Source organism: Haemaphysalis longicornis, unplaced genomic scaffold (genome assembly GCF_048455015.1).
Source record: "Haemaphysalis longicornis isolate Haplotype H1 unplaced genomic scaffold, Haemaphysalis longicornis Haplotype H1 scaffold_19, whole genome shotgun sequence".
NCBI lineage: Eukaryota > Metazoa > Arthropoda > Arachnida > Ixodida > Ixodidae > Haemaphysalis > Haemaphysalis longicornis.
The window spans coordinates 5,608,549-5,896,906 of NW_027526288.1; the positions used below are offsets into that span (position 1 = coordinate 5,608,549).

At 46.4% G+C, this 288,358-nt stretch overlaps 4 protein-coding genes and 2 non-coding genes across 6 annotated transcripts; 3 read left to right on the top strand and 3 right to left on the bottom strand.

Annotated features, from left to right (window-relative positions):
* Positions 1–20,139: 20,139 nt before the first annotated feature.
* LOC144166813 (annexin A13-like) lies at positions 20,140–62,063 on the top strand. The gene is made up of 10 exons (XM_077696302.1): positions 20,140–20,200; positions 26,698–26,792; positions 35,832–36,036; positions 37,816–37,895; positions 41,255–41,311; positions 45,166–45,355; positions 45,873–45,931; positions 49,695–49,823; positions 50,205–50,294; positions 61,854–62,063. The coding sequence occupies exons 1-10, from the start codon at positions 20,140–20,142 to the stop codon at positions 62,061–62,063; spliced, it is 1,176 nt and encodes a 391-aa protein (XP_077552428.1).
* Positions 62,064–62,935: 872 nt separating this feature from the next.
* LOC144166814 (annexin A6-like) lies at positions 62,936–212,217 on the top strand. Its single transcript, XM_077696304.1, has 18 exons — positions 62,936–63,028; positions 68,388–68,577; positions 72,028–72,086; positions 73,965–74,093; positions 145,894–146,098; positions 147,100–147,179; positions 155,028–155,217; positions 155,749–155,807; positions 158,300–158,428; positions 161,030–161,108; positions 168,574–168,668; positions 175,467–175,671; positions 185,051–185,151; positions 191,721–191,910; positions 195,319–195,377; positions 197,540–197,668; positions 205,229–205,345; positions 212,071–212,217. The coding sequence occupies exons 1-18, from the start codon at positions 62,936–62,938 to the stop codon at positions 212,215–212,217; spliced, it is 2,256 nt and encodes a 751-aa protein (XP_077552430.1).
* Trnat-agu (transfer RNA threonine (anticodon AGU)) lies at positions 75,016–75,089 on the bottom strand. The gene has a single exon. It is a non-coding gene; the product is annotated as a tRNA-Thr (tRNA).
* Positions 212,218–225,027: 12,810 nt separating the features above from the next.
* On the top strand, positions 225,028–225,100 carry Trnas-gcu (transfer RNA serine (anticodon GCU)). Its single transcript has one exon. It is a non-coding gene; the product is annotated as a tRNA-Ser (tRNA).
* Positions 225,101–225,490: 390 nt separating this feature from the next.
* On the bottom strand, positions 225,491–229,187 carry LOC144166747 (uncharacterized). The gene has a single exon (XM_077696241.1). It carries the CDS (start codon positions 228,886–228,888, stop codon positions 225,715–225,717), a length of 3,174 nt encoding a protein of 1,057 aa, XP_077552367.1. The 5' UTR covers positions 228,889–229,187; the 3' UTR covers positions 225,491–225,714.
* Positions 229,188–229,455: 268 nt separating this feature from the next.
* LOC144166815 (uncharacterized) lies at positions 229,456–231,324 on the bottom strand. The gene has a single exon (XM_077696305.1). It carries the CDS (start codon positions 231,322–231,324, stop codon positions 229,456–229,458), a length of 1,869 nt encoding a protein of 622 aa, XP_077552431.1.
* Between the last annotated feature and the right edge of the window lie 57,034 nt (positions 231,325–288,358).

Genomic DNA, 288,358 nt, shown 5'->3' on the forward strand with positions numbered 1-288,358 from the left:
ATTTTATGTAGCTCTGCAATTATCTTGAGAATCTTCAGTGCTGGTGTAGTGAGGCGCCCCCGTTAACCCCTTGACAAACCATTTTCCACTTAGAATTGTAACGACGTCCGTGCTGATCGTGGCAGCCAGGGCAATCGCAACTTCCACTGCAGCTTCGGTTGATGTTGTCGGCACGGTCACAGCTGTTATTTTCGGACGCGCCATGTTTAGAACCCAAGATTTCCCATTCAAAGCTAGAAAGGGTATGTGGTCGATGGCTGCCACATAACGGGCTAATTTGTGGGTTTTCGGTTTTTCGTTACTAAGAAGTGGCCAACTGTGATCGTGCGTACGCAGGCATAACGTTGTGTGCTATAAAACCGGCACAAGGCCCTGAGCAATGATACAAGGATACATCTCGCCAGTTATGCGGCAAAAGTAAAATGGTCGGTGATTGAAAGGAATTAAGGTTGGGAGATAAGGAACACCCCTTATTGCATGAGCACTTAATTTGTTAATTTTTTTTGGCGTTGGTCCATGAACACAGCGTTGACAGCTGTCGATCTTTCACTAGACAGTACAGCAGAATGACTCAGAGCGAGAAAATGAAAACCGCTCATCAAGAGATCTCCAATAAAAGTAAAGCTGGCGACGTTGCTTTCAAGAGAATTCGGAGGGTGTCTCGCTAACCTGCCTCTGGTGACACGTCAGTCCGGTAGCACGTCATCTGGACGGGTATCGTGATTTATGCCACCGATTTCTCCTTTTCCGCCAAGTGTTGACGGCCACACCAGAAACGAAGGGATTGATCCATAAGAAATACATATGTTGGTGCACAACATGAGGCTGAACAGAAAGCCAATGGCACTGTTCAGGCGTGCAATGTTACCTTTTAGACGGTCAGAACAATGGGGGTACGTTGCGCAAGGGACGTGAGATAAAAGTCTTGTTGCGGCCATCTGCAGAAGGAGCAAGGAGTGCATATGAGTTTCCAAGCCTAAAATTTATGAGAGACGGACGAGATACTCAGGCGGTAAGAATGGTCTAGCGGTAATAATAAATTCCGGAATATTTTTTGCGCTTTTTCAATAGCTTCAACGATATAGTTGGACGTTCATTACATACAATCAAGCCGTAATTCGGAGCATCAGAGATTGTTTAACAAATTTTACTGGAAATAAAGGCTGCCGAATTCTCAAACGTATTGACAGCTGCACTACAAAAGGCGGTGAACACGAGTCACCGGAGCGCAATTTTCTTCAAATTTGCCAAACCCTTACTAGGGCGAATTGTGAATCCCGCATTTCTGTTTGGCGCCGGTGCTACTGTATTAAGCAAGTAACAAGAAACACTTGACGCAAGAATTACAGAATGTCTAGTACCGTACAGCCACACTGGCAGCAATCTACTTTTCTTTGTGCGAACCTTGATATCAGGGTATATCAAACCTCGCAACTGAAAATGACATCTACGTCTGCTTGTTTTCAAAGTGCTTTTTTAATAACGTGCTTTCAAGTAACAATTTGTGCTAAGGTGAAAAAATATGGTTTTTGTTTTTCTGTCACATGTGCTGGGCTTTACTGTTCTAAGGATAATCCAAAGCGCAGCGTTTTGCACTTTACCTATAAACAACCCTACAGGCACACCAAAGAATCGCTTGTGGTTTCTTGCTACCAGCATTACTGGAACACAGCTTATAACAACATCTACGCTCACAAAAGCCTGTTCAAAGACAATATCAACTCAACCTTCCAAAAGAATACAACATGCACGATAGCAGAAAGGGCACAAACAATTACCAGGCAGGAACATTGAGAATACACAGAACAAAAAAGTACTATACCGGAAGTTGCCGTGAAATGAGCAGCTCCTCTATGGAGCCCCTTTGTGCCGGCTCCCAAAGTTTGTACTATACAACTTCGACAGGCATCGGTATATTAGGTATATTATGAAGTCTACATGCCCCCTGTATGATATGCAGGCGAGCAAGCATATAGCAATTGACTGCATAGGTAAGGGTGCAGACAATGATAATAGGTGGTCCCTGTCGTTTGGAGAAATTTTATAGCCCCATGAAACACATGAGTGGCTGTGAGAAGGGTCGCTAGAGCTACAACTCTACTGTAATGACATACTGTACACATAGACAAAATTTATACTAAAGTGATATATCAGCAAGGGCAACCCAGAACAAAATATTCAATCTGGATTCTTTTATTCCTAGTGTGAAACGTATTAGAATTAGCTGTAAATACTTACTGCTAAAGTAAAGTGGTAGGGGATCTCTGAACTGAACTAGGCAACATGGTATAAAAGTGAAGCATCTAATGTAAACCGCCACCACGACTTCCTTATCGAAACTAATTTTACCGATCAAAAGGTTAAATATATACCTAATTATTGCACACGCAGACGTCTCATGTAAAGTGACTGCCTTGTTTCCCATGCCTGTGGAAAATCACGCCAGCAAAAAATTAGAAATAGGTCACACATTAACTTAGGGGATGCAGATGGGGGCAGTGGTGGACTCTCGCTTCCATGCCAAGTTTGTGTATTTTAAAGTTAGCTTTATCTCTCAGCCTTCACGTTATAGCCGAGTCTTATCTTTTCGTTTGCCACAAAAGACTGATGTATGTCACTTCTGTCTTAATCACGTAGTGCACCTCGTTCTACGCCTTGGTTATAATGTCTAAACAGAGAAGCTGAATGGTCAAGCAACTGGCGGCACCAACTTGAACAATGAGTGCAGTACATTCGCCTCATGGGTAATCACGCTTCCTACGTCTGGGGATCAAGCAACACGCCCGTGTGGCCAATATGCACTTTATAGTTGCCCATGCAACGTTAGCACAATTCACGATGGGCAAGGGATTCACAAATATCATGGCAATATGTGCAATACATCTCAGGTGCCAGAACTATATGCCTGCTCCCTGTTCACTAGATTGCAGTATGCTCCTTACTTGTTTAGGGTGAAAAGCCAACTTCCACATCACAATACATTTCCACTTGATACCAGAGGACAACTTCTCGACGTACGTGGCAAACATTCTTTACAAGCCAAATACCGTCATCTGGCATTAAGCCAACACTAGACAAAAAAAAATAAAAAACCCACAATCTGTACTTCCTCAACACAGAATTAAGCTCACGCGGAACCTGCTCACTTCCATGCAAAGTGGTTGACAGGCAATCGTTTTTATCATCCGCGGTCGCCAAGATTCCTCGCTTGGCTTTCCCGGCCGCGTCTCACGCTCTTCCCTCTTTTATCTTGCCCCGTCCACTATAAACATGGCGGAAGTTTGCGAAAGTACAGTAAATTTTTTTAGCGTTCCGCTACTCGCGCGTTGTCTACTGAGCATTGCGTTACATCTCGGCTTCTTGGAATGCCGCCACGGGCATAGGGAGGACCTCAAGCTCTTGTTGAAATCTGGGAGAAAGGATTGTTCGCTACATTTATCTTTTATATAAAGGCTATTGTAAAATGAAGCGGTCATGCGTTTCACATATAAAGAACATTGAAAATATCACTTGAAGGTTCACGTTTTGCTTCAAAAATGGGTAATTTTAGATGCAAAGCATCTCTTGCTCGGGGCTATGTCCGGCGTCCGTCCGTTGTTCACACCTCTCCCCCTACACTATAAAAAAAGAAATAGTTAGCGGCGCCCGCTTTCGATCCCATGACTCTCTGGCCGCAACGGGAGAAGCGCGGAGCTCTTCCCACTGTGCTAAAAAACCACGACAGGAGCAGGTGCTACGAACGCGCCTTATGGCCTTGACTCATTAAAACTACGTCAAGAAGCTACTGATACAACGAAGGCACAGTTTTGCTATATATGATAAACCCGGTCCGCGCGCCGCTTCTTCAGTTGCTGCTTCGTTTGAGACACGCTGCATCGTCCGATGGGCTGAATGGACGCCAACAGTTCTGCTTTGCATCACCACATAGTTCCCTTCGGGGAGATGGTGTAATTTTTTTCTTTTTGTTAAGCAATGTTGAAGTGGAAAGGGTGTTTCCAGATATCGATGTTTGGAAATATTTTGCCTATGTAAAGTTATTGTTCAAGCATTCCTTTTGATTTTGGCCGGGCAACTGCTTTGAGAGACAGACAGACAGACAGACAAAAAATTTGAGGGTTCAAGAAGCCCGAGATAGATGCGCCCTGGACGCCCGCCTGCATTGAATGCATGTCTACTTTCGGAATTGACCTTTTAAATATACAGCGAGGAATTATCTCAGCTCAAGAAGCTTCCAAGTTCGAATTCCATGCGGTGGGCAGAAAGTGCTACTCAGAATAAGGGAGAGGAAGGGTTGGCGGAATCGCGAATTTGGTGTGAAGGGGTATTTTAAGCTGGTGCGATCTGGCCCTGACTGAATTAAAGCAGGGTTGTATAGTTTCCACGAGTTTCCTCGTTTCTCTCTTGAGATTCAGCCTGATACTGCATCCAACAATCATATGATTGCTTCTCCGAATCTTTCTTAGAACCTTTACGTCTTGCAAACTACCTCTGGTGTCACTGCAAAAGAAGTCAATTCCGTTTTTTGTTCTACCATTGGGACTTTTGTTAGGGTGTGAGTGCTTTATTGATAAAGAAAGTGGAAAAGAAGTGGACTGGGGTTGTTTTTAACTCATTTGAGAGTTCATCAGCATACAACCCCGTCTGGGGAAAGGGGATAAGGAGAATGAACGGGGATAGGTGAGAACCAATGGGGACACAGAAAGAGGGAGAGAGAGAAAGATATAAGAAGCCTGTAAGGCTGGCCGTCAGGCATTAAACTGCTGCTGTTGTATGACGTTGGCCACCTCGAGGAAGGCCAGCTCAAGTGGGAATGCTTCACGCCGGATGGAGTTTGGGCCCGTCGGGAAGAGCAGGTCCATCAGGGTGTGGTTGGGCACTCCGAGACACTGGAGTGCGGCCGGAAGTGCTCGCGGGGCATCATGCTGGCGGCACGGGCAGCTTTCAGCGAGCAAGATGGGTGGCAGAGGCCACGTCGTCTCTAGTTGCAAAGTTTGTGTTTTTTAGTTTAGAGCCGCAAGACAGGATTTCCTCTTTTGTCTTAAAGTTCATATCGTTAACTATTATGGGCCGCTTTGTTTTCAGGGGAAGCTGTGCCGATGTGATGTGCTCGCTCGATACTCTTCGGAAAGATTTTTCAAAGGATGGTTTTTATTCCGCAGAGCACAAAAAAATTATCTTTAAATTCTTTCCACGTTTCGTGTCATTATTGTCGAATTCAAAAAAAGTAAATTGTTTCTCCGCAGTTGGTCGCTCAGAAAAACACTTGCGGCCTTCATGGCTGCAATGTCTTGTTTTAGATTGCCTGATTCGACAGTGATGGGTGCGGCGTCTGGATGTTCTTGGAAGACGTTTAGCTTAGACACCCTGATAGACAGCGTTGATATTATACCTTCCCGCGCTTCATGACCTTCCCTCAGTTTTCAGAATTCTTCGCGCGCAGCAGTCTGTTGTTCCTGAAGCTCTTTAATCGCGTTTAGAACGGCTGTGATTTCCTTAGTGGGGACGGGGTTTAGCTCTACATCTGCAGTAAGTAGCAACAGTAGCTGGCGTAGTAACGTTTGCGCGGGCATGAGATTACAGGTACTGTCGATACTATGGAAGTACACGGCGATGGGATATGACGCCGCAATAACACAGTGAATAATAGAGCGATATTCATTATTACGGTTGAAGTAACTAACCTGGAACATTTGAAGGGTGAGCATGTATGTGCGACTGAAGATGTCGGGCCCGTGTTGTAGGTGATGTCGCACAGATTATAAACGCCGCGCTCAGTCCTCGTGACTTAAGACGTTCTTGACGACGGCTGTTGCGAGGCGAAGGTTCCCGTGCGAGTTAGATTTGCGGGTTCTGGCTGCTCCGCTTCGATGATGTAAAGACTTTTGATGTCACACGGTCCAGTCAGTGGTTGTAGATCCCGGGATGGGCCAGTACTGACAGGGAGCCTGCACGCCAGCACCTGGATTGTAAGAAGGGTAAGCATGGTGCCACTGACGATATCGTGCCCCGAGTTGTAGGTGATGTCGCAAAGATTATATATGCCTTGCTCAGGGCTGGTGACTTGGGACGTTGTTTCATATCCCACATAGTGATCTACATCCCACATAATGTCGGAGAGCTCTTTTAGTAGGTCAGCTGAGGCTTGTTCGTTAGACAGGGTGCATGCGTTCAAAGTGGCCGAGGTAAAGTTCCTATGGCGGCGTGTCCGGACCAGGGATTCTAAGCACCCTCCGCTGTATCGCTGTTCTGATCGCTGCCGTGGACAGGTTCTCTACGGCTGCTCGGGAATGAGGGCCAAGAGTTGAGTTCATTGGTCATAGAAGGTGGTGGCCAACTACTAAAATAGGGTGGCCAGATCCTTCGTGCCCCCAAGAGCCTTCCTGAAATGGTTGAACCTTCCTACTGTTGCTCTAAGGAATACGGGATGGTCGTTACTTCTGGAGCAGGCAGAACTACATACCTGCATGCCCAGTTGGGCTCACAGGGACAAAGAGGGAGAGAAGGAGCGGGAAATAGTGTTTTACGCATGACGTTGTCGTGTATGCCTGCCATGATACTGAACCTGTAATAATCCGTTTTGCTTTATATAAACGGGGTTCTGAAGAAATTTGCTGAAACGCTGGCTTACTCATGGGAACTTCACTAAAGTTTGCCTGTTAGAAAAAAAGACACTGCTAGGCTCAAGCGCATAGCTTCAAAAACGTAGCTAGTTTGAGGCTCCTCCGGCAAAAGAGGGAACTGAAGACGTTCTAATGCCCTTTCTCGCCGTTCTAACAATACTCACTCCCAAAAAAGTGTTTATTGTGTGGTCCGCCAACAACGGTGACTCTTTGGCAGGGCTGCGAAACAGTTAAGCAATTCTGTGATCTAAAGTCCGGAAACACTCGGAGTACGACAGGTGTGAAAAAATTGTGTTTCTTTATTTTCTACGTAAAACCGCATACATATATAAGTAGGCCTTTCTGAAATGGGCAGAACAAGTGGTTGTCCTTTTTTCTGCGCCCAGGGGTATTCGAGTTATTCAAATTTTAGCGTTGCTGATTGTCTAGCCACGTACGGCATCGTATTCCTAGCCCGGCATGCACACGACATTTGTGACCTAGTTCTCAACTAGGAGCTTTTCACCTTGCTAAGTTATTGACCGCTGCTGTGAAATGTCTTCTTTAGATTTTCTAACAATGTTTACGCCTGTGTAGCGAAACACGTTCTCTTTTATTCCGAAATTATTCCCGGCAGGGGGGAACCGCTCCATGCTGTTACTGCGGTTTGTTTGTATACCGTTTCGATAAGTGCGGTTAATATTTGGCATTTTCTTGTTGCTAAGTTCCTATCCGATGTAGCGAAATCACTTTTTAACCTATTTCTAAATTTTTGAGGCCCCACCTGACGGAATACTTGCTTATATTATAATTTTCCCCGGCTCTTCTCCCATTATGGAAACAAACTGATGGTCACGAAAACCCGCGTTTTATCCGGTCCTGCCAAACAAGTGGCTACGGTATTAATGATTTCACTATATTTGATCTGCCCAACCTCCTAGGAACTATTTATTTTAGGGTAAAATCTACAGATGCTTCTCCTGTGAGCTCTGGTCATTCACCACTTTTCTCATATCCCAAACCATTTGTAGTAATAATCATACGGAGCATTCTCGTCCGTTTTCGCGTTTCTGGCATTTTATGTCTTATTAAGCAACTGGTAGTCGCGAGAAGGGTGTATTTTGATTCTCGGCGCCGCATTCTATCTGTAAAGGGCAACTGGGTTTTGCTCTTTTGTGTCCTTTTAATTCGCATCCCCCAGTTCTATGACGAAGTAGTGTAGAGCCGTCAGTAGCTTCAAGAGACTACCCTATTTGAAGATTGTCCAGTAACACCCACGCATGCATAATTCGACTACTGCATGTCTGTTAAAAAATGGGAACATAAAACTTGTCTTCGCACATCCCTACAAATTTTAACATCTCCTTGTGGCTTGCTGTAGCAGCTGAAACTCTCAGCGGCACCTGACAGCGTCCCAAAAGGCAGGTTTCCTACCTTCCCATTTTACTAACTCTGCGGTTTTAAAGCATGTCATAACCACACTTTTGGTAGTACCACAGGACCATCGATCACTGCATCTCTATACACTGTTCTGTTGTAGACGCTATTTGCTCTTGGTAAGCTTGTACACCCTAGGTACTAAAGGTGCATCACTGATGCTGGCACCAAAAAACTTCAGATGATGTGAAGTGCCCGATTAGTGGCTACGTTACTGATAACACGAGATTCTGTCACTCCAATTACTGGCGAGAACCAATGCTCTCCATGGCTGTACTTTCAACCAACAGCAGCAACCATTACAAGAAACCACAACGCGGTAGTGTCACGTCCCCTCCTGCCACATTTGCACCAAATAAGCACACTACACCCTCGGCAAGAATGGCGACGAGGTAGCCAATCTTTCCCACATTTCGCTGTGCTGGCAATTTGGTGGATGAGCTGGTAACACATCGCACGCGTGCTGCACCAAGACTCCAGCATTGTACCACGAAGCTGTTTCTCCTGGTTGCCAGTGCTCCTCACCACCCGTAAAGCGATGTACGTCTCAACGGAATAGCTCCCCTACAGGTGAGGGTGAGCCGCGCCATGGTGTCGCTGGATATAGCATTCGACGACCACGAGGCGCACACAGTTCCAGTGTTCGGGCTGCTCTATCCACTGCAGGATAGTCACCACCACCGGGCTGCCCAAGTGCTTGGTCAGCACCAGCACGTCTCGAGCCACCGCATGGTCTGGCCTACGATAAGGTAGGAATGAACAAGAGAGGGACAAAAGACTCTCTTTGGAGACAGAACCACCCCCTGCCCCACACGAAGATTTAAAATATTGGTGCCGTAAAATAAAGTAAAAGCAAACACCTAACTGCAAACAAAATGTTCTGAAGAAATAAACAAAACAACGTAGGACGAATGTGAACTCTTGCGGCCTGGCAACTTGAGGTGTAATAATGAAGGGTTGCTGGATGGTCACTCCTAGCAGCAGGGGGACTCACTCGACAAGACCAAAAATTTCATAAAATATTTTTTTTTACTTTTCAGGAGGGACTTCCTTGTAAATTTGGCATCAGCTCAACTTAAGAACAAACGTCTTGCTCAGTGGTAATCACACAGTACCAAGCTTTCGCGATTGTTGAACAAGTAGGTTCACACCACAGAAACACACGCAGTTATGACACGACCCACCACAAACTCTTCATACTCGTAAGGAAGTACGGCATCAATACCACATGAAAAAGGTTATTGTGCCGTACAGCACCGTGTTTACGTAGCATACGTGAGCACTTCTCCCTTGGCTCTATGACTTCTAGTTGTAACGCGGGCGCTCTGAGACTTGTTGCCGTACCTGTAGCCGTTTTTTCTCATTGTAGAAGCTTTGAGTGGGCTGAGCTCGGCGTCATCAAAATCGCGTAAAAATTAATCGCGCTGAAATAACCTTTCGCACATCTTCTTGAGATATAAATGGTGCATTTCACATTACCGACGATTGAATAATTTTTCAGCTTATTGTTCAGTGAAAGACTACCCCGTGTATCTCAATATACGGTGTAATCTTTATTACAGCCACCAAGATATAGTTGTTATCCATTGTATTGCAGAAGTCTTACCTTCAGGACTGAAAAATTGACGATTTGAGAAGCTTTAGGGCTTTGCAAAGGTCAAAATATTTCGTGCAAGCAGAATTAAGGTAGTTCACCACTTTCAAAAACGCATTTTTTGAAAAAAAAAAGACTTTTTTTTTTAATTACGCATTTTCAACATTTCTGTCTAGTGCAGAATATTTATAAAAATATTGTGCTGTTATCTTAATTGATTCAAAAGTTATGATCATTTTTTAACCCCTCCGAGACGCATCCGAAACCGAAACTGAAGGTTTCCGATTCCGCAGCATCTGCCATATCGTCATAAATGGTTTTTCGTATATACGTTACGTAATGCTAATTTACTTAGGTACACTATGCTTTTGGGCACATTTTGGAGGATATTCTACATCCAATTTATTTCAAAGTTTCACAAAAGCAGTGGGTGGCACGCTCTTGTTCACGTTGCGCGCATTTGCGTTGCCTTGCGTTTGTGTCTGCTTGTCCGTTCTTTTTCGTATGCCGTTTAAATATCGTGGATTTATTTCTAGCCTTGCAAGGAGACAAGTATAGTATTTATAGTCGGCAGTTACAGTTATAGTACGAGGATGGTGTACCTGACCACTGACTGTCACCGTATAACGAAGGCCGCATGTGAGTCAACTATAGGACGCAAAAGAGGCAAAAAAAAAATATGTGCGCTTCAGCTGGGTCAAAAGGAGAACGTGCCGGTTACAAGGAGGGAGCAAGCTATGAGCCTGGTGGATTTTACGTGCATTGACTGTTCTTTATTATACGTACAATAGATCTAAACCTTCAAAGCCATTTTTCTAAAAACTTAATTTTTTGCATCCATCAGTTACGCGAACAGTAATACCTTTGCTTCTAGTAATTATTTTAAAACAAAAACTTCCGTGCTGTTGCTTTATATATAGGACTATGCAATGAAGCTGAATGACTGAAAAATATTGGTAGCTTTTTATATTATGGCCAGTTGTCTGAAACCCAAAAATGCCGGATATTAAATTTTTCAGTGTTTTTATGATTAGGCAACTTAGCTTAAAGATGTGATATTCGTGGAGGTTAGTTGCACAGGTTATTGTATTCTTTACGTTTCTACCAAGTCGCGTTTGAATCGCACCTACCATTTTGTGGTTATGACTGTGCGCATAACATGCATATTTTCGCGCATTTTGATTTATATAAATTTTTTGCTAGACATTTTTAGCAATTTTATCATGTCCAAAAATATAATTGTAACGTTTGGGCTACACTTGTAAATTTTTTTTTCGAAGGTGGTGACCTACCTTAAGTGGGAAAGGCGAAAATCAAGGTACACAGCTATTGAGAAAATGTCAGCTTGATTCGTGTAATTTCGCATAAAGTCGACAATTTAGCTACCCAAGACCTTGTAAAAGCCCACGAATCTTGCAGTTTCTTCCAGTGACAATTCTGAACCTACTTACTGTCTTCAACTTTCTCCTGAAGCCTCTTCAGCGACCTACGTTAACATAAAGATTCAAACGGGCAGCTGGACAAAACGTTGACCTCACCAACTCAGTTATCCGACTTGTATACTTGTCCAACGGCCCTTCTCGTGTATAACAACAGGTACGTAGTTACCATTTGTAATAACGGGGCATAAAAATTTATTTGTTTAGCCAAGTATTGAGCTATGGCTAATCCCCATAAGACAGAGATTCAGTGTTGTTTGAGGCGAAAACGTCCCAAAAAGTCTGAGACGTTTATGCCGCCCAGAGGCTAAGAAAAATTTGAGTCTACTGCTGCAGTTAATTCTTTTGAATCCTGGATTATTGTAGCACTTGCTAAATGTTGCAGCTCCGAAGAAGCCTAGGTTTGTCGTGCCAAGCAAACTCTCTGAGACGCCGCACTCGATCGACTCGCGCGCCAAGGGCTGCTTGTTTCTTCTCGTCTTCAGGTTTGCATCATCCTAAGGCACCCAACGGGGGAACGGGCGTCACTAAAAAGACTGGCCGAATCGCTCCACTCGCGTTCATAATAAACCCCACAGTTTCTATATTTTTGGCAACTTCTTTTTAAGGTTTTTTGTTATAGTTTTCAAAGAGCTTTTGATTCCTTTCTGATGTGTTGTACGCCAATACACGTGCAGAAAAACCATCTTTCTTTGACGATGATGATGAACGATCGTTTGTGAACTGAAATAAAAAACACTTCCAGTGGTCGTAATCTACTTTGAGTCCCTCGCGTTATGAACTCTCAGACAAATTACTATATCGCCTGATTGTGTGTGTGCTTTTTGTGTGCGTCTGTGTGTTTGAGTATTCATGTGAAAGTGAGAGTTTTCATTAATCTTCATCACACCTTCACCCCCTTTTGGTGTAGCAAGTCGGGCGCCCCGCCTGGCTGACCTCACTTGTTCATTAAAGATGTTTCTCTCTCTCTCTCTCGCGTTATGAAGCCGGTGTCGATCCGATTTCTCCATGTCGGCGTGGTCGAAGCGTACGCCAAGCAGCTGGTACCGATTTGCGCCGTTAGGGCTACGGAGGGAACACCCGAGAGTTACCGCGGGTATTCTAGGAAAGTGGGGTGCACCCGCAGAGTGCCACATACTCGCAGTGTGGGATTGGCCAACCCAAGAATCTATCCGAAAGAAGCTTGGCGTTCAGTCATTTTGGTTGTTAGATGGAAAGGTGCAGAATTTCTTCGTCTCTGTATCTCCCATTATCGGGAAATGTCGTTTGCGGTGCAAAAAATTGTCATTAAGGTGTGCACTGTGTCAGGTAGACGTCTATTTTTCTACCAGCAGAATAGCTCTTCCTTTTATGGGGCATGTGCCGCAGCTCATCACGTAGAAGCATCAACAGTACCATCCAAATTCGCCAACCGGTAAGCATTTGTCACCCCTGCAAAATCTTCATATATTTTTCCAAGGTTCAGGTTTAGTTACAGGTCCAGCTTTTGGCTGTACTCCCCAGTCGCTAGTCTAGCTCTATTACAAAAAAAATCGCGAGTTCTCAGTTCATACTTCACACCGGCTGTGATAAATTTGTGACGTACAGCACTTTGAATTCTTAAGGCACGGCGGATAGCGAACGAAACGTTGAAGTGTTTGAGTAGTACCCCAAAAACACAAGTACAAGGGGAAGGATAAACGGAAATGTCGCAGTAGGTTTCGGGACTGTCGTTTTCCTCTCAGGCAGCAGTCATGTTTCTGATGCAAGGATGCCCTCCTCAGTTTATTCCGCGGACAGTTCTTGCTTGTTGCCTATGTAACTTATGGTTACTTACCCCAGAATGTACCGCGAAATACCGTCTTTCATCTATAGGCTTTAAATAAATTTGATTTGGGCGCGATAGCCAAGTATTAGCAACGCCGCCGTCATGAAAGTGAAGGCATTGTTAAGCGCCAGATTCTTCATTACTTTACCCGCTGCAACAACCTGAAGCAAATGCATTCTCGTGACAACATGGAAGTTATTCTAAACATCTAGGTTTAAATGAAAAATTACTGCTCCGAATAATTCCAGTTATTTTTTATTTGGTTACGACGGAATTTGCATTGATCCTGTCTTGGCTGTTAAATTGGGGCTTGGTGGACAAGCACTTAGGGGGTGTAGAAGCAAAGTGGAGCCCTAAGGCCATCTTTCATGCCCCACCCATGAAAGCTAGCAGCGCTGGGCATCCTAGTCGTCAACACACTCATTAGACGTCCGGGAAGTGATATAGCCAAGCTTAGCTCCTTTGTGCGTGCACGCTTTCCTTTAATTGCGCGAGCGAAGGTGCTTCTGTAAGTTTCCTCCCCGCTCGAACATCTGAAAAGACACATTCTCAGTGAATGCTTACTTCTTAGGAGTTATCCCTTATGTGCCTCAAAGATGTAAGCGCATCAGTTCGCACTTCACGCCCCCCAGCGCCATTGGTCAGCGACTACGTATTTGCGTTAGTGAGCGCGTGTGCGTGCTTGTGGGCATGTGTGCATCTGCACGCGAGTGTGTTGAGTGCTCCGCGAGTTTTAGTCGTTCTCTTTATTGCAGCCAATAATTTCCTAGGGTAAATCACAATTTGTTCCCTCAGCGCGAAGGATGCAATAATTATCGGCAATACACTATCCCCACACAGTAACGGGCTTACATTCTGACGATACAACAGTCCCTAACACCTGGCGGCCATTTCGTGCGGTTCACTAACAAAGTGCTGTATTTATCGCAGGTCCCTATCGGCACAGGAAAACAGTCCTCCAAGCTATGAGCCAACCGCAAAGAGCAGGCTCCCCTCATGGCGGAAACTATTCACGAAGGCAAAGCTCCTATCCCAGTCAAGTGCACCCTCCACGTGCAGGAACCCCACCAGGTAGAGCGTATCGTAGTGGGAAAGGAAATGAGGGTAGTCCAGCGCTCGGTGGTCATCCGGGCTACTCGAGTGTCGGAGTCCCTGGTGGTGTGCAACGAAAAGGTTTTGTACGCGGTTGCGCACTCATAGGCGTTTAGCTGCTAAATGGGTGGGGTGTGTATTGCCTGATCCGTAAAGCATACGAACCCCTCCAGATTGTATAGCGTACGGCTAAACTAGAGAAGAACCAGCATTGGTCTGTATATCTGATGTGTGTGTAGACACTCACTGTACACTAATTTATACAACTTTATGATGGATGAAAGGATAAAATTTTATGAGGAGAGTAAACAAGCGCAGTTGTGGGGCAGAAATTGGAAGACCCAGGAGCTTCTTCAGATAGGCACCTGCCAAGACTGGAAAACAAGTCCTCATAGCGATATTATTGAGGGGTATTGCGCCATCCGCACTTGTTGAATTAAATTGAAATTAGCAGGGTTAGGTGAACCCTAAACAAATAAATAAATAAATAAATAAATAAATAAATAATGAATAATTTAAAGGTATTATTTATGGCATTTACGTTTCCAGCATATCACATTACTATTTTTCTCGAAACTGCAGTGGTGTGGAGAAGTAGTGGATGAGCATTTAGTGGAAGTAGTGGAAGGTGAACCATCCGTAACCATGGCAGGCTACATAACATTGCGTTGAGAATTCCTCAGTACGTCTTTTGAAAATTCTTTTAAAATATTGTGTATTTCCAACACTTGTCGGTGCTTGCGCTTACGGATACGTGTGCGGTCAATTTTATTTTGGTGTTGCCTATAATACACAACTGATGTTCATTTAAACTACATTGGGTGGTCCACCCGATTTTACTTTCACAAGAATGAATGGAGCCGTATAATTGTCACGGGTGAAAGATGGTGAAAGACCTCAGTAATGAAGCCAAGCTAGTGTTTCAGGCAATGCAAACCACCCCTCAACGGATACGCACAACGCTAACGACCTGAAACCAAGCTAGTACATAGATTTAAAGAAGCAGATGAAGACACTCAACCGTCCGGACGCACGCTGCGTCTTGGGCTTCGGAGCTGCCAGAGCTACCGGTGCCTTCTTCTTGAAAGTAGAGAATAAATTTTTTGTTCTACCATAGAGAGTTTCTCTATGGCCACGTCAGATACATGCATGCTTTCATAGAACAATCCTTCGACCTTTTTATTTTCAAAGTTGTGTCCTAGTGACACGTACTTTTGAAGCTAGTCACCCCACTCGTTTTAGGAACTGAACCTTCGACACATCTGCGATGAATACTCGTTTCAAGTAATTGGTAGCAAAGGTTAAATGAGCCCTGTGGTGAAAATGTTTTTAACACCTAATACTACGTAGACAGTAGAAATTTGTTATGCAAAATTGGTTTCAGATGCTTGCTAGTGAAGCTAAAAGAATATTGTACTAGAAAGGCTTCTGACTTCCCGAACAATGTACACAGTAGAAGATTTCCCGCACAGAAAGCAACCAGTTCGTTTTATTATTTTGTGTTGTAATGAGTTCAGTAAAACAATGTCACATCATTTTTTTATATAGGTCATCGGGCCATACCGCAACGCTCACTCTATTATCGCTTCACATTTATGCCAATTTTATAAACAAATTCTTGCTGCATGAATCATAACACGAAGACTTCGTTGAAACGCCAATAACAGTCAATCTTTAACCATCAACTCTTCGAAGCGAGGATGAGAATGACATATACAAGTGGAATCGAAGTTGTATGCTATGTTTGAAGTGCAGGGAGACAGGACTGCCTGTTTCAGTAAACGTTGGTTATTCTAGTAGTATTGCTGTGCGTAACATGCGCGAATCCAAAAGTAGGTAAAAAGACTTGCGAACCATCGGCTTGAACCATAGCGAAGCTGCAGCATTTTTTTTTTCTACTTAAGCACTGAAGGACACATCACCGCGCATCTTTACAAGTTTGGAATAGTTTATTTGCAAGATCCGTCGTCGCTTTGCACTATGCTAGCAGTAGTCATCGTCCTATGGATTGATATTGTAGTCGCTGCTGAGCACGAGGTCGCGGGTTCGATTCCCGGCCGCGGCGGCTGCTTTTCTGATGGAGGCGAAAAGCAAAAACGCCCGTGTGTACGAGATTTCGGCGCACGTTAAAGATCCCCAGGTGGTCAAAATTAATCCGGAGCCCTCCACTACGGCGCCCCTCATCGCCTGCGTCGCGTCGGCGCGTTAAACCCCACAATCAATCAATTGATATTGTAGTGTTCCTCATGCCATGTATTATGTGCGCGTTAGCGAATTACGACCACTGGGGCGCAGCGGCGGCGCGTATGTGCATGGCGCCTGCGCGGCATTCGTAGGGTCGCGTGGAGGTTCAATAGAGCAGGTGTTGCGTCGGCTGTAAAGTTGTTGGTTGCTAGGCAACACGAGGCGCTCCTCCGTGGTTTCCCCCGTTTTTTTGCTAAACCCACGCCGTGGATTTGGGACGCTCGTGCGGCCGCCGCGAGGTACGCGCTCACGAGTGCTCGGTATTTTCTTGGTAATTTTAAAGCTAATGCGCCACACATTACGGCCAGCTACGGCAGCTCCGTTGCAATAAATATCATGATCAGGTGACGTATAAGCAAGCCATGAGCCCCCCGGCAAGCAGCTCTAGCAAACGGCTACGGTGACTTGGCATCCACAACTAGGCCAAGGATTTACCAGAGGAGCACCTGTCCTGCCAAAGATCGAGGTTGCGTGCAACCGAAACGGGGAGGTTCATCCTCACACGATTGGTGCTTTTGCCTTCAGTCAGCCACCCAGCTGTCCTTATGTAATGTACCCCGATACATTAGAAAACACTTAGGTGTGCCTGTCTTACCATGCCACGTGCACCCTGTGCATCACGAAGATCGCAGAGAAACTTGAGCTAGGACAATATTAGAACTGTACGTGGACAAATAACCTACCGCCCACATGGACGCAGACTGTTACGCCGGCAGAGCCGGAATGACATCCACCATCGCTTAAATCCACGGATTTAAACGAGCCGTCCAGGTTAGCTAAAGCTAAGTCCACGCACACAGCCCCCTCTAAGGCGGTTAGGCGGGGATAGCGCCTAACCAAAGCGACGCAAAAGTCATCCTAACACACTATCAGCAGGCATGTCGCAACTTTGGCAACGGTTGAGCTCACGTCAAAGTAGTACGACTAAGCAAGCCAGAGATCACCAATAAGACCAGTCAGGAATGTATTGGCACCAGCTGAAAGCGGAATCCCTGGCAACAAAACCGCCAACCTCGTGGAACGAGATTTTGCCGGCTAAGCCCGCGCTGATAAATTCGTGCCCAGTGCATGAATTCTGTAGTTTCATACCAGGAAATTACGTAACACAATAGGCTGTCCCGTACAATGCATGCATCCCCACCGTAATTCGTACCGAGAGACCGGAGAAGATTATTCTGTACTGAAGTCGAGACAGTGACGGAATCCCGTCTGGCCGGGAGAATACATTTCAAACACACGAGACGCCGACCAGTCAAAAAATCGTTCTTGACGTTTCGGCTTCCAGCACGGAAGCGTTGTTCACAATCACAGAAGCCTTGTTCACAAGGCTTCCGTGCTGGAAGCCGAAACGTCAAGAACGATTTTTTGACTGGTCGGCGTCTCGTGTGTTTGAAATTATTCTGTGCTCTGCACTTAAAGAACTTCTCACGCCCCTCCGGACTTAACCTCTTACACCGGACTGAATTTTCGACTCTTCACCGCTTCTGTGGAGACCCTGTGACCCTCATACATGCATTGGTCGGCTGCAACATATATACCCTGCACCCACCCTATATTCACCCTGCATAAGAGCCTTGGGAGAACTTTGGCCAGCTCCGGTCTCGTAGGTTATTTCGGCTTTATCGAAAAGGCTGTCGGCACAGCCAGAGCTCAATGTATCCTGGATTAAGGCAGCCGCTCTGAAGAGTTTTAATTTTTTTTATGATTTTAATTTACTCCTTGGCCAAACCATGGGAAGGCTGAGGCAAAGGCGGACGTGCCGTGACGGAGGCCTCAGCGACCCGATTCACAGCGTCAGCATAAAATGTGATTTTGTTGTACCTACATAAACTTGATTTTCGATCTCTTTCTCTCTCTGAAAAAATAGGGTTGCTCATGTCCCCATCGCGAGATTACCCCAAGAGAGTAATAATATGGCTGACACCATTTGACTGCCAAGCTTGAATATTTGTGGTCGCGATTCTTGTGCAGGAATGAGGGGGCAGCAAAACGAACTCACCCGATATACTTGCTACGTGATTGCAGAAAGCGAGAGAGAAAATTAGGGGATATACATACGGGTGGCAATATATGAAACGCTAAACAGTGGCGAGTGCGTCCAGAAATACGAGATGCAAGCAGGAACGTTCGATGTCTCAATACTTGAGGCGAACAAGTGTTCAGTCGCACCACCAGTTCTAGACACCGGCTGTGAACAATGTGGAGCGTTACAGCTAAGAAACCTCACGTGATAGGCATGTAACATTAGCCTGGTAACCGCCATTTTGCCGTTTTGAAAGGCTGAGGTGAAAATTTTTAGTCACAGTGGATCGTGTTGCACTGTGCTGGCCGTTGTAGTCGGGAAGAAATACAGTCCCCGGTGCGTACTTAACGACCTGCGCGGCAAGGAAGCGTTTACTTCGCGTTATCGATGTCTCCAGACTGATGGAACACGTGGCCGTACCAATGACGTCCCAACACATGGCTCGCACGACATACGCGTCATTCGCACCATCAGTGGAAATGAGCTCCCCCCCCTCAGTTTTTGACAGCGACAACTAAAACAGGCGGACTTACAAGCGCGTGGAAAACTTTTCAGAGCACTGCAAGAGCTCCAGCGAAACCCCAGGGCCGGCACCATCTGTTAGTGTGTTGAGATAGCGTGGTCAGGGCAAAACCAACGCCTCAGCATGACCGCTAAAAATTTGAATAGGACGGAGAAAAAAAAGTAAAACATCTCCACTCAACGTCCTCCCGGTCAACTGCGGAGCATTCCTTCGCCAAAGGGGCTGTGGCGCCCCTTCTGGAATACGTTCAGTATAAAACTTTTGTTGGCACTCAAAGAGAGGCCCGCGTAACCCGTGAAAGTGCCTATAAACCCACGCTAGACTGAGTTTTTAACAATTTGGGGTACATAATGTGCTAATTCGCGATTTTTTCCTTATCGTATAATAATGTGTTCTTAATTGCGGCATAGCTACGGCAGCATCCGTGGCAACAGCGCAGCGCTAAGATCCCCCTCACCATATCTCCTATCAATAAAGTGTGCCTCTGTGGCGCGATAGCAATGATGTCGGCTACGTAACGCGAGGGGCCAGCCAGGTTCGAACATGAGCAGCGGAATGGATGATCGTTTTGTTGCCGCTGTTTGAATGCGTGATGCCGAGTGACGTCAGTGGCGAAATAATGTGACCCTGAAGAGCTACGACAAGCGGGTTCCCCTAAAATATTCCTGCACACCTAATAACTCCTGCTAATGTAGTGAATTCAAATACATCAGTGTTGAATTTTGGAACGGGCATGCGGGTCTTGTGTGTAGCGAAATGCTGTTGATGTAGTTGGTTCAGACTCCATCGCCGCAAACCCACTGATGAAGTTTGTTAAACAAATGACGGGTGGAAGGCAGTAGGGTTATTCTGTGCACTGGAATTCAGGTGCTCGATTTGCACTCGTGTGCAAGTCACATTACAATCCTCCCTTTTGAGAAGTGTCCCTGATTTTTCGGTTACTCTGATTGATAGATTGGGCAGTCATCCTTGTCAGATCTGCAGGTACGCTAACAACAGGAACATGCCCTTTGACTCAATCAATAGATTCTTTTGCAATTGCAATGCTCAGATTTTTCTGCATCCCTGAGTACTTTTCGGAACCACTTTTGCATTCCAAAGGATACTGGTTAGAATCCATCTTAGTGCAACGTTTACCCAACTAAATTTGGTTTAGAGGATTTTTTCATAAATGTGGCACCATTTTGAGCTCTCATCAAATCGTTTCCATTGTTTACCCAGCCGAGCCTTTTATGTTTATTCAGACGTCCTTGGTGAGACATTAACGCCGGCATTTCGATCCGCATAGTGATCTGTTGCTTTTTCAATAAAGGTCTCTAGAAGCATATGAATAGGACAGACGCGTTTATAACCCACTCAAGTTTAGGAAGAAAAAGTTACCATGGACCTGCCGGGAATAATCATCGTCATCAACAGCGCCCCGGTTCCACTGCAGGGCGAAGGTCTCTCCCTTCGACCTGCAACCGCTGCTGCCCCGCACCGCTCGAGTTTATTTTAAGCCTCCGAAATTCGTTATATCATCCCGACACCGAGTAATTGGTGGCCCCTTTGTCTAGCCCCGTGTCTCGCTATCCACTCTGCCACACTGGTAGTCTACCCGTTGTCATTTTGCCTAACCATGCCTGCCCAAGGTAATATCGTTTTTTTTATTTGAGCTGCGATATCTTTTACTCTATTTGGCTCTCTTAGCCAACAAGCTGGCTTCGTTTCGCCCAGCGTTACTCGTACCATTCTTATTTGCATACCCCGCTGAGCCGAACTAAGTTTGCTTTCAAGTTGTTTAGTAGGGCGCAAGTTTCCATTCCGTGTGTCATCACTGGAAGGACAAAATGGTTATATATTCTCTTTTGTTTGTATATTCTCCTACATGGACTAGTGGACGTGATTATCAGCAACATCTAGCTTCCTGTGTGCCCCCTGCGTGGCCTGTGTCTGCAGACTTCGTGTGGCTACAAATTCTGAGAAAATAAAGTGGTGTTTGATCATCACGTCCAGGTTCAACTGACCACTGTATGTGCTGCAAACGAACCATGGGGTAGGCTTATAACGGCACGCAACTACCCACTTGCGTTCGTGCAATGTAGGGATCACCCCCTGAACAGTATGCTGTTCCACCAGATCCCCCATTTGCAACGCTCACTGTCAGATGTTCATACTCCACATGCATTTTGTCAGCAAGTTTACAACGTGACGCACTTCAGTCGCGCTCAAAATTTAAACGGGAGTAGCCGTCACCAGTACCAAGACGTTGCGGCAGGCCACATTTGTACTCGCGTGCTGCTCACTGACACAATGCTAGCAAATGCACAGCTCTTCGAGACGTGTCGGTACGGATCGGAAGCATAAAAAATGCCGCATTCTCGAGCACTTCCGCATTCTCTGGCGTTCCAAATGCCACAGTCTCTGAGATTCTAAAATTATCCCCCTAAACCACAAAGAGTATCACGCCTAGCCTCGTGGGTAAGGCCAGCTTGAAACAATGAGCAGCGGCAGTCGCAGAACTCCTGTTTTGGGCGCCGACGAGGCAGTTGGTGCTGCAGCTCGGGTGTGGAGGTGAGACCTCTGCAAATTTATCTTCCTGCGTATATACAAGTACCGGTATCCCGCACAAATCGTTTCTGTTTCCAAGAGGAAACGGAAACGCTTTTTTTAGCGTTTCCAAGAGAAAACGCTTTGTGCGGGTGACCAGTCTGGGTTACCTGCATATCAGAACAAATCCCTGGATACTATTCAAATTAAAAACAGTATTTAATAGTACGCAAGTGTTTGTTCCGATATGCCAGAACGCTCAGAATGTGTGCTGGTTGGGCGCTTATCAGGGTTACGGAATTCCTGGCCGCCTACTCTACACTTCACCTTAAAAAACTTAGCCCGGCTTACGGGGCACCACCAAAAGGCGGCCTAGCCAGATACCTAACGCCGGCACAATTTGTTTTAAACCGAAGTTATTAATGCCTCACTTATGCGGTTTATGTCGCACCAAACGTCACTTGAGGAAATGCAACTTTACACAATGGTTTTTCAAAACGATGATAATGGTAAGCGGCTGCACGTCAGTCGCTTTAAGAAAAAAACGGTTTCTGCTTTCGAAATTGAGCTTGGGTCCCACAAGATCTATAGCCGTCGTCTATACGAACTCAATTCCGACATGGTCAAAGCATTTTGGCGTTTGAACCGTCTTTCTTTTAATAAAGGAGCTTTTATTTTTCAGGGCACAGTGGAATCTATGGAGCAGCACAAGGCGCAGGGTACAGTCCAGTTGACCGTGGCTTCGGAAGCTCTTTGGGAGGTGCCGGAGCAACAGTGAGTTTCTGACCTCACATCTGATGTCTGCGACCGCATAGCAGTATCCTTAAAAATAGTTGCGGAGTTTACATAACTGAGTAATTGAAGCGCGTGTTCCTGATCAAGTTAATGAAACAAAGTAACTTTTCAGCAGCGCTTCGGCTTTTGTCCCTCAGTGTCTGTGAACGTAAATTTTCTCAATGGACTTTTTAGTAGTTCGAAGATATGCGTTCGTCTAATTACAGCACTAATTGCGCATGAATATACATAAAATCACCACTGGGACTGTTCCATAACCATGGCCTGAGTAGCTATGTTTCCTCTTTTTTTTGGTTGGTTTACAAAAATGTTTTTGTTTCTCCACTCATAATAAAATCTACACGTTCGAGGCTTATGGAGCTCTGAAAGATTGTTAGGAAGATTTCACTGAAAGATTGGTAGAACAAAAAAATTGGGGAAGCTTGAACTCACGAAGTGCAAGGCTTCAAGGCGAGGCGGTTGTATATGAGCATCCGCTGACGCCAAGTTAAGTTTAATATAATCGTTTATTTGCATAGTTTAGGTGCTAGTAATAGTCATCGGATGCATCAAACAGGTCGTCGTCTCCTTCGCGGTGAGTGGCGGATGCAAATTAACCTTCAGCCTCGTATACTTCTACCAGATCCTTATCATCCACTTGAGGCAGCGGTGGTTGGATCTGCAAGTCTTCTCTGAAGGATTGGCACACTCGTAGCCATGTCTCCAATTACTCATATACGTTTTTAGGGAATGCAGCGGCGGTAATGATCTTTCTAGAGAGGGTGTCTCTTCAACTTTAGCATCAGTACTGGAGTCGTGTTTATATGCGCGTTAGCGGTTGACGACAGCGCCATAGTTTTTGTTGTTTTGCTAAAGCCACTACACGAGAGGTGGACTCGGCGGTCACCGCAAGGCACACGTGCTCACGAACGCTCGACATTTTCTCGCTCCCCGTGGTTTTCCAGTTTTTTTTAGTCTTTGCGACTCGCTCACGAGCGCTCGGCATTTTATTGGTATGTTTTCCTGCAACGGGTAATTTACGGATTGTGCAACAGCTCCGCTCGTAATATCTTCTGTTGAAAACAAATATGCCCAAACCACACAACTTGATAAAGCGCCTCATTTGTGCGAATGTTTTTATCCGGTAATATAGAGTCACGGGCAGTTGGGGCAGATACACACTCGAAAACCAACGCCCGTTCCAGCGGGGGGCCACAAAAAGGGAACACGAATTCTTACGACAAACCGACATTTAATTTCTTCCCAAACACATCAACATAGGTTTCTTTTAATTCTTTGCTTGTTGAGAAAATAGATAACCAGTTGGTAGAAACAGAGGCGGCGTTTAATGTTTCTCTCGCTGTTTACGTTTCCGGTATGGTTTTCAAACGTGACCGCAGTGCTTCCTCCTTGTGTGCAGAACGCCTCACTCCAGAGCAGCTTCTTTATGTGTGTACCAGGCAAAATGTATGTATGTATGTATGTATGTATGTATGTATGTATGTATGTATGTATGTATGTATGTATGTATGTATGTATGTATGTATGTATGTATGTATGTACGCACGTACGTACGTACGTATTTACGTACGTAAGTATGCATGTATGTATATATGTAATAAAACTTCGAAGATTGTAGAGAACACCAAAAAACAATACTTCGAACATGGTAGCGATTTTTGCCATGGTTTCAGCAAACATACTTGCCTTCGTCAGAGCAAACCCTCGCCTTGCTAGCACGCTTTTTTAGGGGTAGGTCTCCATGTGAGAGAACAGAAGGAAGTGGAATGCAGGGGGATATATTGAGGGGGAGAGAAGGTTGTATAGTTTGAGCTGCGAAGTCGGTAAAAGGGCAGTCAGGTGGGGTGGATATTCCTGGAAATTCTTCGGGAGAAAGGATTGTCCAACATACACGTTTGTCAAGAAAAAATACCCACTAAGGGAGATCGGCAAAAAGGTACTTCAGCATTAGCATTAATCTAGAAGGACTTGTTGGGCGAGTTGGTGCATTTTCTCAAAAGGGGTAAACTGCGCTAATGAAGACGCCACACAGAGGGACGTGCACAAAGACAGGCACAGACTTGCAACTAAAGTTTATACCACGCAGAAACACACATAAATACAGATGGGCCCATCATTGTGCACGGGCGAAACTGCAAAAGAAAACGCAAAACATAACACAACAACATGTGGTGAGCATTTTCACAAACGCTCGTCTATAAACATCACCTCACTGTTGTGCAGAACAATCGATGTATTGCTGGCACCGCCATTTCCCTTTTTTCCTGATATGGTAAGCCTCTCGAATCTCTGTTGCTCTGCTATTCTTGCACCAACATATCTTAACTTGCTTGAAGAGTGGCTTAAAAGTGGCTTACACGTGCGCGCCGAACAATGAATAGCGAGATGTCCGCTTGCGTGATTACTTAAAAGTTTGTGTTCGCGCAATCTCATCTTCACCCACCCGCAAGTCTGTCCGACGTAAACGTTGCCGCATGAAACGGGAATTTGATAGACTACTCCAACGCAGCAGTAAATGTAGGAATTTTGTGTTTTTTTCCGCACCCTTGCCGCCTATTTTTAGCCCTTTCAATGCACGAACACATACCAACAAGCTTGCTAGGTGGGGAAAAGGCCACCTAGAGTTGCGCCTTATCTTCACAAGACGTCCCATAAACCCTAGAATGTCATGCAAAGATATGGCGCGGAAGTGGCGCTTTCGGCACCTTTCAAGCTTGCGAAGATGTGTTCACTCATCGAAAGGGGTAACAATAGGTGGCAAGGGTGCGGAAAAAAACACAACAATTCCTACGTTGATTCGGCGGATGCCTGGAGCGCAAGTTTCTCAAGCCCAGCATACCTACTTAGGCAAATTGGCCAGCAGTGGCAACAAAATACTAGCCTTCGCTGCATCGTGGAAACACTTGCTCCAAACCAGGAAGACATGTAATAGAGTACTCTCCTCGTTAGTTCGTCCTCGTGTGGTCGTGCCTATGCGCTCTTTGCCGTAGATAAGCCGCTACTTGAATATCGAAGCTGCTGTAGGTGATCATTGACTCCCCAAGCCTGGCCGCGTAAATTTCGCACGGGCAAAGAAGAAGCCGCGCTTTGAAATGCTCGGCGAGCAAAGCATCTGCTAGAGACGATAAATCGCGCTTGCAGTTCCCCGTGTGAAAACGACGAATGGCTTTGCTCAACATCAGCTCATTCAAATGCTATACCGCTGACTTTACCCCTACACCACATCGAAAATAAAATTAAATTTCGTGTACATCGATGATCCCCTCCCAGTCTAAAATCACAACAGGAATGCCGCAAAAATCTAACAAGAATTCCTGTCGTACGACAAAAACCTTTCTTGTGACAACACGAGTTCTGTTGTTACGACAAAGTCATCTGTTGTTACTGCACGCACTTCTGTCGAAACGACAAAGCCAATTTTGTCAACTAAAAACATTTCTGTAGTCACAACGCACGTGCCATTTACGCGACTCCTGACAATGGGTAGTAACATTCAAACTATCTGCAACTATCGATGGAACATAAGGATCCCGACAAGACAGGAATTCGGCAAAGGAAACACCAAAATCAGTGGAGGAATACGACACACGAGAGCACATCAGAAACATGGCATCTGAAGAACCCGCGAAATTACGGCCAACTACAGAAATTTTTCTTATCGTCATTTTCGACTGGGCTACAACAGCTTTGCAATTCCTGTCTTGCGCTTGAATGCAAGCTTCCCTGAAGTTTTTTTCCTAATTTAAATACTCGTTTCCCGTTTCTCCTTTCTTACTTTGAATATTCGTTTCCAGTATCTCCATAACAAGCTTTACAAAGGCTATACTGTCCAAAAATGTTTATATGTGGTTCATTCTTTCATATTTTACAGGGCGGAACCCTGATGCCATACCCAAACTTCAACGCTGAAGCGGACGCACAAGCTCTAAGGACTGCAATGAAAGGACATGGTTAGTTTATATGCCAAACGTTTTGCAGTATGTTTATGTTTTCTACTGTCGAGCAGTTAAAACCATTTTTTTGTGGAGTTAACCTCGCGTAGCATTCTTATGTACTCGTTTCGTAAATAGGATTGTTCGGAATAAATCCCAAATATATTTTATAATGCTTTTGCGTGAATACATCTCTCTGTTTTTACGTCTGGTTCAATATCTCGGAAAAAAATCTGTGCACTACTCAAGCGTGAGGGTTGTTTTACCGTTGTGCTAGATGGGTGAACACGTCAGAACTATCGGTGGTGTCGTAAGTCCGCAAGCAGATGGCAGCAGGTGCTGTGCTTGGGGAAAGTTTTACCATTTTTATTGTATTTTTGTAATTTTTGTTTTGTAAATCACTATTCGACCAGTTATCTCCTTTCACCATACTATCACTACTAAACGCGTGAAGTCCTTTATTACCTTTTTTCTAATACCTTAATTGCGCTTTTTTTCCTAAACAGGACGGTATACCTTTGAGACTACAGGGGCACTCGTCAGGCAATGCTAGCATTAAGTCTGCCTCACCTAATAACATTCCTGCGGTACTGACTAATTCTTCTCATTCTTTGTCTTTTTTCAACAGTCTTCTAGTAATGTCAAATGTGAAAACATAGATAACTTTTTTTTTGCGTTCGCAGGCGCGGACGAGGCGGTCATCAAGGATATTCTGTGCACCCGATCTGGCGACCAGAGGGTCGAGATTGTTAGAGAGTACAAGAAATTGTTTCGTCGCGTAAGTATCTTGCGACTTGTCGCTTTTCCTACGGACTACTATCCCGCAGACCCTCTGTAAACAACCCTAGGATTTGTCTCTTGTCTTCCGCGTTCGGAACTTCTAAATTCTATTATTTCGAATACAAAAGGTGAAAGCTAATTGCCTACCAAAAGGGGTGTTTGTTACTCATCTTGCTCGAAATGCTAGCACCTTCGTCACAAACACCTACAAACTCTGACTTCTTAACGTTCAAAGCACTGTGAGAGGGGGGCGCAAATATGAAACACGTTGATATTTCTTATGTTCCTACTAACCTTGCCAATCCCTCTGCCAACCATTATGGCAATGGGTACCAATTATGCACTCAGTAACATGCTTCTCCAAGGTGTCCGATTTATCAGGTCATTTGCAATGTCTGGCGCATGGGCTTTTTGGAGCGGCTATGAGTGTGTTTTGCAAAACAACCCTGGGTAACCGATTAGCATGCGCCTCATCTTAACTTTTATTCGTCATTCAGGACAGCGGACATCAAGCAGAAGTGACGGGGAGGGGGGTGCGGAGGAAGGGGAGCCGGCGTCCGATGGAGTACAAGACCTTTTTCCACGTGTGGGTTCTAATGGGAATAATAAGCTATCGCTAGCCTCACGATGGTCTTATTGTGAATTGTTACTGTCATGAGTGGGAACTTGTTGAGGTAGTTCGTAAATATCTGCAGTAAAACGAATAGGGCGCTAGAAAGGCGAAGAGAAAAGTAGACACGACGACATATACATGCGCCAAATATGGTGCCTCTATATGTGGCTTTTGTATATTTTCATCTTCGACAGTTTAGCGCCATATTCTTTGCACTCTTGTGACGATGACAGGAGCCATTACGGGTATCGGTGGATGAACCGAAGCTGCTTATGAAGTGAAAACATCAGGAAAAATACGCAAGAAATAACTTTAAAGCGGGTTAAACCAATGTCAAACCACTGAATATGTGCTGTGTACTAGGAAGTCTAGTGAGAAGCGACGTTTACGGTCCGTCGCACGGTACTTCGCGTTTGAGGAGGGCCGATATTAGGGCGGAATAGGTCAGAATTGCACTAAAATGTTGGCGTACCGCGCCAAACGTCGGCCTAAATTATAGGGCATCTAGAATTTAACGAGCGAAAAGTGAAGCCGGGACTTTCAGCATCGGGGTGGAATGAACCTCGGAGATTGGATACTCGACGCACGCGAGGCGTGTGGAATTTTATGGAACACTCATGTAGATATCAACATTGCTTGAAACTAAAAACAATTGCGCCTCTTTCTGCGACAGGTATGACGGACTGCGGTATTGCTTCATTGTGTTTGCGTAATTCAGTTGGGAACGGCTTCGTCCGTGCAGCATTAGGTTCAGCCATTTGGATCTACTAGTAGCGCTCTACCCCTTCTACGCTTTGGCCTTTGTGCTTCTAGGTGTTGTACCACGTTCTACCGACATAGAACCTGCCAGTACACCCAATCATGGAGTGCTGTCTATCCCAAGGCATAGGGCTAGTTACTTCAACCGTTGCTGTAACACCCAGGAGACTGACGGCTTACCCTGGCCCGTAATGCAGCCTGAACAAACGGGTACCCCAGGGGGCACCAGAGGCACTTGCTTCTTTTGTGGTTTATTTTTTATGGTTATAAGCCGGCTCGTGGCACGGTGAATTATCCTGCCACGCGAGGAGGAACGCAGCCAGATTTATACCCTCGTTGGCACCCTCAGCTGTCCCTGTCAAAGGGATAGGATCACTCTATCGCTCTGTTGCGTAATCGGTGGCTGAAGGCATTTATTTGACGTTTACGGCTTTTGCCGTAGAACCTCTTCCCGCATAGTGTGGTGTGGTTTGTTTAACATGCTTGGTTGCAGTGCGTGTTGCTGGGACATATTGCAGATATTCCCAAGACGTTTATTGCATCGCACAGCGTGAACACGACGATGCGGCATTCAATGGAATGCAGCGGCTGTTCGCAGTGGCTGCAATGCTCTGTCTTAGACCTGTCGGAAAAGCCATTGTTTATAGTAAAAAGTCAATGTCTAAGATGGTGCTTTAATCGGCACCAGAATCATTAAACCAAATGTTGCGCATTGAAAAACCCGCCCGTACACGTTCAGAAGAATGGTTTTCCCCACGCTGTCCACGTATGTGACAGTACCTGTTATAACAGTTACTTTTTGTAGGCACGGAAGACTTCATAGTTCTTATTAGAAGATACGAATCAGCAAAAAGAAAATATGGCGTAAATACATGAGAAACCAATTATATATCAGGATAAATGTAAGAAAAAGAAATGCATTTCAATCTGTGCAAAAAAAAACAGTGCCCAGGTGTTTATTAAAGCAAAGCTTTCTTGGACTCACTAATATCGGTGTAGTAACCAAATTTCACACCAGAACAGCCAACTTTACACAACCGGAGGGCACATGGATATGATGTAACAAGAAAAAAAATGCCTTCCATGGACGGAATCTATTCTCGGTCACTCCCGTTTTGAATGCGACGTCTACTGATTGTGTCATAATTGCCTTTGCGACGCTCGGCATTCGCTTCGGATTTTTTGCTTGGGCGTTGGAATTAGATTTTGGCTGAGTTGAAATAAAATTTGGCCTTGGACTCTGGCAGTTTGGATTTTGAAATTATGGAGCAGGCATTTTTGAATTTGATTTCCCTCAGTTTGCCAGTAGAAAGTCTCGCGTTTTGTATCTTTCTAATACGTAAGGGGCATTGATTCATTAGGAGGCGTCGTATGAGCGAACGAAGTTAGGGCGAGGAACTTCGTTACGAGAAATCTTCAAACTAGATTGACCGCATATAGGGCGAGGCCTTGTCGTAAAGGAGAGTGCATCCAAAATTTCCCGCCTCGCCTCGGCAGAAAATTTGTGACAGCTTATCCCGGTGAGACATGGAATTATAAATGTTAGCATCAACGAGCTGAGTTAGCTTTACAGCTTTAATATTGAGTTTGTGGAAATCGCGAACAAAACTATGAGAATATTGTGTCACGCGAGTCCAACCAAAGTCCTTCAAATACTCACGCAAAAAATACGAGTGCACGCGGTTGTGGAACGTTACCACCAAGAGATAGGTTTGGGTAAGTTCACAACGCGGCGTTGGAACACTAAGCTACAGGGATTATAACAGTAGTTGTGCTGTTGCACGTGTCATAACGGTCGATGTTTAAGCGAAGGGCTATGCATGCCTTAAATATCAATGTTAAGTTTCAGGCGAAGTAAGCTCAGGCGCGGTTGTAGATGTCGTTAAAGTGTGCGCAAGCCTAGGCTTTTGAAGGGATATTGTGTTGCGTCGCACAAGAGTATCACTTTACCCCTAGCAACAGCTTCTGGCAACCGCTACACAGCTGCGTCCAATGTTTTGGCAGTCGAAGCCGCGCTTCACAAACAACAGTTGGACGCAGTGTTGGTGATAATGTGGGCAAACTTATCAAACGGCGTGGTTGGGCGGTAAAGCGACTGGGTTTTAATATATATCATGGTGTCATCTGCACTTAGGGAAAATGCTTTCCGTTACTGCGACTCCTGTCGCGAGTGTCTTGGCCTCAAGCTGCATTAACAACATGCAGGCTTTATTGAACTGTGACGCTGACTGCGAATGATAATGCCAATAGCGTATCGCATATTGGTTGTGGCACATTACATTCTTCTGGTAGACTGAAGGCTGTGCGTGTGCACGAGAACATTGGCAACCGGTTTGCTTCCGTAGAAGTATGCGGCTTTTTATGGGTCATGGTGTTATGTGGCTTTTTTGTACGGCGACTGATTAAATGTACCTAGCCGCACCTTTTATGAGTGTGACTGCACGTTGAGATGAACGGGAGCATCATGAGCGCTGGTAGGAAGACAGCCGTGACTTCTAGGGCGCCGTTGATTAAACAAATTAAAAGAGCCATGAAGCCAAAATACAAGTTCGGTTCATTGAAAAGGTTGACTTGTTGGAATCATACTGACACCACTTTTAACGTAAACGTCGCTCAAATAAGCTACATAATTAGGAAAAAGCAAAAGGGCTGTGTAACCCACTAGCTCATTTCCGGCAACAGAATCTATGATGTCATACCAGCCAGCTCTGCGATCGGCGGAGGGCGGCAAAAGCAAACGCAAATTAGGCAGGTTTTATAAGGTTGCCGAACGAGCTATTTGCGCTTAAATTGAGGGCCCATTCTTTTTAAAGCCGTGAGCATGGTGGGAAAAACAGTGAACGTTACGAAAGAACACGTTAACATAGAAGTACCGATGCGTACTGGTGTTGGTACTGCGCTGACTATGCTTAATTTAGCTGCACAGGACTGCGGGTATTTGGGGTTGTCTCAGACGACACTGCCCGATTGATGATAGCAACGGTGTCGCACGTGACCATATTTGTCGAGCGAGCGCTATGTTTCACGATACAATTGTTTTCTTCCTGGACAAGAACAAGCCAGGTTTAAATAGAGTCAAAAACAAACCAAAGGCAGCAAACGGCTTGCCATGGTATTGTGGCGACATCTAGGTTCAACAATGGTAGACAAGGCTTCCGTATCGGCTGCAGAGCGGTCGGTTCCTGTAATGTCATTGCAGACCACGAGAACGCATGATTTAGCGGGAAAAATAAAATTTCAATTCAAAATAATTATTTCTCAGTGAATAAAGCATCTGTTACTTTCGGACAAGCGCTGGGGGCATTATAAAACACGAAATCTTTCGAACAACACAAACTTGTATTTTATCTTTATGGCTCCTTTAAAGAAATGCTGCCTTTTTTAGGACACCAATGGAGCTCAACGCCGGTGTGTATAGAATTGAGCAGCGGTTTTTTTTAGTAGTGACACACGATTGATAGTGATAAGGCCGGCGTTTCGGAACGACGAGAGAATGATATACGGGTTCCCAGTTCCGAAAACCCCTGGGGGAGTGAGGGAGGGAGGGAAGGGCCCTTGACGGCGACACCCCCTTCTGGCGTTTGGTGCAGTGGTGTCTTTCGTTGCCGGGAACAAGTGTTCAAAAAATGATCGATAACAGTAGAGGAGATTGAAAGATGCCAGCGATTACCGAGTAGAGCGTGACAAGACGTGCTACACCCTTGTACTCTTCCGAACAAACCATGCAATAAGGGGACATTTCATTTCCACATTGATACGAGCCCTACACTTGCCGTAGAAACCGTACGACACGTAAAGAGGGTGCCGGGCTCCAGCGTATCAGCGCCACCAACCAAAGGTCGCTGAATCTGTCAAACCAACGTAAACCCCGAAATGGAGGGGTCATGCGCTTTCGCAATTCAGGCTTTCGATCAGTTTTGTTGAACTTCAAAGTTATGTTTGTGTGAATGCTTGTGGTGCTGTTTCGAGCGAAAACCGGCTGACAAAACAAGTTGCCAGAACGCAAGCGTTTACTAGGATTAATAATTATTGCTTCCCTTGCACTTATAAACCAGCACCGGCTTGCCTCAGAAAAAAGAACGTGCTTACGTTCTGAGGAAGTAATTTCAACAAATAGACCGCTTGATACAAGCCACATTCTCACCGAGAAAACTGTTTTCTACACGCACAAGTAACCTTGATGAAGGTAGCTATTGTATCCTACGTGCTGGGTCTGCCGCGTGTGCTTTGCACTAATATTGAACTCAGCGCTTCTTTACCACTCTTCCGGCATTTGTTCAGGGGCGTGCAAAGAGGTTTGCTTCCTGTTCTTCCTTGCTAATGGCCATTCGGCAAACCAAAAATCAATAAACAGACACCAATACTTCTTAACAGCGCTGTGATCGACCGCTGTTCTCAGAATTTGCATGACATTCTTTTATTGATAAGCTTGTAGAACTAAGCTGTCCGCATTGCTGATCAACAAATGTTTCGCTAATATATTCGGTAGCCGTAGAGAGTAAATTAAAAAACGCGACATTTCCGCAAATTTCCAAAGCCCTGATTCAGCCCACTTATAATTACAGCTAAAAAGGAAGGCAGATGAGGTAGCATTGGGCAATACTGAACAAAATAAGCTCACATCTACACGTACGTGTTGATAATAAAACTTCCAGCAGCAGCAAGTTAATCAAAACCGCAATGGCTAGAAAAAATCCCCGCAGTGCGCAAGAGAATGCGACGTTAACATTTGTAGTCGTCAACAAATTCTCTCTCATTTCCTTTACTTTGATAGGGTAACAAGATTTCATCACACGAAAGGATTACCTAATAAATGGCAAATACCAGGACCACAGTGGAGGTTTTACCGGATCACCTGTCCTCAGCTATCCCAGGCGCGGAGCACGTATTTCTGAAATTATCGCTCAGTCGAATATGTACAACCAACAAAATGAGCACAGCGTATTCTAATTCTCTTCACGGAATACAATTTCGTTCCATCGGTTCCATCTTTAGAATTTACACAAATTTTCCGCGCACGAACATACAACAAAATGTAAACATGCACTTCCTTCAAGCGGCGCCCACTGTATGTCTCTGTGTTCGCTTGTCGTGAAGGCATGAATCTGCTACAAATCTGAAAAACGTGCTTACTAAAAGAGAGTTTGAATATTTGCACAGCTCACAAAGTCACTTATTGAGCATACCATGAAGTCTCCATAAGTGCGTACCTACACCAGCGTTGTCTGCTTCGCTACCCGCTGGATAGTTTAGGAAGCACGATTTATTACATGATCCTTATACGCATCCAGCTCCTCCGCTTATACCCTTGCAACACTCCTTAATTTTATTGAGCAATTGCTAAAGAAATCCTCCAGTTTGGCCTCCGTATTGGAGAGGCGGGATTGCGGCTTCCGGATCCATGGCCCTGAGTTAGAGCACCTGAAAATGCCAATTTTCTTGAACGACGGGAGATATTGTACTGCAATATTGGCGGTGAGATCTTTGAGTGGCGCCCCCTGGCTCTGACGTCGGCTTAGGGATTCGCGCCGCTGTCGTCTGCTACACTCCGCTTGTGAGGGGCAGCAGTGACTGGGGTAGAAATCGCCCGCTTCGTTGCTGTAGTGCGTTAAGAAGCGTATTTCTAGCGACTCAGTTATTTTTCCAGCTTCTGACGCATCTGAATAATTTGAAGCTGTATCCCCCACAAGTTTGCAACACACGAAGAGATAGAGAACAACTTTCTTCTGAGTATCAGTCAGAAGATCGTGTGTAACTCGTCCTTTCTTGCTTATTCGCGAGGATCAGCGATCATAGCTTCTCGATAAGTATTCAAAATGCTTAGGCTTCCCTGCAGTATTTTTGAGATGCTCCTATGAAGACTCAACAATCTAATACTACGTACCAAGCAGCAGCCTCTACACGCTCATCGCACAGCAGGAAATAAAGCGGCTTTCTTCTGTTTCTTTCGTTGTTGCCTTGTATCGGATTAATGTTTCTTGCTTTTTTTTTTCTGCCCAACGCATTAATTTTTCTGCACCACCACCAACTTCTTATTAGGATGTTTCGGGATGTTTGGGAGCCTCACAATGGTCGTGTGGATATTTCCTTCATTTTGCATGGCATACATTCCCTTCTTCACAAATTGGCTTTCATTACGGCTGCGTGCAAGAAGTTGCATATCCGCACCGTGCTTTGTTTATTCACATGCAAATACAATGAGAAGATTTGTGCTACGCCACCGCGATCGCGCCCTAAACAACGTGGTCCACAGTACTCGAAGGCGGCTTTTGTGCTCCGAATTTCTGTCGTAATTATATCGTTATCATAACGAACTGACTCTCAACTCGAACAATGATAACATGATTACGGTGTTGAAGGCATGATATACTCGCTAACTAACGTAATAAATAGTATACCAAGACTCGAAACCGAACAAGAATTCAAAGTAGCTCTTTATTGCTTTTCAACCCTTCCAGGCGCCAAAAACAAATCCTATTCTGCTAGGGATGGCGTTCTATGATTTTAAGAAAATTACTTTTACTCTCTTGTCCTGGACTGAGGACCCGGCCCACTAACCAGATCGATTTAATTGTTAAACAAAGTTTTCCCCTCCTCCCCTTACTCCTCCTCCTCTTGATTGCAGTGTTTCTATAACGCATATCCGAATATCGGGAAGATATGGCTGTGCAAAATGTTCTGAAATATCCCTCCAGGTCTTAACAAACATATATGTGTTACTATAAATTTAACGAAGACGTGACTCGTTTTGCTCAATAAACCTCCATACTGGTTAGATGCCTGGTATAGAACCAGCACGCGCGTATATACACACTGGGTTATTTGGAACTCAACCTACAGTTTTTGCAGTCTATAGTGCATGTCGGCAAACTTTCATGCCTTGACAACGTAAAGTGATGTGACAAAACACGTTCGAGCGTTCGGCAAGGTTGCAAAAACTATTTTACCTTACAAATGATTACCGGGAATCGTGATGCCTTCTGCCAAAGCCGACAGCCCTGAAGGCCTAGAATTTGTTTTGGTCTTCCATTTTCGCTGTTGTCGGTTATTAGCAGCTGACTGTTCCTTTTGTTCGAATGCTTACATGAGAAGCTGACGCCTAGCTCCAACTCTTCGCGCTCCGCACTGGACCGGCTTCGCAAGGAATGGGGTGGCGCCGGCAATGTTTCTCCCGTAGCGGTATCCAAAACTATACTTTGACACCATGAGCTAGTGTATGCGATTTTAAGTCTATTATTATGATAAAAAGTTACCCACACGCCAATTCTGGTGCGGACAAGCATCAGCGGTTGACCGAGCGCAAAGAAACAGCAGGGAGAGCGATCCTGAGTGAAGCAGACGACAAATGCGAGAATCCCTAAGCTGACGTCACGGAGGCGCGCTTCGCAGCGCCGCCTGTGTTCGCGCTCACCGCCAATATTCTCCTACCTGAAGTCTGAGCATTCATTTTGTGATTAGGGGTGCTTTGGTACCTTCTAGGCCGTTTGGTGTGGCGGAGCAGCGTAACAACGCATTTAATTACCTTCTCAATTGCACCCAAAGTGCCGAGATGGTACCTCTATCTAACTGAATGTAGTTGTGGTGCTGTTTGCGCCAATGGTGATGACGGCAGTTTTTCTAGGATGACTATTGTGGTGTATACTGAATAAATGCCGGCTGTCCCAGGACCTGGTGGCCAACATAAAATCTGAGATTCGGGGCCGCTTTCAAGACCTGATGGTGACGTTGCTGTACCCCATGGGAGAGTTTCTGGCCCGCGAGCTCCACGCCGCTATGAAAGGCACCCACACCGACGTAGACTGCCTCGTCGAGATCCTCTGTACGCGGAGCAACAAGGACATCTACAGCATTAAGGAGAGTTACGCCAAAGGTGACACTCTGGAGCCTGTAACTTGTGTAATTCATGGCTAGTCGAAAGATTATCTCGCTTGTTCCTAGAGCGAATTGGCTCGTCTTCTTACACCCCAGATGCGAACTGCTACATGCCTGATTTACCTAGTGGAGGTTTCGCTGAGTGGACTTGCGGGTGCATGCGTATGTTTGTACGAGCGTGTGCATGTTCCTCTTGAGAAAACTTTATTCCGTCTTTGTTTTCTATTTTGTTGTGACAGGACATGTTAAACCGAACATAGCCTCAGTTTATGAGCTGACTCAGGAAGCTAAAGGGGTCACTACTTTGGCTTCCTGTCTTTTGTAGAGGTCTAGGTTGCCCAGAGAACCCCAAATTATCTCCAGCGCATCGCAGCCAGCTAAATACATTTTATTTAAACCATTAGCTACAACAGCAGCCAAAAGACCTACAAAATTACGTAACGCAACTTCACTGCATACGGGGCTGTTCGTTTTCGAGTTTAACCCGAATTTATACGATTTTTGCACCCCAAACATGTTTCACAAGAATCGGGTTAAACCTGGATTCTCTCCTAATGGACCTGTTAAATGCGTGATCTGCACAACTGTGAGCTGACGGTCTGCCATTTTCAAGCAGTACTTGCCGGAGGCAAGCCCAATAGACCCAGCGTTTGAACTTATTGAGTATTGGCACGACACTAGCACTAGCCACCCCAGGCTGGCAAATGCCACCCTGACAATGTTTTGTCTAGCGAATGGAAGCTATGAGGTCGAGGAAACCTTTATCCAAGCTGAGATACGTTCAACGATCCGACACATCTCGAATGGAGACCGTCTTGTCGCGCATGCAGATTATTATGTATGTAAACACGGATGTGTAAAAAGTCGATTGTCAGTTTTTGTGAATAAAATGTTTAATTTTTAAGAAGTTATTATTGCTATTTCTGTCATGATTACTGATTCAGTTCCAAACTACCGCCAAATTTTGGGGAGTATTTGCTAGAAACCTAATTATCCCCTATTAACAGCTTGAATCAAATTTTAATCCGTTAGAGTTAAGATGTTCAAAATACCTATACTGATAAAATAAACTGAGTGTAGTAATAGTACACCTGTAGATTTAACAAAAAAACGTATTTTTTTGTTAAACAAGATGCTTTTTGCGCGCGATTATCCATTTCAAAAATAGAAACCGAGCATTACCCCCGTCCCATTTTTAATAAGTTTAAAACCCCAAAACAAACACCTCTTAACCACAGGTTATTATATGCACCTGCCTTGTCTGACTACTCACGTCCACGATAGCTGAGTGGCGCAAGAAAAGTACGTCGAAATGTAGATATTTCCTTTGTACCGGCGTTGACCTGGCCGCTTGCCATTGCAAGTTGGAAAACCAGCATCCTACCATATCTCTATAGCCTACAGGTTTTTGCAAGGAACCACACAAAAAGTTTCATTTATTGTTTAATAACGTAGTTTTGTTGGTGTCTTTATGTGTGCCATTATTATGTTTTCTGCAATGAACCAAATACACCGAATGTCAGCGTTCTTCCTCTCACATGTTGGAAAGTAGCCCGATGTACACTCGTTCATACGCTATCGTTTTTTTACAAAACAGCATAACGTGAAACAGTTTCAACCAAATAATTTATGTTCATACAGAAGCTTAGCGACTGAATCGTCCCCACGTACTGAACCGCCAATCACACAGCGCAGAAAATAACTTGAAATGTGTAGCCGCAGTTTAACCAAAGGAGCTCTTCGCCAAGTCTCTAATTGTGTCCTGCTTTTTTTTCAGCATTCGGAAAAGACCTGGAGAGTGATGTTAAGAGCGTGACATCCACAGAGTTCACAAAACTGCTCGTTTTAATGTACAACGTGAGTATACAAAATTGGCGGCACGGAAAAGCCACTTTGTACAGTTTATTTTCTGCTTTTGGAGGCGAAAACCTGTTGGTCCTCGTGAGGCCAAAAACCCCGTGATCGTGAGCAGCCCGTTCCATAAGATTCAACATGCGCATGTTGGAGGTAGCTACAAAAGAAAAGCATCCCAAAGTAGAAGTAAATTCCTCAGAACAGAAAACACAAGCGTTAGTTCTCATGGCTCCACGATCGGGGCGCCTGTTGGCTTCTCATCACGCCGAATGAAAGCGGTAATATGCTTGATGTTTGTAGAAGCGACTGGTACGCTGTTTCACGATACGAAGTAACTTGAACTCGTTTGTTACGCCATGTGTCTATGTCGTCCTAAGGGCACAATACATGGAGCGAATATGCAACCAAAAGACGACGAACATCCGGCGACGCATGCTCGACGGGTGGCGGCGGTGGAAACACGTCGTTCGGCGCCGATCTAGAAGGCTAAGCAAAGTTCGTCGGCGGCGGAGCAGCAGCGAACGGCAAACTGAAGGAACCAATCAGGTCTTCCGATTTCCCCTACATGGCGTATGGCGTGTGCAGGCCACTGCAGACACCCGCTTGGGAAGTGTCTGGTAGGCGTACGCTTGCCGCGTGCCTACTCGATCGAGCTAAAAAACGCATTGTAAGTCCGTGATAGATTGACAAGAACGGTGTATCAGGAATTTAAATCCACGCTTTTCTGATAGTTCAAGCCGCAAGCGCAACACGGTCCCGACCCAACTACTGTGATGTGTAGCTGAGATAGACATGTACATTTATTATGTTAAATAATGCGACCCGGTTACATACCTTGCATTAACACCAACATTGGGCCCGTCTGCAAGATCGCCGTAGGAGCAGCAGGCGATATCACTGCGAGAGCCTTTGAAATACAGCAAAACTACAAGCACCCAGCCGCATGTATTCAGAGGCTGGCTTGACATGCTGTAGTTTGCATTGATGCGCCAACTGTCAAGCGCCAACTGTCAAGACTGGCAACGGTAGAACGCCGGTTTCATGTTCTGGGAGTTGCTGGTGTCAGTCTCCGCGGGGACGTTTCTTTTTTGAACGAAAGGCTTGCTACCTCTACCTGCCTTCCCGGACACGAAAGTTACAACGCGGCTGAGGATTGGGAGGGCGCTTTTGACTCACGGAGCACACTGTAGATGGCTTGGCGATAGGGCGCTATTACCCAGCGTTCTCCGCACGCAGGTGACTGTTCGACCGCGGGTGGGTCGGCGGGACGGCTTTGTCGTCTGCTTAAGCCAATGTTGTTTTGGGCCTGTTTTGGCGCTGCTTCGCGTTCATTGCGCGCTTTCTACGCACGTCCTGTTTCACTGTCTCGACAGCGCCGGCTGGGTAACCCAGACCCGACGGAATTAGGTGAGCGTGCGGCCAAGATACATTAACGATCGGTTTGCAGGACAGGAGGACAAAATTCAGAGACCACATACATGTGTCTGGCCGCTAGAGAAACGCTACCTTTTGCGCACTGCTTGCCACGAACGGGACTTCGTTTTCTAAATTGGTGAATACCAATTCGGCTGTATTTAATATGTGTTACAAACTGCGAAAGAAGCAGCTGGATCTGTCAAAAAGCGATTATAAAAGTTCCCTCAGCCTTTTCACAATTCTGACACTTTCTAAACTAACTAGTTTAAATTGGTATAAATGCAAATCACTAAGCTCACATGCCAAATTGTTTCGGTGTCTCCGCTTATATCGCGTGGCGGTGTAGCCCCGACCTAGCACATCGGGATGGTTAAGTTCCGCTGTGTCACCCTCCGAAAGACGCTCTTCTCCGTTTCTTCTTCGGCGACGCAATGCCTGGCTACAGCGGCGGCGTGCACCGCTCTATCGCGGCCGTGCCCGACGCTGCTGCGTTCGGGACGGCACCCCCATTAATTCCAGGTATCGGCTGGGAATCTCTGGTTTTACTCTTTGTAGAGCTACGTGTGTGAATTCAAGTGACTTCGCTTGGGCAGTTATTGTGGGTGTCGTCTAAAGCTTTGATTTTAAACTACCTTCACAACGTGAATTGGAGCCAATTTTTTTACTGCCTTTAGCGCATTTGAGTACTGAAAACGCCTATTTCAGAAAAAGAAACGCACCCCAGTCACGCAGAATCGTCAAACGACGTAACCAAAGCGGGAAGCTCTTTGGCTGGGTCTGTTTACTGAACGCCGCCGTTGATTCTGGGCATGGAGGTTTAGTTAGCCACACAGAAAGGAACCCAGCGGTGGCGCTGCGGCAGACGCCGCCTTCGCTCCATGTAGTCAGCCCGACGAACATACGGCGTCCTTCCTGCCACGGCAGAGTTTTGCCGCGCGAACTTCATGGTGAAAGATCGCTCCATGTTTTCTGGCCTTAAGAGCTGTTGACAGCGCAAAGAGGCGCAACAAGGCAGAAGTAACGAAGAGGTACAATGTTATTGAAAGCCCTTCCCATCCCACTAAAGCCACGCAGATGACTCAAAGGGGTCCTTAACACAAAGCACATTATCGATTTGCTGATAAGATTTCTTTGTTTAGTCAACAATGATGCCGACTTTATCTAAAACTTAACTCTATATAGCAAGGAAAACACAGGAGGTGGCGTGGTGTTAGCAGCCACTATTCCACCTGATTTACGTAACGCCTTGCACCCATTCAACTACCACCAACACGCATGACAGTGCTATCCTGGTGCCCTCTGTAGCTTCGTTGGATCATACTACTTGAACGCTAACGTAGACTTAACGAAATGATAACTCTCTTTAAGGGTTCATTTCCTTGCGGCACTTATAACGTGTACCAAGAAATTTCAATTTTTTATTTCGCCCATTGTGACTCGTAAAAAACGTCGTTAGGAAAGCACTGGTGAACCAGACACTATTCAATTTACATTAACCAAAGTCGTACTATGTATTCATGCCTCATTCAGTGCCTAGAAAAAAAGTTTCTACTGTGATGAGCTTCCAAGGAAAAGTTCCTTTGCGTGGTGCCGGTTCGAATGACACTTTTCCTCGCCGGATAAATTTCGAACAGCTCGTAGCATATCGTGCGAACTAAAGTTTACGCGTAGAGAGCTTCCCGTTACTGTTAATATTTCACCATATATGCTTTTTAAATTATGCCAGAGCAACAGCCCGCAGCTGCAAGTTCTTGCACTCATCTCCACTGGCTTCCCTACTTCAGCTTGTCATTCTACCTCGAAGTAATTTAAATACATACTATACAATACCCATAAATAGTTCAAAAAACACCGAAGCCTCATTGAAATGTCACTTTCAGGCTAGGCCAGGTTGTGCGGTGATGGCAGAAGTAAGCAAACAGTCTACCTCTCACGTTGTTTTTCAGGCCAATCGTCAAGAGGGTGGTACTCCAGATCCTGCCAAAGCGAAGAATGATGCCCTGGTGAGTATAGCACGTCAATAAATCGGCGATGCTCTGTGTTTCACCATATTCGTTGTGCCTTTCGATGACCGCAATTAATGACCCTGCTTTGAAGCTATGGCGTATTAGGTGGAATAACAATAATCTGAAGAAAAGATTCTTCGTACTGTTTCTGTTGAATCGGTGGCGCGATAAAAGCAACTTTCGTTTCGCAGCAGACAACTATTAATTTAATATACAATATTCTGTCCATGGCAGTAATTTGACTCACCTTGACCTGCTGCGCAAGGAAAACTTCAAATTGATGATTGTGAACAACTCGTCGCTCCGTAAAGATCCACGGCGGATCAGAACATTTTCCGAAGACCACCACAACGGTGCGCCTTCTAGTCCAGTTGGGGCATCTACCCGTAAAACAAGGAACATTTTGAGGGGCTTTGAACCTCGCGGCTTCCGGCTAAAGCAAAGAATAATAATTCGGCAAAACGCAGTCATGATAAATTTACAACTTAAAGCCACAGTTTAATGTACAGAAGGGTAGTTTTCTCATTGCACGCACTGCGCAACCCGTGCCGTATACGTCACGATATAATCTGAGTATACTCTGGGTATACTTTGAGTATATTCAGCATACTATGAGTATGCTCAGAGGTGATAAAAAACAACTGGGAAGAATTGAGCCGCCGGCTTGTGACGCTGAAGTTCCTTCGTTCGGTGTCACCGCTTTCCAAAACGCGAGATTGTAATGAAAGCTACTGGTATGGAGGGTCAGCAGCAGAGCGCCTTAAGGGAGGAAAACATGGAAGCTTATAAAGGCAGTTGCGCACTTACCCGGGAGCCCGGTGTAGACAAGCAACATATTTAAATTTTACCGCTTCACGTCTGTTCCTTTTTTTTGCTCCGGAAGACAGGAGCTTAAATCACAAAACACAATACAATTCACCTTACTCTCTTCGGAAGATCGGTGCCGAACGGGGAAGAAATAAAGTTAGTATGGAGGAGGAGAAACAGGACGCGTGATTTCACCACGCGCAAGCCCGCGCTACACAAGAGCGGTACACTGGCGCGTTCCTCGACGCACTGGCATTTGTGTCTTTCGCGCTCGGCCTGCGCGATCAGCGATGTCATGGCAAAGGGACTGATTGTGGAGGCCGTATTATGTGTGCACGCATCACGCCGCGTGCATTACCATGTATTGCGAGCGTTAGTGGACATTTCTTCGCATTCATACCTTATGTAGGAGATGTCGTACTGTTTTTACGGTTTTGGTGCCAGGTTGTTGACAGCCTGCCAGTCACACAAAGTTACAGAGATAGACACACTGTATGTCAGCGTTGATAGCTATAAATAATGAGGAAATGCCGCTGCAGCGGCACTATTGCATGGGTGAAATTTCCTAATGTCACCGCAACGTAAAATTTGTTTCAGAGTATCGCAGACATCTCTTTTCTCAGGGATGCATGTTGAAGTATTCGTAAGACCATCACCAGAAACAGCAGAAAGTTGCGACACACCCGAGCGACACGCTTGCTGGCGTTCCAGCCTCTACACGAGCTCATTGCGGTCGAATTTGAAATTCCAAGCAATGCGGAACAACACCCGCAGTGCACGCGTGCACGAGCAAGGAGGCAAAAGTTGGTTAACTGAGCAAATGATGGTGTAAGAAGATCCATTGGGCCAGAAAATCATGCGGAAGAATGCAGTCATGTTTCTACGGTTTTTTAACTTTTTCGCTGGCAAGTACTTAATTCGGTGAATATAGTATCCCTAAACTTTTTCTTTTCTTCAGCCGAGCAGCGATATCCGCTCTCAGTACTGAGGGACAAAGTGCCTGCAACTATCACCGCTCCTCTTACTAATACTAACGTCCCGCAGAACAGCTTCCCCCTTACCTTCAACAAAAGGTTTATGTCATGAACAGTGGAAAAACCTGGTCTGTCAAACAAACACAACCAAAAAAATTTGAAAAAGAGCAAGGGTGTCCTCTCTGCATTTTTATAGCCACACCGAGCCTTTCCTGTAAGGGTTTTGTTCTTGCGTGAGTCGCTTCTGTAGTGTTGTTCCTAACTATTCACCGGCTAATTTTATTTGGGCTGCTCGGGGCAAGCATTGCGGGTGGTTGCAGCTGCCACCATATCCTTGGCAATGTTGGTAGACAGCATGCGCCGCGAAAATGTTTTTTAATCTCCATAGATGCTGAGAGAGCAGTTTGCAGGGAAGCCCGCTCTTTGACTGGTCCCCGGCAGCGAATTACCACCGAAGCTTACTCTGAACAAATGTTGCTCCGAGCTTACGTCCCTCTCTCCACGTTCCTTTGCTAGCTCTGAGGTCGTGAACTGTGAACAGTTGCAACCTGATTTTAAGTGTTAATCGCTATATTTATTTTATTTTACTTCTTGAAGAATGTTGGTACATTAAGTAACAAATATTACTTAGCATATACTTTTATATAACCGGCTGACCAACATTATCATCGTCATCCACTCTCTGTCATAGATGTGCGTAATTCGTGACCCCATTGGTTTCGCGTCCTAAGTCATTTTGAAATCAGTGGAATGAGTGTTAAGAAATTCTCGATTTATACCTGATGGGATCACACTGTTCATTAGGAAGCTAGACGCTTGGAGCCCTATATCACTACGTGACTACCTAAGGAAGCTTCTACGGATGCGGGTCTGTAGCTTCTGCGCCATACACTTTTCTACAACCAGCTAAATGTTGCTAGGTGGCCAAACGTTTAAAGGCTGATAGTCTTATATTGCTTTACAGCCCGATGCAGTAGGTTTTATGGCAACCTGGGTATCATTAGACAAACGTATATCAAGCAACTAGCAAAGGCAGCCAAATCTGCACACTTGGAGTAAAAAATTATATATAGCCAGCCTAAACAGCTTTGTCGGGGCTCTACTAAACGACTGAAGACCTAGATATTTACATACTTTTAGGCGACTAATATAACCTGAATAACTGTGACTCTTTAGCTTAAAAGAGTAGATTGTTCTACAGTCCCTAAGGAGACTTTTATGGTTTAGAGTATTTAGCGCCTGAAACATAAAAACTTCATAGCTCGCTATTTCTAACATATGCTGTTATGGGTGTCAATGGTGGTATGGGGGGCGATAGGGACCTATAGGCGGCAAAAGAGCACCATAACTTGTTTCATGGGCGCCCAAATACAATTTTTGTGGAGGTGATTCGGTGCGTCTTAAGGTACTGTTAAGAATAAGTAACTGAAATTTCAGATTATTTATATTTACGAAGGGCCCCTACGTTTTATACGACATTTCAATTTTGTCCATGCACATTCGTGTCCGTGACTACTTCTAATATTTGGGGAACACATTGTATATTTACGGAAAAAAATACAGCAATCGTTTTCAGGGACAGTGAGTGCTTGCCAGAAGTATTGCACCTTTGTTTCTGTAATGCTACTCTGCGAACTGTGTTTAATTCCTGCCTAAATAGTTTAACCCAGGGTAGCCTTGATGCCTTATGCACAAGACTGTTTCAGAGTGCATTTTCCTTCATGCTGTCCAGGGTTCGACGGAAGTCCGTCTGGTCAGGTGGTAAGTTCATAAAAAATTGCGGTCACTGACCAAGTCAAAAGAATAAAATTGACGTTTCGGATCCCCTACGGAATCCTCATTCTGATCAAGGATTCCTTAGGGGATCCGAAACGTCAATTTTATTCTTTTGACTTTGTCAGTAACCGCCATTTTGTTATGAACATTTTCTTTCAGTGAAGTTTTACGCATGCCCGCTAGTAAATTTATTTTTGAAGTCCTGCATCCAGCAGCGTCAGAGCGCTTTGTACCGATTAGCACCTCTGATACCTGTACGACATCAATTGGTGTCCTTCCCGTTCCACAACGCAGACTCTTGAACTGGCCGGAGTGAACACGTGGAGCACCGATGGATCGTTGTTCAACCAGATCCTCGCCAGTCAGAGCTACGAGCAACTGCGACTGGTATTCCAGGAATACAACAACATCACAGGACGCCCCGTAGTACAGGCAATCGAAAGCGAGATGACTGGGAACGTCCGCACAGCGTACCTCGCCATTGGTAAGAACGACGATATTGAACAGGATGATTTTCCCCTATGGAGGGAATAAAGAAGGATTGAAAACAAAGGGCAGCAGAGTGAACATTTGAAATTAAGTTTTGAGATTCATCAAACCTGCCGGTTTGCTCGCTGTGACAGCCATGGTGTTGACTTCCGCGTTATATTTTGTAGTAACAACGTTGTGGATTCGATATACCTCTGACCATGTTTTTTTTAGTAAGAGAAAAATGAAAGTCCTGTTGAATTTCTGTACGTATGGAAGTTTTTCAGTCTGCGTAAGCCAATTCGTGTTCCTCGGCAATATTTACTGTGAGTTTAAATATTCTGAGGATGTGCTGGCCTTGTCTGGATTTGAGAACATTCAGTGGAGGTCTTTGGATCAGCTTGTGCCTTGCTCTTTAATGAAAAGTGTAGTTGGCACTTCAACACAGCGACTTTTGTGTTTTATAAATTCTGCCTATTTATTGTATAGTAAAACTGCATGTCGTTTCCTCTCATTCTTTGTTACAATGGCAGCCAAGTGTCTTGCCAACATCCCATACTACTTCGCCGAGAAGCTTGACAGTGCACTGAAGGTGAGGCAACCCTGCTTTTGTTTACGAAAATTGTTCAGATATTTTATGTATTATTATCCGAGATATGCGTAGTTCGGATTTAGAGTACTTTGCAACCGTCGTACATAGTGTGCACATAAAACTTTCAGTTATGCGTATTTTTAGCTGTACAAATAAATCGGGCGTATAATACCTACTCTATGCGAAGCTTTATCTTTTTTTTCATTTCATGCATAAATAACTGCCCTGGGCCAGTTGCTTCCTGTCACAAAATGCTTGTCGGCATTGGGCAGCGCATCTACTGCAAGTTCGGAATGCGTTTTACTGTCGTGTTCCAATCTACTTCAGCATTTGCCCCAGGATTCCGGGCTAACAATACGAGAAAAGGGCCTGAAACTCAGCTTATGCTTTCTGTAATAACCGTTTGATTTTTCTAAGAGTTGTCGGCCGTAAACGCGTACCGACTCATAGGGTAATAACCAGGCTATAACATAAGTAAATCCACTACAGGGTGGCCAATTTCCCTGCAAACGCATTTATTCGTCTAGTGTGCTGCCCTGCAGGACTGGGAGCTACAAATTTTAAATTCAATCAGAGCACTCAAATTTGTGAGCTATAAATTACTGCACGAATATTTTCTTACCTGGTGAGTCGTCAACGTTCGGATATTGCCTTTGGGCCTTTTTTATAAAAGAAGGGGTGTTACCATGCATTACCTTCTTTTTATTTTACAGAACGGAACGAGCCAACTGCAATTTAATTTTTAATTTACGAGGAATCCAAGATCATCAGAACCTCGATCAAAGGACAGTTATCTGTATAAGAGTAACGAACTACGGGCCTTCACCACCCCTCTTTTTTCGCCTCTAGGGTGGTCGAAGGCGTTGCCAACTGTGGAATGCACGCAATTACAGGGGCTACTTTTGACTTGACAAATCACTATAGTTTCTGGAGGTACTGTACTGAAAAGTGTGCTTCCAGCGTAAAGGATTCAATTTCTTAAAATTGGCATCCTATTTTTAAAATTGGTAACGTTAATAAATGCTTTATTTGTTGTTTTGTTTTTTTATATACTGATTTACTTGCTGAGCTACACCATAATTCGTTTATTTGTTTGTCGTTTGATTTAATTTAATGCTTCCAAGTCAGGAGACTTTAAAGAAATGAATGCTGCTTAAAACACAAAGAAACGAAATACATAAAAAACAGTACTATATTACTCGCCGAGAATCCAATGTTAGTCCCACAAAAGAATAACACTTAGAAAGCAATTACCAGCCTCAAGATTCGATAACGTTGGCTACGGCTATACAGAATTTCTCAGTAACATATACAGAGTCAGAAGTAAGGGGATTCTTCGACGGCGGAGGTGGGTGCATCTAGAACTGTGAAGGAGATTGCTAATATTTCAGATATGATTCGATGTTACGGCTGCTACCAATGCGATAAAAATCTAATGTAGCTATGTGGCAGTTTGTCCGACGCTACACCTTGGTTGTTTAACGCAACCTGATACCTATCAATGACTTAAGGTGAAAAAAATGGATGATTTTTTTGTACCAGAACGCTCATTGTTTTGCAAGATAAATGGTGATTTCTTCAGCTGTACTCATACCGTTACTTATTTTGTTCGCGTCCCAAACGTAGATATTGCTTATCAAGCAGCAGAAGCCGTGAAACGTTGCCAATCCCCATTGAAGAATAAAAAAAAATTGGCCACCTTCGCAGTTGAGATGCGAAACCTGAGGAAACAGTCGGGCTCGTGGGCTTCGCTAGCTTAGACGTATCTTTGCTTATATCTGCCCCTTTCTTAAGACAAGGACGGTTAAAAAGCGAAGCTTGCTTCTCTCACAGTAAGTTAAATGGAAGTAGACAATCCACCCCCCCCCCCCCCTGAATACCAATCGTCGAACTTCCAAAGTCTCAAGCGAAAGGCCACTTCAACGCAGCCAAATTCCAAAGTCAACGTCCGCGCTACGAACCAGGAGAAAATGCAGTGGGCTCCCAATGGCATGACAATGCAATGTTAGAGACACTGGATTTAAAATGCAAAAAACCCAGGCTCCATTACGACTACGCAAGCGTTTTTTTTTTCGTTCCAGTAGGTTGCACATTTGGCTGTTTCCCGCCACTACTAACCCTGCACCCCTCCGACTTTTCGGGTGCCCCAGGGTTTAGGTGGTCGGTTTCAAGGCGTGAAGGTTCCGGATTCGATTCACCGGACTTCTCTAACCACAATTGTTGTCTTGAGGCGCGCAGTCCGAGCACCTGCTCATGGGATCTGTGGCTTCTCACCACATTCAACCACACAACTTGGCCTAGGATATTCCTCCTCAAGAGAGTGAATTGCTGGGCTAGTTGGTTCATAATGTTCAGAAAAGGGAAAACCAGCGAGCAGAACGCAGGACATCCTCCTGCGTGCCTCCTCCTCTTGTCCTCCTCGTGCCTCCTCCTCTTGTGTGTGCCTCCTCCTCTTGTCCTGCGTTCTGCTCGCTGGTTTTCCCTTTTCTGAATATTCCTCCTGTACATAGCGCCCAACTGAACTGCCTGATAAAGATCCGCGTGGACAGAAAAATGCTTGATCAAATCCTTTGTTCACAAGCGTGCATATCACGGGAATGATTGGTTTTGAATTTGGTTGATTGGCAGGCACCACCCACGTGTGGCATTGTCAGCCCACTTAAAAATGAAATATTCAGACCCTGATTTTTGTAGGAAGGAATTTAATGAACCATATCAAGGTCGCAATAAGGTTAACGTTTTCAGACCTGTATCTTGTTTATAGCCATACCGAGAACTAGATTGCCGTGTGCCGGATTTAAAAGTTTATACAGGCTGGGTTGCGGAAAAGAAGCCAAGAGTTGCTTTTGCCGGCACGCTTCGGAAGATAATCAGCGCCAGAAACCGTGAGAAATTGGCAAATGCCGATATCCATAATATTATAGCTCCAAAAAACAGAACGTCTGCCAGGACATCACCGCCAAATGATAGCCTCGCGCTGTTGTGATTGCACAGATTCTTTCGTTCCAGTAATCACGTGCTGTGCGCCGTCATTCGCCAATTTATTCGTCGCGGTGGTTTGTACGTATCTGTCGACAGTCAAAGTGAGATAGATTCGCTGACATTTTTTTGAGCGTTAGCTATTCAAAACCACAGGGTAACAAGTTTCCGAAGTACCATCTTTAGCAATTTCAAACACCCAGGTAGAAAGAACCTTTAAAAAGTCTCTGGTATATCCCAGTGCACATTTTCCCCGTGAGGTTGTATACTGGGGCCCGCCGCATAGCGCCAACCAAGCGCCTCAAAGACAGCTACCTCTTCTTTGACTCTGTGTTTTTGAAACTGAAATACCAATCCCTCAATCAACTCAATCGCCGCATAGCGCCAACCAAGCGCCTCAAAGACAGTTACCTCTTTTTTGACTCTGTGTTTTTGAAACTGAAATACAAATCCCTCAATCAACTCAATCAACGTGTTCGCACTATTTACTGCACAATGAAGGACAATTGTACCTGCGAAAATTTTTCTTATGTCGCCGCACCACACATCGAAACACAACAACTCTACATGTAAGCTTGCTGTTTTGCGAGTTGTTGAACCATGCAAAAATGCTAATGGTGGAAATGACGACAGAAAATTACGGGGCAGTTCTTCCGCTGCGCTTGTTTATTCCCAGAAATTCTAATGTATGAAGGAATGTTCATCATTCCACTTAAAACCATGATTCCGAATTTTCAAAAGAATGAAGATATTATTTCAAGGACTACGTTTGTTACATTTTCAGGCAGAGGGCGTTGAATCCTGCGACAAGGCATTGGTGCGGATAATCGTCTCTCGGTGCGAAGTGGACCTGGCACAGATCAAGGATGTGTACGCCAAGACTTTTAATATGACACTACAGGACGCCATACGGGTACGAAGACAACAAATTTATGACGTCGCACAGCTGCATTATAAGGCAGCCACGGGTTAATTTCAACCATATTGCATTCGTTAACCTTCACGGAAAATTCGACCCTTGGGAGTTTTCAATTTCGCATCGATCAGAGAAATGACTGGCGCGTAAGGGATTGGACCATCTATCTTGGGCTAAGCTACCGCGGCGTATCTAGTATTTTACAACTGGTAACGCGGAGCGCAGACATAAAATTCTTGAACAAAGCAATCAAAATTGGTTTTATAACAACCGCCTGCGTAATCCAATAGCGCAACGAAATTTCTAAGTCATAATTTTCTTCTGTGGGCGACAGTGGATATGTGAACATTTACACAGAGCATTTCACATTTGTTTTAGAGGGACAAGTCTGGCGACTACAGGGATTCCCTACTTATCCTGGTCCAGGGAAAAGTATCAAGGCCACGTTCCCGATCCGACGACTCCATGGTAAGGCTCGTTTTCAAAGCAATTATCTCTGATGAGCGACCTAAAGGCCGAACATGTGGTGTGTTGGTCGCTCTGTCTAAAACTACATGAAACCAGTTATCCCCAGTGTATAAAATGACTCGGTACCTAATTTCTTTGCGGCAAATTAAATGTTCCCTTGCTCACACGGGCCCACATTATTCAGCCTAAAGAAAATCGTAGCCGTCATTTACGCGCCACATAGTCATAAAACTAGGAATAACCGTCCTATTTTAAATTGCCGGTTCGACGCTTATGTGGGTTTATGACAGCCAATAAAACAAATTCGGCACATTCGCAACAGTTGCTCAATGACTTGGCAAACAGCGAAGCTGGCTGCCCCACCTAGCTTATTCTTGGTTCGGCTAAGTTATGCGGGGTTACACTTGGAGACACTGCCACGTTTCCGGCGTGGTTATGCTTCGACATTCACTCAAGTTTTATGCAGGATGTACGCGTCCCTCTGGGGTGCGGAGAAGCTCCATGAGTAGCGGTGGGAGCAGCGGGGGAGGTTTTTTTCGAAAGTTTTGAAATCGCTCGGTAGCCACCGTTCAGATTGTGTGGTATGAAGTGTGGGACACTAATTAATAACTTGATTAACGCTATCGCTGTTCGTCCTTTTAGCTTTTTTCATTTCACCAACAATTGCTTGGCGCCCTTAAAAATGCACCACTCGTATTAACAAGCATTACAACGAGCCACCCCGCGACGCGTTCCCACAGCCCTGCTTATACCAGTTGGATCGTGGTGCCTCCGGCTGGTGGCGGCACGTTTCGTATACCCGAGCGCAGCGGGGCACAGTTACGGTGGTGTTGGCGCACTTGATGGCGTTATCGCTTCGTAGGGTTTTCTGGCGCACGGTCACCGGATCAATCACTAGCCTTAACATCATCGGTGTTAAAAACGCCTTAACAACGGCATCAAAAGAAGCGGACATAAAACCTCGCCATCCCGGAAGATGCCGCGCGAGCACTACGGAAGCCGGAAAATTGACTGAATTGAACGAGTTTGGGTTATGTTCAAATGGGAAGGGGAAAAGGGTGAGTGAAGGGGAAGGTACACGGCAGGGGCGACGTTAGACTATCTCGATTCTATTTAATTTCTTTCCAAGTAAGCATATCCGCGGAAATTTTTGATTTGCTCAGGCATTCATTGCAAGCGTTTTAGAAAAATTCCAGCGAACGCAGCGGTGTGAGCGATCGCACAACGACAGTGATCATAGAGACAATAAAAAGCTAGACCGTCATTATGCCAGAGAAACATTCTGTGTTAAATGCCGTCATTGTTGAAACAGTCTATTGCCCGTACACCTGCTAAAAACCAACATCAGAAGGAGCTGTTATCATAGGTAAAATGACATTACCTCATTAAAAACAATGGAAATGGAGCATAAAGCATAGCCCGTCAAATATACAACAGGATTACACTGCGGTGTCCATCTGTGCACAAATCAGCATAAAAAACTAGAAACCAAAACACACTGAAAACTTGTATAAAGCACGTTGAACGGCTTTGTAAAAAATGATGTAGAATGTTGCTATTTCAATAATGTACCGGGCAGTATTCCTTGATGAGAAATATACTCCACTTTTTCGTTTCGCATAAGTTGTTAAATCCACTTCATCATAAGCGGCATTAAGGGCGCTTGAAGGACGCACATGGCATGAACGGATATTCCTGTTGACGTGCGCGAGCTGAATGCAACTGTAGCAGTGGTTTTTGCAAGCGTAACTATAGGAACAGCACGATAGTTGGTAGAAGAGGCGTCTTCAAAGATGGGTCATGGACAAATAAACGCCTGCACAAATTTGTTACCTTGTTCACGCTTACATAATGGTGTGCAAAATACAAATATGTCGCTATGGTTCCGCTAAACCTCAGGTCGTGTCCTCAAGATTCTAAATGCAAGCGACCGAATGGACGTCTGTGTTTTAACGACAAGGGAACTGTTCGCAGAATACGCTTGAAGTAGACACAAAGATTCCGGCGACCAAGGTATCCGTGAAGATTTTTTGTGACTACAGCCAACCGAGGACACAATGGTCGGTCCGCGCTGTAAAATGGCTCTAGGTTTAGAGCAATACTGCAAGTTCGGCTAGTTGGTGCAATATTAAAAACACTTAAAGCGCACAAAAAATGGGGACATACAGGAGCGACACACACAAGCCACAAGCACTTGCTCGCAACTACCGGTATATTGAAAAAAACGCAAAATTTACGCATGAACACAAGTCGTAGATTAGACCTGCATGGTGCTAATTAGCGCGTGTCCTACCCGTGAATAGAGATAGATGATCTGGTTACACCCTTATGTTGCTTGTTAAAGGAGGCCTCGACCACCCTCTAACAAATGAAACCCCTAAAGAAATAAAACGCAAAGAACAAACCCCATAAATGAAAAGGAACTCTTAATTGCGAGGGAATATTACATGGATCCACTCAACAGCGCTCTACTAAATTCCATAAGAAACTCCATAAAGTCCGCACAGTAGGCGTTCATAATTAAACCTACTGAAAGTCACCAGTAACGATGTGATAAGTACCGGCTTGACCGACCGGCGTTGTTATCGCACCCGTAGACGTTCGCAATTCGATGCATACCCCCGTGGCAGCCAGGAACAACAGGCAGGTCTGACCAGAACCGGAAGCATTATGTATACACCTGGAGCCGTCGAAGCGTGTGTTGATGGTGCGCTGCCGCTGCACAAAGGCACCCACCCCTGGCTTCGGTGGTGGCCAAAGGCATGTTAGCGGTGTCTTAAGAAGGCAGGAACTGACGCGTCCCTGTAGCACGCTCTTGCCAAAGTCACGACCTCGATATCCAGGCAGCCTTACCCCTGCTCAGTTGTTCAGAAACTCTCCGTAACCTCGTGCCACCCCTGCTCGCTTTCGTCTCCTGTCTCCTGCAGCACCAGCGTTTCTTCCAAAGTTCCTTATCCCCCTCTCATAGCGGCATTTCCTTACTGGCGTATCTTTCATTTGCATCACTGCTCCGTTCTTATTTCGCTACATCCTCTGAATAGTTTGTGGGACCTTCAAATACATCTGCCAATGGTCACGCCATTGGCCCGAATATAATTTTTGAGCGCCTTCTTTGAGCGCCGCCCTGTATTTTGTGTAGGCTCCTCTTTTTCGATGTCGCCTTTTTGGATTTTTCAAGACTCATGACAGTCGTGCTTATATACAGCGTGCAAGCTATTGCACATTACTCTTCAGCCTGTAACGAGACACCATAAACAAGAACCTTGGTTGTAGTTACGTTTTATGCATTCACTCAACGTTCGAAACAAACAGTCAAAAATTATCGGACGCTCGTTAAATGAGCTAATTGTGTTTTGTTTCTCGCAATAATTTTTGCAGCCTGCCACATTGAGACCCTACGCGGCTTTTAACGCTCAGGCAGATGCAAACACTCTATGGACTGCTATGAAAGGAAAAGGTAAGTTTATCCGTAAGCTGTTGTCTAGTCAATATTAACTTGATTTTTTTCGTGGTTATGAATAATAACGCACCAACGCTACAGAGACGAGGCGGGCATTAGTGGAAGGCTTTGGGTTGTATTAGACCACATGGGGATCTCTAACGTGCGTTGAAGTTCCGAACACACGGGTGTTTTCGCTGTTTGCTTCCATCAAAAATGTATACGCCGTGACCGGGAAACAAACCCACGTCCCTCGGCTCACCACCACAATTTCTTAGCCACTGGGCCTTTTCGGGCTTTTTCGCTTTTCGGGCACCATGCAGGCTGATGCTTTCCGCGGTCGCACGCGTAACGTTTCCGCCTGCCGAAGAAGCTTCGTTCTTCTCAGCGTTATTCATATCTTGTAAACGTCACGATACATCGAGAAACTCCATTAAGCTCGTGTGACAGATGGTGACGATCGACATTCTTCCCTACAAACACAGGCCATTCCGGAGTAACACTCGCGCAGACGCCACCCAAACCGCTCATACTACCGGCGGCTTCCTCCAGAGTCGGAAAAGTTGATTCGCTGCACTATAACATGAAACCCGCCAATATCGGCACCACAGCCTTCTGCCCCACCAGTGTTATGAGATGCTCCCTGATATTGGTGCGACAATGTAAACAGGAAACAGAAGAGCACGTAACCTTGCAACGACCCAAATGGTGACCTATCAAGGCCCGTTTCAACGTGACTCACAAAGCTCCCAATCTTAGGCGCACATAAAGCTGAATTGGACGTTTTAGCAAGGTGGCGTGTTTTCTGGCCTGCTCTGCTGTTTTTCGACGGTTAGGGGTGCCTTGGTTGCGGGGAATCTATAATTAAAGCTACTGTTGTGGCCCATTCACAAAACCAAAAAGGCGCACAAAAATTGTGTGACTGTCGGCGTAGAGGTTGCCTGGCAGTGCATGCGCAGAAGGAACGTTTTTATGCATCAGTGCTACCAGTTTTGCTTGCGGGGTTGTTTGGTTTCCAGCCTGCCAGTGCGCGCCTGGAGAAACAAAGCATCGTTCCAATCTTCCATAGGCTTCCACTATACAGGCACCATTCTTCTCTTCTGTTCTCTTCGAATTTTCATAACGTGGTATAGCGTGCCAAAAAGATAAGAGAACTAGCCGGCGCCAAATTAGGTTTCTACTCTATTGTCAGATCACCCTCAAAGAAGGTTTTTATCGGCTCTCACACTCACCTAAACGATTGAAGAAATACATAAAGAACATATTCACGACAGATTGCAGTACCGGAATTTAAAAAAAAAGAGCCAGCCTTCAAGCCACGCTCCTTCATGTCGCACCTACAAAACGTCCGCATGGGGGAAGGTAAAGAAAATACGCGCACGATTAGACTTTCAATAAATCCGACGTATTCGGTTCTCTGCAGCGGACAGCGCTGCGAAAATAATCTCTCAACGGCAGCCTGCTGTAGTATGTTTGTATGCACAAGTGGCAACTGGTTGCAAGGCGAAACATTTTATCTTAAGCAGTACCACCACACGAGGTGAGGCATCCCAATATTGTTTTTTTTTTCAGCTGACGTAGGTGCCCTATAAAAACACGGCTTCAAAATTTCACAATCAACCCTCATGGTGGCGCAGCTTGTGCTCTCATTGCAAAACACATCGTACGACAAAAAAGTTTGTGCGCTCCGAAATTACAGCGTATAAGCTCCGAGAACGGAGCGACTTTATCGCAATCACGAGTCCTTTATCTTCCCTATTCCTTCCATAGCCTGGTTCTGTGCTCTGGGAGTGCACAGAATTTAGGCAGATGGTGCTTTCAAATTCGTTTCGTGCGATTTTAGACTTCCATTTATATGTATATTTTTATATTTGTTTCTAGCTGTACCCAATCACAGTATATAGATATCTGTACTGTGTGGATCTCTTGCATACGTAGGCGCTGACAAGACGGCCATCATGGAAGTTCTCTGCGCCCGTTCCGGAGACCAGCGACAAGAAATTGTACGGGAGTACAAGCAGATGTTTAATCGCGTAAGTTCGCTTTTGACCACTTGCTTTTGTCACACAGTCTACATTGCTGCATCACTTACCCATATCGCTCTGAAAATCTTCTCTGGCGTTAGGCATCATCGACATCGTTAACACTTGACATATAAGATATCCCAAGGTGAAAGCTTGATTACTACAAGAAAACAAGTTTGATATTCATCTTCTTTATAGCGAATGCATCTTTATTAAATTAAAAGTTGCGCGCCTGGCCTTCTATACACCCTGAAGTTTTGACGGGCAATGACGATTTGGAGAAACATTGGTATTGCTTCCGTTCTTCCCTCCCTAATAGTCTTATGAACACACTCTAAGATTTGGGGCACTAATTTTATTCACTTCTGAATGCTCCACAAAAAATACAGAATATGGGAACATGGGCAATGCCTGCTTAAGGGGATCTCAAGCCTCCCAATGAGATATGAAAAAAAATGTTTTGAATACATTTACTTGACCGTATGGCTTTCATGCAAGTGTATCTTTTTGTCTATTCATTTCAACTCTTGAGAGATTTCGTTCGGGACAATCTGCCAGTTCTTACAAGCACTCATATTTTTATCGCTGCGACACGCGTGTCATGGCAAAAGGCGAGGTGGTATTTTGGAAGTACAATAATCATGAATACAAATGAATGAATGAATGAATGAAATAATTAATTAATAAAGGCAGGAAGAACTGAAGGAATACAGTAACGAAGGAAAGAACGAAGGAAGAAAGGAACGAACGAATGAACGAAGGAAGGAAGGAAGGAAAGGAAGAAAGGAAGAAGGAATTATTTATTTCAATTGCTGCAATTCGTAACTTAACTGCAGTGTAAGTGGCTCGAGCACGGTGTTATGAACGTGCGGAGAAATATAGTTCATGGCAGCAGGGCCTACGTTTCGGCTGCCTCGTTATTCTATTAAAAAAAGTTTACAACCCAAAATACCGAAAGATGAAAAGTGGTGTCAAGAAGAAGCACTTTTAAACTTTTGTTCTACGGAGTACGCAATAGCCGAAAACGTCACGTCAACCATTGATTTGGGCCGCAGACACGACGCTACACAGCTTGATATGAAGTGACACTTAAGGAGAGCAGTTGCAACTATTCCACAATGGTGGCTCGACATCCCTACCTACGCCCGTCCACCAATGGCGAGGATGATGGTCGTTACGGCCATCTTAATGGCTAGGCCCACTAGCACAACTGCAGTCCTCTTTTTCAAGCACGAAAACTGCGTCAACGGGAAAGTTTAATGGTGCCATGCCGGTAGCCTCACCGAAAAGGCGATACAAATCAATGCTACGCGATCTTAGCATGTGGTGGTCCTGCTCAGCGAAGATCCGTCTTCCTTCTTGGGGGCTCGTACGGTGCTTGGCAGACACCGTCGCCAGATATTCTCGGAACAAATGCCATGCACAAACCACCTTACCTACCAAAACTATTGTCCGGGCCAGGATTGCATCACTTAAGCAGGCAGAGCCAACAAAATTTAGGCTAGACTATGAAAAACGTACGTAATGGCCATATTATGTCCATGAACGACGTAAAATATCCCGTAGTAAGTAACAATGCCCGTAAAAAGTCTCGTAATGCTCCAGGTTAAAAGTAGCTTTCCAATTCTCCACCCACGGTACCACCCGCGAACTTTGACCTTCAAGCGATACACGGCGAAACACAGCAAAGAACTGGCGCTGTCAGGATTCTCACATGTTGCAAAACCAAAACATTGAAATTTTTGCTGAAAACCAGTAACGGTCTGCAGTCGTAGACTCTCTAGACCGCGTCCTTAAGCTCTCTGATGTAGACATTGCCGCGAACCCTGCCGGCAGTTTTGTTCATTTACGTGTTTTGTGCCTTGGTCTTCCCTCGCCCGGACGACTGATCTGATTTCAAAGCAGAGCGCGTGTCTTCTAATTTTTGTGCATGCCGCACCGACTATGTTTTTTTATAGGGAGTGTGTTTTGCCCTGTTTTCACTAAACTAAAATGTGCCCCTTGATCGTCCGTGTTTACAATCTCAACACTTCCAAGAAGAATTACTCGAAACGATAAATGGTCGCTAGGAAATTGCTTCAGCTTTCCATTCGCCGAGGCACGACTGCGCCTGCCGCTTTGTTGACTGCTTCTTGACCGCTTGTTGTTACTTGTAGGTTGCGGGGCACAAGTACGCTTTAAGATACCTTCTTTTCTGAAAGAAACCTTAATTGTGCCTCGCTAAGTGACATATCCGCTGTCATTGTTTTTCTCCGCAACTATCATGCACATAAAATAATAGGCTCACCCTATTTCAAAGGCACAACCCTCTTTGGAACCCTCTACTAGAAACTAACTGCTAGAAATTTACTAGAAGTAGTAAACGCAAAACACGATTCGTATATTAGCACTTACTATTTCTTCACTTAAAACAAGTTGAAATGAATAAACAGGCTTAAATTGTATGTAGTGCGAATGGTAGCTGCTCGCGACATACAAAGAAAACAACGGGGCCTAAAGGTTTCTAAAAACGTTCGCGTAATTCTTCATAATTGCGACCAAAATTTCGTTTCGACAAAGTAATACATGATCTTTGAGCAAACTGAAATCACTAACGTAATCTATTCCGTAAATATTCGTACCACGTCACGACATTCACTCCAATCACAAAATGAGGATGGCCTCTGGGAGTTGGGCAATCGGTATTGTAGTTGAACAGCAAAAGAACGTACACAGCCTTATCTTCCACAGCTTTTCGTGCAATGATAAGTGACGCAACGAAAACTAAAACAGACGTGCAATTATGCACATGTGTTCTAATGAAACCTAAAAAATACCACTACACGCAATGGGTGGGTTGGTAGGAACCAGGACATTGAACTGAGAGGTTATTTAAAAAGCCTTGAGGTTAGGCTGGCCATTTACGAAAAATTAAGAGAGTCGATAATTGGGTCTATACTTTGCTGACAGCACTCACCATAATTATCTGCACGGATATTAGAAAAAATACCCTTTTCATTTTTACACTATTTAGAACAAATTTCACTGCTGTGAATAAATATTGAACATTGTATTCTGACTACACACTTTGTTTCGTTAGCGACCTAATGCTGTATTGTCAATGAAGCCTGGCGCAATAGGTAAATTTTAAAGGGACTAAAGGCAAGCCTACTTATTTGGACTCATCTCTATGTGTTATGTTGGAGCTTTACGCAGTATTTGTAGGTTTTATGTTTGGTTGGGGTTTTTCTTGCTGCATTATGTAGGAAGACAGGCGTATTTTCGCAGTTATAGGTGTGTGTGACCGGGAACTTCTTATTTTTACAAAAACACGAGTGCGTACAAGAAACAGATTTTTTTTTATTTTACGATTCGCTGCAAAGGAAGGTAGTTGTAAGAATAACCGAGCTGAAAGGAAAAACCAATTCGCACATACGAGAGAAAGCCAGTGCAATTTCAAAACACCAATTTTGATGTGCACGCATAACGCACGCACCGCATCAAAAAATGAAGGAAGTTCGCACTAACCCAAAAGACTTGAAGGTGGCGAAGCTATGCGCAAGCTGCAAAGCATAACGACGCTTTCAGTCGACAATTGACGCCGATTGGCTATTTCTCCGCCGCCACAACGACTGTTACAACATCATTGTTGCTATAGGTGTGAGCTTCTTTCATATTTTTGGAAGTGATAATCATTGAACACCACCTAGGAGGGGCGCACGCTATGACATGTCTTTCTCGTTCCGAGCAAGTGTTCCCACGATTACGGCGAACGCTGGTATTTTTAGCCAATCTTGGTCAATCTTTCTAAGTGGGTATGCTTGGCATGACATACGTGCGTGTGTCGAGGTACGCACGCACGAACGCTGGGCATTTGCTTGGTTAATTTCACTTCCGGGTGGTCGCCGCAATCTTGGACAATCTTTCTAAGTGGGTATGCTTGAGTTGACGAACGTGCGCAGGGGACGATGGGCCGTCCTCTCAAAGCACGTCCACACGAGCGCTAGGCACTTTCTTTGTTTCTTTAACTCCCGGACGCAAAACGCGAGGCCTGCGCTCACATGGCCCGCTCGGCAGTTTGTTGGTGTTAGTTGCGGACAGGAAAAAATAAAATTTGATAAACAGCTTCCCTGTTAACAGGAGACTTGAGTTTCCTTATCTTGCAATTTTTGTGTTGTTTAGTCGACCACCTAAAGAAAAAAGCGATGTAATGTTCAATCCAAAGATCAGATAACCCGGGTAAAGCTCACATATAATCCTATCAAAGCAGCTGGGACGTAACGGGTGTTGAACGCTTCAATATTACATTAGCTATGGCGCTAATATTAACTACAATTTTTGAAACAGTGCTCCACAGACGTGCTTGAAGCTTTATTATTTACGAGATTTTCCTCCGGCAGTATCAATACTGAAGCGGCACAAAAGCTACTGAGCTGTGCCTGTTTCTGGACTATCAGAATGGTCTAAAAGTAAGCGTAGGAAACTGTTGTACATGCCTTTGACATTTTTCCTACTCTACTCATGCTCTTCGATTTCTGCCGCGTAAGTTACTTTCCCGAGTAGAAATTTTCCTGCGACTTTCACTAAATAATCTTTTTTCGCAAACAGCAGCACTTGAACCTACTCTTCTATCCCTGGGTGTTCTGGCCTTTAATAATTTTTAAAAGCTACTGACTTGACACAAATGAAGGTAAATATTGGTAGTTTCTCCAGATCAGCAAATAAAAATTGGCTGGCGACGATTTCTCTAAATCCGGCGCGTTCCGCAAGTATGCCTTTCTTAAAGGAGTCGTGAATACAAAATGCAAGTTTGGTTTTTTCGAATTTTGGCCTCGTTAGAATCATGCTGACACCACTTTAGCTTAAACTTCGCTCACATAAGCTGTACAATTAGAAAAAATAGAATGGTAATGCGACAAACCAGCTGATTTCCCGCAGCAGAACCTATGATGGCATACCAGCCAGCTCGGCGATTGGCGGAGGGCGGAAAAAGCAAACGCAAATTAGGCAGAATTTACAAGTTAGCCGAACGAGCTATTTGCGCTTAAATTTAGGGTACATTCTTTTTATGTTAGTAAGATTGGTGGTACAAACAGTGGAAGTTACGAAAGCACACGTAAACATAAAAGTACTGATGCGTACTGCTGTTGGTACTGCGTGCACTATGCTTCTTTTAGATGCACAGCACTGCGGGCCTGTGGGGTTGTCTCAGACGACACTAGCTGGTTTACGCAAGCTACGGCGTCGTACGTGACTATATTTGTCGAGCAAGCACCATGTTTTACGAAACGATTATTTTCTCCGTGAACAAAAATAAGCCAGGTTTAAATACGGTCCCAAACAAACCAAAGGCAGAAAACGGCTTGCTGTGGTGTGGTGGCGCCTTCTAGGTTCACTAACAGTAAGGAAGTCTCCCCTCCCAATTTAAATTAGCTGAAAGACGTGTTCTTATGATGTCATTAAAACGTCGTTCAAACACACAATTTGGCGTGAGAGTCAAAATTTGGGCTTGAACTGATTATGAGTAAAGCATCTTTTGCTTCCCGACAAGCACTGGGGGGCAATATAGACCACGAAATGTTTCGAATAAAACAAACTTGTATTTTGTTCTCATGGCCCTTTAAGGAAGCAGAGCTTCGTGCTAAGCTAAAATCATTTCCAGAGTAGGGTTCGCCTTACCATTAAGCTCTTCTGAATGGGGTGACAGGTAAGCGAAAGGTTACAGACATTTTTCGACATGCCTTGCCTGCTATAAAAGCTGGAAGATTTACTCAAGGATTGGGAATGCAGCAGGAGGCTGTCTTAGGCAGATAGCCAACCCGTTATAATGCGGTGTCTTCGCTTTATGAGCGTCCTTGAATCTCGTTAGTTTGACTGAAGGTAACGGGGTGATCGGAGAGCAGCTCCAGTGGCAAACTATGTGCATTTCATTATTAACCTACATCTGACGACTAGACCAGAATAATCGGTTAGCGGCCAGTTACAAAAAGTTCTGCATGTTTGCCACTACTCGGTGCCAGTGGGTCTGAGTTGGCGTGGTGTTGGTGAATATTGCGATGGCGCTGACGAGACACGTAACTGTGTTTGGGTGGAGGGAATAAGTAATAACTTTTTCAGGACTTGGAGCCTCATATCAAGTCGGAACTTCGGGGCCGCTTTGAAGAACTGGTGGTCACCCTGCTGTGCCCCATGGAAGAGTTCCTAGCCCGGGAGCTACGCGCAGCTATTAAGGGCGCTGGAGCCGACGAGGAAGTGCTCGTCGAGATATTGTGCACTCGCAGCAACAAGGACATCCGCGGCATCAAGGAGAGCTACGCCAAAGGCTAGTGCTCTGGGAACACTCGTAGCTTATATCGTTCATTGGATCCATAGTGCCTCAGCAACGCTAGCGGCTGCCGGTCATGGTTAAATGCAGAAATCTGGGCTAGTTGGTTTATGAAGCTTCGAAATGATAAAAAGCGCGAGAAAAACGATGACCCAAAAATTACTCACAGAGGACAGGCGAAAGGGCCTGTCCTGCGGCAGTATTATTTCTTGTGTCAAGTTTATTCTCACTTGATATTATGTGCAGGTGGGACATGAACCAGATATTTCTACTGGTAAATAACCATTTTGTGAAATTTCGGTGTTTATGCATATGCGGATGATATCACGCCCGAAGTACTAGTGCATATTGCCTTTGGATAGCTTAAGCCAGGTGTGATACATTTATTTTTGGTGGCCTAATGTTAGGACAACACAGCTGTAAGGCATGTGGTGAGATTTGTTGCAAAAGTTCAGCGTTTCCGCAAAATTTTTTGTATTCATTTTGATTTATCTGCAGGACCTACTTCCAGTGCTTAACTAGTGACTATGACGGCTGACGTCAGAGGCTAATTGCCAATTCAGCAGTTTGTACTGGCATAAGCGTTCCAGACCTAAAGGAACACTGAAGTGATGTGTAAATATTGTGCAGTTACGTGTGCAAATTGAAGCCTGCGTAACCTTGGCCATGTTTGGTCCCCTCTGGGTGAATTTACGCTATAAACTTAGTAAAAAAATCGAATCGAGAGTGCTTCACTTCTCTCTGCATCCCCGCACGGGTCACCTTGAGTAATCCAGGTGACGGTGAGTGGTGACGCCACGTACCCCAAGCGCCCGTACCTAAGCTATTACATACCGTGGTGAGAAGTTTAATGTTGAAGGGTTAGAAGCCCTGAATGCTGTCCTTCGGACTCTTGGCCAAGCTGCGGCGGACGGGCTCACTGTCACTTTATCAGGCAGAGGGCCCCGTGATCTTGCTGGGCATGAGGGTAACCTCAGTGGACACAATACCTCCTGACCTCATTCATATTATGCTTTATGGTATTTGCCTAATCTCCCTTTCCAAGTGATCGGGCCCCGAAAAGGGTGCGCACCGAAGAAATCTTCGAACCCCTAATGAACCTTGTCTTTACAAACCCGGAAAACTTTCCCGTTTTTTAGTCGTGTACACCGTCGACAAAGCAACCTCACTTACGTTGAAATCTGTTTTCCTATTCGCCAAGCTTATTGAAAGTGTGGTGGCAACAATCTATGACGCAAAGAAACTTGCACCTGGGGACGTGCTTATTGAATTTACATGTAAGGAACAGTCTACTAACCTTCTCAAGCAAACAATCAAATCTGGCCTACAAATCTTTATAACACCTCACCAAAGCCTCATCAGCTGCCAATGTGTCATCTCAGAAAGTTATCTGATAACTGAAACTGAAGCGGATATTCCTGAAGGGTTGAAGGATTTTCTTGAACACAACACCTACTCACCCATTGATTTCGCAATTGGTTCGGTCGTTCTTTTCCCTTACTTCGAGTGGAACGTGGACTCCAACCCCTATTTAAGCGATCACTTCCCTGTCACTCTGAAAATTCTAGATAAACGCTAGCACAGTTTTAGGTACCATAAACAGTTTAAAGAAACTCGCACAGACTCGGTGGCTTTCATCCTAAAGTTGCAACTATCCCACACATCCATACAACCCTTACAGTTTGGAGAAGCTTGTAGCATCTTTACCGCACACATTTTCGATGTTGCTAGGAGTTCTATTCCTCAGACCTGTGGCAATCTACGAAACCCCAGGCGGTTTCGGTGCAATGAAGAGTGTCGAGGTGACGTAAAGTACAAAAAAAGCCTGGGGTATGCTTTCCAACTATGAAACTGCATAGAACCCCATTGCTTTTAATTGGGCATGCTAAGGAAGTTGGCAAGCGTATTCGCCGAGAAGCAAAAACGAACAGCTGGAGGGCTTTTGCATCATCGAATAATTCTTACACAGACACAAGAAAAGTCTCGAACGGAATACGAAAAGTAAAAGGTCCCAAAACACAAACCACTTACCCCTTGTAAACACCACTGGTGGCACAATAGAAAATAAAGCAAATACACTGCATATACACTTTGAAATTGTATCAAGATCTTCCCACTACACAGACAGATTAATTAGGCAGAAAAGATCTGCGGAGCGCAAGTCAACTAGGGATATAACGCAATCGTCACAAGACTTACACCAGTCCATTTTCCCTCCTTGAGCTTAAAGTTGCCTTGGCGACGTGTAGGTTATTACCACAGGGTGCAAACCAGAACACATACACAATGATTAAACACCTGTATGCAGATACCCTCCAAACCCTCCTGTTTTTATTATATAAGATATGATGGGCCGGATGTTTCCCAAGGGCTTGGAAGGAGTCAATTATGGTTACGTTACTAAAACGAGGGAAAGGTGCCTCCTGTCCGGCAAGGTGCCGGCGAATAGCCCTAACCAGCTGTCTAAGCAAGCTGTTCGAAACAAATGGTCAATAAAAGACTTGTGTACTTTTGAGAATACCATGGTATTCTGGATAACTGCAGGCAGGTTTCTGGGCGAGATATATGGCCGCCCAGCTTGTGGCTTTCGAATCGCACGTCAAAGATGCTTTATCTGGACGCAGAACTGTATGCCTATTTTCTTTGACTTGAAAAACGCTACGATACTCCATGGATACAAGGCATCATGCATGAACTATTACGTTACGGTGTATAGGGAAGCACGCTCAACACTGAACGACCTTTTCGCCTAAGGGTTGCAGCATTGCTTTCTAGAACACAGATTCAAGAAAACGGGGTCCCGCAAGGTGCCGTAATGAGCAGCACACATTTCACCGCCAAAATGCACTGACTTCAAAAGGCACTGCCGCCCACTATTTTGTACTCGGTTTAGGTTGACGATAGAAAAATGAACCAGAAATATTTTATTCTCTCAGTCTGTGAGCGGCAGTTACAATTGGGTGCTAAAACATGCAAAGTGGGCTGATGAAAATGGTTTCCAGGTGAATCTTGAAAAGAGCACTTTTGTTTTGTTCTCCACGCCATGTGGCGTTAGGCCAGATCCGTATATTATTCTGAACTTTGTGACCATTCGGTTAAGAAAGAACATATTTTTTTAGGTTCTGTGCTAGATGATGTTAACGTTTATTTTATCCAGAATACAACTAAAAATAACTGTGTCAGGGCAATGAATATACTGAAAATATTGACTCAGCAGTCATATGGAGCAGATAAAACCTGCCTTCTGCGTCTCTTCAACAGCTTGGCGAGGTCGCGCCTGGACAATGGCAGTGTATTACATGGATCCACCACTCAAACAGCCTTAAAAATGTTGGAATGGGTTCTGCACTCGAAGCTTCGCTTTGCGTCCGGAGCCTTTCGGACTAGCCGCATCCAAAGCTTATTCGTTGAATGTGACCAGGGGTGTTTAGAACACGAGCGTCGTCATACAACAATCGTTTATGCTCTTAAGGGTGCGTAATTAATAATAAACACTTCGGTAGAGTAATAAACAGTAATAAACCCCTGAGAGTAATAAGCACTTCGGTAGCCTCCAATCGCGCTTTGTTCTTTCCACGCAGCATTCGGAACGGACGTGGAAAGCGACCTTGGGAGTGAGGCCTCCGCAGAGTTTAGAAAACTCATCCTCTCAATGTGCACCGTAAGTTTCCTCTCCTGGTAGAACGGAAGACGCCGCCAAAACGAACAAACCTTTTCCTGTTTATGCGCTAACCTTGCGGGGGAAACCCACCAAGGTTCCCGTGCCTACTTTGGCGGGCAGCAACCCTTACTTGCCCCTTAGCATGAAACTGCATGCCATGTGTAATAAAAACCGGAGTGCGGCTGAACCTAGGCTCCGACGCTACGCTGAGCAAAACACCGTGTGGCGTTGCTAATGTGATTGTGGGTATCAGTGTCGATGCTGAGTGTGACTTGATTTATGATAAGCCAGTTGCAGGAGAGCTAAAAATGAATAAACCGGTACAGCAGTGCAGCACTTTGGGATTTTGTGTGTAGAGTCGATAGCTCCGCTGATACACATCGGGAACATTACAGGAATGGGTTGGATTGATTTCCTGAAAATGGATTCATTCAGAACCTGTGAAGCTAAACCCTGTTTTCGGCAGCCTTGCTTGGAAAATCAGAAATAACAAATGTTTGAATACTTGCAAGTGTTTGTCTTTGTAGTAACAACATCACGCAGGAGGCCAATTGGAAACGGAGAAATGGACGTGATATTCAATTCAATGTGGTTGATCAGAAGACGAATGTCAGTGGAACACAGTTGCGGCGACGAAACTTGATGCAAAGCTTGAAGGCATCAGTGGTTACTGAACTAAAAACAGATTGCAAAAGCACGACAGCCGGGGAATGTTGTAAAGTGTCAGTGTATTCAATCACAAGTTTGACAGTAGAAACCGCTGGGTTCATATTAACTGACGGATCTCCATAACAGCGAAACGACTTCTACGCGGTCATCTACAGCTTGCAACAGCATTCTGACCCTAAAGCAATTTCTTTTCGTATATTAAGCCGCGAGAACCCTGTAGAATTGGTACGATTTCAATCAAGGGTAGGACACCTGCAGTAAAGGCTCTAGAAGGGAGCGGCGATTGGTTGGATCTGTAGCCCTCATTGTTTGTGGAGTAGCTGTCTAGGCGGAAGCGCCAGAACCTTCCTAACAGTAAAAAAATTCAGTTGAATAAAACACAATTCTATGATGCCTACAATTATTTTAAATACACAGTTCAAGCTAACATTTGTTTACGTTAGGTGTGGGTGGATGGAAGTTTGGGTGTCTCACATCTGCTTTGTACTGAAAAAGAACAATGCCGTGCCGTCAACAAGCATTTTGGTAATCTCTGTTATATTTATGCGGACATCACCGGTTATCAAATTTTGGCCATCGAGTCTGTGTCGCCGACAAGCCAGAGAAGCGTAAATGAGAAATAAAAGTAGAAGTAGTTGGCCTCCAAGAAATGGAAGCATTTTCCTCACGTCTTCACCCCCCCTTACTTGTAGCCACCGATGTTAAAGCGAACGCATCCACGAGTATGAGCCTTTAATACACAAGTCTTTACGGCCTTGTACTGACGGCGATGTTGGTGAACAAATATTTTGTCGCCCGTATTCGCTCAGAAGCGACCTCCAAAGCATTCCCTATATTTGCAGGCCCGCCGCCAAGAAGGTGTTCTGGATTTTAATAAAGCAAGAAACGACGCTAACGTGAGTATAATAACGGCATCTAAAGGCGTTACTCAGCTTTCTCCTTTGATGTTCAAAACCTCTGTACATCTATGCCTGTCAATGACTATATTTTGTTACTCTACCTTAAAACTTGTCTATGTGACACAATTGAATGATAATGATGCCATAGACTGACCGTAAGCTTTGTTTTTATAAGCCCCACCGCTGTTCACAAAGAGAATGCTTGTAAGCCTTGCTGCACCCCAGACAAAGTAAGACGCATCTCACTAAGGAAAAGAGTACTAACTGGGCTTTTCGAGCACCGAAGTTATCATAGAATAAAACCTCCGTTCAGCACGCAAAGTAGCATGTAATATTTGCGTTGGGCATTGCCGAAAACCCATGTTTTTTTATCTTTTTTAAGCACCCCCGAATTCGATGTTGAGCTATTTTCGAATGGGCTTCTGGCGGAAGCACGCCTTGCGAGATCTCTGCGCTCCACACTACGTAGAGTACCAGGAAAATGGCCGCCTTGGAGGACTCTATACATAGATTTGCAAGGGACAGCTGCCACTACACGTCACTACACATCAGCGTGAGCGCTTGAGAGAGCAAAAATGGCAGCTGCACCTTGGCCCTGCACTTCACGAACTCCCACTACATCTTACCCAATAGAGGGTTTTTCTCCGCCTCATCCCTGTTAGAACGGAAACCAAAAATTTGTTAAGGACGATTACGATGCGAGAGAATAAATCTTTAAAACACTGCCGCTATCACTTCCGACATACAACCCGCAGCCGCAACCTCTTCAGCTGGCATCTTCAACCACATAAGTGCATATTGTCTCTGTCTTTCTTCTAACTCGACCATTAGCAGCGTGTGCGTTTTCCTTGCTTCTATAGCCTTCAGTGCGAGCAAAGCATACATTGTAAATACAAGTAACACGTCGAAGTAGGGTTATTGCGCCGTACATCTGAAAAAGTAACTGTATATCTCATCCGCCACTTATATTTGTTTCGGAAACGTGATTTGTACCTGCACCCACACTCAGAGAAATTGTGAAGTATTTTTTTCGCAATTAGCACCTTTAACTTCAGTACAGCTGCAGTGGCCGCCGTCTTTCCTATTCTCCAACGCAGCTTCTTCAGCAGGCTGCAGTTAATACGTGGAGCAACGATGGGTCAGTGTTCAACCAGATTCTCACCAACCAGAGCTACGAGCAGCTGCGGCTGGTCTTCCAGGAGTACAACAACCTCACAGGACGCTCCGTAGTCCAGTTCATCGAAAGCGAGATGACTGGGAACCTCCGCGCAGCCTACATCGCCATCAGTAAGAACGGCTCAGTTTAACATCAATTGCGGTAAATTCACAATAAAGGGGGCGACAAGAGAAAAAAAAACGCAAATTTATTTTCAATAGTCATGTACTCAGGCACGTCAGAGTCGGCAGAAAGTTTTATATTCAGGTTACTATATAATGGCATTTCGGGACACCTCCGTTGTGAGCAACACAGCCATGATAGCGGTTCCACCCCAGCCACAGGGAATTTTTGGACTGATTAAAAAACAAAAGCGCTCCTTTCTCACAAACTGTGCACACATAAATGTTCCCTGGGGGGTTTAGCCTTATCGTTATTCGTCGACTACGGCATGTGTACAAGCTCAGGTCTCGCTCCCCTGGGGAAAATCTGCCAGGTTTCATTTTTTCTCACTGGGGCGGGAATGCAAAAGCGGAAAACGAGTTGATCAAACCTATGACTACATGCATAACTTGGCTGCTGAGAATAGAGTCTAATTACAACAGAGTCCACACCACATAAAAAGCAAGGAATGGCATATTATTTTGGTGCCCTCGACTAATGTTTATAAATCTTTTTAAGGTATAATAAAGTTCCTTGGCCTCCGGTTTGTGGAAATGTCAGGTAGGCTTAATTAGAGTGGCGGTTAGTATAAACCGCGAGGCAGAAGGACGCTCTGTTTATAACACGTTCATTTAAATGGGTCACTTATAGTAGTAACTCCTCTCCCGAAATAGCGTTGCAACGACAGGGAACTTGCGAAATGGTTTATTAAGCATGGTGCAGTCCATAGTGTGGGTGCGTTGTACTGCCTGTGTGTTATTCTTATGAACGGGCAGGAGTTCATGGCGGAAACGGAAGAATTTTGACCACAAAGTTCAGAAGAGGAGAGGTTGTTAGTCTGCAGTAGAGGCCTCCCTCGTGCAGCGGATATGAAGATGCTAATGATGAGCAAGGTAATGATGACGATCTGGGGCCCAACCAAAACATCTTCATGCCACGAACAATGCACTAACGCGGGAAGTGAAGCTTCACTGATAATTTCGAAACAAGAGTGAATAACGATTTTTATTGAGAAACGTGAGCTGCATTGAGAAAGGAACATTCCTAGACGAAAGTTAGGTACTTCGGTGTCTTTGAGTATATGTTAAGAACATTAAAGTTCTGATACCTCAATTGTGCCATTAATTCTAAGATACTTCAGCTTTTAGGCTCAACTATCGCTATTAGGACAACTATCGATAATTTAGACAGCCTAATAATAATGATATTTTAGGCAACGTTTACGCGGGCAAATATTGCCGTCATAGCTATTGGGCAAAAGTTCGCAATCTAAGGTGTATGTTGTCGTTTACAAGTCTTTCGCACTGCCTCTATGAGAATAAAAATATTGGAAGCAAATGGATTGTGTCCTTAACGAATGTTCTAGACTCTGCTATATGCATTTCCATATTCATAGATTGCGCTCAGCGTAATAGAACAAATTATGAAATTCTTAATACGCGCCTTGTAGTGAGTCATCACGAATTAAGCGTTTTTTGGGAAATGCTCCACATTATGAAGACATAAGACATTGAAATCAGTTTCCTTTTCTGTATGTTTAGCTTTCTCAAATTTCCTTCAAGTTCACTGTTCGTCACAGTTAAGTCAAGGGAAATGTACAACGGTAACAAGCCAACCGAATTATTACAAAATATTCCAGAGTAATGAATTTGTCGTGACTACTATGCTCACGGCAAAGAAAGATAACTGTATTACCATGATAATACAACAGAAATATAGCCCCTGGCGGCGGTCGTTCCTTATCGTTTTATTTTACCGAGTTCTGCATTTGCATTTTTTCTTTGTGGAAGAATGTTTGGACAGGGTCATGCTAGCAGTCGACTTACTTCTTAATTAGCGAAACTACAAAATGGACGTCTGATACCTGCGATGCTGTTGTGTTCTATTCGCGGATGCAGAGCCTAGTTGTTTGGCAGTAAGTGCGCCCTTATTGTCGATGGACGGGCGTCGTCGTGTTTTTCGTGATGGGATTGATCCCGGCATATATGCATTGCGCGTGAGATCATCGTCATGCTCGGGAGCGACGTGAGGGCCATATCATGACGTCGGTCCTTCACAACTTAGGGAGAGTCGTCCTCGGTGCATCGTTGGAAGGTTTGAGTTATTTTTCCGTAAACCAACTGCACTTCCAGGATCTGCTGCTGTTTTGTTTATTGTCCGCCGACTCTGGAGCTTTCCACGGTAAGGGTCAACCGGTCATCAGAGGTCGGTGATAGGCAGGGATAGTATAATGGACACAAAGGACCCACACCGGGCTTGATCTGCTACCCGACAGGCAGTCGTCACTGGCGAAGTCCAAGTCCCTTGTACAAGCAGTGGCGGTATCCCCACAAAACGCAGCCATGGGGATCGGGAGTTCGCCTCACGTTGGTTTTCCCTGGCAAGGGTGCTGCGTCATATTTTGTCGGATGTGAACCGTCGGTGACCATATAATCAGCACTGCCGTAGAAGGGGCAGGATGACGAACGGCCGCGTAGAGTGCCTACGGTGGTGTCGACCTGCCTATTTTATCGTCCTTGGACCATGTCGGTGGTGAAAGCAACCTCGAGTTGTAGCTTCGTTGTGAAATCGTTGTCTAATTATTTAAGAAACACCCTACACATCGTGCCGCAAGCGTGTCAGACTGGATTAAAACGTCTATTGATTGGTCTCTAACCCATGATTGAGCAAAATTCGCGGCCACATTGCATTCAACGCACATTGAGGATATTTATGTCGACAGCCCCAGACGTCAATAAAAGTGTCGTTAGCAAAGTTTTATATCTGGTCAGCGAACAAGTCTTGTTTCACAACCTCCACAAAACGTTGCCTTTAGTTTCATCATCAAGTTCTGCACGTCAGAACGACGTTTTCACTTTTGTTAATGTGCACAAAACACTTCTGTTTCTGGCGTCGAGTGCGAGATTGCATTAGGAGCTCAGTCTATTGGTTTTATGACAGCATTATTTGTCTTTAGTAGCTGAGTTTTAACAAACTTGAAGATGTGAGAAAGCGTTCATTGTAATCGAACCAAGCCACAGCTGAGTGCAAGCTGTGAGCATATACAATGTACCGTTGCACCATATTCTACTTCCAAAGGGAACAGTTTTTTTCGGAAGCGGAGTTTTTTTCTTCTACTCCACGGATTTTCGAGATCTCGGAAGTTCTGCCATAAAATCGATACAAGTGAGCAGTTGCGCCTTTTTATTATCAGCTGAGCTCAGCTTCAAATGCTTAAAAGGGTTAGTCGATTCCGTTAAAATTGAATATGTCAAGAATGCCTCCCCTTTGTTTGTAACTATCGCTGAGCCCCATGACCACAATAATAGGCTGTACGTAATCCCAGTGACTTCCTATTATTTCTATTCTTTCTACAGCACGATAAATTGCATTGCGGTTACCCAGTAAGCTTTTTTTTAAATGCGTTTTTTCTCACACAGCCAAATGCGTCGTGAACATCCCGTACTTCTTCGCGGAGAAACTTGAGAAGGCAATCAAGGTGAGTAAACAGTAACTTTATTCGGAAAACTCAGTTCTGCTCACCTCTAACGGAGACTAGTCACTTCGCGTTCGGATGTACATCACGCAGCAGGGTAAACCTAGAGTCTGAATAACGCGTAAATTACTTTAAACAGCATTAGCTTGCTAGGACGTCCCATACCTATCCTTTCGTCTTTTTTAGGCTTTCGTCCTTCAGAACACTTCTTACTTTATCGATGCATAGTCATTGATTTTCTTACTTTATCGATTCGGCAGGAGTGCTTGTGGTTGTTAAACGCTTTGCCTAGCTTCCTTCCTCCAGTTTTTTCGCAACAAATTTATGCTTACTGTCGATCCGCCGAGACTCCTTTTGACATCTGTATTTTCTCTAAAGGTGCTGGGTGGTTGTATACCATTACCAGAATATGCTATTTTCCAGCCATGTGCTGAATTGCACCCCGTTCAGTCTTGGTTTTAAATACGGCTTCCGTTTTCTCACCGCCAATGCTAAAAAGCCGTGCTCTTTCGGTTATTCTTAGCTGTGTATGTCTAATTAAACATTACTGAATAACAGATTCGTATAACCAAGTTATGAAGTTTGCATTTCTGCAGGATTACAAACAACCATTATATGAATGTCACTTTGGCTTCTCGAATTTACAACAAAAAAATTCCAAAGTTTGAAGCCTTCCCTGGCGGACTCGTCAAGGAAGAGATGTCGCCTTTGCGGCGATGTGTATTATGAAAAAGAGGTTTTGTGCAACTACTCTTCACTTTTATACTGACTTAAGGAACCAGCAAGACTGTAGTCGGACCATTTTAGAATGCTAGCGAAGCAATAGCCGGTGTGGGTGCAGCTTCCGGTGTAGTTAATTTGAAGAGCAGGGGCACCAACCACACACCAGTCACCCCTGCTGGGACCCGTTTTTCCACCTGCCTAACCTATGTGTTTTCTGGCTCCTCTTTAAGCTTATTTTGTTTTAAATTAATCTTGCGAGGAAGTACCAACCATAAAACAAAAAAAAATCTTTTTAAAATAAAATTGTGTGCGAAGACCGTTTTCACACCCCGAGCACACCCCGTGTAGCAGAAATTGTTCCGCTTTAGGCAGACAGCAGTGCTTAAACGAACAGCGAAAGTTTCATAAAAAAGCGAGACGTTTACGAGCTCCCATTTTCTCTACAAGAAACCTCGGTTGAGAAATCGATTCCCTGCAAATTGTGTCAACGGGCAGGAAGTGTATGCCATTTTTGAAGCTTACAAATAGTGACGTTTCCTGGAAGCTTTCTGGATTTATTTCGATCCGCTTCGTTATATCTACCTACTCGGGCAGGACGTATTCAGGCTATAACTAGAGCGATTAAAAATGACGAAATAAGAAGGGCTCTAAGGTATCGCCAATACCCAATAAAAACGGCTGGACGATTACAGGAGCTAAAGAAGACTCTTTCGCATGAAATAGCATCTTAAGAAATACAAATACCAACGGCTGACAAATGTTGCCAGCGCACGACAGTCGCCTCGAGACCACTCTCCCACTTACAAATGTAAGGCTAACTAGTCTACTCCAGCGCCTCAAATTAAGCAATGTGCCCGCGCTCTTTGCCCCCGAAAGGAAGACCAATGTGGTTACCCAAATGTTCCAAATGACATTTCAAAACGAGGCAAGCAGCAACAGTCCCACTATAAAACTTGCAGATGGGAAAGTCATTCGACGGTAAAAAATTGAGGGGCCCCGAAAAACGCTATAATAAAAAAATGCTTGTGTTGCTGTAGCGCCTGTTTGCTTCTGCTCATCTTCGCTCACGTAGACATTTGTGGCAATTTCTTTAAAAATATCTTCAAATGCTACAGAGAAGCGCCAAGTTTTGAAGATGTTAATCCATGCTGTCCTCAGGCTCAGGGCGTTATTACCAGCGACAAGACGCTCATCCGCATAATCGTCTCCCGCTGCGAGGTGGACCTTGTGCACATCAAGGCAGAGTATGCCAAGAACTTCAAGATGGAGCTGCAAGCCGCCATACGGGTACGACGACCAGACATTTTTCCTTGGCACGCTGTTACGTGAGTTGTTTAGGCATGGGCACTGCTGTCTGTTACGGTGTACTAAATACAGCCGGGGGGGGGGGTCACTTTAAAAATGATGTTCAGGCGGTATTTGCTTGTTCTGAAACGGCTATAGTTAATGAGGCACAGGTCATGTACACTTGTGTGGCTTAGGATGTGTCCGCGAAAAGGTGTGGCTACCAGGCATTGCTTTGTTTGATTGAGAATACGAAATTTTCAATTTGTCAAAATGTATATTTTTCAATCGTGGTAGTACCGCAGGCACCTGGGCGTGTGGCGCCATCCACCTGGGTAGATGGTGTCAGCCGGTGACGGTCCATGAAAACTTAATGAAGTTGTTGTCAATTTTTTCTGTATCCTCGGTATTCGATGGCGTGGAATGCATGCAGGCAACCAAGTTTGCGCCGCCATATCTGTCGCCGAGCGACTGTTGCTAGGCAACGTTGTGCGCACGGCCCGCAGATCAGGCTCCTTCACGCCACCGTGTGAGTGCGCTGTCACTCTTTACGTCGGGCTCCGCGGGATCGCGGCACTTGTCCGTGCTAAGCACGACCCTGAAACACACGACTGTGTTTCACGTTACGAACTCTTCGCCGAACACAAAGTATTGCGCCTAATTCACTGTGAGTGCGATTAATAACATCTCTGTTGGCGCCAGAGTTAAGAATCGGATTGGAACGGAGCAGATGACGCACGCCGGTGTCTTTTTTTTCTTCGGCGTAAACTTTTCAATCAGGTATTAGTCGACCACATTTAGGGAAATCCCCAAGGTGGAGTAAGTTTCTGTAAAGGAAAGTTTGACATCCACCTAAATGCAGCCATACGGCTACAAAGGAAAGCTATACAGCTTTCACGGAAACTTCGCAGTTGAAGAAAAATTCGTCCTGGTCCAGGATTCGAACCCGGGACCACTGCTTAACTGGAGCAGTCGCTCTACCAACTGAGCTAACCAGGAGGCTAGTCGTTAGTAGCGCAAAAGCGAATTGATCAACAACTCGAAGTGAAGGACAGGTATTAGTCGACCACATTTAGGGAAATCCCCAAGGTGGAGTAAGTTTCTGTAAAGGAAAGTTTGACATCCACCTAAATGCAGCCATACGGCTACAAAGGAAAGCTATACAGCTTTCACGGAAACTTCGCAGTTGAAGAAAAATTCGTCCTGGTCCAGGATTCGAACCCAGGACCACTGCTTAACCGGAGCAGTCGCTCTACCAACTGAGCTAACCAGGAGGCTAGTCGTTAGTAGCGCGAAAGCGAATTGATCAACAACTCGAAGTGAAGGACAGGTATTAGTCGACCAAATTTAGGGAAATCCCCAAGTTAAGCAGTGGTCCCGGGTTCGAATCCTGGACCAGGACGAATTTTTCTTCAACTGCGAAGTTTCCGTGAAAGCTGTAGAGCTTTCCTTTGTAGCCGTATGGCTGCATTTAGGTGGATGTCAAACTTTCCTTTACAGAAACTTAATCCACCTTGGGGATTTCCCTAAATGTGGTCGACTAATACCTGTCCTTCACTTCGAGTTGTTGATCAATTCGCTTTCGCGCTACTAACGACTAGCCTCCTGGTTAGCTCAGTTGGTAGAGCGACTGCTCCGGTTAAGCAGTGGTCCCGGGTTCGAATCCTGGACCAGGACGAATTTTTCTTCAACTGCGAAGTTTCCGTGAAAGCTGTATAGCTTTCCTTTGTAGCCGTATGGCTGCATTTAGGTGGATGTCAAACTTTCCTTTACGTAAACTTTTCAACAAATACCGTCTATACACTGTACTTGGTATCATCTTAAACTAGCACATATTTCAGTTTTTGTCTTCTGGTACCTAAGCTTTATGTTCGATTTCGAATGCCTCGAAAACAGTTTAAGCATTTTTTATGCCTATGTCAAGAAATGTTGGCACCCTCCGTTAGTTCCTGTTGGAGAGGTGCTTTTGTATGATGCTCTCAGTTCCGGCAACGACTGGCAGCCATGTCAACTGAGCAAAATGCGTACACTAAACAACGAACGAACTTCTCTGCCCGAAAGCTACGCTTGCTGAAATCCCGTATACTTTAGTTCAAATCGGCCATACGATAAGTCTCTGGGAGCTTCCTTCGAACTATCCAGTTATATCTGAACCCGATTCTAGCGTGAAGCGAACGCTCGATTCTAGTTGTCGCACTCACAGATTCCGGTTGGTGCTGATGAAGCGTTTCCGCCGATGCTTAATGAGCACTGCTGATGAGCACAGCAGCAGCGTATGCGCAGTCCCACCGAAAACTTCTCAACAGATTAGAGATGACTTCTAGTTAAATAGCAAAGCGAGAGCTATGTATGTCTATTGCGCTAGAGCTCCAATTGGGGCCTCAGGACTGTAGGTGTTGGTCGCAATAAATTATTACGAGTGGATGGCTAGATCATTCTTCCTCTGTAACGTAACGACGCAAATATAACTCACCATAGCGATACAGCGAACCAGCTTTGTTACGTGGTATGGTTTTCGACTTCAACGCCTCCGAGGCATGCGCTCTACAGTCGGGGACCCGGACGTGATCCGTCACCCAGTGAGTCCAGTCGGGTGGTGTCGTAACGGTGGGAATCTCCTTAGGCAGGGCCGCAAACGGTTGTTCAGACTGTAGCCGTGCTACGTGAGCAGCTGCTGTCGCTACGATGCCTTGAACTGAAAGGAGTGTTACATAAAGAAAATAATTATGTAAACATTGTGGTGAGCATGCTTTGTTGAAATTAAGCGCGAACAACGTAGCTAGAATTTTAACAAATTGTAGAAAAGCAGCTCAAGTGTTCGTTCATGCAAGCGCACTCGCTCTTCTGAATGCACCTCTTCATGCTTTTCTCAATGTTGTGTGCGCGCTATGTGGGCCCGCTCGCATAAACGTAGTCGGTAAGATGAGGTCCGGACCTTTCGAAAGCGAACGGGCCGCACGGGCTGTGATTGAGCGTAGTTTGACTTGCAGCGTCGGGGTAAGCGTTCCGGTGAAAATGCATATGTACTAAAAATAATAAAATGAAAAAGATATAATCTCGAGCTTTTCAGCAAATATAAAAGTATAGAAAAACATCTAATCATGACATTACAAACCGTTAGCGAGGACGAGATCAGGCGGCTTGAAAAAACTGCCTTTGCTAGCAACAGCTTCTGTCCGATTATCGCCTGCGGCGATTCGCGCACATCGACGAACCAGAGGAGGCTAATAGTCCATGAGTAGTGACGGGTGCGTGCTTTGTGCTGATTATTTAGGCGAGCATATCAAAAAAATTGTAACAAGAATGAACTTCCCAGTCTGCACGACCTGATCTCTGGAACAAAAGATCCCGTTCAGCCGACCAACCAGCATGTACATCCTGGCCTTTTTGAAGGTCGTTAGACGGCTGTCTTCCTGGGATTGCAAGCATATAAACCACTTTGGTTGCCGCTAACCTGCTATAACGACTTGGATCACCCTCACTCCCTTCTCACTTTATGCTCAAGTGAACTACTGTAAGGCACGGCCGCGTCGGTGCTAAGTGCTCTGCACTAGCATTTAGTCCCAACGAGATTCTCGGACATCCGTGTGGAAGAACGTCCAGGGAGGCAAGAGAGGAGGCCGTCGTCAGGGAAAAGGCAATATATTCACACTATTTACAGAGAACCGTTGAATGCACAGCCATCTTGTCGCCTCGCCTAGTCGTCTTCGTCTTCTTTGTCTATGTGTGTGCTGAGCTCGGTGCGAGCTTCCTCTTCGTCTTCATCGAAAGTTTCTACATCTTCCCGCCCCACAAGAGTTCGTACGAGCGGTAATGGTGTCCAGTAGGTTTGCCATTCGTGTCCATCAGGTGTCCTAGTTCTATCCTTTTAAGTGCGAAGCACTTCTTAGTCGGGCCTACTCCTGCTTCCACCGCCGTCCTCCGTCCGCAGCCTAGCAACGGAGCTAGCTACCGTGCCTAGCAACGGCGCCGGATTTCCGACGCGTGAGGGCGCTCGCATAGCGCCTCCTCTCCCCCCTCGCCTACTCTCCTAAAGCCTCTTTACTACTCTCCAGCTCGCAACACCCTCTCTCGCCGCGACAGCCAGGCCACTACACTATATAAAAAAAACAGCAACCGGCGCCAGGTTTCGATCCGAGGACTTTGCGGCCGCAGCGCGACGCTCTACCGACTACGCCACGGACGGGACGCTGATATCAATGTTAGTAACGCGCCTTATATCTTTAACGCATTCAAACTACGTCGTCAGCGGCGTGCGTTGGCGACTCAGCGGCGAGTGGTTGGTGGACTACATGCTCGACAATCACTCCATGACGTGCCTACCGTTGGAGTCTCCGACCACCGTCAACGGCGGGTATATAGACCTGGCCTTTGCTAGGAACTGTAATGTAAGGGCTGTCCTGCAACAACCCTTAACGGTCCACTTTAGCGACCACATGGCGGTCGTAATGACCGTCGCATACAACGACAACACAAACAAGTGCTGAAATAAATACTGTCGTTTCACTTTACTTTGCGTGTGTGTGTGTGTGTGTGTGTGCGTGATTACATTCCCTCTCGAACATCTCTCGAACATACACGTTAATTCACCAAGATTTCCGCAGAGGGACAAACGAGGCGTGTTAAGCCGAACGTGATCACGAGGGGGTGTTAATGTAACTAACGGGCAAAATGCCACCAAACTTCAACAAACTCCCCCTCATAGCATCACCCCGTGCTTCGCACTTCCTCATACTCCCCTTCGGGGAAATGCGGGGGAATTTTTTCTTTCTTATCTTTGGCCTTCTCTTTCTTCTGGACTTCGCCTTTCTTCGGACTACCGGCTTAAGTCTTTTAATGATGATCACTTCAGGCGATGAACTGCAGGCGTATTTTCCTGCATAGTTTCTTGGTCCCGCTAACTTCGCAGATAATTTCATCGACGTCTTGTGTTTGCGCCTGACACGACGACCTCCGGGTTTTTTCAGTTTCCGAGTCCCTGTAGTGGCCTGGTTAATCGTTGACGTCATAATGATCGTCTCAGCGTCCTTCTTTGGTCTCTTTCCTGGAGATGTGCACCTTTCCGCCGTAGCCCTCAGACGGATGCGAAGGTGCTTGATCGCCGTTGGGTGGTGCGAGTTTTTACGAAGAGTACGCTTACGTGTTCGTATCTCGTGGCCCTGCCATCGTGGTGGCCTGGCTGCTGTTTCACTTCTGCTGTCGTGGTTGTCGTTCTTATTTTGTACGCACTCCTGTTGCAGCTACGCACCTCCAGAACATCGGCCCGCTCTTCCTGCAGTGAACACTCTATACATTCCTTTACAGAGTTCCTCACTCTACTGCGGGGTTGTTCATCAACTTGAGTTACGTATTCTCTCTTGTGGTAGCAGTTCTGCACACAACGATCTGGACATGTCATGGCCGTATACGAAGAGGAAGGTTCAGGCACTTCAGTCGTATAGACTCCGGCGGTGTCACCTTCTGAAGCTAGCTGCTCGTCCAGCACGCATTCTTCTGTTTCTGATGTGGCCAAAGTAGATTGTGAGAATGCTTTATAGCCTGCGTCTTGTTCTTGGTGTGGCGTTTCCAGCATCATGGTGTTTTCCATTCTGAGCGATAGATGCCCAGTTGCCCGCGTACCTCCAGGGCCATCTCAGCCGAGTGGTCACATATAGAGGCACACGGCGTCGTTGGATCTGGCGGAACAATGACCGATGACCGATTGCCGAAATGCCTATCAATGTCGTTGAAGTTGTTTGTTCGCGGTAGCCCTCTGCCTCCTCTCTATGTCGTTTACTCTGGCTTGAACTGGTCGACCCACATTCTGGTTGGGGTTGCTGTTTGTCTTCTCTCGTCACTACAGCCTTCGGTGGTGTCTTGTCGTTTCGTTCGTGAAGCCTTCGTTCTAGTAAGAGGGCGATTCAGTACGCCTTTTTAACCGACTCTAAAACGTCGTAATGCTGGCCGTCAAATGCGGTTCCGCAAACAAGAGCTTCCAGCTTCTAGCTGATTCCAGCAAGTCGGTCTGCGCTGTGCTGGAGCCTGGCCAAAGAAACAGCGGTGTCGACATCCCTCGTTTCGGTTAGAGTGGGCGTTATTTCGGTGATAAGCTGCTCGTTAAATTCAAGAAGGCTTTTCTGTGCATTCCTTGGGCGGTTCGTCTGCCTTGACACCTCCTCCTCGCTTCGGGGTGAGCAATGCGGTTGAAGAGTTGATTTCCGCTCCATGGATCACCTCGTCGTGTCCCTTGACGTCCAGGGTTTCGGCACCATGTAGAAGAACGTCCAGGGAGGCAAGGGAGGAGGCCGTCGTCAGGGAAAAGGCAATATATTCACACTATTTACAGAGAACCGTTCAATGCACAGCCATCTTGTCGCCTCGCCTAGTCGTCTTCGTCGTCTTTGTCTATGCGTGTCCTGAGCTCGGTGCGAGCTTCATCTTCGTCTTCATCGAAAGTTTCTACAATCAGTTCATGTGTTCATAAATATTTAGCGAGCAGAGAATTGCCCAAGGGTGCTATTCCAGGAGTTTGAAGAGAGAGCCAGTACAGATCAGATAACTGAAACGCATATAGTTAGATTTAAGTGTGTGGTTAGTGTGTTCGGGAACACGTCTTTAGACTGGAGAAGCACACACAGTAGCGGGTGGCATACTCGTTTGTTCGAAAAGGTTTACAGGCCTCTTGCGATTCGGAAATTATTGTGAGTGATCGGCCTGTCCGAAAGCCTGGCGCCGCTGCCATGAGGACAGCTACCTCCTCGGCGTTTGTTAGAGTGATGTAGAAAGCCACCAGTGATCATATGGAGCTTTGTGTGTGTGAAGACAGCCACCATCAGCCTGTTGCTTTGATCTTCTGTGGCTGCGTCCATGTACACGGTGCTGTCCTGAGAGGAAAACCTGCGGCGTATTAGTTCCGCTTGTGCTTGTCGTCTGCTCGATTGGGATTGGGGTCCATGGGATTAGGTGTCAGGGTCATGTGGAACATCTGGCGGAATTTATCAATGATGTCCTCTGTCTTGGAGACTTGTCTGATCGGTTTCGTTTAACCCAGCGGGCGCAGTTGCGTCCAATTCGGGGTCCGCACCAGCTTACCAGCCTGCGCATAGGGAGAAATCTGCAATCACTGAAAATATTTGCCCAACATTTGGAATGTCGGCAAAACATATGCAACAGTACCCTACATCTGCAAAACTCTGTGGTTGGTTGTTGCACCGACAGGCTGAAATTATCAACAGTCACTTCAACACAAAAGCACAAGCGACCAAAATAACTATAAATACAACAGACGTCGGTATTTGATGGCACCATTATTAGTTAATAAACTGTTCTTTAATCACGAGAAGTTTTGCTGCAAAAACGTTTCATCGGTATAAATGTTTTACAGAGAGACAAGTCTGGAGACTACAGGGAGGCACTACTTCTCCTCGTACAAGGAAACTGAACAGGGCTACAATGTTTCGAAGACTCGGTAGTAAGTGTTTTTTTCGTTAACGCAATGATCTCAATTGTTTCAAGAACTTCGTCAGGCAGATAATTGACTGCGCACTAGGAATGTGAATATAATGATGCATAGATTGGCGAAAATGTTTCCCAATTGGTCAGAGAGCTGTAGACTGACCAGCGTAAATTCTGAGCCCCGTGATTCCCGTGGTGTACGTATACGTCCATTTAAGCAGCAGAATTATAACAATCTGGGAATCTAGCTCTTCTGTTAATAAATGATCATCAGAAGAGCTGTAGCCCCTTTCTTGCTAGTTATTATGCGCGTCACTGCTCGGAGCCACCGGAGTAAACTAAGCAACTCCGAATTCTCAAGTGTGTGCGAGTAAAATTTTGTTATAGCCCTTGGAGTAGGCAGCTTGCGATCGGCGACGCCGCGATCCTGAACGCAATACGAAAAAAATGCCGCAGACACGCCACGTAAAATAAAAAACACTGTAATGTATCGTAGGGAGTAAGTCCGTAAACACTAGCTTCACGTTAAAACTTCACTGATTAGGCATCTTGGCGTTCTGATGCGTGCATTCCTTTAAGAAACAAGTTATTTTATCCCGGCACCAGTTTCCCGACTGAAACGCTCAATACCGCCTTCTCGCCCATCTTAGTGCCCATTTTTTCAGTAAACGGCCAAGCCAATTTTAAAATTAGGCACCTCCTTCAACAACTTTCCATCTAAAGAGCAGCGTGAACAGCTCCCTAATCAATGAAGGAAACTGCGGAAGTTATACAGCACTTAAAATTTTTTAAAGGCGATAGTCTTTCTCTGGCTACTTAAACGCAGAAATTTTGGTCCGTCTGTCTGTCTGTCTGTCTGTCTGTCTGTCTGTCTGTCTGTCTGTCTGTCTGTCTGTCTGTCTGTCTCTGACTCGATTCAGCCACCCGGCCAAAGTGACATCATGTATGTTTGGGCAATAGTCTTATATACTCACAGCCAAATCTAAACGTATAAGTCTAGTATTCATACATGTCAACATTGTTGAACAAGAGCAAGATATTACGGAAATATAAGGCTGAAAATCGATACACAAGAGGTATTTACAATGTTCCTTTATTAAAATATTTATGAATGCTTGGTTTTTATGATAGCAAATGAAGTAATACACCAACGTCAGAAAACCGTAGCCTGGTGTTGCCTAGAGCATAAGAACGCGGTAAATTTAAATGGACTTGAGCAAACCTCTAGCGTGTTATCTCGAGAGGAATGAGACGGGAAAGGAACAGCATGAGAGGTGAGCGTGAAAGATAAGGGAGGCCTTTACTTGGCAAGGGCGCCTGTCGAGTATTGTCTTTCGCCGAGATTTGCAACAAAAGGAACAAATACGCGGCCAATTTTTTTTAGAGAGAGAGAGAACGCAGTTTTTTGGAACTGACGAGGTCTGTCTAGCAGATAGCCTAATATGCTACGTCAGGTGAATAATGACACATATGGAAAAAAAATTTATGGTCTTCGTTTACAATATACGGAAATGTTTGAAATCGCTTGCAAGAAGTAAGAACGTAGCAAGAGCCTTTTTACCTCTGAGCGTTATATATTTCGGTATGACCAGAAAAGGCGATAGACAACGCAGGGCATGTTGCACTCGCTGTGGCACGCAACTGCCTGCCTAAGACATCCCCGCCATAGAAACCTACCTCTTAGGTTGCATTCTGTCAATTAGGCAGCTGTTTCTCAGGAGGCAGCCCACATCGAAACGTGGCTTGTCTGGGCATCCTGTCAGTTTTATGCAGGTAATTTCAGCGGCCGAAAAGTGATGGAAGTTCGCAGCGGCCGAAAACTGATGGAAGTAGAAAGTTAAAACGCACCTGCATCCAATTTTTCCCGCCTGTGAAAAATGTTTACGCGGTTAGAATTGATTTCTAGTAAGCAAATAGGGAACCAGTTGAACTTCAAAGGTGGATCAGTCGCTGAAGTCAATGATCGAAGAGATGATCCGATGATCGATGACTCGCTGGCTCGTCGGCCAACGGCACATAGCCGACGACGGTCTACTCCAAGCAAACTCAAAATGTACAATATGTACACTTTATTCAAATTACATATTTACAACTTCCACGGCTCATGATCGCGAGCGAGCCCCGCTCGACGCGGCCAAGGCCAATGTCGAGCGGGGCTCGCTGCTTTCTCCTCTCCTGTTCTCTGTTCCTTCTCAAAAACATCAAACTCCTCCGTTTTACCACTAAAACCCCGCCCATAAACGGCACGTCACATGTTGAGAGTGAGGATGGCGCATTGACTGACCCGTCCTAGGCCACTGATAGGCCACCGTGACAAAGAGAGCTAAATGGGTTGAAGATTGTCACGTGACCCACCTCTCTCACTTTCATACCGAAACCCAGTGGGGTTCAGCAAAACACAAATATAAACCGATTGAAAACCGAACTAAATCCAAACATTCCGCCAACCATCGGATGTAGGGCGGCTTGTCTTAAAGTATTGTCCGGCATTGCGCGCTTATCTCTCTGCCCCACGCCGACAAAATTCCCTTCCTTTGTAGACACGTCCTGGTCTTCACCTTATGACGCATCCCATCTGCCAAGTCGTCAGGTACAGACGTGTGACGATTTGAAGCTTCGCCCAGTAACATTAAGCAGTGCAACTGTCACAGACAGGCCGTCTGGTGACCTCTTCCTATGTTTGACCCAAAGTTTGACCCCTTGACCGACCTTCAGCTCCCGTCTGCTTCAGAGATTCTCGTGGCGGTAATCGCGGTCGGTAAAACTTCAGCGGTCCCCCTCCACCACTCTTCTCAAACGAACGAAAGGAAGTCCTTTTTGGAAAGCTTACATAGTATTCAGCTATTATCGGGTGACCGACGCCTTTGTATCCGTCGTGCTGTCCGGGCCCACTCGTCGGGTGAATAGAATAGCGCGGCGAATAAGAAAAGCCTCCGTGGTGTTTCCTTACGCCCCTCACGCCAATCTCAGCTCAGTCGGAGTGAAAACAAAGACCACAGATGTAAACGCTTTACGTAACGAACGATATCTAGCTCCTGGGTGGATTTCATTAATTAGTGAGGGGCCCGAATTTAACACTTCTCCTTTGCATTCAGGTCAAAATTTGGCGCCACAAACTAGACTAAATTCATGAAGTAACATCTCTAGCTGTTCCTTTGGCGCTGTAACCTCCGCAGAATTTTTGTGCACCGGAAACATTTATATGTGCACAAAGCATCCAACTCATTGAGCAGTTTTGTATGACTTCCTTTGGGTCCATTTCTTCGACTATTCCGGAACGATGTTCATGAAGGCGCGTTTTAACGGCTTCTCGCAATTTCATTGTGAACAACTTCTAGTGTTGATAAGAATGCACTCCCAGTGATTTTTCAGCCTCCTATGATTCAGCATTTTTCGAGAGATATATACTTCATAGTCATACGGCAGGCGTTCTGTTCTTACATTGATTCGTTCCACATTACTACGTAACCATACAAAATAAGCATGCGCACTTCAAATACGCCTGCAGTTATATATCCGATGTTGAATTCATAATCCCTCACTTTCTGTATATGTTTTATTTTTGCAATAACTTTCAGTGCCACCCGACTCAATCGTTGCTCGCATGCATGCCAGCTTGTATTCATGCATGCAAGCAACTATTGTGTTGGGTGGCTCAAGTATGTATGTAAGTGTGCATGTTTGTGTGATTATGCATGTATGCATGTATGTATGTATGTATGTATGTATGTATGTATGTATGTATGTATGTATGTATGTATGCATGCATGTGTGTGTATGTATAGTATGTATGTATGTATGTATGTACATCACTCTAGTATTGTTATAACATTACGCGCGTATTTTAAGTATTACATTTTAAATAGTAAATGTTATAGTATAATACATTAAATTGTTCTTCATAGTTACACGTCCACCTCGAACTGAATGCGGTTTCGGGAAAATAATATCCATTGGTTTCATGATTAGCACAAACGATGTACAGCTATTCTTTGCACTAAATATAATTAACACAAACTGTATTGCCGGTAGTGTGATGGCCCCAGGCTAAAGGAAATATAGCAAGTAGGTTTGAAGGCAAGTTTGGTACTTCAATATTCATTATACAAATTACGGCAAATTGTCAACCACGCATTTCCGGCAACTACAGCATTTACGGAAAAATACGGCAATTGCATATACCTCCAGATATTAAGATGAATCGTAGGATACCTTATCATGATTACGTAGTTTTGGCGATCTCATTGAGAGCTAAATAAGCAATTTCTAATAGTAGCGAAAAAGTTTGGGCAATAATGCAGTTCACTACACTGAGAATCTTATCCCTGTGGTCATACTTTGTTGCAACGCTGGCCTACGGTAAATACAGATGCTCTTTAAATTTCTTTCCACCAACACCTACGTTACATAAGATGTTTTTGTGTATGTATATGCGGTGTTTCCAAGCATCAATACGTGTCTTCCAGCGTGCTGGAGTTTTCTCTACATCTGCACCAGCTGTCACAACAGGACTGGCGATGCGATTTCATGCCATCGTCGCCACAATGAACGGTCAGTCGGTACGGCGGAACAGTTACACAGAAGAAGAAAATTCTCAAGCCAACCTCAAGACAACCCAAGACTCTCATGCGTTACCGATGAGCAATGATTAGACTATTTGTATTTGATTGTGTTTATTAGAGGTTTGAAATTTGTGCATATTCACATAAATTTGCAACGACAAGACAAAAAGAAAATATCACGCTTGAATTTTAAAATGTGTTACTCCGTCTTTGTGCCCAAGAGCCCTAAAATTATTACGGAAATACTTTATCTGTGTGATCATATTCATTGCGCTGTCGCTGAGAAATCAGTTGATACAAAACAAATTTTTGGTAGAAAGTGAGTGAGTAAGTTGCGGTTTTTGAACTATCTTGTTCTGTATTCACACTTGCTCATTCGTCGTTTAGCAAGTAGGAGGTCGCTCTTGAAAAATGTTTTGTGTTAGAATGAATTGCCAAGGCATGTGCGTTCACCTTTTATGTCCTTCAGAATGTTTCACCTTTCACGTAATCCTCCGCGCTCACCATTCACTTACGATTTCACGTGGCAATCGTGTTTACAATTTATGGCCTTTTGTCAAGGTGTGCTCAAACGCATGTAGTCACCTACTGGCTGAAAAGATGCAAATATATCTTTTTTGGCGATCCTAAAACCAGCCATAAGCTTGCGGCAGAACACAAGTATGTGTTCTGCCACATATGAAGGTGGGAAATTTTTCTCATACAAAAACTTTTAAGATGTTTTCCGCCGAATGGGATGGATTTTTTGTTTACTGCTTATTACGGTAAATGTATCGCGAACGCTTGGTACCGAATGAAGGCATAAATAGGAATTTCTGTGTGGGGATGACTCAGCAGGTGAAGTTTGGTCGCTTAGTAATTGCTGCATCCCACGAGTAGCTCGAATGCATTGATTGTTCCTGCCAGCAACTCTCATTAATATTCGCTTTAGTTAAGAAGCCAGGCACTTATTATAAACACCTTAGAAAGCCGTTCACAACCCAGCTTACCACAGTTATAACCCATCCTTTGTAGCTGAGGAAGATACCGCCGACCAACTGTAAGCTATGGACCACGTGCGCTAAGGCGATTTGCTTTTAAGGACGATGATGCGGTTTCGATTCTTGGCCACCGTGGTCGCTTTTCTGATGGAGGCGAAAGGCAAAAACGCCCGTGCGTTCAAGATTTCGGATCACTTTAAGGAACACCTGGTGGTCAAAATTAATCCGGAGCAATCCACGGCTGCGCGACTTATCGCCTGTAAAGCGTCGGCATCCTAAATTCCACAATCGATCAACAATGACCTCAAGTGTTGAAGGAATTGTATAGAAAAAAAGAATTATTCTTCTAAATGTTTCCAACCTTTGTGCCTTGCAATACAGTTATATACCGTGAATTTTAAAGGAATACGTTTTGAGCGTGTTCTATTGGAACTGGATGGCTGAAGGAGTGGCACCACCATTCTACGATACCCCCATTACTGGAATGGGCCAGCGCCAAGGACAGTGCAGTTTGGTGTTGGTTTGGTCGTGTCGGCTGGGGCAGTGTTAATGTCTAGGTGGGCGTGTGAGTGGAGGTGTGCAGTTAAATGCACTCTAGACAGATATGCTGGGTTTTTCAAACCACTGACGGCTATGTGAACTCGGTGAACGCTTGTAAGTTAGGGTATGGACCTCATTTATATCGCACTTTTTAAAGCGTTGTATGCCTAACTCCAGGAGATTTGAGTGCGAATGAAATTGGTAATATTATTATTCCCTTTTAAAAGCTAAAGTATTTCCACTAGTCCGAATTACTATGGCTTACAAACCAGCGCTAATGGTGGGATACCTCGTGACTTGTGTTTTGAAAGGAAAGAAAAATACCTACGAGTTCCATTAGCATGCTGCCGTGAAAACGTAACGGAAGTTTACAATTTGTTTGTATAACCATTAGCTGGGTGCTTTCTGTTTCAATGAGTGACAGCATGGGAGTCTGATAGCTGAAGTGGAGCTGCCGCGTTTGTGTGGTCATTTTATGGAGACTCAAAGTAACCATTCAACAACCCAACATATAAACCCTCCTCTCAATAACCTGCGCATTTTACCACCTGTATAAAATAAAGGATGACAACTATGGGCAACCAGGGCTTTGTAAACGTCTTATGGTGTTAATGTCAACTTGTGTTTTTAATGCGTAGGCATTATTTGCCGACTACCTCAACGCAAACGTGTAATGCCTTGTCAATACATTTATCGTCATAAGAGGAAATGTAAATTATTGAAAGAGAAAACGAAAATAAAGCCAGACAGAACAAGTCGCCTAATTCTGACAGTGACAGCCAAATCTTCCAAAGCTGGCATAACTGTCCGTTGCAGCAGACGAGCAAGACTAAAAATAAATTAAAACTGATTTGATTAAACACAGTTCTACGTAATTGTTCGCTTTTATGTGTGTCTAAAAAACGGCAGTGAACTCATGATATTAACGTGTATTCCGATCCCGCGCTCTCAAGTTATTAGCTCTCTGGATTCAGACACTTAATGCCTCCGAGAAAACGCACTGCTCCTGAAACAGAAAACCGCATATGACGTTTTCAGCAATAATTGACAATTCTCAAAATTTCTGTTTTACTTTTCTGTCGTGTGGTTTGTCCAACAAATTGTTACAGCGGTTTCGGTGAAGCGCAACCCACGCCGTTTCTGCATATTCAAGCTTAGGGGCGAGCTTGTGGTAAAAGGCGAACGGCCCATTTCGTTGTGAAACTGAAGGCCAGCTTTCGGCACCTTTCCTGTCGCTCGTCCTTCAGCCACGCAGTAATTGTTTTTTTGCGAAACCACTAGCACACTAACACGCAACGAATCATTACTACCACATGAAGCAAAACTTTCCATGTCAAGCAATAACTTCTACTGTCATACCACATTTATTGTAGGGACGATTCGTGAACGCTGTTGCAAATGTACTTCTGTGAAATTAACCACATTTCTACCGTATAAAGAGGTTACGAAGAGTTGTCCCCCAGCTTCGTCTTTTGAAGTAAATCTCACAAGTCCCCCCCACCACGAACTTTGTGGTTCGCTCGTGCACGGCGCCGTTTTTTCGTCAACTGCCAAAGGTTAGCGCCGAAGCATAAGTGGATCGGCTGCCCACGATGGCTTTTCAGGATTATATAGCTGTTTTGTATTTCTTAATGTGCAAACCTACATGATGGCAACAATACTGCATGCAAAAAGTGCACGAAAGAACGGACTTGTACTTCCAGCTTGGTCTGCGATTTGCAGTTGCTTAGAACATGTGTTATTCGTACACTCTAAGCTGGGATTTCCTTAATAGAGGTGCATATTTTGGATTTTTTGTACCCTGTAATTTATAAGGTGCAAAAGTAACCTATAGCGAAGTAACCTTTATATACGTATACACTTAAGGGTTACTTAGTTACAAGTTACATTGGAGCTCTCAGCATGTATACCTTTATACAGGTGACTTCTGCCGCCGTCCAAGGCCAAGGAAGGGTTTATGTTGCATGCCCGTACGTTTCGGCCGACGTCGCAGAGGCGAGCCTCCAATGGCTCCTTTCTGACGCGGTAAACCCAAAGTGAGAACAGTGCGTCAGTGGAAGACGATATGTGCAACCACGCTCTTCATTGCGGAGTCTGAACTCGGAAAGCCTTGAGTGTATTTTTTACTACCCTTCAATAAACTGGCGGTCACTGTTATGAATAAAATATACTTTTTAATTACTTCGAGAGCACTGGCAATGCTCAAGGCATATGAACAGGCATGACTATATTTCATCAGCTTTCTGCCGTTTAAAAAATGAACATCACACCTGCATGCCAGCTGTTATAGTAAACTGCGGGCATGAATTTACGTTTTAGTGAAACCGCATTTCAATAAATATTCCAGATAGATGCACTTGATAGCTTACTTCTAAAGGACGCGAAAGCTGTGATGACATAGCCTTAAGCCAAATCTTGTGTGACAACTTGGATAATGTTGACCAAAAAGGTCGTGCTATACGTGCACTTATGTTTACACATATAAGAGTAGCACATTTTCAGAAGTTTGGCATCATTATTTCAGAACATACATAGTACTTACATTTCTCATTATAAAACAGCTGATGGTTATTCCTTAAAATGCACCAAAGCTGCGTACCACTGTAATCTAATTTCTGTCCCAAATGAGTATTATTCGTTCCCTATATTGCGATATATTTCGAGGTAGAATTCACTTTAGTCATGCATTCTTATCAAACCTGTTTAATAAACGTTATGTGATGTACTTTACAAACACGGCGAAATATATAGATTTTCCCTTTCTACAATTGCACGGATGTATGCAAAGTATCCCAAAATTTTGAATTTTTCGGATACTGCCATTGAACAATTTGTGAACGACTTAGAATTTGACCTATATTTATGATATGCTTCGCAGATGTATACTTCCCCAGTCCACCGTTATTTTCATTGTTTCGCGCAAAAAAAAATAATGCCGGGAAATACAAAGAGCATTTATTATATAATCACTGTTTCATACAAAGCAGTACTTAGGTCAATACTCGCTGCGTTCTCTGTGTCACCAAGAGTCTGCAATATTGCACTCAGAATTCATTCGACTTTACAAATCCACCTTGCACTCGGTTCTTAGATTTGCCTTTGCAATTCCATCTGAGTTGTAGATTCCCACACCAGGTTATCTTTTTTTTCTGCAGCATTAACAAGTTTTTAGGCAAGCTGCAATCTGTTTTTTTGTCATAAGCTCTCCGAACATATCAATGCTACATGAAAATAAGCACTTGCGAAAATTCAAACACATACGTTTGGTATGTTATGTAACACATAAGCAGACTCGAAATCAGGGCACACTGAAGATTTCCAGAAGTCGTCGGAAAAACTTTTTCCCTGCTGCCGTATGGCATGCCTTCTAAACGTCCCCTCCACTCTCATGATTTACCTAACTAAAAACATTAATGTGCTTATCTACGCTTTACAAGCTGCATCACAGCAGAACGACCGAAAGCCATCCACAAGTACGCCTCTCCGACCGCCGCCGGCATTGCAATGCCGAGTGGTTCGCCACGGGCTGCAGTGTTCGCTGAAGCGACGGTGGTGCCATACAACGGCAGTCCGGTCCCTGTACCACCTGTTAATTTTAATCTTACGGCATAGGGTTCTCCCGCATTCCAAGTGATACGCAATGTCTGGTACTATTGATATTCGAGAATGGTTTATGATGTTTACCGGGCGAAGACGCTGATTGGCTATGTCGGCACGCCATTTTTTTAACCTTACTCAGCATTGTCAACTGCGGGACAAAAAAGCGGCAACACGGACGCTGTGTATTTTTTTCTTCACAATATAAACGGTGCGGTTAGTGCCCAGAGATAACACTTCCGCATTCATTCACCCTGAGGTGTGCGTAAATTATTTAGGACATTGCACCGAATTTAAAGATCGGCAAAGAAGGTGCCCCTCTGAAGGAGAAAACGAAGCCGTCAGTATAACATAAAAAGTTGTACATTTTGCCAAAATAAATGTTGTTAACCTAGTTCTCTACAAACGCCGTTGGTAGCCGTCCTTCAACTGCCCCCTGGTAGTCTTTATAATATGGCACGCACTAATAATATGGGAATAGCCAGGGCTTCGTGTAACTGGTGTTAAATTAACATCAACTACACGATAGTAATTTCACGATGTTAACTGAAGATGTAAAATTGGTAAACGGAAAAAAGCTACAGGAGAAGCACAGAAAATATAGTGAGAATCGATTTTAAAGAAACAAAAGTAGCTAGACAACTGCTTTTGAAGGACATGATTGAGCGTTTGGGGCTGACTGTATCGATTCCACTTATATTATCTATAGGTGCAGCAAATTGTTGGTATTCACAAACAGATATATATATAATTGCATTCAACATTTTCCTTCTGCTTCAGGTGGTTTGAATTGCTGAAATGTGCTAATTTATGGGTAATTCGTGTTTTATTTCTAGCGAACTTTCTTCTGTGGCCCCTTCCCAGAAATAAATTGGTATTTTGACGGTCTCACCTATTTCAACAACCGATTTAGCCCTGGCCAATCCCCGCTTGTGGGTACGTGCCAAAACCTTTGAGGATGTCGTCGTCATCATCATCATCATCTCGATCAAAACGTTTACTAACCTTAGTTGTCATCTGGCGGTTCCAATTACTTATCCAGCTTCCTATTTTTCTCCCTAACATTTCTCAGTATTGCCATTTAAAAATAACTCAGCGTTAATTACCGGGGCTACTGAACTACCGAGGAAAGTAATAGACGCCACAGGGCACTGCGAAGAAAAGGCAGAAGAAGAACAAAACATGGATCTCCTTGTACTGAAATGGGTCAAGATAGCTTCAATAATCACGACTGCCTGCTTTGTGGTGACCTTTTCTTCGGCCTGCTACCTCAGTGAGTCCGGCCCGTATGATGCCGCACAGAAACTACTACTACACTGCTTGGACTTCTGGCCCTTTCTGCTGTTCTTTGCTCTTTTGCCGGTACTGTGCAAGGTGAGCATCCTTGTGTGTTGCACCCGTTAACGTATTTATATTAATTTTTTTTTTTTTTTTTTTTTGGGGGGGGGAGGCGAATGGTGGTAGAAGGAGGCCGTTCGGGGAGTGTGCTGTAGAGCCGCACAACACAATCAAGCGAACAATATCCTTAAGATCGCATGAATTTGCGCTGGTGCAGTTACGCCGTCCTTGCCGTCCTAATGTTGCCTTCAATGCCAGCAGTGACGTCGACTTTAAGTGCCAAAGAGTATTTTGGCATCAATAAGCCTTGGTATGGGACATCAACGGGTAAAACACAGCCGAGAGAGATGATGCAATAGAGTTGTGTGAGACATTGCCTTCGGTCGACTAGTGATTCTGTGCTAGCACAGCATAAATGGCTTTCACAAGTTTCAGAATAAGAAACCGGTGCCCTAAGAGGATACCGGTGTTTAATAGGAGAGTGAATGGCTTCTCTTTCCAATTCCGATTTTGATGTTTAATGCGCCAAACTACACCCGGGCTTTGAGGCGCGCCGTAATGAAGGGCGCCGGAGTAATGTTGATGATGGCACGGGTCTCTTAATAGGAGCCGAAATATTGACCCACCTATGTTTTCACTTTCTACCCCAGTTAGAAAAGCGGCCTTCGCTGCCGCCAACAAACACTCGTCTTTGCGCTGAGGAGCCCAACCGTTTGGGGGCTAAGCTGACGGGGGGACCATTTGCTCATTTTCGCATAATGTTTGCGGTCATGTTTGGACAGCTTTCTTGATTTAGCAAGAAACTATTGCAATTCCGTCAGCAAAAATATATCCGATTCCCAACTTTAAGGTTAAATTATTATTGCCGCATTTCGTCACAATTTAAAAAAAATGTACCAGATTCTTCCTATAGGAAATGGTGCTTGTTATTGAGACACTGGGGAATGCAGAGATGCTGTCACCTCTAGACGCGGAACTTTGGGTTGCTTAGTAGTTGCAAACGGAACTTAACGTATATATTTTGCGGCAAACAAGCCAATAATCACTTTTTTAAGAAAATAATATCGTACAAACGTTACGTAGCACGACAAGCTTTACTGACAGAGTCGACGTCAAATAGGCGAACTGATATGTGAGGCGGGCAATGCGCATATTCGCAAGTGTACTCGCAAATACCAACGAGATCTACATATTCTGCAGAGCAAAACTGGGCAGTTATATTTTTCGCTTTTTGCTATTGTGGTTTTACTTTATTTTATTGCAGCTGAAAATTCTCTTAGAGACGTAAATGTATGACGTTAAGGGTATGACTTAAACCAGTGCGATAAAGTGGTAACCACAAGACTAGCATTGGGGCTGGCAGGTGCATTGAAAAGTTTGCTCACCAACACTAGTTACTTATCACAGATTATATTTGGGGTGAAGTTGCGCTCCAAACAATGTTTCCAGTAGCGCGAAAAAATTAACCATAGACACTGCAGAGGTTTGTAAAGCAAGTGTTGTTATTGCTCGAATTTAGGAATTGAAATATTTCAATATATAAGTCCCCCCTCAGGTCTCACTCTTTTACCGGTTTACGAATATTTTCTCAGAATGTTCTTCTTTCGCCAGCAAGTAATCGCCTGCAGGAAAAGGCAACCAAATTTAAAATTCTAAATCATTGAAAATACTGGCTCTCTGTAATAAGTCGTCCACGGATGATCATTTCTTTCAGCTTTGCTAGACGCCTCTATCACAGAACAAAAAAACTCAGTTATCCACTCGAAACGCTTAAAATATTTTAAATCTCAGTCCATTCCTCACGTGAGTGAAGACCCCAGTCGTGGATTTCAATTGTTCTGATCTATATTTTCTGCCAAAGATCTTGTGTTCCATACTTGTCATCTTGTCTCTCAAAAGCTGTTATCACGTTCTACGTCTCGCGTCCGTTCTCTGAATTGTATGCTTTGCATCTCCGCTCATTTTTTTCAGTTTGAACTACGACGCTTTCGAGAGAAGAATGTGTTTTAGCCCTTGGACCCTGTTTTTTTCCTAAAGCGGTTATGTTACGTTAATTCGTTCTCGTAGGCGTTCAGGGGACCAAAGGTTTATAGTTACGTCTTATTTTGACACAAGGTTCCGTCTCATCAGCTAGTACCTAAATTTTTCATTACTTATATAAGGCTCTTAGTGACGTGGAACTTTAAAAATCGAAAAACAAATAAGCACACCTCATTCAATGTGAACCTTGTACATTATAGAGCAACATAACGTGCAGAAAATCACCTGGTGCTGGATATGCCGTTATTTGTACGAAGCCATGTCCTTGGCTCGAACAAGCCGTTGCTGCACCGCAACTGATAAGTGAAAGTTTCAGCGTAGCGCCTAGTGTAGGCTACGCGACAGTCAAGGGTACCGGAACCTAGCTGGGCAGTTGCGCCTTAGGTCCGCTCGGATGAACGCCCCATTTCGTCGAGCGTTCGTCGAGCCTCCGCTGAGGGGGGTGGGGGGGTGGCTTTCTACCCATGTCCGCACGAGCATACGCAGTCGGATCCCCGTACCCACCGACCCTAGCGTAGCATACACTACGCGCTATGCTGAAAATCTCTAATAGCTAGGAGAAACTATGCTATGTTTAGGGCAACTGACTCGGGAGGCCGATGTCATTGGCGATAACGCTCTGCCTGCACTCCGACCCTCACTGTATTTGTGAGCTTACACCGCGAAGAGTTATAGCGGACGTGCTGCTTGGAAGCAAAAAAAATAGAGAAAAAAGTTTGGCCGGCTGAACATAGTCATTTTTTAAATGCAGAGCATTTCTTCAACTCACGATGTCACCCGTTCTAGGCGTCCGTAGTAGTCCGCATCGCTCGCAGGTGCGCCCTCTCGGCGCGATCGTGGCGTGATAAAGGCGGGTGTCGGTGAGGCTGGAACGCACTCATCGCCGCGCTCTCTCGTCAGCCCCGCTCCTCATCGCCTACTCTCCGCTCCCATCGCGCTCTCTCTCCGCGGTCGCTTCGCGCCCAACAGGTCGGGGTGCTCGCGTCGCGGGATCAACAACATCTGTGGCGTGATCGTGACGTCAGCATCGCGCGCGCGTGGCGTGATAAAGGCGGCTGTCAGCGAGGCTGGAACGCACTCATCGCCGCGCTCTCTCGTCAGCCCCGCTCCTCATCGCCTACTCTCCGCTTGCATCGCGCGCTCTCTCCGCGGTCGGTTCGCGCCCAACAGGTCGGGGTGCGCGCGTCGCGGGATCAACATCTGTGGCGTGATCGTGACGTCAGCATCGCGCGCGCGTGGCGTGATAAAGGCGGCTGTCAGCGAGGCTGGAACGCAACTCATCGCCGCGCTCTCTCGTCTGCAGTTGCCACAAGTGCAACAACATTAACGTAACGCAAACTACTTAACGTCGTGCGCCCTTGGAAATGCTCTGCATTTGATCGTGCCCCTCCCGAGGGGGATGTTTCTTCCATCAGGAAAACGGCTACCGCTGGCGGGAATCGAACCCGCGTCCTCGGGCACAGCATTTCTTCAACCCGTCGTCTTGTCATCATTCACTCAGTTAGGATGGTGACGCTACTGAGCCCAGAAACGGCCGCCAAAGGGCTGCGCCTTAAAATAACAGCTTCAAAATAATTTTTTACGTCACACACGTTACATCACTCAACTGAAACTTCTTAGTGTCAGGGTTCTCTATATCTAACGGCCTCCTGATTAATGGCTTGTAGACGACAAAATCTTGCTGCCCTTTTATCATCTGCAATCACTTCAGCCGTGTATTGTGTTTTTGTAATTATCATATTTTGTGTCTACGATGAAATTGCTGATGACATAACGTCATTGCATACTCTCTTCCTTGGTTATTTCTCAAAGTGCAACAAGCAGGGTACACCTTAAAAAACGACCATCGTTGACCTTGCGTGAATTTCTTCCTTGTCGCAGGTGTGGGTGTCGTACCCTCTGATCAAGCGCCCTGGCTTCAGACCTCCACGAGAAAGTCTTCCAAGGCCACCGAGACGAATGTAGGCAACAAGTTTATTGTGTTCACGTCCCTGATTTCAGTCTTACATTGATCGCAAACTCATTTCTTGAAAGTAATAATACTCGTCAACGGTAAATATTTCAAGAGAATTTTTGTGCAAGACAATTGTTCATATAAACTAACGCCAGAAGACGACATTTTAAAACTACTAATCACCCGAAGCTGTGAAATGAGCAGGGTATTTTTTTATAATTCTTGAGATTTTGGTAATAGAGTCATAACGTCCCTCACGTTAAAAGAATGCAAGACTACGTTACGTTTAGGCATATATTTATCCTTCAATGCATCATTTATTGACGCAATGCGACCGGATTATGTCGTAAAACACACCTTTGTTTTCCCCGTTTTGCATTCGAACATATTATATTAGGCGTCAAGTACTTCGCCGGTTCTGAGTACTCAAGGACGTAAGCTTCACGAAAAGAATTGCGTTGTGCAAAATATATCACCAGTCCCGACACCATTTTTCGATGGTTAGGGCGATCTGCTGTTGGTTATGGGTAGGTAATACAGTTTGGGTTTCAGGACAGTAGCCAAGCTCGGGGTATAAGCCGCACGGAAGTAAAAGGATGCGAAGTATTTTAAAGGCACTTGTTGTTGGGCTGCCTAAACAAGTAACTTTTCTTCTGTCAATATGTCTGTATGTATTCCTGTTCTTCTGTCTGCCTGTGCCTGGATTCAACCATCGGGCGGAAAGTTAAAAAATTCTTGAGCGAAACGTTTACACATCAATAACCCTTCTGAATCCTGAAATCTGAAAACGTATATTACATACTAGTTAAGATTAGTGAGCAAAACGGAAACATCAAGATTTTTTAACGGAAACATCAACCTTATGCCTGGATAAGCATGATTTCTCTGTGGTACTAGCAAGTACAGCATGCAATTAGTTCTCCTCACTGGAGATAAGACAAAAATGACTATGTAAACGTGTCGGTTTGGAAACGTACCGGCTTGGTTGTACTGGATAGAACAGTATGGGAAATTTGGTGGGCTGGTCGGATGTACTGCTTTTCATGTGGTTATGAATGAAAGGATTCATTAAACAAAGTAGGGGTATCGTACGGCAACAATTAGTTGTATAAATGACTAGCGGTAGCACCCGGCGGTGCCCGGGTGGGCCATTATATTAAGGACAGCAATTGGTATTTGTTAGTCGCCATATTAGGCTATTTCATTGGGAAGTGGTACACACTCGGGCACTCGGGAGCTCCTGCCTGCTGTCAGTACATAGGCTCCTACTGCAGGCGCGTCGTGGTAATGTGAAACGACTGGTACTCGTGTTTTACTCCAACTCTCGCTAAACAAATTGCACCAAGATGGCGCGCTCGAGCGAGTGAGTCGGTGAGTGAAAAAAGTTGTATTGAGCCGGCGAAGTGGGAGTGGTTCCAAATTTCAGAAAGCCATGTGATGCGTGGGCAGCCTTCGCTCTGGAGGAAGTATTGTCTGGACATCCAGATCGCTGTTAGTCACCAGGTTCTCCCACAGCTCAAGGTTGGGAAAAGTGGATTGAAGAGGAGGAGCTTGGTTTGCTTGCACTCTTAATATGATATGAGGAAGAGTGCCAGTTTGCAAACACAACTTGAATTAGGCAGGAGATTGCGCTGGGAACACATGATGGAGGCCTGCTGGGTGAGGAGTATTCTTCCTCGTAGGAAGTGCTATCTCAGAAGACATGAACGATGCTCATCGCTACAGTTTTATCATGAGTAACATGGGCTGCCTACGGGAGGCGCGAGGAGTCAAGAAGTCCAGCAGATGCCGAGGGCTAACCTTTGCGCTTTTTACTGGTACATCTTCTCTTTTACATTTATGATATATGACACCTGCTCCTACGGGAGATGCGTATTTGCCGAAGGTGTCAACAGATGGCGACCGCTAAGCGAACGCGGGAAAACTCAACTGAATTTTACGCCCAAAAGAATGCAGAATAAAAAATCTCGCTGGCCTTCTTATCCGCATGTTAGGGCAAAATCCTGAAAGTGGGCTTTGGGCAATTAACTGGGCAGCATTTTTAAGAAAAAACCAATGGGAGATATCAACTAGCTGGGTGGTTATTTACGAAAGTGTAAAAACACAGTGTTTTCCCGAAATCCCGCTTGCCTCTATTGCAAGGGTGTCATTGAAAAATGTATAACAGTGTTGAGATACGTGAGTAAGTTGCCTATCTCAACAAAAACCAGTTCGATATCTCAGATGGCGGGCGGTAAAAAAATTAATATCTAAAAAACTATTTAACCGCTTTTCACTCTCTCCATGGTGGAATTTTTGAAATTTTAAGAAATATTGACCTCAAGCACCGTAATCAAAATGTGCCCTTGCAATCTGTAGGCGTTTCAAAGAGCAGTTTGGCTAGACGTGTACATAACCTGTCAGGCCTTTTTGGCTCATCAGCCGTGTCATTTCTAAAAAACAATTTGACCCTTTTAGCGGCGTCGCAGAGCGAAATCCTTAAAATCGGTTCAGTGCATTTTTATGAGTAACATATTCTAGCAAAATCAGTTGCATTGCTGAATCAGTGAAAGATTTATTTGAGAATCTTTAGGAACACCGTTTTAGTTCCGGAATGCGGAATCACCTCGCTGGGGTAGGTTAGGGCGAAGTCCAAAAACTACTTTTTAGGTATTCTTAAGGGCTACTTATATCAGCAAAAAGCGCTTCGATATGTGAATGGGTGACCGAGAAAATCACGAATTCCCGAAACCACAATTTCGCCCTTTTCTTCGGTTAGGAAGGCAATTTCTGAAAAACCCGCCTTAGTGAGCACCTACTTAATGACGCAAATAAACTCGTGAAATTTCAAGTCTCTAGGTCTAACAGTTTTGGCTGGGCGTTGATGAGTCAATCAGTCAGTCAGTCAGTCAGTCAGTCGGACACTTCTTTTTATAGGTATAGATTAAGCTCCACTTTTCAGGCATAGGCAATTTAAAACCTAAATGAATAAAATGTTTTAACAAAAAATCGATTGACGGGTGGTGTTGATTTGCGCTTGTATAGGAAACGGCCTACATGGCCGGAATAGAACTCTCGTTCTTAACTTCAGCAGGACAACACCTTTGCCTCTGAACCCGCGTGCACAGTGCGATGCGTGCAATTGCGTTACTCTTTCTTAGGCACTAACTGCGGTGGTTTTTATATCCTACGGCTAGCTGCGACGCTTAAGAAACAATGTTTATGTCGAGTATTTCAAGCTAAATTATGATCTGGAGATTTATACTTTTGGCGAGATGAAGTGGGGAGCCAGAAAATAGCACTAACATGTCACATGGGTGTTTTCGCAAGCCTGCTTTAACGTGCCTAAAACACGCAATTCGGTATATTAGGTAATGTTCAAACTACCGACGGAAAAGCCATATCGTGATCGATGGACGTAAAAAAAAACATGTCGCAAAGTTCGGCTGGCTAAGGCGTGTAATGACGTGCATCTTCCAAGTTATTTCGACAGTTGCGTCAAGTCTGAACCCGGCCGAATCTTGACACACGTGCGCTACCTAAAAGATTCTGGTTGAAAGATGCTAACAGGCCTACGCGTAATTGTTGGATACGTGCAATGCGTGGTTGTCGCTCTGCCTTATTTCGGCCTTTACGCCGTGGTTTCCAGAACTAATTGGTGCGTGTGACTTTCTGGAATTCTACAAACCGCGAGATTTTTATTGTGATTCATGTCCGTAGTTTGTTTAAGGAGTGACTTACGCTGATGACTTACAATTGGACAGTACTTACTTGCTTACCGACTGTAATAAGTGATATCACACAGGCAGGAAAAATTTGCTAAATAAAACAATCCCAGTACCAAAAACCTCGCTTACTTTCGTGAGAATGCAGTAGTTTTATACGCATAGAATGCTGCCAGAAAGCACATGCGTGTGTAGAAGTTGGTTTGGTGAAGACTGTATTTACTTGGACCTGTAAAATAGTTATTCCGATGTTGTATAGTTAAAGAATGAATTTCAGCCAAGAAATCGAGGCACACAACAGGAAGAAATGCGCTGGTGCACAAAGCCTATAGTGTGAAGGGCATTTTACAGCTCTTCAGTAGAGAGGGTTCCAATGAAGAATGCATTGTGACGGCGGGTTTTCGAAAGCGATCCGTAGCATCCTTTCTTTAGGGGTATATAAATACCTTTTATTTTATGAGTCATTGTTTTCAACTTCTTAATAAGTTTTAAATTTGCTCTAACTTGTTTCCTCTCGGTTGATGGGGGATTCTTCGGGACCGAAACATGATTTTTCGGGTCTAGGTCCTGGGGCGGTATTCTCGTAACTGTCCCTTTTGAAAACGTCCCTTTTGAGTCCCTTTCATCGTGACGTACAGCCGGTAAAACGCTTGTCTATAACAGCTAATTCAACTTCAATCAGCTACATCCGAAAACTGCCGAAACATACTCGTTCCAAACATGTCGGAGGCAAAAGCGAAGGGCTAAGACTTCAGAATTCCGCAGTAGTTTTATTCAAATCCCGCTCCGGCGGGACAGGATAGGTCTGAGAGTACGAACGCTGTGTTATAGACGAGCCTTTTACCGGCTGTACTTCCAGTTAAGCAGTGGGCGTTGGCAGTAGGTTTGTTGCGCTTGCGTTACGTCACTTCCGGTTATTTGCTTTTAGCCAATCAGGGCTCACCAAAAGGAACACTTTTGAAAGGGACGCAAAATGGACAAAACCCGAGAATACCGCCCCTGGTATATGTATGAATTTTTTGTGATATAAAAATTTTTGTATGAGCGATGCATTCGGTCTAAAAACATTTGCAGTCGTTTTGTGAGTAAACGTGTTGCACGCGACAGGGTACCATTTAGAATATTAACAGCTGTCACAATTGCAGAATTTCGCTTTCTGTGGCTGGATGAAAAGGAATTGGGAAAACTCCGTATAAAACGCGAGTTGAAGGTGGTGGTGGTGACATCTTTACACTTCAAAAAGTCATTGCAAGAAATACCCACTTTTTTACTTTTGTTCTTTTTGGATATGTATATTCGGAATTACATATTAATGCGGGTTGAAAGACGGGCAGTATTTTCCACCGAGCAGACATTTTTCTGAGACCACCCCGCGAACACAGATCCACTGTGTTATCAACAACAGGAAGGAGGTCCGCAGCCTGTTGTTTTTAGTACATGCAATACTGGCGGTATTGATGCCTGTACATGGGAGTCAAATGATGTGGACTCGCAGGTTTTTTTGTGTGCAAATATACAGCTTTATTTTATGCCTAAACACTTCGATAGCTAAGTGATTTGGCGGCAGAATATTCAAGCAGCCAGTGGCTAACCGCGCCAGGTTATCTGCGTGGTAAGTAATCTGACTTCAATGTTTGAATCGAGACCCTGTGTAGATGTTTTTGGCTGCGAAATACGTACTGGAAACAGCCGTCTGCTAAGCTAATGTGTTACAAGGCTAAACCATGAATTGCCCTAACATGCAAAAAACATCGTCGCTGTTACAGTGGTAATTCCGCCTTACCAAAAATGGGCGCCGCTAAACGTTTAGGTAAAACATATATTTATAATTTGTAGTATATCAACCAGGGTGTCCAGAGAATTCATCGTCGCTAAATTCAAAAACTGCTAGCAATAGAGCCGTTATCCCGGGTGTACCGTGTGACGCCAAGTAACTACAGTGTCACCCATCTGCTTGTCATGAAATCATCAAGCGAAGACAAAGAAATAAAGGTGAACGAAGAAATGCACGTAAGATGTCGCAGCAACGATAATCTTGAAACTTATCACCAGGCATTCGCTTTCGGAACACTTAAGCAGATTTGAGTGCTAGCTGGAATTTTCCATATTGGTAGAGTTTGTAGAGTGGGAAACTTTAGGCGAGGGGCAGCAAAGCCAATCCAAGTTATTATCGAATAGAGACTAATAGGAAACTCAGTTCTCGTTTGGTCACGTCTGAACACACTGTCTACTCCAGCGAAACAGAAAGCTTGTTGGACTGTGCACAACATACACATATTTTTTTGTGCTCACTCTTGGTTCGTAGGTTCCGGTTAACTGACCGTTTTTTGCTTTTCTGTATGCGCAGGTGCGTGCCGCGTGGCTCATAAAGACGTCTGGATCAACCTGTGCTTCCGCGAAAGAAGCATCGTGGCTAATGAAAGAGAATGTGATTGGAACTGGATTTGCAAATGTTTGCTTGCGGTGCTGTGCCGGTTCAGTGGTTGTTCAGTTGAAGGAGACTTTGCGCGTGCTGGTGGCCATGGCTGAAATTCCCCAAAACCGATTTCATTTATTTTGGGAGATGTAAGAAATACACTAGTGAGTCCAGACAACAAATGCACAATCTATCAATCTTTTTTACGTACCACGAAGATGTTTCCTGCCGATGGCATTTAAAATTACTGCAAGCTCGGGTACTGTTCATTTGTCTTGAAGCTGCCTGTGATACTTGTTTAGCTATGTAAGCATCAGCTTGGTATCTCAGAGAACTAACGGCAATGCTACCGTGAACTATCATCAAGGTGCTAGAGCAGCCCATTGCATCGGAATGCCCACATGTACGTTGTAATCGAGTGCGCATAATTTGAAAAGAATTTCGGCTCTGGAGGCCTAGATCTATCGACTCCTTATACCTCAACAAAGAGCAATATTGACTCTGCTAAGGTATCATTCTAGACAAAGCAAAAACACATGGAATTTTTGGAATGGGTCGTTGGGTTTTTTTTTAAGGGGTTTCTCCTTCCCAGAGTGCCACTTGCCATTGTGTGTATGCGCCGTATCACGCAGTGCATCAAGGTAAATCATTCATTCGGTAGTCTTACAAAGCGAAGTGGTGTGCCGCAAGCAACCACGCTGGCGTCGGCTATACGTATGGCGAGCGAGACCTGCACCCGAAGGCACCTTGATACATTAGGCGTGGTCATATCTTTATCCCTGGCCCATCCCTCTCTGTGGGTACTTGCCAAACACTTCAAGAGGTTCATCATCGTCGTCGTCTGAGCACTTAGTCAGAGCAGCTGAAATTACCTTAAAAAAATTCGGAGGGATTACAAATTAATACAACCAAGTTCAGAATGTAATGATCACAAAACAAAAAAACAAAGAGCACTTATACAAAAACCAAAGGGCAACAAATGAAATGAAAACACAAAACCACCAATTGAGGAAAACATAACCTTTTCATTTCCCCGTGATTTAGTATAACGCAATTGCTTGTCACAAGTTATTTTAGGTCATTTGTTACCGAGTATCGGGGACGTTTACGTTTTTCAACTCTCTTCGGCGGAGAGAATCGTAGGCGACCTTCACATGCCGCGCTAGAAGGTGAACCGCGTGACGAAAAATGCGTAAACGAATCTCCGGGGGTTTGTTAGCGCGCGTTACGTTCTAGCGCCATGCGCGAACGAGTTTCCTGGTGTTTAAGTACCTTGACTATATGAGACGACGATTACGACGACGACGACGGACGAAAAGGGAAACCAACAGCCCCAACCATTATGTGGATTCGCCCCCCAAAAAAGCTGTGAAATCCCTACAGCGGGCCTCGCGTTGCCTAGCAACCAACATCGCCACAGCTGGTACAACACCTGCTCCACGAAACCTCGACCCGACTACCGCAACGCCTCGCAGGCGTCGTGCAAGTACGCGCCGCCGCTGCACCCCATGTATCGGTAAGTTCTACGGCGCATATGGTTGCCATGATTAACTTGATGATATCGATGCGTATGACGGTGCCTAGTACTAGCACAGTGCAACCAGACGACGAAACATGTAAGTATATAATTTCAAACCTGTACAAGTCCCTGGTGATCTGTCGTGAAGTGCTCACCTAAAAAGAAATACTGCAGCTTCTCTATGTTTGAAGTACTGCGGGACTTACTGCAAGCTTCAACAGTACATGAAATGTTTTGATTTACATTTATTTCACGTGCTCAGCAACTTGGGAACTGTTGATTTGAGGAAAACGTTTATAGATGTATCTTCGAGGAGCTGTCGCTGTTTACAATCTTTGTGACATCAGAAATTACCTATACCACCAAAAACCCATAAATATATCAACGTGCCTGCAATATCAGAGGAAATGTTCTGAAAAGTTTTAGCGTTTCTTTTGCTTTCTCGAGGGGCTAATTTGTAAAATTTAAAGCCATACGGAGTAATGATAGGCTTTTCAGCATCATTCTCTTCATTCATGAAGTGATGCAAACGTTGATTTCTTTCTACAGTCAATCCCGCAGTTATCTGCAGCAACTTTATTATCATTGATTTCCTCACCTGCGTTGTATTAAAACTCTCAATTCAGTGAACACTGCAAACTTTTATACTTCCTTTGTTTAAATGAGACCAAAATCACTGAATGCACAAAAGTAATTTGATATTACATACCCAGGTCTCTCTGACTGCGATGCAATTAGGCCGCACATCCTTCTCCAAACACCCCGTTACATGCATGCGCGCAGAGAATCGGTCGTCTGGCAATAATGCAATCACGACCTCTGGATGCAATCAAACCGTTGCGCACGGCAAAAGAAGTAGTAGAAGCGCCAAGTGCCGGACTCAATGCAGACGCCTTTGGCAATTACCGCCGTAGTACTGCAAGTGCCGGTGCTACTTCCACCGCATCCTCAACTCCGGAAGTAAATACGCATCGAAATCCACTTCCGCCCTACCAAAGGAAAGGACTTCGACAACAGCAGGGCCCAGGCAACACAGAAAGTGTACCCCGAGAATGGCCCCCGTATGGCCGCTTTTTGACATGTGTGGCCAGCACCCAGGTGCTTGAAGCCACTGATTATACTTTGAATAGTCAATATTCGGCCACCACACTTCGGTATTTGTCCGGCCGCCGGTGTTCTGACGCACAACGGCAGGTACCCGGCTGCCAGATAATTAGTTTACTTTCGGAGGTCGATGTTTAGGAAAAGAGCGGCCGAATTACGTCCTTAGGGCACTAGTTTTTTTTTTTTTGGGGGGGGGGAGGGGGCGGAAGCGGTGTTTAACCGAATCACTGCAAGCGACCGGCCGTAAAGTATTCGTATTCTTGTGGCAGTTGGTGTTCGGCTGGGGAAAGGCCGGAGTGCGGAAACCGTGCATTCGATTTTCCTGCGCTTAGGGCCGAAGAATATTCGCGTCCTTAGCCTGTGCCGTTTTATAGAACTAAACTCAGTGTCTCCAGATGCTGAGGAATAAAATTAGTGCCCCAGTATTCTGTGAAGATGGATAATCTGCGAAGCTGGGCGTAGTCGACACAGTGCTTGAAACAAACCACGCTTATTCGTAATTTTCAAGTGAACATACTTCCTAGTCGTTTCACTGAATGAAACTCGGAATTACTCGAGCTTTATTCTGGCGAACAAACATGAAGCTGCCTGTTTCCCTCCTGTGCCGTAGCGATCTTAGTGTCTCTGCAGCACACAACCCAATGTGCTCGACCAGTGAAGAAAACAGACAGGTCGCATTTGGCTGTTCCTCGTCCACGTGCAGGCCTCCTGCCAGCCCAACGGACATTTTATCAGTACCGGCATAAATCCAATAGTTTCTCATTCACGCCACCCACCCTCTTCCTTCTGCTTCCCGCATGTTCACGCATAAACCACCAACCGCTTATGTGCGCGTGCCTAAAGAAACAAGACAAGAGAAAAAAGGAACGCCAGAGTGGTGCCAAGTAAAGCGGCTTTACGGGAATGAAAACTGGGGGTGAGGGGGAGTTGAGACATATACTGCTTTGCAGTAAAAAGAACGCTCCCTACATTGAAAAAGTGGTTCTTTTCACAATTAAATTACTGCATAGCATAACTTTACACTCATAAGACTTCCCCCGTAAAGCATACACCAGCTTGTAAAACTTAAGTGAAGTTAGGCAACGGAAGTAGATAAGCAAAGTAGAGATGTGTTGCAGCGCCAAGCCATGGCTGAGGGTATTATGCCCAAACTGACAAATGCGATAGCCAGTAATTCATGCCGTGAAAGTTAACATATAGTCACATTTTTTATTCATAAAATTGTTACGCACTACCTTGCCTGTTAGAGCAAGATTGTGTGTCAGACTGCTTAACTTTCAGAGAAGCCCCGAGCAGAGTTAATCATTGTTATTTATGAGAATACGCCGTGTATGGGGCTCTTTTATTAGGTGGAGACAAGCAACACACACACACGCCTGAAAGACGACGGCGTACGGGAAGCCAGGGGAGCTCTTGCACCAGAAGTGGAGCGAGCTATGTAACCTTTACTGTTTCCAGTTTTTACCGGTCTCCTATTAGCTTGCAACACATCCCTTTTGTTGATTTAAAGCGAAGTCGCGGCTTTTGTCGCATACGACACGAGCTGCCATGATTGTTGAGACCTAATCCTAAGATCGAAATTTGAATCGTCACCACATAATTTGTTCACCCGGCGCTGTGTGTAACAAAGAAGGCTGCGGGCATCAAAACAGAAAGATGTGTAGGTTGGAGTGAGCCTATAACGTCCCGCCGCTTTTTTTCTTCTTGAGAACGCAGCAGAACTTTGCTGAGAATGGCTGACCAGCGAAAAGCACCGTTACGAGAAATGCAGGTTCCAGCTGTATTCTCCCGTGCATACATAACCTGCACTAATAGCTGACAAATGTAAAAATTGAGGATGCGAATGAAACACCAGTGAGGATGATTTGTGTGTGAACAGATCACAGAGCTTGCTTGAACCTGTGCTCAGTCTTTCTGCATTGACACCATGACCATGAATGCACTTTTTTTAAACAGATACCACTGTATGAAATATCTCCTTTGCAGCTGAAATGTTTTGACATGTTGCTGCTCACTGCATGTACTGGTGCAGAACAACCCTTTCAGCAATGAAGCATACATCATTTTTTAGGACAATTTGAACATTTGTGTATACAGTCGAGCCCACTTATAATTAACTCGATCGTCCCGCTGAATTTCTTCCTTATATTTGCAGTTCGTAATTAGTGGAATAAGGCTTATCTGCATGGGAAACACGATGCGGATACAGCAGATGCCCTGCCCGAACGGCGGATGGCATTTGCGCAGCGTTGGCTGCAGCAGAAACACTGAGAAAAACTAGTTCGTATGTGCAGAAAACCAGCAAATAAGATCCCAGGCGGCACAGAAAGTGTGCCCCAAGACCGGGCCGTCTATGGCCGCTTTCTGGCATGTCCGGCCAGCATACAGGTTCTGGCAGCCACTCATCATGCGTTGAACGGCCAACATTCGGCAACCAGCACTTCGGTATTTTTTCGTCCGCCCGTGTCCGGGCGCACAACGGCAGCTAACCGGCTGCCAGATATTCAGTTCTCTTACGGCTGCCGATGTTCAGAAAGAGAACGGCCGAAGTACGGCCTTAGGGCATCCGTTTTTTCTTCGGGAAGCGGTAATCGGCCGAAGCACGGCAAGCGACCGGCCACAGAATATGCGTATTCTTGCGGCAGTTGGTGTTCGAAAGGAGACCGGCCAGAGCGCGGCTGCCGTGCATTCGTTGTTTCAACGGTGAACCGCGCGTCCGGCAGTAGAATATTCGTTTTCTTCGGGCAACCAGTGTTATGAAGGATACCGGCCGACGTACGGCCCCAGAATATACGTTTTTCATTCGGTTAGCTATCCTCGGCCGAATTACGGCAAGCGAATGGCCACAGAATATTTGGCAACCGGTGTTCAAGAGGAGACCGGCCTACGTAAGGTATCTGGTTATACGTCATTTTTTCGGCAAGCGGCATACCGCCGAACAACGGCACGCGCCTGGGCGCCGAGTATTCATGCACAGACGTGTTTGGAAGGAGACCGACTGGTTTTTTTTCTGGGGGGAGAAAAAGCCGTTAGGGAGCCGAACGACGGGGACGCCTTTTTCATCCGTTCCGTGTTTCTACGCTTTAAATGAACGAACATCGTTTGTCAAACAGTAATGAGTGATCTTGGTGAACGGGCAAGGTGAAAGGACTCCTGGAAATTAGCAGGGAACCTTTTAGGCCATCGAAATATCATTTATTGCCACAAGACTGTGCCACACGAACGGGTGAGATAAGCTTCGCCAGTCATCGCCGCTACCACGCCTCTACCGCCGGCTTCGTCGACGCATCAGCTCGAGGCTATTCGCCCCCTCAAGAAATGGAGAGCATTGGAGACATCGACCCGGCAGTAATGTCCGATCCGAGATGGAGATGGTTCACCAAAATACCTGTCCTTCAAGGGCGTCGAGCTAGCGGCCACCACGCAGGAGCTAAACCGCCACCATGTCAAGGACTCCCCACCAAAGAAAGGCAAGTGCGGGCAAAAGCGCAAGGTATTCTGCTTACAATTAAACTGCAACAAGCAATGTTGCACTATGTTGTTGGTGATAAACGTAGAAGAGACTCGCTCGTGCATTGGAAGGATCAACTTCATGCCCTGCGTTGAACGGCCAACATGGAATTTTACTACTGCCTATTTAGAAAAAAATTATTTTAAATTTGCGATAACAACAGAGCCTTGTCACTGATGAAGCCCAGCTGTTAATTTAGTTCCGATGTTTGAAGGTGAGCTTAGCTACACTTGGGATATGACTCATTTGGTTAAACATAATTGCCAGCTTCCTAGCAAACACGAATTTTGTCAGGATTTTCTTGCTCAACGCAGATTGTTGAGTTCACGCACGATTTGGCTCTTGAAATAGATTAGCTTAAAGAGGTTGACTGTATATTCTTGGACGGTATTCTATGACGGTGTTCCATATCACCTTCTGCGTAGTACATTTCATCCTATGAACTGAATGAATCGGTTTTTGCATTCTATTACTATTGGCCCTATAGCTTTGATCAAAAGTACTGTGTAGTTTGCCGGACTATAGCGAATGAACGTGATTCCGTATACCTGCAGCTTTATTCGAATTTAATAACATCCTGGTGTGCTTATTCAGAAAGGTTTTAGATGTTAAACAGTGTGTTAACGGCACCTTTACAGGAAAACCTCCATTCCAATTGAATACGTATACCGTAAATTATGCTGCTGTGACAACGGCCGAGGAATATAAATACCTAGGAGTTTATTTAGGGAGTGGTTAGAGGTTAAATAGGCCGGTTCACACCATAAAAGTTACGGCTGCATATGTTTTTGGCTTACTGAGACGGAATCTCAGTGAACCTCCATCTAACTGAAAAGAACAACCGTATTTCACTCATGTGCCCTCAATCTTGGAGTACGCATGTGTTTTCGTAGATCCCTACACCAAAGAGGTGGTTGATACGCTCGAAAACATACAGAATATGTCAGTGCGATTCGTATTAGGAAATTTGCACGCTCAACCTAGCATGAGAGAAAGTAAAAGTAAACTGAAATGGCAGGACGTGAAAGATCACAGACGAAACGACAGGTTGAACTTTTTTTGTAATATCTATCATTCGAAAACTGGAGTAGAAGGGGAGAGGTATGACCAAGCGCCATTCAACATATCGCAAAGTGGGACCGCTAGCTTAAAGCAAATTATTAACTTTCCTTTAAAGGCGACGCCTTGCGCGATTCATTTTATTTTACATCAGTACTACAGTGTAATTATCTTCCACGTATGATTGCATTAACTGTTTATATTGACGATTTTCAGCGCACTTTGTAGCATTATTTTGTTATTTTGTCTCATATTTAATTCTTAGTGTTATGTATCTCCCTTCTGTAATGCATGCAAAGGCAAGCAGGCATCAAATAAATAAATAAATAAAACAACGAATAAATAAATAAATAAATAAATAAATAAACTTTCAGAGGCGCAAGTTTGCCTCCGACGGGTTGAGAACCCTACGCATTCAACCTTGACCAATACAATATTTATTGCCCTATTCGTTGCAGTATGCAAGGTTTCCTGTATGCATGCTACCATTGCTATGTTATTGGTTTGAAACAAATTATGTAACTCTAATTTTACGCCTTTCCTTGCGTGAACACAGAGGGATACAACTGCAGCCACCTGAAGCAGGGCGTCATTCGCAAAGCGTCTAGAATTTTTTGAACGTAGTATGACATTAGAAGAAAATTAAGTTCTTTTGAATTATTATGTGGTGTGGACGTTTACTCATGAAAACAACATTAAAATAGATTGAAAATGAAAGTACCTGTTCGCTCCTTCTTAGGATCAGCCCTGCGGAAGATCATCAGAAAAGTTGATCGAGTAGAAATTGTCTTTGCAAGAAAAATGGGCAAAAACAGGACATACTTTTTTGTGAAGGAGTTATATTAAATGCTCCTGAGTATTTTTTTGAGAACCAAAACGCTTCGTAGAGGCATTCACGCCGGCTTTATACACATCAAAATTGGTCAAGCAACTGTTATAAAAATAGTTTATGTAGTCATAGCTTGAAAGTGTTCCGGAATATTGCCCTAAAAGAAATTGGCCAAAAACGGCGCAGTTTATCTCTCTGATATTCAACCCACTAAAGTATGCGCCCTCCGCCGCCCACCCCCCCCCCTCCTCTTTCCACGTTTATTACAGGTAAGCCGCCCCACAGAGGATATCAGCACCTGGACAATACATCTATTCAAGCTAAGAGCTGAATATTTTCTGTGTTCGGCAGTAAAAGAGGCACAGCAATTAAAGGAACGACAATTTGTGAGCACTGTTTAATAAATGAATTTTGCTGTCAACTGAGGCTGGTAATTAAGCCAGGCTGCGCTGAAAGCTGAACGGCTGGTGGTTTCGCGCGAGCTCACTTTGATGTGGCTGCATTGGAGCCAAAATGCTGTCTTTGTGCTGCTTCTGCACTGCGCGAATGAGTCATCTGCTTGCGCGACATGCAGTGACCGGCTTCAGTATAGTTAACGTACTGTGGCTGAACTCCAATGCCCGTAGCACGGAAGTATTTCCGGTAGCTGTAGTCCGGCTGGAGTCCGACGACCGCATCTCGGCTGTCCTCCGGCGGCCGTACTTCGGCCGTACACGGGTGGCTTTGGAATGGCCGGAGCCCTACGGCTGGAATCTGGCCGTATGACCGTAAGCCGGTCGACTGGCCGACGGACACTGGCCGTTGGACAGTAATGGGAGTACGGCCGTATACGGCCAAAAGGGCCACATTTGGACATGGGCCGAACATGGCTGCCGGAAAACCGCCGGACAGAAAATCACCGGCCAAAGTACACCGGCCTGTTTTAGGCCGAACAGTCCTGTGCTGCCTGGGATAGGGGTAACCTGCGTTACGAACCGTCCTTTGAACCGCTTCTAAAAGATGCCATCAAATATCAGGTGCGATGTTTCTGCGAAATACTCGAAACCGATAACATTGGAGCACGTATTCCAAACTTGTAAAATGGCGCAGCAATGATTGAAAAGCTAAAAAGACATTACGCGTCGCTTACGCTTCTCTACAGACCAAAATAGAACTAATGATGTACAACGCACTTTTTTTACACATTAGCTATTGTCTCCTTATTTGTAGAAACACCACTCTTTCAAACATCAAGATACTACTCCTATTGCAGAAAAAGCTGTGTGTGCAATCGCCAACGCACCCTTCAAACCCACACGGAACCACTTTTCACAAAACATGGCAATCCTAGAGATGCGTTTATTTACAATAGTATTTTACTTAACGTGCGCCAAACTCTCGTACACATGGGCGTTCGGGCTTTTCGCCTCCATTAGAAAAGTGGCTGCCACGGCCGGGAATCGAAACCGTGACTTCGTGCTCAGCTGCGCAATGCCGGACGTCCGGTACTCCATCTACGCCGACGACATCACCCTGTGGGTCACGGGCGGCAGTGACGGCCACATCGAGTCGACGCTGCAGGAGGCGGTACGCACCATCGAGGCCGGCCTGGTGGGCACGGGTCTGCGGTGCTCGCCGCAAAAATCGCAGCTGCTGATCCTGCCCCCGCCGGGCCGGTATCGAAAGCGCGCTGCAGCGGAGGCGGAGCGCAACATCGTCGTACGAGCGGCAGACGGCACGGCCATCCCGTCGGTCCCCAGCGTTCGAGTCCTGGGCATGCACGTGGACGCGAACCGCGGCAACGGCACCACGATCGAGAAGATGATCACGAAGATGGGCATAGCCACGCGCCTCGTGAAGCGGATCTCCACGCGTTCGAGGGGGATGCGCGAGGCCAGCCTCCTCCGACTGCTGCAGGCCTTCGTGGTGAGCCACGTGGCCTACGTGGGCGCCTTTCACCAGTGGAAGGCGCAAGAACGGGAGCGCATCGACGCTGCCATCCGCAAGTCCTACCGGGCGGCCCTGGGCCTCCTGAACGGCACGAGCAACGCCGCCCTCCTGTCCCTGGGGGTCCACAACACCCTGGTGGAGATCAGCGAAGCGCAGCGCGTATCGCAGCTGGAGCGCCTGGGCAGCACCAAGTACGGGCGCAAAATCCTGCAACGGGTGGGCCTCCGCCCGCCCCTCGGTCCCGCGGCGGAAGACGAGCTGGTCCCGCTGCGAGACGACGTCGCACGCCGTATCGTAGTGCCTCCGCTCCCGAGGAACGTGGACCCGGAGCGAAACGTCGAACGCCGGTCGGCGCGGGCGCGCGCGCTCGCCAGAACGTACAACGAGGACGAGGGAGCGGTGTTCGTGGACGCGGCCAAGCACCGCGAGCGGGCCGACACCTTCGTGGCGGTGGTCCTGAAGGCCACCTCGGGAGAACTGCTCAACGCCGGGTGCGTGCGGGCCGCGACCGCCCGGCAGGCCGAGGAGGCGGCGATCGCCTTAGCCCTGACCCTGCCCGGCACGCGGACCGTCCTCAGCGACTCGAAGTCGGCGATCTCCAACTTCGCGAGGGGCACGGTGTGCAGGAGCACCGCGCGGCTCCTCTCTCGGATCCGGGAGGGGGCCGCCAACAGCACGAGCATCCGGTGGTTCCCGGCTCACGCGGGCCGGGAGCTGCCCAACGGCCACCACAACCGCAACGAAGAGGCGGACGCCGCGGCCCGAGTCCTCGCCACGTGCCGGACCGCGCCCCCCCGCCTCGACCGAAACCCGGAAGACTCCGGGGAGGAAGCAGACGACGACCACGACGAAGACGCAGGGGAGCCCCTCGTCGCCTACGGCGAAGTGCTCCGGTGGTACAGACGCGAAAGAGGGACTTTTCCGCCTCCACACCCCGGCCTGTCCCGGGGGGAGGCGGTGCTCCTGCGGCAGTTACAGACCGAGACCGTGCTCACGCCGGCGCTGGCGCGCCACGTGTGCCCGGAACTCTACGAGCGGACCGAGTGCTGTGTGTGTGCGCGAGTGCCCGCGGACCTGGCCCACATCATGTGGGGCTGCAACGAACAGTGCGCGCGCGACGGAGGCGACCGCCTCCCGCCGGACATTCGCGCGTTGATCGGCTCCCCGGAGCACGGCAACCAGCTCAGGGCCGTCCAGCGGCTCGAGGCAGCTCTGGCGCTGCAACGGCGAAAGGAAAGCCAGCGCCCCTCGCCTCCCGGCCCCCGCGGGGGTCGAGCGGACGGCGACGGCGCGGGCGATCCGAGTAACCCGCGCGGCCGGCCGGGCACGACGCCTCGGGCTCCGCCCGCTACCTAGCGCAGGTAGTTAGACGAGGTGCGGCGAAGCCCTGCGTGGCCTGACCCGCACCTTTCTCGCAGGACGAATTTATAAAGGTCATTTCTCTCTCTCTCTTAGCCACTAACCACCGTGGCGGGTGCCCGCACATTCTAATAAAATGACGTGTTTTTTTCGGAATGAGCCAGGTCCACCTAACGTCAATTTCAGGGACAAGCGGAATTTTATTGCCGGAGGTAAGTGGAACGCCGTCAAAGCTATTACATGTTATATTCTACATGTCGGTGGCGGGGTTTTTATAGACGCAAGTAATCAAACACTACGACGTGAATTTGAACAATAATGGGGGGAAAATTTGGATTTTACTCATACTGAATCGAAACACTAAGTTGTTGCGGCATTCTGACGAATACTTTATTTAAATTGACTTTTCAAGCATGGCGCGATTGGGTTTTTGTTGAAAAGCAATTACAATTATGCAACAGGGTTCAAAAACTATCGAACCATACACAGAGAGCAGGTAAGCCCTGTTATCACCATGAGCAGCTCTTTCCGAATTTCTCCCAAGGATAATTTACTTGGGCACGCATGAATAAACGCATGCATCACGCAAGCTCTTTGCTTGGCCATGAATTTCCAACACGCTTCACAAGAACGCTGCTGATATCTTCTTCTTCACCTTAAAGAAGTGGTTCGCACTCTGACAGGGTGGCGCGGGGGAGAGGAGAGTGGAGGCTTGCCAGGGCTTGAAAGCGGTGACTAATTAGCTAAGTACTAAAATGGCAAATATGGAAGGAAATAAACACATAACAAGAGTTATCTCGCAGGAACGGGTGAGACAAACGAAATCATTGTTTCGCATCTCTCAGTTTCATTTCATTCACTTCTCTCGTTCACTTCGTCGTTGACAACTGGGGACTGATCTCTGGCCGACCTCTTAATTTCCGTCTGAATTCATTATATGCGAACTCCGAAAAGCAACAAAATATTTCCAGAAACACCTAAGAAACAGCCTGATCAGTCGAGCGAAAAGCAAACTCCCATTGGGCAAATAAATGTGGCTCATTTTCATCAGTAAAACAGCAGCATCTACTCTTTTGCGATACGATCTGCGTGCACGTTTTAGTGGCCGTATCTCAACTATTTTCTTGCTCCCCCCCCCCCCCATTTTTGAAAAACGTTGCCGAGTTTTTCTGTTACTGCAGTTTTATCAGAGTTAGTTTCGGTTTCTAGATATGGCTTATTTCGAAAAAAACGCCTGAAGTGTATTCAACTGTTTTGACATAAGAACAATAATTATCGCTGAGCGGATTTTGCGTCGCTCCAACGCGAAATAGGTAACTGTTTGCATTCACATTACAGCCGCAGATGATGATGATGATGATGGTTGGGTTTTTATGGCGCAAGGCCGACTAAGGGCAAAGAGCGCCAGATGATGACATAACGTTTACAGGTTTCGAAGGAGCTGTCTCGGGAGTCTCGACTTTATTTGTCGGTCAGTCATGTACAAAAGGCAGCGCGTATTTTGAAGGCGCTGTTGAAGGAGAAACGCATTATCCCTGTTGAAGGAGAAATGCAGACAGCGACCGAAAGAAACTGTTAAAAAATTTAAAAACAACAAACAAGACGCTTCGGCTCATGGACGGCCCTGGTTGTTGGCCAGGCCTGGCACAGGGCAGTCCGTTTTTAAATGTGGAGCATTTATTAGGCTCGCGATGTCACTCGTCGATGTTGTCGGCGCCGTCCACACGCTCACTGCGCATGCGCGTCGCGTCGAGGCGCAGGTGCGCGTCTCTCCCCCGTACCCTCCTTGCTCTCAAAAACAGCTGCGGCGGTGCGGGGGGAGCGCGTCTGTGCGCGCATGCGTCGTAGCTACCCGTGCGCTGCGTCGCGCTCAACAGTAACGGCGGCAGGGCATGTACACGTGATAACGGCGTGGTGGGTGCATGGAAAGTTCGCGCGCTTGTGTACGGAAGTGTGCGCATGCGCGTCTCTCCCCCGTACTCCTCTCCCTCGAAAACGGGCGGTGTGTATATAAGCGGCGGAGCGCGCGTTCGGAATTCAGTCAAGGGCGTCTTTGCTTGGCTTTCGCTTGACTTGACGCTTTGCTTTACGGCACCAAGCAATAAAGACAGACTTAAACTTTACACTCCTTGCCTTCGCTTCTCCTTCATTCAATAAATAACAATAATAAAGACGAAATAACAATTACGCATTCCCAAACCATACCCCATTACGCAACATTCACGCGATACCCCCACCACTCTGCGACGCATTTACTCGAGTTCCCCCCGTAGGAAGATGCGGGCGGGTTTTTTTTTCGTGTTCTGTTCTTCCACTGAATTACGTATGCTACGTCCCTGGAGGGCAGACCAAGTGAAGCTTTGCGCAGCAGAAATCATGTAAGCAAAAACGTTCATTCTAGCGAAAAGAACGCGCCCTGATGCTGACCATCAAGTTTGGCTTTTGGTTACAGCTTAGTCGAGTGTGCACGGCGTGCGTTTATCACAAATCGCCCAAATTCAGCGCGTCAAGAGCGTGTTGAGCATTGACGAGTGCGTTTTAGCTCTAGAAGTTTGTCATTTGTTATCGACTGTGTTTTCACGGTGTATGAAGAAGGCTGCTGTGTAAAAATCGTGTCGTCTAGACTGCTCCTAACTGTTCACACAAGAGTGAACCCCAGTTCGAACATCATTGGTCCACGGTGACTGGGATATTTATTTTTATTTGGTTCTAAGTTCGTGTCGTGGCTAGCACGAACCACATGACGACTTCGTGATTATGACGCTACGCCATGGACAAAGTTGACGTCGTGGGTGGGTGTGACTTCGATCGCTAAGCCGCGCCCACGAATGGGCTTGGTGGTCTTGATTACCATTAAAACTTGGAAAAAGCTCGGGAAGGGTTTTTGCAGGGCCGAATGGAACTCGTTACTCTCGTAGCTGCCGATTCTTCAGCGTGGTTTGTTGTTCACGGTCGCCGTAGCAGGCATATTTATACCCCCACAAATTTTTCAAATGGAGGAGGAATTCGAGCTTGTTTTTGTCTCTATAAAAGTGCTGTGCCTTGGCTGTGCAGTCAGCTGGCGACCGACCCAGTTGGCGAAGACTTCGAGGCATCTTTCGCTCTGTGACCGTTGAGGGTCAATTAGAACGTTGTGTGCGTTGTGGTGTTCGCGACGGGCAGCTTCCGCCGAAGCGTTGGTAGCGACCGCACCACCAACCGCCACCAACCGCCACCAGCCGACAGTCAGCTGGTGTGTGCGCATTACGATCACTAGAGATGTGTTTCCCTAACCTCTCTTTTCTTTTAAGTGGTTCGCCTGACATGGAGTCCGCAGCGTCTACCACGCGTCTATCCGTCTGAAGACGGAGTGTGCGCTTCAGTTATCGTCTGCTCACAAAACAATATCGACCGAGGGGTTGCGTGACCATGTGTGTAATTTATCGTCAGCGCGGCAGAAGCGCTGTTTGTTGCACACCTTTTGTGAAAACGTAGCAAGCAGGATAGCCTATACATCTATATAAACAATGAACGGCGCTTATCTATTATCAGAGGTGATCTGTACACAATTCAACGTGTTTCGATCATCGTCCCCATCGTATGGCTGGACGCAGGACATGGAAGCGAAAAAAGAGGAGAGTTGAGAGCCCATGTATTTTCATTTCAAGCAAAACATTGTTTTCTGTGTGGTTTCCTATGTTTTGGGTGCCCGTAAGCCCTCAGACAAGAAATAGCTGTGTTCGCGCAAATATTACCTGATTTATTTATGAGGGAGTTGATTAAAACATCCTCAAATTAAGATTTTGTATTGAGCAGATACGTCTTCTTGCATTCTTTCCTGAATGTAAGTGCCACATGACCCTACAAACAAAAAATGAGCTTCTTAGTGAACGTATTTATAGATTTACAAGCTTATGAATAAAATTAGGAACTTTGTTTTTTTTATAGCGGCAATGTCGGAATTTTGACTTCCCCAGACCTTCACTTTCATCGCAGGGACCAGCTCCTCTTAAACGTAACAACGGTTATGTCTATCGCGATAGGCATCACTGAAGAACAATTCCACAGAAAACCAGCACATTTGGTTTCATTTTTTATTCACTAGAGGAATTTTTATGTGATGGCGTCAATTCATGCCACCGGGGCCGATAGGGTTGACATTGAAAGCCGTCGGACGCAGTTCAATTGCTGCAGCGCTGATCTGGAGGGCCATCAGGTGGCCCTCAAGACACTGCATACTAAAAAAGGGGAAGAATGTGAAAGTGCGAATGCACGAGTTGAATTTGCGCGGTTCGGTAATGTTCGCGAAAGAGAGATCACACACACACACAACTACAAAGAAAGAAAGATGCATTTATTCACAGACACCTATTTGTGTTGTCGTTGTACTTGATTGCTAGAGCGGATTTCAGCTGTGAAATTTCGTGTCAGTACTCCTTTAAGCGGGTGCATTAGCCCTTCTCACGCCCGATTCCTGGCCAATCCCCCACGTGGGTATGTGCCATTTCAGCAGGAACAACAACAAGAATGAGCCATGGGGACGCGGCCAGGCAGCGCGCGCCCATCTCCCCCCGTTGCTAGGGAAGACGAGGAGCGCGCGCACCCGCAGCTGTTGCTATGCGGACTACGGCGGCGGACGATTCAGGCTCGCTTAAGAAGTGCATTCGCACTTAAAATGCAGTGTGTGCACCACACATTGTGAAAATGAACTGAAATTTTACGCTGGCCTGGTTCGGCACACGATGTTTGATTGATTGATTGATTGATTGATTGATTGATTGATTGATTGATTGATTGATTGATTGATTGATTGATTGATTGATTGATTGATTGATTGATTGATTGATTGATTGATTGATTGAAGGGTTTAACGCACCGGCGCAACTCAGGCGATGAGGCGCGCCGTAGTGGAGGGCTTCGAATAATTTTAACCACCTGGAAATATTTAACGTGCGCCGAAATCTCGTACACACGGAGTTTTTGCTTTCCGCATCCATCAGAAGGCGGCCGCTGCGGCCGGGAACTGAACCGGCGACCACGTCCCACACAATTGAAAAACAGCGCCGAAAACTTGCACGAAGTAGGCGCACCGACAAGCGCTAACGAAATACTATGGGAACAGTTATACAGCTTGACAAACAAATAGAGGAACCGACGGGCGTACTCTTTCGTCGGTGCCAGAAAGAAAAGAACCACGAGAGGTGAAAGAACTTAAAATCAGCAACTACGTAAGGGGAGCACGGTTAATGTCTAAAAGAAACAGCGACAAGCTTACTCAATTCTCTAACTTCCTCTTAGATTGCGCTGGTGCGTTCCCCTATATCCTTTAGAGGTCCACCTATGGAGATATGTCCAATTTATTGGACATCCAAAACCACGCGACTATGCCTACTGCGGCGCATTTTGTGGTAGAACCCACTTGTCCAATATTGTAGAACACTATTAGCACCATCTATGGGGTTTGGTTGGTGTTGAGGCAAAACAGACAGCAGTAGGGGAAAGGTCATGGCGTCGTTCAGCCATGGGGTGTTCTGCTGCGACTCCCGGCGAAATAAGTGCTGGGTGCAGTGTTTCGCGGCCGTTTTAATTTTTTATCCAACCCTAACTGAAAATTGAACGGAGCGTGCTGAATGGGAAGTGTTAGTTGCGCGCCTGTTTGCTGTTCGGTGCTTGTGATTTTGTTTTGCATGTTCAACACATTGAACACGAGTGCACAAGCGAGTCATTTGGAATATACAGCGCACTTCAGTGCGTTATACGCGCATTCATTTTATTGTTACACTTGGCAGTTTTGCTCTGCTTTCCTGACGTTCCTCTTGTGCCGTGCACGAAATAAATGGCGCCTCTTTTGTAAGGGGGCCAGGACTTAATACGTCAAAAGGAAAACTGAAAGCTTTTTAACAGCATACCTGTTTAAGCTTTTGGTTGTGCCGTCTCTGAACAGAAAAAAAGAAACTGTCAAGCGAACGGGACCAGATATCTTGTTGGAGCCATCAGTGGCACGTACCCATAGATGGGGATTGGCAAGGAAACGGGCGTAAAGAGGATTAATGCCCACAAAATGTACACTTTACAAAAATTTGTAAGAACCATTTTCGGCCCACTTTTCTTTGTACTTTTTTGGCATTTGCAGAATTTTGCTTATTGTAATGTTCTTCAAGCATTTGTAATAGTTTCATTCAGACGAGTTGGCTTGTTTTACGACAAACCAACTAGCTTAGAACATACCTGATAAAGTTCTAGTGCACAATCAGTTGGACATAGTGTCCTACTAAAACTGCGGATGTTACTGAAATAACAACTGTCACTTTTTATCTGTGTAGACTACATTTCTTAGTTTAAAACTCTCACAAACATCTGTGAACACAAATAAACAAGGAATTCATATGTTTCTAAATCCAACATAATTTTCCTTAATCGTTCGTCGGCACTTGTGGTTGTCTTCTCTTTCGTATATTTTTTCTGAGCTGTTTTTTAAGCAAAAAGAAAATGTAGTTCCTGCAGCGAGACCAAGATTAAACCCCTGCCACATAAAAAACCGACACAAAAATGCACGATTGGAATATTGGTTTAGGTTTTTAAATAAATTTCATTCATATTTTATTAACAGCAGCACAAATGACAACGAATACCTCTGCGAAACTTCCTGTCACTTTACGACTTTACGTACTGTTCTGGATATACGTTTTCTGGGCCCTCCACAACTTACCCTTGACATGTGATCACCTGTCTCTATTCACTCATGTCCCTTGTATTTCGAACTATTTCTATGCCACGCTGGTTCAATTTTAGTGAAGTCCTTCTGATATTCATTTTTTGTATTTATGTTTTTCACTATCTAGATTTATTTGAAAATTTATTTCGCACGGTATTAAATTGTCACTGAGCTGTGTAGTAGCAGAAAAAAAATCTTCCCTACACGATGAATAGCTTTCCCCTTTAATGGGCATGTTCCGCCCACCGTGTAGAAGCACGAACAGTCCCATCCAAATTCACCAACCGGTAAGCGTTCATCACCGCTGCTAAATTTTCTTAAAAATTTCCATTGCCCAGGCTAAGTGACAAGTCCACCTTTTCACTATCCTCTCCCGGCCCTAGTTTACTTTTGCGAAACAAGAAAACCTTTGGTTCTCGATTTGTAATTTACGCCGGTAGCGATCACTTAGGGAATGCAGTACTCTGAACCTGTGCGCTAAAAACGAAATGATAAAGGGTTTAAGGTAGCCCGGTACCTCGAGTATAAGGAGGAGGATAGTCGGATACCCCGCCATTGGTTTTGTGGCTGTCGTTTCCCTCGTCGGTTGAAGTCACGTTTCCGCCGAAATACCACCTGCTTCTGTCTATTTAGCGGACATTTCTTATCGCGTGCAGCCTATATGTCTTTTGAGCATTCCCAGGAAAATATACGGCAAAGCCACATCTTTCTCCTGCAGGGTTTAAGTAAATCTCATTGTTGCGTGATGGCAAATATTAGCGACGCCGCTGTTGGGATAGCCAAGGCACTGATAAGTCCCAGAGATTTTGCTGCTTTACACGGTGCAACAACTTAAGCCACATGTGTTCTCGTAACATCCTGAAGGTTTTTCTAAAAATCTTGTTTTACAGCAGGTACGACTTTTGTATTCGCCGCAGCACATCTCACGTTATTCAAATTCATACGTCATGCTGGGAGTTTTCGCCTGACCTTGCCCTATATGTTACGCCTTAGAAATACAAATCTTACGTTATTCAAATTCAAGCCTCAAGCTTGGATTATATATCAAACCTTTTCTTACATTTTACACCTTGAAATACATATTATTTTGCACCGGTGCCCCTAACAATGTTGTCGAATAGAAACTCCGTCGATGTTCTAAGCCACCGATACTTGCACGTATGTCTTTGAACAGGTCTTTTTTATCCTGGCGTCACTGCCCGTAAACATCTTTGTGCACTCAAAGTTGGGTCTTACTTGTACAAGTACCACCCGCAAATTCCTTCACACACCTTCCCGACCTGTTTAAATTATTATTAAGAAAATCCCTGATAGCTCAATCTTTGGTCACTTTATTGCTGACGTGTTTCCGAAGGAGCTTGAATTTTTTATGTGTTTACTCTTAGATGGTTGGTTGGTGTAACAAGGACATGGCGATTGGAGGAGCTATAGAGGAGCACAAGGGGCACCATTCATTCGGCACCAGTAGAAGCGGGCTGCGCTGGCCAATCTTGCCGCCAGCGTCATTCGATGGGCGGAAAGCAATTAAGCCAACCAGTGCACTTTTTTACAAATGCCGCCAGCTATGGCGCTACTTTACGTATCCTTTTCGCTAGATACAGCAGGGAACCCCACGTAAATGAAGATCTGGAATGACCCGATCTCTGCGAATGTTACTTCCTTGGCGTTACTTCTCATGTCATGTGCCTGAAGGAAGTACACATATCATTTCGAACTCCACGCCTCCAGTGCCCTTGTGGCGGCCATTAGGGCTACGTATTTCGGTGCGCGCGTGCAGGTGTGCCGGTTTGTGCGCCTCTGCTGCAAGTGTTTTGTGTGTTCAGTGAGTCGCAGTTGTACTCTATTACAGCGCAAGTCTTTCCCACACTTAATCCCAATTTCTTCACTGAGCGCGAAAGGTTCGAAAATCATCTGGCATTCCCTATCTTTACACAGTAGTGGGCATACACAATGACAACAATGGATTTGTCTTAACACCTGGCCCGCATTTCCTGCGCTTCACTAAAAAAGTGCTGTATTCGTCGCAGGTCTCTAGCAGTATAGGAAAGCAATCCTTCAAGCTATGAGCCAGCCACACACACCAGGCTACCCTCCTGGCGGAAACAAACCATCAAAGGGAAGCTCTCGATCAGGGGAAGTCAATTCTCCGCGCGCAGGATCAGCACAAGGAGGAGCCTATCCACTCCAAGGAAATGAAGGTAGTCCATCGTTCAGTGGTCATCTTGGATACTCGCCTGTCCGAGCCCCTGGCTGTGCGCAACAGGAAGGTGTAGTTGGCTGCTGCACACTCACGGATGTGTATAGATGGGGAAGGACTCTAAACACAGCTTGAGTAGTAAATTGGTAGGGGGCTTATTTTCTGATCCGAAAACTATACCATATTCGCCAGATTGTAAAGCGCACAGCTAAAGTAAACAAGAACTGGCATTTCGCTGTGTATCTGGAGAGCCTGCGGACACTCAGTGTACACAAAATAATGCAACTTTATGATGGCTGACAGGATAAACTTTTTCAAGGAGACTAAACAAGCGCAGTCGTGGCATATGATTTGGAAGAGATTTGGAAGAGTCATATGATTTGGAAGATATCTTGAGATAACCACCCCCAAGACTGGAAACAGGTCCTCATAGTGATTTAATGAGGGTAGTACGCCATCCGACGCCTTTTGAATGAGGTTAAGTATAGCAGAGTTTGCAGATTCCTACCCGAATAAATAAATAATGAATAAATAAACAAATAAAACAACCTGCTTTATATTGGCATTTACGTTTCTGGTGATGTCACATCGCTACCTGTCTCGGCACTGAAGTGCTTGTGGATGCGGATTTAGTGGAAGTAGTGGAAGGTGATAGAGATTGTTGATTGGAGGTCGCTTCTTAATATTGTATTGAGATTTATTCAAGAAGCCTTCTTGCGGACTGCTTTTCTTTTTTTCGAATTTTGAACTGTTGTCAGTGTTTACAGCAAGGTATATTTGCAGCACCTTTCGGGGTTTACGCTGATGGATGCACTTGCGTTCAAGCTTGATCTCGTGTTGCCTAACTGACCAAACGAATAGTGCTCTATTAGAAATGTACTCCATACTTCACACAGTGTTATAGTCACAAGAACCGATGGAGAGGTGATGTTGTCACAGGCTCATGAATCTTTTCGAAGGACCTCAACGATGGAGCGAGGATTAGCCAGTTCGGCTATGCCAACCACTCGTCTGTGAATACCCATGACGGCACTGATCCGAAACCAAGTCAGTACAGAGACATAAAAAGTAACGCGAGTACGCGCAGAACTGTTCCGACCTGCACTGTGCCTTAGACTTCGGAGCTGCCTTAGCTGCCGGCGCCTTCTTCTATGATCAAGTGAAAACAATTTACGGTCGTAAGCAGTTCCTCGGCGGCCACGTTACATGCTTGCTTGCTTACTTTATAACAACAATGTACTACAGCCTCAGCGTAACCACCCCAAAAATTTGAAGAAAACAAACAAAAAAAGAATCAGTTCCACTAAGCGAGGAAGCAGTCAAGTAACAAGCATTGATTCGCCAAGGTTTCAGTGGCGCCCGTTAGTGATTAGTTTTATGTTTTATAGCAGCCTTGCACTGACACTTCAAGTAGTCAAGAGAGGGCACTGCATTTCATGAAAATGCCTATAATGAGACGCTAAATTGTTTTCTATAATTTGGCGTAATAAGGCTTTATTTCATGTATTTTCCCTTATATTACAATAACGTGTACTTATTTACAGCCAAGCAACGGCAGCCTGCGTGGCGACAGCGCAGCGCTAAGATCACCCATGCCACATTGCATATGTGTAAAGTGTGCCCCTTAGGCGCAATAGAAATGAAATCGGCATCTTAACGCAAGGGGTCCAGCCTGGTTTGATCCCGATCTGAGGACGCGGTGATCTTTTCGAAGCCGCTTTTGGGTGAATGATACCGTGTGAATGCAGTGGGTATATAGCGCTAAACCGGAGAACTACCACGGTAAGCCGGCTCTCCGAGGTGCGCCGGGCGTGAAAACTTCCTCCACCCCAAGCACTCCTAACAATGCCTCAAAATGTGGTGGATTAAACACATCACTGTTGAATTCTGGAATGAATATGCGGGTTTTACGCGCGGCGAAATGCTCGTTATGTGGACGGTCCAGACTTCATCGCCACCAAAACTCACCGGTGAAATTTGTTGAACAAATAAATCCTCAAAAGCAGTGCATTCTTTCTGCGCACGGGTATTGATGTTGTGTATTTTATACTCGTGTGTCGTCACAATACAATCATCCCTTTAGTACCCTTTTCTTCTTTTTCGGTTACTATGACTGAGAGGATTGGGAAATCCTCCTTGTTAATCTACACGTATGCTACTAGAGGGAACGTACCCCTTGTCTCACTGAATACACACTTGTGCAATTACAATGATCACATTTTTTCTGTACCACTGAGTTTGCGTCATTACCCGGCTCGCCTTTCATAGTGCCGTGGTTCGATTCCCTGTCAGCGCAAAGTTTACCCAACTAAATAAGGTTTGAAGGAACTTTCGTTGTGAATGAGGCACTATATTGATCATTCAGTACATTGTTTCAATCTTTAGGCAGTCAGGCATTTAAGGTTTCATTCAGCCGCCCTTGGTAAATAATATAACTGCGCGGTAACACGAGGGCAGAGAAAAAGTCACAGATAATACAGGTTGCGGTGTCGTTCTTTGCCTCCTTTTGTGTCCTGGTGTTACCGCAGAGTTGCAATGTGGATCAATACCAACTCGCCCAATTCACTGTACGCCCTTGATGAGCCATTAACCACGAAATTTTTCTCCACGTTGTGATCTACTGGTTTTGCACTATTACATCTCATGATAGGAATAAATGCGGCACAGGCGTTTACAACCAAGTGAAGATCACAAAGAATAACGTACTATGTTCCTCCCGGGACTCAACATAATCATAAACACTGCACCAGGTCCACGGCAGGGCTTCGAAAGCCTCTCCCATCGACCTCCTACGGCTGCTCTCCCGTGCCGATCAAGTCCATTCTTTGCCTCCGAAGTTCGTTATTTCGTTCCTCTATCAAGTAATAGGCCTTCCATTTCTTCAAGACCAGTCTTTCGCTATCCAGTCTATCACCCTGGCTGTCCACGGGTTGCCCTTTCGCCTACTTACATTGCCGGCCCGATTGCCTTTTTTTCTTTATTTGAACTATGATAAATATTCTGCTCTAGTTTTCTCTCTTGTAAAAGAAGCTTGTTTCCTCTCCTTCAACGTTACTCGTATTCTTTCCGTGGCCTCATGACCCAGCCTCAAGTTGCTTTGAGGTTGTTTCGTAAGGCGCCTTGTTTCGCCTCCTAGAGTCATCACTACGTAGATAGGCGCATTGGCTCTATATACTCTCCATTGGTTCCACGTATGAGACTATAAAACTAGATAGACGCATTGGCTGTGTATACTCTCCATTCGATTTATACCATCCTACTTAGACCAGTGCACGAGGGTAGGAGTAACACCCATGCATCATGTGTGCTCTGTCTGTTGACTGAGTCTGTGGACATCGTTTGGCTGCCAATTCTGAAAAAAATATAGCGGTGTTTCATCATCACGCCCTCCTTTAGCTTCATCAATACCGGGTTCATCTTTCATCATCAAGCCAGGGTTCAACCATGAGTGACCTTATAACGGCACGAACTACACACTTGTGTCTATGGAAAGTAGAGACCACCCTGAAGAGTATTCTCTTGAGCAGTCTTCCCTATTTGTAAAGCTTACTGCCAGATGTTCTTTCACAAAGTGAGGTTATGTATGCACGTTTATAGCAAGACAAACTTCTCTCGCGTACATATTTTAAATGTGAGTAGCCGTCACCAGTATCAGGAAGTGGCTGCAGGTCTCATTCGTGATGGTCTGCTGCTCACTCACGTTATGCCCACAAATGCACAGCTTTAAGAACTGGGTCTGGACGATCGCAGAGATGTAAAATTCCACCTTTTGTGACACTTCTAGCAGCCTCATGGTATAGCGCGTTTTCTCTATCATCCCCCGAAAACCACCAAAAATATTACACCTGGCCTCGTAAAGAAGGCCAGCTTGAACTAGGTAGCAGCGGCAGTGGCCGGACCTTTGTCCTGGACGCCAAAAAGGTGTTCTGGTGTGGAGACCGGGCCTGTGGAAGTGGATCTTTTTGTATATAGAATAGTACAGGTACCCACCACAAAGCATTTCCTCTTTTGTTTCTAATAGTACCTAATGCTTTGTTCTGAATTTCCACGAGGTAGAGAATGAGTGCCCGTTGGTCGTTTCGGCGTTACGCGATTCCTGGCAACCTTCCGTACACTTCACCCCAAGGACGTGAGCCCAGACTATAATGCCGCACCAGAAAGTGGCCTAGCCTGATACCCGCCACCAGATGCTTTGCTTTAATCTAATGTTATCAATGCCTCACTTGTGGCGTTCAATGTCGCACCAAACGAACTGCGAGAAATGCAACTTACACAGTGTGTTTTACCAAATGATGATGATAACCGAAGACACATAACGTGAAAGGCGTTTATTTTTCCCATGACACGGTGGTTTCTACGGAGCAGCACAGGGCGCCGGGTACACCGCAGTTGGCAGCGGCATAGGAAGCCCTTCCGGAGGCGCTGGAGCAAAAGTGAGTTACTGAACTCACATTTATTGTCTTCGAGGCAGACCACTGTTCTCATCAATAGTGGCAGAGTTTACATAACTGAATCATTAAAGAGAGGCTTTGTAATCGAGTCAATACAACAAAGCAACTTTCCCGCAGCGCTTCGGCTTTTAATTCGCCAGTTTATCTATATCTCTGAGTTTCTGTAAACGTCAAATTGCATGATGGGCTGTATGATTGACCATATTTCTTCTTTATGTGTGTATGCACCCCGGCAAAATTTGCGCCTGAAATCTATTTAAATTAAATAATAACTACTGCGACTATACGATACCAGCTGGCTGCGGTGCTATTTTTTATCTTCTCTTTAGTTGTGCAACAAACATCTTTTCATGTTTTTTTTTTCAAAATAAATTGTTAATTTCTTCTTAAACACACATGAGCTTCTTGAATTGTGTTTTTCCTGAGCAAATTAGAAAATCAATTAATAGAATCACAGGGATCGTTCAATTTTTCAGTCACTGGTTAAGATTACGCTTTCGTTTTCAACGTTAAACGTTGTCCTCTCGTCTGTGTTAAACACCTCACTGCAGAGGAGCTTTTTTTATGTATGTATGCAGGTATCTATGTATTCCTGTATGTATGTATGTATGTGGGTATGTGTATGTATGTGTGTAATGTATGCATGTATGCATGTATGTATGTATGTGTGTGTGTATGTATGTATGTATGTATGTATGTATGTATGTATGTATGTATGTATGTATGTATGTATGTATGTATGTATGTACGTGTAGGTATTTATGTAAGAATGTGTGTAGGTATGCATATAAGTGCGTATTTGTGTATGTACATGGGAAATTAAAGAAATACGAAAACGCGAGCGCGCAGCCTCCAACGCATGCTGCACCATCTCGCTGCAAATCCAGTAAACTGCGCGGGTGCGTATTTCTTTGAGAGCGTTTCAGGGTGTAGCCTACATTTATGGCAAATGCTTGATAAAGACTTTACGCGGGTAGTTCATTTTTAGAGGCATTTTCACGCTGCGTCTACACTGAGCAGGATGATGATTCAAGGGTATAATGCTAGCTGCAATCAGTCTGCTGTGCGCTTGGCTCCCGAATGTAGTAGATAACAGGATGCTCAGTGGCGACAGAGCATAAGAAATGGCTCGACATATAAAACCGACGTTGATCCTTTATCCAGCATTCCTCCTAACAGTAGGCCACACTCTCAAACTCTCTGGCGGTGCAGCCAGGTGGGGCGGCATGCGTCGTAGGTTATGTGCTCCTTTGTTCGTATTTATTTTATTTTGCCCTGTACTTACGTGCAGTGAGATTGCGAATAAATATTATAGCGTCAGTGAATGAACGCAGAAAACGTTGATATTAACAGCGAAGCTGTCTGGCGCTCCCTAATCGCAAGGCTAAGCTTCATACAACATTTCGAATCCGGCAGGTAAATTGCCGTTGGACCCAATGGAATTTTCAAGTTACAGTGCCCGCCCCATCTACAGCGAACTTTTGTAGCATTGAACTTAAAACACTGCCACGAAGGGGCTCCACGAGCACTTTTAAAAGTTGTGGTCAAAACATTTTTTTCAACGCGCTTTCATTTTTTAAAATTTCTATTACAAAAATGAAGCAACAAAGAAATTTCAATAAAAGAAAAGTGCAACCCTACTGAAAAATTTCGTATATACGGAAATATGGGAATACGGAGTACTTTACTAGAATGACACAAAGCTGTAAGAAAACACGGAATATTTTTGAGAAATACGCATGAACGATAGAGTGCATACTTATCCAAACATTTGACACCGATTTTATGCCTGTAAGAGTACTAGAACCGCCAAATCATTGTCCGTATGAACTCTGTATATACGGAGTATACGGAAAACATACGGAGCGTCATTTCGCTTATTATTGAAGATTAAAACACGAAACCTGTGCCAAACGTTTTTATTGCGCACACTAATGTGATTCCCTGCTTTTTATACTCACATCTACTTTCGGTTGTCTTGGGGGAGGCATAATCCGTATGAACTCCATATTCCCATAATTCCTTATATACGGAATGTTTCAGTAGGGAAATATCACCTGTCTGTAGAATTCTCGATTCAAATGCCTGTGATGTTTTATTTTACCTTAACAATGTTGACAACGACAAATATTCTGAATAGATGTAGCAGTTTAGAAATTATTAACTCATATAAATGTCTCGTAAAAAAACTCTTCAAACTTCCAGCACGTGCGCTTGGCGCTTGATCTCTACCCCGCGCTATAGCTGCGCCCGCGTTACCGCGCCTCGACCCATAAAACCGCGACCAAGAACAGTTTCGTTGCAAGGGTTGCCCACAAGTACCGATGTTTTCGTTAAGACTGCTCAAAGAACTGAAGGCAATTCGGTTGCATGGCAAACCCGCCCTCTCCAAAGATTGTTTTGAGAGGCTATTGGCGTGCCAGAAGAAAAAACCTCCCGCGCCGTTTGCAGACACCTCTTACAGCAAACTCCCATGCCACAAGTTCCGCACTTTGGACTAACCCGTTTTTTTTACTTGTGTTTCGCATTTCGTACAGTGTATAACTCTCCTCTGCAAAAGGTCACCATAATGAACAAGTTGGTTAGATTATTGCTTAATCCCATAATTAAAAATGCGCCGACATTCTTGCGGAAGTACCATCATCACGCGTGAATCATTAGAACCATGCTCGGTATGTTGTTCAAGAACTTAACCTATACATTCGTCATGAGTACTGACGAATATTTAGAAATACTTTTTATGTCGGCACAAGACAGTTTATTGTGTGACTGCTTAGCAAACCTCTGGAGGTATAGTTCGGTTCTCATCGGTGGCGAAAGAAAAAAGAACAGTCGGCTTCTTGGGCCACGCGAGACCAACTGCAGTGACGTCACAATAGCAAGATTTTTGTATTCAAGCTATCTGAGACTTCAAAATTCAAATTGTCGCATTGTTATGACGAACATCCGCTTCCTGTTTTTAGACGATGAAATTGCATCGGACAAACCTGCTAGCAGTAAGCTACCTGTAGCCACTCTGGGTTGTCACGGATCGTCACACCGAACATCAGGAAAGAGTAAGGGATGATAGTGCAAGTCGTGCTTTCAATATATTTTCTACTTAAAAGTGAAAAAAACGGTTCAAAAGTCTCGGATGTTCCCGACGATAATACACGCTTACCTGGTAGAGTTTAAAAATTCTAGAACTATCTTCTCTCTCATTTTAACATTTCACGTGGTCGAAAATTACAACGGAAAATGAGTTCGGAACTTCGACACCTAGGCCTGGTCAGAGAAGAAGTAACAAGGAAACAATTGGGCTGGCATTTTTTCAGATACCAATAATATGACAAGCCCTATTTGCCACTGTCTACTATTAGTTATCAGCATTTTGCCTCTAGCTGTTTACAAACTGACGCTCTTCCGGCGTAAATATCTCACCGGATTCTACTTTCCAGCGACATTTTTTTGCTGCGCTACATGGTTCCCTTATTAGCTTCTCATTACTGAGCAAGTCACAATTTTGTTTCATGTTTATTAACCCTCCGGTTCATTGGTACGTGTCCTCGCCTTTGGCGGTTGTTGTGTTTCTAGGAGTGATGCCTAATTATTTCGTGATAGGAGGTTGAGGGCATGTCGCTTGTCCGTCTAATTCTCCATCTATTGCTTATGGCCCCCTAGCTTCCCCTCGGTCACATAATTTATAGAACATACTCTCCCACTTCAGTGCATTTTCTGTAAGCTTCGTTCTCAATAAGACGCAACTCCAAAGTAACAGGTCACTTGCAGCAGCAGTTATTGATTGATTGTAGGGTATTAACGCGCCGACGCAGCGCAGGCGATGAGGCACGCCGTAGTGGAGGGCTTCGGATTGATTTTGACCACCTAAGCATCTTTAACGTGCGCCGAAATCTCGTACACACGGGCGTTTTTTGCTTTTCACCTCCATCAGAAAAGCGGCCGCTGCGGCCAAGAATCGAACCCGCGACCTCGTGTTGAGCGGCGCAGCGCCTTAGCCACTGAGCCACCGCGGCGGGTTGCAACAACAGTTAGCCTCCAATTTCCAGTCACAGCATTGGTTAATGCTCTAGGGGATTCGGAGACCATTATTCGAATGCTCTCTTCGAATATTGACCTTCGGACACGCACACGCACGCACACGCACGTAGGCAAGCAAGCACTCACCCGGGCAGGCACACGCGCGCACACGCGCCCGCACGCACGCAACATATGCGCGAGCTTGAATTTATTCGGTGTCACCCTTTCTAGAGCTCAGTTATTATTTCTTTTACGCCTTCTGCCTCGTTTAGAGCTACCAGTGTAGTAAGTGAATTCTGCAAAACCATGTTTGTAATACCACAGATAATGCTGGCAATCACTCAACACCCTGCATCGAAATTCTATTGGTGTACTATTTTTTTAAGTTTACACATTCATTTCCTGTATAAATTAAAAGGTAGCATCTCGATACCAAGATTGGCAAAGTGCAGGTTTTCCGAAAAGTTCCTTGTATGTGCTATATTCATTCGTTGATTGATTGATTGTAGGGTTTAACGCGCCGACGCAACGCAGGCGATGAGGCGCGCCGTAGTGGAGGGCTCCGGATTAATTTTGACCACCTGGGGATCTTTAACGTGCGCCGAAATCTCGGACACACGGGCGTTTTTGCTTTTCGCCTCCATCAGAAAAGCGGCCGCCGCGGCCGGGAATCGAACCCGCGACCTCGTGCTCAGCAGCGCAACGCCTTAGCCACTGAGCCACCGCGGGGGGTCTATATTCATTCGTATTTTACAGGGAGGAACGCTGAAGCCATACCAAAACTTCAACGCCCAAGCCGACGCACAAGCTCTAAGGGCTGCGATGAAAGGAAAAGGTTAGTTTATGAAGCCAACGTTTTGTAACGTGTTTATGTTTTCTGCTGTCAAAGAGTTACAATCCTTCATTTTTGGACATAACCTCGCGAAGCATGGTTGTGAACTGTTTTCGTAAATAGGCTTTTGGGAAAAAACCGCGAAAGTATTTCACAATGTCACGACGCTTCTACATTTGCTTTTTAAGCAGGTCCTATTGTGCGGACAAAACATTTGTGCACTACTCGAGTTTGATGACGGTTAACACGTTATACGACACGAGTGAACAGGCAGAAGTAATGGCGGTGTCCTAAGCTCCGGAAATAGGTAGCGCCAGCTGCTGTGCTGGGGAAGTTTGTACGATTTTTGTATTTTCCATATTTTAAATTTTGTTAGACAAGATATGTTTATTTAGCATTTGCAACTAGTTACACGTTAAGTCTTTCAAGTATTTTGTTCTATTTCTATACCCCAATTACGCTTTTTTGAGCTAACGCAGTGTGGTACACGTTGGGGACTTCAGGGGTGCTCGTTAAAACAAAAATTGCGTTTAGGGGGAGTCACCTGATCACATTCCTCTGGGACCTATTAGTCCGTGACCCACGGGCCTAAAAAACACCGTTTATAAATAGGAAATAGTTTGGAATTCCATAGAAAAGTGTCTAATAGCCTATTTTACCTCTTTTAGAAATTATGTCCCTTTTTATTGAAATAAAAATAACCAAGCAAACACTTTTGGTTCATCCATTTTTCACTACATTGGGGTCTCTGCCTCGCAAGTGCGAGTTTTGTGGATTTATTTCACTACCAAAATCACATATTTAACAAGCAAACTAGGCCGTTGCGAACATTTGTATCTATCCGTAAAAGTATTCGTATTCGTGCACAATGGTTTATAAGCCGAACCCGTCTCGTAAGAAGATTAGTAGATGGCTCTCCCTTAATGCATTATTGTTATGGATGAAAGTTAAGATAGCTGGACAGCCTTCGAATAATAAACGCCGCCCGAAAAAAACTGTATAAACAATGGACTCTAAAATCCGGCTGCTTGGAAACCTTTACTATGTCTTTCTGTTCTATGCAGATTATAGGCTCTGTATACTCTGGCACGCCAAACATTATGGGCGTAGACTTTGCGCATGAAAATGTTTTGTAGCGTGAGCTACACTTGCCGAGGTTGAGCAGTTTCGCGTGGCTCCTGAAGAGCAGTGCTGCGCATGCGCGAGGAGCAGTGACGTCACACGGCACACAGAACATGGCTCGCTGCCCGGCGTCTCTCACCCACACCACACTCCTAGCGTCTTCGCCGACGTCCGTTCCGCACATGGTGGCCCGGTACACTTGGTGATCACGTGAGGGGTGGCCCTGTCAGCCGGGTGTTTAACAGATGGCTCGTGCCGGCTTGCGCCTGTGGAACTAGTTTCGCTCTGGGGAGATTGGTCACGCTGCGCTGGTCCGCTTGATAAATATACATGTGTTACATAATGCGTACACCGTGTGTATCATTGAAGGAGCAGTAAGCATAATAATCAAGCTAATCCTAAACAACCAGGAAAGCTAAGAATAACCAGCTGAGCCTTAGCTCAAGCTGCGCGTATCCTGGCATAGCCGAGCTAAACCACTGCTAATTTTTCTCCATGCGTCTCAAATAGCGCAACATGCTTGTGTCACTTCCTCGGGTATTACATCACATAGGCCTGCCGAAAATACCAGAGCGATTAAAATAAGACATTTCTTAGTAGGGTAGCTGGTTATTCATGAATGGGCATTTTCTATGCGTTTTGGGTAGCTTGGTCACTACATGCCGTGCGGCCCAACGGGCCAATTTGGGGCCTTTGTTTTGATCTAAGCACATTTCTTCGAGGCAATGCTATCTAGCGTTACGTGTGCATATTCTAAAATTTACGGTAGGAAACTTTGCGGTAGGCTACGCGAATTGTTCGGTCTATGAAACTGATGTCGCCAAAGCTATCAAGTGAGAATGCGATCAAACTGCACCAGATCTTGCCGTTCTCTTTTGTTTCTTTGCCATTCAGCAATAGAAGATTCAGAGAACACAATATTCCATACGCTAAAACTAACGCGTATGAGGCAAACGCGTGTACTTGAGCCGCAAACGTGTATGCTCCGAAAACACTTGTAATTTATGGAAATTGCTGTTCCTTTCTCTTTCCTCTTTCTTGCATGGCGCAGTGCTCTTTGCATTTTTTTCTTTGATCCTCGCATTCTTTGTCCGTTGTGAATGTTTTTGTAGGGAGACAGACTGTAAAAACATGGATAATTTTCTTTGCGTTTGCAGGCGCGGACGAGGTGGTCATCATGGACATCCTTTGCACCCGATCTTGCCAGCAGAGAGTCGAGATTGTTGGAGAGTACAAGAAATTGTTTGGTCGCGTACGTATCTTGCAACCTTGCGTACCTTGCGATTCGAAACGGAGGATTTGAAGCAGAAGTGGCGGGTGGACAGCCGGCGCGCTGTGCAACATAGGTTTTCCATGAGGGGGGGGGGGGGGGAGGGCGGAGGCTATCATTGGCATTATAACTTTTAGGGAGCCTCACGATGGTTCTAATATCAACGGTTTCTGTAACTAGTGGAAACCTGTTGATATAGTTTGTTTATATCTGTAGTCAGAGAAATATGGGCGCTAAAGAGGTGAAGACAAACGTAGACACAAACGAGATATACAGCTGCCAAATATAGCGCTTGTATAGGCGGGGTTTGTCTAATTTCGTTCTCGTCAGTTTAGCGCCTTATTCTTTTTACTGCGTTAGGATGCCAGGAGTCATTTGGGGTATCAGCGGATAGCCCGCATCCACTTATGAAGAGAAAATATCGGGAGAAATACGAATAACATAAACCTAAAACGAGGGTTAAACTAACGTTAAAGCAGACGAAATCAGCAGTGTGCAAGAACGTCTACTGAGAAGCTACGTTTACGGAGTGCGTCCAGTGGCACTTGGTATCCAAGGAAGACATGGTAGGGCGGGAAATGTCAGAATTGCTCTAAACTGTTGACTTACAGTGAAAAACATCGCGCCAAAGTATAGGGCATCTAGAACTTAGCGAGTGAAGCCAGTACCTTCAGCATCCTGGCGGAATGAACCTCGGAAGTTTGAAAGTTGATGCCATCGAGGTGTTCAAAATCCGTTAAAACACTCATTTATACATCTATATTGCTTGAATACAAAACTTTTTAGCCTGCGTTAAGGATACTTATGAAGAAATGTGGTACTGCTTCATTTTCTTCGAGTACCTGAGCTTGGAGGCGGCATCGTTAGAGCAGCACCATGTTCCCGGCATTTGGTTGCTCTGGTTGGGCTTTACGCCACCGATGCTTGGGCCTTGGTGTTCATGGTTTCTGAACCTCGGTCGTTCGACACAGAACCTGCCGGTACACGCAATGATGAAGCACTGGCCATCCGGAGGCACAGGGCGTGTTACTGCAACCGGTGCGATGAAAAGCATGCAGACTGACGGCTTCCCCTGGCGCGCAATGCAGCCACCGCGAACGGGTGCCCGCGTGAGCACCAGCGACCCTCACTCGTTTTGTGGTTTATTTTAGGGGTATATGACGGGTTGTGGAACAGACAAATATCCAGCCGCATGACGAAGAACACCCCCGGATTTATTCTCTCGTGGAAACACACGGCTGCAGCTTCCAATAGTGTAGGACGGGTGCGCCGCTCACTTGCGTATTCTGTGGATGAAGGGAGTAATTGGATGTTTACAAATACGGGTGTAGGAACGGTGTCGAACCGGAATTTTTTCAGGTTCGGTTCGGGTTCTAATTCAAACCTTTTGGGTTCAGTTCCAGGTACGATACCGGAGGACCATTCCGTTCCGGATCGAGCCCGTTCGAACTGGTTCAAACGGGTTGAGGAAAAAAAAGCAGGAGTTTCTTTTTCGTCCAATTTTTTTAGTGCTGCGTTTTTCTTTCATGGCAACGTATTATAACTTTTAGGGAGCCTCACGATGGTTCTAATATCAACGGTTTCTGTAACTAGTGGAAACCTGTTGATATAGTTTGTTTATATCTGTAGTCAGAGAAATATGGGCGCTAGGTTGAGTGTTAACGGATGAGACCATGTTTAACCGGGTTTCGCAAGGCCATTCCGGGGGGCCCCCAACCCTGACAGAGGATCCCAGGGGAGAAGACGCTAGGTCGAACTTCAGGTGCACTGTTCCTCCAGCCTTGCACCTCATGTGCAAGCTGCGCAAAATTGTTTTTGCATTTCACTAGCCCCAAAAAGACTATCACACATAAAATGGTACAGTAAAAGGAAAGGCGCGCATTCGCTGATGCCCGTTGTGCTCACACTCGACCAGCGCGAAAGCCGGCTTCACGGTTATAACATCCATTCAGCGGTGGCGCAACATTTACAGGGGGCGCAGGTTTTCTTTTTGGTACTTTTTTGCCAACGCCACCGGACCAAGCTCAAGCTTAAAAAGAAAAGAAAGCCAAAAAAACAATGCAGAAGCGGAAGGCATATCTGCTGCGACGAGCAAAGCAGGCAGTACCGCTCAGTGCTGCGATAGCTAGAGCTTTCGCAGTGCTTCCAGACGCGCACGAAAGAGCGAGATCGTTAATCGGAAGTGTTGCAAATTTCTTTTCGCTGTACAATGAATTGAACAGTATTTTGCATGGGAGGGCACCGATTACAAGATTAACTGAAGCGACATAACTGGCTCACCGGGACACTTAAGGCTGCTTATGTGTGTGATTGGCTGTTTAGAGCTGCAAGTTTCTTTTTATCGATTTCGTTTAGATCATTCGATCGTGTTTTATTCTTGGCTCATAAACCCGCAGTTTTATAAACAATAAAATGGGCTGACAATTATGATACTCCTGTAGGTGAAACCTGAGTGAAGCAAGAACTGCCATCTTCTCGTCGAGGGCGTATAGCTCCTGCGTCTCAGGAAGTGATTGCGTCATTAGCGAACGCACGACCGCTCGCGCTATACTCAGGCGTTATCTCGTAGCACGTCACCGCCGCGAAGCATGACTCGCATTGCTTCTGCATACCTCCCTCCCTCTCGCACTTTACCATTCTTTCATCCCCCACTTTCCTGTTTGTTATATCTTCGGTGGGCTCTTTGTTGTCTCTGTTACAACGAGGTCGACCCTGAGGGACTATGAAAAACGAGAGCAGCGGATGCTTAAGAGCTGCGCTCTAGAACATTACTTTACAGAACCACCGCGGTACCGCCTTGTGTTCCAATCCCCTCACCGACCACCTCGTCTCCAAATAATGCATCCTCGCAGTAGTCTTCTGGCGGGTAAGTGTCTAACCTCCTGCTCAGAGGGCAGCGCCCCGGTGGCGTCACACCACCTGCGCATCCCCCCTTGTGGCATCATCAACTGAAGCTTCTAACAATGGGCCCCTTTCCTCTGGGCTACCCATTGCCCCGTTGGTCCACTAAGCAGGCGACAGTACGTCTACCATCGTTTTTGGGCACCATCGAGTATCGCTGTTGTGCGGCAGTTCCCCCCCCCCCCTCACCTTGATGGCTGGTTACGGGCTGCACCTCGTCTCCAATCACGCATTTTCACGGGATGCTTTGTGCTGGCAGGCAGGTGGGCAGACAGGTAGTTTACCGGCAATCTGGCACCCTCTTGGCAGGCAGACAACTTCTCTGTGTAGCAGAAAGCCTGGCCGACCGCCAATGTATTCGATACCGTGAAATTCTTACCCAAGAACGTGCGCACACACGCGTATTTTCGCACAGTGAGGCAAAAAAAGTCGCATTAAAAGATTGATTGATCTTCTTGGCTTTTCATGTACATTTAGTTTCCGCTGACCAAGTAACGGAAGAACATTGGAACGTCGTACGGCTTAACCTTCCAACCAGGAAAACACCCACTCCAACGCAAGGACACACCGTGGCGTTCGGTGACACGCAGCTTCCAGAGCCCCATGGCAAATTTCTGTAGTTACGCCCAAAGCTTGCTGTTGAGCACCATTTGTCAAAAGTTAAAAAAATATTAGTTTGGCTCGTGACATCACCCGTCTTGTCCCGGAGGGCGACAAGCGGCCCTGCATCGGGGAGTGCATGGATTCCGTCGTGCAGTCTACAGCTAGTCCCGAGAAATGCTTCAACTGGAACTGTATGGTGGATTACATGGTGAACAATCACCTCAATTGCTTTTCTCGGATTGAAGGTACCAATGACATCTTTTACCAGAAGGTATGTTCTGTGAACATGCTTTAAGAGCAGTGCATAAGAATTTGAGAGTAACAACAGCGCTTGTTTTTGTCCTCCCCTTTCGTGTCCTCCCTATTTTTTGTCCTGTTTGCCATCAGGAAACTATTAACTAGCTCAGCTTACAACCACCAGCAGTGGATGTGATCCCTGAAGGCTTTCAGTATGGGGCAGAGACGCATTCGAATTGAAAACACACTGAAAACTTCACACAATATTAAACAGCGTCTACATGCGAACCACGATGAATAAGCCATGATTTGATGCCTCGAAATATACGGTCAAGTTTAACTTATTCTAAATGCATAAGAAAATTAGTGGACATGGGCAGTATCTAACATAAACTGGTAGTATATGCGGAAAATTTCCATTAAATTGAGGGTAATATACGAACAAAGGCTGATAGGTTGTGGGGCTACAGACTATGCGTAATATTTCGTGGCGCATTCGGGCGAGTGGCAAAGATATCTTCAGGCGCAAGGTAGATCACCATAATCAAAAACTAGGAATTAGTTTTCATGCCCTAGAACCCGTTCAGAACAGTTCCTTTGATTCGCTCCAGTTCGGGTACAGTTACAAAAAGGCGGAGAAATTCGTGCTCGATTCCCGTTTAGGGTTAGGTTCCGGTTTCGGTTCGACACCCTGGCTGTAGGATCTCCCGCTCATCAGGTTGTAGTTGCTTTAGGACGCTCTATTGCAGTGCGTGAAGGTGGGACAAATTACAGATAATTACAAAGACAGCTATTGCGTCGAAAACCGCGAACACGACGATGCAGCATTGAGCTAAACCACGGAGCAAGATTACACAGGCGAAGAAACGGGCCATTGGGGGCAAGCGCAGGTAGGCGACCAGATAATGTCACAGTGAAAGCCAAGGCAGACTGCAAAGCTTCATCGCTGCGACGCCGAAGAAGAGGGTAGCGGCACCTCAGGGACAAAATGATAGCGGGCGCAATTCATTCCGTTGCCGGCCAGTGATATAACGTAAACGCGGCTGCGCAGTTTCTTCGCCCGCGGCAGATGCCGCTTGCTTAACCTATGAGGAGTGCTTTCGACATTATCTTACCGCTCTGGGAAGCCCAGTTTCCCCTCCAATCTTTTTTTCTTGCTGCGTGAACTAAATGCAGCGTCTGTTTTGAGTGGCTGGAATGCCATGTCATCGACATCACGGAAAACCCATTGTTTATAGTTGTAGCGTCCGGGTATAGGTTGCTGCTCTTAACTGTAGCGCAGTCACAAAATCCAACGTGGCTGGTTTAAACTCTTCAGGAAAGCAGCGGGAACACTTCGAGGAGGGTTGCTCTCGATACACTGTCCAAATGTGTCTGCCAGCACCCTTGATGGAAGGTACTTTTATGCATGTAGGTAACAATACCCAGCTGTTATTTGTAGCGTGTGGTGAAAAGCAAAATAGGTGGAAGTACGTGTTAAACGAAATTTATACAGTAATAAACGTAAGAAAAAGCAGATTGAATGTCATCTGTGCAAAAACAAACAGCGCCCAGGAGTATAATCGAAAGCCTTCGGGGTCTCACTATTGGCAGTGGCGTAACCAAAACGCACATCAGCAAAGCCAACTTGCCCCACTCAGACGGATAGGGTTTCCACCTTGACGATTTTTGACCGGCCCGACCGGTTTTTAAACAGTGGGCCGGTTGCCCGGCCATACTTAAAACCGTCCATACCTAAAACAGGCCGTCACGTGATTCCAGAAATTCGCGTTTATATTTCCTTTTTAGATAGTATTAGTAACTTTATACACCAATTTTACGTTGATTTCTCCCAGGAAACGCTACAATAACCGTCATTGCATGAACAAAAAACACGTAGCGTCTGTTTCTCCACACATATTCAAACTTCTTTACCCCCCCCCCCCCCCCCTCGAAAGGCCAGTTTTCTTTTGGGGGAAAAGAACGGGGCAACCCTACAGACGCAACATCATGATTTAACGAGAAAAAAGGCTTCCCGTGGACGGAATAGGATCTCGGTCACTCACTTTGTAAATGCCACGTCTATCCGGTGTTGCTAACATTCGGGTTCCATTTGGGATGCTATGAATTTTCTTGGGTTTGTTAAGGGTGCGTGCCACTTGGATTTGGGCTAAGTGAGCCAAAATCCAAACTGCAAGAGTCCACAGCTAAAACTGCAATGAACATTATCCTTAGACTCTGGTGGTTTGGATGTTAGAATTTCAGGACGTGCAGCTTGGACTTTCAGTTCACTCAGTTTTTCGGGAGAAAGCTTCGCATTAACATTTTTTCTCTTAAGGAATGGTTGTTCATTTTTGTGAGGCGTAGTATGTCCAAGAAGCAGACGAAGTTAGCACAAGAAAGGTCGTCACGGGAAATCTTTAAACTAGCTGAACAGCTTATATTGCAAAGTGTTCCGTACATTTCAGAGCTTGCAATACTTCCGGCCTTGCCTCAGCAGGAAATATCTGACAGCCGTTGAGAGTTGAAGTTATTATTGTCGGCATTGAGGTGCTGGGGGAGCCTGATAGCTTTGAATTTGAATGCTTGCGAAACGAAAAACAAATGATAGGAATATTATGTTACGCGAATGAGCCTAGAGTTGTTGAAATGCGGACACAACAAATACGAGTGCATAGGGTTCTAGAACGTTGCGTAAAAGAGATTTGAATGATTTCACAATGAGCTGTTGGAACAATGGATAGTCGGTAGAACTACAGGGATTATTAACGTAGCGGTGTGGTTCCACATTTAATACCGAACGAAGTTTAAGCGACGCGCTAAGCATGACCGAAATTCAAATGCGAAGTTTTAAGCGAATTGATCTCAGACGGGGTTGTAACCATCGCTAAAAAGTGCCCAATATTTTCCTTTTGAATGGGTATTGTGCTGGGTGGCTTTACCACTAGACACCGCTTCTGCAACTCTAGAGACGCAACGGCCACTGTTCCAGGAACCGAAACCGTGCTTTACAAACTCCAGATTGGTGCAGTGTTCGCGATAATGTTAAAAAACTTGTCAAGAGACGTGTTTCGTCCGTGAAGCTTACGCGGTTTTTAATATCTATGGTGGGCCCATCTGGCGGTAGGCAATAGGCTTTTTTTAACTGCGGCTCCCCTCGCCAGTGCCGCGGCATAAAACTGGATTGACAGGATGTAAGCTCTATTATCGACTGTGTCGCTGGCCGCAAACGAGAATCTCAACGCCGTATCGCGTACTGGTTATAGCATGTCATTTGCTTTTGGCAGAGTGACCCGCCGCGGTGGCTGAGTGGCTAAGGCGTTGCGCTGCTGAGCACGAGGTCGCGGGTTCGATTCCCGGCCGCGGCGGCCGCTTTTCTGATGGAGGCGAAAAGCAAAAACGCCCGTGTGTACGAGATTTCGGCGCACGATAAAGATCCCCAGGTGGTCAAATTTATCCGGAGCCCTCCACTACGGCGCGCCTCATCGTCTGCGTTGCGTCGGCGCGTTAAACCCTACAATCAATCAATCAATCAAAGCTTTTGGTAGAGTGAAGGCTGAGCGTGTGCGCAAGCAGGGTGGCACCCATCTCGCGTCTGTGAGAGCATGTGGGTTTAAACGGCCATGGCTTTGTTTGCAATTACCTAAACCGCACGCGTACCGGAATCATGGAAGAACGCGAACATCATCCTAATCCATAAGAAAGGTGAAATGAAGGACCTAAAAAATTACAGGCCGATCAGCTTACTGTCAGTCGTCTACAAGGTATTTACCAAGGTAATCGCTAACAGAATTTCTGCAACCTTCGATTTCAGTCAACCTAAAGAAGAAGCAGCGTTCCGTAAAGGTTGTTCAACAATGGACCGTATTCACACGATCAATCAGGTGATAGAGAAGTGCACTGAGTATTCTGAACTCCTATATATAGCCTTCATAGATTATGAGAAAGCATTTGACTCGGTCGAAACCCTGGCAGTTATTCAGGCATTACGGAACCATGGAGTAGATGAGCATTATGTAAAAATACTGGAGAATATCTACCATGGGTCCACAGCTACCATCATCCTCCATAAGGAGAGCAGTAAAATACCTATAAGGAAGGGCGTCAGACAAGGAGACACAATCTCTCCAATGTTATTCACAGCATGCTTACAAGAAGTATTCAGAACGTTGGATTGGGAACAGGTGGGAGTAAGAGTTAATGGAGAATACCTCAGTAACCTCATATTTGCTGATGACATTGCCTTGCTAAGTAACTCGGGGACGAATTGCAAGGCATGCTTTCCGAACTGGACGAATAGAGTAGAACCGTGGGCCTGAAAATTAATATGCAGAAAACTAAAGTAATGATCAATAACCTCGGGACAGCACAGCGGTTTGAGATAGGTGGCGAGGCAGTGGAAGTGGTAAGCGAATATATCTACTTAGGCCAAGTTGTGACCCCAGATCCCAACTATGAGGCAGAGATAATTAGAAGGATCAGAATGGGGTGGGGTGCATATGGAAGACATTCTCAGATAATGAATAGCAGCCTACCATTGTCGCTGAAGAAGAAAGTGTATGACAGCTGCATCTTACAGGTACTCACCTACGGGGCAGAAACTTGGAGGCTCACTAAGAGGGTTCAACTTAAATTGAGAACGACTCAGCGGGCAATGGAGCGGAAAATGATAGGTGTAACATTACGGGACAAGAAGAGAGCGGAGTGGGTCAGGGAGCAAACTGGTGTTAAAGACATATTAGTAGAAATTAAGAAGAACAAATTGACGTGGGCAGGGCATGTAATGCGAAGGCAAGATAACCGCTGGTCATTAAGGGTAACAGAGTGGATCCTTACAGAAGCCAAGCGTAGCAGGGGGCGGCAGAAAGTTAGATGGGCAGATGAGATCCAGAAGTTTGCTGGGTTAAATTGGTCGCAGTTGGCACAGGAGCGGGGTTACTGGAGAATAATGGGAGAGGCCTTTGCCCTGCAGTGGGCGTAGATAGGCTGGTAATGATGATGATGATGATGAAGAGAGAGTGGTAAAGTGTAACTGGAAAATTTTATGAAAATGGCTGTACTGTATTATAAAAGGGAAAATCGTGAGCAATGGTAGGGGGACGTGCTCTTACCTCTAGGGTGCATGTAATTAAACAAAGGAAAGACATGCTGGCCTTTCAGGAGACCAAAGGAGCTCAAAGTTGAGCTCCGCTGCTCAACGTAGAGTTGAGCAGCGGTCTTCAGTTAAGTAGCCAGGCACAACCGGTAGTGATAAGGACCGACGAGGCAATGTCCTGCGGATTCTCAGTTTCGAAAACCCTAGAGGGAACGTCGCCTGCGACCCCGAGTTCTGGCGTCTAGTTCAGTGGTGTTATTGATGGTGGGAGAAAGCGTTCAAGGGACAAAGGCAGACACAGTAGGGGGGATTAAAAGATTAAAACAATCACACGGTGCGACGCTACAAGGCATGCCGCATCCTTATACCCCTTTGAAGAGATCATGAAAATACCGCTGGTGGTGGTACTGCTGCGGCTACATTTCATTTCCAGTTTGGCAACAGCCTGGCACTTCTCAGAGAAACCGTGCGACATGGAAAGAAGTTGCCGTGCTCTACCATGTCAGCGCCGGCGTCCGCCGCGTGTGGTGGTCCCGTGGCAGGATTGGCACGCAGAAGCCTCGTATTGAACAGACGTTTGCAAATGCGAACAATGCAATGGAGCGAGCCGAATTTCACCGTATTGACAGCTATGGATTTTTTATAGGTGCAGTTGAAGAAAAGGTCATAAAATTAGACACGAGAAAGCACGTTTACGGCTCGTCAGGGTCGACGTGTCGACGCGTCAGCACTACACTGAGAAAGGTCGCTGAACTCGTCGAGCAAACGTAAACCCCGTAAACAAGGAGTATTACACCGTCGCAATTCATGTTTTCGATCTGTTTTATTGAACTTCATAGCGGTGTACATAAAGGTGGTAGTGCAACTGCTTCAAGCAAAACCTCCTTCTCACAGAAAAAAAGGACATGCTTACTTTAAGGAAGCTGCTTTTACAAATTTACTGGTTAGCACCAACAACTTTCTCAACCAGAAAGGTGTTCGTTACTCGCTGAAGTAACTTCGGCAGAGGTGGCTGTTGTATCCTTCATGCCGCATCCGCCGAGTGTACTTTGTACTATGTATAAAATCAACGCTTTTTTGGTCACCATTCTTGCTTTTAAACAGGCGTGTGCAAAAAGGTTTGCTTCCTGTTCTGCCTTGAACATTGCAACTGGAGAAAACAAAATGCAATAGACACCAGGACTGGTGAACTGCTCTGTGATCTGTTTTTTTACATTTTACATGAATTGCTGTCACTGGTGAGTTTGTGGAGCTAATCTCTCGATATTGCGAACGAATACTCATTTTATAAATTCTCTAGCTGCAGCGAGTGATTCAAAACGCGGCTGATTCAAAAAGTCTCCTCGGCCCTTATTCAGCGCAATTAAAATTACAGCTGAAAAAGAAGGCAGGTGATTTAGCAGTTCGTGATTCTCAAGAAATTACGCGCATATCAACAACGTAGAAATTGCTAATAAAATCGCAAGCAGCAGAAAGTAGCAGAAAGTCGCAATGGCTCGAAAAAATCCCCGCAGTGTGCAAGAACAGGCGACGTTAATGTTCGTAGTCGTAAAAAAAATTCTGTCTCATTTCCCTGGCTCAGATGGGCAACAAGATTTCAATACACGATAAGGATTATCTCATAAATGCAAATACAAGAAACAGACTGGCAGTTTGTTACCAGATTTCCTGTCTACACCTATCCCATTCACGGAGGCATGTATATCGTAAATTTTGGATGCTTCAATTGTATGCTACCAAGAAAATATGCACTGGATATTCCTATCCTCTTCGCAGGCTAGCCTTTGGTTCAACCGGTCCATGATAGAAAAAGAACAATAAATACCTGTCTTCCGCTCATGGACATACAACAGAATTTAAAAAAAGCACTTCCTTCACGCTTCACACACTGCAAATCCTTGTGTACGCTAGTCATAAAGGGATGAACCTGCTACAAATCGAAAGAGCTTCGTTTCTATCAGCGAATCACTGTGAATATTTGTACAGCTCACTAAATAATACTCCTTGAGCCAACCACAAGCTCACTGTCACAGCCCAACTACACCAGCGTTGTCCGCTTGGCTTCCTGTGGCGTATTTTGAGAAGCACCCACTATGACACAGCAGTCTTGTTACGCGGTGCCTGTACGCACCCAGCACCTTTACTGGTTCCGTTGCGACATTGCTTAATTCTATCACGCAAATTCTAAAGTGAGAAAGGTATAATTGTGTATGTCGGAGCCAACGCCTGGGTTGTAGCCTATACTATGCTAGTTTTTGGACGACCCGTGCTCTTTTACTGCAAATGATTAACTTACGTCACGCCTACGCACTGTTTTTGCAAATAGGATTTTTTTTATTTGTAAACCCGCTTGCACTAATGGGACCACCTAACAACGCATTTAATTACATTCTCAATTGAACCCAACGAGCCGGGTGGTACTTATATAGAATTGAATATTGTTGTGGTGCGGTAGGGGACCATTACGGTAACGGCAGTTACATTATGATGACTGTGGCGGTGTAGTCTGAAGAAATGCGAACTGTCACAGGACCTGGTGGCCAGCTTAAAATCTGAGATTCGGGGCCGCTTTCAAGAACTGATGGGGACCCTGCTGTACCCCATGGAGGAGTTTCTCGCCCGCGAGCTCTGCACCGTTATGAAGGGCACCCCCACTGACGTCGACTGCCTCGTCGAGATTATGTGTACGCGGAGCAACAAGGAGATCTACGGCATCAAAGAAAGTTACTCCAAAGGTGACACTCTGGATACTTCCGTAACCTGTGTGACTCATTTCGTGACCTTACAGGCACTTTCATACTCATAAAGCTAAGTGCCTCCTGGACGTGCACGCAGAGTTTAATTGCTACAGGGACATTTTTTAAGCACAGGATTCTTGGAAAATACCTTCAGCTGCATGCGTGTGTTTGTGGGCGCCTGTGCACATTCCCCTTGACAAAACGTCGCTTCAGTTTTTTTGTGCTGCAAGGGATGTATTACAAAAATACAGCCTCTAGTCACGACCTGACTTAAGAAGCTACAGTGGTCACAACCTATTTTGTGGATTTTAAACGTCTCGTTTGTCTACATCAACGCGATTTGTCTGCGGTGTACCACAAACAACTAAACGTGTTCTACTTAAATCGTTCACTATACCGGCAGTCGAAACTTATCGAACAAATTACGGAACGAAATTACCTAACGGTAGAAGATACATCTGCGGTGCGGTGCTACTCACCTGTTACCGGCCGCTGGTGCAAAAGGGTTAATGATAAAAGAATGCAGCAAAAGAAAAACCCAATATAGGCATTTTGTTTCATGGATGGCCGCTTTTAATAGCTAGTTGTAAAGCAGTCGTCCTCACGTATATCTATCATGAAAGTATTTTTCCTAGAAACGACGCCTAAGATGTCCATACCATGTTGAACTATGCAGTGCTAGCTACGGCTTCATGTGTGTGCGTATTATCTTCCCTGCTCTGAGCCAAGTACACCAAATGTTAGGTTTCTCATTGCACTTCATTAAAATTAGCCCGCCGTAGAAGTAATTCAAAGGCGATAGTTCTGTCTCAAAACAACAGACGGGCAAGTGGTTTGATACAAAAATTTATTTTTACACAGCATCATTAGCGACTGGATCGTCCCAACGTACACCCCTGCCTGATACGGATGTTACGAAATCGCTTAAAAGGTGCAGCCGCCATTAAAATAAACAAACTCTTCCAGAATTCTCCAATTGTGCCTTTTTTTCTCCGCAGCTTTCGGGAAAGACCTGGAAAGCGACATAAAAAGCGGGACATCCGCAGAGTTCATGAAGCTCCTTCTTTCAGTGTGCAACGTGAGTATACCGGCTCGGCAACACGGAATGATAACCACGTGCAGCTATTTTATTCTTCTGGATGAGAAAGCCTTTAGTTCCCTTTGATGACAAGAAACTGGCGGTTGTGAGCAGCGCACTGAATTTCGTTAGCTATGGATCGAAAGCATGCCAAAAGAGCTTAATTATCGCTTTCAGTCACGAAGTATTATATTCACTGCAGAAAAATTCCACACTTGGTTTAGCAGTGTTAAGTGTCTAGAGGTAAGAAAAAAAAAGTTCAGTCTCTCTAGAATACTTAGTAAGCAAACGGCGTCGCGTCCTCATACGGAGGCACCATTATACTATATACTGCTTTTCCATATAAAAATAATAAATATCCTGAGGTATTTACAAAAAAAGGAGGTGAAATAACAATTTCTGCACACGAAAGAGGTGTTTTAGCCTTTATAAAGGATTTACGCCGCAGCAAAAGAGAACTTAGGACGGCAACACCCCGGAGCTTCCACAAAACATGGTGGCGTCCATTTTGAAACGATGTTTATGAGTGCGGTTCCGCCATTCCACATCGCATGATGTTACCTTTCACTTCCGTAGGTTTCGAACATGAGGCGCACCGCTCTGCAGCATGAACTCTTTTCGTTTTCACGAGGAAAACGACGAAGAAAGTCGCGTCTCCATATGGAGACATGGTGACTAAAAGGGTTATGACAAAGTACAAAAAAAAAAACGTTATTTCTCCGAGGCTTCACGATCGCGGGCGCCTGGTGGCTTCTCAGCGGGGCGAATGAAGCTGTGAGGACACCTGGCCTTTTTAGGAGGAACTGGCAGCTATCTCAAAATACGAAATGACGTGAAATCAGTTGTCGAGCCGTTTGTCGATGTCGGCTACGCGCTGATAGCCCACTGAGGCAAACATCGCCAGAGTCGAGAGGGTATACAATGGCAGTGAAAGCCATCATCCCTTCGCATCCAAGCCACGTAAGCAGATTTAAAAGACTCCATAGCACGAAGCAGAGTTCTGATTTACTAAAAAAATTCTTTGTCCAGGCAACATTGATACCTATTTCATCGCAACCTCAATTTTAGTTAACACGGAATACACATCAGGTGGGGCGCCTCCTTAGCCATTTTCAAACAGGGTTTCTATATTTCCACAGGCCAACTGAACCACCACCCAGACGCATGACGCTGCTATCGTAGTGCCCTCTTCAACGTCGTTGCATGAGACCACTTCAACGCTAACGTGCCGCTAAAGCACAGATAACTGTGTTTTAACTGTTTCTTTTTGGCGTCACTGCTGGTGTGTTTCTATTCTATTACCGTTTCTATTCATTTTTTACCTCCTGTCTTGTAAAAAACGTCGTCCGGGCAAGATGTGTGAACAGGGATTTAAGGGAATCTAGTTGTTTCAAATTAATGAAAACTGTATTTCATATTCATAACTCGTTTGAAGTACCCCCCGAAAATTCTTTACTGCGATATAATTTCCGAATAAAGGTTCCTTTGCGTGGTGCTGTTCTGCTAGGCATAAATAGATGTTTTCATCGCCGCCTACATTTCGAGCAGCGCGTGGAAGAGCACCAGCGCCAAATTGTATGCGTGCAGGCTGTATCCCGTTATGGTTTCAATTGGAAGTTAAATGCTCCCTAAATAATGCGAAAACCACACCCCGCTGCCGCACGTGCTTGTATCCATGTCCTCTGGCTTCCTTCCATACGCTCATGTTTGCTCTTGGCAGTAATTTAAATACATAATAGAGTATTCCTCGATAGCTCAAGAAAACACCGAACGCTAACTTTATTGTGCTTTCAAACGACGCTGGGTTTTGCCGTGATATTCGAACCAGGTAAGCCGTCTGCCTCTCACGCTGTTTTTCAGGGCAGTCGTCAAGAGGGCGTTACTGCAGATCAAGCCAAAGCCAGGAATGACGCTCAAGTGAGTCCAGCATTCCGAAAAAGCTGCGGTGATCATTGTTCCTTCATATTTGTTGTGTATTCTGAGTAATAAATGAATAAATCACCCTGGTGTGAAGCTATGGTGTAATAGGCAGATTAACAATAACTATAGAGTAGAGGCCATTTGTATTGTTTGTGTTGAATTGATGGAGTGAAATTCGCAACATTTTGTTGGCAAGCAGACTCGTAATAAATGAATCTGCAATATCTGTTCATGTCAGCGACATTGCATGTTTGGGCCTGCTGCGCAAGAACAATCCTAATATAGATGCTTTTCAACATTTCGGCGCACGCTAAAGATCCACAGCGGTTCAAATTTTTTCCTGAAGTCCTCCACTACCCCGAACCTAATAGCCAAGTAGCGGCATCGGACCGTGGAACCAGAAAATTTTGTAGCGTGAGCTACACTGGCTGAGGCTGAGCAGTTTCCCGTAGCTCCTGGAGAGCCGTGAGGCGCATGCGCGAGGAGCAGTGACGTCACATGGCACACAGAACGTTGCTGGCTGCCTCAAGTCTCTCACACACCCCACGCGCCCACCGTCTTTGCCGACCTCCGTTCCGCACGTGGCGGCCAGGTCCACTTGATGATAAAGCGAGGAGTGGCCGGGTTAGCAACCGATAACTCATGCGTCGCAGCAAAACCGGCGTGCGCCAGTGGAACCAGCTTAGCTGTGATGCGATTGGTGACGCTGCGCCGGAACCGCTTGATATATATACATGTGCCACACAATGCATATACCGTGTGTGTGTCATTGAAGCAGCAGTAAGCATGATAATCAAGCTAATCCTACAAAACCAGGAAAGCTGAGAATAACCATCTGAACCTCAGCTCACGCTTCGTATATCCTGACATAGCCGAGCTAAGCCACTGCTATTTTTTTTTTCACGGAGGTTAAACTTGGATACCTCTGGCTACAGCAAAGAATATTACGAACGAGGAATCGGGCGCAACGTAGTGATGATATATATATATACAGCATAAAGCCACAGTTTAACGTAAAAAAGAACACAGTGTTCGCATACTGCACATTGCGCATACTGCACGTGCCATGCCGTACACAGACTCGGTAAGCGGCACCAACTGGAAGGAATTGGGCAGCCGACATGTGACGCTCAATTTTCTGCGTACGCTGTTCTCACTTTCCACAACGCGATACTGCTATTAAAACTGGTGGTATGGAGGGTCAGAACCACAGCGCAATAATGAATGAAAACATGGTAGTTTGCATGTGCTGCTGTGCTGTGAACCCGGCGCCCGGCTTCAAGTCTTTTTTTTTTTCTCGGGAAGAAGGGAGCTAAAATCACACACCGCGATGCAATACACCCCCCTCTCTTCGTAATATTGGTGCCAAAATGGGAAGAACCAGCGATAGTGTTGAGGTGAAGAACCAAGACGCGTGATTTGAGCATGCGCAAGCATGCAAAATGCAGGAGCGGTACCCAGGCGTCTTTCTCAACGCCTTGGCGTTTGTGTACGTGCATGACCTGCGCGATTAGCGATATCGCTTCAAGGGTATTGGTCATGGAGGCAGTATTAGTAAGTGCGTATGACGTCACGTGCTTAACCAGCTTTTGTGAGCGTTAGTGGAAGTTTCTTTGTGTGGCGAATATAGGTATCTTTGTGCTTACGCATCTAAGCCTGATGTAGGAGAGGTCGAACTGTTTTTATGTGTTCAGGTGCCAGGTTGTTGTCTACAGATGCAGAGACAGTATCTATAAACGTTTATTACAGGCAATGATGAGGAAATTCCGTAGCAGCGGCAGTAGTTAAAAGATAAATTCCAGGCTCTTATTGCATATCTCCGAAATATTCAACACAAGACTTGCATTTTACCACCCATTTTTCTTTCTACCTCTACAACAGCTACAATTTCAGTGTGCTTGCAACGCCCTCATAGATACGGCTTTCGTTACTACTTTGAATTATCCAGATTACTAGCAGCTCGCATCTACGTGCCAATTTGTGTTTTGTTTGTGAGATGGCTCAGTCAGCAATATCAGCTCCCGAAGTATACAAAGAAAAAATGTTATAATAATTTTTACCTCGATGACGTTGCACAATAGGCCGCTAGTATCTGAAAGTAGCGCTGGAAACTGCACAAAATCTATAATATTGCAACCGGTTTAAATCTGGTTCAAAGCGTCTACTGTGGGAACTTCACTACTAGCTTACTGTCAGCACCAGACATTAAAATTTTATAGTATTTTTTTACAGCTCAGTGCACTTCATATAAGTAGGTTTACCAGTAGTATCACACAGAAGCTCTTCTTTCTTTGCCCTAATCTTGTCGAAGGAAAGCAATTAATTAGCATCAAGTCTAAACAATGTCATCGGTGATGTAAGCGGCATGGGAAATACCTTCGAATGTTCAAGGCTCCGCCCACGCTTCGAAACACGAACAGAAAAGCACTCAAAAGTGATGAATATCTAAATCATCCAAATAAATGCATATGTTGCAGAATAGCAAGTGTACCGGAAATAAATATTCGTAGTTGTTAGCCAATCGTATCGACATTGTTATGGGCGTCTTTAGCTTCTTCTGTAGCCGGTTCTGTGCCGATGTTTAGCTGGTCTTACTAACATCTCTATGGCGTCATTAGCTTCTTTTATGGTTTTATAAATGGATTTTCAGCTATTCGTATGGAAATTACTATGGGTGAATCCCACTCCATTCATAGCCGCTTCCATGGCCCTTTTTAGCTCTTCTTATTGGCATCTGTATGATGTCTATAGCTTATTTTATGGTTTTGTCAATGGTTTAGCTATAGCCTTTTTATGTCTGTCTTAGCCCTTCATAGTCCACACCCTAAGGGTGTCTTTAAAATCTTGTATGATCAAATCAGTGTGACCTTATAAATGAGTGAATGTATTTTACGGCATATTCTTTAGTGTTCTTTAAACTGCCGGCCGTACCCGTTCTCCCGCATTCTCACGCATTTTTAAAACTCTGCCTGTGGCAGTTCTTCGCTTGCGTGCTGAAATAAATGTTCCGTTACCAGTTAATATAATGGTGATGACTGTAAAAAAATCAGCAGTTTGCATTCACAAAAAGCTTAAACACAGGCACTCAAGGAAAAGGACGAAGGGGTTTATTCGTTTAATTGGTTACATAAAGGGAAATTATCTAAGCCACTTCACCGCCATTCCACGGACGCTCACGTGCGTCGATCGTAACGCACACAACACGCATTCCAACACCTTAGCTAACGCTTGCATTACGCGCCCGACAACCACACTACGCAGCACACTCTGCGCGAACGCCCACCGGGAAACACACAGGCACTGGGTAGTCCGCAAAAAAAAGAACACTCACAAGACTTTTACCACCTTCAATACTTAATGCGCAAAGCTGCAAGTACAACGGATGAAACATAATTGTGCTCATAATAAAATAATGAAGGCACAAGCTGCTCATTTAGTCATTTAAATGTTCTCTCAGTTTGCAAAAATTTAATGCTCTCTTACATCACGGGGCCCAAATCTTCAGTTCTCAATATTTTGCAGATTCCCTTGTTGCGGAGGTAACTATAGAAACGTATTACTAAAAACAACAGAGTCTAGCATTTCTCGCAGTATACAGCCTCTTAAGTTCGTTTAATGACTCGCGCTGGAGTTTTTTGTAAGACGAAATTTCTTCGTGGTATCGCGGGAATTCATTCTCGCAGGGCCGCGCGTTGAAGTAATCCTAAGACTCTCACCGCAAACAGCAGAAAGTCACGGCACACAAGAGCGACATACGTGCTTGGTGTTCTAGCCTCTACACGAGCCCATTGCGGTCGAATTAGAATTTCCCCGACAAAGTAACAACACGCACCATGCACGCGCACGCGAGCAAGGACACGAAAGGTGGTTGACGGAGCACATGCTGGTAGAAGCAGATCCGTCGAGCTAGCAAAGAATGCAGAGCAACGTACGTGTATTTCCACCTTCTTATAACTTCTTCGTCGGCAAATATTTTTATTTAGTAAATATCGAAATTCAAAACGTTTTTTTTTTTTTCATAGGAGCAACTATATCCGCTTTGAGTGCTGAGAATAAAAGTGTCTCTAACTGCCGCTGTTCGCTGGAATGTTAACTCAGCCAGAACATCTGCACCTTGCCTTCAATGAAATGTTTTTTACATACAGATCACCTAAAGCCAGTACGTCCAACAGAGCCGAAAAAATTAGGCACGAACCAAGGTGTCCGCTCAGAATTTTTATCGCTTCGCCAAGTGACTTTCGTAAAACTGTTTTGCCCTGACGTGGGTCGCTTTTGTTCAGTTGCTCTCCCCACTCGCTGACTAATCTTATATGGGCTGCCCCAAACAAGCAGTGCGAGTGGTTGCAGCTGCCACCATGTCCATAATCGTGCCCGCAGGTAGCGTGCGCCGCGAAATTATTTACAATCTGGCGAGATGCTGAGAGAACAATTTTTAGGAAACCTCACCTTTTTACTCGCCCCCGGCCGTGAAGTCGCTGCGAACATTACATTGAACAAACGTTGGTCCGAACTTGCGTCTCTGCTCCACGTTCATTTGCAACCTCATTTTGAGTGCTAATCATTAGCTGGCTTTTATTTTACTGTAAATATTCTTGGTACATTCAGTCAGTAACTATAATGAACAAATACTTTTGTATAACTGGCTGATCAACATCATCATCGTCATCCAATCTCTGTCATAGATGAAAGTAAATCACGAGCAAATAGGTTTCGCGTCATAAGACATTTTCAAAACAGTGGAATGAGCTTTATTTTTGCTCGATTTATACCTTGATGGGATAATACATTTTCTTAGTCAGCTAGAGACTTGGAGCCCTATATCACTATGTCGCTAGCTAAGAAATCTTTCATGGGTGCGGGTATATAGCGCCTACGCAATACGCTATTCTCAGGCCAGGTAAACGTTGCTAAATTATCACATGTTTAACTTTTAACAGCCGTATATTGGTAAACAGCCAGACGCAGAAGTTTTTGCGGCAACCACTCTTTATATATACGGCAGATTAGGTCCTCCAACTTGAAAAAGGCAGCCGAATGTTTTCAAGTCGGCAGACGTAAAGCTAAATCATGACGTATAATCAGCCAGACCTTTGTAGTGGTTTTTCTTAAGTACTAAACAAATACAAATTTACATGATTTTAGCTGGTAAAGTAACCTAAATAGCTGTGACTCTATAGCTTAAACAAAGTAGGATGTTCTATAGTCCTCAAATGAGAGCTTTGTGGTTGAGAGTCTTGAGCATCGGACACACAAAAGCTTTAGGTCGCTATAGACTACTGTATGCCCTTTTATGGTTGGCCATAGGGACTCATAGGTGGCGATAGCTCACCATAATCATTTTCGTAATGTTCATAGGTCATTTTCGTGTGGGTAAGTGGGTGTGTTGGCCATAGGGACTCATAGGTGGTGATAGCTCACCATAATGATTTTGGTAGTGTCCATAGGTCATTTTCGTGCGGGCAAGTTGGTGTGTGGTAACGTCCCGTTAGGTATACGTAACTGAAATCGCAGGTTATCGATCTTACGACTGGTCCCGATGTGTTACATGCCATTTCAATTTTGGCCATGCACATTGGCGCCCGCGGCTACTCCTACTATTTGGCGAACACGTGGTAAATTTACTCTAAAAAACAAGGCCGCACGGTTCAGTGATATCGAGGGATTGCCAGATGTATTACTTGTGTTTTCGTGTGTTACTTTGTGTGAATTGTGTGCAATTTTTGTCTTCATTCAGCGCTAGAATTGCTCCCCGAGGCATAAAACTCTCCTTGAGAGCACAGTTGCTCCGAGTAAATCTCTACCCATGCCCGAAAGGAAATTTATTGTTTGAGTCACGCATACACCACCGTAGGAGCGTTGTGTTAGGAATTCACCTCCCATGCCTGTACAACATTCATTGACGGAATTCAATTCTTTTCCGCAACGCAGCATCTTCAACAGGCCGGAGTGAACACAAGGAACGCCGGTGGGTCGGTGTTCAACCAGATCCTCGCCAGCCAGAGCTACGAGCAACTGCGACTGGTATTCCAGGAATACAACAACCTCGCTGGACGCTCCGTAGTCCAGGCAATCGAAAGCGAGATGACTGGGAACCACCGCGCAGCATACCTCGCCATTGGTGAGAACGTCGATGTTGAAGGAGATTAATTTTTCTGTTGAAAGAAACAAACGAGGGTGGAAAACAAACGGTAGCAAAGTGAACAGTTGGAATTATGTTTTGATATTCACCAGCGCAATTGATTTCCTCACAGTGACAGATTTGATGTTGGCCCTTTGGGTTATATTTTGTTGTAACAACGTTACGGGTTCCATTCCTCCACGACGACGTTATTTTTTCAGTAATCGAAAAATGAGGATGCCTGCCTATTGAGACTTCTGTATGCATTAAAGTTTTTCGGAATGCCCTAGCTAATTCGTGTTCCTCTACAATATTTATGCAGCTTTCAAATATTTTCAAAATGTCATTGTCTTGCCTGGATTTAGAACTTAGAACATCCGATGCTGGTTGTTCGTTCAGCTTCTGCCTTGCTCCCCAAAAACGTCTAGGTGGCTCTTCCACCCAAAATACGTTCCTTTTTTATAAATTCTGCCTATTTCTAGTATGGTAATAGTACATGTCGTTTTCTGTCATTCTTCTTAACATTTGCAGCCAAGTGCCTTGCCAACATCCCGTACTATTTCGCCGAGAAGCTTGACAGCGCAATCAAGGTCAGAAAAATTTCTTACACAAAATTTGTTCAGAGTTTTTGCAGATTGCTATCCGAAATATGAAAAGTTCGGAATTAGTGTACGCCGCAACTGCCGTTATATGGTGTGCACAAAAATGTTGCGATTGCGCCTACCTTCAGGTGAACAAGGGAATCCGACGCTTAAGGCTTACTCCATTGAATCATTATCTTTTTTCTCGTCCACATAACTGTCCTGGGCCAGTACCTCCCTGCTGCAATGCTTCTCTGCAGCATCTTGCCATCGTGTCGCACAGAAATTAAGTGTCGACCTATACCATGTAGCCCATGAATTACATATGCCGAATGCGGTTTTAGAGTCGCGTTCCCTCCTACCTCAGTGTTGGCTGCCGCAATCAGGGGTGACGATACGGGAAAATGACGCCAAACTCAGCGTGTGCTCTTTGTAATCGTCGTTCGCGGTTTCTAAGAGATGTCGGCCGTAAAGCCGTACTGACTCGTTCGTCAGTACGAGTTAGCACGGGTATACCATAACTAGAACTACTGCATGCTCTCGAATCTCCCTGGGAGACACATTTATTCGCCGAATGTACAGTCCTTTAGGACTGGGAGCTTGAATTTTTTTCAATTGAGTTGAGGTCCTCAAATTTCTGCGCTATAAAATATCGGGCAGTTAAGCCATTACGGGGCGGGTCGTCAACGGTGGAAAATTGCCTTTTCGGTCTTTTTTATCATAGAAAGGGAGTAACCCTGCGTTACGTTTATTTTTCGATTTTGACATAACATTACATGCCTATTACAATCAAATTTAGGAACAATGCAAAAGTACCAGAATCCCGATTAAAGGACAATTCTCAGTATAAACTGCGTGACCTACGTACGTTCAGAAACCCAGTTTTGTCCCTCCACTGTGGTCGAAGGCTTTAACTACCGAGTGGTTTGGTTGCCGGTTTAACGGCGTAAAGGTCACGGCTTCAATTCACAGAACTTTCCTCCCCACAGTTTTTTTCTTGGAGCGAGCACTCCCCAAACCTTCTCATGGGATCTTTGTCCTGTCGTCACTTTCCATCACACTTCTTGGTCTGGAATGATTCTCCTTCCTACTTCGCCAAAGGGAATATCCGGTTAACTACCCGCATAGACACAAGAAAGCTTGAACAGCTCCACTGTTTAAAAGCGAGCAGTTAACGGGAATGATTTATTTCGAAAATGACTGTTTGGAAGACACCATCGGTATGCAGAATTGTGAGCCGGCTGCAAAACAAAATATTGAAACTCTGGTTCTCGTGGGGAGGAAGGGATAATCCACATGAAGGGCGCGATAAGGTTTACTCTTTCGTACAGCGACTATCCTTGCAGCTCTATCTTTTTATAGCGATACTGAGAAATATAATGCCGTGTGCAGGAAAAAAGTATTTTTATATCCCGCGGGTTTAAGTAAAGAGTGAACAGTGGCTTTGGCCGCCACGATAAAAAAAATGAAACAAAATACATAAGCGCCAGGAAACGTGCGACGTTGTCAATCGACTACACCGAGGAAAGTATTGCTGCAGTGAACAGACCTGCGCAGGATCAACAGCGCAAAATGCGAGCCTCGCGCTGTTGTAATGAAATATATTTTTAGGTTCGGAGTACCATAACACCGCACAATGTCCGTTTGCGTCCATCCGTGCGCCCACTGCCATCAAGCGAAAATCAAGCAAAATTCCATTTGAGCCGTGAGTTCCAGTTTCATTTATGGAATAATCAAGGTGCAACTCACGGCTCAAATCGAATGACGGTCGGGGCGCAAATCGGATGTCACTCGGGGCGCAACTTGGGTGTCATTTCGAGTCCTCGTACTCCGCACCCTCGATATCATCCACGGAGTGGAGATGCTGCCATTTTTTCTTACAGTAATCGCTTGCTCTTCGCCGTTATTCCCCAACTTACTGGTCCCGGTGATTTGTTTCATTCAAGGGCACCAATAAAACAGACCCACAGGTACTTATGAGAGGGTAAAGGTCTTCAAAACCACGGGGTAGAAAGTAACAAAGTACCATATTTAGCCTCAGACACCCAGGTGTCTGGTACGGACACAGTTCAGATTTTCCACTGAGCTGTTGTATACTGGTACACAGCGGATATCGCCAACCAAGCGCCTCAGAAACAGTTCTCTTTTTCACGCTGTGTTTTGTGAGTTAACTAACACGCGGAACTTAATCAACGTGTTTACACTTTTTACCGCACAGCAAAAGACAATTGTCACTGCTGAAATCTTAAGTCGCGGCGACAACCACCGAAACCGAACAAGTATACTTCGAAGCTTGTTGTTGGACGAGTTTGTTGATGATGCAAAAATGGTAATGGTGGAAAATACGACCGAAAATTAAAAGTAGTTCTTATGCAGTGCTTGTTTGCCCCCAAAAATTCTCATGTACGATGACATGCTCATCATTCCACTTGAAACTAAGTTCGCCGTTCCCAATACGAAAGGCTATATTATTTCAAGTAGTATTTTTGTTGCATTTTCAGGCACGGGGCACAGAATCAAGCGACAAAGCATTGGTGCGCATAATCATCTCTCGATGCGAAGTGGATCTGGCAGAGATCAAGGAAGAGTACGCGAAGCACTTCGGTATGCCGCTGCAAGACGCCATAAGGGTACGAATACGGCAAATTCAATACGCGGCACAGTTAAGCCGATAAGCCGGCCATGGGTTTATTTCAGACATCTTGAAAGCGTTGACGTTACCCGAATGTTCGACCCTCGGTAGTTTTTAATTTTCGCATGTATCAGCACAACGCATGTATCACCACAACGCATGTATAAGCACAAATTTCGCATGTGTAACCACAACGCCCTACTCACACAGACACCGCAGCATGTCATGTATTCTTCTAGTGATATCGCGGATATGGACGTCAAATTGATGCAGAAAACAATGAAAACCAGTGTTATTACGTAAGGCCTGCGTTATCCAACAGCGGCACGAAATTTCTAAATCATTATATTTTTAATTCTGTGCGGAACAGCAGGTATGTTAAAATCACAAAAAGCATTCTACGTTTGTTTTTAGAGGGACAAGTCCGGTGACTACAGGGAATCTCTACTTATCCTGGTCCAGGGAAAAAAACAAAGGCCACAATCCCGACCCGACGACTCCATGGTAAGGCTGGTTTTCATAAAAGTACTCGTTCATGGGCTCCCGAAATGTTGAAAATTTGCTGTTTTGGTCTCGATGCCTGAAAACAATCAAAGCAATTATCCACAATGTAAAAAATTACTGGCTGCCCAATCGCTTTTTTGTAAATTAAATGCCCCCTGGCTTATCCGGGACCACAGTATTCATCCCAAAGAATATTTTAGCCTTCGTGAAGGCGCCACATATTCCAGTAACTAAGAAGTTCGGCGCATTTTATATTACGAATTCGGGGTTTATTGGGTGCCATGATAGCTAATAAGAATCTTGGGGCAGCTTCCTACTAGTTGAGAGAAGACTTGGCAACTGGAATTCCAACATTGGCGCTTTGGGTATCGTGATCAATCAATGAATAAAAAAACAGCGAAGTTGCTGCTTATTCTTGGTTCCGCTAAGTTTATGCGTAGTGTTACTTGGAGACTGCGCCAAGTTTTCTCCGTGGTAAGGCTTCGAGACTCAGTCAAGGTTTCTTAAAGGTCTTGTTTTTAGACTCCCAGAGGACAACGCACACTGTCTTATTAAGGTATGTACAATGTACGCGTGCACCCGAAATTGCGGAGAAGCTCCATGAGTAGAGGTGGGCGCAACGGGAGGAGCGTTTGTTCGAAAGTTTTGAAATCGTTCCGCAGCCATCGTTTGTCTTGTGTGGTCTGGCGTGTGGGACACTAATTAGTTGATTTACGTCATCGGTTCTCGGCCTTCCGGGTTCTCGAATTTTGTCACCAATTCTTTTTGCGCCGTCGAAAATGCCCTACTCGTCGCAACAAGCAATAAAGCCAGCCACACCATGACGGGTTTCCGGAGTCGTGCTTGTACCAGCTGGATCGCGCTCACGCCCAGAAGCAAACTGTTCGCAGAACTCACTTAAAGTACACACAAAGAGTTCAGCGACCAAGCTGCCGGTGAACAGAGGGCAGGATGGGCGATCACCCCGGTAAAACTGCTCTAGGGTCGGAGGTAAGGTGACACAGTGACGCGCTTCTGATTGATGATCGTATAGGTGATATGAGTATGGCGAAGAGAAGGACTGAAATTCGAAATAACCGTTTAGGTCTGTTAATTCTTGCACTGCGAAAGAACTCCACCTAATAAATCGTCGCTGTCGTCGTGTGGAGAACAACCCCTCTGGACTCATCATAGTGACACAATGCGACTGCGAAGTCATCCAATCCACAACGTGTATACGTAAAATACAAAAAGGCTCTTTTATGCATAACCTTATATCCACATCGCCGAATGCTTGGGTGAAGCGGCGGAAGTACAGGGCCATGCACGCCCTGAATATGGAGTTGATCTTTTTTTTTTTTTTTTTTTGCTGCAGTGACCAAGTTAAGTGTAAACCAACACGCTTCCCATGGCGAAGCCGTATTTCGTTCTTGCTCCATAGCGCGTTATCATCTTATCACATGGAAGTGCAAAAGCGCAGGAAAATATTAAGCTGAAGTCATGCCTAGTTGAAGTAATGCCTGAAGTCATGCCTAGTCATGCCTCGTGCACTGACTTGCGTCGAAACGTCGATAACCCGCCACAACAGTCTCTGCTTCGGTCTCCGGAACCTGTCGACTCCCCGTGCTGCCCCTCCCTTCTTCTCTCGATTGTGTCCTCAAGCCATCGGTTTTATTGACTGCGATTGTTCCCCCAACTTATCGCGGCATTTCGTCGTTGACCTATCTTTCACTGGCATCCCTCGTCCGTTTCAAATTGGCAGCCTCTCCTGATTCTTTTTCTGGGCATTCTTCAATAAGCTCTGCCATTGGCCCAGAGAGTAATTTTTGCAGGTTTGTCTTCTTTTGGCGCGATTCTTCTTTCCGGGTAAGCTGCTGGTCTTCGATTGCGTCTAATTGGATTTTTCCTGCTCACGACAGTCACATTCACACACAAAGCGCGAGAGCAACAGACCATTGCTCTTCTTTTCTCTGACAAAGCACCATAAACAAAAACGTCGGTTCTTGTTACGTTTAAGCATTCATTTAGCATTGAACAGAAAAAAGCTTGAAATAAATGGCGCTTCATTACAACACGCGGTAACTTCTTTTTGTTTCTCTCGCGATTTATTTTACAGAATGCAACACTGAAACCCCACGCAGCTTTTGACGCTCAGGCGGACGCACAAACTCTAAGGACGGCGATGAAAGGGAAAGGTAAGTATATGGCTAAAAATTAATCGGCGCTAAAACAGGGACGAGAGGAACACGTAACTCACAACACGGTGCCGAACTTCCAACTAGAATTTATTGAAAAAGATGCTGCTTATATACACAAAACTAAAAAACTAAAAACGAAGAGCAATTTTCACGTCTAAATGCATCACGTGTTTAAAAAAGCCACTTCTTTATCAGTCAGCAATAAGGACGGAGTACTCACGCAGTTATCCCCTGCCTGTCTAATAAAAAGAGCTTCAATAATTTCCCCGAGGGTGAACATGGTTAAGTGCGAATGCACGGGGTGATGCTATGAGGGGGAGTAAAGTTAAAATCCGTTGGCATTCGCCCGTGAGCGCGCGCGAGCCGACCCACGGAGGTCTGGCAGTTTATCGCTGCATATATAGGGGGGTACGCCGCGCCGAGCCAGGTGGCTGAGAGAGGAGGCGAGCGCAAGGGGAGAGGGACAGCGGCGCACGGCAGCTGCAGCCGAGCGAGGGGGAGAGGAGAGAGTGTGACGTCACGGTGGAGAGAGAGGCGCGCGGCAGCTGCTGGGGAGAGGAGGCGCGCTGTGACGTCATACCATGACGTCACGGCGCGAGGAGTGGTGCGGGGAGCGGCGCGCACCCGCGCAGCCACGGCGAGGAGGCGGAGCGAGCGCGGTCACGTGGTGAAGTGACGTCACCGCGCCGTTGCTTACGACGCTCCTCTCCGCTCCACGCCGTTGCTAGGGAGAGGAGGACTGCGGACGCCGCCGCCGCCGCCGCCGCCGCCGGCGGTGGAAGGTTTGGGGTCGCTTATAAAGTGCATTCGCACTTAAAAAGAGCTTCCATAATTTCGCGCTCAAGCCTTCCTCGTGCTTTCCGCAAGAACTTTGTCCTATCTAGCAGGGGGCTACACTTGCATATTTTGCAGTGATCAGATAGGTGGCCACCAGCTTTATTTTCAACCGCCCAATTGTGCTCCCTTGCCCTCTCATTGAAGCATCTTCCAGTTTGCCCAATATACACTCTTTTGCAGCTCAGGGCAATTTCAAAAACTACACCCATCCTGCAATCGGTGTAGCGAACAGCGTGGTTTTTTTGCACAGGGTTCAGATCCTTTCTTCGAATTTTTGCTCATCAATGGGCAAACTTTTGGCAACTTTTCCGGGGCGCTGAAAACGACATTTACCCCGTACCTTTGCGCCATTTTCTTTACATTATGCGACACCCTGTGTAAATATGGTATGACGTGCACCTTTTTTCTTTTTCCAACCTATCTAGTTCGTCAGGGCTATCTTTTTGCCTCACCTTTTGTAAAAGAGCCTCACACACGCTCGAAATCAGCGAATAAGGGAAACGGGCCCGGCTTAGCCTCAAAATCTGATCGTGGAAACTAGCTTCCACTTTGTGAACGCACGATTTTTTCAAGGCTTCTTGAATACACGTCATCGCTACACCCCTTTTTACTAGTTTTGAGTGCGCACTATTGAAGGGAAGAAGCTGTTTTTGCGCCCTCGGGCTGTACTGCCAGCAAACATGCGTGCCTCCTCTAAACGAAAGCTGCAAATCAAGGAAGCGGATTTTATTATCACAAGGCAACTGAATTTACGTGTGAGTTGCCTTGCGATAACAAAATCCGCTTCCTTGATTTGCAGCTTTCGTTTAGAGGAGGCACGCATGTTTGCTGGCAGTACAGCCCGAGGGCGCAAAAACAGCTTCTTCCCTTCAATAGTGCGCACTCAAAACTAGTAAAAAGGGGTGTAGCGATGACGTGTATTCAAGAAGCCTTGAAAAAATCGTGCGTTCACAAAGTGGAAGCTAGTTTCCACGATCAGATTTTGAGGCTAAGCCGGGCCCGTTTCCCTTATTCGCTGATTTCGAGCGTGTGTGAGGCTCTTTTACAAAAGGTGAGGCAAAAAGATAGCCCTGACGAACTAGATAGGTTTGAAAAAAGAAAAAAGATGCACGTCATACAATATTTACACAGGGTGTCGCATAATGTAAAGAAAATGGCGCAAAGGTACGGGGTAAATGTCGTTTTCAGCGCCCCGGAAAAGTTGTCAAAAGTTTGCCCATTGATGAGCAAAAATTCGAAGAAAGGATCTGAACCCCGTGCAAAAAACCACGCTATTCGCTACACCGATTGCAGGATGGGTGTAGTTTATGAAATTGCCCTGAGCTGCAAAAGAGTGTATATTGGGCAAACTGGAAGATGCTTCAATGAGAGGGCAAGGGAGCACAATTGGGCAGTTGAAAATAAAGCTGGTGGCCACCTATCTGATCACTGCAAAAGATGCAAGTGTAGTCCCCTGCTAGATAGGACAAAGTTCTTGCGGAAAGCACGAGGAAGGCTTGAGCGCGAAATTATTGAAGCTCTTTTTATTAGACAGGCAGGGGATAACTGCGTGAGTACTCCGTCCTTATCGCTGACTGATAAAGAAGTGGCTTTTTTAAACACGTGATGCATTTAGACGTGACAATTGCTCTTCGTTTTTAGTTTTTTAGTTCTGTGTATATAAGCAGCATCTTTTTCAATAAATTCTAGTTGGAAGTTAGACACCGTGTTGTGAGTTACGTGTTCCTTTCGTCCCTGTTTTAGCGCCGATTAATTTTTAGCAGTATGTACCTACTCGCCCACATCAATTGATTGATTGATTGATTGATTGATTGATTGTGGGGTTTAACGCGCCGACGCAACGCAGGCGATGAGGCGCGCCGTAGTGGAGGGCTCCGGATTAATTTTGACCACCTGGGGATCTTTAACGTGCGCCGAAATCTCGTACACACGGGCGTTTTTGCTTTTCGCCTCCATCAGAAAAGCAGCCGCCGCGGCCGGGAATCGAACCCGCGACCTCGTGCTCAGCAGCGCAACGCCTTAGCCACTGAGCCACCGCGGCGGGTTACTCGCCCACATCAAGCTTTTGTTACTTAAGTATATGGGCAAGGCATTGTGCAGTAAGTCTTGTGCATGATTTTTAAAAGAGAACCGGTTGAATTTATTCTCGGCGTTGTTCTCGATATGCCAACCTTACCCGGAAATATATGTAGCAGCTTCTTTTGTGAATGCGCTTATTTTAACCCCATCAACCCCAAACATATTTCCAGGCAAATAAAAATTCAAGAAACGTAGGGGCCTCAACTAAGGGCTTAATGCGACTGCATTTTTGCAAAAGCCAAAATAAAATTTGAAACCATTGAAAAATAAAGGAACCTCACACTAACGCGTAAGACCTGAAGGTATCGAAGCTGGACGCAACAGCAGCGTGTTTCCTCTTTTTCGCCTAACAACGTTGTTTAAGCGTCGCCGCTGTACGAGCGACCACAGCCGCATGTTCGTCTTACTCTTTCGCACACGGATCTGCACGCACGTCGCCTTCCTCCTCGCACTTATCGCTGCGGTGGCGGCGCCCTCGCCTTCCCATTTGGCGGAAAGGGTCCCGCGCGCTTCTGGGTTAACTCCTCGCCTATCGCTCCCCTCCATCGGGCACTGCTCCAATCCGGGCGCTTGCGGAAGGGGCTGTGGTTTGACCTCGAGCTCTCAAGGTCAAAACTAGTCACCCCGCAAAACTGCCAGAGGTGGCTTCTTTTGCCTCTGTAACTTCTTTCACTGCAAAAATAAAATTATCATATATGATGCAATGGGTTCTTCTGCTATCTCCTTGCCAGGTGCACAAATTTGGCTTGTGGTATCCGACGAAGCACTACTGCTGCATGGTGAGGCCGAAAGAGACATTTAATTTCGCGTACACAACTGTGCTAAGCATGCTATCGCTTGGTACAGAGCTCGTGCATCTTCGCTTCCTCGTCACAAGTAGAAGATGCCGAAGTAGAAGATGACTCACGATGTCACCTGTTCTTGGCGTCCGTAGTTGTCCGCATCGCTCGCCTCGACATGCCCGGCTCAGACGTTTCGCTATCGGCGCGATCAACATTCGATAGCGCGCCCTGGCACGTTTCAAGGACACTCTCTCCCCTCTCTCGGACTCAACGTGCGCCGAGGCTGCCAATTTTACTGCTGACGAGCCCTCTCTCATCAGCAGTTGCCACAAGTGCAACAACATTAACGTAACGCAAACTACTTAACGTTGTGCGCCCCCGGAAATGCTCTGCACTTGATCGTGCCCCTCGCGAGGGGGATGTTTCACTGAGTCGCCATGCGAACAGTTTGCCACGCTTTAGTTTCAGTTCTTTCTAACGTCATCTGTGGGCTGACTGCGCAAGACCTTTGTTGTATTCACAGAGCACGAAGGCAGACTGGTCGGCTGTCCTCTTGGCGCTTTTCCTGTGGTGATCAGACTTTGTAATATGTGGGCAGTGAACTCCTTCAGCTTGAGTGGCCGCTCCTTGAACTGATCGCTCCGGCGCCTGTGTCCATACCACATAACCACGATTCAGGTGAAGATAGCATGGCTTATGAGATACATGTACAAGTGCATGGAGGGAATGGTGTATGTGACAGATGTGTGGCCACCCCCAACCCTGATATTCGTTAGCCGCTAGATTCAGTGGCCCCACCAGGCACGGGGGAGAATAAAAACCGCCGAGCACGGCAGCTCGCGGTCAGTCACCATCACCACCAGCACGCTGCATGTCGTCACTCGGCTGGAGGGTACCCCTACCTACCCAGGTTCACGAACGCGGGGCTACATCGTGAGAGTGTACTTGAAAAACACCTTATACTTACGATGGTGTAAGTATAACGTGTAAGTATAAAACTCTTCTACACACGAAGAACTGCAGCAAAAATGACGGGAACATGGATTCGGGCCTTGCGGTCATACCGTTGTATTTGATGAATGGGCTGTTTCAATTAGTGCTTTTGAGCAATTCATTTTGCGATTTGTTGTCTGCATGGCCATCATCGCTCGTATCAGAGGGATTCGGGACGGCTAGTGGAATGTAATCTTAATGGGCACTTTCCGACAGGTCCCTAACATTTCTGACATCTTTACCGGCGACGATGTGCTCCAATATTTAATTTCAGCCTATAAAAGTCAAAAGAATAGCACACAGGTAAAATATTTATGCTTGACTGCTGTATGCAAAGCGTGTCTAAAGCGATGCGAAAAGTTTGCTTTCAATGAAGGCCCACTGTATCAAATATGATACAAGAAAATGTAATGTGAAGATAAATAGTTTGAAGGGCCTCAAACATGACAACAAAGCTCATATTCTTGTCTTTCAACACTTTCTGGAGAAAGTATGATCAGACTGGAGGTCGAAAAAGCAAAATACTCACTGTTTTTTTAGTTCAGTTCAGTTTGGTTCAGTTCAGTTTATTGTTTCAGTAGAAATGCTACGGTGCATAAATAACTCTAGGAGGTCCCGTAGTCATAGACTGGGGAGGGACCTCCTACCAACAAACACGAACGAAAAGTACACCAAACGCGGTTAACAGCAGTAACAATACTAAAAAAAACACGAAGAACGTAATTACACAATCAAGCCAAATATTGTTACTCAAAATCAGAAGTATTATACACACAGATAATTAAACGGGGATATTCATCTATATACAACATATAGAAGTAAATAATAACAATCGTTAGGCCAAAAAGATCCGGCGAAGCTGCCTCTTAAAATAATAAAATGAAGGAGATGATTTGATGGTTGGAGGTATTGAATTCCAGAATGAAGTCACCAAAAAGTTCGCAGTTAGTTTGCCGTAGTTAGTCCTACATTTTGGTAAGAGATAATTGTTGTGGTGTGAGAATCGAGTGCGATCAAAATGCGGGTTTTGATCTTTAGAGACTAACGAAATGGGTAAGTTTCCTTGACAAAATTTATAAGTTAGGACGCAAAGAGAATATTTATTTAAATCACCAATTGACAAAATTATAAATCTGCGGAGTAAAGTTAACGCATCACATGAAAAATAGCTGTAAGTGATTAATCTAAAAGCTTGGTTTTGTGTGTGCTGTAAAGGTGCCAAGTGAGTTTGATATGTGTTGCCCCAAGAAGAAATGCAATATGAGATATGGCTGTGCAGGAATGCATAGTAAAGTGAGACTAATACGGGTTCATTAAAATAGCGACGGACTCTAATTAGTATTCGCAGGCCATAGGCCGTTTTACGGGTTAATAAAGATATGTTACTGCTGAATTTCAAATGCCTGTCCAGTTCAACGCCGAGAAATATGGCAAAATGATGTTGGTGGGATGCCGCCTTGTGAGCTCCCAGGTGCGGTCATTCTTTCCGAGCTGCTAGCTGTCCCCGCCAACGCCTTTCTAACGACTCGCATGAGAAAACGTTGTCAGGGTACCGGGAACGGTATCTTGGCTTTAGTCTTAACGCGATTTATTGTCGCTTTGTGGCCTTTCAAACACCGAGTATTAAATTTCATACGCTTGACGCTGTGGTGTTCAAAAATGGCTCAGGCTTGCGCTTGGTTATCACTAGCGAAATCAAATTCTATGCAGACAGACTTTCGTGAAAGTTTAAAAGGGCCCTTTATAGTGGCGAGCCTGTGGTGTCATTGGAAGACAAGTCGTGCCAGATAACAGTGTCTCCAACCGCCACAAAAAATTCAGGGAAGGTTGCATTGCACTCACGCGCAATGCTTGAATGGCGAAGCTGTTGTTGGTGAGCATTGCCGGACACATCATTAGGTTTTAGTGTCATTGTTTATTTGCATAGTTTCGGGGCAATTATACGTCGTTATATACATCAAAGCGGTCGTCCTCGTCTTCGCGGCTAGTGATGAATGCCAAGTCATCCTGAGCATTGTGGACCTTGACCAGCTCTACGTCATCGACTCGAGGTAGCGGTGGCGGGATGTGCAAGTCGTCTCTGGAAGGAGTGGCACACTCGGAGTCATGTCACTAATTATCAAAAATAGCTTCTATAGAATGCGGCGGGCACGGTGAAATTTCCCAAGCAGGCTGTACTTTCAGCTTTAACATTAGCCCTGGAGGTTGTTTTTACATGCGGAGTAGCACTTCAGCACATCGGTGGAGTTTTTGTTTGGCTGAATTGACTACGCGAGCCGGGGAATCGGCCGTCGCCATGAGGCACGCTCTCACAAGCGCTTGCTATTTTATCGCACGTGGGGGGTTTTGTCGGTCCATTGTTGCTAAATCGACTGCGCGTGCCGAGGACCCTCAGTGGTCGCCTAAAGCCCTCAGCTCACGAGTACTGAGAATTATGTTGGTTCCTGCAACGGTGAAATTACAGCTTGGGCAGTAGCTTCACTCTGAAAATTTATCCCTTCAAACTCTAACAGTAATTTCTTAAATCAAGCCCGCAGAATTACCGGGTGGATGCTCCCAAAACGCAAAACATTCATCCCTATCACAATTTGTCTATCTTCTATGTTCCTTCTCAAGCCCGACACTGTGTTCTGGTCATGCACATAACATAACCTCAGACGGCTGGCTTTCAACTTCGTTCCTGGTGATTTCAGGCTTTCACTCTATATCTGTTGTAATATGTTTCCAGCTGTACGAAATCACTGTACAGAAATGATCCCTTGCATGCGCAGGCTCTGACAAGACGGCCATCATGGAAGTCCTCTGTGCCCGGTCCGGCTACCAGAGACTCGCAATCGTACGGGAGTACAAGCAGATGTTTAACCGCGTAAGTGCAGTTGATATCACTTCCTTTTGTTACACAACCTGCATTCGTTCCTCAGTTGCCCATATATCCAGGAAAACTTGCTATTGTGTAGCACATTATCGGAGTAGCCAGCACTTGTCATACGGAATATGCAGATAAAATTCTGCATGACCACAAAAAGATAGATTTATTATTCTTCTCTATTCAATAAATAGAATCTTGTTAAATAAAAATGTTATGCGTCTAGTATTTCTCAGTCCAATACCGCCTGTATAAACATTGCTTAACGTATAGCACGCTTTAGAATGGGAACTGTAGGTATGCTTACTTCGCCACGATGTGGCGCGCGCCGGCGGCCGTTGCTAAGGTCCCTAAGGTACCTTAGCCGTTCTGCCTTACGTCAATGCTCGTGAGCCCGTTTCTGCGAAGCCTGTCTGTCACCTGCCTTGCGAGTTTCAAGAGCCGTTTCGTTCCCAGTTTAGTCGGGAGGGGATTAGTTCTGGGGCCACTGGGGATCTTGTTGATCGTGTTCCTCGCTTCATACCGGCTGCATTTTACGAAAGATGACTGACGGAGCTCTCTTCTTTCTTGAACGGCTTCGTATTCTAACAGCTTGACACGTTTGCTTCCTGATGAAGCGGTTGGCTTCCGTTGTTCGGGTAGTACTAGTAATACTACTTGTAATAAGGAACAGGAGCAGTGGCGTAGGTAAAAATGTTTTGGAGGCGCGTCATTCGCCAGAGCAAAAAAAAAAGCGAAAGAGTACAGGAGCCTGCAAGCAAACATCATGTCATTTAATTTTCCAATATAGTTTACTTCTTTTGTTTTTACGTATTAACATAACTAGGCAGAGTGCCAACAGCGTGTACAAACCAAGGTCGAAATGCGAGGCGGGAGGGACAGAATGGGGAGTGCACCACTCAAAAAAAGCCGGGGCTCGTGATTCAAGTAGGCAAGCGCGCAAAGCCGGCATAGGTTTGCGGCAGCGAAACTGATTTTGCGTCCGCCGTGGTGCAGGCGGTTTTATCAGCGACAGACCAGGACAAACAGGCACAATGAAAAACAAGAAGCCGTAGGAGAGCAGCCTGGGAATGCTAGGCAAACTGTCAACTATTTTGAGTTGTTTCCGAGAAGCGGTGCTAGCTGACGGACATGAAAGCAAGTAGGAAGGCTACGGAGCGGAAAGAGTAGGAGGCAGCAACAGGAGAGTGGCTCTTCGGCCATTTTTCGCTCACGCGTTAGGCAAAGTTTTACTGGCGGCACTGCTCAGCCGCAAGAAATTTCGTGATGTGGCAAAATCTTGGAGACACGTGAGTATTCGTTCAGGTCCTCCTACCATGAAAATTCCTGTCAACACTATATACACCTGTATATACAATTGTATACATCTGTGAATGCATCTCAAAAATATACATATGTCATTGTGGGCAATGCATCTTATTGGTTTTTATACGTTTCGCTGCTTTAATTGTGACATAAAATTGTCTGCATGAAATGAATTGAGCTTCTTTTTCGCATGCATATTTTCCTTTTTTTCTTTCTTTGTCCATGATTGCGACATGTGCTTCTGGAAAATCCGTGATTTGTTATAAGTTCAAATATTTTTATTGTTACGAAAAGTGTGCCATAGTTAGAAATGTAGTGACGCACTGGGCTCGCAATAAAAATGAATGAAAATTCATTATTGATTAAAATAATACATAAATAAATACACAAATTACTACTTTTTAAATAATTATTTGCATTGTTAAACCTAACTGAAATATAAGTTGCGAAAATGCTACGGCATGAAGCTCCGGAGAAAACTAGGTAATGGCTGTAGGGTCCACCTTTTGGCTTCGTCGTTTATCTAAACATAAGACGTAGTACCGCGCTGGCTGGTGGTAGGTGACCGCTTAAGAGACCCGTGGCCACCATTCCTCGAGGGTGGCTCGACTATCCTGTACAGACATCTACAAACTAGACGCACAAACAGACGTACAAACTAGAACAACTGCAATCGTCTTTTATAAGCGTAGAGCTTGTGATGAAGGGCAAAGAACAAAAGTGGGCGCGCGGGTAGCCGTGCCGAAACGGAGCGATTCAATCAATTTTACGAAATTTTACCATGCAATGGGCCCGCCCAGTGAAGATCTGTCGTCCCTCTTCATTGCTCGCGTGCTGCTCGGCAGACACTGTGACGAGCATTTGTTTAACTAACGCCGTTGCGCCAAACGAGCTTTGCAACGGGAAATGTAGTGTGAGCCAAGATTCAATGACCTACCCACACAGATTCTACACCACTTCGGCTAGGCGCTAAAAAATAATATAAGGCTCACAACATGCGGAGCAATCATCAAAAATGCCCCATAATTAGAAACTACGTCCACTAAAAAGTATCTAAATTTGAGAGGTATTTAAGAGGTTTGAAGTGGTTCTCGATTTGTCCGCACAGGGCAAGAGCCGTAACCTCCAACCGTCGAGCGAGACATGGCGGAACACCGCTAAGGGCTGGCACCATCTAGATTCTCACAGGATCCACAGCCAAACACTGCAATTCTCAGTAACACTAACATTTTACAGTAGTAAACTCCCGGCGGCCCCATCATATAGCTTTGTAGAGACACTGCTGTGATCCACTCCTACTGTTTTGTATAGTGACGTGTTTTGCTGCGAGCGTCTAGCCGTGCCCTGCTCTGTTATCTCTTTTAGATGCGACGCATCTCTTGCTCTCGGGTATGTCCCTCCATTGTTGTTGTTGTCGCGGCGCTGTCCGCACGCTCACTGCACATGTGCAACTCTCCTCCGTTCTTCTCTCCGACAGCTGTGCGCAGCACTCTCACTCCGTCTCATTATCATAACAGCAGCTGCGCGTGCGCGCTTCGCTGCTCTCGGTGGGCGCATGTGTGCGCATGCGCGCGACTCTCCCCGTGACTCCTCTCTTTTCAAAAGCGGGAATATAAGCGGGGGAGCGCACGGCGTCGGATCAGTCAAGCGCTCGCTCTCGCACTTGGCGTGCCTTTGCTTGACGATACCTCCGTGCTTGCCACTTCCATGCTTGACTTGAATAAGAAGATCTTCCAATGAACACGTGATGGACCAGGTGAACCCCCCCCCCCCCCCCGATGCGTCGCATCACATCAGGGTTCCCTCGCGGGAAGATGGGCGTAATTTTTTAAAACGAGGTGCATGTTCCCTTTTCTTTCGTTTGCATTCCGCTAAGCTATCCCATTTTGTAAAAAGAGTGTTTCGACTTGCCATAACTAAACTAAAAAGTTCGTTTTGAATTGTCAGTGTTCGTGGTCTAATTTCGCGGTTCGATAAATAATTTTGCGGAAAGTTATATGCTCGCCTGGCAAACGCTTCAGCATCTCATACGCCGAAGCTCGAATTTGCGCATCGCTTTGCTTAACACTTCTTCGTCGCTTTTGTTTACTTGTTTGTTGCTGAGCGCATGTTCGCTGCACCAGGCCCTGTTTGTTTGAAAAAAAAAGGTATCTTCATTGGCTACGGAAAAATATCCTCCATCGTTTTTTTAACAAAAACACATCATGCACTGAGTACTTCACCCTAATTTCACTGTTACGGCCCTTTTGTGGGCCTGCCTCATTAAACCAGTCGCTGGAACTTTACTAGAACTAATAATCACCAAACATCAATCCTTTTTTGGTGTACACTATTTCCTCACTAGAACCTGTTTTAATAAACACACTGGACTAAATGGCATGGCGAGCGAAAAGGTGGCTGCTGCAAACACAAAAAATTGGGGTTTAGGCTCGTAGACGTTTTTGCCTCGTTCTTTCTAAATACGACCGAAAATAGATTTTTCAGAAGTAGAGACCACCTCATCTTTGCAAAACAAAATTGTTCACGTAAGCTCTCCCTCCAAATATTTGAACCAGGCTCACGACTTTGGTACCAATCGCAAAAAGAAGATGGCCTCGAGGAGTTGCGCACTCGGAATTGTGGTGGATACTGCCTATTCGGTGCCTATTGCCTAGCTTAGGTTCTCTAATCTAGTGATACGTGGCGCAACGCGAAGCAAAAAAGAGATATACATAAGACTTGTGCTGTTCACGCAGCGAAACGTGAAATCCATACAGCTGTTTGGTAGAGAGGAAGCTGGAGATCGAAATGAGAGCTTATTTAGCAAATCTGGCTATAAGGTGTGAATTTACATTTACATAAAGTAAACAAAGTCGGCATTTGGGTGCACTTCGCTGACAGCGCTCGCGTTGTTGGGGTGCGCCCAATTACAAAAAAAAACATATTTTTCCGTTTTTACGTTAATGCCAAATACTTTAACTGCTGGAATGTATTGCAAAAAGTATTTTTTAGTAGCAATTGTATCAAAATACCATAATCATCAATCTTTATTTAAATGTGACATGTGGCTGGAGTGTCATTCGAGCCTTTGACAATATCTGAAATCAAAGCGAGCAAATGAGACACAATTGATTTGGACTCAACTGTCTTTGAGGTTCACGCTGTACTTACATGTTTTGTTTGGGCGTGCTCATTTTTACCGCGTAATATAAAAACAGGGAACGTGTATTTGCACTGATGACGTATTGTGGCAAGGAACCTCTTAACAAAAGAATAAAGAATGCGTACAGCAAAGGCATTTTTCTAGTTCAACAGTCGCATCATCCGGACGTACACTCGCCATGTTAATCAAGCTAAGAAAAAAATTATCTTTAGCTTAAGGTACACCTTACGGATTTCGGGTCAAGCTGCTGAAAAGATATACAGATGAGAGAAAGCCACTGCATCTCCGAAACACCATGTGTGATCTGTACGCATAACACCCCTCACCGCATAAAAACAGTCTTGAGTTTTCTGTTTATTCAATTTTTCCTTTTCTGGCGTTCCAATAAGAAGAGAGAACAATAATATTCAAATCTCAGACAGAAAGAACTCCCATAAAAAACTCGAATAAGAAGCCTACCATAGCGGCTGGGGCGCCATTGATGTTCAATGCCTCATTACCAACTGAGCTATGGCGCTTATATTATTAAAATATTTTGTGCCCTGCTCCCCGAAACTGCTTCAATCATTATTTCTTAGCACATTTATCACTGGAAGCATCAGAATACAACAGCGGAACAAAAGCTACAGAATTGTGTTGTTTTCAAGACAAGCGAAAAACATAGTCCACCTTAAAATAAGAAAAACAAACAGCGCAAACGACGGGACGAAGAAAGGTAAGACTAAACCACAGGCGCTGACGAACAACTGCGCGCTTTATTGCAGCAGAAAACGTATATATATAGAAAAAGGAAAACAACAGAAGGACCGATAATGACCTAGGAGATATCACATCGGACAAAAACACGATATCTCGTAAACATGAACCACCACATGCCGATAAAAGTCTAAAGTTCAAGATAGCTACAGCCTTTCTTTTTCCGGAAGTGAAACTGATGCCTCACTAATACAAGCACTGTTGATTCTCGAGCACGGGGGAGAGCGCGTGCGCGAGCACTTGGAAGAAGAGAAGAAAGAAGCGCGGAGGTTTGTGCGCGCGCTCGTGCTTAATCAGAAGAAATAAAAGTTCAAAGTGTTCCGAACGGTAGCGCGGCATCGGGTCTTCTTGACTTATTAAGCACCTCCTTTCTTTTTGATCTTGAACGCTTCAAAGGTTTCCCGCTCTCTTCGTCCACCTTGCTGATTTACCTTGCGGATTTACCTTAAATATGCTCGATTAACACCTCTCCTTCACTTTGAGTTGTTGATTAATTCGCTCTCGGCCTACAAACGGCTAGTCTCCTGGTTAGCTTAATTGGTCAAGCGACTTCCCTAGATAGGTGGGGGTCCCGCGGTTTGAATTCTGAACCAGGACGAATGTTTTTCAGCTGCGAAGTTGCTGAGAAAGCTGTACACCTTTGCTTTGTAGTCGTACGGCTACATTGAGGTGGATGTCAAATTTCCTTTCACCGAAACATAGTCAAACTTAGGGATTTCTTCTAAATCTGATCGACTAGCAGCCTGGTCAGAAAGGAAGTGTAGGGCTGTCGCAAACTGTTTTACGTACATTTTACACAGTTCTACTATATTGATGTTCTTGCATTTGTGCCATTGCTAGGTTAATACTCGAGTACAAGATAGTTCATGCGACGTTCGCTACAATATTTTTCGCCTGAGAACGGCAGCGTTCGAACCTGCACTTTTCTCTCTCACTGTTCTCTCCTTTTAAAATATTTATAAACTACTGAATTAGACCAAAACGTCCATCTGTTCGGGAGGTTTTACCCGAATAAATAAATAGAACATTTGCCGGTTACGGTTTTTTGAAAATCCGTAGAGTTCCGCAGGTAGGAATCGCTTAAGAAGGAAGAGCTGGGTACTAAGCTTCACATGAATTTCACAATAAAGTTGGCCTTACAGTTTAGCTCTACACCATGTGCTCACAGATTACCGCACGTTTCCGAAAGTTTTGCGGCGTGCATTACCGTGCTGCTGTAGCTGCCCGCTTTTTTCAAAAATTGGGAAGGGAGCGCAAAACAGTCTCAGGCAAACAGTTCTCCACGCAGTTTAGTGCATTGTATTCGCTTTAGGTGCGGGCTTCAGCCTTTTTTGTTTCATTGCAAGTAAGGAGCACGTAAGGGGCACGTATTTTCGAGTTTCGAAGTGTATGCAACAGAGGATAAATCCATATCTGACATCTAGATCGAAACAGCCTAATAGCAGCCAGTGACAACGAGGGCTGCATATTTATAGCACACGGAGAAGACTGCGATCAGGGGATCTGATGAGGGACCTGGTGTAGGAGGATATTTTGATGGCGGACTAGGGTTGTGACTATGTTCGGGCGGTGCGAATAAGTAACGACTTCTGCAGGACCTGGTGGCTAATCTCAAGTCGGAACTTCGGGGCCGCTTTGAAGATCTGATGGTGACCCTGCTGTTCCCCATTGAAGAGTTTCTTGCCCGGGAGCTACGCGCAGCTATAAAAGGCGTTGGAACAGACGAAGACGTCCTCGTCGAGATTCTGTGCACTCGCAGCAACAAGGACATCCGCGAAATCAAGGAGAGTTACGCCAAAGGTGAGTGCCGTGTAAACTCTTGCAGCTTATACTTTGTATTGCATATGACATTGCAACAGTCATTTGCCTAGTGCATCAACAAGGCTAGCGGCCGCCGAACATGTATAAATGCATTAATATTGGCTTCTTGGTTATGAAACTTAGGCCTGGTAGAAAGTGTGAATAAAAACGTAGGCACGAAACATAACGCATACACATGACCTGCGAAAGCTCCCGTGCGGCGCAAGTGTTCTTTGTTGTGTCATGAGTTATTTTCGTGCTTTTTACCATGTAGAGGAAGGACATGAACTGGGATATTTATAATTTTAAATAACTAAATTTTCAGTTCCCGTTTGTCTGGTTGTGCTTGTAATTGCATCCTCGTGAGCACTAGAGAAAATTCTCTTTGAAGAGGTTGGGCCTAGTTTGAAATATTTACTTTCCGTTCCACTAATGTTTTAGGGCAACACAGCTGCAGGTCATGCGAGGTGTCGTTGCAAAAGATTGTTGTTGCCAGAGTGAATTTTGCGCTCATTTTAATTTCTCCGAAGGATGTAGTAGCGGTTCTTTGCTGGTGACTATAACGGCTGCCGTCAGATACTGCCGGCGAATTCGCAAATTTTTATTAGTAGAAAAGCTCCAAAGCTAAAAGGACACTGATCTTATTTGTAAACATTTCGGATTTACTTGCGCAAAGTAAAGTCTGGAGTCTCTAGAATGTATTTTGCCACCTCTGGATGCCTTTTCGCGACATTATTGAGGAGAAAAATAATTCGAAAGTGCTGTTCGTATCTGTGCATCCTCTTTCCCGATTTACTACGATGTTCCCTATTGCAGCGAACCATGTATGCGTTTGTGTATTTATTGTTTGTGTTTACTGCATGGCTACGCCCGGCTCGGTTATCTTTGTCAAGTGAAGCGCGTCTTGCATTCTTTATTTTTATGCCGCACGGTCTATCTCATTCAGGTAAGCAGACTGTTCCGTGTTAACGTCACTAGCCCAGAATAATCTTCCCTGATCTACAATGTTCTGGATGTAAATCGACGGTCCCAGAAACACTCGCGCCGAACGATAAAAAAGCCTGCAGAGCAGACGCCACAGCATTCCGATCGTCGATGCTCGCCCGCACACGTCACTTTGTTGACTGCTGCCTCGCCGCCTGTGTATTCTTTGAGTTGTTAGGGGAGCACAAGTTCGCTCCAATAAACGTGTTTTCCTTCGCGACAACTGCGTCGTCTCTAGCTTCGTGATATCTGGTGGAGGTGCTGGGTGCGCACCTTTTATGACGACCTCTGGAAGCCGCCAGCCCAGTCCAACCAGAGCCAGCCTCCGACTGCAAGGATTGCCGCCCGAGTTCGGCGTCCTGCAAGGAAGACCCAAGACAACGACTGCTGCAACCGCAACCATGGTGCAAGAACCAGCGTCGCCAATCCTGCTGCAGCAATCACGGGTACCGCCAACATTCCGAGGAGCCCCCGCTGAAGACTCGGAGGAATGGTTGGAGAAGCTGGAGCGAGTGCGGATCTTCAACAGGTGGGACGATGAAGAAACCTTCCGGTATGTTTTCTTTTACTTGGAGGATGCAGCTCGAACTTGGTTCGAGAACCACGAGAGCGCCTTGACAGACTGGGCGCAATTCAATAGAGAGCTCTTTAAAAACTTCACGACAGTGTTGAGAAAAGAACGAGCTGCGCTTTTACTGGAAACTCGAATGCAACACCCGAACGAAGGAGTCGCAATCTTCGTTGAGGAAATGAAGCGACTATTTCGTCCCGCGGACCCGGATACGACGGAAGAAAAGAAACTGAGGTTTCTAACGCGAGGAGTAAAGCAAGAACTTTTTGCTTGCCTTTTATGCAACCCCCCGGGCCCCCTCCAATCGGTGGCCGAATTCGCGTCCGAGGCAGCCGCCATGGAGAACACGTTGGAAATTCGCACGAGGCAGCACGACCGTCCCATCAATGCGCTAGTTGCGGTCTCGATCGATGCCGGGGCTCTTAGCTCTGACACACTACGTGAGACAATCCGCGCTGTCGTCAGGGAATAACTGCGGAAACTCTTCCCAACAACGCCGCAACCCCAAGTCACCTGTATGGGCGACGTGACCCGGGAAGAAATTCAACTCGCCTTGGGGACTTCTACGCCTTCCGAAGTACCACGTGAGCCTCAAGCTATGACCTACTCCGCGGCTGTTCGACGACCCCGCCCTGCTCCAACCCGTCATCAAGAAGTCCCACCGTACCGGCGTCCAATGTCGCCTGCCCGACCACCTCCAGGCCAAAACCAGGCGCCGAGGAAGACGGCCGTATGGCGAACCGCCGATAATCGTCCGCTGTGCTACCAATGCGGAGAGGCCGATCAGATCTATCGTCGCTGCCCGTACAGTAGACTCGGACTGCGTGGTTTCTCCGTCGACAACGCACGCCCCCGACCCGGCCAGCGCCCTACTGATGTCGACGAATACCTGTCCAACACCAACCGAGGACGAGCCCGCTTTAACCGATCGCCGTCGCCCTACCCATAACAGTCGCCCAACCGCCGTAGCAAGGCTGATTTCGCGCGTGGAAGGTCCCCCAGCCAACGCGGGGGAAACTAAAAGCAGTAACTTGTGGAGGTAAAGCTGCACGATCGTGGAAAAATGAAAACCCTCCACCGACGCAACGACTCGCGGAAGACCATGATTCCCCACATGTCCTCGGCCCGACAACCCGATCTAACCCCGACGTGACACTCAAACACGACAACAACCACACGGCGTGACACGCACCCGACTTGACCGAACCTTCCGCTGAGAAGACGACGACCACGACGCACAGTGCCCGACCGTCAACACGCACAAGCCGAGGTACGACGCCACGACGCACCCGGAACTCGAAGAAAGCAGCGTCCGACGTTGAACTGTCCATCGGCGGCTTTGAAGCAGTTGCGCTTATAGACACGCGAGCCGACTACTCAGTCATGAGCGGACCATATGCGTCTAAGCTGAAGAAAGTTATGACCAGATGGGACTGTCCGAACATTCGCACAGCAGGAGGCCACCTCGTGACGTCAAGTGGAACGTGCACATCGCACGTCACCATAGACGGCACAACGTACCTTGCAGCGTTCGTCCTTTTGCCTAACTGCTCCCGTGACGCAATTCTCGTAATGGACTTTTTGAACGACAACGGTGAAATAATTGATCTACAGGCCAAGTCTATAACATTTTCCTCCGATCACTGCATGAGGCCGGAACCAAACCCCGAAAACCGTGCTTCTATCACGATCGCTGACTATCATGTCACCCTGCCACCCCGCACAAACTTGATGATCAGCGTCTACTGTGAAGATGCGGTTGTTGACGTCGACGCTATCGTAGAGAGTGACCAAAGGTTGCTCCTCGACCGCGGTGTCTCTGTCGCAAGAGGCATCGCGCCATTTAAGCCACGCAATTCCCAAGTTTTGGTCACTAATTTCAGCATGGATTACCAGCATTTAAACAGGGGCGCTGCAATTAAGAAACGCAAGAAGCAAGTGACGTGATCGCGGTTGCCGACTTTGAACGCACACCCGAAGATACCTTCAAGCTTCCGAATCACTTCGACGTGAATCCGGCGTTACGGCAAGGAGAACGGAAGAAATTATTGGATTTGCTGCGTCGCTACAGCGAGTGTTTTTCGTCGAACTCAAAACTACGTCAGACACCTCAGAGACCGCCGCTCTTCCGAGGGGGACTTCACAGGAAGTCGCAAAGTTCTTCATAAGTCAAGTTGTGCTGCCAGATGGAGCCCCGGAAGTCCTAATCACGGACCGCGGAACGGCCTTTACTGCAGAGCTGATGGAAGGAATATTACGCTACCGCAACACGGATCACAGAACAACGACGGCGTACCACCCCCAAACGAACGGACTAACGGAACGTCTGAACAAGACAATCGCATATATGCTGTTACTGTACGTTGACGTTGAACATAAAATTTGGGATGAAGTGCTCTCGTATGTCACGTTTGCGTACAACATGGCTATCCAGGAGACTACGCTGATGACGCCGTTCGAGCTTGTCTACGGATACTTGTCTACGTCCAGGGATACCTTCAGCGTGCGGAAGAGGCCCGTCATCTCGCTCGAGTTCGTACAACGGATAAACAGCTCATGGATGCCGGGCGCTACAACCTCCGACGCCGAGACGCCGAGTACCACCCAGGGGATCATGTTTGGGTTTGGACTCCCATCCGATGACGCGGACTCAGTGAGAAGCTTCTGCGACGATATTTCGGACCCTACCAGATTCTACGACGTGTAGGCCAACGTACCTACGAGGTGATCCCCGATTGTGATTCCGGAACATCACGACGACGCACGCGGGCCGAAGCCGTCCACGTGATTCGCTTGAAACCTTGCTATGCAACATGACGGACATGTTTGTCAGACTGTCTTTTGTTTTAGAATCGGGCCGATACACTTTTAGAGGGGGGGTAATGCCGTCAACCATGTATGCGTTTGTTTGTTTACTTATTGTTCGTTTTTACTGCCCGGCTACGCCCGACTCCGTTATCTGTGTCAAGCGAAGGGCGTCTTGAATTCTTTATTTTTATGCCGCACGGGCTATCTCATTCAGATAAGCAGACTGTTTCGTCTTAATTTCACTAGCCCAGAATAATCTTCTCTGATCTACAATGTTCTGGATGTAAATCCACGGTTCCAGAAACACTCCCGCCGAAAGATAAAAAAGCCTGCAGAGCAGACGTCACAGCATTGCGATCGTCAACGCTCGCCCGCACACGTCACTTTGTTGACTGCTGCTTCGCCACCTGTATATTCTTTGAGTTGTTAGGGGAGCACAAGTTCACTCCAATGAAATTGTTTTCCTTCAAGACAACTGCATCGTCTCTGGCTTCGTAACAATATGACACTCGCTCTAGAAAATTTGCCTTGACTGCGCAGTTCCCCGGCTCTCCGACGGAGTCTGGCGGCCGGCTGCCTCTCCGGCGGGTCGTCGGAATTAGTTCGCTGAGATGCCACGATAAGATATGTGCCGAGGATGGTGTGGGTTTAGTTTGTTAGTTTTCAGACTCAGTAAAGCTTCAGAAAGACGGAAAGGTTTATTGTAAAGACTGACACCGAGTTTAGGGTAGTACTTTTTGTGCTGGGTGAACTGGCTCAGCGTTTAGCGCACACCACAGATGCGATCACGTCGCTTCCTAAAGAACGCTGTCATTAGTGAGAAAATAGTCGTGGGGTTTTGGGAGACGTGTAATGCACTTGCTTTTTTTAAGAAATAGTTATATAAGCTCTCAGAATGCTAAAACTAACAGCAAAATTAACAGCCTATAGGATATATGTCATATTCCTATCTGATAAAAGTGGGGCTGTTGCTGAGTGGTCTAAAGCACTGAATGTTGTGCGTCGGAATGAGCGAATTCGATTGCAAGATTTTGCGTGTTTTTCAGGAGTTTATTTTTTATTTCCGTAATGTTTCCTATTCGGTACTGAGATACTTAGCTGCACCTTCAACGCTTTCCTTACGAGTTGGCATACTGCGTGCAAACAGATTATGATGCGCTGGTGAGTTCCCGTTGGGGCGGTGTTGACATAACGAACAACAAATTGCCGGCGGTATGCCGCATTAGCCAACTCTGGGCCTGGTGCCAGTATGCCTCTTACGCCAAAGGGAGAGCCAGGTGCGCGTGAAACGAATGGTAGTTGAGCGTCTCTCCTGATAAGAGGGTGTTAGCCACTACGTACTCCTCCTCTAGTGCAAGTTATGGCGTTAACACTCTAAGGACGTTAGGACTCTAAGCGGTCCTAGCAGGCTTCTCTGACCTATTTTACAGCTTACAATGGGCGAGAAGCGTGCCGCACCGATTCCTGATATATCAAGAATGCCCGACGAATGATAACGTCACATGTGAAGCCGTTGATGCACGAAACGAACAAAAACTGAAGCTGTATACGACTACTCAAATCTTGAACATCGTCCAACCGCACCGCAGGACCAATACGCGAATCTGCTTTCAGATGTTGCGATCATCGCAAATGTCGCAGGGTATATTTTTCTTTCAGGATTTATATAAATACTGCTATAGCGAACGAATAAACGATGAAAAGTGCATTTATGTGAGCGCGCCAATGCAATGTATACAAAAACAGTAATTTAATAATATCTCGTAACCGTGCGTTTAAGGGGAGCACAATTATTTCTATTTGCCAGTGCTCGGGTTAAACAACACGACTTTCTTACCTTCGTAAGTTTAACGAAATTGTTAAGCAACCCAATTTTTCTATGGGTAAAGGAAAATAACTTTGTGGAATTTACTAACGGACATTCGCGCTATGCTCTGCCGACAGCCAATAAAAATCTGGGGTAGATTTACGTACTGTCCTAGCAGTATTCACTGTGGTGCCTCCGAAGCAGATGTTAAATCTGTCCCTTTGCCCCTGCACATATACAGCACCTGTTATCCTAGAAAGCCACCGCGCGGGAAGTGATGTCGACGACTCAGGAACTGGACTACAAAAAATATTCCCTGGGCGCACTTCTATGACAAAAATCACATTGCGTATTTCCGCTTTGGTATAAGCAATTGTTTGTGTAGAAACCGGACACTCGAGTTTGATGGTCAACCGCAGTGTCAGCCGTGGCAGACGCGCACAATTCTGAGTTGGTCCCGCCGCACCGACCGCCTTAATAGCCCTCGAACGTGCCTTCGAGAAGGCGTCTAGCATGATTTTATTAGCGCGCATACCTACAAAATACTGCAATGATGACAGAAATAAATTTTTTAGACGGTGGAAGCCTCCAAAGAAAACGGCGCTGATGGAATAATATCGCCTTTCTGCGAGGCGTTGGCCGGCACACAGTGAAGGTTGCTTTGAAGGCTTTGCACTTTCCAGCAGAATTTTCTCTTTTATTACGGGTGCGAAGCCATAGTTCTGCATTCGTTACTGCATTTTAAAGGAAACCTAATTCAGCAGATTACGTGCTGCTGGGAAATACGACGAGGTGGTTATAAGGTATGTTAGCAGGTGGTAAATAAGCATACGTGCGCAGTGTCGTTGTTCACAAGTACGCTCAAACGCAGTTATTACAGCGTAGTTCTTCACCCGGGGATGCCTTTTTATAGTTCATCATTATTTTACGTGGCTATCGGCGTAGTTCATACAGACATCCACGTGTGGTGCAGACAATTTAGGCGTTGATTAAGCGTAAACGCCTCTTTACCGATCGGATATCAAAACCTACCTTTGGATTGTCTTTCAAAACAAACTATCAATACTGTTGTCAAGGCTATTGAACGGCTAAGAAAACTACAGATAACATCGGCTTCAATAAAAGTTTTAAATATGTCATTCGCAGCACCAAATTTTCGACTTTTCTTTGTTTTTTCGTTCAGGAAAGCTTTTGCTGCACCTTGAAGGTAATAAAACGATGCAATTACTTTGACACAGTGTTCTCATGCCAGAGCCGGTAGTGTAGGTCAAAAATAGGGCCCAATATTAATATTCTAAAATGTTTCAAATCTGCTTAGGCGTCATGCTCCACATTCCGAGCTTCCGAGCTCCTCATCCAAACGAAAGTTCTTTCAATGCCCTCTCGCTAAGAGTTTCCTTTTTCGCGGCATGTTTTTATACAGCTGGCGTGCTGGGTTGCACGCAGAACTTCATTGGTTGTGGGGCCCACACGGACACGAAGCTATATATTTTTCTTTGTCCGTTAGGATGGAGAGAGTGACATCGACCTTCCGGGGTTCCGCCAGAAGCTAACAAAGGGACATCAAAAGCACATGACATGGTGTGCATGATACGCACCCTTGCAATAGTTCGTTTGTTGTAATATATGTCATGAATTCAAAATCAGCATTGACTTTTCAGCTCTGAGTATGTCGTATTCGATGGTACGTCCAATTCATTAAACTTATTGCTTCCGATACACACACAACAAGTGTGAGTGTCATGCTGTTGCATATACCAAGTATTATAATCAGATCCGACCACTATGTAACGCCATTTCGTTCAGTCTGTAGCGGTACAGACAACAACGTATCTCGACAAATGTACTCACATGGATCGGCTAACGCACGGAAACATCACCGAACATCTGATATCGTACTTGCAAACGAGGTGTCCTCTTTTGGGGACTCGAAAACAATGAAGTACTGTTTTTTTTAACCATAGCACGCGTGTGTCTCGTGCACCGTGCTTGCTGCGATTAGCGCTCCAGAAGCCCTAATGCTCGCGTTTGTATTCGTTAGCAGCAGAATTGGCTGCCTGCCACGCCTTTTTAACGGCGGAACTGTTCAGACCCAGCGTTATCTGTTAGTCGCAAAAAAAAAAAAAAAAACTCGCGCTGCGAATACGTCATTTCGCGTTCCCTAGCAACCCCTGGTGCAGCTGTGCATAGCTTCGTGCTAGCTTTGCTAGCATTGGCATAGCTGCTGCTGCTCTTCGTAGAAATGTGAACATTACGTCTATGCCTTGCTGTGACCTCAAATTGCTCATTAAAAGAAAACTCCGGGAACGTTGGCAAAAAAAAAAAAAACTGGGACATGCAAACAGGAAACAAACTTCTTGCAATTAAACCATAAATAGGTAGCACGTAATAGAAAAACTACACAGGTCTGTAAAGTTGCCCTTCGTCGTTTAGGAAAAGGGCACACACTTGGCACACATGGATACCTGTTCAATTGAACACCTCGACCAACATTCGATAAATGTGGAGGATTTTCCTTCGTACTCCATATCCTAGTTTAAATGTAGGGTACTCAAAACACAAAGACAGCGACACTTCGCTAATCTGTACACACAACACATACCAGGACAACCGGCGCACTTTCACTGTGATGAAGGAATAATCAGTTACAAAGAAGTTTTATACTCCTTGGCTGAGGTTGATATTTTGAGGAAAAGTTATCGCACATGACCACAGCTTGTCCGTCAGTAATGAGGACACTGCTGAGGTGCTTTTCTGTGACACTCAGGGGCCTCATCTTTTTTTTTTGCTAGGAAAAAAGTCTCCCCGAGGTACCCGGATTTTTAGCCCAAATCTTTTTCTACGTTCTCAGCTAGTTTTATTCACTTTTTACTGACAATCACTGGACCTATACACTAATTTTACATAACCACCTTTTAACGGAAGCATGCAGCATAAAAGTCACCTTCGACATTAACACACCCTTGTTTTAGTGCTCTTTGGGCAAGAAGCCCTTGCGAAATTAAACACAATCATTATCGACGTCATCTCCCCTTATAGGGCTCTGGCAGCTCTCCACAGGGCCGCGTAGACCTATTAGCATCCGGATATGACTTTCACCTGGTGCGAGATCTCGGAGCTCCGCCTAGCCTGCTCCTAGGTGTAAGGGTGTGTAGTGACCCGTAGTGCACTAGCCGAGGGAATAAAAGTGTGTGTCCAGTTCTCCGCAGTGGGGGCAGTAGGGTGCGGAAAACAGATGGGGTTGGAAGTGCTGGAGGACTGTGCGGTGAGGGAAGGTGTGCGCTCGGATGATGCGCCACATGCCGGCCTGGTCAGTAGATAAGAAGCTGTGGGGTAAAAGAGGGGAGCGAAGAGGGTTTGACGGTTCAGTCTGGGGTGGAGTGTATTGTCGGTGTATGTGTATAGTGGCGCGGAGAGGCTGTAGGTAGGATAAAAAGAATGACGTGGTTTCCATCCCGGCTACGGTGGATCCTTTTCTGGTGGGCGCGGAAAGCGAAAACCACAGTATGTCGCCATTTAAACGCACGTCCATGATAGGGTGAAAATTATTCCAGAGGCCTACAGTAAGGCGCGGCTCATAGCCTAGGCGTAACGTGGGCGTTTTGAACCCCATAATGAATAGATCAAGCTGACAGTAAACACCTCTCTGCGAATGTCGATAGTATTGCGAAGCCAGATATCTATACAACAGCCCTCCAATATCTCTTTTTAGCCGCTCGCTGTGTTTAGAGATACACCCAGAAATGTTGCTAAGGTCCCGCCTCTAGATCTCGCCTTATAATGCATGACGGCTTTGTTAACTGTTGTAGCTCACAACGGAAACAAACGTAAGATCATTAGCTAGTGCCTGTCGTTTGAATACACCGTTAACCGGCGTTTTGCCGGAATAGATGCTTGGTTGCTCATTTATTAGCGAGGCATTATAATATGCATCCTAGCTTTGGTTGGAACATGAATGATTCGAAACTTTAATCTCAAATTTTCAGCTCTGCAGTACAATAAAATTGTTTATTCAAAACCTTGGCATTGTTATTGTCTCCATGTGTATTCCTCAGAGAAACTCGGAACACTAGTAAGCGTTCGAAGTGTGGACTTGACACTTCGAAATAAACACTTCGGTAGTTTTCAATCGCCTCCTTCCCTTTCCCCGCAGCATTCGGAAGTAACGTGGAAAGCGACCTTGGAAGTGAGGCATCCGCAGAATTTAGAAAACTCATGCTTTCAATGTGCGACGTAAGTATCCTCACCTGGCAGCGCCTAAAAGGCCGCAGAAACGAACAAATGTTTTGCTATTTATATACGGTAGCATTGCGGGGTAAAGCTACCGAGGTGGCTGTATTTTCCCGGCAGTGCTGGTACTAATATATTTCCCCTAAAATTTTGGAATGACACGTAACGGGGCGGACTAGTTCATTTTATTACGAAACTCAGTACCCCAAGGAACGAATAACCCGATAGAAGCTAAAGCTTTGATGCGACCGTATGCAGTGCCAGCCCCATTTGACGGTTGCTAAGATGAATCTGGGTACCAGCGTCGATAGTGGGTCCGACGTGGTTTCTTATTAAGACTTTTATGGGGAGCTGTAAACGGCTGAACCTGAGCAGAAGTGCAACAAGTTGGCCTTCTTGAGTAGTCTCGATAGCTCCACTGAAACACATTCCTAAAAATCTTGAACACATGTAATTTAGCATGTAAAGAAGGCATCATTTAAACAGAGTAAGTCAAAACATGTTCTCAGCAACAATGCTGGAAGATAAGAATTCACATTCTGCAAATCTTAAAGGGGTTTCCAAATGTAGCACGTCACATCTTAGTGCAAACGAATTTGCGACGGACTTGGTGTTCAGTCCAATGTGTTTGGTCATAAAACGAATGGCAGTTGTTGTGACTTCCTCATCTTCACCCCTTCTAGCAGACGACGCTGATTATCATCATTTCATTACGCTTGTCATGAGCTGCCGCATGCTCATGTGGCTGCGTCGGCTCGCGCCACTTCTTCTTCAAGTTTCCATTAAAGCCTCATCGCATCACGACGTGTCGCTCCGCTTTCTGAGCATCGCGCCGCAGCTGGGGAACCCAGAGGTCCAACAGCAGTGAAACAAGATTGCGGCAGCATAACATCTAGAAAATCGTAAAAAGCGCAGTAGGAACTGAAATAAATGCAGCGCTTACAAGCACAAAAGCAGGGGAACGTTGTGAAAAGTCTGCGTATTCAGCCACAGATTTGGCAGCGGAAATAGGACGGTTGATATCAACTGACGCATCACCAAAACAGGAAAATCATTTTTACGTCCCGGCTCACAGCCTGCTATAGCATTATAAAGCTAAACCAATTTTTTTTTTTCAAACAATGAACTGTTGGAACACTCTAGAATTGGCCAGAGTTCAATCATGTGTTGGCAATAATGACTCGAGCCGAAAGCGGTGATTCGCTGAATATGTAGCCCTTCTGGTTCATGGAGTAGCGTCAGAGGCTTCAGTAGCCTCAGAAGCAGTATCAGAAGTATCAAAAGCATCAGAAGCAGCAGTAGCATCAGAAACGTCCTAAATATACATCAGAGGCCACATTTGGATAAAAGATAATCCTATGAAAACCGCAATTCTATAAGTACACTATTAAGTTAATATTTATTACGTGTAAGTAAGTGGACGGCACTCGTGTATTTCACATCTGCGTTGCTCTTAAGTGTAAGAATGACGTCGCCTGTAATATCCGTTATGTTCATGCATACATCACCGGTTATGCAGAGAAGCGTAGATGAAAAGTAAAAATTAGGAGCTCGCTTTAAATAGCTGGAAGCTGTTACCTCGCGTCATGTTCTTCTTTGCATGTAGCCCCCGATGTTGAACTGGATCCATTCAGGAGTCCGAGCTCTTTCTGCGCAACTCCTCCTTGCGGCATTAAGCGGATTTAAATTCGGGTGAAACACTGTTTTTTTTTTTTATACGTTAGTTCCGAAGAGCACGGAATTTAATACGCACGATACCTTAGCACGACAGTCGGTGTTTTTTTTTGCCATCTACAAACCACACGACACTTCAAAAATCAAATGCAATTTTTGCAGGCCTACCGTCAAGAAGGATTTCTGGATTTTAATAAAGCAAAAAACGACGCTAATGTGAGTATCAGAACAACATATCAGGGCGTTTCTCGGTCTTCTCTTTTGATACATGCGTATAAATCTGCCTGTCAATGACTGAAATATATGACACTGCCTTGAAACTGGTGTATATGTGTCACTTAAAAATAATCATCCCATCGAGTGAGCGTCAGTGTCTTTGTTTTTGTATCGGCAACTATACATGCTCCATTGCTGTTCACAGAGATTTGGTAAGTGAGCCTGCTGCACGCGAGACCGGGTAACACGCACGTCACTAAAAAAAATACTATACAAACGCAGCTTTGGAAGCATGAAAGTTGTTATGATAGAGTGAAACCCCCGTTTACTGCCCATAAAAGCGTACACCATTCGCTTTGGACGTTGCCTAAGCGCCATGCTCTGTTTATGCTAATTTTACATAAGCAGTTTGGTATTTCCAGGTAATTCGAAGTGGACTTCTGGCGGGAAACTCTTTTGCGTGCTTTCCCGTCCCACACGACAGAGCATGCTCAGGAAATGGGCTCCTTGGGGGGGGGGGGGGGGTGGAGGGGGGGTGCTTAATATATATGCTTTAAAAAGTGGCTGCGATATGGCAGCTGTCGGGCGTTGTCGCATACTTACCGCCGCGTCTGGCCTGCGCAACTGCTGAAATGACAGCTTTTTGTCCTCTACAGAATACTCGCGGCATAGGGCCTCAAATTGAAGAACTCTACGCAGTTCGAAATACGGTCTATTCATTAATGTTGAATGGTGGAGACCGAACTATACTACAGCGTTGAGGAAGCAAGACGAGTGAGAGAGAAGGATAAGGTAAAGGAAAGGCAGGGATTTTATCACAGTACCAGCCTGGCTGTTGAAAAGCGCTGTGGCTCGGTGGCACGTTGCTCTAGATGCGGTCTTATGTCTGTGTATGTGCCTGGACTTCGGATACACAGTAGCGCAGAGACGGTGCCGAGCGCAGATGCCTTTGAAGGTGTCTCTGTGAAATACGCCGCGTTCACTATTTGGCATGGTGAATATTTGCAGCGCTTCGCATCGGCCAAAGAGTAATATTCGCGGTCGCACACGGATTAACTGTATTTAACAGCTCCTCTTTTATTTTAAGGTGACAGAGTTGTTAGCCGCCTTTTTTGACTTCCCCGAGGCTCCTTGCCGTCCTCTATCTGCCATGCTCATCAAGCTTTCACGGAAGTACATCATCTCTGCAAACAAAAAGTACTACTACTGGTGCAGCCAAATACCAGGGTTTTACCCCGCCGCGAATGCGGCAGAGCAGCGACTGAAACGTGAAAATAGGGAAAATATTGCTACAGCGGTCACAATAGAAAATATGCGTTATTCCTGCAGGCTGTTTGCCTCCGCAGTGAACTCTGTTCTACGCAGCGTCAGTAGTCGCATCATCGGCAGGTACGGTGCTCAGACATTCCTGCAAATTACCCTGTCAACCGAAAAGCGTCCCTCCGACTGGAAATAATGCTGGCGTCAACATTGTGTTACGTAACATAAAAGGGGTAAACGATAAACTCCATGCTCCCAAAATCCAAGGAGGGCCTGTGTGATAACCATAACTAATTAATAAGTCACCTATTTAGAATTAAAACCAGTCGTTAGGCGTCTAATTAACAAATTTTTAAAGTACTTCTGAAACGTTTTGTTTCCTTGTCACGGCTGCAACATATATGTGGAAAACAAAGGCAATGTTAGCCATAGGCTATCTTACAATCATCAAAAAAAGAAAATCTTTACCTATTTGTTTTATATTGTAATATTCTAACAAAAGGAAGAACTAGGAACACGGGAAATGAAAAAAACACGCCTTATGCTCGCAGTGATCACGAGACGAGTATGACACAGCCTGCTGTAGTAGAAAGTTATTGACAGGGAATAAACGGCATCAACACTATCATCTGGGCAGCGTTTCAGGGAGCTCTGAATCTCTCGCTTCTCATGATTATCACAAAGCTCCGCGGCCCGCCCTACGAAACTACCAAATATCAGCCTAAAAGTAGTTACTCACTCTCAAAAAAGCCATGCGACTTTTGCCCGCAGGCAGAACCCCGCAACTCTTGAAAAACTTCTTCCATCTACAACAATTAAGGTTCCAATCTTATTGACTCCCGGACACAATTGTCTGAAAGGTTACACTACAGCCAAATAAAAAACACTTGAATTCACCTACCATGCTTCCACAGACCTGTACTACCATAACCTACTCCCCTAAAAATATAGAGAACGTCTCGTTATGCTACGCCCGGGAAAACCATCCTTTCCCGAGTCAAATTGTAATCTCAGCAGCGCATAATCGCATACACTGCCTACTGTACAATCTCCCACATATCTCCACAAATGCACATCGACAAAAGGGATAAACGTACAGACACATGCAACCCATTTCACGCAACGTGGTCGTATTTTAAAGTATGCTCAGGTTATAACAACTGCAATATTGGATGTTCCGCATTCATTGAAACATGGGAGACAGGCTAGGCCCCCTTGTCTCTATAGATCAGCGTGAGCGTTTAAGAGAGCAAGAAAAAGAGCCGCTGGGTCAGGAGCCCTGCACTTCCCAAACTCCCATTATATCTAGGCCGGCCACAATGCCAGAGAATAAATCTCTCAAACACTGGCACTGCCACCTTCGACCAACACGCCGCAGCCGCAAAATTTTAAGCTCGCATCTTTAACTAAACAATAGAAAATTGTGAATTCTTGTAGTAGAACGAATAAAAGCCGCTGCCGCAGGTTTTCCTCGCTTGACTGAACCTGTGTATTAGAAAAGCTTATATTGTAAAGCCAGGTAACGCGTCGAAGTACCGCTATCCCGTCGTGAATCTTTAACAGTAATCGTAGATATCATCCTCAATCTTTTCTTCTTTTTATGTCGCAAACGCGATTTGTGCCTGCGCACACTGCGCACAAAGTCCAAGAAATTGTCAACGTAAATAAGCTCGCGATTACCAAAAATTTTTTTTGGTAACCACTTAATTTTGTACAGTATTATTGGAACCTCAACATGTGTTTTCGCAATTTTCGACATAAAGCATGCGTTTTGCTCTTACTTTTAGTTTCCAAGCATCACAATAGCGACAATGTGATAGCGACAAGAGCGACTCTTCGATCGTAACCATTCAAGACCATTCATAGTTTAAAAATGCCATTACTCAGCTCTTTTTGTAACAATTCTACAGTGTTCGTTTTCGGTTGTGTTTGGTTTGCTTGTTTGCTTTTTACATATCCGCTCTTTTTGTAGTGTTTTTTTTATCTTTTTGCTTCTTCCTTTTTTCTTTTTTCCTTGTCTTTTACTCTAATTTCTATCTTTTCGTGCTATAAAATACTGTTACCCACCCCCTGTGTATCGCTCTATGGGCTTGAGGGTACTCGAATAAATAAATAAATAAATAAATAAATAAATGTCGGCTATTATCAAGCTGTTGGAACACACTAAGACGAAGTCTTTACATACAGCCTTGCGTAAAAAAACATTTTTGTTGGTGTGACAGTACAAAAGAAAGCCGCCACTGTTAACAGTAAATGATACACGTTTTTGTTCGTATATAATATGAATTACTTCCTTATTACGTAATGGTACAATAGCATTGCTTCTGGTCAATAAACTCGCTTCGAGAGTATTTATACTCAAATAAGCTTTATCCGTGTCTCCTAGCGACATTACCGTTTGCGAGAAAGCAAATTAGGCTTTTTCGACTGGTATTTCCTGATTATGACCTTTGACGTTAGCACAGTTTCATTGGCCGCCATCCCTGTTCCACTACACAGATTCTTCAGCAGTCTGGGGCTAATAGATGGAGCAACAATGGGTCAGTCTTCAACCAGATTCTCACTAACCAGAGCTACGAGCAGCTGCGGCTGGTCTTCCAGGAGTACAACAACCTCACAGGACGCTCCGTAGTCCAGGCCATCGAAAGCGAGATGACTGGGAACCTCCGTGCAGCGTACCTCGCCATCGGTAAGAACGGCTAACTTTACATCAATTGCACTAAAATAACGTTGAGGGCCGAAAAAAAAGAACGGCATAGCCACACTGAATAGTCATGTTCGGAGAATCATAACAGTGTGCTGAAATTTGTATACCTACATGACTATATAAGAACATTTCATTGTATCACCGATGGGAACAACACAGTCATAATAGGGTTCCATCCCAGTCGCGGTGCATTTTTCGGATTGATTAAAAAACAAAAGCCTTCGATTCCTACAACTCTGCGTACAATAATGTTCCCGGGAGGTCTAGACGCGTCTCTATTCGTAGAACAAGGCAAGTGTATAACCTACGTTGTCGCTCCTCTGGGCAAAAACCTCAAGGTTTCACTTTTTCTCAGTGGGTGCGGGGACGCAAAAGAGATGCGGGAGGTGATCGATGCTATGACTACATGCATAGCATAGAGACCTATAGTAGAGTCTAATTAAAACAAAATGTTTGCATCACGTAGCAAGAAAGAAGCGGCGTAGTATTGGTCTACTAAAATGTTACATGTTCTCAAGGTGTAATAGAGCTGCCGGGCCACTGGGTTACAAGGATGTCAGCGAGCCTTCATTAGAGAGGTGGTTAGTATGAACAGTGAGGTAGCAGGGTGCTCCAGGGAATAACCTGTTTATCTGAACTGAACAGTTTTGGCGATAACTTACCTCCCGAGATAGCGTCGACGACATGAAACTTGCGCATTGGTTTCTTAGCATGGCGCAATCTAGAGTGTGGGCAAATTGCGCGTTCTATAATTTCGGGATACGAACGGCTGAAGTCCATGACTTAGACGTAAGAATTCACAAAGTGCAGGAAATAGACGTTGTTAGTCTGTTGTTCTGTGCTAGAGGCCTCCCTCGTGCCGCAGATATGAAGAGGCTAACGATGAGCAAGGCAATGACGGTGATCTGGCTATCAAGCGAAACGCCTTCGTGCAGTGGAAAATGCAATAACCCGGGAAGATGGACAGTCACTGACTATCTCCACACAAGATTAAATAAGGGCTTTTCCTTTCAGAAAAGTGAGCTACATTACAGGGGCCAGCGGTTGTAGATATGCATCAGGTTCTTTGTCCGCCTACAGTATATGTCAAAAATGTTAGAGCCAAATCCTCAGATATGCTACCGATTTCTCAACACTTCATCTTTTAGGCTTGAGTAGCGCTATTTTGAAAAGATGTCCACTGACGATTTAGACAGCCTATTAGTAATGATAGTCTAGACAAAGTTCACACGGGAAATAATGCCACCATAACTCTTGGGAGAGCATTTTTAAATCTGGCAGGCGTCATGTTGTCTACAATACTTTCGAATTGGCTTTGTCAGAATAAACGTATTAGCTACAGACGGATTGGTTTCTTACGAAATGTTATAGCCTCTGCTATAGGCGTTGCATTATTCACAGGTCATGCTCTGCGTTATCGAAAAAATGAGGAAATCCTGAATATGTGCAATAGTGAGTCCACGCGATTACACTTTATCGCTATATTGTCCACATTATGAAGACATAGATGATTTAAATGATTTTTTTTCTGTATGTTTGGGTTTTTCTGATTGGCCTCAAATTCAATTTTCGTCGGAACTCAAGGGAAATGTCCGAAGGTAACAAACCAACGGAATTACAAAATATTCCAGAGTAATCGCTTTGCCACGACTGTTAGGCTCTCGTAAAAGGAAAATACCTGTATTAAGATCGTATTACAAGCTGAAGTGCACCCCTGGCTGCCTTCGTTCCTGATCGTTCTCTTTTACGAAATTTTGCATTTACTTTTTCCCTTCACGGCAGTAAACTTTCAACAGGGTCATGCTTGTAGTGGACTTCGTTGTTTACTAGCGTAACTACAGAATGTGTGTCCGATACCTCCGACGCCATCGTATTCTAGTCTCGGGTGCCCCCTCATGATCCAAGGCTTGGCGTACAGGTGTTATTCGGGATGGGTTTGATCCTGTTATGTAGGCATTGCGCGAATGATCATCATCGTGTTCGGAAGTGACGTGACTGCTATATCGTGATGCCGGGCCATGACCACTTCAGTCGTGCTTTTCAGTCTACAATCGTCTTCAGTGCTTCGTTTGATGGGTCGAATTACTTTTCCGTCAACCAACTCCACTTCCGCAACTTCTGCTGCTTTGTTTTCTACCCGCCCTCTCGGAGACCTTCCACAGTCAGAGACGCTCGTCTCCGTAGGTCAGTAGTATGCAGGTATACGGTGACGGAGACCGGATGACGCACGCCGGCCCTGGTGCACTCTTCGACAGGCAGTCGTCAGATGCGAAGTCCAAGTCGCTTGTACAGTCAGTGACAATAGATGTCGCCTGCTTCCCCAAGGAACACAGCGGAAGGTCATTACAGTTTGCCTCACGTCGCTTTTTTCTTGCAATGGTGTTGCGTCATAATTGGTTGGACGGGAAACAGTGGATGACGGTACAAAGAGCCCTGCAATCGAATTGCCGGGACGAAGAACGTCCGCGTAGAGCGCCTCCAGTGGCGTCGATGTTTCTATTAGATCCTACTGGGAGCATGCCGGTAATGTAAGCGACTTCGGGTTCCCGCCTTGTTGTGCAAACTTTGTCTAATTCTTTAACAAACACCCACTTATTATTTTACACACGGTGAGAGACTAAACTTTCCTGAGTTACTTCCAACCCATGAATGAGCGAGTTTAGTGGTCACATTGTTCCAATACACATTGAGGATATTCTTTGTTGTGACAGCGACACCCCTTAGTGCAGGTAAATTTATTGAGGTTTTACATCCAGTCAGCGAAAACTCTTGTTTTACAACCTCCATAAAATGTTATTGTCTTAGTTTCTTCATCACGTTCAGCAAGCCGGAACAACGCTTTCACTTTCTCAATGCACCCAACACCCTGTTGCTCAGGGCGCGAGTGGGAAGATGAATTAGTAAATCAACCTATTGATTTCTTATAACAGCAATGATTGTGTTTCTTTGGGAGCTGAGTTTGAACAAATTTTAAAATTTAAAAAAGCACTCATGGTAATCAAAGCAAGCCTGAGCTGAATCCAAGCTGTGACCCCATAAAATATACTGTTGCATCATAATCTCCTTCCAAGTGTAACTGCTTTTTCCCACAGCGTTTTGCATTATTCTACTGCAGAGATTTTCTAGATCACAGAGTTATCCCTTCCTGCCGATCGTAGCTTGAAATTGCACCTTTTATAGTAAGCTGTGCTGCGCTCTAAAAGTTTATTTCGATTGCGTAAAATAAATTACTCAAGATTTTTGTTCCGTTTTTTTAGCTATTGCTGGGCCCCATATCCGGAATTGTAGGTTGTACGTCATCCCAGTGACTTCCTATGGTTTTTTCAGCGTAATACATTGCAATGCTGTTAACCTATAGGGTTTTTTTTCGATGCGCTTTCTCACCCACAGCAAAATGTGTCGCCAACATCCCGTACTACTTCGCGGAAAAGCTCGAGAGGGCAATCAAGGTCAGTAAAATATAATTTTGCTCAGAAACATCAGTTGCGCGCACCTTTAACGGAGTCTAGTTCCTCCGCGCTGTGATATGCATTCAGCCGCAATCTAATTATATGGTCCGCATAGTGTATATACCAGTTTAAATATATGTGATTTGGCTAAGATGTACAATACCTATCTTTTTGTCAGTTTTCAGCAATCGTCCTTTATCCCACTTCTTACTTTATGGATTGCGGAAGAGTGCTTGGTTGTTGTTGACATCCTTGGATAGAGTCGCTCCGCCAGTACGGTCGTAACAAATTTGGGTTTGCCGTCGAGCAGCGGACACCCCCTTTCACATGTATATTTTCTCTAAACTGACTGGATTGTTTTATACCATTTCCCACACATGCTTCTCGCCTGCCATATCGTTGCTTAAAAGATTTCACGCCTAGGTAGGAGTTCAATTGCGGCAAGATCAGCCTTGGGTTTAATCATGGCTTGCGTTTCCCGAAAGGCACTGCTCAAACGCCATGCAGTTTCGCTGATTATTAGCTGTGTATATCTAGATAAACATTACTAGTTAACGAATTCACCTGCCCAAGTTACTAATTTTGAATTTCTGCGGGATTAGAAGCAACTCTAATTAAAATGTCACTTTGGCTTCTCGAAATCAACGAGCAAAAAAATTAGCTTTTCGAAATCGTCGAACACAAAAATTCCAAGTTTGAAATGTTCCTGGCTGACTCGTCAAAGCAGAGATGCCGTCTTTTTGTCCACATGTTTGTGAAAAGAGGTTTTATGCTACGCCTTCTCACTTTTTCACTGATCTATAGGGCCAGCAGGGCCGTAGCCACATCCTTAGATAATACTAGCCAAGCAACTGCCCGGTGTCGGTGCAGCTTCCAGTGCCTTTTATTGGAGGAGCAGGTGCACCGACCATACACCTGTCGCCCCTACTGAAACCGGTTTTTTGACCTGCTAAAACAATGCATTTTCAGGCCCCTCTTTCAGCTTCATTGATTTGTTTGATTTATCTGCGGAAGAAATGGCAACCGTGAAACTTTGTAGAACTCTTGATAAACGCAAAGCGTGTGGGATTACCTTTTTCAGTGACAAGCACACACAGCAGCCGTAGGACAAATAGTAAAGCTAGGCAGACATAAATGTTAAAACGTCCAGCCATAGCTTGATACAAGACGAAGACGAGAAGTTTATATCCCCACATATTCTGTGAAGAATAGTCGGTTGAGAAATCACTGACCTGTACATGTTGTCAAAGGGTACGAAATCTACGTCATGTTGTAAATTTACAAAAAGCACGGAATCATGAAAGCTTTTCGGATTCATTCAAAGCTTCTTTATTTCTTGGGACAGTGAACGGCTGTATGGAGGCTATAAATATAACGATTGCAATAGAACGATAAGAAGGATTCTAGGGTATCATTGATACGCTATAAAAACGCCTGGGTGGTTACCATAGCTAAAGAAGATTCTATCGCATGAGAATTGTTGGCACCTTAATTAAGAAGTACAAATATCCATGGCTGACAGCGGTTATCAGCCCACAGCAGTCTTCTCTAGAGCACCCTTCCAACTTATAAGGGATAGGCTAACTAGTACCCTACAGCTCGTAGACGTACGTAACATGCGAGTGCTTTTGCCGCCGTAAGGAAAGCCAATGTGGTTACCTAAATGTTTCATAGGACGTTTAGTAATGGGCTGAAAAGTGGACTGTATTGGTCTGATTCAGCGCTCCGTAGAAGGTGAGGTTTTACGGCTTCTACATAGTTCATTCGTCGATTTCACTGTCATTTACTATACCTCCCATATTTATTGCTTTTTCTGTTTATCCCCAATACCCTCCCCCAGTGGGAAGTACCAGGCCCAAGATCACTTTCTCCGGCCGATCTCTCCTCCTTTTCAATAAACATTTACTCTCCCTCTATCTCAAAATCAGGCAAGCCGCAACACCTCTAATATGAAGCTTCCGATGGAAAAGTCGCTTGACGGCGCAAAAGTGAGGAGCGCTGAGAAAGGTCCCGGACAAAAAAATGGTTGTGTTTCTCTAGCGCCCGTTTGCTTCTGCCCATATACAGTCCCGTAGACACTGGTGGCAGTTTCTTTAAAAATATCTTCAAGTACTACAGAGAAGCGCCAAGTTTTCGAAAATGTTAATTTATGCTGTCCTCAGGCGCAGGGCGTTATTGCCTGTGACAAGACGATTGTACGCATAATCATCTCCCGCTGCGAGGTGGACCTTGTGCACATCAAGGGGGAGTACGCCAAGAACTTCAAGATTCAGCTGCAAGACGCCATACGGGTACGACGAGCAGGCATTTTTCCACGGCCCGCAAGCGAGTCATTTAGGCGCGGGCATTGCAACAGTCGGGGGGGTCACTTCTTGTTTTTAAACGGCTATGGTTAATGAGGCCTAGTACGGGATATCTATGTTTGTGTAGCTTATGATGTGCCCGAGATGTCGTGTCGCCGGCAAGCATTTCTTCGCTTCATCAACACTACGAGAGTATCAGTATGTGAGAGGGTATATTTGGTACCGAGGTGGTGCAACAGGCGCTTAGGCGCATGGCGCCACCACCGTCTGGCAGGGGGTTTGAGGTGGTGACGGTGTCCCGGGACGTAATAAAGTGATATTTATCATTCGTGCACGTAAGCTCAGCTGGAGATATTTCAGCTTGTTTCTACTCCTACGTAAGCCCTCTTTTGATTTTCAAATGCATTGGAGAAATGTTTTGCCACTTGTAGTTACGTCAAGCGATGTTGGTGCCCGGAATTAATTCTTCGCGGGCAATCACTTGGTATGAGGATGCCTGGCAAGCCCGGCAAACATATGAACCGAGCGAAGGGCGTGCAGCAAAGGAAGAGAACAAATTGTCTTCCGCAGGAGTGACGCTTTCTCAAATCTCTTACACCTTATTTTGTGTCCGTCGTACTCTCACTGTCGGCGATCGCCCTTTAAACTCTCCAGTTGCAGCTGCGGCCGATTCTAGCGTGAAGCGGACGCGCGGTTCTAGCCGGAATCATAGCTCCCTGCTGGTAGGGATGAAGCGTTTCCTGCATGCTTGGTGAAAGCAATAGTGGCGTACGACGAGCCCCACGGAAAATTGCTCAACAGTGCAGTGACGCTCGCTGGTTCATTGCGCTACAACTATTAATATGACCACAGGACCGTTGCATGTGGTAAGTGAGAATCACCACGATTGGACAGCTAGGCTATGGTTCCACGGAAACAAATACACATAAATATCGCTTACAATAGCAATACGAGAGAGCAAATGCCTCTTCCCGTATTTGTTCCTGTTCCCTTTTTTTCCGTTACTGCTGTTGAACATAGCCTTTTTCACGTGCGCCAGTATAATGGGGCTCAATTTTTCGCATTGGAAGCGAAGAGGCAATACATGTTTACGGAGTTTAGGTTTTGTTGGTGGTAGGCTTCCTCACAGCATGAATTATGGGTCCATATATCTGCCCGTGAGCCTTGTAATACCATCAATCCTGACCTTATTTGGTGTTTGCCATTTTGTGCCAGCCAATTAATGCTGTGAGTGTACGGCGCTGCTTCAAAAGACGGGGGGATTAGTGCTAATGGGGTGCTACCTACATTTTAGATAATTAATAGACGCCCGCGGCAATTACACGACAAGGAATTCACAGTGACTGCATTATTCAAGTGCATTGATGTCCTGGGTATTTTTTCCCTTACTGCCAGCTTCATATTATGCGAAAACGATAAAAAGAAGTTTCGCAGGAAAAATAAAACACCCCCAAGTGTTCATTTGTGTTCCCTACCTCACGTTTTTGAGGAGGGATTAATGGTTCGCAAATAGTAAACTGGTAACCCACGGAGCAAAATACGGGCGGCCAGTGAATAGGCGGCGCAAACAGAGTGGGAAATTTACAAACAGAGTGCACTCAGCACCCAAGAAAGATTTTAAACAAGCCAAAAACTATTATTCTGGAGCATCTTATCAGTCTGTCATCACAAAGACGAACTTGTTGCGCAGGCCGCTTCATCACTACGGATGTTAAATTAGTAGCGGGACTTTTATTGCAAATGATGTAATTACGGGGCACTCGCCCTTGGAAGTATATAGAATTCTAGGCAGTAACTTAAGGTTTTAGTGAAATGATAATTGGATCTCTGACGGCACTTGTCCTGTCACTGTCATTGGCCAACCACCTTGCGGGGGGGGTGAGATTTTTGTTGCGCCTATATTGAGGCTTGACTTCAGGCAACCGTAACACTCGGCCTAACGTCGTGCGAATCATTGTAATGCTTACATTATGCCAAAGTTCGGGTTCCGGTTTTGGAATTTAGTAACAGAAACCCCAACTTTACGATTAACATCTCGCTGTCGCATACTCAATGGGAACGTCACGGCACTGGAAACCTGCTTACTCAGTGCCATTAGGCGTTCCAGAAAACGTGGCGTTCTGAATTTGGAGGTCGGAGATTGCTCGACTACAGAATAGCCGTGGTGGCAGCGAGTTGAATTTATGGTACCATCGATTTGTGGAACCTGAATGCATCCAAGCCACCGACAAAATTTTGAAGAGCATACGACATACTGCGTGGTACTAAAAATGCGCCCGCACTTTCCTGCAAAAATGAGGCTCAAACGCTTCTCGCGCCACGTATTGTGCGCTTAGAAGCTTGTGTTCTGCTTGAGGTTGTAATACCTGCCTTAAAAGTCTTCTGTACAACATGCAATTCCAATCTTTCGTCTTAGTCGTTCTTCTATCTTACGCAGATAAAACGGAGGTTACGAACTGGTTCATCGTAAAGAACTTCAATTTCCGATGGCTCTAGTATTATTTCTCAATGAAAAATAAATCAGATACATATAGTGGTAAAATAGATATAAACTAAACACACAGTCAAAGAGACCGATGTAGAGCCCCAACGACTCCGGTATCCCGCCATCAGATCGGAAGCAAGGTTGACGTGGCACAGCCTTCTGAGCTGTGAAAAGTAGGAAATTTTCAGGCGTGGAGAGAAATCTCCATTCGCTCAGAAGAGTGGGGCAATATTTTGAATATATGTAAAACAAGTTGCTCCTGTATTCCTCCTCCGCAAGACTCCCTGATTTGGTGTTGCACTTGCAGAGTGAAATAATAGCTGAAGGCTAACTGTAGTTACGTAGCATGAACAACAAAAATAGCTATTAGCTGGCCCAGCTCGATAACCTGACAGCGGCATTCCGATGTTACTTGTAAAAAGAGGATTTGCAGCCAACAGGTTTCAGCAGAATCCGTTTTTTCACAGAGAGACAAGTCCGGAGACTACAGGGAGGCCCTACTTCTCCTAATACAAGGAAACTGATCACAGCTACAAGCCCGAATCAAAGACTCCGTAGTAAGTTGCCTTCTTGGTTAAATGGATGGTCTGAAATGTTTTCCGAACTTCGTATTGCCGATTACTGACTGCGTACTAGGAATTTGGTTATAACGATGAATACAATGGTGAAAAATGTTTTCGAATTTTTCGGGTCGGTAGACTGCTTGCGTAAATTCTGACCAGCGCGAATTCGGCAGCGTGATAATCTATTATTACCAGAAGTGTTGTACCCGCTCTCCCGTTAGTTCTCCAGCGCCTCGAAGCGCGGTGCCACCTTAGTCGGTAGAGCAGGTTCAGCAGCAGCCGCTCGCGTGTTGCGAGTAAACTTAATTAAGTGCGTTAGCACTTCCAAGGAGTACACAGCGTACGATCAGCGACACGGTGAATATATACGATGAACAAAAGGGAATACCGCTGCCACTCAACTGATAATAAAAAAGGCTTTAATGAATCATCAGGTGTACACGCGGTAACACCAGCTTAACTTTTTAGGTTAGCTGGTTAACCATCGCGAAGGAGTGCATGGCCGAATCCTTTTAAGCAACCACATGTTTAAATATAGGCCCCACGTTTCACGACTAAACGCTTGCTAGCGCCTCCTCTCCTATCTGAGTTCTTGTTTATTGAGGAAAGCGCCAAGGATGATTAAAAACTGAGACACATCTCTTCAAACAATTTCCTTTTTAAGGAATCGCGGACCGCTCCTTAATTGGGGAAGCAAAACTGCGCAAGGTCCACAGCATGGGAAAACTTTCTCCTTAGCTTCTTGTACGATAGGTCGGGAGGTTTGGACCCACTTGCAGAAGATAAATAGGTAGTACGAGCTCGTTCTCTCCGTGATAGATTCCAGCATGAGCAGGGGGACCAGCATTTCCAGGCGCACAATACATTACCACAACGCGCACATCACGCCCATTCTTGCACATTTCTGTCGGGATAAGACATTCCTGCTATACACATCTGCCTCCGAAAAAGAACCTGTCTGTAAATTCACGAGTTGTTTCTTTAGAAATAGCAGAAATAAAAGCATGGTTTTTCTGCCCAACCTTTTGTCTGTGCGCAGGTGATCACTGCGAATAGGTTGGGTTCAAGATTCAGCGGTGGAAAAGCCGTGGTACAAAAAGCTAAACCGTTCCTGCGCCCAATTTTATTGTCTATAGGAAAGCCCAACGAGGTAGAAATTGGTTCGTAGCCACAAAATTGGGCATCTCTTCACTTTCTTGTTAAAATTTTTGGCGAAGAACTAAACACTAAATTCATGAAACACCATCTAAAGCGGCAGCTTTTGCGCTTTCATCTCAGTTCGTATTCTCTTTCACCGGAATATTTTATAGGTACACAAGGCATCCTAGCCGTTGAACAGTTTTTGAATGACTTCCATCATTCCTATGTAACCGGTTCTTGGCGTCTTACGGAACGCTAGTAATGCCGCAGCGGTTTTGTTAATGTTTTCCGGCCATTTGTTTGTAAATATCTTCCAGTGTTGTTGACAATGCATTCAAGTTTCTTTTACAACACAATTCAATTTTTCAGCGATAATTTTGAAACATACGACAGGCTTTCTTTTTACACTGACTTCTACTGGTTCACCAATTAACTATACCACATAAATGTGACAACTGCAAATACGTCTGCAGTTGGGTATTCCATGTTGAATTCCATGTTGGGTATTGGGTATTCCATGTTGGGTATTCCATGTGACGGTGAATAATATTCGATACAGATGTACAAAAGTGCTATACTGTTGCATTGAATACCCGAGGGGGGATGTTTGAAGGGTTTTACATGTGCAATAATTCGACATTTTCGGGTTCGATAGATCCGGGATCGACTACTACCTTTTCATACCATACTCATACAAATGCAACGGCATTGGATGAGGTTTGGGAAAAACGTATGCGGATTGGTTTTAATGAGTGGCACAAGCAATATACAGCTCTTCTTTGCAAAAAATAATACCAAAAAAAGCAGTGTTGCCCTAAAGTGACAAACCCAAGCTCAAGTAAACCCGGCAGGCCTGTTTCTGGTACTATTCTACGCGAGGTTTAGTATTTCAACGTTCATTCAAATCATGGCGCCAAAGTAGCCTTCGCCAAACTATCGCACCTAAAAATTGTGAGATGAATTTAAAAATCTCTATGGTGATCACGCAGTTGGGGCAGTTTAATTGGACGCTCGGTGAGCAATGTCCTAAACCAAAGAAATTTTGGGCTATAACACCGCTTATATCAATAATTTAATCTATATGGGCATATTTTGTGGCAACGCTCAGCCCAGCAAACTACTGTTCTTAGAGTTATTTGCGCCAACACTTCTTTTACATTACCTAATTTTATGCAGGCATAATTCGTGTTTCCAAGTATGCATACGCTTCTTGTAGCAAACTTGGACTGCTAAAAATTGACCACAAATGTTTCTGCATTTTCACAGGCGGTCACATCCAGAAAAGCGATGCGGATCACATTCATTCGAAGCCATGATGATTGATCAATACGTAAGTTAGAACAACGACTACCAAGAAGAAAAATTTCAAGCAACGCCCATGACAGCCAAGGACTATCTTCAATGTGTCGACGTGAAATGATTCGACCAATTTACGGGAGTTTATTGGAAATAAACTTGCCATGACTGAACAAGTGAAATAGATACGCTTGAACTTTAAAATGTGTAGCTGGTTCTTTGTGTCAAACAGCCCCTAAAATCACCTCAAACACCACCCATGCGTTTACACCTTAGGCGCTCTCACTCGGAAATCACACCAGACCGGCTCGCAGCACAGAAAAAATGACCTAATATTGATGTGTTCCTGGGCGTTCAGTGTTAGGACTTACCGGTTTGCTCCCACCAATTTGGTGGTGGAGGAAAAGGAGTAGTTGGGGAAAGATACGAAATGAAAATTGTCTGCAGAAACGAGCGAGAAAATGATATATTGTCCGCACTGTCTTGTGTTCAATTTTACTTTGCTCATTTGCGTGTTCTTGTGGGCTGCCGCTCTTGGAATGGTATTCGCCATGAGTGATTCGCCTTTTACTCCCTTATGAACTGGTGTCAATGTGTTTTCAAACGGTTGTAGTCACACATTGGCTGCATAGTTGAATATACAATTTAAAGGCTATTTAAAAACCAGCCATGGATACAGAGTATTTTAGCTGCCACATATGCATGCCGGATGATTTACTAATACGCGCACTCTATCAGGACGCCTTCCGCCCAGTGAGGTAAAACAAGCCATTGCATTATTTGAAACATTCCACAAGCCCGCAATAATCAATATTGGTTCCTAAAGACAGTTATACAACCCAGGCGTAAATTTTCTGTCTATACAGATAGATGTGTCCGGAACGTTTGGTATATAAAGAATGCATATATTGATAATTTGTGTAAGGAGAATCAGGATGTGACGTTCAGACAATAACTGATAGGCAGGCTGCAGGCAGAGCTTGAATTCTTTTTTCTGAACAGTACACCGCTGAATACCAAGTTGAATTCACAAATAGATACCTTTTAATGTACGCTGTTGGAAGGCGCTCACACCGTAGAACTTCTTCCCTATAACCGATTTTCTTCATAACTGTTCGAGACACTGTTGACCAGTCGTTGGTAATAGGGCGAGGCCAGTAGTGGTAAACGGGCTGATGTGCCTCGGTCGGCGCATATAAGCCCCAACAGTACGCCACTCTCACTAGCTCAAAAAACGTTTTTGTTTCTCTAGATATGCGCTGCAGATGGCCTTTTAAACGTACTTGTAATGTACTGCGCTGCCATTGGTCGTCAATCCCCGATGTGGAAGATTGGTGTGTGACCGTGGCATGTGCCCAGGGCACCAGCGGCATTTGCGTGTTGTTGCTGTTCAGCGTTAGGCCCGAATCTCCAATCCTCAAGACAGGTTAATTTTGGAGGTCTTATTAATCTCAACACCGCACACAAAACTCCAAAACAAACCGATCTTAATATCCTATGAGTTTGGAAAATTTCAAAGTCAAAGCCAATATTGAAGACTAGGGCAGAAAACCATTGAAGTAAAAAATATCTATCGTGTAATCACTGCGTGGATGTATCCCGAGGACATCCATCTGTCACCGACGGTGTCTTCTTTGGAAGAGGAGACCTTCTCGACGGATCACATGGAAAGGCTGTGCTTGAGGCCTGTATTTGTTTCTACAACTCAGGAGTAAAATAAATTTTTTACTGAACTGAGGACGCTACCCACCTTCTTCTTTCTTTTTTTTTTCTTTTTTTTTTGTTGCTCAATAAAACGTTTTGCCTCCTCCTCCTATATTCTTGCAAGTATCTATGTAGCGCACACGGAAGTAATCGAGACAAGCATCAGCCACAACGGCAAAATCCCCGTATGTGGGTATGCGGCGAATGCCGACAAGGAAGACGACGCTCTCGTTCCGGGTCAGCCTCGGGTAAAGCTGGTCGTTTCGGCTCGCCCCTCTTGCATTGACGCCTCGTTTGCCAATAAACGAGTCCAGCCCTCTACCGGAACATCGACTATCTCCTTTACAATTTTCGGTGCAGGTTGCGCTGCTGCTCGGATCCACATTTGTCTACCCTGGAGCTGCGCAGTCGGACACTTGCCTCATGGCGGCCACAACGATGTCTCACGGTAACCACCACGAGTCCACACCTCCTGCGGCACGTATCGTCTGCCCTTGCACGGTCCGTCAACGGTATCTCCTCTTCTTCAACGGCACTGATGACCAGGACGCTGAGGACTGGACCACCTTCGAACGGGTGAGCACCCATAACAACTGGCACGATAAACGGAAGCAGAACAGCATCAGTCTCTACTTAGCCGTTGTCGTAGAGACGTTTTATAAGAACCGTGGTTCTGATCTCCGCACATGGTCAGACTTAACGACCAAACTTGCCAAAGTGTTCAGGCGCCCAGCAGTTGGGAAACTGCGCGCTGAATAGCGTCTGCGGGAAGACGCTCAGTGCACGAAAGAAACCTTTACCTCTTCCAACGAGGACATCCTTGACTTGTGTAAAAGAGTAAGCAACGCTATGACCGAAGAGGGAAAAATCAAGCATATTCTTAAAGGGATAGATGAAGATGCCCTCCAAATGTTGCTCGCGAAAAACCCTCGGACTGTTGAAGTCATCAACGCTTGCCAAGAGTTCGATGAACTCCGCCGAGAGTGGGCTGCCACTCATAAACTCGCGTAAAAAAACCATTACTTTGTAGCTTATCCTCTGATGATAGGGGTGTTCTCTTCGCCCGGATTCAACCCTTTGTTCGCGAAGAAGTGCTCGTCAGCTTTCCCTCATTAGCGACGTAGCGAAACTACCTCAAACCGATTTAGCCCCAACCCTCAAAGGCGTGATACAACAAGTCGCTGACGCACTTCCATGGACCTGACAGCCCAATCCTGCGGTCACTCCAGTGGCTTACGCCGACATCACGCCGCAAACGCCAATGGACGCTCCTTTAACTTTCACCGACCCAGTACCACATATGCCTTTCACCTATGCCGAGACCGTGGCACCACTCGAACGTTTACTCGAACCGTACCGGGGCCCTACCTTGCGACTCCTGCAAGCCCTGGGAGTCAAGCCACTGCCATGGTTCAAACCGTCGGGTCCACGCGTGGCGCGCCGTATCCGGTGTCTCCATTCGGAAATACTTGGCGCATGCACAATGATCGCCCCATCTTCTATTCGTGTGGGATTGCGGGACGTGTGGCAGGCTACTGCCGTTGTGCCATGACAAGTGCACGCAACTAATCGTGGTCGCTTCCCTATGTGGCCTAAACGCTCATGATACACGCGCCATCCCATTTTTCAACGACACGTGTCCCATCCGATGACCGTGACGCCGCCAGCCGTCGTTCGCAATCTCCACGACGCCACTCACTCTCTCCGATGCGCCGTCGCCCTACGACTAGTCGGACGGAAAACTAGACGCCGCAGTTCCGAAGGCAGAAACTGCGCCACAGTCTAACTCAATCCTCCTTCTTCGCCGCCTAATTTATTCGAATTGTACATGGATGGTGTTGTTACCCTGGCGCGTGTTGATACTTGAGCTGCGGGTTCTGTTATTGACGAAACATTTGGCCGATCACTACGGAAGGTGATGACACCTATATATGGTGTGACTCTCTTCACCGCTATAGCGCAACATGTGGAACTGCAGGCCGCATGCACTGCTCGAGCCACAATCCAAGTGGTCGTTTAAATCATCGAGCTCATCGTCTTGTTGTCGTTCTCTCACAATCTCATTCTCGGATGGGGTTTTCTTGTCACCCCATCACACCATCATTGACTGCGCTTGCGCTGAAGTAGAGCTGTTTCCGGAACTTGAAAACCATTATGAGAAATCCGCCGCAAAGTTGCTTGTTGCTGGCGACACGGACATTCCACCAGATTCACCTGTACTTGTGCCGTTGTGCGGCAGTGTTTTGGACGCCTCCGTCATATTCGCTCCCTCTGGTGCTCGGTGCTCGGATGTGCTCCCGAGCCTCGGCGGATGGTAGCGATAGTCTGACTTAAGGTGGCCCGTGGGCTAGGCATCCAACGGGGTCGTTTACACGTAACAGCGCCCCGTTCCGCCACCTGGCTACCCATGTATGAGCTTACGGGAACCCCATGCTCGGCTCCTCTTCTTTTTCATCGTCGCTGTCGCCTTCGCTGGCTCCATTTACCCGCGTGGCCATAAATCACACCACCCTTACCTTAAGAAAGTTGTTAGGGGACCAAACAAATATTCCACCAGTAACGACCATGAGTCGCCGTCACAGCGCACTCACGCACAGCATGCAATCATATATTCAGTTGTACGATGGCGTGTTGCTTCTGTTGCACGTGCATAGAGTACGGAAGCGGACGCAAGAGTTTTACTGAAAGGGTTGATGCCAACTGCTTGCTATATACCGTCTCGTTCAGCGTACTTGCAACGGCAACGTTTACGTCGGTCATTCTCCTGCTGCACATGTGACATGATTGCACAAACCGGTTAACATTTTTTTCTAATCCGGCCAGTGGAATTCCCCCAAAATTTGTTGAGCAGTTTTGCGAATACCCGCGTGTCGAGGTGTGAAGCTCTCACGTGGGGCTCGAAGAATTGACTCCCTGAAATCTTCGGCGCTACACTCTGCTTCAAAATCTTTCCCGTTGCAGATTAACACTTTCTGTATAAGAGGGCCTGGCTTTCGAGGAAAGTGTAGCGGTGACCTCATGCGGAGCGTGACTCCCTCCCAACTTTTCGGTAACAAGACCTGACAGTGTGGTCTTTGCGCTGCTCTTGGCGGCGTCTAGCTCGGTTGAAACGAGTGCATGAGGACGAAGGCACGTTGAAACGTCTGGGCCGCAGTGGTTAAATTTCTGCAACGGCGGACATCCTGTAGCAAGGTTCCGAATATGGTCTTGGCCCTACGGTTTTATTACCCGTTCCACTGATGCCAGCGCTCGCATACCTCCAGTGATGATCTTGGATTTGAGGTTACCTGACACCTGGCACGTTTCGCAGAATCACGTCGTAGTTGGGAGGGCTCAAGCAGGCTGCGATGGTCTCGCCCGCCAAATACGGCGTTGTGCACCTGTATTTTAGCTTCCGGTAGTTCTTGAATGAACTCGTCAAGAACAACTCGAGTGTCTTGCCACTGAAACAGTCGTCGTCGACCAGATCACGGCGGACGATGGCAGTGTCGCTTCCAGTGTCTCGGAGCACGCTGACACATTTTCCCACACTCGTCCAAAAACAACTGGGTTTCCCTTGACCAGAAATGGTGAATTTCTACCGCTGGTGTCATTAGAACTGGAACCACTTCCAGTTGCGTCAGACATCTTGCCTCTGTGGGACTTGGATTTCGAGGCTGTCCATGGAGGCTCGTAAATGGCACATGCGATCACTTTGCCTTCGTCTCCTGATCCGCTTCGACAATTGCCGGAACTTTGAACTGGCTTTTACATTTAGAGCCGTTTTCATGCCCTTTGATCACAGTGCGAAAGTCTTGCGGGCGTTGTCCAGTACGATCGCCTAAACAGCACTTCTGTATTGCCTTTCCCGGTGTGTTGGCTGCAGCCTTCGTAACGTCCGGGGCGTCAGTTGGAGCTTTCCCTAGGTTAACAATGTTTTGCAACTTCAGTAAACGGTCCGTGACGTCTGCCAAGATATCCAGGAAAGCGCACTCGCGTTTCTTTAGAAGACGACAAGTTTCGGGGGATAACAACAGTAGAATTGTCCCGTGATTACCTAATCGCGGAGACCCCGGTATGTTTTGGAAATGTTAGCCATTTCCGCACAATGGTCGAAGTAGCTCGAGAGCCTCGCCAGAAACTCCCTTCCCGTCTCGCCGTCTTCGGCCCGGACTTTCCAAAACTTTTCTTGGTAGGCCATTTTCGTAAATCTAAACCGCTGAAGTAACTCTATCATGACTTTGTTGTACACAAGCGACTCCTCTGCAGTCATGTGACCAATCACGGTGAGCTCCCCCAACAAGCGCATACGGATGCCGACGGCCCATTTGTCCTGCGGCCATCCCTTCCCAGTCGCCACGCGACCGAAGCGCTGCAAGTACGCGTGTAGATAGTCGCGTCTTTCATCAAATAGGGGTAGGAGCTTCTGGATATTCACGACGGACACACTTGAGTTGTTTTCGCTCCCGGCAGTAACGGTGGTCGCGTTTTGCAACCTTCTTGACGACGAATCTTCAACACCAGGATTCCTATGTTTCTCTCGGCAGCTTCTCGTAGTTCCTCATTTTCCCGTTCTGTAGTTTCTAGGACAGCTTCTCTCTCAGCTGCCCTCTCTGCACGCTGCTGCGCCCGGTGGGTATCGATCGACTGGCGAAGTTACAGTCCTGATGAACCTAGCTGCGTCCTGATCACCACTAGCTTCTCCACATTCATTATAGTCTTCAGAGACGTGTCCTCACAGCCCTCAACTCATATCGGCAGATGTCAAGGCTGGGATCCTGGCAGGCTCACAACTTTTGTTATGAATGGGCCATGGACCACGCCAGCAGAGGTGAACGCTGTTTAACACGTTGGAGATTGTTTTTAAAAGGATGAAGGACAAGCATAGGACATGAGCGCAGTATCCAACGAGACGTTATAGACAAGACGGGTTTGGTTCGCACGGAAAGCATACCAAACATTTCGAAGGTACACAGGTTAGTCTGGCAGTTCCAAAAGTCCGAGAGCAATGCCCAATCAGCAAGTAAGCCCGGACGCGTAGACAGACGGCGGCGAAGTGTGTAGTCTGTGCAAGCGTCGAGCACGGGCATGGTGAACCAGGAACGGCAGCACTTAACAGCAAGAACGGAACGTCAACAGTCGGCGCACCAGCGCCATGATGACGCTGCTCAGATGTGCTCCCGAGCCTGGGCGGAGGGCACCGGCCAAGCGAAGAAATCGTATACACAAAATACTAACGCCCCAAGACATAAAGGGGACAACAAAGAAGACGGACGGCACGTGGCGCAAAGGTCATCGGCACCGGCTATGGCTCCGAGGGCTTACGACCAGAGCCCGATCTTGCACTGGCCACCACCCAATGGGAAGCAGCCAACGAATGCGGCCGGTGGCAGAGGTGATCCCGTTGTGAAGAACAGAGAGAAAATGGTGTAGATGAACCGAAATGCTGGCGACCACGTGCCCTGACCTGGGCCAGGCTCAACAGGTTCTTCCCAATGGAACTACTGAAGCCCTCTCCTGCAAGCAAGTAGTCTCGTCGACATCGGCAGAAGGAAGCCACGTTCCAATAGAGCTGCGTTGGCTCTTCAGCGACGGGAGCTCGGGGCCCGCTCCCCAACTATCAGCAACGAGATATCACGCCATGACTCTGCTCCCGGGGAGTGTGGTGTGGCGGACAATTGACAGTGACAAGCACGTACTTTCTCTCCTTTGGTTTGAACTCTAACATTTTGCCGAGGGTTATCCACGCTTACCTTTTGTCATCGTTTTGTTTCTGTATCTGCATCTTTAGTGTGTATTTTGAGTAGTTTTGTGCAATAGAACTTAGTGTCATCGAAAGTATTTCGAATGTATTCGAAATAAAACTTGGGGAACGTTTAGGCGTGAGCAGCGAAAAGCTAACCGAGTGGGTGCTCGCGGATCAAAGAAGCTGGCGCGAGGAAGGAACCATAGAGTTAGAAGCCCTCAAAGAGATAGCACATTCAAAAGAGGCGCGAGCAGAAATTGAAAAACGAACATCTCTGCTTATCTACAGCTTGCTGAATTTGAGGCGATGCAAGAGGCGGCAGGTCAATCTAAGAAGGGTGGGAAATGCTTTGATCGTTTACAAGCTGCCTCACTACCGCGCTTTAAGTGCTGACCAACTGGCGCCCCCATTTGATAAGGCACATTATCCCAATGAACCATGGGACCATTATGTAAATGCGAAACATTAGACAGGCCTTCGATCAGGCGACAAAGGAATTTCACTTAGTAAGCCAGTGGCGGCCTTGTACTTGACTCATAGTGGGCTTACTAATGTTACTATTCACCGTAAACCCCATCTGCAGAACACCCCGTCCCAAAAGCAGAGTTCTATACCAGAGAATGCCCGTATCACCGACAGGGACGTTCTACCACCCAACGGTTTAATCCACAGTGTCATTGTGTTGAGCAGAAAGAACGGGCCGCATTAGCTCCGACGGAGAAACTTCGGTCGGCCGAAGTTGCGAGACACGGGAACCAAGGAAAATGCCGGTCTGGCAGGGAAAAGAGCCAAGACGAAACTCAGCTGTTCACGCAAAGAATCGACTGGTGGGAAGAAGGTTCGCCCGCACGGTGTTCACACACTTCCCTTGACTGCAAATATATCATGACAGCTGGAAAGGTTTAGGGGGAACCCAACCAGAACCATGCCAGACAGGTGTATAGAAGAGGCATGGACTGGCACCGTAGCCACTGCAAAAAACGCGACAAACTTTGTGCCACCCCTTCTCTACTGTTTCGTGTCCGTGTTTTCCCAGTTGTCGCATGCCCTTTGTAAACATAGGCAATGAGTTGATGTGCTCAGTCGCGGCTAATCCACCGTGCTGTCTCAAGCTGACGTTCAAGTATGTTTCTGTCCCAGTTAGCTTCATGAAATGTTGGTGGGCTATGTTATGAGTGTTTCGCCCAGAGCTTTGCTAAGTTATGATGAGCTGTGTGTGGTAGCACTGTGAGAAGACATTTCTAAACTAAAAATGCATACGTGGGGGTACGTATCATGCCAATCAATCGCAAGAGCAAAAACAAACGCCTGAAGAAGATGACGACAAACAGGAAGGCGCAAGGCACGCGGCGCGAAGGCCATGGACAGTGGCTACGGCGCCGAGCGTTCACGACCACAGCACGAGCTCGCGCCGGCCACTGGCCAATAAGAAGCTGCCAGTGATAGCGGCTGGCATCAGAGAAGCGTTCCCGTGAAGAACACCAACCGTGAGAGAAGGCGTGTGGAGCGTGACTGGGATGCGCGGTGGTCGAGCCAGCTGACCAGTGCCGTGCCCCAAAAGGTCCTCTACGACTGCAACCTCCAGGAGGTCTTCTCAGAAGGCGCGTCGCATCGCCGCACATAGCTTACAGACAGCGGCACCCCAAAACAGCTGCGTTCGCTACTCGACCACGGGAGTTGGGAGCGCGCTTGACCACCACGGTAACGACACTTCGCATGGACATTCCAACGCGAGTTCGACCTGTGCGCGTAACCACCACGTACTATTTTCTCTTCTTTCGTTGTCCGATCGGGACCTTTGCGCCTCTTTGAACTCTCCGTTTCCTATGCCGCGTCCTCGCAGCCCACTATTGTTGTTTAGGTGACATCTGTTGATTGTGTGCACTTTGTTTGGGTTTCGTGTAATACATAAACTAGTCTCGTTTGAAGAGTTCCTTTAATTTATGGGTATTCAAGAACTCGGCAAGAGTGACGGTCTTGCTTAAGGTGGCCCGCTGACCAGGCGTCCTATGGGGTCGTTTCCACGTAACGGCGCCGAGTTCCGCCGCTTGGCTTCCAGCCGTCGTCGTTTGCGCTTCCGGGAACCCCCATGCGCGGCTCCTCTTTCTTGTCATCGTCGCTGTCGTTTTTTTTTCTGATTCAATTGCGCGGTCAGTTACTCGCGTGGCCATTCATCACAGACAACTAGACAACCATTGGTGACTTCCATGCCTCAGTGGCGGTCATTTAATACCTCATCTACTGACAGCACTCTCGGCTTCCCTGGCGCCAAATTCTGGGTCCTGCATACCCTGAAGAATGCTCTTAGCGCAATGGACAAGCAGTGCTTTATTTATTGACGCTTGTCCTGCCTAGCCTTCAAAGAAAAACTTCACACATAATCTTATTCAGGAACAGAGGGAGGGAATCCCATTGTTAACAGGCGCCTTACCATCCATAATGTGGTTCTCATGCGCGTTATCTCCTTTTCTTTTCACGAAATTTATGCTGAATGCTGGATTGTCCTGAAGCATGTGCTACGCGTCTTAGGCTTTGGCGGTTTTCCTGAGGAGATGGTTTTTTCCCCATGGCGATAAAACCATTGGTGGTTACAGTTGTAAAGCTTTGCTGCAAAAAAGAAGCCACCTTATATGACCGCTTCTTCACCCCTGACCGTTATATGACCGTTACTTCACCCCTGCATCCACCCTCAAGGTGCTCCAATCAAAGATATACGGCGCGTGGTCAACTCTTCTTGAAGTACACAAGCTGTCACAGAAACAACGCCTTCACATCAAGTGCTTGATGTGCTGCGGTCTTCAAATCTTCAATTATCCTTGTCCGCTATATAATGGCTGCCCAGCCGTCATTACTTCTTATATTCAGAACCACATGACAGTGACTTCCATAAACACAAATAGGCACTCACAATACGACGTCGTGCCCCCACCCACCCGTGCGGCCACGTTCCACTGACTGCATGCACTGGCACCACACTTGCTTTTTTGATGCAGAACATCTGATTCACTCGCCTTGTCCCTCCGGCGTCGTCGTCGTCGTCGGCGGCGGTGTTGTCCGCCCCTCCTCCATTCTCCTCGCCGCGCCAGCTGCGCTCTCCGCGGCTTACCCCTCTCCTCTCCGATAGCAAACACTCTCTCGCGAGGGGCATTGCATTGGATTGATTTGGCTTGGCTTGGATTTGAATGGGTTGGATTTGGATTAGATTGGATTAAAGTGGATTGTGTTGGATTGTGTTGCGCCATAGCCGCGGCACGTTGCATCATAGCCGCGGCAGACGCGCTGGGGCCGGCGCATGTGCAGTACCCTCTCTTCCGCGGTTTCCTTTCCTTCGAGCGCGCTGCGCATATAACCGGTGTGCCGTTCTCCGGCGAAGCAACATCCACGCTTGGCTCAAACATCTAGAGTCCACGCCGCTTTACAAGTACGCCAACGTCGTCATCGACTGGGACCGGCTTACGCAGTCCCCTCAACGTTATGCGCGCTATAAAACGCGGTCCCTTCGCCGCTCCGCCTATGTGTCACATCTACACAGGGGTTCCGGCGAGGGGAGGTGGGAGTTTTTGGATTAAACAACAGTTGTCTCTTCTGAACAGTTACTGCTGAATAGTGTTAGGAATATCAAGATATGTAAATACACGCACATAAAGACATGTAATTAGGAAGTTGGAAAAAACGTTTATTAAGGGTAAATAAAAACAGAATGCTGCGGCTTTACTCAGCTAACCATGGATAGGCAAAGCGGCAGCTTGTCTTATCCTGGTTAAGTCATGTTTTCACTTGGTGAACCTTTGATTTAGCTGTTTGTCCAAAGATTGGCTTTGTCTATGGCTGCGATCATAATATCGTGGCCCCTCTCCAGTTGAGTAGCTCTCCGGGCGATAAAAGACGGCTCCGCGTCGCTCTGATTGCCAAGGTCACATGTTCGCGGCGCGTCATGTGGTCTAACGGGGACCCAGCTACGGAGAGATCTTGCGCTTGCCGTAAGCGCCGGCGGCAGCGGCAGCGGCGGCATACGGACGTAGTTCTCGACGGAGTGCGATCCATCGAGTCACGCAATGCATTGACAAGGGTACAGTGCGGCTAGGATCAAGTGAAGGTGAAAACCTGTGCGATGGCGAATCCTCTCTACGAGGTTAGGAAAACGTTTGTATAAAAATACAAGAAAAATAAAATCATAGTGGGGCGGACTCATCAGTTGATAAAGACGCCAGCAGCGGCTATGGTGGCCTGCATCGTGAGGCTGCGCTGCCAATGCAGGCGTGGGTAGATGAAGACGCCTTCCAACTCCTCGGGGATGGGGGACGAGAGAGGCACGGTGTGTTGAGACGTTGTGCATCGCTCACTTCTAAGAAATTAAGCAGCAGGTGCTGACGCCATCGAGCTTTGCTTGCGGGCATTTTGTGCATGACCAGGTGTTTGGGCATCTTTGACAGGCCACTCGCCACGCTCTTCCCCAGCTTCACCAACATCCCAGCCCACTACCGCCACGCTTGGCAAATGTAGCCACCGCCTTATCCAACCATCTCTGTGGAAGAATCTCGAATCTAGGGCCTACTTCAAACCGGATGTGAGTAGGCGCTCTTTGAGGACCAACAGAAGTGAGCAAGATGAAGTGCGCGTGTGTTGTCGGCGGATAGCCCGTGCAAAAAAAGCAGAGAAACAAACAGCGGCGAGTAAGCGGAAGGTACGGGAAAGTCCAAGGCTGCACGAACGAGGTTCTTGGTGGGTTTCGGCCTAGACGTAAATGTGCAGGAGACACTAAAACCAAAACTCCAGTTTCTCCAGGCGTGAATATTTTTCTAAACTCCAAGAAGCGGAGCCACCGAAGAGATGTGGCAGTCCACACGCAGGAAAAACACGGTGATCAGCGGGCTCTCAGCTTAAAGAAAACGTCTAAGGGAATTCAACATCAAACCAATATCTTTCTCCTGGCCTTCGCGAAGCCCAACGACGCCGTAGTATCTTCGGTAACGCTGTGGCGTCCCTGAAACGGTGAGCGCACACGCCACAACGCCGTGTCACTCATTAGTCGCCCACGACAGCACGAATATCCAGCGCACCATCCCGATTCAACCCCGCACGTGACGTAGAACTTTTGTACATTGGGTGTTGTTTTAGGGACTGTACTAGTATCGTTTTTTATTCTTTTTAAAGATCGCCAGGGGGGGGGCAGAATTGATCCACAGCCATCCACTACGGCGCGCCTCGTCGCCTGCGTTACGTCGGCGCGTTAAATCCCACAATCATTCAATCAAAGATCTGCATGGTGCTTTCCATCCTCTAGCTGCAAAATGGATGCAAGCCTAGAATTGTAACAAGATCGTACGGCACACTACTATCACTTTGTACAGATAATGATCGTGCGTATCAGGTGAAACCGGCAGGTCTTTCTTTAAAGTCATTTGCAACACATTAAAAAAATGGCGTCCCAGCAATCTGTGAACACATGCTCAACTGTTTCTGGCTTTCCATATAATGTACAATTTGTTGACAACGCAACAAACTTTTTTTTTGCATTCAAGTTTCAACAGCGTGGGGGTTGGTGTGTAACCTAAACATTGTTTTCCCAGTGGCTGGGCCAGCCAATTTTTTACACGAGATTAGATTGTCCGACCAGGAACACAACTTTTTAACGATCAATACAGGGGTGCCGGGAACAGGATTTCCTTCAAAATATTGGTAGGGGTCTTCCTCGGCACAGCTGCTAGGTAGAGGAAGGAAAACCGCACAGAAAAACTTAAACGAGTCCTCTCATGGGTAATGCGCTAACTAGTGCTCCTTGCATAAAAGTTCGTATAATAGGTTCTTGCTAGTCTCGTAAAAACGAAATCCGGTTGAAAAAATGCCGGACATAAATGTGACATAGGCCAACACCACCCTCCCTCACCGGCTGATAAAGGTTAGTTCTACTTCAGCGCCCCCACACAGAAGACGATATGAAAACAGCAAACACACGATGTATTCTCTGAACATAAACTGTCGAATAATAAAGGGCTTGTGTCACGTACCAAAGTTTGGTTAAAAGGAAATGATTGCAGAATGTGGCACGTTAAAAAACCAACAATGGGTTAAAAAACCAACAAACAGCCTTGCTGTTTCTCTTTCCCGTAGTCGTCGTTTTGTTCGTACTGGTCTAAAGGTAACCCTAGAGAGTGCACCGGCGTGCGGGACCACACCGCGTTCTCAAACACACAAGGTGCCATTTCCACTCCCCATGGAAACGACCAGAGAACTATTCTTCACATGGCGAAAATCGTTGCGTAGCGTTATCGCAATGCTAACACTTGCCTAGTCTTCACAGAAAACAGCCACGTCGTCAGCGAATGCAAGCAGTAAGCATTAAGCAGTTTCATGTGAAGGCCGCGCTACTCAGTTTAATGAAATATTTTAAAGCGAAAGGGTCCTAAAAATACATAATAAGAGAGGGGATGCAGGGCATCCCTAGCTGACTGAAGACAAAATGGCTGTACTTTTTGTGACACTTTTGCTGACAATGTTGTGGAGCATTAACAGTACGCCTTACGTACTCCATTCATCACAACCTCAGCAACAGTTACATGTTTCAGAATGCAAACCAATATATCGTTGCACACTCTGTCACAGGCTACTTCATGATCAATTTGAATTATGACAACTCCCTTACAAAATAAATCACAACATTGTAACACACTGCGCCCAACGTGAGCATTGGTTAGTGTACTTATCCCCCGTATACCACACGACGAATCTAAGCCAACATGTGGACACGGGGGGAAAGACGGTGGTTTAGAGTCAGCGTCTGGGGAGGGGTACGGCGCTTTTTGGAGGTGACACATGAAACAAGAGTGAGGTGGAGGCAGTTGGAGAGGCGATGCCATAGCCCCGCGTGGCCCTCCTCCTAACCACGAAAGACGGTCCACCCATTTTCTTTCAGCCGACGCTGCTGTGTTCGGGATACCACCCCCGCAAATCCCACGTGACGGCTGGCAGTCTCTGGCTTGACTCGTTGTAGAGCCACATGGGTGAACTTAAGAAACGCTGTATGCGTACGCGTTGTGGGTGTCGTCGTGGGTGTCGTTTAACCACCTTCACAGTGTATATTGGAGCCAATTTTTGTTTTTAAATTTAAGTTTTGTGTACGTGTTCTTCCGAGGTGTTGCTGTGCTCGTTTTGTTGGCAACTGCGTACAGTGTGCTTATAAATGGCTGTGCGTACCTTTACCCCTACCCCTCTTTTTGTTTTTGTTGTTGTTGCATCTCTTGAATGTGTTCCTTGGGTACGTTTTAGCTTTTATTTTGAGCTACTTCTTGGAAACTGTGTACGGATTGCTTAGAAATAGCACTGTGTAAAGCACGCCCCTACATACACGGTCTGTTTTCTTCCTGTCACGTCACTTGAATGTGTTTTCTGTGTATGTGTTTTGTTGTGACTTTCGGGTTGGTAAATGCTCACCGCGTAAGAATTCATTGCAAATTTCAGTGTTTTCGACATCCCATGGTTTTTTACCATTACTGTGGGCGTGTTAGGTTTCAATACATGCCCTCTCCCTCTAATCCTCTAGCCTGTTACCCCCTGCCTTCACCCTCCACACTGGCAAGCATTCTGGTTTCCGCCTCAAGGCACGACAAAGCATATTTGGTCGACCATTCAGCCCATCATTCAGTAACCATAGATTAGACTGGGCCACGTACACATAGCACTTTAAATCAATTGAAAAGTGAACCGAAAGCATAATATTAAACCACATTTGAACAGTACTCATAAAAATACACTTCCCTCGTTGTTTATGACAGCAGGTCACTAATAATATTACCTTCCCTGCAGTAGAACACACTCTGAGGTTGGTCTAAGGGTTTTTTTTTCTCAGCACTTTTCCTTCGTCTGGAGCGGAACGCGAAAAAAAAAGGAAACGGGCAAGTCAGGGCTCCCCGAGAGGCAGCTGGACTACACTTGTAACGACTGCAGAGGAGCCCAATGAGAATGAGGCACTCATACCGAAGCGGGGAAAGGAAGCTTGTGCCCACGGCAGTTCGGGCCAAAAACATGACTCTGCTTCATCGATGCCGGCTGATTTCTTTTGTTTGGGTGTAAAACATCCAGATTAGATATATATATAGGCCTGCCATAAGCTGGTACACGTGGTGGTACAGGAGGGACACGATAAGGGTGTTTGGTCAGCTGTTCTTGCTGGCGGCGTTGTCGCCCCGCTGTGGTGGTCAATGTAGGAAAGTATTTCCATGCGAAAAGTGAACTGCCTCCTCAAAGGTACGTTGACGAGACAAAATGTGGCGCCCAACGATTGGTACTGTTTCGCTTGCGTGTGTTCCCCTTAGGGTCCTTTCGTTTAGGCGTTTACCGCGTGCAATTTTAACAACACGCATATCTTGTTACGTTTGAATTAAATAAAGCATATTATTTGATTTTTGATGTGTTACTTAGTTTTATACCGTAAACAAATGTTAAAGACATTACTTTTTCACCGTGACTGCAACGAGTTATTTTTTGCAGCTCGGTGACTGTAACAGGGGTACTTTTATGGTTTAGGTAACCGTAACCCTTAATTTTTACTGGTACCGTGCCTACGAATGGCTGTCTCTTGGGCATGCATTCTTCTGTAGAAATCACTGCTGTGATTGTAACAAGCAGCTCGCTGCTTCGAAATACATTTTTCTCTAACAAGGTTGTTCCGCTCAAAATCACGCAAAATGAAATCCCCAATAATCTGCGCAAACCATGCCACTTTGAAACCTCAAACAAAAGAACGAAGAAAGCTCACACAAACGTGTAAGACTTAAAGAACGCGAAGCTGTACGCAACCTTCACAACCATCACGAATGTTTAAGTCCACGATTGCAGCCGATTTGCTTCTTGTTCGCTCCCGCAACGACTTTACTTCATCATTGTTGCTCTAAGTGTGAGCTTCTGTCATTGTTTTGGAAGTGATCGTCATTGGACATAACCTCGGAGGGGTGAACGCTATGACGTGAATTTCTCGTTCCGAGCAAGTATTGCCATGATTACGGCTAATGCTAGAGTTTTTTGGATAAACTTGGCCAATCTTCCAGAATGGGTTTGCTTGGCTTGTCAAAGGTGCACCGGGAACACTGGGCGTTCGGCGCGAGGCACGCACACATGAGGGTTTCGCAATGCCTCGGTTTTTTACCTGCCGTGCGGTCGGCAAAATCTTGACCAATGCCCTTGGGGAGTATGCTTGGCTTAACAAATGTGTGCACGAGACGTTCGGCGGTCGTCGCGAGGCACGCACACAGTAGCGGTAGGTATTTTTGGGGGGTTTTTAACTTCCGGGCGGTGGCCCCGAGGCCCGCGCTCACGTGTGTGCGCTCATATTGGCACGCTCGGCAATTTCGTTGTATTTTTAAGTGCCGACCCGCGAAAGTACGATTTTCTACAGAGCGTCGCTCTCAAATGAAATATCTGCCCAGATTTCAACTCGGTACTTTGAGTTGACGCTCGCGACGCCCGAAACCATTTACATACGGTGAAAAGGCAACAATTTGTCAAAATACTTTTATACTGTATGGGCGCTCCGCTTTCAAGCCTTGCATCACTGTCTGCTATAACGAATTCGTGGCTGCTAACTGGACCTTTCTTGAATAACGCTTGCTTAGCAAGGTTCCTCAAAGACCCAAAATACCTGAACAGCAGCAACTGCCTTCCCCCGGCTGCAGGAAAAGCGATCGCAAATTTGTGCCAGTTTGCGACTTCGTACTGGGGTCCTTTTACTTTTCTTACTTTGCTTTTACACTTCGCGCTAAAAAATCTTCGTTTCCGCTTACCTGAGCTTATATTTTCTACAAGCCTGAAGGTGGCTAACACATACGCGAATTGCAGCTCCGGGGAAGCGCACTTACTCAGGCGCATGGCTGAAGTGGGATAAGCCAAAATACGGGTCGAATTGGCGCTTTAGTGGAGTTGTTTGGGCTTCATGGTTTGCAAGAAATTTATTACGCTCTATAACCTAGCCAGATAGACCCGCATTCATTACGGCACGCACGTTGTCATTGCAGGTTTTGTTTCTTGTTCTTTTCGCGACAACCAGTCGGCATGCCGGTCGGCCGACCAGTTCAGTTGACACGGTCGACAATAAATATGCACGTGTGTTTAAGTTACATTATGTACTATTTCTTCATATGCACTTTGGTATGCACCGTCGACAGCATGTATCGCGCTATTGATTTGACACGTAATAAAAGTTCTAACATCAGCAGGCGTGGGGCGGTGCAATCGTAATGCGCGTTTCCTATTAAGAATCTGCGAACGCGCTATCTCTGTTCGCAATTAGATCAAAGCTCTGAACTTTAACACCCTCAAAACCTCTTTAACACCCGCAAAACCTATCCTGGTGGAGAAAGGATCCTTTATGTGTGATGGAAACATAAGAATTGCACAAGATGTTGCAGTCTCATCAGGGTCCTGGGAGCTGACACGATGTGGTGGGAAAACACCAGTTTGGCAGTTACTTTTTTGTTTCTGTTTTTTAAAAGCATATCTTCAAACGCATGAGAGCATTTAAAAGTCTTCAAATATTGGTGACGGCATCGTTGCGTACAGTGAGTTGATCCGATAGGGGCACCCACGTGTGCGGACGCGGTGCGTGACTTGGTACCCTCCAGATCTTTGGGTGGCGTTGCTAGTGAAACCGACTTCACTGAAATCAGTGTGTGCCCGTGCTTCTAGCACCAGCGTTTACGCTGTTGGTAAGGTGCCAGTACATCCAGATTCACCCTCAGTGATGGCAATGCTGCACATAAGGAGCGCCAGTGAATCAACCGTCACTACTGGCGTCGCTAGGGCTGCCCAGTGCACGGGGTTTACACCACCCGCAGTGGTTTCTGCAAACGGGAAGCGACTATACTGCCGGAGCTGAACCGTTACATTTGGCGGAACTGGGCTCCAAGAGTTCTTTTTTTAGCGAGGTAAACCCAAGTGGCCCAAAGCAGAAAAACAATAACCGTTATCTGTTTACGGCAACGGTTCGACTTTCGTTGTTGATAACAGGTTGTAAATTCTATTCCGGGGTTTCCCCTTCCACACACCATCAATTTTGCAGTCTCTCGCCAACTTTTCCCCTTAAAATGAAAAAAAATGCCATAAATGTTCTATTCTTATTCGCAACTTTAGAAAAAGAGTGTGGACTGATATCGCAGTGGTGTGGTTTTTCTGGTCGTGCAAGCAGGGTGCAAGCCCGTGAGAAAGAAATGTCGCACTCTAGGTGCAGACTGCGGGGCGGTTGAACGACGAGCTTTGCCCTTCCCTCACTTGAAATGTGCAGAGGCAATACGGCCACAAGATTACACCACGGCGCACTGGCGAAGGCTCAAGTTCTGAATGTGTCAGCCTAAAGCACTAAAAAGTGCTGAAATTGTGGCTGGTTGCAACATAATCCGAACACCGGAAGAAAGCGACGCACATTTGGTCTTACTATAGCAACCAGGTGTTTTTACTGGTTAGGGCATTGGCTTTATGCAAGCGAGGCGAAACCCATGCCACCAGATGGGAAAAGAGGGCGAACGTGGCCGCGGATAGTAGTTACTAAATTGAACAATCGGCCAATTCAAAAGATCAATGTGCCAATGAAATGTGCCAATGCAGAAGACATGTGCCAAAAGAAAATTTCGACAGTCATTACAAAATTCGAAAGAGTGTTTTTTTTTTCGAATGCATAGGTGTGCCACTACCCAGGAAACAGACATGCAGGTTCCCATATTGGCACTAAAGGGTTTCGTACTGCTGTGTCTACTACTGAAATATCTCCTCTTAACAAGCGGATGGAATGCCCGGTTGTGTGTGCGTCTGGGCATGCCTGCGAACGCTTTACGTGGAAGTTGTTTTTAGATGTTTTTTTTAAGGATACAGCCAGCATTTCTTGTTCGCTGACGTGGCACCAAGCCCGGCATCGAAGGTGGCAAAGAGTGTTGTCGGCTATATTGCGCTGCACCGCCTCTTAACCTGCATGGTTTGGGAAGCTAAACGGACACTAAAGACAAATCCACCCTTGTCTTATTTAAAGAACTAACATTTTAGTAACTTGCACCACTTTATAATGACGTCAATGATGTTGGATTAACCATAAAAAGTTACAAACATTGAAAATAATTCAATCTTTTCGCAACACACCGTCAGCAGTGATGTATGTGAAAATGAGAGAAGTGGGCTTACTTATTAGCGTCCACATGGCGCAACAAACGCTTGAAGAGGCATCAATAAATCCCCCGGGCACTCCTTTCTGCGGTGGGTTTAAGTAGTGCCTAGAAGGCCGTAAGGGCGGACAGAAGAAGTGGCTGGTTATTTTCTTAATATGTGGCATAATTGATAAGGCTTCTCTTTAAAATTGCATAAGGTTTATTGGCGAAAAAGACGATTGTAATAAAAATTGAACTTGAAGGTTATTGTTGCGAAAACTCTAAAACGTTTTTTCTCGCACTTCTCCAATTCCCCAACACAAACCGCAATCTAACCAGTATTGTCTGTTTCGATGCACTGGATTATATATATATATATATATATATATATATATATATATATATATATATATATATATATATATATATATATATATATATATATATATATATATATATATTTATATATATATATATATATATATATATATATATTTATATATATATATATATATATATATATATATATATATATATATATATACATATATATGAATATATACATAGTTGACCGGGCTCTGAGCAGTCGTAAATACAAAACCCCGCGGTATAGTCGAGAAGGGAGTCGCCGCGGAACTAGCTCAATGGTAGAGCACCGCACGTGTTATGCGGAGGTTGTGGGTTCGATTCCCGCTTCCGGAAAAAACGGCGCGTTTTTTCTCGACTGGAATTTTCAATTATTTATTCCTGCATAAAAAAAGGCAATCATACCTCATTTGGCACTATTAAAAAATAATAAAAAAAACACTGTTAAAACGCCAAAACAGCACTGGCAATAAGCACTGCAAATTTGATATATATATATATATATATATATATCGAAAGGCATGGGTTTGGTCCCCACTCTGGGCGCGTATTTTTCTTTCTTTCTCACGTAATTATTAAAAAAATAATGTAACGTCACTAACGGTAAAAAATAGTCTAACTATTCCCTTATGTGTTCTTTGGCGTTGTAGACTGCCTGCATTTCCTTCTGTATATATATATATATATATATATATATATATATATATATATATATATATATATATATATAGATATATATATATATATATATATATATATATATATATATATATATATATATGGGAAATGAGGGGCTCCGTGAAATAAGACAGAAAATAAGGGTTAGCAGTCAAGAAAACCTCGGAAAGCAAAGGGGAGGTTGTGGTGGGTCATAGAAAGAGATGAAGAATTTTTTGAGTCGAAAAGAAAGTGGTGAAAAAATGCCCGCCGGATGGGATCCGAACCCACGACCTCCAGAATCGCACCAGACCAGTATTCTGGAGGTCGTGGGTTCGGATCCCACCCGGCGCACATTTTTTCACCACTTTCTTTTCGACTATATATATCTAGAAAAAGATAAACTCACAAAGCGCGCAGAAATAGTATAAGTAAAGAGTCGGATACACAGCAAGAACAATAACAAACAATGTTTACTTACGTAGCGGCAACGGGACTTGCCTTCATCAGAGTAAAGTTACATGATTTTGCTGTCATGTAACTTTACTCTGATGAAGGCAAGTCCCGTTGCCGCTACGTAAGTAACCATTGTTTGTTATTGTTCTTGCTGGGTATCCGACTCTTTACTTATACTATATATATATATATATATATATATATATATATATATATATATATATATATATATAGATATATATATATATATATATATATATATATATATATATATATACACATATATATATATATATATATATATATAATTACGAGTCACGGCCCGGGGGTTAAAAAGAAGGTCCCCAGAAAGTGGAGGGGAAAATCGCCTCGCCGGTAGCGTAGTGGTTATCGCACCAGACCGGTATTCTGGAGGTCGTGTGTTCGGATCCCACCTGACGGGCATTTTTTTCTGCACTTTTTTTCTTTCTTTCTAAATTCTTTATCTGTTTAGATGATTTACCACATCCTCCCCTTTGCTTTCCCAGGTTTTCTTGACTGCCAACTCTTATTTCTGTCTTATTTTAAACGAGCCCCTCATTTCCTATTCTGATCCGCTACATACATAGCGAGGGCCTCTGTTCTGGCAGTCTTGGTGCCATAGGACGCTTAAGAGGGTTCAACTCTGGTCGACCACTCTTGACATGTCGTAGACACTCCAGTCACGTCACGGGGGGTAAAAAGAAGGTCTCCTTCGCCCCGAGTAGTCCGAGTGGCGCTGGCTACCACCCCCAAGCACAGGAAACAAAAATACCTTAACATAAATACCCCAGAAAGTAGAGGGGAAAATTGCCCCGCCGGTAGTGTAGTGGTTATCGCACCAGACCGCTATTCTGGAGGTCATGGGTTCGGATCCCACCTGGCGGGAAATTTTTCTGCACTTTCTTTCTTTCTTTCCAAATTCTTGATCTGTTTCTATGATTTACCACATCCTCCCTTTGCTTTCCGAGGTTTTCTTGACTGCCAACGCCTAATTATATATATATATTGTTTCGAACCTTATCGAACTTCCTCATCGCCTGTACATTATCAGCAGTAATAACTCTTTCTCCTGTAATCACTGCGTGGAGCTTTTCCTTCACCCGAGCGCCTCAATAAACAGTCGACCCAGCCGTTCTCTCTCAACAGGTGGAAGGTGCGTTTCGATCCCGTATTCTACATCTCGTACTACACTCCCGAAGCTCCGCTCGGGTCGCCTCCTATTGCCGGAGACTACAGCTATGATGCTGGAAAGTGCGAGAGAGAGAGAAACAACTTTATTGAATCGATCCGGCAGTTCAGGGGAGGGGGTGTGGGAGGGGAGACTCTTGCGTGCCCGCTTGCCCCACGGAGGCGGCGGCCGTGCTGCGAGCCCGAAGGCGAGCACCGGTCGTCTCACGCTCCTAGGGGAACGTGGCACGTGCTGGACCTTGTCTCTGTGGGTAGTCTTGCTGCTTCTTCGTTGTGGTGTTCCATGTCTTCGTCCTAGCCCCGCGTTCACCCTATCCGTTGTCTCGCAAGCGAGACGACGTCCCGGGTTTCTGCCGGTCCAGGAGCTCGAGGACGTGCTGGACGACGGCCCGTTGATTACCGAGTTCTGTGCTGATGAGCTTGCTGCAGATCTCGTCTGGCAACTCGTTGTCTTGGGTGTTGGGTGCAGGGGGCGAGCATTCCCAGAGTATGTGGCTCTGGGTGGCTCGCGCCTTCTTGCACCGTTGGCACGTGTCTGTGTGATATATCTCCGGACAGACGTGTTTCGCCCATACCGGAGTCCATATCGCTCTTGCCTGTAGTTGTCGTAGGGTGGTCGCTTCTTTGCGTGTTAGGTCCCGATGAGGCGGTGGGTATCTGTTACGGTTCGCTCTGTACCATTGCAGAACTTCCCCGTGCGTTGTGATGGCATACTCTTCGCTGTTCAAGTTCTCGGCAGCGGCTTCTGTCGGGTTTGCCTCGCGTATTGCGGGGAGCGATGACGGGAGCCCGCGTCTTGTTAGCGCGTGCGCCTCCCTGTCTGCTTCCTCGTTGCGATTCGGGCCAGCCGACTCGTCCAGCTCGCCAGCATGCGCCGGGAACCACTTGATGGTGACGTTGGTTGCCAGTCTTCTGTTCTGTGTGATTGGGGCTAGTGCTCTTGCCGTAGTGGGGTACACGTTATTCTGCGAAAAGTTGGAGACCGCCGTTTTCGAGTCGCTTATTATCGTGCGGCAATCCGGAGCGTGCAGCGCCAGCACGATGGCGTATTCTTCTGCCTGCGCTGGCGTCCTGCACCGTATGCTGCCTGAGGTGACGAGTTCTCCGGTGCTTGCGTTGATGACCACCGCCGCGTAAGCGTTCCGTATATTGTGATATTTGGCCACATCCACATAGTAAGCATGTGGATCGTTGGCGTGGCTTTTGGTTAGAGCCACAGCCCTTGCTGTTCTTCGCTCTTGATCGTTCTGTGGATGCATGTGTCTCGGTACAGGTGGTATCCGGATCTTGCGCAGTACGTCTCGGGGTAGAGCGGCCGCTTCTTTTGGCGAGGTGTGTGGGATTTCCATGCCGATCCGCTTCAGGATGGCTCGCCCCGTTCTGGTTTGAGCCAGGCGTTGGTATTGCGCTGTTCGTTGTGCTTCCATGATTTCTTCGAGCGTATTGTGTACGCCCAAAGCGAGCATGTGTTCTGTGCTCGTGTGGTGATATAATTCGAGGGCGCTATTGTATGCCCTACGGATGGCGGCGTCGATTGTTTTCTTCTCGTCCGCCCGCCAGTTGTGGTAGGACGCTACGTATGCGACGTCACTGATTGCAAATGACTGTGTTAGTCTCAGCAGGCTGTCCTCCTTCATGCCTTGCTGTCTTGTGGCCACCTTGTTGATGAGCCGAACGGCTCGAAATATCTTTGTTTGTAGTTCGTTTACCAGGGTCTTTTCGTTGCTGCCCTTGTCTCTGAGCCTTAGACCCAAGACTTTGAGTGTTTTGACCTTGGGAATTTCTCCCCCGTCGCCCGTCTTGATTGTGATGTCCACTGGTCTCTCCTTGTAGCGTTTGCCTCGTGGAGTGATTAGCATCAGCTCTGATTTTGCCGGTGAGCACTTTAGCCCCATGGGCTGTAGGTAATCTTCCACCGCTGACACCGCCTCTTGCAACGCCGCCTCAATCTGTCCGTCGCTGCCTTGCGTTGTCCAAATCGTGATGTCATCTGCGTATATCGTATATTTAACGTTCTGGATGGTGTTTAGCCTGTTGGCAACTCCAATCATCACGAGGTTAAAGAGCAGTGGGGAAATCACCGACCCTTGCGGCGTGCCCGTGCTTCCCAATTGTTTGGGCGGGAGCTGTAGGTCCCCTGCTACTACATGTGCGGTGCGTCCGGTCAAAAAGTCTTTGATGTATGTGAAGGATCTTCTTCCCATGTTGAGGTGTGATACTTGCTTGAGGATGGCCGAATGGTGCACGTTGTCAAACGCGCCCTGTAGGTCCAGCCCCAGTACCGCTGTGTTGTCTTTGGTCTTTCCGTCCATCACTTCGTGTTTTAGCAGTAACATGGCGTCCTGCGTGCAGAGTTTGGCCCGGAAGCCGAGCATGGTGTCCGGGTATATGTTGGTTTCCTCCAGGTATTGCTGCCAGCGGTTCAGCAGGACGTGTTCGAGTAGTTTCCCGGCGCATGACGTGAGGGATATGGGCCTCAAGTTTTCGATGCCCGGTGGCTTGTTTGGCTTTGGTATTAGGACCGTCTTGGCGGTCTTCCATTGCTGTGGTAATTTTCCGTCTTTCCAGCACCGGTTGAAATGTTTAGTGAGGGCGGATATTGCCGTATCACTTAAATTTCTCAGTGCCTTGTTGGTGATCTGGTCTATCCCGGGCGCCGACTTGCAATTGATCGATTGGAGCACCGCACGCACTTCCCACTCCTCTATATCTGCGTCTAGGAGTGCGTTGTCCGCGCCGGTGTATACCGGTAACGGATCCACCGGCGTTTCCGGGAGATATTTGTTGTTGAGGCGCTTTTTCACCTCGTCTTCGCCCAGTTCTGTGACCGCCTTGTGCAGGGTTCTGTTGAGTATGTATTGTTGGGTTCCCTTGGTTTGTTGCTCATCCAGCAGGTGCCGTAGTAGTTTCCAGGCCTTGCCCTTGTGTAACTGGCCGTCTGCTTCTTGACATACAGCGTGCCACTGCTGCCGGCACACCACCTTACTGTGTTTTTCGATTTCGATGTTAAGTTGTGCTATTCTTTTCCTTAGTTTCCTGTTGTGGCGTTGTCGTTTCCAGCGATTTTTAAGTGAGTTTCGGGCTTCCATGAGGTGCGCTAGGCGGCTGTCGATTTGCACGCCGTCTGCTTCGGCGTCGACCGTTTGCGTGGCGCTCTGGATCGTGCCGTTGAGCAGGTTCGCCCATGTCTCAATGTCTTCTATGGTTTCCGGGCCGTTGGCTTCTAATTTCTGTCTGTAGTCATGCCAATCCACAATGTGCTGTTGTCTGCTTTCCTTGATGTTGCCTCTGATGGGTATCTCTATCTCGAGGATCTTGTGGTCGCTTCCCAGTGTCTCCTCGGTGTTTCTCCATTTCACCCTTAGTGGCCTCGTGGTTTCGCCCAGAAACGTCAGGTCCGGGTTTGTGTCCCGCTGCGTTGATGTTAGTGCGTTTCTTGTTGTGGTTTCCAGGTCGTTAATCAGCTGGTAGCCCATTTCTGTCATGTCGTCCAACAGGTGCTGTCCCTTCTCGGTGGTTTCGGGGTAACCCCAGAGTCTGTGCTGTGCGTTGAAGTCCCCTGCAATGAAATTGATGTTGTCCCCCGCGATCTGCTTCGTCTTCTGGATGAGTGCCTTAAACTTTTGCTTGTGTTGCCTTGGGTTGCTGTAGAGGTTGACTACCGTGATGCTCGTGCGCCTTTTGCGTTTGCCGGCCACGATTTCAGTTGTCACGTGTTCAATAGCGCTGCGTGGCACGAGATCGTGTTCTATTACTATGAGTCCCTTCTTCACCAGGGTGCAGACTCCCCTCCCCTTTTTAGATCCCGTGTCACGGGCGCTTGGGGGGGGATTTCGCAAACGATCTGTACCCTGGTAGCGTCGGTGCTTCGTTGCTAAGCGTTTCTTGTATGATGATGACGTCGGGCGTATTTTCGGCTTGTAGTATGTATTGTTGAAGCTGTGCTTTCTTCTTCTGAAAGCCGTTGGAGTTCCATTGCCATATTATTAATTTCCCGCTGTGCTGTTTTCGTGCTTGGTGGTTACCTTGATCCTTTTTAGCTGTGCTATCCATTATGGTTGGGTTAGGTTCAGCGCTTGTTGTGGTATAATGCCTGCTGCAACGAGTGCTTGGATGATTACGTCTATCTTGCGATCGAGTGCGTCGACTTTCTGCTCGAGTGCCCCGACTGTCTGGTCTAGGCGGTCTATTTTCGTCTCCAGTTGGTCCTGGCGTTCTTCGAGTCTATCCAGCCTCATGTTGACCCGTCTTTCCCGTGCGACTTCGAGCGCCCTCCGTTTTGGTGCTGGTCCGTACGGTCTGTCTGCCTCTCCCGTTTCGGTTTCGGCGTTGTCGTTGTTCTCCGCGCTAGGTTGTGCTTCCATCTCGATGTTATCTTTTTCCTCCTCCGGTGCCGGGGGTTGCGGGGTTGTTTCTTGTAATCTTGGCTGGGGCGAGTGCTCCCTCAGCTTCAACGCTTGATTGTTCTGCGCATCAAGGAATGAGTTCAGCCTTGCAGTTAGCTCGGCTAGGCTCCTCTTCAGCTGCTCATTTTCTTGTCGTAACGCTCTGTTAATTTGGTCTAGCGCTGCATTGGTGTGTACCGTTTCTTGGGTCTTGGCGGCTTGGGCCCAGTTGAGCTGTCGCGCCGGTTGTTGTCTTCCTTGGTTGCAGTACATCTTCTCTTGCGAGGTAATTCCCCGGCTCGTGGAGCGGCCTCTGCTTTTATCGCGTTTCCTCGAACGGCTGCGCCCTCTTCGGGTTCCAGGCGTCTCGCCTTGCTTTTGTTGCTGTTGTTTCCATTGTCCTCGCGAGGGCGGGGGCAATTCTGGGAAATCCACTTGCGATAGTGATGACCTTTCATTGATCTTCTTTTCCCATCTGCGCTGAGTGACGACAAAGGGCACTTTGTATTTGCGTGTGCAGCCTTCCGTCCCCGTGGCGTGAGCTCCGTTGCACAGCTTGCAACGTGGCTTGCATTGCCCGTCGTGGTCGGGTGCCGGGTTCGGTGCGCCGCACGCGAAGCAAATTTTGGTCTCCGGCGTGGGACACACGTCGGCGCGATGTCCGATCCTCCCACATGTTCTGCATACGTCGTAGTGTTGCTTGTAGATTCCGCACGGAACTCTGCACGGGCCGTACTTGACACTCCTCGGAACCTTCGTCCCTTGAAATAAAATGACCACCGATGTTGTATTGCCAATTCTGTGTGCTTCCAGCGCTAATGGGTTGGCCGGGTGCACAATGTCGTTCTGTATGTCTTCGTCCGTGGCGTCCAGCGCTATGCCTCTGATGACTCCCTTCGCCGTACCGTGAGGGGCGGTACGGTAAGCGTATGTTTCGTAGTTCTTGCCCCCGATGTACAGGGAGCGTACGTTTGCATATTTTTTTGCTCGATCTTCATCTGGTGTGCTTACCACGATGATGTTTTGCGTCGGGTTTGTGCAAATGGTGTCCGCCATGGCCACGGTTTTGGCAACGCTCGCTGCTGTGATAACCGCCGATAGGACTACGTCAACCTCGAGCCTTGCGAGGCAGAGTCCTCCCCTTGGTCTCATGATGACTTTCCGTTCCTCCTTCGGTAGATTTACCGGTAGGCGCGATGCTTTGGTAACCCTTGCTATGATTCGCTTTGCTTGACTCTCACTGAATTGCGAGGTTGACTTGCTGTTTTGAGTGTCCTTGCTAGCCTGGGGCTGAAGTTGGACTTGACTTACTTGCTTCGTTGCGGTGAATTTCCAACCTGCGGTGTCTCTCGGGTTCAGGTCGCTGCCTTGGACCGCGATAACGGTGCTGCCGGCGTTGTTGAGTACCTCCGTCGTCCTCGACGGCGTGGTGGTGTTGATGCTCTCGTCGGCGCCAAGTTCCATGTCCTCCATGGCGAGGGCCGCAAAACGGTTGTGGGTGACAGCAGCGTTGGGTTGAGATGATGTCGAGGCCATCTTCGGAGTCGAGGAGCCGAGCGCGGCGAGCGCCGGGGCTACCGGCGTCTCCGGGCGGCCGGCGCAGCTGTGCGCCGCGGCCGAACTCGAGCTAAGCCTAGGCGAGGCCAGTTAGGCTTAGTTCCGCGCTCACCGGTAATCGGCGAAAATTCGGAACTCACTCGGTAAACCGGGCTAAAAATGGTGTCAGTAGAGTCCAGAGATGTTCACGGACACAAAGGAGTTGAAATCCGGTCGCTCAAAGTCAATTAACTCGGCGCAATTAGTGAGATCTGCGGAGCACATGTGGAGCACGTCTGCTCTCCACGGCGACCGCAGCGCCACCTGGAAAGTGCGAACGCCACGGCTCCACCACCATCAGAACACTTGGTAACCAGTCACCAGCGTGATCCCCTTTCTTCGCTGTCCTTCGTGGGGATCATGTCGACGAGTGGCTGGACACCTCGAGAAAGTGAGCGCATTTAACCACTGGGATGACCACCTCAAGCGGCTAAATATTTTTCCCCTGACAGAGGTTGCCATGACAGGGTATTGTAATCACCAGCATAAGATCACCGACTGGGCCTGTTTTGTCCGTCATGTCCTCCTGAGTTTTGGATTGTCGGCAGCTCGTTCGGACTCCGCGAAGAAGAAACTCTCGGGGCACTCCAACTTCCTCAGGAATCCTACCCTAGTATATTGAAGACGTGTTAACTCTTTTCCGGAAGGTCAACAAGGAAATGTCCTAGGCTGAGCACGTGTGCCAGATCCTAGAAGGAATTGAACAGTTCGCTTTTACTGCGCTCGCCCTCCCAAATCCGACCACTGCTTCCGTTGAAACGTCTACGTGCCAGCGCCTGAACTATCTCTAGTCCATTGGACTTCAACAGGATACGTCGGCCCAGTCGGCCCGGTACGTTGGCGATAACAACCTACGAGCTATGATGCGCGCAATTATTCGGTAAGGGCTTGCGACCCACTCTTACCCATACGCTGCCGGTAGGTCTCAGTGCTCTCGTGAACCACACCTGCATAAAATCATTTAAGTGGAGCTCGCCGCATCAATGCCCGTTCCAGCAACGCCTCATCTTGAGGCCCCTCTGACCACGCCGCCTTATTCCCTGCTCACTGGTAGGTCGCCCTTGCCCATAGCACCGATTACTCCCCCAGCTGCTCTCGGCTATGCCGCTGCGATTCCACCGGCCCCTGCTCCGCGGCCTCACTACTCCGCATGACAACCGCAGCGTCCTGCGCCTCCCATCAATCGACCAGTGTGTTACTACTGCGGAATCCGTGTGCAGATTTCTTGTTTCTCTCGCAGGAGCCCACAGGATGAACGACACGTGTACGATACATACAAACGTGACGACATGAGCCAGCCCTCGTTTCGGCTACCAACACCCGGGGACTGATTTCCACCACGTCGGTCTTCGCCTCCTCCCGACTGCAGTGAACTCCCGCCCCATTTTTGTCAACCACGACGTCGCTACCCCTCGCCGTTTCGCCGCGCTGTCTCCCCGCTACCCTCTGTCGTGCACAACTAGACCAGCCTTACGGAAATCTAAGCCATGCAGGATTTGGGGTGGGGGGAAAACTGCATTGTTCGGGATAATACCAACTCCTCCACAGCGGCAGTCGAATATGTAGTCTGTCCTTGTCTGTCCTCGGGCAAGTGTAGTCTGTAGTCTGTCCTCGGGCAAGTGTAACGATTATTCACGCGGACCTGCTTAAGAAGTTGCGTAAAGTGTGAACACCGTATTAATGCCTTTTACTCCATGGTGCGAATGAAGTTGATATCCAGCCTTCAGACTACTGTACAGTACCTGTTTCTATTGATGAACTTTGCCATCAGATTTAGTGTGCAGCTCTCTCCGCAGGCCCCTCCACGTGCCATTATGATGTTATTCTAGGTTGGGGCTTTCTCTCTTCGACATCTGCTGTTATCTGTTTCCGCCCTTCTGTTATGTGTTGCCGCACAGAATTACAGAACCTAATCACTCCGTAGATTCCGGAATATAGACGCTTTCCCTTGTTTAAATGCTGACTACATCCTACCTCCCCGTCAACAACAAATCGCATCGGTTCATGCCAGAAAAATTGTTAAGGGTGATTTGCTCGTTACCCCATGTGGCCGTCTCTATTCCCGAGGACTTTCTGTCACCGCATGTCTCGTCCGATTTAACCAGAGAAGCGCTCTTATACCAGTGCATATTACAACTCCCTAAGCGGTTATACTGCCGCAACGTTGCACCATCGCTATTTTTTTAAATCCTGAAATCACCGACCTCCCTTCCGTCAACCCCCTTCTTATCTGCCTCGTTTCGGAGCCCACTTCTACGTAGTTTTCTTTTCACGCCACAATAAGCCCATATCTTACGTCATCGCAGACCAAATTGGTTCTTCGACTTTTACACAAAACGTTGCGCCTCTTTCGACTGTTACTCGCCTGTTCTTTCCAGCTGTTCGTGTAACATTGTTCGTCGCCGCCCATACCTAGTTTCTTTGTCACAACCGAAAGTCATCGAGAAAAACGTGGCTGATATGTTCAAGCGAAACGTCATTCGGCCCTCATCCAGCCCGTGGTCTTCCCTAGACATACTGGTTGAGAAAAAAGATCGCACGGTTCGCATTTGTGTAGAATATCGCGCCCTAAATAAAATTGCGCGAAAGGATGCGTATCCCATGCCCCGAGTAGAGAACTCCTTGGACTGCCTGCAAGGAGCCTAATTTTTTTGGAGCTTTCACTAGCGTTCCGGCTATTAACAGATACCCATGCACCAGTCCGACAAGGAAAATACAGCGTTTGCACCTCCCGACGGTGTCTACGAGTTTAATGTTATACCGTCGGGTCTGTGCATTGCTCCACCAACGTTTGAGTGTATGATGGACTCGGTTCTCAGATATCTCAAATGGAGTACCTGTTTCTGCTACCTCAACGATATCGTTGTCTTCCGGGCGACGTTTGCTGAACGTCTACAGCAACAAGATGAAGTGCTAACGTGCATCTCTAAAGCTGAACTTCGGTTTAACTCAAAAAGGGTTGTTTTGCCAGCAAGACAATCAAGGTACTAGATCACAATGTTAGGAAAGACGGCATAAAAGTTGTAGAAGGTTTAAAATACTGCCTATATAATATTATATAAAATTTTACTGTGGGCATGTTTGTGTATTACAGTGTTCCTTTTAAACATTTTTACCTGTTTCAACTATAATAAATACGCTACCACTATAATTCAACGAGCGCCTCAGTTCCCTTTCAGATCCGCTGTATATATATACGATAGAGAATTCAAACTGAAAAACATAGCATTTATTTTAACGTTTCGACCAGGGAAAATGACCGGTCCCGGTCGAAACGTTACAATAAATGTTGTTACGTTTTTCAGTTGCACTTCTGTATCGCACGGCTGAACTCACAGCCAGGAACCTCTTCTCCTATATATATATATATATATATATATATCGCGAAACAGAATAGGAAAATAGGAAATGAGGGGCTCGTTGAAAATAAGACAGAAATAAAGTTTGGCAGTCAAGAAAACATCCGAAACCAAAGGGGAGGATATGGTAGGTGATTGAAACGGATAAAGAATTTGGAAAGAAAGTGGAGAAAAAATGCCCGCCAGGTGGGATCGTAGCCCACGACTTCCAGAATACTTTCTTTCTTTCCAAATTCCTTAACGGTTTCAATGACCTACCATATCCTCCCTTTTGCTTTCCGCTGTTTCCTTTACTGCCAAACTTTATTTCTGTCTTATATATATATATATATATAAATATATATCAAGGTTGCAGTCGTCATTGCCAGTGCTATTCGGCTTTTTTTCGAAATATATAATAGGGGCGAATGACGTGTGCTTGTCACGTTTCTTTGATTCATTGATAAATAAGCGAAAATATAAGTCGAGAAAAAATCCGCCGTTTTCCGGGAGCGGGACTCGAACCCACATCTCCGCATAACCGGTGCGGTGCGTTAACCAATTACGCTATCCCCACAGCGGCTTCTCTCTCGACTTTAAAGCGGGGGTTTATATTTACAAGAGCTCTGAGGCCGGTCAACTAGCGCCGCCCCTCGACTACCGCGGGAGACGTAGAACGTCTTCTTTCCCAGCGGCCGCCACGTAGAACGTGGTCGGAGGTCGGGGTTAGCAATTGGCATATCCGAACTGCTGGAGCCAGTGCCTCGTAATGCATGTAGCAGAACAGAGAGATACGGGACGAGGGACTCGGTAAAGATACATATCAAGGTTGCAGTCGTCATTGCCAGTGCTATTCGGCTTTTTTTCGAAATATATAATAGGGGCGAATGACGTGTGCTTGTCACGTTTCTTTGATTCATTGATAAATAAGCGAAAATATAAGTCGAGAAAAAATCCGCCGTTTTCCGGGAGCGGGACTCGAACCCACATCTCCGCATAACCGGTGCGGTGCGTTAACCAATTACGCTATCCCCACAGCGGCTTCTCTCTCGACTTTAAAGCGGGGGTTTATATTTACAAGAGCTCTGAGGCCGGTCAACTAGCGCCGCCCCTCGACTACCGCGGGAGACGTAGAACGTCTTCTTTCCCAGCGGCCGCCACGTAGAACGTGGTCGGAGGTCGGGGTTAGCAATTGGCATATCCGAACTGCTGGAGCCAGTGCCTCGTAATGCATGTAGCAGAACAGAGAGATACGGGACGAGGGACTCGGTAAAGATACATATCAAGGTTGCAGTCGTCATTGCCAGTGCTATTCGGCTTTTTTTCGAAATATATAATAGGGGCGAATGACGTGTGCTTGTCACGTTTCTTTGATTCATTGATAAATAAGCGAAAATATAAGTCGAGAAAAAATCCGCCGTTTTCCGGGAGCGGGACTCGAACCCACATCTCCGCATAACCGGTGCGGTGCGTTAACCAATTACGCTATCCCCACAGCGGCTTCTCTCTCGACTTTAAAGCGGGGGTTTATATTTACAAGAGCTCTGAGGCCGGTCAACTAGCGCCGCCCCTCGACTACCGCGGGAGACGTAAGAACGTCTTCTTTCCCAGCGGCCGCCACGTAGAACGTGGTCGGAGGTCGGGGTTAGCAATTGGCATATCCGAACTGCTGGAGCCAGTGCCTCGTAATGCATGTAGCAGAACAGAGAGATACGGGACGAGGGACTCGGTAAAGATACATATCAAGGTTGCAGTCGTCATTGCCAGTGCTATTCGGCTTTTTTTCGAAATATATAATAGGGGCGAATGACGTGTGCTTGTCACGTTTCTTTGATTCATTGATAAATAAGCGAAAATATAAGTCGAGAAAAAATCCGCCGTTTTCCGGGAGCGGGACTCGAACCCACATCTCCGCATAACCGGTGCGGTGCGTTAACCAATTACGCTATCCCCACAGCGGCTTCTCTCTCGACTTTAAAGCGGGGGTTTATATTTACAAGAGCTCTGAGGCCGGTCAACTAGCGCCGCCCCTCGACTACCGCGGGAGACGTAGAACGTCTTCTTTCCCAGCGGCCGCCACGTAGAACGTGGTCGGAGGTCGGGGTTAGCAATTGGCATATCCGAACTGCTGGAGCCAGTGCCTCGTAATGCATGTAGCAGAACAGAGAGATACGGGACGAGGGACTCGGTAAAGATACATATCAAGGTTGCAGTCGTCATTGCCAGTGCTATTCGGCTTTTTTTCGAAATATATAATAGGGGCGAATGACGTGTGCTTGTCACGTTTCTTTGATTCATTGATAAATAAGCGAAAATATAAGTCGAGAAAAAATCCGCCGTTTTCCGGGAGCGGGACTCGAACCCACATCTCCGCATAACCGGTGCGGTGCGTTAACCAATTACGCTATCCCCACAGCGGCTTCTCTCTCGACTTTAAAGCGGGGGTTTATATTTACAAGAGCTCTGAGGCCGGTCAACTAGCGCCGCCCCTCGACTACCGCGGGAGACGTAGAACGTCTTCTTTCCCAGCGGCCGCCACGTAGAACGTGGTCGGAGGTCGGGGTTAGCAATTGGCATATCCGAACTGCTGGAGCCAGTGCCAGTGGCTCCAGCAGTTCGGATATGCCAATTGCTAACCCCGACCTCCGACCACGTTCTACGTGGCGGCCGCTGGGAAAGAAGACGTTCTACGTCTCCCGCGGTAGTCGAGGGGCGGCGCTAGTTGACCGGCCTCAGAGCTCTTGTAAATATAAACCCCCGCTTTAAAGTCGAGAGAGAAGCCGCTGTGGGGATAGCGTAATTGGTTAACGCACCGCACCGGTTATGCGGAGATGTGGGTTCGAGTCCCGCTCCCGGAAAACGGCGGATTTTTTCTCGACTTATATTTTCGCTTATTTATCAATGAATCAAAGAAACGTGACAAGCACACGTCATTCGCCCCTATTATATATTTCGAAAAAAAGCCGAATAGCACTGGCAATGACGACTGCAACCTTGATATGTATCTTTACCGAGTCCCTCGTCCCGTATCTCTCTGTTCTGCTACATGCATTACGAGGCACTGGCTCCAGCAGTTCGGATATGCCAATTGCTAACCCCGACCTCCGACCACGTTCTACGTGGCGGCCGCTGGGAAAGAAGACGTTCTACGTCTCCCGCGGTAGTCGAGGGGCGGCGCTAGTTGACCGGCCTCAGAGCTCTTGTAAATATAAACCCCCGCTTTAAAGTCGAGAGAGAAGCCGCTGTGGGGATAGCGTAATTGGTTAACGCACCGCACCGGTTATGCGGAGATGTGGGTTCGAGTCCCGCTCCCGGAAAACGGCGGATTTTTTCTCGACTTATATTTTCGCTTATTTATCAATGAATCAAAGAAACGTGACAAGCACACGTCATTCGCCCCTATTATATATTTCGAAAAAAAGCCGAATAGCACTGGCAATGACGACTGCAACCTTGATATGTATCTTTACCGAGTCCCTCGTCCCGTATCTCTCTGTTCTGCTACATGCATTACGAGGCACTGGCTCCAGCAGTTCGGATATGCCAATTGCTAACCCCGACCTCCGACCACGTTCTACGTGGCGGCCGCTGGGAAAGAAGACGTTCTACGTCTCCCGCGGTAGTCGAGGGGCGGCGCTAGTTGACCGGCCTCAGAGCTCTTGTAAATATAAACCCCCGCTTTAAAGTCGAGAGAGAAGCCGCTGTGGGGATAGCGTAATTGGTTAACGCACCGCACCGGTTATGCGGAGATGTGGGTTCGAGTCCCGCTCCCGGAAAACGGCGGATTTTTTCTCGACTTATATTTTCGCTTATTTATCAATGAATCAAAGAAACGTGACAAGCACACGTCATTCGCCCCTATTATATATTTCGAAAAAAAGCCGAATAGCACTGGCAATGACGACTGCAACCTTGATATGTATCTTTACCGAGTCCCTCGTCCCGTATCTCTCTGTTCTGCTACATGCATTACGAGGCACTGGCTCCAGCAGTTCGGATATGCCAATTGCTAACCCCGACCTCCGACCACGTTCTACGTGGCGGCCGCTGGGAAAGAAGACGTTCTACGTCTCCCGCGGTAGTCGAGGGGCGGCGCTAGTTGACCGGCCTCAGAGCTCTTGTAAATGTAAACCCCCGCTTTAAAGTCGAGAGAGAAGCCGCTGTGGGGATAGCGTAATTGGTTAACGCACCGCACCGGTTATGCGGAGATGTGGGTTCGAGTCCCGCTCCCGGAAAACGGCGGATTTTTTCTCGACTTATATTTTCGCTTATTTATCAATGAATCAAAGAAACGTGACAAGCACACGTCATTCGCCCCTATTATATATTTCGAAAAAAAGCCGAATAGCACTGGCAATGACGACTGCAACCTTGATATGTATCTTTACCGAGTCCCTCGTCCCGTATCTCTCTGTTCTGCTACATGCATTACGAGGCACTGGCTCCAGCAGTTCGGATATGCCAATTGCTAACCCCGACCTCCGACCACGTTCTACGTGGCGGCCGCTGGGAAAGAAGACGTTCTACGTCTCCCGCGGTAGTCGAGGGGCGGCGCTAGTTGACCGGCCTCAGAGCTCTTGTAAATATAAACCCCCGCTTTAAAGTCGAGAGAGAAGCCGCTGTGGGGATAGCGTAATTGGTTAACGCACCGCACCGGTTATGCGGAGATGTGGGTTCGAGTCCCGCTCCCGGAAAACGGCGGATTTTTTCTCGACTTATATTTTCGCTTATTTATCAATGAATCAAAGAAACGTGACAAGCACACGTCATTCGCCCCTATTATATATTTCGAAAAAAAGCCGAATAGCACTGGCAATGACGACTGCAACCTTGATATGTATCTTTACCGAGTCCCTCGTCCCGTATCTCTCTGTTCTGCTACATGCATTACGAGGCACTGGCTCCAGCAGTTCGGATATGCCAATTGCTAACCCCGACCTCCGACCACGTTCTACGTGGCGGCCGCTGGGAAAGAAGACGTTCTACGTCTCCCGCGGTAGTCGAGGGGCGGCGCTAGTTGACCGGCCTCAGAGCTCTTGTAAATATAAACCCCCGCTTTAAAGTCGAGAGAGAAGCCGCTGTGGGGATAGCGTAATTGGTTAACGCACCGCACCGGTTATGCGGAGATGTGGGTTCGAGTCCCGCTCCCGGAAAACGGCGGATTTTTTCTCGACTTATATTTTCGCTTATTTATCAATGAATCAAAGAAACGTGACAAGCACACGTCATTCGCCCCTATTATATATTTCGAAAAAAAGCCGAATAGCACTGGCAATGACGACTGCAACCTTGATATGTATCTTTACCGAGTCCCTCGTCCCGTATCTCTATATATAAATATATATATATATATATATATATATATATATATATATATATATATATATATATATATATATATATATATATATATATATATATATATATATATATATAAATATATATATATATATATATATATATATATATATATATATATATATATATATTTATATATATATATATATATATATATATATACATATATATATATATATATATATATATATATATATATATATATATATATATATATATATATATATATATATATATATATATATATATATATTTATATATATATATATATATATATGACAACTCCGCTAGCGGTGACGCGCGGACGCACTACGACCACTATAGCAAACGACAACGGCGCAACAGGTTAGTTCCCGCTTGATCATCGCCGACGCCTCGCAATTTTCATCGACACGTCTTTGAACACATGGAGGATTGGCTGTAGATCAATGAACGCGTTTCGAAATTCAACAAATTATACCAAGAGCGAAAGCGCTTTGATGTGACTCCGCAAAAACGTTGTTCGCAAACGACGAAACTGATATGTCAAACTGGGACGAATTTCAGAGTGAGATTTTAGGCCGCAAGGAAAAGGCGCATGCTGCACTGCAGCTAGAAGCGAGCGTCCGAACCAGACCATGACCGTGCATTACGAAGACATTTCCCAACTTTTCAGGCGGGCTGACTCCAACATAGCCGAGGACAAGAAAACCTGTCACATTATACGAAGCATTAAACAGTAGTTGTTTGACAGGCTGGTGTGCGACACACCGTTTACCATCCTTTTTTTAAGGAAGCGTCGACAATGTGAAGGACGGAGGAGCAGCGCTGCAGAGAATACGACTGCAATCAGTACGCGTCGTTGGACGTGCTCTCCGCTGCCTTGGCTACCAGCCCAGAGCCCTTCCGTGAGCTCGTTCTTTCTGTAGTTCGCGAAGAACTTCGCCGACCTGAACGGCCACCGTGTGCACTCACATATGCCCTGCTCTCACAAATAGTCCTGGAGGAAGTGTGCAAGCGGGTCAAAAACAGTGGAACTCGATATGCCGGCATCTCGCAGCTTGACTACATACGACCCAGGTCACCACAAACCGCTCCGTACTCCACCCCGAACGCCACCGGCGCAGCGCCCTCGGCGACCTATGCCGCTTCAAGTGACGGCGCCGTAACTGCTCGCCGCCGGATAATGGACGCACCTCGGTGACCATTCGCATAAAGGACTCGTGGACGCTTTGTTTTTTTTTTTTGTGATGAGCCAGCCGCCTCTGCAGATCATGCCCGTACAGCCGTACTTGCCTCCGCGGTTTTCATCCCAACCCACCATGCCCACGGAATGGTGAACGGCCACCTAAAATTTCGGATTACCTGCTTGCGCATCACAGTTTGACGACGCCAAGCCGTAGGTAATGCAGGTCGGCATCACCTTACCGTTACTGGTCGCGAAGTCCTTGTCGCCATTCCAGCTCATCCGGGCGTCGCTTGCTGAGCTCGCGTCGGGAAAACCGAGACCAGTGACCTCTGGAGGTGCGGTTGCTGAAGCGGAAGCCGGTGATGCTCATCCACAATGCCCTCAACGAGGTACTATAGAACTGACACAAACATGAAATGACTGAAAACGAATCCAATCTGACCTGGCCGTGACAATTGATGATTATGACTTTGCTGCGCTAGTGGACACAGGCGCCGAGTTTGAGGTAATCAGCAGTAACCTGGCAAAGGAACAGGTCTTGACGCACTAGAGGGAGCCCTGCATTCGCACCGCGGGTGGTCATCTGATAGCGCCTGCAGGTCGATGCACAGCTAGGGTCAGTAGCCGTGGCTACACCCACGTCGGTGACCTCTTCCAGGGTTTTCAAGAGATGCAATACTGGGTATCGATTTCCTACAAAAAAACGGGGCCGTCATTGATCTTCAAGCACCTACGGTGATGTTCACGAGAGCAGGAGCCATCGCCTCAAACGACGCAGGAGTAACGGAAGTCTGCGTCTTCCGCTTAGCTGACCAGGACGTCATGGTGCCACTCAGAAGTATGGCCGTGGTCTTCTTCGAAGGTGGGCATGCCATTATTTCGCGAAAGATTCGTGGAAGGCAACATAAATTTGCTTTTAGAAAACGGAATGTGTGTTGCAAGCGGCCTTGTCCACCTGTGCGGTGGCTGCACGAATGTGGCACCCACAAACTTTGAAAACAGGCTCGTACACGTCGCCAAATGAACCACCATCGCCTCGCTGCATGCGATTGTTCAATGTACAGATCTGTGTGTAGTGGGACCAGGACAGACTGATGTGTCGGCTCCGAAACATGTCGTGGGATTAAACAAAATCAGCTCAGAACTCTTGCCTGAACAGAGAAAGCAGCTGAAATACCTCCAAGGTGATTTTCACGAGTGATTTTCCACTTCAAGAACGGTCGGACCAACCCATATTGCCAATTATCGCATCATTGCAGATGAAGTAACAAAGCCACTATGCCAACACCCATAACGCGTGACCTACGAAAACGGTAAACTACCGAGAGCGAAGTGCAGGGAATGCTACAAGGCCATGTATTTGAACAATAAAAAAAAACCCTGGGCATTTCTTCCGGTGCTAGTCGAGAAGAAAGACAAAATTTCGCGCTTTTCTGTCGATCACAGGAAAATGAATCGTGTCACAAAAAATAGTTCTATCCGCCCCTGCATGCAGATGGCAGGTCTGTGGATACTGGCAGATATAGGTTGACGAGCGAGACTGCTAGAAGACCACATTTGTCCCTTCCGATGGGCCGGTCGAGTTCAAAGTCCTCCCATTCGGTCTCTGCTCAGCACCTACTACATTCCAGAGATTGATGGACTGTGTTTTGAGTGGTCTGAAATGGCAGATTTGTCTAGATTATATTGACAATGTCATCGCGTCCTCCGCAACACTCAAAGAATATGTACATTGGTTGCGACAAGTTCTAGAAGCTATTAAAGCAGCTAGCTAATTATAAAGCTTGAAAAATGCCACTTTGCCTTCAAGCAGCTGTGGTTTCTAAAACATATTTCTAGCCCCTAAGACGGCTCCCGAGATCCTGCAGGTTTCCCGAGACGAGCTGATAAAGAGGGCGTTAGACACTTTTTGGGTCTTGCCACCTATTACAGACACTTCGCCTAAAATTATTCAGATTTTGCGTAACAGCTCACGCCGCTGTTGTGTGGCAAGAGAAATACGAAGTGACCTTCAATGACCTGTGAGGTCGCTGACAAACCGTGCAAATACTTGCTTATTTCGACGAATATACGGACACGCAATCTATACAGACGCCAGTACCATGGGTCTCGACGCAGTCCTTGTTCAATGACATGGCGTAGTTGAAAGAGTTATAGGCGACGCTAGTCGCACTCTCTCTCTCTCCTTCTTTAAAAAGCATCGCTGAATTACCCCACAACTGAAAAGGAGTGTCTTGCCGTAATCTGGGCCATCAGCAAGATCCTGCCGTATTTTTATGGCAGTCCGTTTAAAGTTGTGAGTGATTACCACTCGTTGTGCTGGCTTGCAAGCCCGAAGGACCCGTCTGGATGCGTCGCTAGATGGAGATTCAGGCTGAAAGACTGGGACATGACACTCCTGTGCAAGTTCGGACGTAAGCACTATAACGCTGATTGCTCATACCGGGCGCCCATAGATTCAGCGAGCTCCGAAGCCGACGAGGTTTTCCCTCCCTTGGGGCCGTCAGCGCACTCCAAAGAACCCAACTACAACGCGACGCCCCTTAACTGCTTCTGGTTATACAACATCTGGAATGCCTAGACGTATGTGTTCCAGGTGCCGTTTCGCGCGACATCTCGCCGTTCAGCCATCGTAAAGGCCGGTTGCACAAACAGAATTTTGAAATTCTGCAGGAGTCGTTTCTGTTGGACATGCTGACAGCGATGCGGCCAGAAATTTTATACGCCTGTGCTCATGAAACCTCGTCGGGGAACCTGGGTGTCATGCGCACAATGGCGAGGATTCACCTTAAGAATTTCTGGCCTACAGTGTGTCAAACAGTTCAGCACAATGTAAGGACCTCACGTGACTGCCAACGAAGGAAGACGCCTTCTCTAAAACCTGTATGGCTACTGCAACCGACAAAGCCACCTAATGCGTCTTTTTCAACAAGTCATGGACCTCCTGAGGCCATTTCCAACGTCGACGAAGGGTAATAGAAAGATTGTGGTCACGACTGACTACCTAACACGGTATGCGTAGACAGCGGATGTATTACGAGTAGCCTCTTTTGAGGTAGCACAGTTTTTAAATGCAGAGCATTTCTTAGCCTCGCCTGTTCCTGCGTCGGACGGTGTCAACAGTTTCGCGTCCGCAGCAGGTGCGCCTCTCCTTCCCTCCTCTCTCTCAACAGCAGCTGGCGCGCGCATGCGTCGTAGTCCACCCGTTCGCTCCGTCGCGGTCTCGGCGTAACAGGTGCGTGATAGCAGCGCGGTGGGGCGTGGAAGGGCGCACGCTGCTTGCGCAAGCGCGCTCTCCCCCCGTACTGCTCTCCCTCTACTGCGCGCGCTGCAAATATAGCGGCTAGCGGTCGCTCGTGTTTCAGTCACTGCGTTGCTCCTTCCTTCCTTGATTGACGCTCGTGCCCACGTTTACTCGTGTCTGCTACTCCAGCATCACGGAAGAAGCGATGGAAGCAACACTGCCTTCAATCAGTACTGAGGCCCCAATGCTCTGCATTTACTCGTGTTCTCCTCGCGGGAAGGCGCGGGAATTTTTTTAGTACAACGTCATCTTGCGGCACGGGGCACCACCAGTCGGCTTAAAGGAGTACTGACACTAAAGTTGTCGCTGTCAGTTTTTATGCTGTAAGGGATACCTAGTAGTCCAGTAATTACAAAACTCGAACGAAACGTGGTCAGCCGCCAGCATAGAATTAATTATAACGCAGTTTAAAATTCGGTCGTCGATCGCAAAACGGCCGTTCAAATGCAGGACGGCGAATCTTACGTCACGGTTTCCGTGAGGTCAGGGACCTTTAACGGATCGTCTGCTACGATAGCACATGGTCCGCACTCGCCCGCGCAGTCGACATGTCGTCTGAATCGTCAGACTCGGATGAGTCGCGGTCACCCGACAGACAGACAGACAGACAGACAGACAGACAGACAGACAGACAGACAGACAGACAGACAGACAGACATACAGACAGACAGAGAGAACAACTTTATTTGGCCAGGCGATTAGGCCGGCGACATCTTCGCCGTCGTCCGTTTTTTAATATCACTTCGGCTCGAACCGGCGCAGACCGTGATAGCAACAGCTTGTCGCCCCTTTTCTAATCATTCTGATCGCGAAAAAGAAGTTCCATATGCGAGAAAGTAGACGTTAGTGTTGTGAAAAATTGTGCTAGGGGTTGTTTTCAGCGCTGAATTTAAAAGCGGCGTTCAGATATTCGCCGCGATAGTAAGCCTACGCTGACCGGCAGCGAAGGTTCGGCGCTTCGACCCAGCACTGCCGGCACCGCGGTGTGGCGAGCGGCCGAAAGATGGCCCCACCTGCGCGCTAGAATCAAAACAGGCTACGGCAGATGTATGGGTCACCGATCGCCGCAACATCAATTATCGCCAAAAAAAAAGCTCCTTATGCGAAAAAGGGGATGATAGTGTGGTGGAAAGTTGTGTAAGCGATGGTCATTCACTGTTGTACAGATAGCGCCGATCAAATATTCGCTACGATACTAAGCCTAAAGTTCCAAACTCCCAAGCTGACCCGACCAAAGCCGAGCCCGCTGGCTTGGGGGAAGTTCTTGCGGCCGCCGCCGCACACGAACTCAGTCGACGTTTAGCGTTGCATGTCGTCGCGTGGAAAATAATGCATCTTGGCGTCGTCGTCGATTTGCTCCGACAGGCTTCCACGAGCATTATTTCGCATTCCGCGAGCTTGCATAGCACAAATTCGGCGACCTCGGCGACCCCGCGGTGCGGGTCGTGTGTGCGGCACCGCGTAGTTTTCGGCACCAGTGCAAGGGAACAGTATGCGCCGGGCACGAACAGAAGAGCGAAGACGTCGAACACGCAAAGCGGGCGATGTTTACAAGCATTGCTCACACAGGTACACCCACGTCTCCTGTCCAAACGAATACCACCGACAACAGCAGCGCAGGATATCGTTACCGGTTCCGAAAACGACTATATGATGTCACCCTGAACCGACCAGACACGCCGGCTAATGTTTCGTCACGCCGAAAGTGATTTCACTAGTGCTGCCGATTTGTGGAAGCTCATGGCCGGGACAATCAAAATCGATTGTAGATGTGATTCCGGCCTCGTATCGCTGCAGAAATTTTTGTGAGGCATCTGTGCAAACTACTCAAGCCAATTATATCATTTTAACGCGTCGAAATGTGGTGTCAGTACTCCTTTTTACCGGCAGAGGTACAGCTTTCACACCGGAACTCCTGCAGTCCGCTATGATGCTCAGACTCACATCCCACAGGCGGACTACTGCGTGCAGTCCGGAGACTAACGGCTTCACAGAAAGTGTAAACTGAACCCTCGGCAACATGCTTCCAATGTATAACGACGTTGAGCACAAACCATGGGACAAAAGTTTGCCGTACCCCAAGTTCGCCTACAGCACAGCAGTTCAGAAGACCAAAGTAATTACTTCTTTCCAATTGTTTACTCATTACCATACGCCTCAGGTAGGGGACCATGTATTGAGAGGACGCGGGAGTTCCTAATACTATACAACTTCACGGGCCACTACGTCATGAGGACAAGAAATAACAGAACAGGTTGTACGCCCGTTACTGCAATTAGTAGACTGCTCCACCCGACCCGAACGTCGTCGGATGCAACCGCTCGTGTATATATATATACATAAATATATATATATATATATATATATATATATATATATATATATATATATATATATATATATATATATATATATATATATATATATATATATATATATATATATATATATATATATATCTGAACAAGGAGGTGTAGGTAAGCAAATTTGCCGTTGTCGGGCTAAATGCGCTCATCCCTGGCACGCCTTATATAAGGGTAGGCCCCCGAAGAGACATAGAGTGATGGAAAAGGAGCTAGCGAGAAGGAAGGAGGATGTAAGAGAAGGGTTGGCTTGAGAGTGTAAGGAGTCATATAGCGGCAGGGCAACAGTAGTGAACATTTTTGAGTGGCGGTAGCCGATAGGAAAGAAGTCTTGTTTGGAAAGGTTTCCTTGCAAATCATGGTGAAGACAAGCAAAAGATGTTCTTTGTCATGCCACGTGTCCTCGAGAAAGGCTCTCGGAAACGCCAGAAGTGAAGCGCATGGTACGACGGTATTCTAATCTAGAGAAGTATGTAAGTAGGTGATTAAACAAAGAGAACATGCGACAGCACTTTCACGTTTGACAAACAGCAACATTCCAAATGAGGGCATTTTCTGAAAATAAAAAGATAACGTTAAAGTATATTGGTGGCATTGAACGAAATAGTACAAGAAACAAACAAAAACCAATCAGGAGTAATCACCGAAGGGCTGCCTGGGCTTACGGAACAAGGCGCTAAAGAAGAGGGAAACAAATAGGGGATCACATTAAAAAAAAGGGCGACAGGGGCTCATTCTTTTTAGAGAAAGGGCAGAACTTTTTGTTGGATAACTTTTGCTCTTGTCCCTGGGAACATCGCAAGGATTGTCACACGTCATCTGAACCATTAGTTACAATAAAATCTCATGGTTTAATTTCCAAAATAAACTGATTCCTTGTTTATTCTGTATCTGAGAGACTGAAATCTTGACCGAATTATGTACAATTTTAAATCACCGAAATTGGGCCGTGGGTGGTTGAAATGTGGTGTGGCGGCTTTGGCGGCCTTGTTTCTACTGTCTCCCGTAACCATTCAAACGTAAGCCGATAGGTTTTCTAGCTTCTCCTATATACGGTTTGTGACACAGGGAACAATATAAAGTTTAAACAAGTTTGGAAGAAATACCCTGCTTTTTATTATGTTTTTTTGGAAGCATGTTTTAAACAAACTCTCTTTTCCCCCCTGTCGTAGCATTGAGGTCCCTCAAATTACTAAAAATATGTAGGAATCAATGAATTCAAGGGGAGTACTTCAGAAGACAATGTTCAGACTTTTTTAGTGATGCTAATCAGGGTATCAAGCACAACGTCGTTTTATGAAGTGTACTTCCCTGGACGAAAAGAAATTTTGTTATACGAGACAGACAGAGAGAAAAACTTTATTTCGGGTAATGCCGTTAAAGTCGCGCTTCTAGCCGGTGGCATCCACGCACCAGCGACCTCCTCAGCCCTGTCGATTAGCCGGACCTGAAGGTTCGGATCGGAGCTGAGGAGCGCGGCCTGCTAGTCCTCCCCAATGGTGATTAGTGGAAACGGGTGCTGGGGGCATGCCCATATTATGTGAGATAGGGTGGCGTGTTCACCGCACAGGTGGCAGGCTGCGGTTGGGTAGAGACTTGGTTGTACGTGGGTAAGACGGGCTTGGTTGGGGAAAGTGTTTGTTTGTAGCAAACGACGAATGTGAGCTTTACTGTTATGTAATTGCTGGTCCGCAGGTGGGCAGATCCGGCGGGAGAGGCTGTAGGGTGTGGTGATATGGTTAAATGTGACCAGGAAATTCCTCGCAGACCGCACTGCGCGATAAGGATAGAGATTAGACCCTGCCCGGATTGTGACCCCCAGGTCGTGTTCCAGGGCCGTCTCGTTTGCCTCGAGGCCGGTGTGTACGGTTGCCCAGGTCAAGTGAATGTCTGGCCTAGGAATATGGGTGGACATTTTTTTCAGAATTTTGAGTGCCACTCATGATAATTGGCCTGTGGCGGAGTTTTGAATAGCAGTCTTTGAATCAGATAGGATTGTCCGGGATGTGGGATTCGGTATAATGGCTAAAGCTATGGCCGCCTCTTCCGCCGTTTCTGAGCGGGTGGCTCGTATAGTTGCCAAGCTCAAAAGTCTTTTTCAGAGGTGCGTTACGGCGACTGCGTATCCATCGTGGTGCCTGTATTCTTCTGCGTCCAAATAGATGGTATTTGGGTTATTGATGTGTATGTTGTGGAGCGCTTCAGCCTGTTTTTTTCTCCTTGCTATGTGATGTTCTGGGTGCATGTTGCGTGGCAGTGGCTTGATTATTAGGCTTGTGTGGATGTGTGGAGGTATAGAGTAGACGTGTGTATAGTTGGTGTGGTGTCAAATACACAGCTGTTGGAGTATGTGTCTCCCTGCTGCTGATTCTAATAGTCTTTCGTACTGGCTCGTTAGGTGGGAATCGATAGTTCTCTGACTGTATTATGGAGGCCTAATCCTGAGAGGCGGGCAGTGGATGTGCCGGGGATGAGGCCAAGTGCAAGTTTGTACGTTCGCCTAATAAGTACATAGACTAGTTCTATATCTTGCCTAGTCAAGCAAAGGTAAGGCAGAGCACATGAGTCGACTTAAAACGAACGCCTGTAGATTGCGGACCTTTTCATTTTCTTTAACTCCGTGAATACGATTTGTGATTCTGCGAAATAATTTGCCTGTTTGGGTAGCGTTTCTTTCCATTATTATTAGAAACTCTTCATTTTTTGTGTCATTTTGAATCGGTAAACCAAGTACTTGGATGCGCGAGACCTCTGGAATAGGGTCTTCTTGAATGTGTAGCTTAATGTTTGGCTTCTCCGGTTTACGGGTTTGTGGTGATAGCCAAAGTAATTCTGACTTAGAAGGTGAGCATGAAAGTCGTTCTTTGGCGTCTTCATCGTCCACTACCTACATGCCTTGCTGGAGGACTTCCTCTATATGTGCGTCACCGCCTCGGTTTGCCCAGAGCGCAATGTCATCAGCGCTTAGGCTATAGTAAATTCCTGAGATTTGGCTGTTATAATGGCCAGATTAAACATAAGTGGTGATATGGCTGCTCTCTGGGGCATGGCGCGACATCCTATGTCGATTGGGGGGGGGGGGGGGGGGTGTTAATGCCACCTACATGAAGGGCGGTCGTTCTGTCTGTTAGAAAATCTTTAACGCAGTTATAGACTCGTTCCCCTGGGTTCACTGATTCTAGGCCTTTAAGAACTGCGTCATGGGTGACATTATCAAAGGCTTTTTTCAGGCCCAGAGTTAGAGTTGCAGCAGAGTCGTGACTGTTTGTACTAGGTTCTATAATACGATGGTAAAGCCTGAGCATGACGGCTTGGGTAGACATGTTTGACCGAAAGTGAGTAGTATCAGTTATATAATGCATGAGTCGTGCGTGGATGACATGCTCCATGAGCTTACCCAGGCATGATGTCAGGGAGATAAGGCGGAGGTGTTCCAATTCGAGGGGTTTATTTGGGTTTCGGGATTGGGATTGTTTTGGCGTGCTTCCACGATTTGTGTATAGTGCCCTGTTCGCCAGGATTCATAATATACTGCCTGAGTGAGGCAATTGACTTATCGTCCAGTTTGCGCAATGCCTTATTATTCGGTCTGGACCAGGGGCTGAGTTGGATGAGATTTTGGCTAATGCGGCTCTGACTTCAGCTTCAGTAATAATATCTCGGTCCAGCTCCAGATTGGCTATTCCCGAGTAGGGTGGTAGTTACGATTTCTGGTGGGGGGGGGGGGGGGTTAGATTTCGCATAGTGAATCAAGGAGTTCCGAATCCGATCCTTGGTACTTCAGTATTATCGGGATTAGGCGACCACTTTGTTCCGTCTTACAAGTACTGGGGTCAATTAGGGGCCTAAGTAGTTACCACGTCTTCTTAAGGTGTAGGTTGACCCGCAGCTGCTCACATATCTGGTCACACTGGCTTTGAGCGAGTTCTGCTGCGTGTTTTTCTATTTCCGATTGAAGGGTGGTTAGTCGTAGCTTGAGCTTTAAGATGAATGTATTCTGTATCCGGCGTCTGAATGCTGTGGAAAGCTTCCCAGAGATGGGCAAGCCTGGAGTCCACTGTTAGAGAGGGAATACCTGTATCTATCTGTTTCATTACGGTTTTGATATACGATAGAAGCTGCAAGGCCCAGTTATCACTGTCTGTTATTGGGGTCTCTTCTGCATTGTTTTTTTTTTCGCAACGTGTGAAAGTGATCACACTCCGTCAGTGTTTGATGTCGGGGGACATATCTAATCCTGTCAGTCTGTGCTATAATGGTTTCTATAATATAGTGGTCACTGCCTAAAGTATGTCCTGTGTTCTTCCATTTGTCTTGTTTGATGTGTAAAATGAATGCAAGATCGGGGCTGGTGTATGCCTCCGCACTATTGCCGACTCTAGTAGCAGTGCTGGGGTCGTTAAGGATATTAAGTGGTAGTGTTGTATCTTATCCCAGAGATCTCTCCCTCTCGCACTGCTTTACTTGTATCCCCTTGAAATGTGTGGGGCATTTAAAGTCCCCTAACATTATGAGCGCACGCCGTCCGGGTTTTTTAAGAGTCAGCGAGAACAGGCGGTTGAATCTATACTCGCGGTGTTTTGGGGAACTGTATACGTGCCGAATGAAGATTTGGTGTCGGTCCGTTTTCTGGCGTTTACTGGTATTGGGTCGTGCTGGATATCAACACTGTCAAATCGCTGCCGGGATGCTTTAAGGTTATGGTTGACTAGTACCGCCATTTTCGGGTCATTCTGGTTTTGAAATGTCTTGTAGCCTGCTAACCTCATGTGCGCATTTGTGTCTTGCAACGTAATTATATCGGGTGGGCTCTCTTGAGATTGATCAGTAATTGCAAAGTGGATCGTTTACGTGGATCGTTAATGAGGAGGCCACCCTAAGAACTCCTTAATAAGAAACAATAAACATGTTTAGTCTCCCTCTCTCTCTTTCCGTCATGAGGTAGGAAGACGATCTTGAAGCCTTCTTCAGGGAGCTTCTCTGGACGTGGGATGCGTCGCTTCGGGCGAGGGCGAGGCTGCTTGGTCGTATGGTCGGCCGAAGCATTTGGTTTGGGCGCTTCAGCGATCTTCTTGGTGGCCGCGTACCCACGATGTGTACGGTGGATGTGCTTCCAACCGTCCTTTTGCAGTTCGTCAGGGGGGACTCCTTCTCCTTCCACAACGACCTCCATGCCGCCGCTGGGCGTCGGAGTGGAAGCTAGGCCTAACGGGGTAAGCCTAGTTCCGGCGTGGTTTTCTTTGGTGCCAATAGCTCCTGAGGTCCGGGGCCGCGGCTAAAAAAACTCGCATATGTCGAACACTTCCACAGCACGGGTCTTTTTCGCCAAAAACACTCGGTGAAGAACAGTGGTGTTCCATTCAAACGCCTAAAAACGCCGTAGTCGAACTAACGCACGTCTGTTCGGTGCGGCGACCAGAGCACCCTCCCGTATACGGGAAAGCCCTTACTTTTCTACGGCTCTAATTGAAGTGCGACATCATCATCATTAACCTTATAAAGTCAACTGCAGGACGGAGGCCTCTCTCATCGACCTCGGACAGCCCCTGTCCTGCGCTGCTCAAGTTCAGTGTTTACTCCGGAATTTTTCTATTTCATTCCTGAATCGGTTTATTGTCCTTCTCCATCTAGAACTACCTCTTGGTATTCACTCTGTTACCCTCATTGTCCACGGGTTTTTTGTTCGACTCCCTTCATGGCCAGCCCAAGTCCATTTCTTTTTCTTTATTTGAACTATGACATCTTCAACTCTAGTTTCTTCTCTGATCAAGATAGCTCTTTCGCTGTCCCTGAGTGTTACTCCTAACTTTAGTTGCTCTATTGGCCCATTGAGCCCATCTAATTTTTTTTCTGGTTGTGTGGTAGGGCACTAAATTTTACCTACCTCCGCACGTTATAAAGGCGGCTAACTAGAATTTTGCTAAACAGCTTGTTAACAACTGGAAGTGGCCTGATGGGTATGTAAGTCTGAGGTCCTTGGGATCTCACTTCTTATAAATCAAAAAAATTTAGCGCTTTTCCAGGCTATGGGGAATTTTTGAGTCTTCAAGCATACCAAAAATAGTTCAGCAACGTTTTTCAGTACAATATCTCATCCCTGCTTGAAAATATACATGTTTATGCTGTCGTCATCTGCAGCTTGTCCTTTTTTTCAAGCCTTTGAGCGTCTTTTCTACCTCCTCTTTAGTTACTAGAGGGACACCTTAAGTTCAGCTTGTACTCTCTGTAGTTCCCCCCGATTCAACGTCGCTGGAAAAGCAGCCGTGTGTGGAATCGTTCTGCTTTCTTTATTATTTCGTAGAAGTTGGCTTCATGTTACCCTGCTCGTCGGTGCGTGCATATGTCCTGTCTTTGCTGATGGCTAGATTTCTGGTAGTTGCTTTCAAGCCTTCCCCTAATTGCAGCGTATCCTCGATTACTCCCGTGTTGTATGCACGAATGTGGTTTCTTTGACCTCTGTTGATCAGTTTCCACAGCTCGGCTAATCCAATCTAATCTGCCGTACTTGCCCATTTTATATTATTACGTATGGCAATTATTTTAGGCTTTTTGTAAGTACGATTTTTGAATTCTTTTCCTACATGTTGCTTCTCCCAACGCTGCTACTGATTCACTGATTGCCGATTGTCATTTAGCCTGTCTACACTGACCTCGTTATGCTCGGCTAGAAGCCGAAATTTGTGTTGAAGAGTTATTTTAAAGTCCGGCGGCCTGGCCCTGACTGACTCCGTGCGGGGTGGCTTAGTTTTCCCGAGTTTTCACCTTTCTCTATTGAGATTCATACTTAGCATCTATATAACCATATTATGATCGCTGCTCTGAATCTCAGTACGTGTACGTCTTGCACAATACCTGGGTTGTCACTTAAAATGAAGTAAATTTTGTTTTTTTGTTGTAACGACGGGACTTTTCCATGTCCGTTTCCTATTCTTCCGTTTGTAAAAGAAGGTGTTCATCAACCTCACGTCAGTTCTATCTGCAAATTCGACCACTGTATTTCCTCGACTGTTGCGGTTGGCTATTCTGAAGTTTCCCCCCCAGCCTTCCTCCTATTTGTTTCTTACCGACCTTTTCGTTAGTCTGCCTTCACAATTGTGAGCTGTGCTGTTGCCATCTTCATTGCTAATTTGACTTCCTCGTAGAACCTGTCTACCGCCTCATCATCATAGCTGGTTTGTTGTGCATAGACCTGTCGCGTGTACAGCTTGATCACAGCAGCCGCGACTCTCTATAATGCTGAAAAACTCGTCCACAATTTTCTGCCATTTCTCGGTTGATTAAAAATCTCACCCGGTGCTCCCTCTTGTCTTGGGTCCACTGTAGCCCAACATATGCCCGCGAGTGAGCTCAATGAAGCCTTCTGTTGTCCTTCTAACTTCACTTAACCCTATTATATCCAACTTAATCTCCGAGACCTCCACTTACAGTACAGCTAAGCTTTTCTCTCTATTCAGGGTGCGTGCGCTGAACGTTGCCGGTGTAAAGATCAATGGAAGGCGTGTCCGGACAGAGAGGTTCTTAGCATCCTTAGAGGTTCTTAGTTACGCTGAGCCAGCGTTTGTCGGTTTTCCTTTTTATACGTGTGGCTATCAAGGAATTACTGAGACGGTTGCGTAATCATGGGAGGTTCACTGACGTCTGGCCGTTGACACATGCAAATGCAATGCTCAATAGCAGAGCTACGATATATGGCTAGTTTGAGTCTCAGACAGCCAAAAAAGCCGCTGAAGGTTTATTAGCGTCCTTCCTCGCAACTTTAACACAATTCTACGAGGAAGAAGTGTTTATCGCGCGCTCCGCGAACCACGGTGACCTTTTGGGAGGGCTGCAAAAAGGTTTAGCCACCATGTTCTAACACGTCTCGAAACATTGGGTCCATGATAGGTGTGCACAAAACTCTATTTCCATATTTTCTGCATACAAATCGGTTACATATCTAGATGGGCCTTGCTCGGGTCGTCACTGCATGTGGTCGTATCTCTTTCTTCACCCAGGGGCTCTCGAGGTATTCAAATTATAGTGATCCCGCTTTAGTCGCTGATTTGCGGCATCGTATTCCTTGCCGGGAATGGACAGAGGGTGTTTGACGTAGCGCTGAAGGTATTTACAGCTTTTTGCCCTCCTAACCTAATGTCCGATGCAGCGCAAGGTGTTTGCATTTTCCGAAATATTTTACCCCTGCCTAGTGAATAATTTTATTTTTAGTGAATAATTTAGTAAATCATTTGGACGTGTCTGGAAGAAACGCTGGGGAGTGATCACTACATAATAGAGCTACAAATTCCTTTCCATAAAAATACTCATCAACGCATTGGAACCGCCCGCCTCACCGATTGGAAGCAATTTAGAGAACACTGCCCCACGGATCCAATCCACAATCTGGAAGATTGGACGGCCACACTACTTGCAGAAATGGGCAAGCACACCAAGAAATTCCAACTCACACAGGAAAACCCTGTCGTAGACAACCACCTTCGCCACCTGTGGGATGCCCGTAGGGGACTGCTCAAACGCTGGAAAAAACAGAAAACGAATCAAAAACTCCGAATCCGCATATCCCAGATCACGCTAGATTAAGAAGCATACGCTCACCAACTAAGCCGGGAAAACTGGACGCAGTTTTGCGACAGACTTCAAGGAACTCTCGGAACCCGCCGCACCTGGCATTTACTTCGGTCTCTTATGGGTACGAAAGAATCGAAAGCGTCTACAGCACACCAACTACGACGGCTCATTCACATCCACCCAGGGACTGAACAAGACCTGCTAAAAGAACTAAAACGGCCCCTTCAAGCGCCGCCGTCACAGCCTGCCATGATACTTCCACCACATACCGGCCACTCCAATGCGGAACTCGATGCACCCTTCACCATAACTGAAATGGAAGCTGCACTACACAACCTCACCAGGAACACTACCCCCGGCAAGGACAAAATTCCCAATAAACTCCTCCGTAATCTGGATCCTGTAACCCTCGACAATCTACTAAACTACATCAACGAACACTGGATCGCAGGCACCTTGCCTTCACAATGGAAGCACGCAGACATAACACTGATCCCCAAACCCGGAAAGCCACTTAACCCCAAGAACCTCCGACCTATTTCCCTGACATCTTGCGTAGGAAAGTTTTTCGAACATATGGTCCACAATCGCCTCTCACCCCACATCGAAGGCAACAATTACTTTCCTCACATAATGTTCGGTTTTCGGCCGCACCTCTCCGCTAAGGATATTTTACTCCAACTGAAAGAAGATATACTGAGCAAGTTGTCAAATCAGCACAAATATTCCATTCTTACATTAGACATCAAAGGTGCTTTTGACAACGTTACACATCAGGCCATCCTGCGAGGACTCAGCTCAATCAATTGTGGACAACGTCTTTACAATTATGTCACCGCATTCTTCACCAACCGTACCACCACAGTGGGCATTGGGCACCTCCGCTCGGGCACCTTCACAACCATACCGAAGGGGGACCCCACAAGGCTCCGTAATTTCACCACTACTTTTTAATATCGCAATGAAGGACCTCCCACCACTTCTGGAAGCGATCCCCAACCTCCGACGTGGAATGTATGCAGATGATTTCACACTATGGACCCCTACAGGATCCATCGGTGCCCAAGAAGCGGCCCTCCAAACTGCAGTACATGTGACACAGCAATACCTCCAAGCCCGCGGTCTTGAATGTGCTCCAGAAAAATCGGCCCTTTTAACACTCAGCAAAAGAACAACCAGGAGAAATGCGCAAGATATACCCGACCCGGAACTCAAGATCAACAACCAGCCACTCCCCAACGTCCCCTACCTTCGTATATTGGAACTAGCCATTCCAAAGGATGGCTCAGGTTCCCAAACGATCCTCCCCCTACAGCGGACCCTCGCACAGCTCATGCACCTCATACATCGCGTCTCCCATCGTCGCTTCGGCCTCAAAGAAACCGACACGCTTCGCCTAATACAAGCATCCTCATCAGCCGGATAGCGTATGGTGCTCCATATCTAACCCTTAAACCAGCCGAGATCCTTAAACTTAGCTCAGCGATCCGCCAAGCATACAAGACAGCCCTGGGTTTCCCTCCCAAGACAGCGACTACTAAACTCCTGCATCTTGGCGTCCACAACACATGGGAAGAAATCGAAGAGGCACACCACACTTCTCAAACACAGCGGCTTAAACTAACTCCAACGGGCAGGGCAACGCTCTTGAAACTTCAGTACTCTATACCGCCCAACCAGGACCAGAAAATTCGCATCCCTCTGGCTATACGACAAAGCATTCGCGTTGCTCCAATCCCAAGAAATATGCACCCCACCTACAACAAAGCACGCCGAGCAGCAAGATCCCGCACCATTTATAATCAATACCACCACCTCCCCTGCACCCGATATACGGATGCATCGCCATACCCCCACAAATCTGCACAAGCCGCCAGCTAGGTTAATGCCAGAGAACTGAGCTCGCTGCAGTGTCTGTTTTCACCAACTCCAGCGAAACAGCTGAAGAGGTTGTCATTGCCCTTGCCGCCACAACAGGCCAAGACTTTTTAACCATTGTTACTGACTGCCAAGTCGCTTGCAGGAACTACCTAAAAGAACGCATATCACAACCCGCCTTGAAAATTCTGCAACATGCGAAACTACTCCAAGAACTGCAATTAATTTGGACTCCAGGTCACGAATCCCTCGGGGGTAACGAAGCGGCACACGCCGCTGCCCGCGCTCGGCCGCGTGTTTCCAAACGCTTCGCTGCACAGAGCACGCACGTGGCATGTGGGATGTCACTGCACGCGCTACTCTTTTAAGCTCCTGCTAAAACGAACCCGCCGTTCTGGCTCCGTAGCCTTGACGTAGAGCACTAAGTGCTGGCGCTGACGGCTTGGGTTCGAGACCCAGCAGGTCTATCTCGTGGGTTATTTTTTTTAATTGCGTATATTTTTGTAAATTTAATTTTTTTTTTCAACCTCAAATCTACGCTTCGTTTTTGTTAATAATGGTGATTTGGTATGTTTTAGGTCGCTTTAGGCTTGGGCGCGGCCAATGACCACGTTGAATTGCCGTTTTTCATCGCGAGAACAGACATTTCACGTGGGTGCTCTGTGCAGCGAAGCGTTTGGAAATACGCCACCGGGCCGTTTCCCACGAGGGCCACGAACCCCCATCGGAAGCAACAGTTAAGCCCACCCCGCTGCAAACATACGCCGAAATACTAGCCCACTACAGGAACGAGCGTCGCAAATACCCATTCCCCCACCCGAGCCTCTCTCGCGATGAAGCTACTACCTTCCGGCGCCTACAGACAAACTCCTACCCACATAACACCCTGCTACATGCCATGTATCCCACCCAATACCCTGCCACATGCAAATCCTGCCCCCACCCAGGCACCCTGTACCACATTGTATGGGAGTGCCAGCAATCCCCTTCTCTCACCCCTAACCCCAACCCTACCGATGAGCAGTGGGTGGAGCTGCTGACCAGCTCCGACCTTCCACACCAGCGACGATTGGTGGAGAGGGCACGGATGGCCAGCATAGCCCAAGGCATCCCGGACTAAGGAAGCCTCCCACCGGGCGGGTGCCCTAACATCAGCACGTGGTCTCCAATAAAGTTTATTCATCATCATAATTTGAAAATTAACCCCGTCTGCTCGGCGGTTCGGCATGCGGTTACTGCGGTTTGCTTATATCGCGTTCCGATGAGCGCTTAATTATTTGGCCTTTACTTCTTTTTCAGTTCCTCTCCGGTGCAGCCGAACGTCTTTTTATAACCAATTTCAACTATTTAAAAGCCCCACCGGGTGTATTACTTGCTTATTCTGTGATTTGCACTGCCGGCTTCGACGATTGCGGTTACGGCGACTGTGGTTGTTTACATTTGGCCTTTTCGCTGTAACTTCACCAAAACTGCACCTAGTCAGCTGATTTACCTTGCCGTACTACCGGAGCAGCCCCTCAATAACGCGAGTATGGCCTTTAAGGGGCCACCCTTTCGCTACAGTTAGTTAGGTTTGTTGTACTTCCCTTGACACCTAACTCGTCGCGGCCACCCTCACGCAGAAAAAAGTGGACGTTTACATGTGTAGTACTATCTGCGCTTCGAAGTTCAATATTGGTACAAAGGGGCAATTGAACGTTATGAAAGAAGACCGCGAGATGATTTGAACTAACGTGGCAGACTTTTGTATAGAGGGCTACCACTTTATTTCTTTAGCAAATAAGTGGGCCTACCCACTTTATTTCTTCAGGAAATAAAGTGGATAGGCCACGATAAAGAGATCTAGAAAGGCAGCAGTAATATTTGTATAAATGCCAACAAACCGCTTACCTCAGCTACGCGACCAAGTTAACTTTCGGTATGTGAGCCTTTAGACACGTCCTACCATTGTACAGGTTTCGCAGGCGCCACCCATCCCCGCAACACGGCGATCAAGAATCACCTTTTTTGAATGCTGCTAGAACAATTCCAACATATTCTTGGCAAATGGCATATTGGCATATTCTTGCAAGCCATAACTTTAGACTTTCAGTTTCAATTGCTGTGAAAAACTACCCAGGTCTACTTCCCCATTTATAGTGTTTTCCCTGTACCCAGGCAAAACTTGGCCAAGTGTGACACGGCGTTTTGTTCCCCTCTATGTATTCAAAAATTCATGTTCCCATCACGTTCGCACCACACAGCCCGTAGCCATGTTGGGTAATAGTGAAATTATGAAAAAAACGTTTTGCTAGTTAGCAAGAGACGCATGGCTGTTAAGTTTGCAAAAACTGTTTGCGATGCCACTGATACAAAACAAAACTAAGCGCAGTCGTACAGACATGCCTATCTATACGCGAAGTGGATGCGGGTGCACTTGCTTCATTGCTTTCAGCCTAAATTGCTCTGGCTCTTCATGGGCAATGTACCTATTTCGTCCTTATGCTAAACGATTTTCTTTAGCAAAATTCAACAACCTTTGTATTCTGCGTGGACGTTGTTAACTTCGGGTAGAAATCAGCGCTCCTAAAACGATTCAACATGAAGCCGATGAACAGAACTCCTAGCTGGCCTTTAATTCCAATCGTGTTGACGTATTTCTCACAGCCACAATAAGTATATCCTATAATTGAGCTAGGCCATGTCCGAAATAGAGATAAGCACTATAAAAGTCCTGGCAGTACGCGCGAGTTATATTTGAACAATAATTGAAAGCATTCGTTGTGCGCTCAAATGTTTCGGCAATATTTCTGCACTGTTTTTAGATGCCGCTGACCTGTCCTCTGGAACGATGCCCTTTACACTAAATCTTAAACCTTTTTTTAACCTCAGAACAATTTAGACGTCCATCGGGCAACGTACAGCAGTATGAAAAAGTTTCTAAAGGACAGTCAGTGGCACGAACGTAAGAAACAAATAAAAATTGAAAGGTTGTACTGCTTATAAAACAAATACCGAACTCATATCCTATGCATATTGTTTACGTATATTAAAAGCGCGGCCCAATGCCGATCCTAAAGGGTGCACAAAACATTCGAACCACAAAGTTTGAGTCAATAAATGCTGTAACAAATTACCTTTCAATTTTGTATAACTCCGGGGTCGCGTTTACATATACTTCGTGCACCACAAGTGAAAACACTTGGGGCGGCTAATATTCCACACAATAAAAATAACGTGACAAATAAGTCCACCCGTAGCAACTGGAATCAGCATTTGCTAGACTTCGTTTGTACGTTTTACTGCAATTGAAACCTTAACCAAAACATCTAATTAGCATTACTTTCTGAACTACATTGCGACCAGACTGCAAAGACACCTTGGCAGTGCTTACTATTCCGAAATGCGTAAACATTACTATCCTATTAAACATTGCTTCATGTCCAGTTGAACATTGCAGGGCCCCATGCGCCCCGCATAGCTCGTCCCACTGTGTAATGAAATAAACCAGTTCACCTAGAGGCACGTTAGGCTGCCTTAGGCGATTTTCTGCTTACCTCTTGTTCATTTTGTGTTTTATTTTAGGTATCAAGTGCTATTTGACTCGTCGCTTCCACTGAATCCGGTCCCTTTCTATGGATTTTTTCTGATGCCCGCAATATCAAACACATCGAATCCGGAGAGCGTTCAGGAGGCGCTCAGACCCCTGACGCCAGGCGTTTCATATGCGAATCATCTCATGCTCGGGGCTGTGTCCCTCCTTTCCTCGTTGTCGTTGTCCGTCGACCGTAATGTACTGCGCATGCACGCCGCTTCAGCCCCGTCCGCGTTTGGGCTGACGTCAGCGCAGTCCACTATAAAAAGAAATAGTTAGGCGGCGCCCAGTTTCGATCCCACGACTCTCTGGCCGCAACGGGAGGTACGTGGCGCTCTTCCCACTGCGCTACAAACCGAGACGGGAGCATGTGCGTCGAACGCGCCTTATGTACTTCACTCATTCAAACTACGTCAAGAAGCTAGTGATACAACGAAGGTACACGAAGCTGAACGTCAACCGAAACGGCGAACCAAAAACTAATGGGAACTTCAGTCGACCCCATGGCTGCTTCGCATACTACTCAGGGTTCCCTTACGGGACGATGGTGTAATTTTTTGGAGGGACATTATCAGCCGTCTTGTATCTTATATGAAAATATGGGGCCCGAAGACCTTCATCACTTCTCGTGATTGTTTTGACAGCGAAGCTCTTTCGCAATTTGTAATTTTTTGTGTACGCTTTTAAAACTAGCAAGAAATTTCAAAGCGCGCGTACGTGAGCGTGGGCCTCACGGCCACCACCCGGAAGTTAACAAATCCAAGAATAAAATGTCTAGGGCTCGTGTGTGCCTGCCTTGAGTCGACTGCCCACCGTTCCCTGCGCGCGTTTGTAAAGCTAGGCACACCCACGTAAACAGAGGGGCCATGATTGGCCAAAAAAAAATCACTGCGGCGCTCGTCGTCATCGTGGCAACACTTGCTCAGACGGAGCAAGGCACCTCATAGAGTACGCCCCTTCAAGGTGATATCCAATGATTATCACTTCCAAGAATATGAAAGAAGCTCGCCCTTATAGAAAATGATGTAGTATAGGTCCTTGCGGCACGAAGAAGCAAATAGGCTGCACTTAATATTGGACATAACCCTTTATGATGGTCGTGAAGGTTGCGTACAGCTTCACTACATTCAAGTCGTACGCTTTGGTGTGAGCGCCCTTAATTTTTCTCCATACTCTGAAAATCGTTCTGAGTTTGCTCTGCCGCAGGAGACGACCTGATGGATCCGAGCCATAAACAGCCTTGCCGTAAACGTTATGTAGCATTCAATGTTACCGTACTTTATAGTAGGGCACAAGCTTGGTGGTCTCCCTGAACAGAAAAAATGAAACCTAAAAGCTGTGTGAGATAGATCATGGTGGGATTCTTCCGCGTAAACAAAGACTCAGAAGCCGATTTCGCGTGGTTAACTAAACGGAATCCAGGAATTCCTGGTGTTTAAAAAAATTGTTTCTGGTTGGTGGTGGCTTGGAAGTAAGCCTGGTACATTTTCTTTTTTCGAGAAGCATGAATTCCTGAGTTTCAGCCTATGCTGTGAGCAGCAATTTGTTTTAGATGCGAAGCATCTCATGCTCGGGACTGTGTCCCTCCCTCCCTCGCTGTCGTTGCCCGCCGTCCGCACTCTACTACGCATGCGCGTCTCCTCAGCCCCGTCAGCATTTAGGCTGACTTCAGTGCAGTCCACTATAAAAAGACATATTTAGGCGGCGCCCGGTTTCGATTCCACGACTCTCTCGCCGCAATGGAAGGTACGTGGCGCTCTTCCCAGTGCGCTACAAGCCGAAACGGGAGCGTGTGCTACGAACGCCCCTTATGTACTTCACTCATTCAAATTACGTCAAGAAGCTATTGATACAACGAAGGCATGCGAAGCTGAACGTTAAAGGGAACGGGCGAACTAAAAACTAATGGGGACTTCAGTCGACCCCGTGGCTACTTCGCATACTACTCAGGGTTCCCCTCCGGGGAGATGGTGTAATTTTGTTTAGTACAATTTTGGGCCATTGCATCAAAAATATACGTTAGAACGCTTACACATTTGCGCTTCTGTCATGCACGACAAATACCATTGTTGCAACAGTTAGGTCTGCTTCAAAAACTATTTCGAATGAAGCAGGTGGGCACAGAGGCGAGGACAAAAGGCTCCAGCAGTGACAGATTAAAAAAACCGTTTGTACCTTAGAAAGCAAGAAGAACAAGAAAACTGGCACATGGCGCATAGGACAAAGCACTGAAGACGAGAAAATAAAAGGGTCAATGCAGATAGGGGGAAGAAGGTGATGATCGGACTGCCTCCGTACCACGACCTTCGCTTTTTTTTAGCACTCCATGGCCCCGGTTCAAACGCCCACAGGTTATATTTGCACAGTCCTTACTAGACCCCTTACATGCGGCCCTTTTGTCTGTCCCTGTTCATAATCATTCAGTATCATCTTTGGAATGAGCCTTTGATGCAGTTTTCCAACGAATGCTAAATTACTCCCATTGAGTCTCTTATCAGGCCCTTTGCAGGATCACCGTACCGGTTTCCCCTCCAGAAGGCAGGAGGGGGCATTTTTTCTCCCGGTTTGAATTGGGCCTTCTCCCTCCGACTGCTTGACTTCACTACATCTTTTCATGCTGAATATGTATCGATTGTCCTGGCCCTTAGAAAGCTACAATCGGCTACACAACACGCAATTGTGCTTACAGATTCTCTTTCTGTTTGCACTGCCCTATCGTGCTCAAAGTATTCCCCCTACGTCCGGCCCTTGGTATTTACTGCCTCTGTCTTTACAAACACTTTGTTTGGTGTGGGTGCCTGGACAAGCAGGATTCTGGCTCAACGAAACGGCCGACACTCTGGCGGGCAGTGCATTGGATGGCCCGTTGATGGAGGTTCTATCGCCCAAACATTTTGTCACCTCGGCACGCTTTCGAAACCTAGGCCTGCTACAAAGCATGGCTGAGTCTGCGTACGCTAGCTCTGACCTGGAGCACGCACTCATGGAAGTGCCGGATCAGCCAGTCATGAGCTTGTGAAGTTACCCTCCCCAGCTTTCGGTGTGGTGTCCAAAATTTAAAATATTACTTGTACCGCTGCAATCTGGCCCCTTCACCACTCTGTGCATTTTGCAACGAATTAGAAACAGCTGAACATGTTTTTCTCTCCTGCCGACGGTACACTTCCATACGAAAAAGATACTTAGAAAACAGATTAAACCAATTGGCCTTCGCACCGTCTGTTCCTCTAATCTTATCGTTCGGTGCGAAGGGACTGGGTTTTAGACACGCAGACCTTTGCTCCGCCGTGAACGTATTCATCTCGGAATCTGGCCGTCTCCTGTGCCAGCCCCAGGCTATGCTGGGCTTCCCTCAAAAAGATCCCTGCGTGTATGATCACTCCTATCAGTGCCGTCTCGCCCACTGCCTCTCCTTCACCAACTTCTCTTCTTGTTTTATTTCTCTACATACTTTTCATGTTTTCTTTCCTTTCTTTTTTTATTTTATGTCGATTTCAAAACTTCCTGATACTACGCGTCATAATTGGGCAGTTTTTTTTGTGCATATATTTCCCTAATATTCTATTTCAATCCTTGATTGTGCTTCTTTAATCACTTTGTAATTTCTGTCTGTGAGCGCCCCTGTCCTGGCCAATCCCCCTGAGTGGGTATGAGCCACATCTTTTGGCACCACACCACCATGTAGGAGGTCTCCAGCAAGGAGGAAGAAGACTGCAGTCGTCAGATTTACGCTCTGCGTTATACGCCCAGTTCAAGCAACGAGCGCACTGCGGCATCTGAACGGACTGCCAGTGCACAAGGCCGTCGCCACTGCTAGTCATCAACTACATCCTGCGCAAATGAAGCATCGACGCAGTCGTCCGAGTCTCCAAGTCAGACGCGGCGGAATAACCGCCGCTGTCGCCGGCTGCTGCTGCTATTCCGCCGCAGTTACGCCGCCTCCTCTCGCTTGCCGCTACCGCATGGAAATACTAGTAAGGGAGGACACTCCCATAGAACCCTGTTTCCGAACTTACTGTAGCACACCGAGCGGCTAGACAAAAGCTATCAGATAAGTTTCACTTTCGGTTTCGGGGTTACCGATTTTTGCGGGTAGTTTGAATGACTGCCCTATCGGAAAACCCAGCGGTGCTGGAGCTCCGCTTCCAGCGTTCGCCTGATTATGGGACTACCTAACGCTGAAATGCGCCGGACGCGGAAACGCTGGAGCGCGCCGAACCCTGGACGCTGGAACACGCCGGACGCTGAAACGCGTGAATCATACATGCTTGATTTTAGCGAAATTAATTACTTCATCAACTGCAGAAAAAAAATTGACTCCGCCCTCGCCTGCTGTCGCAAACGCCCCTATAGCTTCTGGGGCCATTTTAAGAAATCCACCGGCAACAGTTACGAAAGGTTCCACTAGATAGTTCCCCCTTCTGCTTTGAACGCACGTGGTTCTATAAACGATTAAGTAGGGCGCCTCCATTCACGTGCGTCTCCGCCGTACGACAGCGTTGGCATCGAGACACCTGGCCTGGAGCAGTGGAACGTGGTAGATTTAAAATGATTTAAGCAAACCTTTTGCGTCTTTACCTTGGGATGAGCTCGACGCAACAGGAACAACATGAGAGGTGAGCGGGGAAGCGAAGAGATGCATTTATCTGGCAAACGTTGATAAAGACTATCGTCTTTTTTCGACATTTGCAACGAAAGAAGTGGATACGCGGCCAATTTTTTCATTTATGGTCTTTACCATGATACAAAATGCAAAACAAGACCGAGCACGTCACTGTATATTTTAACACGAAAGTGTTGTATTCCCGGACGCACCAAGATTTTGATGACGTAATGTTCGTCACGGAAATGACGCCTGCACAACAAACACACGAAAAACGCCAGAAAATGTTCATTGACGCAGATGGTGCTGCCGACCAGGAGAAGTGAAGCGAAGTAGTACATCATGAAGCTAACAAGCACCGAAAGTTGGCGCAAGCTTAATCGCAGCGACGCTGACGGTCGAATGGTGCGAACGCCGACTGATTTATGCGAAGAGAAACGCCTGCGGGAATGCGGAACGCGGGCACGCGTGCACGGTTCAAGCTAGAAATTCTACCTCTCACTTTCCACAAGCTTCGCTCGTGGCAACGCAACCATGTGCCGTAAACGCCATGAAGCAGGACCGAAGTGGTCGCACCTTTCCTGAAGAGACCCACTAGCAGGATGTCGCTCACCAAAACCACCAACCCGACAGCAGCCACCCGGTAAAACATGCTCCATTTGCTGCAGATTCCGCTGCATATTTCACTTCCGTGGTTTACCGATTCTTAAGAGAAAGGACTGAACCACAGTTTTTTTCCCTCAACTACCAATCCTTGTCTACCCACATCGCCTTTGCCTGCCGATATTTGCCCACCACCATCACCTTTCACTGACTGCTGCAGTTCATCGAAGGTGTACGAAAACCATTGCTTTCTGCCCATCTTGTCCTGCCTCCTCGCCAACAAAATTGGACCATTCTCTTTATGGTGGAGTTCATTCTTTTTTTGCATTATTCTATTATTTCCTTGGCCACCCACTTGTTGAGAATCAGAATTCTCTATTTGGAAATGGTGTGGGAATACTCGAATACGGATGGAATAGTACCTCCGTTCCTTGGCCGCTGAAGGTCAATGGATGAGGCCTTGTTCCTGTAGCGGACATAAGTAAGGCTGGTGATTGTGATGATGGTGAGGAGAAGTACGTCTGCGAATAATAAACTGATTGACGAATTGAATATCTGCTATTCGATTTTTCAAACAGTGGCGTGGCACATTTTCAAATGTGCCCGGCTCTGCGAAAGCGAGATATGTCTGTGCATGCTACGCACTGCTGCAACCATCTGCTGAGCAGGTTGCATCCAAATCCCGCTTCCGACGAGCGCACCTTGCAGAGGCCGCAGATTTAATCCATCTGCACTGATCAATTTGCGATTGAAACGATAACAGTTATCCGTCATGCGGGCGCCGTGGACCGTTTCTTTTCTTTCTGGTGTCGACTCTATCCGACATTTTGAATCTGCGACCGGATGTTTGCATGTTTGGGCAGCTTCTGGTAAATAAAATGCCTCGTTTTTTGTTGTTTTTGACAGCGCGTCTATTTATTGAAAACCACAAGTGGTTCTGAATTTAATGCAGTTGGTTGTGTTTATTGCAGGTTTATCTTGTTTTTAGATTGCACGGGATAGCGCAGACTCTTGCATGCAGACTCTAGTACGAATATTCGTTCCCTAACTCTGCACACTCCCAATGTGTTTCGAGCTCCTTATCGTGCTCCGTGAATATGGTTTTGCTGTGTATTCGCATCGTATTGTTCATGGCTGCAAAGGGCTCGCTTCAGAGTTACGAGGTGATTTGTAGTTGTTGTGTATGATTGAAGTACAGCAACTGCAGTGCAAGTCGTTTTTCAAACATTTATTGTGGCCGCTTAGGATTTTTGAAGTACCGCCTCATACTGGTTCTGGGACTGGGAACGCTACCAATGAGAGTAAAAAAGTGCATTATTCGGGTTGAAAAATAACGTTATGACTGGGAACATGCGAAGTAGCAAACAGGCTAAGTAGATTCCGTTTTTACGCAAACACCGAGGCCTGTAAAACACATTGCTATTTAATATTCCATTCCATCGTCGGCTTTCTCTTTGTCGTTCGATTCAATATTCAATGAAAAAGTTGCTATTCTTAATCGCACACCTGTGTTTTCGAAGTGCAAGTTAACTGAAACCATGTTTGTTCGACAAAACAGCTACAAAAAGAATGAAATGTAAGAAACGTGCAAGAAGGTCTACAACTGAAAGCAGAGCGATTAAGGGCACTGCTGAGTGTACTACTTATAGAAGATACCAGCACCAAAAAATAACATTACAATACAATAAAATAAAACAAAAATTCTCTTGAACTCGAGAAATTTCATAGGGGGTAGGCCACGGACGCCATTTTGTTATGCAGATTTTTTGCGTACTGACTAAGTGAAGTTTACCTGGCGGTACACTACAAGATAAACTGCACAAATAGAAAACAGGCTTATGTAATAAGAACCCTCCTACGACAAAAATAGTGCCTGTCAGACTCATTCGCGCTAACGTGGTCCGAGTGTCATTTACGTGTGCTGGAGCGGTACACTGGCGCGGGGAACTGCTGCCGAGCGACGGAATACATTCGCTCGTTGATAAACCACAGTGGCGTCGAGACGCGTCTACTGGGGGTGGCCCGACGAGGTTCGAAGGTAGACCATATGGCTCGATGCGAAGGTCTCCTGCGCGTTCACGCCCAGCCGAGAACTTCTGGAACACACTTCCTGTCCACTTGATGATGATGATGATGGCCTCAAATTTTTTGGCAGGGCAGGAACTCCTGTCCACTTCTAGCACTCGCCACTTCGGATTGTCCTCACTTCTTCTTCTTCGCTCCCCTTCACCACGCGATCTTCCCGAACCACCGCACGCGCACTTCGTCGTTTTCGCTTTTAGGCACCGGTCGCTATGCCGTGAAAAGCGCCTCCTCACAATTGCCAGATCGAAAAAATTTTGGGGGGAAAACCCTTGAGGTGAACAGTTTGTTGGGAGCGTTGGTTAATCGTGCCCCTCAGTTTTCCCACACGCACCGCACACCAATCACCAATAGCTGCACCGCACTTTCATGTCTTTCATTATCACATCCGTAACACTCTATACCCATCCACTCAAAAGGCCCAGAAACAAACGCTAAAAAATTGGCTTAAATCCACGCTGTCAAGGTGGTTTTACTGCGAAGCTGTAAACGGCAGCCACAACGATTACACATGCGACGTCACTTGAATTCACACTCGTGGCTCTGCAAACAGTGAAACCAGAGATGACTGAACGCAGCAGCAATGGAATAAAGCAAGCCGAGAGGAGTGTCTGGCAACGTGTAAGGAGGAGGGTGGTATGCGTGGCTATGGCGTCATCACTATTACTGCCTCTCCCTCACCCCTGTTTCATGCGTCGACCACAAGGTACGCCCCCGGCCTTACAGCCCCACTGCTCCGCACAACTGGCCAGGTGGGTGGCCACGTCAGAGGGCCCGAACGACAGGCTAAAGCACAACGGTTTTTACAAAGAGGTCGCAGTTGCACTCGGGACCTTGGAGGAGCAGATTTTCTGGGAATCCCTCCTCCGCACTAAACCACAGGGGCTTTACTGGGACCTCCTGGCGAAAGTCCTTCCGCCTCCTGTTTATCGGTAGGCATCAGAGAGCACACCCGGTACTAAACTATTGAGGCGTTTACGAGCTCTTCCTGTGCCCACCAGGTTGAAAGATTTCTTCTTTTGTTTTCACATCACAATGTTGACCTTTATGACGAGGCAGGAGTCTCGGGGATTCTTCATGGCTTACGGCACAATACGCATCTTGCGCGGGCCAACGGAGTTGCGTGAGCGCGTCGTCCTTGCAGGCAACACTTCCCACTACTTTTGGTACGAAATACACACTTTCTTTGGCACACGACAGGAAATAACCTGTTCCAGCCTCAGGAACTGAAGTGCGGAAGCAGACTGTCCGGTCCTTTGCGATTGTGTTCTCGACCTGGCCATCAGCTCTCTCTCTCTGGAGGGCACGAGTGGACGCGGTTGATTGCGCGGAGAGCCCAAAACCCCCCTGATGTTGCTTCGTTCAAAAAGTAAAATGGAGGACGAGTGCGCTAGAGGGACCCGAGTCGGATGAGACACTTGCGAGGCACTAGAAAAAAGTGGTCCTGCGGCGAGTTCCTTTTAAACAAAGGAGGCCATCTGCGACGATAAGCGTGTATCTGTATCGCCCACTTATCCCGTGTAGCAGATATACTCCAAGGGGTGAGTGGGTATTGAAGACATGCACGTAAGATACTGCAGGAGGCAGTGCCTGTCTTATCCATCTCGTTATTTCCGTTTTCGTTCTAGTTCATTTCTCTCCCCAAGTCTGCTTCATGATGTGTACATATACCACCCGGTCCACAATAACCGAGACCTTTTCCCGATATATCTGTGTGCCTGTGTGTCCATGTGTAATAAGCCTTGTTAGGTCCCTTGTACTTTCATGTCATATCTCTTGCCCTCATGTCAGCTTTCCCCATATTAATTTCTGTAAATTAAGTTATTGTTGAAAAAATGTGGGCCTAGCTGAGCCGGAAAGACGACGGGCTGTTGCTCCGTTATTCTATTCGGGGACACGGTCGATCGCTGGTGGTGCAAGCAATTTCCTTATTTGCTCGTGGGTGTTTCCTGTTGACGTGGGTGTTTCCGTGGGTGTTTCCTGTTGAGTAAAAAGATCGTTACTTCAGATCAAACACATTATAACTCTTGCCTAGATGTATGCACATAATTACCATGCAGCCTATGGTTCAAGCAAGAAATCACGCTTACCACTATACAAACATTAACTCGTAAGGCACACAAACGAATCAAAAAGGACACCAGCTCAATAAGCACACTACCCACAATAACCCTTAAATCACTTTTCATACGAACGAACCACGTTCTATAGCACAAATACAAATTTACTAAACAATCCAAAACGAAAGTAAACCTTATGCTGTGACATTTTACAAAAACGTCATAAGTCCTCATGCTTTTCTCAGCCCTTTTCCATCAAAATCATCACCCTCTTCCACCCAGACACAAATTCTCTGGAAATACTCGGTTGACCGGTTACTTCCCTTTGTGTCCAGTTTCTCGCCAAGCAGGCGGCGTAATAGCAGAGTGTACTATTGGGCGAGTTGGTGATTCATCTTCACAACGCAGCGCAATAGAAACAAAGACTACAGCTGAGATACACAGGACGAGCGGTAACGTCGGACGGAACTTTATTACAGAAAGAAGCCATATTTATAAATACGTATGCACACACCAACGACAAAACATTCGACCCGATAAGTAATTTATATCAACTGTGCCGGAAACATGACATTCAAAGCAGACGCCAAAATGATTAAAGCCCCCTCGCACTCACCACGTGTGTGTACATTAAGATGGCTAGCTAGGTTGCTTCGTTTCGCACGAGAGACGCTTGTTAAAGCTTGCTCGCTCTGAAGGCAAAGCCACCGCCAGAGTGAGAGTGGGGCCACGGCCATTCCGGTAAAAACAAAATGGACGGTAGCCGTGATTCTCTACATGCATGATGTAGCCCAAAGGTAAAGAAAATGGGGAATTCCTCTGACGTGCAAGCAGTTTTTTCATCCCCTCGCAAACTGGCGGCCATTTGCAAAAAGACGTACCTACCTCAAGACGTACCTACCTCAATCGAGCACAAAACAAACTTTGTCGCATGCACAACGTCGGTAGTCTATGGGATTCTGGCGTCGTGCGGCAAAATTACGTGGGCAAGACGGGCAGGTGTCTAAACACAAGGCTAAACACAAAACGTCCACAAACGTGTAAGAGGGCACCTAGGCATAAACTGCCGAGACTGCAAGGGCACTACCGAGAAATGTATTCCTAAATTTGACGAATGCCAAGTCAGTCAGCGTCTTTGTGACCAATTTACAAGGGAAATACTGGGGGCTGCGGAAATCAGTAGCTCGGTGAAGATTGTGTCAGCGCTCCTTCCATAACCCTGTCCACAAAGGAACATGAGTATCTACACGTGAGAAACGAAGCAACCTAGCTAGCTATCTCAATGTACACGCACGGGCTGAGTGCGAGGCGCTGATAATCATTTTGGGGATATTTTTTGAATGTCATGTTTCGGCACAGTTGATATACAGGGTGTCCCAGCTATCATGCACCAAGATTTTAAAAAAGAGTAATGGCGTAACTCGAAGAAAACCAAATGTATAATGTTTGCAGTACTGTGAAGAAGCGGACAGCATTTTTTTCGTTAATGAGACTTAATTAATTAATTGTAATTAATTATCTAACTCGCGAAGTACTGCCCTAATCACTAAAGTGTCAATGAGGCACTTGTAGGTAACCACGAGGGGCATCTAACTGCGGTATTTTCAGCGACGAACTAATTACGTACACATTTATCCTGACTGATAAAGAAAACCCGCGAAATATGAAAAATACCACGTGACGGCGCGTCCGCGCGCATCGTAAAGCAACGCCCTCAAACAGGCTGCCTCTGAGTTAGCCAGAATGAAATAAACAAAAGAAAGAAAGAAGAAATCGCCACCGAGTTTGTGCCTTATCTGCACACGCGCCTTATCAAGGTGATGCGCTGTCTCTTCGGGTGGGTAAAACCGGAAGCAGTTGCTTTCAATCAGCTTATTTGGGGACGCTGCTTTACAATGCGCGCGGATGCGCCGTCACGTGGTATTTTTCATATTTCGCGGGTTTTCTTTATCAGTCAGAATAAATGAGTACGCAATAAGTTCGTCGCTGAAAATACCGCAGTTAGATACCCCTCGTCGATACCTACAAATGCCCCATTGACACTTCAGTAATTAGGACAGTAATTATCGAGTTAGATAATTAATTAGAAATAATTAGTTAAGTCTCATTAACAAAAAAATTAGTCACCGCTTCTTCACAGTACTGCAAACATTATCCAATAGGTTTTCTTCGAGTTACGCCATTACTCTTTTTTTAAAACTTGGTGCATGATAGCTGGGACACCCTGTAGATTACTTATCGGGTCGAATGTTTCATCGTAGGTGTGTGCAGGCGTGTTCATAAATATGGCTAGTTTCTCTAATAAAAGTTTGTAGCACGAGCTCCAGCGACATCGCTGGATCGAGCGCCGCTCCTCGCGCAGCAGCCCGATAGACATGGCCACAGGCTGCGTGGCCGCGCGGGCGCACGAGGACACGGGGGTCTCGCCGGTGCTCACAAAATAGAATCTGGTTTTGCCCTGCGACGAACGGTCGTCCTGCCGGAGGCTCCTTTCTCTCGCCCGACATAGTGCCCTACAATTGGTGACCCTACCGAACATGCCACCGAGATTAATGTAGAGCCATGTTCTTCGACAACCAGGACTCAACCCGTTTACAAGAAGCCGGCGAAGCAGTCTCAGCCTTGACCGTTCGGCTTCCGCAAATCTGGGACCGCCACCCGACGACCTGGTTTCTGCAAGCAGAGGCGCAATTCCAGCTGGCTTGGATCACCTCTCAAGAAACCAAATTTCTCCACGTCGTCGGAGCCCTTCCGCCGACAGCCCCAGAGGAGATCTCTGACATCCTCGCTTCGTTCAACCACACCCGCCCCGCAGCGCCTTACGACCAGCTCAAGGCTGCACTCCTGGGGCGCACAGCTGCTTCGGAACGCACGCGCATCCCGCAGCTTCTTTCCACTGAGGAGCTCGGCGACCGCAGGCCAAGCCAACTCCTACTGCGCAGGAAGCAACTCCTTCGCACGCATTCTCACGCCTTGAATGACACACTACTGCGTGAGCTCTTCCTTCAGCGCCTACCTTGCAACGTCCAAATGGTCCTCGCCACTGCCGCAGCCATGGACCTGCAGGCACTCGCCGCGCTGGCAGACAAAGTCATGGAGGTCGCACCCCCTTTTCTCAAGTGGCCGCGGTTGCATCATCTGAGTCCCCGTCTCCTCCCGGCCCAAGGAACCCTGGTTCAGCGCCCAGGGAGTCCGCCGCTTCATCTAGACTCGACAGCCTTTGCGATCAAAGCTCAGAACGCCCACGCAGTGAGTCGCCCAACCACGGCATTTGCTATTACCATCGGCGTTTCGGCGCTGACGCCCGCCACTGCCGTCTTCCCTGCGCCTGGACTGGAAACGGCCTGGCCGACTGCTAACGGCGACAAGCGATCTCGGCCCAACTCAGGAATGTCGCCTCTTTCACGTTACCGACCGCACCACCGGACAAAGGTTTCTCGTGGATACCGGTGCCCAACTTAGCGTTTTTCCCGCTACACACTCGCATCGTGCTTCCCGTGCCATCGCGCATTTACAAGTAGTGAACGGCACGTGCATACCCGTCTACCACCAACGCTCACTCACTCTAAACCTGGGGCTCCGCCGAGTTTTCCGGGGGGGTTTTCTCGTCGCCGACGTTCGCACCGCCATTCTCGGTGCCGACTTCCTCTCAAAACATGGCCTTCACGTCGACCTAAAGCGGCAGTGTCTACTTGATGCTACCACACTCCTCTCAGTGCAAGGTGTGTCAGCGGAGGCAGCTGCTAATGTAGCACCATCCTGTGGTACAGTTGCCGATGAGCCGTTCACCACCTTACTGCGGGACTTCCCAACCGTGACAGTACCACCTGACTGGACTCAGCCTGTTCGTCACGACGTCCGTGATCACATCATCACCACTGACCCTCCCGTTTTCTTTCGACCACGGCGGCTCGCGCCTGACTAGTTCAAAGTCGCCGCTGCGGAGTTCGAGCACATGATGGAAGTGGGCATCATCCGTCCATCATCCAGTAACCACGCATCACCACTGCACATGGTGCCCAAAAAAACTGGTGACTGGCGCCCCTGCGGAGATTACCGGTCCTTGAACACCAAGACCGTTCCTGACCGCCATCCGTTACCCAACCTCCAAGATTTCACCGCCACTCTCCACGGGGCCACAATATTCTCTAAGATAGACTTAGTTCGTGCCTACCACCAGATCCCCGAGGCAGAAGAAGACATCCCTAAAACTGCCATCACAACCCCATTCGGCCTGTTCGAATTTTTGCGCATGCCATTTGGACTCCGCAACGCTGCACAAACATTCCAGCGTTTCATTGATGCCGTAAACGGGGGCTACCGTTCGTCTACGCCTACGTTGACGACATTCTCGTGGCCAGCACATCGCTGGAAGAGCACCTGAAGCATTTTCGCCTTCTCTTCGAGCGTCTCGCTGCTCACGGCATCGTCATCAACGTCTCCAAGAGCGAGTTTGGTGCCACTGCGCTGGATTTCCTTGGTCATCGTTTGGACGCCACTGGCATAGGTCCACTCCCCGCCAAGGTTCAGGCAATCATCGACTTTTCCCAGCCAGTGTCGGTGACAAAGCTCCGCCAGTTACTAGTACTGGTAAATTTCTACCGCCGCTTTATTAGGAACTGTGCCACGCTGCTCGAACCTCTCGACAGGCTGCTTTCCACCAGACGCTCATCCACTTCACTTGATTGGGACGCCACAGCTGACAGTGCATTTCGGGCCATCAAACGCGCTCTCGACGACGCTGTACTGCTGGCTCATCCAAATCCGAGCTTTCCGTTGGCACTCATGACCGACGCGTCAACTTCTGCCATCGGAGCTGTCCTTCAGCAGCGATTTAAAGGTGCATGGCAACCGCTAGAGTTTTTCTCCAAGCGCATGACTCCGGCTCAGACACGATATAGTGTTTTCGGCCGCGAACTGCTAGCCATGTACCTCGCTGTTCGTCACTTCAAACATCACCTCGAAGAACACACGTTCACGATCTTCACCGATCACAAACCGCTCACGTTCGCCTTGAACCGCCGTGACACCCTCTACACTCCACGAGAGGTGCGTCAACTAGCATACCTTTCGGAGTTCACGTCCGACATCCAGCACGTCCGTGGTGTGGCAAATTCCCCTGCAGACACTTTTAGTCGCATGGACGATGTAAATGCCATTTCACCAGGAACGCAGGAAGCACTTACCGACCCGCTTGACGTACAAGAACTGGCTACGACGCAAGCCAACGATAACGAGCTCTCCCGTCTGCGTGGAGCACCTACAGCACTCAAGCTTTAAGACGTACCGTTTCGTAGTGTGATCATCGTCTGCGACACGTTCACAGGTGTTCCCCGACCCTTCCTGCCTGCCTCACATCGTCGCCGCGTGTTTGACGCCATCCACATTATGGCCCACCCCGGCATTCGGGCATCTCAAAAACTCATTGCGTCCCGCTACGTTTGGCCTCGTATGAACGCTGACATTCGAGCCTGAGTACGAGCCTGCAGGCCGTTCCAGCGTTCAAAAGTCCAACGCCATTCCGTTCCCCCTGCCAAGTCATACCTCAGCCCCAAAGAGCGTTTTTCAGTCGTTCATATTGACCTCGTCGGCCCCCTGCCTCCGTGCCAAGGTTACCGGTACATCCTCACCTGTGTTGACCGCTTCACACGTCGGCCCGAAGCCTGCCCTCTTCCCGACATCACGGCCTCTACAGTAGCTTCAGACTTTGTTTCCACCTGGGTGTCGCGCTTCGGATGCCCTTCCACTGTTGTTACGGATCGCGGCCGGCAGTTCGAGTCATCTGTGTTCACAGAACTAATTTACCTTCTCGGCACGACTCGTCTCCGAACAGCTGCGCACCACCCGCAGTCAAACGGCCTCGTCGAGCGTTTCCACCGACACCTGAAGTCTTCACTCACAGCGCACGGATGCCCAACCGAGTGGGTCCAACGGCTACCACTAACGCTCCTCGGTATCCGGAGTGCGTACAAAGTGGACCTCTCGTGCACATCTGCTGAGCTCATCTACGGTACACCTCTGCGTTTGCCAGCGGACTTGTTCGACGAGTCTTCGCAACCTGTCCTCGCAAGTGACTACGTCGATCACCTACGAGAGGTTTTTCGGCATCTTCGGCCTCAACCCACACGCCTTGCAAAGTACCCGACGACTTACATGCACCCTGACCTCAAAACTGCCACGCATGTGTTCGTGCGCTACGGAACCGTCCGAGGACCATTGCGGCCTCATTACCTTGGCCCCTATCCGGTCGTTCAACGCCACTCGACCACTTTTGTCGTGGACATCAATGTAACCCAAGACACCGTGGCCATTGAACGAGTGAAGCCCGCGTACCTCGAGCCCCGAGCCGAAGTCACTTCGTTCGAACCTGCTGTGCCCCCTACAGCAAGACCACCCCGGCGTGTCCACTGGAACCTCGCATGACTTTTCCGATCGTCACTCTCGCTCCTCTCTTGGGGGGAGCCCTGTAGCACCAGCTCCAGCGACATCGCTGGATCGAGCGCCGCTCCTCGCGCAGCAGCCCGATAGACATGGTCACAGGCTGTGTGGCCGCGCGGGCGCACGAGGACACGGGGGTCTCGCCGGTGCTCACAAAATAGAATCTGGTTTTGCCTTGCGACGAACGGTCGTCCTGCCGGAGGCTCCTTTCTCTCGCCCGACATAGTGCCCTACAAGTTCAGTTGGAAGTCAGCGCTCGTTCTGTGTTCCTCAGCTTTACTCTTTGTTTCTGTTGCGCTGTATTGATAAGGCGTAATAGCAGTTGAATCTGTTAATTACTTTGTCTTCATCTTGACCTTCTTGCGGCACTTCTATTAATCACATCTCGCGACGCCATCACTTTTGTTCGGAGAGCCAGATTTTTTTTATGGCTCACACTCCGTGGCCATGAAGCCTGGCTAACTTTCCACAAGAAACCAACGCTTTACGAATTCAAATCTTTGTTTGCCCTTGCGAGTGATTGTTCGCGCCCATTTGTGATCACTGTTGCGGGTATGGTAGCGTGACCGGAGAGTGCGTTCGTTGACCCGGAGTTGGGGCAAACATTGGTGCCGAGTAGGGCGAAGAAAGAAACCTTATGTACAGATATTTACACGGCGTTTGACTGAGTGAACAAGGTTCTGCGCTCCGGCGCGCACGAGAATAAATAATCAGGTTTGGTCCGCCCTCTTTCCCCCTTTTTCTTGGCTGACGTCAGGACGCACCAATCCGGAGCACCGAAACTGATGTGCACACACTTACAAAGAGAAGGCACTTTTCCTCTCACAGGTCAATCGGCTGGCGTCGACGGTGCAACCTTCTTTGAACAGCAGCTTCTCGGACCCACAACAAAGCGGCCCCATGATGCTCGGCTCGCAGCTGCCGAGTGCCGCCGGAGGAGCAATGCAGCACGCCTTTGTTCATCCGTCCCTGCACCATTCTCGCTCATTGTGACTTGCCTTGCCGGCAGGCGCTTGGTTTAGCGTGAAACCTCGGAAAGCGGCTTGTGTCAAGTAGCAGAATTAGTCGTCCCCGCATCTTTGCGCACAAAGCCTTGTCGCTCCCCGTTGTTGAAGGGGGGGGGGGGCAGGAACCAGGGAAAACCAGATGGCGGGAGGGGTTTGGTGATTGAATCCGATAATATTGCAGATGGTCGTCGCAATGCCAATACGCCGATCGTAGCAGCATCTGCGGTCAGCGGCAAGGTCCGGACGACATTGCTTTCGACGACATGCCGGAACCCTTCTTTTTTTTCTTTTTGTGCTAAGCGAATCCCCGCGTCGAAGTCCATAGGAGCGTTCGAAATAGAGCATCCCCGCCTCAAGCCAATCTGAGCAGGGCTAATTACTTGCCTTCGCTGCATAAAAGAAGCTACCCGATTAAAATCTATTTGCCCAATCACTTTTATCATCTTAGAGGTCAGCGCAATCGGCCTTATGTTGTATAAATCGAAACCCTGACCTGGCTTTTTTGCAGGAAAATTATCTTGGACACTTTCCAGCTTTGCGGAATCCAACAGCGCTTTAGAGATGAATGTAATACATTCAGAAGACCCGGTCAAAATTCCCCAGCCAAAAATGTAATAGCACCAACAGTCACGCCGTTAAATCCGGTCCCCAAGATTGTGTGACGCACAAAACCTCCGTCAGATCAAAAGATGAGACTAGCACAAAATCCTCCGTTTGTGTTGTTCTGTTAAGAGGATAGATTCTACAAGGAGAATAAAACCGAACGGGAAGTCTTCTAACAGTGCGCTACAGAATATGGGCCTGTTCAGAAGAATTCGAGACTCCTGATTACTGTAACTCTTGAGATAAACCGCCCGATTGCTTGCCATGAACTTATAAAGCACTTTTTATTTTTAAAATTCGAAGGAAGGTCATGGAGTTTTATAATGTCATCCATTTTAGCTTTAAAAACTGCACGTTGGAACACTGCTGCCATTTACTTACAGTCTATCCAACACTGATTGTGCAAAACGGACCTCATAGCTGCTTTTCTGCGGAGATAATGCCGGCTAGAATCACTATGCTTCCAGATAAAGAGCTTCGTCGTCACTGACAGGTCGTTGAGGTGCCAGTGGCCCCTGAACAAGACGGCAGCACTGTTGGCAACAGGTACAAGGTTAAAATCCGTAAAACGTATACACCAGCAAAAACAACGAAGAGCCGAAGAGCGATGCGTCACACTCTTGGCTTGGCATTGCCCAATAGAGTACTTGAAAAGTTTCTAGATGCTCATTTCATTGGCTACGGTTCTTGTTCCTTCTTCCTACACGCGCTGCACCGTCCGGGCCGGTGGTGTACCCTTGGTCGGCAGATGACTGCGTACATGTTCGTGGCATTACCTTAAAACTTTGGTGTGTCAGAGCTGCACGTATGTTTCCCTAAGAGCGTTTGTAACAGCGAAGCCGTTGAGTAAACCGTTAGTGTATCGTGCCCGCAGGTAAAAATTCCAAGAAAAGACCGAGTGCTCCGGCATGTGTGCCTCAAGAGCACGGGCGTATAGCTAAGCATACCCACTTTGGCAGATTGGCCAATATTTCTCAAGAAAAACTCCAGTGTTCCCCGCGTGCTTCGACCACGCCTTCAAGCCAAGCATACCCATTTACGAAGATTGGCAAATTTTGCCCAGAACACTCTAGCATCCGCCGTATCATGGCACACTTGCTAGGTACGAGGAAGACACCTCATAGCGTACGCTCCTCGTTGGTTCGTCCTTGTGTCATCGTGTGCATGCGCTCTGTACCGTAGGAGAGCCACAACTTGAATGCTTGGCTTGCTCAGCATACGTTCATTGAAATGTCATGTCAACGACATCAACACGGCACCACAACGATACTAAAACTGGACTCTGTGTCCTCTGATGTTCATCTACAGTAGTTTCAGCATTCAAGTCTTGCGCGTGACTGCAAGCTTTGCTCAATTTTTGGCCTCGAAGTGGATGTGCGTGGTTGTGTCGCGTTTATTTTCTTCGTTGCTTGATTTGGCGTTAGCAATGGAATTGCACGTCAGCAAAAGTGTTCGCCGTTGGTCCGCGGGCACAGCGCGTAAGAAAGACAAAACAAAATAGCTCGTGTGGACCGGGACACGTCAGTTAGGTTGCCTGCGGTGTCGCTGCATGCGGACGTCGGGCGGCTCGGCCGGCGTGTTGACGTCGAGGTGGCGGCGACTCGAGCATGGTTTGCGTCTCTCGGGGTGTGGGGCATGGCTAGCGGATTGGTCTCGCAAATGGCGTGCTACGAACACCCAGCTGCAGATTCCTGAAGAGAGAAGTGCCGTTGCAGATTGTCGACTCGAAAACCTAGAAAAAGGACATATAATAGGTTCAAGGCATTTTAGGAAAAAAAGACCATATAAACACATAGAGTCAAAAATAACGCAAAAATACCAATTCATTCAAAAAGGCCACTAATAGGCAGAATGATCTACTGCTTAAAATGCTCCACTTCCCTTAGTTCATGCTGATATGTGGAGTAAGATTGATGCCGACTCAAAGGGAAAATAGGAATTTTGCCCAAACTTTCTGCCTCTCCTGAGAGTACACAGACGCAGAAAGAAAATTACTTCCTGTTAAGGTATTCTATAGGAGCGTGTTGTTTTGACGCCGTGCTGCTTTGACAGTGCTGTTTTGTCGCACGCTGTTTTTATCAAATGCTTTTCACGGCACAACATTTGCGAGTACGGGGCACGCAAAGTTTTAGCCTTTAAAATGCTGGCATCGGGTTTAGGATCGATCCGCGCTGGTAACTAGGTTGTCTGGGTGTAACCCGTCGGGTGCATGTTTTAAAAAGAAAATGACAAACGAAAGAAACTGTCGCGTGCTCCTTCTGTCGGCTTGGTGCACACAATTGACTTTGTTTCGGCAACCTTACCAGCACTGCTACTTCCAATGGATATTTCTCTACGTTAGGAGGTTGGGTAGATGCCGGCGTTGCCCCGTTTTAGTTATTCTACTCGCCATGCGAGCTAACTTTGCTGGACTTCTGGCCGTGAATTTAAGTACGAGAAAATAATGTTATAGCAGTCGTATTTTTGATGATACTGGTTTGTCGCCAGCTACCGGAGGTTGACCAAACCTGTTCATATGCCGCCAAGCTACTGCCACCCGCATATATTACTGAATTAGCTGCAATACATGACACTTGTCTCATTGCTACCATTTGTCAGGGCGGGGCCGTACTCCCGACTAATCATTCGGACTGACTCAACGCAAGCCATACATGGCATTCGTCGCGTGGCACAATCGACATCCTTCTCAGATGCCATTTATCGCTTGACAAGAAGCACGGTGCTGCGGATACGCAACGAATGGGTGCCGTGTTCATCTGTGCCTGGCAATACGGAGGCAGACTCAGCTAGCCGCCCAAATACCATCATGCCGCCACTATTACCTTTCCCCGAAGACGCTTACGGGCACCTGAAACGACAAAAGGAAAATCTCCGGCGCACCACACGAGCACACATACCACCGTCTGGTTAAAACCTCCGTGGTGACTTAAAGCGCCAACAGGAGGTTGCACTGTGGATTTTACGCGTTCGAGTGGCCCTTACGCCGTGCGTGACGGCCTCCTGGCCATCGTAATACCGCGGCCCATACGGATCCACCTGTCCATTCTACGCCACTGCCATTGGGGACGTGAATGTGCAGCACCTGCTATGGGCCTGCCCGCGATTTCATCAAGTTCGCGTGTGGAATTTTCGGGCAACTGGTGTCCACCCTGGCCGCCCTCCTGACCTGCAGCGCTGGGTGCATGGACCGTGTCACCGACCACTCCTGAACTTTATACACGAAACTAACTTGTTAGTTCTGTAAACGCCTACATCTATTATGCTGCAGGGGAAACTTTCGAATAAAAAAATAAATAAATAGGCGGTCCGCACTGGCACGGGGCACCGGGACAAGGGCCTATCTCGCTCGTCGCGCTCCTGGCATTTGCTCGAGATCAGCCCACAGATCGAGCGAGCGCCTGTGCAGCTCCCTTCCTACGTCGCCTTTACGCAACATTCCGGTGCCGTAGCACAAGGGAGACAGGCCTCGAGCAGACTTTACCTGATGCGATGGAACCTTCGAAGATGCTAGGCCTGTGATCCCCTGGAACTTACCCAATTCGGCAGCCCTTGTCATCGAGTGCTGTCCACACGTTGCGCTCGTGCAGTTGCCACCCGCCCTCCGGAATTCAATGTGGGCAATGGGAAAGCTAAGCCGCACCATGACATTGTGAGAGGCGCCATCACAAGCGGTATTGCTCCTAATAAATCACTGTCCCAGGATCTACCTACACCGACCGGCTACAGGCGCACACACCCGTACGCCATCAACATCAAGTACGACGAAATAATGTAGTACTAGTATGTTTGTGTTCAATGGCGCAAGGGTGTCTGCGACCAAAGAGCTACAAGGCCCTGTTAGGTGGTCCTTCAATGGCAAGTTTGCGCTTAAAATGAGTAAAAAGTAAGCATGGGTACGGTACTGCCTAAAAACTGTATATATGCGTGTAGAGGGCCCGTAGACTAAAACATAAAAATGGTTATAATGGCGCATGAAAGGGACTATGGCATAGGCATGACGGTACCTGGAACCTCACAGCGTTCTACGCAGCCAGGTTTCCTGTGGGCGCAAAAGAGTGCATAGTACCTCCCTGAAATATGAGAGGGTGTGAGGACTGAGGTCACGCCCTGTGTGAAATTAGTTTTGAGAAATTGACTTCTGCAAGATACGTTAGAACAGTTGTGTAAGAGAACGTTGGTTTACCTCCTGAGAATAGTTAGGGGTGTAGTGGAATGTTGTATGTGGGGATTTTATGGAAGTGTCGTTTTTAGCATCACTCAAGGACGTACCCTCAGTTGTCACGTGGACAAAGGAGAGCCATTCCCAACACGTCTCCCAAATCTTTACAGCAGCACGGTGTTCGGGGTTCGGTTCTGGCGTCATCGAGTGGTGGTGGTGGTGAAACTTTATTTCCAAAAAGGGTCCTGAAGGACACCTGACCGGTGTCAAGGTGTAGAGGGCATCTCCCACGTCGGGACGGGGAGCCCGAGACTCTCCGCCGCTACGCGGGCCTTCTGGACAGCCCAGAGTTGATCGTTAAGTTCACTGCTCCTGAGAGCACTGTCCCACTTGACCTTATCCTCCAGATAGGAGGCTTACGTAGCACAACCACACAACATATGACCCAAGTTCACACGCCCATCACACTTTGAACACGTAGCAGTTCCGTCGTAGTCCGAGTCGATGTGGCTCATCCTCCAAGGATTGGCGTATGAGTCCGTTTGTAACATGCGGAGAGTGACTGACTGCGCCCTGTTGAGTCCTTTGTGTGGGAGCGCAAATTGCCGTCGATTTAAGTAGAATGAGCTCGTTGTAGGTCTGAAGTTGATCCTTGAAAGCCCTTTGTGGAGACGGGGGTGGTTGGGAGGGTGCGCGGCTGTTGAGTCCTCGCGCCGCCTCGTGTGCGGATTCATTGAAGTTCCGCTGTCCTCCCCCGAGGTCGCCCATGTGGGCTGGAAACCAGACTATCGAATGATTACTAATGTGTCTATCTTCCAATAACTTGGAGACTTTGGCATCAACCGCTCCCCTGGCGAAGGCTCGAGTGGCCGCCCTAGAGACGCTATAAATGACCTTATGTTGAGGATCAAGCAGAGCAAGTGCAATGGCCATTTGCTCAGCAACCTCCGGATTCTTGGTAAACACGGAAAGTGCGTTGCACATCCGTTCTTGAGCATCAATGACGGCTATCGAAAAGGCCTGTCTTCCATTTATCTGAGCAGCATCTACAAAAGCCGACTCCGTAGGGCTCTTGAGAGCTGCAGCTAGAAGTGCCTTGGCTCGAGACAGTCTCCTTCCTTGATTAAAGACAGGGTGGACGTTTCTGGGGAAAGGACGGACCACGATGGAGTCTCTGATTTCTCTGCTAAGGTGTTTAACACTCTCCTTATTCTGTTCGGTAAAGATGCCCAGAGTGACCAGAATGTCTCTGCCTGCTCTAGTGCCTGACAGTCGACCTACCTGCGCAGTGTGCTGGGCTTCTGCGATTTCTGATAACGTATTGTGAACCCCTAGTTTCAGTAGGAGATCTGTGGATGCATTGATAGGAAGCCCCAAAGCTACCTTAAAAACACGACGAATCATGGTGTCGAGGCGTTTCTCTTCGGTTTTCTTCCAATTGAGCATAGCCGCGACGTACGAAATGTGGCATAGGACGAAAGCGTGGATAAGCCTGATGGCGCACTCCTCGCTTATACCCCTAGTCCTGTTGAGAATGCGTCGAAACATTCGTAACGCGTTTTCAACTTCCCCGGTAATCTTCTGTAACATTAAGTTATTGGAACCGTTTCCTTCGATAATTAAGCCCAGAACTCTGATGGAATTGACCTCCGGAATGCGATTGCCGTGCATGTCAAAAAGCGCAACGTTGGGCCTCCTGTCCTGCTCCCAACCCCTGGGCTTGCGCCCTGGTCTAGATGGGCTATAGAAAAGCAACTCCGACTTCTTTGAGGAGCATTTAAGACCCGCAGGGGCGAGGTATAGCTCTGTGGCCCTGACAGCTTTTTGCAATCGAGCCTCCAATTCACCGTCACTGCCCCCAGCACTCCACAGGGTAGCATCATCAGCGTAGATGGTGTGTTCAACCCCCTCAATATCGAGAAGTGTTCTAGCTAATTTGGACATGACTAGATTGAACAAAAAGGGAGACAGTACCGAGCCTTGAGGAGTTCCCCTGTCTCCAAGCTCGAGGGGTTCTGATATAATATCTCCAATGCGTAGGGAGGCGGTTCTGCCGCTGAGAAAAGATCGAACGTAAGAAAAGAAACGCTCGCCGAGACTAAGGTCCGATATGGCCTGAAGTATAGCCGTGTGGCGTATATTATCAAAGGCTTTTTCTACATCAAGGCCCAGAATGGCCCTTGTGTCTTGAGTGACCCGATCTAGCAGCTTCTTTTTGATCCGGAGCATAGCTTCCTGGGTCGAAAGACCCGGCCTGAAACCGATCATGGTATACGGGAAAAGCTGGTTACCCTCCGCATAAGCGGATAGCCTGTTAAGCACAACATGCTCCGCAACCTTGCCGAGGCAGGACGTCAGAGAGATCGGTCTGAGGTTTTTAAGTCCGAGAGGCTTGCCCGGCTTAGGAATGAGTATCGTATTAGCATGCTTCCAAGTATCTGGGACGTAGCCCTCTCTCCAGATATTATTGATTTGTCTGGTTAGATAGCTGATGGAATTATCATCAAGATTGCGAAGAACTCTGTTTGAAATACCATCAGGGCCAGCAGCAGATTTACTGTTAAGCTCCTGAATAGCAAAACGAACTTCTCCCTCCGAAAAATCTCCGTCAAGCGCGTGGTTGGGAGAACCCGTATACACTACTGGCGGAGGGACGAAAGTCTGCGTTTTTATAAGTGGCAAATACTGACCGGCTAGATCTTCCAAGAGCTCGTCATCCTTAGCTTTCTTCCGCGCCTTGTGAATTATTTTGCTCAGTAGCGACCGCTGGGTTGGCTTGGATCTGGAACCTCCCTCATCTAGTAGATGTCTGAGGAGACCCCAGCCTCTCCCTTTGCGAAGTTGGCCGTCTAAGGAATTGCATATCTCATCCCATTGTTGTTTACATAGAACTTTACAGTACTCCTCAATCTCTCTGTTCAGCAGCGCGATCTTTTTCCTAAGTCTCATGTTCAGTCGTTGGCCTTTCCACCGTGCTAGTATTGATTGCTTAGCCTCAAGGACATTAGCTAGTCTGTGGTCCATCTTCTCAGTTCCAACATCCGTGAGGATGGTTCTTTCTGACGCGTGAATGTCCAGCCCAAGCTGCTCGATCCAGCTCTCGAGCGGAGGATCTGCCTCATCGGGAGAGGCATCGGGATTAGCCCTCAATTTGCGGAACTTATCCCAATCAATCAGTTTAAACTCCCTCAGCTTCTTACAGACTACCTCGAAGCTGACGACTACAATATAGTGATCGCTGCCGAGGTCAATATCAGTATTCACCCAGCTAGGTTTCTCGATTCCCCGGACAAAAGTTAGGTCCGGCGTCGAGTCCCTGCACGTAGAAGTGCCGCATCTAGTTTGGTGACCCGGGTCTGTAATGAGAGTGAGACTAAGGTCCGAGGCGTGCGTCCATAACCTTTCACCCTTGCCGGTGGAGTAAGGGTATTTCCACGCTTGGTGAGGGGCATTGAAATCCCCACCAACAATCAGAGGAGCGTTACCGGCCAGCCGTGCCACTTTAGTTAGGATGGCCTTAAAGCTCTGCCTCGATTCTTTTGGGCTACTATACAAATTGAGGAGAAATATACTGCTGCTGTTGCCTATATAATTGTTAGGAATTATCTCCACAGCGATAAATTCTACCTTACAATGCGACGTACGGAGCTCGTGTCGGATATAAGGGATCTTCTTATTTATCAAAATAGCCACACCCCTGCCTTTATCCTCCCGGAGGCTCTCCGCCTTGTATCCCGTGAAAGGGAGGTCAGCCGCAAGAGTCTCCTGAAGCAAAATAACATGTGGTTTCTCAGCTTGTGATCTAATAAACTGCTGGAGGGCAGCCTTTTTTGGGTTGAATCCTCGGAAGTTCCATTGCCAGGCTCTAAAGGCTTTAGTTATCGAGGCCATCTTGACCGTGTGGGATTGCGTTATTTAGGTTAGTATTACTGTGGGAAATACCCTGCTCTGCCAAAGGGTTGGGATAGATCTTCACCATAGCTGGAACTACCGTATCATTCAAGTATGCCTCGATCTTTTGCAGCCTAGCCCCGACGCTCTCCTCATTGTGCTCAATACGGGTGAGTCGGTCGTTTATCTGCTTGATACTATCATAAATCGCAGATAGAGCCTCCTTGATTTCCGACTTTGCCTTAAACTGCAACTGACTGGGCGGAGTAAGGGCCCGCTTCTTGGGAGCTGGGCACTCTGCGACCTCGCCCTCTGACGGAGCAACCTCCATGGACCTTGGAACTTCGCTATCTGAGGGACGCTCGCCCTCTGACGGAGCAACCTCCAAGGACCCCGCAACCCCGCTATCAGAGGGACTCTCAGAGGACTCGGACTTGTTACGAGTAATCTCTCTGCGGAGCTCGATCAATTCGAGAGTGAGCCTCTCTACCGCCGCCCTGAGGCTGTTGTTCTCCTTTTCCAGCGATAGAATCCTATCTCTTTCTAGACTACGATTCGCTTGGGTCATTGGCTGATCCGCGCCTTTTTCTTTGCCCTTAACCTTGTTGGCCCACTAGTCTGCGCCACCACCAGCCGCGAAACGCGCCTGCGGCCCTCTGGAGCGGGAGCGACCTCTGCTCCTGCTTGCGTCTCGCTTTTTTGATGACGCACGACGTCGGGACCGAGAGCGGCAGCGCGAGCTAGCTCGCCCCCTGGATTCGGACCTGTCGCTCACCGTCTGCGTCTCTTCCTTGACCATCTGTGCCTTCGCGCGCTCTTGACGTCTAACACGCACCACGTATGGCATCAAGTAGCGTTTCTTGCACGATTTATCCGCTGTCACATGCAAGCCCCCGCACAGCTTGCATTTCGGGTTGCACACATGTGGGTCACTTGGGTTGCGCACGCCGCAGCCCCTACATTCAGAAACACCGGGTGTCGGGCAAACGTCCTTCCGGTGTCCGATCTTTCCGCAAGCGTAGCACACGTCCACTTGTTTCCGATAGAAGTAGCAGCGCACTAGAGTAGGTCCATATCTCACAAAGTTCGGTACACGAAGTCCATCGAATACAATAATAACAGATCCGGAGTTCTTGATTCTCTTGACGCCGAGCGCCAACGGGTTACGGTCGTTCAAAATGTTCCTTTCAAGGGTTGAAGGCCCGTCTGCGATGTCCACGTTTCTAATAATCCCCTTGCACGTATCGCTGGGGGCGGTCTCGTAAGCGTTGACTTCGAAGACCTTCTATAGTCCAGTGTCTATAAGCGCGAGTATATCAAAGCCGTCGATGGACACCTTGACGTCGGATGCCGCCTCCTTCGAGTTCTGGGTGCTTCGGGGCGTCACACCTAGGCTAGTGCGTGTTCACCATCGCGCACTGTGCGTCGTCGTTGTCGTCGTCTTCTCAGCAGGAGTCTCGGTCATGCCGGGTACGTGTCGCTCCGTCTGGCTGTCGTCGGGTTCGGTATTCTCGTCAGGGTTAGGTCGGGTCATCGGGATGAGGGCATGTCATGAATCAAGGTCTTTAGTGCGCCCTAGCGTCGTTGGATGGATTGCGGTTTTTTTGCCGTAGAGAAACTTCCCCTCCAGACGTTGGTCCTTTTAGTTACCCCCGCCTCGGCTGGGGGACCTTCTACGTGCGCAGCCAGCCTTGCCACGGCGGTTCGGCGATTGGTATGTGTATGGATGAAACCGACTGGTCTACGGCTGGTGTTTGCACATGTATTCTGCGATCTCAGATGGGCGCTGTCCTGGTCAGGGGCGTGGGGTGTCAACAGAGAACCCTTGCCGGTTGAGCCTTTTCTAGTGACAGCGACGTAGATATTGTCGGCCTCTTTACAGTGGTAGTACGGCACACAATTATTGGAGCTTCGCCATACGTCCGTCTTCCTCGGCGTCTGCTTTTGGGCTGCAGGGTTTCGGTGGGCGACAGTGGACCA

Bases quoted from the DNA above. Each gene is read 5' to 3' on its own strand.
- LOC144166813 (XM_077696302.1), top strand. From the start codon at position 20,140: ATGGACCTGCCGGGAATAATCATCGTCATCAACAGCGCCCCGGTTCCA. The intron at 37,896-41,254 runs GTGAGTATACAA...GTTGTTTTTCAG, and splicing joins TGCTCGTTTTAATGTACAAC to GCCAATCGTCAAGAGGGTGG. The intron at 41,312-45,165 runs GTGAGTATAGCA...TCCACAACGCAG, and splicing joins AAGCGAAGAATGATGCCCTG to ACTCTTGAACTGGCCGGAGT.
- LOC144166815 (XM_077696305.1), bottom strand. From the start codon at position 231,324: ATGGCCTCGACATCATCTCAACCCAACGCTGCTGTCACCCACAACCGT.
- LOC144166747 (XM_077696241.1), bottom strand. From the start codon at position 228,888: ATGACAGAAATGGGCTACCAGCTGATTAACGACCTGGAAACCACAACA.
- LOC144166814 (XM_077696304.1), top strand. From the start codon at position 62,936: ATGCTGTCCTTCGGACTCTTGGCCAAGCTGCGGCGGACGGGCTCACTG. The intron at 63,029-68,387 runs GTAACCTCAGTG...TCTCCAACGCAG, and splicing joins TGATCTTGCTGGGCATGAGG to CTTCTTCAGCAGGCTGCAGT. The intron at 168,669-175,466 runs GTAAGTGCAGTT...CGACTTCTGCAG, and splicing joins ACAAGCAGATGTTTAACCGC to GACCTGGTGGCTAATCTCAA.